Source organism: Phyllobates terribilis, unplaced genomic scaffold (genome assembly GCF_046119375.1).
Source record: "Phyllobates terribilis strain yellow unplaced genomic scaffold, ASM4611937v1 Scaffold_10__3_contigs__length_209671492, whole genome shotgun sequence".
NCBI classification, from domain to species: Eukaryota; Metazoa; Chordata; class Amphibia; order Anura; family Dendrobatidae; genus Phyllobates; species Phyllobates terribilis.
The window spans coordinates 183,058,745-183,302,537 of record NW_027362770.1 but is presented as its reverse complement, the minus strand read 5'-3'; the positions used below and the strand labels follow the sequence as shown (position 1 = coordinate 183,302,537).

At 48.9% G+C, this 243,793-nt stretch overlaps 4 protein-coding genes across 6 annotated transcripts; 2 read left to right on the top strand and 2 right to left on the bottom strand.

The window, feature by feature from the left end:
• Window positions 1–211: 211 nt before the first annotated feature.
• On the top strand, window positions 212–6,722 carry WASHC1 (WASH complex subunit 1). 2 transcript variants are annotated; one of them, XM_073650296.1, is made up of 11 exons: window positions 212–323; window positions 594–747; window positions 2,669–2,780; window positions 2,944–3,090; window positions 3,212–3,348; window positions 3,431–3,566; window positions 3,639–3,846; window positions 3,924–4,082; window positions 4,174–4,332; window positions 5,956–6,024; window positions 6,228–6,721. In XM_073650296.1, exons 2-11 carry the CDS (start codon window positions 608–610, stop codon window positions 6,365–6,367), a joined length of 1,407 nt encoding a protein of 468 aa, XP_073506397.1. In that variant the 5' UTR covers window positions 212–323; window positions 594–607; the 3' UTR covers window positions 6,368–6,721. The 2 variants fall into 2 exon arrangements, with proteins under 2 accessions (XP_073506397.1, XP_073506398.1); XM_073650297.1 differs by having other exon boundaries at window positions 222–363; window positions 6,228–6,722.
• On the bottom strand, window positions 6,452–138,709 carry DDX11 (DEAD/H-box helicase 11). Its single transcript, XM_073650295.1, has 27 exons — window positions 138,556–138,709; window positions 132,576–132,794; window positions 132,250–132,453; window positions 131,495–131,581; window positions 130,834–130,985; window positions 129,841–129,883; window positions 126,397–126,504; window positions 125,971–126,058; window positions 125,693–125,892; window positions 125,423–125,575; window positions 121,570–121,616; window positions 72,291–72,370; window positions 72,174–72,218; window positions 71,891–71,958; window positions 71,304–71,342; window positions 66,995–67,115; window positions 35,205–35,327; window positions 34,033–34,145; window positions 33,733–33,805; window positions 33,489–33,592; window positions 33,204–33,353; window positions 21,921–21,989; window positions 21,580–21,680; window positions 21,388–21,472; window positions 21,224–21,299; window positions 7,071–7,225; window positions 6,452–6,591 (listed from the first exon to the last, which is right to left on the bottom strand). Exons 2-27 carry the CDS (start codon window positions 132,789–132,791, stop codon window positions 6,562–6,564), a joined length of 2,730 nt encoding a protein of 909 aa, XP_073506396.1. The 5' UTR covers window positions 132,792–132,794; window positions 138,556–138,709; the 3' UTR covers window positions 6,452–6,561.
• A 3,739-nt stretch (window positions 138,710–142,448) lies between these two features.
• Window positions 142,449–161,977, top strand: FKBP4 (FKBP prolyl isomerase 4). Of its 2 annotated transcripts, XM_073650294.1 has the most exons (11): window positions 142,451–142,576; window positions 142,641–143,004; window positions 153,894–154,038; window positions 154,168–154,310; window positions 155,548–155,668; window positions 155,981–156,137; window positions 156,221–156,311; window positions 156,531–156,614; window positions 159,878–160,063; window positions 161,033–161,272; window positions 161,521–161,977. In XM_073650294.1, the coding sequence occupies exons 2-11, from the start codon at window positions 142,912–142,914 to the stop codon at window positions 161,611–161,613; spliced, it is 1,353 nt and encodes a 450-aa protein (XP_073506395.1). In that variant the 5' UTR covers window positions 142,451–142,576; window positions 142,641–142,911; the 3' UTR covers window positions 161,614–161,977. The 2 variants fall into 2 exon arrangements, with proteins under 2 accessions (XP_073506393.1, XP_073506395.1); XM_073650292.1 differs by having other exon boundaries at window positions 142,449–143,004.
• A 21,020-nt stretch (window positions 161,978–182,997) lies between these two features.
• Window positions 182,998–188,654, bottom strand: NRIP2 (nuclear receptor interacting protein 2). Its single transcript, XM_073649388.1, has 6 exons — window positions 188,040–188,654; window positions 184,854–185,096; window positions 184,453–184,535; window positions 184,088–184,179; window positions 183,889–183,941; window positions 182,998–183,460 (listed from the first exon to the last, which is right to left on the bottom strand). Exons 1-6 carry the CDS (start codon window positions 188,238–188,240, stop codon window positions 183,344–183,346), a joined length of 789 nt encoding a protein of 262 aa, XP_073505489.1. The 5' UTR covers window positions 188,241–188,654; the 3' UTR covers window positions 182,998–183,343.
• Window positions 188,655–243,793: the final 55,139 nt, after the last annotated feature.

Genomic DNA, 243,793 nt, shown 5'->3' with positions numbered 1-243,793 from the left:
TATCACACAGGATAGGATTAGATACAGCAGTCAGTGGATACACAGGTATCACACAGGATAGGATTAGATACAGCAGTCAGTGGGGACACAAGTATCACACAGGAGAGGATTAGATACAGCAGTCAGTGGATACACAGGTATCGCACAGGTTGTATCTCAGCCTTCCTGTGTGCCATGGCAGCTACAAGCAGCAGTGAAGGAAGTCACGTGAGCTCGGTCACATGACCCCCGGCTGGGCGGGGCGCCGGAGCACGTGACCTGTCATACGGCGGCAGCAGCAGCCGGAGGCTGCAGAGTCCCGGGGACGAGGCGGCGGCTGTGGTGTACGTGTCTGTGAGCGGGGCCGCTGCGCAGCTCCAGCAGGTCACAGCCCCTCAGGCAGGAGGTCCCCTGCTTCTGCTCTCGGCTGTGGGGGACTACAACTCCCAGCACCTCCTGTCAGACACAGGTTGCTGCCGTGCTGGGGGTCGCGGCCTCCCGCGTCTTCCTCCTCGCTGCTCTCAGTCTGGTGTCGCTGATAGCTCCTGTGTCAGTGGGGGGCTGCGGGATGAGGGGTCTGGTGCTTATAGTACAAGTCTCTGTTCTGTCTGCAGGGGGCGCTGTCGCGATGCCTCAGAGGATGTCCATGGAGCGGCAGGCGTACTCGGTGCCGCTGATCCAGCCGGATCTCCGCCGGGAGGAGACCATCCAGCAGATCACCGCCACCCTGCAGCACCTGCAGTCCGTGTCCAACGACATCTTCAGCAGGTAACCAGTGCAGGGGTGCTGCGTACCCAAAACGGGCGCCTCGTGATCCAATGACCGGTGAACTGCAGGTAGGTTCTATCAGCACAATCTGAGGTGGCGTCCACTCCCTCACCTGCAAATTAGTAACTTGATGCAGCTTCGGATGGAACTGGAGCAGAGATGTATCTAGGCCTTCCCGCACCTGACTGCAGGCCTCTGAATTCTCACAGCAGCACTGCACTAAGGCTATGTGCCCACCATGCAGAAATGCTGCAGATTTTTTACGCTTCTCCCTGGCAGGAAAAATGCGTGCGGATGGTGCATGCGGATTGTACATGCGGATGGTGCATGCGGATTGTACATGCGTCTTTCCCACCTGGTCGAATCGTTTGTCAAGCGTTCTTCACTTGCATTTCCGCATGCGGGTTATCAAGAGCTTTTAGCATCACTTGGAAAGTGCTTGACAACTTGTTTTCACTATATAAATCCATGCAACTGGCAACCAGCATATATAGTGTGACCAAGTAATAGTTAAAAAAAAAAGAATAAGAATGGTGAAAAATAAAGATTATACTTACCTCCGATGTCCCCCGGTATTTTCTCCGTTCCGTCCGGTTTCCCTAGTCGTGTCCGGCCTTGCTCAATTCATTTTCATTGAATGAGGCCACGCATGTCTAGTCGGCATGTGACCGCATGTATGTAAATTGCACCAGAGAATCCTGACAGCGAGCAGCGCGCACTGTGAGAAAGGAGAAGTCTGCAGTCACATAGAATCACTGCAGACTCTGCACAAACCTGGACAATTCCTCTAATGCTCCAGAAATAAAAACCTGAGAATTAGTATCACAAAAACGTTTCCATCCAGGTGCCGGCTAGATGAAGACTCCAGAGACCACGTCTTTCTTTTCTTCTCCATCTGGTCCAGACGCCATGATGACTCTTCCCCTCCACAGCCGTCTCTGCAGACTTCCATCTTCTCCGGTCTTCTGCAGCACATCCCGACACAATGCCCTGAAAGATAGTGTCATTACAATGCCCTACGCTGAGCCCCGGAATAAATAATTGCCCTGCGCTATATTCCCTGCACAAAATATGACCCCCACAATATACCCCTCTTATGATACATGCTCTCTACACGGCCCCCTCTTTACCACGCTGGGACCCCTCTTTACCACACTGGGACCCCTCCATGACTTACTATCCCTTCCTGGCTGTGCCCTTACACTGTCACCCCATACTACCCCCCACACTACTCAGTCTCTATTCTGTGCCCACTCACACTTTTCTACCCATACTGTCTCCTCACACTATTATTCTCGTCTCCTCACACATTCCCCCCTCCCTTCTCATACTGTGTCCGCGCGCGCACCCCATCACGCTCGCTCCCCATACTGTGTCCGCGCGCACACTCCATCACCCTGTTTTAACCCCCGTGCGCACACTCCATCACCCTGTTTTAACCCCCGCGCGCACACCCCACAGAATAAATCTCCCCAACCACATCGAATAAACCCCCCTCCACACTGAATAAATAGCCCTTCCCCTCACTGAATCTTCAGTGTCTTCAGCTTCATAGCGACAGGATCACTTACCACCGATGGTTTCCTCTCTTCTGGGCGCTGGCGAGTGACGTCAGCATCAGCAGCGTGATCACATGACCTGATCACATTGCTGGTCTGAGCTGACGGTCAGAGATTGAATTGTACTCTTGTCTGAAAGACGCGAGTACAATTGTTCACCGGGAGCTGGCGCTGCAGCTTCTGTGAGCCGGGTGTCAGCTTCACACTTGGCTCAGAAAACAGCTGAATCCCGGTTCGGGGAGGGGGCGCGGCAGAATGCAGCTGGCGGGGAAGACACCTCGGTCTGCCGCGTTAGGTGGTCTGACAGTGCCACCCTGCTAGTGTCACATCGCAGTTAACTCTTGCCTTTCCGCCCTGCTCAGGATCTTGCAGCGAGTGGAGACCAACAGGTCACAGCTGAAGAACATCAACGATAGAGTCCGGTTGGCGCAGGCCAAGATCGAGAAAGTAAAGGGCAGCAAAAAGGCCATAAAGGTGAGCGGTCCTTAAATGTTGCGCGCCTCCCTCTATGCCCGTCTACCCCCGTAGCGTGCCGCCCTCTATGCCCGTCTCCCCCGTAGTGCGCCACCCTCTATGCCGGTCTCCCCCGTAGTGCGCCACCCTCCGTTTTCTCTCCTCCCTGAATTATTTCCTGCAGGTTTTCTCCAGCGCCAAGTACCCCGCTCCGGAGCGTCTCCAGGAATACACGTCCGTCTTCTCGGGGGCGGATGATCCGTGGTCTGAGAAGCGAGCGAGACACAAGGTTCAGAGCAAGCACCGTCCGCTGGACGAGCAGGCGCTGCAGGTATCCATCGTGGCCATTTCTAGGCCGTTCTTGCTGTGCAACTTTGGGATGTAGCAGAGCTGAACGCTCGGATCTGCTTCATCAGTACTTTCACTGATTGTCGTCCATCCGTTTACTACAGGAGAAACTCAAGTACTACCCCGTATACGTGGGCCCGAAGGGGCAAGAAGAGGAGGCGGCGGAGGAGGGGCTGGGCAGCCTCCCCCGAAACATCAACTCCGTCAGCTCTCTGCTTCTCTTCAATACAACGGAGAACCTGTGAGTGAGCGAAGGAACCGCGCCGAATGTTGCATGCAGCTCTGGCAGTGACTGGAGGATAAGGCTGCTCTTGTCCCTGCAGGTATAAGAAGTACGTGTTCCTGGACCCTCTGGCCGGAGTGGTGTCCCGCACTAACCAGCCTCTAGAGGGCGATGATGAGGACCGGCTGTTCGATGCCCCTCTGTCCATCTCTAAGAGGGAGCAGCTTGAGCGGCAGGTGAGCAGGGGAGCAGCGGCGCCCGTCTGATTGCACCGCCATGTCTTACTATCGCGCTTCGCTTCCTTCTAGACGGCGGAGAATTACTTCTATGTTCCAGACCTTGGAGAAGTCCCTGAGATCGACGTTCCTTATTATCTGCCGGACCTGCCCGGGGTGGCGGACGACCTCATGTACAGCGCCGACCTGGGTCCTGGCATTGCCCCTTCTGCTCCTGGGGGGCCGATCCCGGAGCTGCCCACCTTCAGCACTGAGGAGGTCCCAGAGCCATCGAGGCCCGGTACAGATTCTTCTAGGTGGAACATTGATATAATCAAGTATCTTTTTTATGGATTTATTAACCCTTTATTATTCCAGATGTGCAAGATGGCCGACTTATGCCGCCACCACCACCGCCGCCTCCTCCCCCACCTCCTCCGCCCCCTGCAATGCCAGCCATTGCTCCCCCAGCTCCGCCGCCTCCTTTGCAGACCACCTTACCTGTGCCCAGCGGAGCGGACAATACTGGGGACCCTGGTACGGAGCGACCATCTCTCTCCAAAACCCCCCCCCGTGGGCATCGGGCTGGGCACTGGCCCATAGTCTCATCTGTTTACTTCTATTCCAGCTGCCATCCAAGGAGCCCCCAAAGAGGTGGTGAAGCCCTCCGAAGGCCGCGCTTCACTCCTGGAGTCCATCCGCCAGGCGGGCGGCATCGGGAAGGCCAATCTGAGGAGCGTGAAGGAGAAAAAGCTGGAGAAGAAGAAGATGAAGGAGCAGGAGCAAGGTGACACCTGGGGGGCTGCACGGGCCACGAGGTTTGGTTGACAGGAGATTAGCTGCGCCAGCGCCGAGGTGCTGCCAGGCAGACGCCGGATCGTGCGCAGCAGCGGCTGGTACTTGGCAGATGTCCTGGCTCTGAAAACAGCTGCCAGCCGCCGATAACGAGCCCGACAGTCAGCACGGGGGGCTCCGCTGCGTCTGAACGCTCCAGAGGGGTTCATTAACTCTTTATATGGTGGAGACTATTCAAATGCTTCTCTATTGTCATATACAGTGACATGTATAAGTTTGTGCACCCCTGGTCAGAATTCCTGTTATTGTGAACAGTGAAGCAAGTTGAAGATGAAATGATCTAAAAGGCCTAAAGTTACAGATGACACATTTCCTTTGTATTTTAGGTCATATCTATCTCTATATATTTCTTCATCTTTTACATTTTATATTACAAAAGAAAATGGGCCGATGCAAAAGTTTGTGCCCCCTGCATGGTCAGTACCTAGTAGCGCCCCCTTTTGAAAGTATCTCTGCTTGCAAACGCTTTTTGTAGCCAGACAAGAGTCTTTCTATTCTTGTTTGAGGGATTTTCCTCCGTTCTTCCTTGGAGAATTCCTCCCGTTCTGTGACATTCCTCTTGCACGTTCTGCTATTTTGAGGTCTATCCACAGATTGTCAATGATGTTCAGATCAGGGGACTGTGAGGGCCATAGTAAAACCTTGGTCTTGCGCCTTTTGAGGTTGTCTATTGTGGATTGTGACGTGTGTTTAGGATCATTATCCATTTGTAGAATCCTCTTTTCACCTTCAGCTTTTTTACAAATGGTGTTATATTTGCATCAAGAATTTGATTGAATTGAATCCATTTTTCCCTCTACCAAGTGAAATGTTCCCCTCGTGCCATTGGCTGCAACACAACGCCAAAGCATGATTGATCCTCCCACATGCTTAATGGATGGCGGGATGTTCTTTTCCTGACATTCTGTGCCCTTTTTCTCCACACATACCTTTTGATCATTGTGGCCAGGGTTCTATTTTACCTCATCGGTCCACAGGACTTGTTTCCACAATGCATCAGGCTAGTTTAGATGTTCTTTTGCACTCCTGCTGCTGAATTTTATGGTGAGGACGCAGGAGAGGTTTCCTTCTGATGACTCTTCCATGAAGGCCATATTTGTGCAGGTGTCTCTGAACAGTAGAACAATGTAACAACTCCAGAGTCTGATAAATCTTTTTGAAGATCGTTTCCAGTCAAACAAATCCTAAGAGCAGCTGTCACTGAAATGTTGCTTGGTCTTCCAGACCTTATCTTGACCTCCACTGTTCCTGGTAACTGCCATTTCTTAATTATATTTCGAGCTGAGAAAAGGGCAACTTGAAAACGCTTTTCTCTCTTCTTATATCCTTTTCCTGCCTTGTGGCCTCCACCATTGTCAGAGCTCGGCACCTGCTTAGAAGACTCCACGGCTGCTGGTTTTTGGCACAAGGTTAGAGGAGGTTTTTATAAAGCCGGGACATTTGCATCACGTGTCCTAACGAATATAGTGAACAAACCTTTACGTGCCGCTGTATCTCTAGAGGATAGGATGATGGGAGTGTTAGTTTCTCTGATGCCCTATGTCCCATCTTGCAGTGAGGGCCACCGGGGGCGGCGGAGACCTGATGTCCGATTTGTTTAACAAGCTGGCGATGAGACGGAAAGGTAAGAGTGCGGGTAATGGGGGGTGGAGTATGGGGACGGTCAGATCTCTGGTGGTAAGTCTTAGCGCCACCAATGTCTGGGGCGAGACTGCATCGTTTAGTGTACGCAGCATGCGAAGCTAGCACACTGATTGGGGGGGGGGGGGGGGTCGGGAGCCTCTTTTAGGACATATTCACACCTGCCTGTCGTTGACTCTTTCCTAGGTATCTCAGGGAAGGGCCCGGCTGCCGGCAGCGGAGATTCCCCTGCCGGAGCGTTCGCCAGGATTTCCGATACTATTCCACCCCTTCCCCCGCCACAAATGACGCCGGGAGAAGCTGATGAGGATGAATGGGAGTCCTAGGTGGTCACTGGCCGGTGGAAACATCCCGAGACTGGAGCGAGGATGATGCCTGCGAGTCACAGAGAGAAACCATAAGATCCCGCAGGAGATTTCATACAAGTTTAATCTTACAAAATAAATAGTGAACGACACGGCGGCCGGTGATTTCTCGGGGATGCGATGGCCGGTGACTACTAGGGGACGCGGTGGCCGGGTCAAGATGGCGTCTTCTTCATCTGGAAGAACTGTAGAAGCAAAACCGGTTACAGGCTCGGCAGTCATAGCGGCTTAGAGGATGTTTTCTCCATCCTCACTTCATCTCCTGTATATCAGCATTTAAAGGGTCACTTCGATCTATAACCCCCCCCCCCCATTACCATATACTTATAGGGGTCCTCCGAGCCCATGTAAATAAAGCTCAATGCTTTGTGAAAACTTGGTCTGTAACTTAATACTTGTGATTGCCTTTCTTCAGATCCTAATGTCGCCTCTGCCTATACTTAGAGGGGTTCTCTAGCGCCATCCGGAGCTGCACGTTGCAGGTCGTCAGTACCGCACCCCTACCTCCAGTGCCACCCCCTAATGTCTTCCTGCAGGTGGTGTCACATGGATGAAGGTCCCAGACATTAGTCCCTAAACATCCTCATTCTGTTGGTTTGTCGCCCCCTATCTGAGGTCATGATGCGTCGCAGCAGGTGTAATATAAGAGTCTGTGGCTACAAACCTTTCTAATGGAGGCAAAGGCGGGAGCGAAGGCCGGTCTGACCTCGGTGCGGCCGCGGATCCACTGCGGTAGTTTACCGAGGATCGTCGGTCTGGAGTATCTGTGGTCTAAGAGGACGATGCTGGCGAAGTCACCGCGGTGCCGGATGGCTCGTCCTGCCGAGATAACACACTGTAAGCGCCACCTTAATGCCCGTGTCACCAGCTGGCCTCACAGCGAGGGCCCGACCCGCTAAAAGTCCACTAATGACTTCTGCCAAGACTTGAATCAATCGAGACAAAGGTAAGAAAGAGCTCAGCAAAGCTGAGGACTAAGTATGGGGTCTATGGAACAGAAGAATAGAGGCAGATGGCGCCTACCACCCGGGGGTGCGAGCTCAGCCCAATCATCAGCATAGGGAGAGCGAAGCCAGAGAACCATGGCAGCTCCAGAGGTGATTCCAGTATGCTACACTGAAGGCAGGGTGTTGGCTGTTTGGAAAGGAGATGACTTTTACAGGTGGATCTCACAAAATTAGAATATCATCAAAAAGTTAATTTATTTCAGTTCTTCAATACAAAAAGTGAAACTCGTATATTATATAGTCTTTACACACAGAGGGATCTATTATATAGAGTCATTACACAGAGGGATCTATTATATAGAGTCATTACACGCAGAGGGATCTATTATATAGTCATTACACGCAGAGGGATCTATTATATAGAGTCATTACACCCAGAGCGATCTATTATATAGAGTCATTACACCCAGAGGGATCTATTATATAGAGTCATTACACCCAGAGGGATCTATTATATAGAGTCATTACACGCAGAGGGATCTATTATATAGAGTCATTACACGCAGAGGGATCTATTATATAGAGTCATTACACGCAGAGGGATCTATTATATAGAGTCATTACACGCAGAGGGATCTATTATATAGAGTCATTACACGCAGAGGGATCTATTATATAGAGTCATTACACGCAGAGGGATCTATTATATAGTCATTACACGCAGAGGGATCTATTATATAGAGTCATTACACGCAGAGGGATCTATTATATAGAGTCATTACACACAGAGGATCTATTATATAGAGTCATTACACACAGAGGGATCTATTATATAGTCATTGCACACAGAGGGATCTATTATATAGAGTCATTACACGCAGAGGGATCTATTATATAGAGTCATTACACACAGAGGGATCTATTTCACGTGTTTATTTCTGTTATTGTTGATGATTATGGCTTACAGCCAATGAAAACACAAAAGTCATTATCTCAGTAAATTAGAATACTTTATAACAACAGCTTGAAAAATGTTTTTAAAATCCGGAATGTCCTTCTGAAATGTCTGCTCAGTAAATGCCTCAATACTTGGTCGGCTCCTTGTGCATCAATTACTGCATCAATGTGGCATGGAGGGATCAGCCTGTGGCCCTGCTGAGGTGTTATGGAAGCCCAGGTGGCTTTGATAGCAGCCTTCAGCTCGTCTGCATTGTTGGCTCTGGGGTCTCTCATCTTCCTCTTGGACATTACCCCATAGATTCTCTATAATAGATTCTCTATGGGGTTAAGGTCAGGCGAGTTTGCGGCCAATCAAGCACAGTGATCCTGTTGTGTGTAAACCAGGTATTGGTACTTTTGGCCGTGTGAACAGGGGCCAAGTCCTGCTGGAGAAGGACATTTCCATCTCCATAAAGCTTGTCGGCAGAGGGAAGCATGAAGGGCTGTAAAATGTCCTGGTAGACGGCGGCGCTGACTTTGGTCTTGATAAAAGAGGGATTTTTGGTACTCACCGTAAAATCTCTTTCTTGGAGCCTTCATTGGGGGACACAGGACCATGGATGTATGCTGCTGTCGCTAGAAGGTTGACACTATGCAAAAAAAAGGAAAATAGCTCCTCCTCCGCAGTATGCACCTGCCTACAGGCACCAAGCTCACCAGTTAGTGGCTAGAGCAGTAGGAGAAGCACAAAATAACCAACTATGTAATGCCCAACGGGGCACAGTCATGAAAAACTAAATGAGATGGCCAACAGGGCCAACAGGACATATGTCCAAACACAGGGAGGGTGCTGTGTACCCCAATGAAGGCTCCAAGAAAGAGATTTTACGGTGAGTACCAAAAATCCCTCTTTCTCTATCGCTTCATTGGGGGACACAGGACCATGGGACGTCCCAAAGCAGTCCCTTGGGTGGGAGAACAGAAGACAGTCACAGACTAGGTCAGACTTCGGCCACTGCCGCCTGCAGGACCCTCCGTCCAAGACTGGCGTCAGCCGGAGAATAAGTGTGGACCTTGTAAAACCTTGAAAAGGTGTGAAGAGAAGACCACGTTGCGGCCTTGCAGATTTAAGAGGCCGAAGCCTGGTGGAGGACCGCCCAAGAGGCCCCCACCGCCCTGGTGGAGTGAGCCCTTTCCCCGAGAGGGGGAGGTTTGCCCGAGATGCGAAGTGCCTCCAAGATGGTCGAACGTATCCAAAGGGCGATGGTTGACTTGGAAGCAGGGAGACCCTTGCGATGGCCCTCAGGGATGACAAAAAGGGCATCCGAGCGCCAAAGGGAGGCCGTTCTAGAAATGTACACACGTAGAGCTGTGACCAGGTCCAGTTTGTGCAGGGACTTCTCCCGTGGATGCACTGGAGCAGGGCAGAAGGAAGGCAAAACAATGTCCTCATTGATGTGAAAAGCGGAAACCACCTTTGGTAAAAAAGAAGGAACCGGCCTGAGCACTACTTTGTCTTGATGGAATACCAGAAAAGGCGACAGACAAGAGAGGGCTGCGAGTTCTGCGACCCTTCTAATAGAGGTAACAGCCACCAGAAAAGCCAACTTCCAGGAAAGAAGAGAGGCTGGAATGTCCTGAATGGGTTCAAACAGAGGCTGTTGTAGGACGCTTAGGACCATATTAAGGTCCCATGGTTCCACTGGAGGGCGATAGGGGGGCGCCAGGTGGGCCACCCCTTGTAGAAAGGTCCTGACCTGAGGACGGCTAGCTAAGTTACGTTGGAATAGAATGGACAAGGCCGAAACTTGGCCCTTGAGAGTGCTGAGAGATAGTCCCACCTCTAGGCCGGACTGAAGAAAGGCCAAAATGATTGGCAAAGAAAAGGACATAGGAGTCAGCTGATCCTGTTCGCAGTGCCGAAAAAAAGTCTCTCCAAGTTCTGTGGTATATGCGCGAGGTAGCGGGTTTTCTGGCGTTAATTAGGGTCTGAATGACATTGTCAATAAAGCCCGCCGTCTTCAACACCGCGGCCTCAACGGCCATACCATTCAATTCAGAGAACGAGAACTCTGATGAAGAATAGGACCCTGAGAGAGGAGGTCCGGACGGTCTGGTAGTCTCCAGGGGGAGTCGACAAGCAGATTTACCAGATCTGCGTACCAGACGCGTCTGGGCCAATCTGGGGCCACTAGAAGAACTGGTACTCCCTCTGTCTTGACCTTCTTGATGACGCGAGGGATCAGAGGTAGAGGTGGAAAGAGATAAGGCAGTTGGAACTGTGACCATGATATGACTAGCACGTCCTGGGCGATTGCTAGCGTATCGCGGGACCGAGCTACAAAGGCCGGAACCTTGTGGTTTAACCGGGACGCCATGAGGTCGACGTCTGGTGTGCCCCACCGTAAGCAGATTTGGTGAAACACATCAGGATGGAGAGACCATTCTCCTGAGGCGAGGCCCTGCCGACTGAGAAAGTCGGCCACCCAGTTGTCGACCCCTGGAATGTGGACTGCTGAGATTGCCGGGACCATCTTCTCGGCCCAAAGTAGCACTCTTGCCACTTCTTTTAGGACAGGCTTGCTGCGCGTTCCTCCCTGATGGTTTATGTATGCCACTGCCGTGGCATTGTCGGATTGTACACGGACTGGGGACCCTGCCAGGATCTTCAGCCAGTGACGCAACGCCAGGTAAATCGCCCTTATCTCCAGAATGTTGATGGGGAGAGAGACTTCGTGGGGGCTCCACCAGCCTTGGACCGTGTGTTGTAGAAAGACTGCCCCCCAACCGATGAGACTGGCATTGGTCGTGACCACCTGCCAGCGAAGCGGAAAGAATGATCTCCCGGGTCTGAAGGAAGAAGGGCGGGACCACCAGGTTAGTGACCGTCTTACTTGACGAGGCAACTTGATGCGTCGATCTAGAGATGACGGATTCTTGCCCCAAGCTGAGAGAAGGGCTAGTTGAAGGGACCAGGTATGGAACTGGGCAAAAGGAACTGCCTCCATGGCTGCTACCATCTTTCCCAGGACACTCATGCATAGGCGAAGGGAGTGTGGACCTGGGTCGGAGAGGATGTGGATTCCTTGTCGTAGGGAGTTCATCTTTTCCCTTGGAAGGAGGACCCGGGCACGGGTCGTGTCGAACTGCATCCCTAGGAAGGTTAAGCGTTGGGATGGGACCAGGGAGGATTTGTCCGTGTTGATCAGCCAGCCTAACCGGGAGAGAGTGTTCAAGGTGATCTGGAGACTGTGGAGACAGTCCCTGAACATAGGGCCTTTGATTAACAGGTCGTCGAGGTAGGGTATGATTACAATTCCCCTTGTTCGAAGAATGGCCATAACTGTCGCCATCACCTTCGTGAAAACCCTCGGGGCTGTGGCGAGACCGAAGGGGAGGGCAGTGAACTGGTAATGCGCGTTCTTGAAGGAGAAGCGAAGGAACTTCTGATGTGACGCGCAGATTGGGATGTGAAGGTATGCATCCTGAATGTCCACTGAACATAGATATTACCCAGCCTCCATCGAGGCGATTACCGACCTGAGGGATTCAATCCTGAACTGTCGGATGTGTACATGTCAGTTTAGCTGTTTGAGGCCCAGAATCGGACGTAGAGAGCCGTCCTTTTTTGGGACGACGAAGAGATTTGAGTAAAAACCGGAAAACCTTTCCTGAATGGGAACCGGGACTATGACTCCTGAGCGTAGAAGAGAAGTGATGGCTTGGAGAAAACTGGGAAGCAGAGATGGTTGTGGGGGGCGGGACCTGAGGAAAAGTGATCGTGGGCTGGAATCGAACTCGATTTTGTATCCGGAAGTCACAATTTCTTTGACCCAGGCATCTTCTATTGCCGGGAGCCAAGAATCTGTGAACAGAAGGAGACGGCCACCCACCCTGGGAGAAGTTCCAGGTGGGAGTGACCCGTCATGTTGAGGAAAACCTGTTGGATCGTGATCCAGAGGACTTGGAGGAGCGACTCCTTGGGTGCCAGTTAGGCGTAGGCCTAAAGAAGGGTTTACGACTGTCCCGCTGTGCTGGAATACGGTCCTGTTGAGAGGAGGGGTTCGGTTGAGCGAACTGACGAAAGGACCGGAACTGAAGGGGACGTCTCCTAGGAAAAGGGCGTTTGGGTCTGGGCTGGGAGCTGCTCTTACTCCCAGTAGCATCAAAGATGATCTGGTCTACCTTGGAGCCAAACAGCCTGGAACCTTGAAAAGGAAGATTAGTTAGAGATCTTTTGGAAGCCGGGTCGGCGTTCCAGGGTTTAAGCCAAAGAATTCTACGTAAGGCAACGAGATTACTGGAAACCCGGGCTGAGCATGCAGCGGAGTCAAGGGACGCCGTAAGCAGATATTTCCCGGCGAAGCCGATTTGATCGGCTAAATCGTCCGGGGAGGCCCCTGCTAGGATGCCCTGTCTGAGCTGTTTGGCAAATGCGGACACCGCTTTTGATACCCAAGTTGAGGCGAAGGAAGGGCAAAGAGAAGTGCCCGTAGCCTCAAAGGCTGACTTAGAGAGGGCCTCAACTTGTCTATCCGTGGTATCCTTAAGGGAGGAACCATCCAGAAGACACAGTACCGTCTTGGCGGAAAGGCGAGAGACGGGAGGATCCACAGATGGTTACTCCATCCATTTGCTGACAAGGTCGTGGTTAAAGGGGTATAGGACGTTTAACTGTTTCTTTCCTGTAAAGCGCTTTTCTGGATGCTCCCACTGCTTTTGAAAAACTCTGTCAAATTCTGCATGGTTAGAAAAAGTGCGTGCAGGACGCTTAATCTTTTTGAAGGAAACTGAGTAGTCCCGGGACGGGCTCTCGTCTTCTGTAACATGCAGAGTCTGATTGACAGCCGTTATAAGGCTGTCTATCATGTCCTGGACCATGGAATACTGGTCTGAGTCAGAACCAGAGTCTGAATCTGAAGCAGAGTTAGATCCCGGGGCGACCTCCGGGGAGGAGATGTGAGACACAGGGGGCATCTTGGAGTCTGGAGAGCTGGAGGATGAGCTTGTGTGAATCCGTTTCTGAGAACATGCCGTCCGTCTGCCCCTGTGAGGATGGGGCAGGGGTGCCTGCGAATCGTCTGTGGGGACGTTCGGAGCGCTGGTGGCCGTGGATAACATAGGCAAACGTTCCGGCAAGCGCTCTAAGACCTGCACCAGAGATTGAGAAACCTTGGTGAGGTAAGAGACAGACTGTGACATAGCAACAGCCCACTCCGGAGGGGAGGGGGTTACCAAGTCCTGAGCGGCGGGGGGATCTTGGGGTGCCAGCATGGCGGGAGGTTTGCAGGTCGAGCAGAAGGCCGTAGAGAGACCCGCGGGCCACTTACTACCGCAAAGAGCACAGGCGTAGTATATGACAATGTAATAGGGACGGACTGAGGGCTCCCTGGGTTTGGGCATATGTGCCTGTCCAGGGATATTGCGGAGGGGAGCGCTGTGAGCAGGGAAGGGTGGGGGGCTTGTGTCCGGACAGAGCCTACCCGATCCTGCGGAGAAGCGGTCCCGTGTCCCCCTGAAGGCTCTGGAGGTGAGGTTGGAGAAGGTCACAGTAGGTGCTGACGGAGTAGGGAGCTGTGAGCGGCAGAGCGATGGCATCGGTGCAGAGGACGCTCGTTGATGACGGAGCGCGTGACGCTCCGAAAGGCAGATGGGAAGGGGGGCGGGCTTGAGAGGCCCCCCGATGATAGGTCCGCAGAAAGGCACGAGGGCGTGACGGAAGCGTCACTATGCCCCTCGGTCCTGATTGGTCAAATAGGAGGGGGCGTATGGGCGTCAGAGCGGGACCGCCCACAGGACACGCCCCCCCCCGTTGGAGAAAAAGCGCGTCAGATTTGCCGCGCGTAAGGGAGAAGAAGGAGGACGTGGCCCAGGGAAGTGCTGTTAAGCGCCATGTTTGGAGCGGGGGGGAGGGGGGGGGGGGAGACCGGAGGCTGGTACCCGGAGCTTTGAGTCAGTAGCTGAGTCCGGTAATTGTCCGTTCCTTTCACCTCCTGAGGATGGTCTCAGGATGCCTTCCTGGATAGGAGGGGATCCTGGCTTTTCATCCTTCCCGCACTGTCCAGTCGACGGTGTCAACCCCAGAAAACTGGGGGAAGGTCACCCGCAGGGACCACCGTCTCCCTCCCAGGCCGTTCCGAGGAGGGGGGCTGGGGTGGGGAACAGGCTAGGACTGGCCACCGAGATCACCCTGAGACACCCTAAGGTGACAGGGGATAAGTCCTGCACAGCGGGTCCGAGAGTGGGCAATGTGGGGGTAGCCACATTGCTCTCCCGGTCGCTAGTGGGTTAACAGGGGACGCAATGTGCCCTGTTAGCCTGAAGAGCTGTATCTGAAAGAGAAAAAACAAACATTAATAAAACACAACAGGGTTGGATCAGTAGGATCCAGGTCTACCTCCTACAGACACTAAGCTTAAACTGGTGAGCTTGGTGCCTGTAGGCGGGTGCATACTGCGGAGGAGGAGCCATTTTCCTTTTTTTGCATAGTGTCAACCTCCTAGCGACAGCAGCATACACCCATGGTCCTGTGTCCCCCCATGAAGCGAAAGAGAAACACAGTGGACCTCCACCAGCAGATGACATGGCCCCCAAACCATCACTGATGGTGGAGACTTCACACTAGACCTCCAGCAGCTTGGATTGTGGCCTCTCCACTCTTCCTCCAGACTCTGGGACCTTGTGGAGTGTGTCAATGACTGCCTTCTGGACATCTGTCAAGTCAGCAGTCTTCCCCATGATTGTGGAGCCTACTGAAACAGACTAAGGGACCTTTTTAAATGCTTAGGAAGACTTTGCAGGTGTTTTTTGTTAATTATTTTAATTTACTGAGATAATGACTTTTGTGTGTTCATTGGCTGTAAGCCATAACCATCAACATTAACAGAAATAAACACGTGAAATAGATCCCTCTGCGTGTAATGACTCTATATAATAGATCCCTCTGCGTGTAATGACTCTATATAATAGATCCCTCTGCGTGTAATGACTCTATATAATAGATCCCTCTGCGTGTAATGACTCTATAGAATAGATCCCTCTGCGTGTAATGACTCTATATAATAGATCCCTCTGCGCGTAATGACTCTATATAATAGATCCCTCTGTGTGTAATGACTCTATATAATAGATCCTTCTGTGTGTAATGACTCTATATAATAGATCCCTCTGTCTGTAATGACTCTATATAATTGATCCCTCTGTGTGCAATGACTCTATATAATAGATCCCTCTGTGTGTAATGACTCTATATAATAGATCACTCTGTGTGTAATGACTCTATATAATACATCCCTCTGTGTGTAATGACTCTATATAATAGATCCCTCTGTGTGTAATGACTCTATATAATAGATCCCTCTGTGTGTAATGACTCTATATAATAGATCCCTCTGCGTGTAATGACTCTATATAATAGATCCCTCTGCGTGTAATGACTCTATATAATCGATCCCTCTGCGTGTAATGACTCTATATAATAGATCCCTCTGCGTGTAATGACTATATAATAGATCCCTCTGCGTGTAATGACTCTATATAATAGATCCCTCTGCGTGTAATCACTATAATAGATCACTGTGTGTAATGACTCTATATAATAGATCCCTCTGTGTGTAATGACTATATAACAGATCCCTCTGTGTGTAATGACTATATAATAGATCCCTCTGCGTGTAATGACTATATAATAGATCCCTCTGCGTGTAATGACCCTATATAATAGATCCCTCTGCGTGTAATGACTCTATATAATAGATCCCTCTGCGTGTAATGACTCTATATAATAGATCCCTCTGCGTGTAATGACTCTATATAATAGATCCCTCTGCGTGTAATGACTCTATATAATAGATCCCTCTGCGTGTAATGACTCTATATAATAGATCCCTCTGCGTGTAATGACTCTATATAATAGATCCCTCTGCGTGTAATGACTCTATATAATAGATCCCTCTGCGTGTAATGACTCTATATAATAGATCCCTCTGCGTGTAATGACTCTATATAATAGATCCCTCTGCGTGTAATGACTATATAATAGATCCCTCTGTGTGTAATGACTCTATATAATAGATCCCTCTGCGTGTAATGACTCTATATAATAGATCCCTCTGCGTGTAATGACTCTATATAATAGATCCCTCTGCGTATAATGACTCTATATAATAGATCCCTCTGCGTGTAATGACTCTATATAATAGATCCCTCTGCGTGTAATGACTCTATATAATAGATCCCTCTGCGTGTAATGACTATATAATAGATCCCTCTGCGTGTAATGACTCTATATAATAGATCCCTCTGCGTGTAATGACTATAATAGATCACTGTGTGTAATGACTCTATATAATAGATCCCTCTGTGTGTAATGACTATATAACAGATCCCTCTTTGTGTAATGACTATATAATAGATCCCTCTGCGTGTAATGACTCTATATAATAGATCCCTCTGCGTGTAATGACTATATAATAGATCCCTCTGCGTGTAATGACTATATAATAGATCCCTCTGCGTGTAATGACCCTATATAATAGATCCCTCTGCGTGTAATGACTCTATATAATAGATCCCTCTGCGTGTAATGACTCTATATAATAGATCCCTCTGCGTGTAATGACTCTATATAATAGATCCCTCTGCGTGTAATGACTCTATATAATAGATCCCTCTGCGTGTAATGACTCTATATAATAGATCCCTCTGCGTGTAATGACTCTATATAATAGATCCCTCTGCGTGTAATGACTCTATATAATAGATCCCTCTGCGTGTAATGACTATATAATAGATCCCTCTGCGTGTAATGACTCTATATAATAGATCCCTCTGCGTGTAATGACTCTATATAATAGATCCCTCTGCGTGTAATGACTATATAATAGATCCCTCTGCGTGTAATGACTATATAATAGATCCCTCTGCGTGTAATGACTCTATATAATAGATCCCTCTGCGTGTAATGACTCTATATAATAGATCCCTCTGCGTGTAATGACTATATAATAGATCCCTCTGCGTGTAATTACTCTATATAATAGATCCCTCTGTGTGTAATGACTCTATATAATAGATCCCTCTGTGTGTAATGACTCTATATAATAGATCCCTCTGTGTGTAATGACTCTATATAATAGATCCCTCTGTGTGTAATGACTCTATATAATAGATCACTCTGTGTGTAATGACTCTATATAATAGATCCCTCTGCGTGTAATGACTCTATATAATAGATCACTCTGTGTGTAATGACTCTGTATAATAGATCCCTCTGTGTGTAATGACTCTATATAACAGATCCCTCTGTGTGTAATGACTCTATATAATAGATCCCTCTGTGTGTAATGACTCTGTATAATAGATCCCTCTGTGTGTAAGAACTGAAATTAATTAACTTTTTGATGATATTCTATTAGTGAGACGCTCCTGTATATTCTTAGTGACAGCCTCCTGATAGCAGCATATATCCCATGGTTCCTGTGTCACCCCAATGAAGAGTCCGAGAAAAGGGGATATATATAGTTAGCTATATATATATATATATATATATATATATATATATATATATATAAATATATATATATATATATTATATACACACACACATATACAGTGGGGAAAATAAGTATTTGATACGCCTCCGATTTTGTAAGTTTTCCCACCTACAATGAATGGAGAGGTCTGTCATTTTTATCGTAGGTCACTTCACCTGTGAGAGACCGAGTTTAAAAATAAAATCCAGAAAAATCACATTGTAGGATTTTTACATAATTAATTTGCATTTTATTCCATGAAATAAGTATTTGATACAATAGAAAAATAGAACTTAATATTCGGTTCAGAAACCTTTGTTACAATTACAGAGGTCAGACGTTTCCTGCAGTTCTTGACCAGGTTTGCACACACTGCGGCAGGGATTTTGGCCCCCTCCTCCATACGGATCTTCTCCAGATCCTTCAGGTTTTGGGGCTGTCGAGGGCAACACTGAGTTTCAGCTCCCTCCAAAGATTTTCTACTGGGTTCAGGTCTGGAGACTGGCTAGACCACTCCAGGACCTAGAAATGCTTCTTATGGAGCTACGCCTTAGGTTGCCCTGGCTGTGTGTTTCGGGTCATTGCCATTTTGGAAGACCCAGCCATCTTCAATGTGCTTACTGAGGGAAGGAAGTTGTTGGCCTAAATCTGGTGATACATGACCCCATCCATCCTCCCTTCAATACGATGCAGTCTTCCTGTCCCCTTTGCAGAAAAGCACCCCCAAAGTATGATGTTTCCCCACCATGCTTCACAGTTGGGACAGTGTTCTTGAGATTGTACTCATCCTTCTTCCTCCGAACACGGTGAGTGGAGTTGACATCAAAAAGTTCTATTTTGGTCTCATCTGACCACATGACCTTCTCCCATGCCTCCTCTGTATCATACAGATGTCATTGGCGAAATTCACACGGTCCTGGACATGTGCTGGCATGATCGGGGGGACCTTGCGTGCCCTGCTGGATTTTAATCCATGACTGCGTAGTGTGTTACTAATGGTAATGTGTGAGACTGTGGTGCCAGCTCTCTTCAGGTCATTGACCAGGTCCTCCCATGTAGTTCTGGGCTGATTCCTGACCTTTCTCAGAATCATCCTTACCCCACAAGGAGAGATCTTGCATGGAGCCCCAGACCGAGGAAGATTGACAGTCATCTTGTGTTTCTTCCATTTTCTAATAATTGTGCCAACAGTTGTTGCCTTCTCACCAAGCTGCTGCCTATTGTCCTGTAGCCCATCCCAGCCTTGTGCAGGTCTACAATTTTGTCCCTGGTGTCCTTAGACAGCTCTTTGGTCTTGGCCATGGTGGATAGGTTGGAGTGTGATTGATTGAGTGTGTGGACAGGTGTCTTTTATACAGGTAACGAGTTCAAACAGGTGCAATAAATACAGGTAATGAATGCAGAGTAGGAGGCTTCAACTAACAGGTCTGTGAGAGGCAGAATTCTTGCTGGTTGGTCGGTGATCAAATACTTATTTCATGCAATAAAATGTAAAAAATCATACAATGATTTATTTTCAGATTCTGTCTCTCACAGGTGAAGTGACCTACGATAAAAATTACAGACCTCTCCATTCATTGTAGGTGGGAAAACTTGTAAACTTGGCAGAGAATCAAATAGTTATTTTCCGCACTGTATATACACAGACACACATTATATATATATATATATATATATATATATATATATATATATATATATATATATATATATATATATATATATATATATATATATATATATATATATACACATACAGTACAGACCAAAAGTTTGGACACACCTTCTCATTTAAAGATTTTTCTGTATTTTCATGACTATGAAAATTGTACATTCACACTGAAGGCATCAAAACTATGAATTACCACATGTGGAATTATAGACTTAACAAAAAAGTGTGAAACAACTGAAAATATGTCTTATATTCTAGGTTCTTCACAGTAGCCACCTTTGGCTTTGATGACTGCTTTGCACACTCTTGGCATTCTCTTGATGAGCTTCAAGAGGTAGTCACCGGAAATGGTCTTCACTTCACAGGTGTGCCCTGTCAGGTTTAATAAGTGGGATTTCTTGCCTTATAAATGGGGTTGGGACCATCAGTTGTGTTGTGCAGAAGTCTGGTGGATACACAGCTGATAGTCCTACTGAATAGACTGTTAGCTGCTTTTTTCTTGCCATAATACAAATTCTAAGTAAAGAAAAACGAGTGGCCATCATTACTTTAAGAAATGAAGGTCAGTCAGTCCGAAAAATTGGGCAAACTTTGAAAGTGTCCCCAAGTGCAGTTGCAAAAACAATCAAGCGCTACAAAGAAACTGGCTCACATGAGGACCGCCCCAGGAAAGGAAGACCAAGAGTCACCTCTGCTTCTGAGGATAAGTTTATCCGAGTCACCAGCCTCAGAAATCGCAGGTTAACAGCAGCTCAGATTAGAGACCAGGTCAATGCCACACAGAGTTCTAGCAGCAGACACATCTCTACAACAACTGTTAAGAGGAGACTTTGTGCAGCAGGCCTTCATGGTAAAATAGCTGCTAGGAAACCACTGGTAAGGACAGGCAACAAGCAGAAGAGACTTGTTTGGGCTAAAGAACACAAGGAATGGACATTAGACCAGTGGAAATCTGTGCTTTGGTCTGATGAGTCCAAATTTGAGATCTTTGGTTCCAACCACCATGTCTTTGTGCGACGCAGAGAAGGTGAACGGATGGACTCTACATGCCTGGTTCCCACCATGAAGCATGGAGGAGGAGGTGTGATGGTGTGGGGGGGCTTTGCTGGTGACACTGTTGGGCATTTATTCAAAATTGAAGGCATACTGAACCAGCATGGCTACCACAGCATCTTGCAGCGGCATGCTATTCCATCCGGTTTGCGTTTAGTTGGACCATCATTTATTTTTCAACAGGACAATGACCCCAAACACCTCCAGGCTGTGTAAGGGCTATTTGACCAAGAAAGAGAGTGATGGGGGGCTACGCCAGATGACCTGGCCTCCACAGTCACCAGACCTGAACCCAATCGAGATGGTTTGGGGTGAGCTGGACCACAGAGTGAAGGCAAAAGGGCCAACAAGTGCTAAGCATCTCTGGGAACTCCTTCAAGATTGTTGGAAGACCATTTCCGGTGACTACCTATTGAAGCTCATCAAGAGAATGCCAAGAGTGTGCAAAGCAGTCATCAAAGCAAAAGGTGGCTACTGTGAAGAACCTAGAATAAAAGACATATTTTCAGTTGTTTCACACTTTTTTGTTAAGTCTATAATTCCACATGTGGTAATTCATAGTTTTGATGCCTTCAGTGTGAATGTACAATTTTCAAAGTCATGAAAATACAGAAAAATCTTTAAATGAGAAGGTGTGTCCAAACTTTTGGTCTGTACTGTATATTCCTCTTACCTATGGACTGATTGACGGCTTTCATGCACAGATTCTCGATGAGCTCTTTCCCGGCGGACACGCCATTAGTCTTGGGCTGGGGAATAAGCACAGCGTTATCGGACCCTCCTCTACGACCCCCACGTGGCCTATTCTTCGTTATCAGTACAGGGCGGTGTCATTACCAGCATGTGATCCAGATAGGACATCTTCTCCTGCAGCTCGGGGGAGCGGATATTGGGGTACGGCATGCCCACCATCACAACGCACCTGCAAACAACATGGACAGAACCAGAGATCAGCGGGGAATATCGGGGGAATCGCACAATCCGTCCATCTTGTAATGATATAGATTCTGGAGGAAAGAAAACACCGACCGGCCCAAGTCATCAGAGAAGTTGATTCCTTCGCTCATCTTTCCTCCGACCACAGAGAAGAGCAGCGCTCCGGTCAGGGGCCCCGCGGAGCGTCCCGAGAGCTGCGGGGACAAGATGCACAACCTGAGTCCCAGGAGATCAGAGGAGATCCGGCCCCGGGACTAATGAGACGCAATTTACACTAAGAGATGACTGAAGATTACAGCAGATGACGGTGATTGCTGCATCTGTGCGGGAGACCATGTAATTAATGCTCGTTATTAAGAAGCCGTCATTAACGGAAGAGGCGAAGACGAGGAGCCATAATCATCAATCCCAGGACGGCACTTAACAAATCCCACCTTGATGCACCGCGAATAGTCAGCCAGGACCTGATCCACACGACAAGCCTGCTTAGGCTCCTGAAATATCTGTACGACACAAGGAAAGTCAGAGAAAGTCAGAAGTACCATTACTGATGCTGTACTGATCCTCCAGAGCTGTGCTCACTATTCTGCTGGTGCAGTCACTATGTACATACATTACATTACTGATCCTGAGTTACATCCTGTATTATACTCCAGAGCTGCACTCACTATTCTGCTGGTGCAGTCACTGTGTATATACATTACATTACTGATCCTGAGTTACATCCTGTATTATACTCCAGAGCTGCACTCACTATTCTGCTGGTGCAGTCACTGTGTACATACATTACATTACTGATCCTGAGTTACATCCTGTATTATACTCCAGAGCTGCACTCACTATTCTGCTGGTCCAGTCACTTTGTACATACATTACATTACTGATCCTGAGTTACATCCTGTATTATACTCCAGAGCTGCACTCACTATTCTGCTGGTGCAGTCACTGTGTACATACATTACATTACTGATCCTGAGTTACCTCCTGTATTATACTCCAGAGCTGCACTCACTATTCTGCTGGTGCAGTCACTGTGTACATACATTACATTACTGATCCTGAGTTACCTCCTGTATTATACTCCAGAGCTGCACTCACTATTCTGCTTGTGCAGTCACTGTGTACATACATTACATTACTGATCCTGAGTTACATCCTGTATTATACTCCAGAGCTGCACTCACTATTCTGCTGGTGCAGTCACTGTGTACATACATTACATTACTGATCCTGAGTTACATCCTGTATTATACCCCAGAGCTGCACTCACTATTCTGCTGGTGCAGTCACTGTGTACATACATTACATTACTGATCCTGAGTTACATCCTGTATTATACCCCAGAGCTGCACTCACTATTCTGCTGGTGCAGTCACTGTGTACATACATTACATTACTGATCCTGAGTTACATCCTGTATTATACCCCAGAGCTGCACTCACTATTCTGCTGGTGCAGTCACTGTGTACATACATTACATTACTGATACTGAGTTACATCCTGTATTATACTCCAGAGCTGCACTCACTATTCTGCTGGTGCAGTCAACTATTCTGCTGGTGCAGTCACTGTGTACATACATTACATTACTGATCCGGAGTTACATCCTGTATTATACTCCAGAGCTGCACTCACTGTGTACATACATTACATTACTGATCCTGAGTTACATCATGTATTATACTCCAGAGCTGCACTCACTATTCTGCTGGTGCAGTCACTGTGTACATACATTACATTACTGATCCTGAGTTACATCATGTATTATACTCCAGAGCTGCACTCACTATTCTGCTGGTGCAGTCACGGTGTACATATATTACATTACTGATCCTGAGTTACATGCTGTATTATACTCCAGAGCTGCACTCACTATTCTGCTGGTGGAGTCACTGTGTACATACATTACATTACTGATCCTGAGTTACATCATGTATTATACTCCAGAGCTGCACTCACTATTCTGCTGGTGCAGTCACGGTGTACATATATTACATTACTGATCCTGAGTTACATGCTGTATTATACTCCAGAGCTGCACTCACTATTCTGCTGGTGCAGTCACTGTGTACATACATTACTGATCCTGAGTTACATCCTGTATTATACTCCAGAGCTGCACTCACTATTCTGCTGGTGCAGTCGCTGTGTACATACATTACATTACTGATCCTGAGTTACATCCTGTATTATACCCCAGAGCTGCACTCACTATTCTGCTGGTGGAGTCACTGTGTACATGCATTACATTACTGATCCTGAGTTACATCATGTATTATACTCCAGAGCTGCACTCACTATTCTGCTGGTGCAGTCACGGTGTACATACATTACATTACTGATCCTGAGTTACATGCTGTATTATACTCCAGAGCTGCACTCACTATTCTGCTGGTGCAGTCACTGTGTACATACATTACTGATCCTGAGTTACATCCTGTATTATACTCCAGAGCTGCACTCACTATTCTGCTGGTGCAGTCACGGTGTACATACATTACATTACTGATCCTGAGTTACCTCCTGTATTATACTCCAGAGCTGCACTCACTATTCTGCTGGTGCAGTCACTGTGTACATACATTACATTACTGATCCCGAGTTACCTCCTGTATTATACTCCAGAGCTGCACTCACTATTCTGCTGGTGCAGTCACGGTGTACATACATTACATTACTGATCCTGAGTTACATCCTGTATTATACTCCAGAGCTGCACTCACTATTCTGCTGGTGCAGTCACTGTGTACATACATTACATTACTGATCCTGAGATACCTCCTGTATTATACCCCAGAGCTGCACTCACTATTCTGCTGGTGCAGTCACTGTGTACATACATTACATTACTGATCCTGAGTGACCTCCTGTATTATACTCCAGAGCTGCACTCACTATTCTGCTGGTGCAGTCACTGTGTACATACATTACATTACTGATCCTGAGTTACATCCTGTATTATACTTCAGAGCTGCACTCACTATTCTGCTGGTGCAGTCACTGTGTACATACATTACTGATCCTGAGTTATATCCTGTATTATACTTCAGAGCTGCACTCACTATTCTGCTGGTGCAGTCACTGTGTACATACATTACATTACTGATCCTGAGTTATATCCTGTATTATACTCCAGAGCTGCACTCACTATTCTGCTGGTGCAGTCACTGTGTACATACATTACATTACTGATCCAGAGTTACATCCTGTATTATACTCCAGAGCTGCACTCACTATTCTGCTAGTGCAGTCACTGTGTACATACATTACATTACTGATCCTGAGTTACATCCTGTATTATACTCCAGAGCTGCACTCACTATTCTGCTGGTGCAGTCACTGTGTACATACATTACATTACTGATCCTGAGTTACCTCCTGTATTATACTCCAGAGCTGCACTCACTATTCTGCTTGTGCAGTCACTGTGTACATACATTACATTACTGATCCTGAGTTACATCCTGTATTATACTCCAGAGCTGCACTCACTATTCTGCTGGTGCAGTCACTGTGTACATACATTACATTACTGATCCTGAGTTACCTCCTGTATTATACTCCAGAGCTGCACTCACTATTCTGCTGGTGCAGTCACTGTGTACATACATTACATTACTGATCCTGAGTTACATCCTGTATTATACCCCAGAGCTGCACTCACTATTCTGCTGGTGCAGTCACTGTGTACATACATTACATTACTGATCCTGAGTTACATCCTGTATTATACCCCAGAGCTGCACTCACTATTCTGCTGGTGCAGTCACTGTGTACATACATTACATTACTGATCCTGAGTTACATCCTGTATTATACCCCAGAGCTGCACTCACTATTCTGCTGGTGCAGTCACTGTGTACATACATTACATTACTGATACTGAGTTACATCCTGTATTATACTCCAGAGCTGCACTCACTATTCTGCTGGTGCAGTCAACTATTCTGCTGGTGCAGTCACTGTGTACATACATTACATTACTGATCCGGAGTTACATCCTGTATTATACTCCAGAGCTGCACTCACTGTGTACATACATTACATTACTGATCCTGAGTTACATCATGTATTATACTCCAGAGCTGCACTCACTATTCTGCTGGTGCAGTCACTGTGTACATACATTACATTACTGATCCTGAGTTACATCATGTATTATACTCCAGAGCTGCACTCACTATTCTGCTGGTGCAGTCACGGTGTACATATATTACATTACTGATCCTGAGTTACATGCTGTATTATACTCCAGAGCTGCACTCACTATTCTGCTGGTGGAGTCACTGTGTACATACATTACATTACTGATCGTGAGTTACATCATGTATTATACTCCAGAGCTGCACTCACTATTCTGCTGGTGCAGTCACGGTGTACATATATTACATTACTGATCCTGAGTTACATCCTGTATTATATTCCAGAGCTGCACTCACTATTCTGCTGGTGCAGTCACTGTGTACATACATTACATTACTGATCCTGAGTTACATCCTGTATTATATTCCAGAGCTGCACTCACTATTCTGCTGGTGCAGTCACTGTGTACATACATTACATTACTGATCCTGAGTTACCTCCTGTATTATACTCCAGAGCTGCACTCACTATTCTGCTGGTGCAGTCACTGTGTACATACATTACATTACTGATCCTGAGTTACCTCCTGTATTATACTCCAGAGCTGCACTCACTATTCTGCTGGTGCAGTCACTGTGTACATACATTACATTACTGATCCTGAGTTACATCCTGTATTATACCCCAGAGCTGCACTCACTATTTTGCTGGTGCAGTCACTGTGTACATACATTACATTACTGATCCTGAGTTACATCCTGTATTATACCCCAGAGCTGCACTCACTATTCTGCTGGTGCAGTCACTGTGTACATACATTACATTACTGATCCTGAGTTACATCCTGTATTATACTCCAGAGCTGCACTCACTATTCTGCTGGTCCAGTCACTTTGTACATACATTACATTACTGATCCTGAGTTACATCCTGTATTATACTCCAGAGCTGCACTCACTATTCTGCTGGTGCAGTCACTGTGTACATACATTACATTACTGATCCTGAGTTACCTCCTGTATTATACTCCAGAGCTGCACTCACTATTCTGCTTGTGCAGTCACTGTGTACATACATTACATTACTGATCCTGAGTTACATCCTGTATTATACTCCAGAGCTGCACTCACTATTCTGCTGGTGCAGTCACTGTGTACATACATTACATTACTGATCCTGAGTTACCTCCTGTATTATACTCCAGAGCTGCACTCACTATTCTGCTGGTGCAGTCACTGTGTACATACATTACATTACTGATCCTGAGTTACATCCTGTATTATACCCCAGAGCTGCACTCACTATTCTGCTGGTGCAGTCACTGTGTACATACATTACATTACTGATCCTGAGTTACATCCTGTATTATACCCCAGAGCTGCACTCACTATTCTGCTGGTGCAGTCACTGCGTACATACATTACATTACTGATCCTGAGTTACATCCTGTATTATACCCCAGAGCTGCACTCACTATTCTGCTGGTGCAGTCACTGTGTACATACATTACATTACTGATCCGGAGTTACATCCTGTATTATACTCCAGAGCTGCACTCACTGTGTACATACATTACATTACTGATCCTGAGTTACATCATGTATTATACTCCAGAGCTGCACTCACTATTCTGCTGGTGCAGTCACTGTGTACATACATTACATTACTGATCCTGAGTTACATCATGTATTATACTCCAGAGCTGCACTCACTATTCTGCTGGTGCAGTCACGGTGTACATATATTACATTACTGATCCTGAGTTACATGCTGTATTATACTCCAGAGCTGCACTCACTATTCTGCTGGTGGAATCACTGTGTACATACATTACATTACTGATCGTGAGTTACATCATGTATTATACTCCAGAGCTGCACTCACTATTCTGCTGGTGCAGTCACGGTGTACATATATTACATTACTGATCCTGAGTTACATGCTGTATTATACTCCAGAGCTGCACTCACTATTCTGCTGGTGCAGTCACTGTGTACATACATTACATTACTGATCCTGAGTTACCTCCTGTATTATACTCCAGAGCTGCACTTACTATTCTGCTGGTGCAGTCACTGTGTACATACATTACTGATACTGAGTTACATCCTGTATTATACCCCAGAGCTGCACTCACTATTCTGCTGGTGGAGTCACTGTGTACATGCATTACATTACTGATCCTGAGCTACATCCTGTATTATACTCCAGAGCTGCACTCACTATTCTGCTGGTGGAGTCACTGTGTACATACATTACATTACTGATCCTGAGTTACATCCTGTATTATACTCCAGAGCTGCACTCACTATTCTGCTGGTGCAGTCACTGTGTACATACATTACATTACTGATCCTGAGTTACATCCTGTATTATACTCCAGAGCTGCACTCACTATTCTGCTGGTGCAGTCACTATGTACATACATTACATTACTGATCTTGAGTTAACTCCTATGTTATACTCCAGAGCTGCACTCACTATTCTGCTGGTGCAGTCACGGTGTACATACATTACATTACTGATCCGGAGTTACATCATGTATTATACTCCAGAGCTGCACTCACTATTCTGCTGGTGCAGTCACTGTGTACATACATTACATTACTGATCCTGAGTTACATCCTGTATTATACCCCAGAGCTGCACTCACTATTCTGCTGGTGCAGTCACTGTGTACATACATTACATTACTGATCCTGAGTTACATCCTGTATTATACCCCAGAGCTGCACTCACTATTCTGCTGGTGCAGTCACTGTGTACATACATTACATTACTGATCCTGAGTTACATCCTGTATTATACTCCAGAGCTGCACTCACTATTCTGCTGGTCCAGTCACTTTGTACATACATTACATTACTGATCCTGAGTTACATCCTGTATTATACTCCAGAGCTGCACTCACTATTCTGCTGGTGCAGTCACTGTGTACATACATTACATTACTGATCCTGAGTTACCTCCTGTATTATACTCCAGAGCTGCACTCACTATTCTGCTGGTGCAGTCACTGTGTACATACATTACATTACTGATCCTGAGTTACCTCCTGTATTATACTCCAGAGCTGCACTCACTATTCTGCTTGTGCAGTCACTGTGTACATACATTACATTACTGATCCTGAGTTACATCCTGTATTATACTCCAGAGCTGCACTCACTATTCTGCTGGTGCAGTCACTGTGTACATACATTACATTACTGATCCTGAGTTACCTCCTGTATTATACTCCAGAGCTGCACTCACTATTCTGCTGGTGCAGTCACTGTGTACATACATTACATTACTGATCCTGAGTTACATCCTGTATTATACCCCAGAGCTGCACTCACTATTCTGCTGGTGCAGTCACTGTGTACATACATTACATTACTGATCCTGAGTTACATCCTGTATTATACCCCAGAGCTGCACTCACTATTCTGCTGGTGCAGTCACTGTGTACATACATTACATTACTGATCCTGAGTTACATCCTGTATTATACCCCAGAGCTGCACTCACTATTCTGCTGGTGCAGTCACTGTGTACATACATTACATTACTGATACTGAGTTACATCCTGTATTATACTCCAGAGCTGCACTCACTATTCTGCTGGTGCAGTCAACTATTCTGCTGGTGCAGTCACTGTGTACATACATTACATTACTGATCCGGAGTTACATCCTGTATTATACTCCAGAGCTGCACTCACTATTCTGCTGGTGCACTCACTGTGTACATACATTACATTACTGATCCTGAGTTACATCATGTATTATACTCCAGAGCTGCACTCACTATTCTGCTGGTGCAGTCACTGTGTACATACATTACATTACTGATCCTGAGTTACATCATGTATTATACTCCAGAGCTGCACTCACTATTCTGCTGGTGCAGTCACGGTGTACATATATTACATTACTGATCCTGAGTTACATGCTGTATTATACTCCAGAGCTGCACTCACTATTCTGCTGGTGGAGTCACTGTGTACATACATTACATTACTGATCCTGAGTTACATCATGTATTATACTCCAGAGCTGCACTCACTATTCTGCTGGTGCAGTCACTGTGTACATACATTACATTACTGATCCTGAGTTACATGCTGTATTATACTCCAGAGCTGCACTCACTATTCTGCTGGTGCAGTCACTGTGTACATACATTACATTACTGATCCTGAGTTACCTCCTGTATTATACTCCAGAGCTGCACTTACTATTCTGCTGGTGCAGTCACTGTGTACATACATTACTGATACTGAGTTACATCCTGTATTATACCCCAGAGCTGCACTCACTATTCTGCTGGTGGAGTCACTGTGTACATGCATTACATTACTGATCCTGAGCTACATCCTGTATTATACCCCAGAGCTGCACTCACTATTCTGCTGGTGGAGTCACTGTGTACATACATTACATTACTGATCCTGAGTTACATCCTGTATTATACTCCAGAGCTGCACTCACTATTCTGCTGGTGCAGTCACGGTGTACATACATTACATTACTGATCCGGAGTTACATCATGTATTATACTCCAGAGCTGCACTCACTATTCTGCTGGTGCAGTCACTGTGTACATACATTACATTACTGATCCTGAGTTACATCCTGTATTATACCCCAGAGCTGCACTCACTATTCTGCTGGTGGAGTGTCTGTGTACATGCATTACATTACTGATCCTGAGTTACATCATGTATTATACTCCAGAGCTGCACTCACTATTCTGCTGGTGCAGTCACGGTGTACATACATTACATTACTGATCCTGAGTTACCTCCTGTATTATACTCCAGAGCTGCACTCACTATTCTGCTGGTGCAGTCACTGTGTACATACATTACTGATCCGGAGTTACATCCTGTATTATACTCCAGAGCTGCACTCACTATTCTGCTGGTGCAGTCACGGTGTACATACATTACATTACTGATCCTGAGTTACATCCTGTATTATACCCCAGAGCTGCACTCACTATTCTGCTGGTGCAGTCACTGTGTACATACATTACATTACTGATCCTGAGTTACATCCTGTATTATACCCCAGAGCTGCACTCACTATTCTGCTGGTGGAGTCACTGTGTACATGCATTACATTACTGATCCTGAGTTACATCATGTATTATACTCCAGAGCTGCACTCACTATTCTGCTGGTGCAGTCACGGTGTACATACATTACATTACTGATCCTGAGTTACATGCTGTATTATACTCCAGAGCTGCACTCACTATTCTGCTGGTGCAGTCACTGTGTACATACATTACTGATCCTGAGTTACATCCTGTATTATACTCCAGAGCTGCACTCACTATTCTGCTGGTGCAGTCACGGTGTACATACATTACATTACTGATCCTGAGTTACATCCTGTATTATACTCCAGAGCTGCACTCACTATTCTGCTGGTGCAGTCACGGTGTACATACATTACATTACTGATCCTGAGTTACCTCCTGTATTATACTCCAGAGCTGCACTCACTATTCTGCTGGTGCAGTCACTGTGTACATACATTACATTACTGATCCTGAGTTACCTCCTGTATTATACTCCAGAGCTGCACTCACTATTCTGCTGGTGCAGTCACGGTGTACATACATTACATTACTGATCCTGAGTTACATCCTGTATTATACTCCAGAGCTGCACTCACTATTCTGCTGGTGCAGTCACTGTGTACATACATTACATTACTGATCCTGAGATACCTCCTGTATTATACCCCAGAGCTGCACTCACTATTCTGCTGGTGCAGTCACTGTGTACATACATTACATTACTGATCCTGAGTGACCTCCTGTATTATACTCCAGAGCTGCACTCACTATTCTGCTGGTGCAGTCACTGTATACATACATTACATTACTGATCCTGAGTTACATCCTGTATTATACTCCAGAGCTGTACTCACTATTCTGCTGGTGCAGTCACTGTGTACATACATTACATTACTGATCCTGAGTTACCTCCTGTATTATACTCCAGAGCTGCACTCACTATTCTGCTGGTGCAGTCACTGTGTACATACATTACATTACTGATCCCGAGTTACATCCTGTATTATACTCCAGAGCTGCACTCACTATTCTGCTGGTGCAGTCACTGTGTACATACATTACATTACTGATCCTGAGTTACATCCTGTATTATACTCCAGAGCTGCACTCACTATTCTGCTGGTGCAGTCACTGTGTACATACATTACATTACTGATCCTGAGTTACATCCTGTATTATACTCCAGAGCTGTACTCACTATTCTGCTGGTGCAGTCACTGTGTACATACATTACATTACTGATCCCGAGTTACATCCTGTATTATACTCCAGAGCTGTACTCACTATTCTGCTGGTGCAGTCACTGTGTACATACATTACATTACTGATCCTGAGTTACATCCTGTATTATACTCCAGAGCTGCACTCACTATTCTGCTGGTGCAGTCACTGTGTACATACATTACATTACTGATCCTGAGTTACATCCTGTATTATACTCCAGAGCTGCACTCACTATTCTGCTGGTGCAGTCACTGTGTACATACATTACATTACTGATCCTGAGTTACATCCTGTATTATACTCCAGAGCTGTACTCACTATTCTGCTGGTGCAGTCACTGTGTACATACATTACATTACTGATCCCGAGTTACATCCTGTATTATACTCCAGAGCTGTACTCACTATTCTGCTGGTGCAGTCACTGTGTACATACATTACATTACTGATCCTGAGTTACATCCTGTATTATACTCCAGAGCTGCACTCACTATTCTGCTGGTGCAGTCACTGTGTACATACATTACATTACTGATCCGGAGTTACACCCTGTATTATACCCCAGAGCTGCACTCACTATTCTGCTGGTGCAGTCACTGTGTACATACATTACATTACTGATCCCGAGTTACATCCTGTATTATACTCCAGAGCTGTACTCACTATTCTGCTGGTGCAGTCACTGTGTACATACATTACATTACTAATCCTGAGTTACATCCTGTATTATACTCCAGAGCTGCACTCACTATTCTGCTGGTGCAGTCACTGTGTACATACATTACATTACTGATCCTGAGTTACCTCCTGTATTATACTCCAGAGCTGCACTCACTATTCTGCTGGTGCAGTCACTGTGTACATACATTACATTACTGATCCCGAGTTACATCCTGTATTATACTCCAGAGCTGCACTCACTATTCTGCTGGTGCAGTCACTGTGTACATACATTACATTACTGATCCTGAGTTACATCCTGTATTATACTCCAGAGCTGCACTCACTATTCTGCTGGTGCAGTCACTGTGTACATACATTACATTACTGATCCTGAGTTACCTCCTGTATTATACTCCAGAGCTGCACTCACTATTCTGCTGGTGCAGTCACTGTGTACATACATTACATTACTGATCCTGAGTTACATCCTGTATTATACTCCAGAGCTGCACTCACTATTCTGCTGGTGCAGTCACTGTGTACATACATTACTGATCATGAGTTACATCCTGTATTATACTCCAGAGCTGTACTCACTATTCTGCTGGTGCAGTCACTGTGTGACCTTTATTTAGTTCCCCCCCCGTTGCTCGGTCACTGTGATCACACACAAACCTTTTTCTTTCCCGCCAGTCTCTTCATTGTTCCAGTCTTCTCCCAGTGATCCAGGATCAGCTTCTCGTACTCATAAGAAGGGAAGAAGCAGACGAGACCCCCGGGGACCACGTTACACAGGTTGGCCAGAATCCGTCCGCTCTCATCCATCTGTGGTGTCACACATGGGACGTTATTTAGGGGCAGACACTGAGCAGCGTGTATGTGATGCAGCGCATAGCTCTCAGCCTATTGGACCAGGGGGATCACATGATAATGATTGCTGGTGCCCTATGGGTGAGTTACCGTATCCGGCCGCCCCCTTTTCTCGTATGTGAATTCCAGCTGCTGATTGGTCGGCCCGCTGCACAGCACTATGGGTAGTATATTTTCTGGTGGAATCACGTGACCTGCAGGACAATGAAGCAGTGTGTGAGTATGATGGATCGGCGAAGGGCTGGATGGGCAGAGGGCTGGATGGGCGGAGGGCTGGACCGGCGGAGGGATGGACCGGCGGAGGGATGGACCGGCTTAGGGCGGCGTCACTCACCGCAGGAGAACTCGACGATCCTCTCCGGCTGCAGTCCGGCCGCCGTCAGCAACTGCTGCTTAAAGTCAGAAACCTGCGAATGACCAGAAGTAAAAATGATGGGGGAAGGGGGGTGAGAGTCAGTGGTCGCCCCCTTATCTGTGCGGACCCCCCAACCTGCATCTGTCAGGGAGCATGAAGGGGTTAACAAGGAGTCTGCAGAACGCCGGCCGAGCACACGTGGGGCTATTCCCTCCGCGCTGTGCAGACCTCCAGAAGTGACATGAAAACTAGGTCAGAGCTGTGCGCGGCGTCGCTCACCGGCTGCATCGTCCCCCCCGCGATGATCACAGAGCGACAATCCTGCAAGACTTCAGCGAAATGCACCGCCGGGTTCAGCATCAGGAACTTCAGACGGCTCCGCGCCACCGAACCTGCAGGGACAGCGCGCGTCACATCCCTGCAGAGCACAGATCTGTACAGGAGCCCTGCAGAGCATCGCTCCACCCGGCGGGACCATCACACATCACATACATATCACCCAACCCCCACGACCAGCCCGGATCACATCACATACGTGTCACAGACCCCCCCACATACGTGTCACAGACCCCCCATGACAATTACCGGCCCGGATCACATCACATACGTGTCACAGACCCCCCCACATATGTGTCACAGACCCCCCATGACAATTACCGACCCGGATCACATCACATACATGTCACAGACCCCCCCCACATACGTGTCACAGACCCCCCATGACCATTACCGGCCCGGATCACATCACATACATGTCACAGACCCCCCCCCACATACGTGTCACAGACCCCCCCCACATATGTGTCACAGACCTCCCATGACAATTACCGACCCGGATCACATCACATACATGTCACAGACCCCCCCCACATACGTGTCACAGACCCCCCATGACCATTACCGGCCCGGATCACATCACATACATGTCACAGACCCCCCCCACATACGTGTCACAGACCCCCCATGACCATTACCGGCCCGGATCACATCACACACATGTCACAGACCCCCCCACATACGTGTCACAGACCCCTATGACCATTACCGGCCTGGATCACATCACATACGTGTCACAGACCCCCCATGACCATTACCGGCCCGGATCACATCACATACATGTCACAGACCCCCCCACATCCGTGTCACAGAACCCCCATGACCATTACGGGCCTGGATCACATCACATACATGTCACAGACCCCCCCACATACGAGTCACAGACCCCCCCATGACCATTACCGGCTCGGATCACATCACATACATGTCACAGACCCCCCATGACCATTACCGGCCTGGATCACATCACATACATGTCACAGACCCCCCCACATACGAGTCACAGACCCCCCCATGACCATTACCGGCTCGGATCACATCACACAATCACTGAACCAGTCACAAATAAGCAATAAGAAATAATACAGCGACTACAGAGGAGTCAGTGATGAGACCTTCCAGCTGCACCAGGACGCGGCCATCTTGGTTGGCGTTGGTCAATGCGGAGAGGAAGCTTTCAATCTGCATTAACGGCGACGCAGAACGAATCTCACCGATCTCCTGTACGTCAGCCGCCCCTATAAGAGGTAAAGGGGCAACAAAATACTGACTCCCATCATATAATCCCCGTACACACAGATACATGATAAGATCCTCTCTGCTGTCACCACTAGGGGGGGCTCCCTGTATACAGAGATACATGATAAGATCCTGTCTGCAGCCACCACTAGGGGGAGCTCCCTGTATACAGAGATACACGATAAGATCCTGTCTACAGCCACCACTAGGGGGAGCTCCTGTATACAGAGATACATGATAAGATTCTGTCTGCAGCCACCACTAGGGGGAGCTCCCTGTATACAGAGATACATGATAAGATCCTGTCTACAGCCACCACTAGGGGGAGCTCCCTGTATACAGAGATACATGATAAGATTCTGTCTGCAGCCACCACTAGGGGGAGCTCCCTGTATACAGAGATACATGATAAGATCCTGTCTGCAGCCACCACTAGGGGGAGCTCCCTGTATACAGAGATACAGGATAAGATCCTGTCTACAGCCACCACTAGGGGGAGCTCCCTGTATACAGAGATACATGATAAGATCCTCTCTGCTGTCACCACTAGGGAGAGCTCCCTGTATACAGAGATACATGATAAGATCCTGTCTACAGCCACCACTAGGGGGAGCTCCCTGTATACAGAGATACATGATAAGATTCTGTCTGCAGCCACCACTAGGGGGAGCTCCCTGTATACAGAGATACATGATAAGATCCTGTCTGCAGCCACCACTAGGGGGAGCTCCCTGTATACAGAGATACATGATAAGATCCTGTCTACAGCCACCACTAGGGGGAGCTCCCTGTATACAGAGATACATGATAAGATCCTGTCTGCAGAAACCACTAGAGGGAGCTCCCTGTATACAGAGATACATGATAAGATCCTGTCTGTAGCCACCACTAGGGGGAGCACCCTGCATACAGAGACACATGATAAGATCCTGTCTGCAGTCACCACTAGGGGGAGCTCCCTGTACACATAGATACATGATAAGATCCTGTCGACAGCCTCCACTAGGGGGAGCTCCCTGTATACAGAGATACATGAAAAGATCCTGTCTGCAGCCACCACTAGGGGGAGCTCCCTGTATACAGAGATGCATGATAAGATCCTGTCTGCAGCCACCACTAGAGGGAGCTCCCTGTATACAGAGATACATGAAAAGATCCTGTCTGCAGCCACCACTAGAGGGAGCTCCCTGTACACACAGATACATGATAAGATCCTGTCTGCAGCCACCACTAGGGGGAGATCCCTGTATACAGAGATACATGATAAGATCCTGTCTGCAGTCACCACTAGGGGGAGCTCCCTGTATACAGAGATACATAATAATATTCTGTCTGCAGCCACCACTAGGGGGAGCTCCCTGTATACAGAGATACATGATAAGATTCTCTCTGCAGTCACCACTAGGGGGAGCTCCCTGTATACAGAGATACATGATAAGATACTGTCTGTAACCATCACTAGGGGGAGCTCCCTGCATACAGAGATACATGATAAGATCCTGTCTGCAACCACCACTAGGGGGAGCTCTCTGTATACAGAGATACATGATAAGATTCTGGCTGCAGCCACCACTAGGGAGAGCTCTCTGTATACAGAGATACAAGATAAGATCCTGTCTCCAGTCACCACTAGAGGGAGCTCCCTATATACAGAGATACATGATAAGATTCAGTCTGCAGCCACCACTAGGGGGAGCTCCCTGTATACAGAGATACATGATGAGATTCTGTCTGCAGCCACCACTAGGGGGAGCTCCCTGTATACAGAGATACATGATAAGATCCTGTCTGGAGCCACCACTAGGGGGAGCTCCCTGCATACATAGATACATGATAAGATCTTGTCTGCAACCACAACTAGGGGGAGCTCCCTGTACACAGAGATACATGATAAGATCCTGTCTGCAACCACCACTAGGGGGAGCTCCCTGTATACAGAGATACATGATAAGATCCTGTCTGCAGCCATCACTAGGGGAAGCTCACTGTATACAGAGATACATGATAAGATCCTGTCTGCAGCCACCACTAGGGGGAGCTCCCTGTATAAAGAGATACATGATAAGATTCTGGCTGCAGCCATCACTAGGGGTAGCTCTCTGTATACAGAGATACATGATAAGATTCTGTCTGCAGCCACCACTAGAGGGAGCTCCCTGTATACAGAGATACATGATAAGATCCTGTCTCCAGTCACCACTAGAGGGAGCTCCCTGTACACAGAGATACATGATAAGATTCTGTCTGCAGCCACCACTAGGGGGAGCTCCCTGTATACAGAGACACATGATAAGATTCTGTCTGCAGCCACCACTAGGGGGAGCTCTCTGTATACAGAGATACATGATAAGATCCTGACTGCAGCCACAACTAGGGGGAGCTCCCTGTATACAGAGATACATTATAAGATCCTGTCTGCAGCCACCACTAGGGGGAGCTCCCTGCATACATACATACATGATAAGATCCTGTCTGCAGCCACCACTAGGGGGAGCTCCCTGTATACATAGATACATGATAAGATCCTGTCGGCAACCACCACTAGGGAGAGCTCCCTGTATACAGAGATACATGATAAGATTCTGGCTGCAGCCACCACTAGGGAGAGCTCCCTGTATACAGAGATACATGATAAGATCCTGTCTGCAGCCACCACTAGGGGGAGCTCCCTGTATACAGAGATACATGATAAGATCCTGTCTCCAGTCACCACTAGAGGGAGCTCCCTGTATACAGAGATACATGATAAGATTCTGTCTGCAGCCACCACTAGGGGGAGCTCCCTGTATACAGAGATACATGATAAGATTCTGTCTGCAGCCACCACTAGGGGGAGCTCTCTGTATACAGAGATACATGATAAGATCCTGACTGCAGCCACCACTAGGGGGAGCTCCCTGTATACAGAGATACATGATAAGATCCTGTCTGCAGCCACCACTAGGGGGAGCTCCCTATATACAGAGATACATGATAAGATTCTGTCTGCAGCCACCACTAGGGGGAGCTCCCTGCATACATAGATACATGATAAGATCCTGTCTGCAGCCACCAGTAGGGGGAGCTCCCTGCATACATAGATACATGATAAGATCCTGTCGGCAGCCACCACTAGGGGGAGCTCCCTATATACATAGATACATGATAAGATCCTGTCTGCAACCACCACTAGGGGGAGCTCCCTGTATACAGAGATACATGATAAGATTTTGTCGGCAGCCACCACTAGGGGGAGCTCCCTGCATACATAGATACATGATAAGATCCTGTCTGCAGCCACCACTAGGGGGAGCTCCCTGCATACATAGATACATGATAAGATCCTGTCGGCAGCCACCACTAGGGGGAGCTCCCTATATACATAGATACATGATAAGATCCTGTCTGCAGCCACCACTAGGGGGAGCTCCCTGTATACAGAGATACATGATAAGATTTTGTCGGCAGCCACCACTAGGGGGAGCTCCCTGTATACAGAGATACATGATAAGATCCTGTCTGCAGCCATCACTAGGGGAAGCTCACTGTATACAGAGATACATGATAAGATCCTGTCTGCAGCCACCACTAGGGGGAGCTCCCTGTATACAGAGATACATGATAATATCCTGCCTGCAGCCACCACTAGGGGGAGCTCCCTGAATACAGAGATACATGATAAGATCCTGTCTGCAGCCACCACTAGGGGGAGCTCCCTGTATACAGAGATACATAAGATTGTGTCTGCAGCCACCAATAGGGGGAGCTCCCTGTATACAGAGAAATATGATTAGATCCTGTCTGCAGCCACCACTAGGGGGAGCTCCCTGTATACAGAGATACATGATAACATTCTGTCTGCAGCCACCACTAGGGGGAGCTCCCTGTATACAGAGATACATGATAAGATTCTGTCTGCAGCCACCACTAGGGGGAGCTCCCTGCATACATAGATACATGATAAGATCCTGTCTGCAACCACCACTAGGGGGAGCTCCCTGTATACAGAGATACATGATAAGATTCTGGCTGCATCCACCACTAGGGAGAGCTCTCTGTATACAGAAATACATGATAAGATCCGGTCTCCAGTCACCACTAGGAGGAGCTCCCTGTATACAGAGATACATGATAAGATCCTGTCTGCAGCCACCACTAGGGGTAGCTCCCTGTATACAGAGATACATGATAAGATCCTGTCAGTAGTCACCACTAGGGGGAGCTCCCTGTATACAGAGATACATGATAAGATCCTGTCTGCAGCCACCACTAGGGGGAGCTCCCTGTACACAGAGATACACGATAAGATCCTGTCTGCAGCCACCACTAGGGGGAGTTCCCTGTATACAGAGATACATGATAAGATCCTGTCTGCTGCCACCAGAAGGGGGAGCTCCCTGTACACACAGATACATGATAAGATCCTGACTGCAGCCACCACTAGGGGGAGCTCCCTTTATAGAAAGATACATGATAGGATCCTGTCAGCAGTCACCACTAGGGGGAGCTCCCTGTATACAGAGATACATGATAAGATCCTGTCTGCAGCCACCACTAGGGGGAGCTCCTTATATACAGAGATACATGATAAGATCCTGTCTGCAGCCACCACTAGGGGGACCTCCCTGTATACAGAGATACATGATAATATCCTGCCTGCAGCCATCACTAGGGGAACTCCCTGTATACAGAGATACATGATAAGATCCTGTCTGCAGCCACCACTAGGGGGAGCTCTCTGTATACAGAGATACATGATAATATCCTGCCTGCAGCCACCAGTAGGGGGAGCTCCCTGTATACAGAGATACATGATAAGATCCTGTCTGCAGCCACCACTAGGGGGAGCTCCCTGTATACAGAGATACATGATAAGATCCTGTCTGCAGCCACCACTAGGGGGAGCTCCCTGTATACAAAGATACATTATAAGATCCTGTCTGCAGCCATCACTAGGGGAAGCTCCCTGTATACAGAGATACATGATAAGATCCTGTCTGCAGCCACCACTAGGGGGACCTCTCTGTATACAGAGATACATGATAATATCCTGCCTGCAGCCACCACTAGGGGGAGCTCCCTGCATACATAGATACATGATAAGATCCTGTCTGCAGCCACCACTAGGGGGGGCTCCCTGCATACATAGATACATGATAAGATCCTGTCGGCAGCCACCACTAGGGGGAGCTCCCTATATACATAGATACATGATAAGATCCTGTCTGCAACCACCACTAGGGAGAGCTCCCTGTATACAGAGATACATGATAAGATTTTGTCGGCAGCCACCACTAGGGGGAGCTCCCTGTATACAGAGATACATGATAAGATCCTGTCTGCAGCCACCACTAGGGGGAGCTCCCTGTATACAGAGATACATGATAAGATCCTGTCTGCAACCACCACTAGGGGGAGCTCCCTGTATACAGAGATACATGATAAGATTCTGTCTGCAGCCACCACTAGGGGGAGCTCCCAGTATACAGAGATACATGATAAGATCCTGTCTGCAGCCACCACTAGGGAGAGCTCCCTGTATACAGAGATACATGATAAGATCCTGTCTGCAGCCATCACTAGGGGAAGCTCACTGTATACAGAGATACATGATAAGATCCTGTCTGCAGCCACCACTAGGGGGAGCTCCCTGTATACAGAGATACATGATAAGATCCTGTCTGCAGCCACCAATAGGGGGAGCTCTCGGTATACAGAGATACATGATAATATCCTGCCTGCAGCCACCAGTAGGGGGAGCTCCCTGTATACAGAGATACATGATAAGATCCTGTCTGCAGCCACCACTGGGGGGAGCTCCCTGTATACAGAGATACATGATAAGATCCTGTCTGCAGCCACCACTAGGGGGAGCTCCCTGTATACAGAGATACATGATAAGATCCTGTCTGCAGCCATCACTAGGGGAAGCTCCCTGTATACAGAGATACATGATAAGATCCTGTCTGCAGCCACCACTAGGGGGACCTCTCTGTATACAGAGAAACATGATAATATCCTGCCTGCAGCCACCACTAGGGGGAGCTCCCTGCATACATAGATACATGATAAGATCCTGTCTGCAGCCACCACTAGGGGGAGCTCCCTGCATACATAGATACATGATAAGATCCTGTCTGCAACCACCACTAGGGGGAGCTCCCTGTATACAGAGATACATGATAAGATTCTGGCTGCAGCCACCACTAGGGAGAGCTCTCTGTATACAGAGATACATGATAAGATCCTGTCTCCAGTCACCACTAGAGGGAGCTCCCTGTATACAGAGATACATGATAAGATTCTGTCTGCAGCCACCACTAGGGGGAGCTCCCTGTATACAGAGATACATAATAAGATTCTGTCTGCAGCCACCACTAGGGGGAGCTCCCTTTATACAGAGAAATATGATTAGATCCTGTCTGCAGCCACCACTAGGGGGAGCTCCCTGTATACAGAGAAATATGATTAGATCCTGTCTGCAGCCACCACTAGGGGGAGCTCCCTGTATACAGAGATACATGATAACATTCTGTCTGCAGCCAACACTAGGGGGAGCTCCCTGTATATAGAGATACATAATAAGATCCTGTCTGCAGCCACCACTAGGGGGAGCTCCCTGTACACAGAGATACACGATAAGATCCTGTCTGCAGCCACCACTAGGAGGAGCTCCCTGTATACAGATATACATGATAAGATCCTGTCTGCAGCCACCACTAGGGGGAGCTCCCTGTATACAGAGATACATGATAAGATCCTGTCTGCAGCCACCACTAGGGGGAGCTCCCTGTACACAGAGATACACGATAAGATCCTGTCTGCAGCCACCACTAGGGGGAGCTCCCTGTATACAGAGATACACGATAAGATCCTGTCTGCCGCCACCAGTAGGGGGAGCTCCCTGTACACACAGATACATGATAAGATTCTGACTGCAGCCACCACTAGGGGGAGCTCTCTGTATACAGAGATACATGATAAGATCCTGTCTGCAGTCACCACTAGAGGGAGCTCCCTGTATACAGAGATACATGATAAGATTCTGTCTGCAGCCACCACTAGGGGGAGCTCCCTGTATACAGAGATACATGATAAGATTCTGTCTGCAGCCACCACTAGGGGGAGCTCTCTGTATACAGAGATACACAAGATCCTGACTGCAGCCACCACTAGGGGGAGCTCCCTTTAAAGAAAGATACATGATAAGATCCTGTCAGCAGTCACCACTAGGGGGAGCTCCCTGTACACATAGATACATGATAAGATCCTGTCTGCAACCACCACTAGGGGGAGCTCCCTGTATACAGAGATACATGATATGATTCTGGCTGCAGCCAACACTAGGGGAAGCTCCCTGTATACAGAGATACATGATAAGATTCTGTCTGCAGCCACCACTAGGGAGAGCTCTCTGTATACAGAGATACATGATAAGATCCTGTCTCCAGTCACCACTAGAGGGAGCTCCCTGTATACAGAGATACATGATAGGATTCTGTCTGCAGCCACCACTAAGGGGAGCTCCCTGTATACGGAGATACATAATAAGATTCTCTCTGCAGCCACCACTAGGGGGAGCTCCCTTTATACAGAGAAATATGATTAGATCCTGTCTGCAGCCACCACTAGGGGGAGCTCCCTGTATACAGAGAAATATGATTAGATCCTGTCTGCAGCCACCACTAGGGGGAGCTCCCTGTATACAGAGATACATGATATTCTGTCTGCAGCCAACACTAGGGAGAGCTCCCTGTATACAGAGATACATAATAAGATCCTGTCTGCAGCCACCACTAGGGGGAGCTCCCTGTACACAGAGATACACGATAAGATCCTGTCTGCAGCCACCACTAGGAGGAGCTCCCTGTATACAGAGATACATGATAAGATCCTGTCTGCAGCCACCACTAGGGGGAGCTCCCTGTATACAGAGATACATGATAAGATCCTGTCAGTAGTCACCACTAGGGGGAGCTCCCTGTATACAGAGATACATGATAAGATCCTGTCTGCAGCCACCACTAGGGGGAGCTCCCTGTACACAGAGATACACGATAAGATCCTGTCTGCAGCCACCACTAGGGGGAGCTCCCTGTATACAGAGATACATGATAAGATCCTGTCTGCAGTCACCACTAGAGGGAGCTCCCTGTATACAGAGATACATGATAAGATTCTGTCTGCAGCCACCACTAGGGGGAGCTCCCTGTATACAGAGATACATGATAAGATTCTGTCTGCAGCCACCACTAGGGGGAGCTCTCTGTATACAGAGATACATGATAAGATCCTGACTGCAGCCACCATTAGGGGGAGCTCCCTTTATAGAAAGATACATGATAAGATCCTGTCAGCAGTCACCACTAGGGGGAGCTCCCTGTACACAGAGATACATGATAAGATCCTGTCTGCAGCAATCACTAGGGGAAGCTCCCTGTATACAGAGATACATGATAAAATCCTGCCTGCAGCCACCAGTAGGGGGAGCTCCCTGTATACAGAGATACATGATAAGATCCTGTCTGCAGCCACCACTAGGGGGAGCTCCCTGTATACAGAGATACATGATAAGATCCTGTCTGCAGCCACCACTAGGGGGAGCTCCCTGTATACAGAGATACATGATAAGATCCTGTCTGCAGCCACCACTAGGGGGAGCTCACTGTATACAGAGATACATGATAAGATCCTGTCTGCAGCCATCACTAGGGGGAGCTCCCTGTATACAGAGATACATGATCAGATCCTGCCTGCAGCCACCACTAGGGGGAGCTCTCTGTATACAGAGATACACAAGATCCTGACTGCAGCCACCACTAGGGGGAGCTCTCTGTATACAGAGATACACAAGATCCTGACTGCAGCCACCACTAGGGGGAGCTCCCTTTATAGAAAGATACATGATAAGATCCTGTCAGCAGTCACCACTAGGGGGAGCTCCCTGTACACATAGATACATGATAAGATCCTGTCTGCAACCACCACTAGGGGGAGCTCCCTGTATACAGAGATACATGATATGATTCTGGCTGCAGCCAACACTAGGGGAAGCTCCCTGTATACAGAGATACATAAGATTCTGTCTGCAGCCACCACTAGGGAGAGCTCTCTGTATACAGAGATACATGATAAGATCCTGTCTCCAGTCACCACTAGAGGGAGCTCCCTGTATACAGAGATACATGATAGGATTCTGTCTGCAGCCACCACTAGGGGGAGCTCCCTGTATACGGAGATACATAATAAGATTCTCTCTGCAGCCACCACTAGGGGGAGCTCCCTTTATACAGAGAAATATGATTAGATCCTGTCTGCAGCCACCACTAGGGGGAGCTCCCTGTATACAGAGAAATATGATTAGATCCTGTCTGCAGCCACCACTAGGGGGAGCTCCCTGTATACAGAGATACATGATATTCTGTCTGCAGCCAACACTAGGGAGAGCTCCCTGTATACAGAGATACATAATAAGATCCTGTCTGCAGCCACCACTAGGGGGAGCTCCCTGTACACAGAGATACACGATAAGATCCTGTCTGCAGCCACCACTAGGAGGAGCTCCCTGTATACAGAGATACATGATAAGATCCTGTCTGCAGCCACCACTAGGGGGAGCTCCCTGTATACAGAGATACATGATAAGATCCTGTCAGTAGTCACCACTAGGGGGAGCTCCCTGTATACAGAGATACATGATAAGATCCTGTCTGCAGCCACCACTAGGGGGAGCTCCCTGTACACAGAGATACACGATAAGATCCTGTCTGCAGCCACCACTAGGGGGAGCTCCCTGTATACAGAGATACATGATAAGATCCTGTCTGCAGTCACCACTAGAGGGAGCTCCCTGTATACAGAGATACATGATAAGATTCTGTCTGCAGCCACCACTAGGGGGAGCTCCCTGTATACAGAGAAACATGATAAGATTCTGTCTGCAGCCACCACTAGGGGGAGCTCTCTGTATACAGAGATACATGATAAGATCCTGACTGCAGCCACCATTAGGGGGAGCTCCCTTTATAGAAAGATACATGATAAGATCCTGTCAGCAGTCACCACTAGGGGGAGCTCCCTGTACACAGAGATACATGATAAGATCCTGTCTGCAGCCATCACTAGGGGAAGCTCCCTGTATACAGAGATACATGATAAAATCCTGCCTGCAGCCACCAGTAGGGGGAGCTCCCTGTATACAGAGATACATGATAAGATCCTGTCTGCAGCCACCACTAGGGGGAGCTCCCTGTATACAGAGATACATGATAAGATCCTGTCTGCAGCCACCACTAGGGGGAGCTCCCTGTATACAGAGATACATGATAAGATCCTGACTGCAGCCACCACTAGGGGGAGCTCCCTTTATAGAAAGATACATGATAAGATCCTGTCAGCAGTCACCACTAGGGGGAGCTCCCTTTATAGAAAGATACATGATAAGATCCTGCCTGCAGCCATCACTAGGGGAAGCTCCCTGTATACAGAGATACATGATAAGATCCTGTCTGCAGCCACCACTAGGGGGAGCTCTCTGTATACAGAGATACATGATAAGATCCTGACTGCAGCCACCACTAGGGGGAGCTCCCTTTATAGAAAGATACATGATAAGATCCTGTCAGCAGTCACCACTAGGGGGAGCTCCCTGTACACAGAGATACATAAGATCCTGTCTGCAGCCACCACTAGGGGGAGCTCCCTGTATACAGAGATACATGATAAAATCCTGCCTGCAGCCACCAGTAGGGGGAGCTCCCTGTATACAGAGATACATGATAAGATCCTGTCTGCAGCCACCACTAGTGGGAGCTCCCTGTATACAGAGATACATGATAAGCTCCTGTCTGCAGCCATCACTAGGGGAAGCTCCCTGTATACAGAGATACATGATAAAATCCTGCCTGCAGCCACCAGTAGGGGGAGCTCCCTGTATACAGAGATACATGATAAGATCCTGTCTGCAGCCACCACTAGGGGGAGCTCCCTGTATACAGAGATACATGATAAGATCCTGTCTGCAGCCACCACTAGGGGGAGCTCCCTGTATACAGAGATACATGATAAGATCCTGTCTGCAGCCACCACTAGGGGGAGCTGCCTGTATACAGAGATACATGATAAGATCCTGTCTGCAGCCATCACTAGGGGGAGCTCCCTGTATACAGAGATACATGATAAGATCCTGCCTGCAGCCATCACTAGGGGAAGCTCCCTGTATACAGAGATACATGATAAGATCCTGTCTGCAGCCACCACTAGGGGGAGCTCTCTGTATACAGAGATACATGATAAAATACTGCCTGCAGCCACCACTAGGGGGAGCTCCCTGTATACAGAGATACATGATAAGATCCTGTCTACAGCCACCACTAGGGGGAGCTCCCTGTATACAGAGATACATGATAAGATCCTGTCTGCAGCCACCACTAGGGGGAGCTCCCAGTATACAGAGATACATGATAAGATCCTGTCTGCAGCCATCACTAGGGGAAGCTCCCTGTATACAGAGATACATGATAAGATCCTGTCTGCAGCCACCACTAGGGGGACCTCTCTGTATACAGAGATACATGATAATATCCTGCCTGCAGCCACCACTAGGGGGAGCTCCCTGCATACATAGATACATGATAAGATCCTGTCTGCAGCCACCACTAGGGGGAGCTCCCTGCATACATAGATACATGATAAGATCCTGTCTGCAGCCACCACTAGGGGGAGCTCCCTGCATACATAGATACATGATAAGATCCTGCCTGCAGCCATCACTAGGGGAAGCTCCCTGTATACAGAGATACATGATAAGATCCTGTCTGCAGCCACCACTAGGGGGAGCTCCCTGTATACAGAGATACATGATAAGATCCTGTCTGCAGCCACCACTAGGGGGAGCTCCCAGTATACAGAGATACATGATAAGATCCTGACTGCAGCCACCACTAGGGGGAGCTTCCTTTATAGAAAGATACATGATAGGATCCTGTCAGCAGTCACCACTAGGGGGAGCTCCCTGTACACAGAGATACATGATAAGATCCTGTCTGCAGCCATCACTAGGGGAAGCTCCCTGTATACAGAGATACATGATAAGATCCTGTCTGCAGCCACCACTAGGGGGAGCTCCCTGTATACAGAGATACATGATAAGATCCTGTCTGCAGCCACCACTAGGGGGAGCTCCTTATATACAGAGATACATGATAAGATCCTGTCTGCAGCCACCACTAGGGGGACCTCCCTGTATACAGAGATACATGATAATATCCTGCCTGCAGCCATCACTAGGGGAAGCTCCCTGTATACAGAGATACATGATAAGATCCTGTCTGCAGCCACCACTAGGGGGAGCTCTCTGTATACAGAGATACATGATAATATCCTGCCTGCAGCCACCAGTAGGGGGAGCTCCCTGTATACAGAGATACATGATAAGATCCTGTCTGCAGCCACCACTAGGGGGAGCTCCCTGTATACAGAGATACATGATAAGATCCTGTCTGCAGCCACCACTAGGGGGAGCTCCCTGTATACAAAGATACATTATAAGATCCTGTCTGCAGCCATCACTAGGGGAAGCTCCCTGTATACAGAGATACATGATAAGATCCTGTCTGCAGCCACCACTAGGGGGACCTCTCTGTATACAGAGATACATGATAATATCCTGCCTGCAGCCACCACTAGGGGGAGCTCCCTGCATACATAGATACATGATAAGATCCTGTCTGCAGCCACCACTAGGGGGGGCTCCCTGCATACATAGATACATGATAAGATCCTGTCGGCAGCCACCACTAGGGGGAGCTCCCTATATACATAGATACATGATAAGATCCTGTCTGCAGCCACCACTAGGGGGAGCTCCCTGTATACAGAGATACATGATAATATCCTGTCTGCAACCACCACTAGGGGGAGCTCCCTGTATACAGAGATACATGATAAGATTCTGTCTGCAGCCACCACTAGGGGGAGCTCCCAGTATACAGAGATACATGATAAGATCCTGTCTGCAGCCACCACTAGGGAGAGCTCCCTGTATACAGAGATACATGATAAGATCCTGTCTGCAGCCATCACTAGGGGAAGCTCACTGTATACAGAGATACATGATAAGATCCTGTCTGCAGCCACCACTAGGGGGAGCTCCCTGTATACAGAGATACATGATAAGATCCTGTCTGCAGCCACCAATAGGGGGAGCTCTCGGTATACAGAGATACATGATAATATCCTGCCTGCAGCCACCAGTAGGGGGAGCTCCCTGTATACAGAGATACATGATAAGATCCTGTCTGCAGCCACCACTGGGGGGAGCTCCCTGTATACAGAGATACATGATAAGATCCTGTCTGCAGCCACCACTAGGGGGAGCTCCCTGTATACAGAGATACATGATAAGATCCTGTCTGCAGCCATCACTAGGGGAAGCTCCCTGTATACAGAGATACATGATAAGATCCTGTCTGCAGCCACCACTAGGGGGACCTCTCTGTATACAGAGAAACATGACAATATCCTGCCTGCAGCCACCACTAGGGGGAGCTCCCTGCATACATAGATACATGATAAGATCCTGTCTGCAGCCACCACTAGGGGGAGCTCCCTGCATACATAGATACATGATAAGATCCTGTCTGCAACCACCACTAGGGGGAGCTCCCTGTATACAGAGATACATGATAAGATTCTGGCTGCAGCCACCACTAGGGAGAGCTCTCTGTATACAGAGATACATGATAAGATCCTGTCTCCAGTCACCACTAGAGGGAGCTCCCTGTATACAGAGATACATGATAAGATTCTGTCTGCAGCCACCACTAGGGGGAGCTCCCTGTATACAGAGATACATAATAAGATTCTGTCTGCAGCCACCACTAGGGGGAGCTCCCTTTATACAGAGAAATATGATTAGATCCTGTCTGCAGCCACCACTAGGGGGAGCTCCCTGTATACAGAGAAATATGATTAGATCCTGTCTGCAGCCACCACTAGGGGGAGCTCCCTGTATACAGAGATACATGATAACATTCTGTCAGCAGCCAACACTAGGGGGAGCTCCCTGTATATAGAGATACATAATAAGATCCTGTCTGCAGCCACCACTAGGGGGAGCTCCCTTTATACAGAGAAATATGATTAGATCCTGTCTGCAGCCACCACTAGGGGGAGCTCCCTGTATACAGAGAAATATGATTAGATCCTGTCTGCAGCCACCACTAGGGGGAGCTCCCTGTATACAGAGATACATGATATTCTGTCTGCAGCCAACACTAGGGAGAGCTCCCTGTATACAGAGATACATAATAAGATCCTGTCTGCAGCCACCACTAGGGGGAGCTCCCTGTACACAGAGATACACGATAAGATCCTGTCTGCAGCCACCACTAGGAGGAGCTCCCTGTATACAGAGATACATGATAAGATCCTGTCTGCAGCCACCACTAGGGGGAGCTCCCTGTATACAGAGATACATGATAAGATCCTGTCAGTAGTCACCACTAGGGGGAGCTCCCTGTATACAGAGATACATGATAAGATCCTGTCTGCAGCCACCACTAGGGGGAGCTCCCTGTACACAGAGATACACGATAAGATCCTGTCTGCAGCCACCACTAGGGGGAGCTCCCTGTATACAGAGATACATGATAAGATCCTGTCTGCAGTCACCACTAGAGGGAGCTCCCTGTATACAGAGATACATGATAAGATTCTGTCTGCAGCCACCACTAGGGGGAGCTCCCTGTATACAGAGATACATGATAAGATTCTGTCTGCAGCCACCACTAGGGGGAGCTCTCTGTATACAGAGATACATGATAAGATCCTGACTGCAGCCACCATTAGGGGGAGCTCCCTTTATAGAAAGATACATGATAAGATCCTGTCAGCAGTCACCACTAGGGGGAGCTCCCTGTACACAGAGATACATGATAAGATCCTGTCTGCAGCCATCACTAGGGGAAGCTCCCTGTATACAGAGATACATGATAATATCCTGTCTGCAGCCACCACTAGGGGGAGCTCCCTGTATACAGAGATACATGATAAGATCCTGTCTGCAGCCACCACTAGGGGGAGCTCCCTGTATACAGAGATACATGATAATATCCTGTCTGCAGCCACCACTAGGGGGAGCTCCCTGTATACAGAGATACATGATAAAATCCTGCCTGCAGCCACCAGTAGGGGGAGCTCCCTGTATACAGAGATACATGATAAGATCCTGTCTGCAGCCACCACTAGGGGGAGCTCCCTGTATACAGAGATACATGATAAGATCCTGTCTGCAGCCACCACTAGGGGGAGCTCCCTGTATACAGAGATACATGATAAGATCCTGTCTGCAGCCACCACTAGGGGGAGCTCACTGTATACAGAGATACATGATAAGATCCTGTCTGCAGCCATCACTAGGGGGAGCTCCCTGTATACAGAGATACATGATCAGATACTGCCTGCAGCCACCACTAGGGGGAGCTCCCTGTATATATAGATACATGATAAGATCCTGACTGCAGCCACCACTAGGGGGAGCTCCCTTTATAGAAAGATACATGATAAGATCCTGTCAGCAGTCACCACTAGGGGGAGCTCCCTTTATAGAAAGATACATGATAAGATCCTGCCTGCAGCCATCACTAGGGGAAGCTCCCTGTATACAGAGATACATGATAAGATCCTGTCTGCAGCCACCACTAGGGGGAGCTCTCTGTATACAGAGATACATGATAAGATCCTGACTGCAGCCACCACTAGGGGGAGCTCCCTTTATAGAAAGATACATGATAAGATCCTGTCAGCAGTCACCACTAGGGGGAGCTCCCTGTACACAGAGATACATAAGATCCTGTCTGCAGCCACCACTAGGGGGAGCTCCCTGTATACAGAGATACATGATAAAATCCTGCCTGCAGCCACCAGTAGGGGGAGCTCCCTGTATACAGAGATACATGATAAGATCCTGTCTGCAGCCACCACTAGTGGGAGCTCCCTGTATACAGAGATACATGATAAGCTCCTGTCTGCAGCCATCACTAGGGGAAGCTCCCTGTATACAGAGATACATGATAAAATCCTGCCTGCAGCCACCAGTAGGGGGAGCTCCCTGTATACAGAGATACATGATAAGATCCTGTCTGCAGCCACCACTAGGGGGAGCTCCCTGTATACAGAGATACATGATAAGATCCTGTCTGCAGCCACCACTAGGGGGAGCTCCCTGTATACAGAGATACATGATAAGATCCTGTCTGCAGCCACCACTAGGGGGAGCTCCCTGTATACAGAGATACATGATAAGATCCTGTCTGCAGCCATCACTAGGGGGAGCTCCCTGTATACAGAGATACATGATAAGATCCTGCCTGCAGCCATCACTAGGGGAAGCTCCCTGTATACAGAGATACATGATAAGATCCTGTCTGCAGCCACCACTAGGGGGAGCTCTCTGTATACAGAGATACATGATAAAATACTGCCTGCAGCCACCACTAGGGGGAGCTCCCTGTATACAGAGATACATGATAAGATCCTGTCTACAGCCACCACTAGGGGGAGCTCCCTGTATACAGAGATACATGATAAGATCCTGTCTGCAGCCACCACTAGGGGGAGCTCCCAGTATACAGAGATACATGATAAGATCCTGTCTGCAGCCATCACTAGGGGAAGCTCCCTGTATACAGAGATACATGATAAGATCCTGTCTGCAGCCACCACTAGGGGGACCTCTCTGTATACAGAGATACATGATAATATCCTGCCTGCAGCCACCACTAGGGGGAGCTCCCTGCATACATAGATACATGATAAGATCCTGTCTGCAGCCACCACTAGGGGGAGCTCCCTGCATACATAGATACATGATAAGATCCTGCCTGCAGCCATCACTAGGGGAAGCTCCCTGTATACAGAGATACATGATAAGATCCTGTCTGCAGCCACCACTAGGGGGAGCTCTCTGTATACAGAGATACATGATAAAATACTGCCTGCAGCCACCACTAGGGGGAGCTCCCTGTATACAGAGATACATGATAAGATCCTGTCTGCATCCACCACTAGGGGGAGCTCCCTGTATACAGAGATACATGATAAGATCCTGTCTGCATCCACCACTAGGGGGAGCTCCCAGTATACAGAGATACATGATAAGATCCTGTCTGCAGCCATCACTAGGGGAAGCTCCCTGTATACAGAGATACATGATAAGATCCTGTCTGCAGCCACCACTAGGGGGACCTCTCTGTATACAGAGATACATGATAATATCCTACCTGCAGCCACCACTAGGGGGAGCTCCCTGCATACATAGATACATGATAAGATCCTGTCTGCAACCACCACTAGGGGGAGCTCCCTGTATACAGAGATACATGATAAGATTTTGTCGGCAGCCACCACTAGGGGGAGCTCCCTTTATAGAAAGATACATGGTAAGATCCTGTCAGCAGTCACCACTAGGGGGAGCTCCCTGTACACAGAGATACATGATAAGATCCTGTCTGCAGCCATCACTAGGGGAAGCTCCCTGTATACAGAGATACATGATAAAATCCTGCCTGCAGCCACCAGTAGGGAGAGCTCCCTGTATACAGAGATACATGATAAGATCCTGTCTGCAGCCACCACTAGGGGGAGCTCCCTGTATACAGAGATACATGATAAGATCCTGTCTGCAGCCACCACTAGGGGGAGCTCCCTGTATACAGAGATACATGATAAGATCCTGTCTGCAGCCACCACTAGGGGGAGCTCCCTGTATACAGAGATACATGATAAGATCCTGTCTGCAGCCATCACTAGGGGGAGCTCCCTGTATACAGAGATACATGATAAGATCCTGCCTGCAGCCATCACTAGGGGAAGCTCCCTGTATACAGAGATACATGATAAGATCCTGTCTGCAGCCACCACTAGGGGGAGCTCTCTGTATACAGAGATACATGATAAAATACTGCCTGCAGCCACCACTAGGGGGAGCTCCCTGTATACAGAGATACATGATAAGATCCTGTCTACAGCCACCACTAGGGGGAGCTCCCTGTATACAGAGATACATGATAAGATCCTGTCTGCAGCCACCACTAGGGGGAGCTCCCTGTATACAGAGATACATGATAAGATCCTGTCTGCAGCCATCACTAGGGGAAGCTCCCTGTATACAGAGATACATGATAAGATCCTGTCTGCAGCCACCACTAGGGGGAGCTCCCTGTATACAGAGATACATGATAAGATCCTGCCTGCAGCCACCACTAGGGGGAGCTCCCTGCATACATAGATACATGATAAGATCCTGTCTGCAGCCACCACTAGGGGGAGCTCCCTGCATACATAGATACATGATAAGATCCTGTCGGCAGCCACCACTAGGGGGAGCTCCCTATATACATAGATACATGATAAGATCCTGTCTGCAACCACCACTAGGGGGAGCTCCCTGTATACAGAGATACATGATAATATCCTGCCTGCAGCCATCACTAGGGGAAGCTCCCTGTATACAGAGATACATGATAAGATCCTGTCTGCAGCCACCACTAGGGGGAGCTCTCTGTATACAGAGATACATGATAAAATCCTGCCTGCAGCCACCGGTAGGGGGAGCTCCCTGTATACAGAGATACATGATAAGATCCTGTCTGCAGCCACCACTAGGGGGAGCTCCCTGTATACAGAGATACATGATAAGATCCTGTCTGCAGCCACCACTAGGGGGAGCTCCCTGTATACAGAGATACATGATAAGATCCTGTCTGCAGCCATCACTAGGGGAAGCTCCCTGTATACAGAGATACATGATAAGATCCTGTCTGCAGCCACCACTAGGGGGACCTCTCTGTATACAGAGATACATGATAATATCCTGCCTGCAGCCACCACTAGGGGGAGCTCCCTGCATACATAGATACATGATAAGATCCTGTCTGCAGCCACCACTAGGGGGAGCTCCCTGCATACATAGATACATGATAAGATCCTGTCGGCAGCCACCACTAGGAGGAGCTCCCTATATACATAGATACATGATAAGATTTTGTCGGCAGCCACCACTAGGGGGAGCTCCCTGTACACAGAGATACATGATAAGATCCTGTCGGCAGCCACCACTAGGAGGAGCTCCCTATATACATAGATACATGATAAGATCCTGTCTGCAACCACCACTAGGGGGAGCTCCCTGTATACAGAGATACATGATAAGATTTTGTCGGCAGCCACCACTAGGGGGAGCTCCCTTTATAGAAAGATACATGATAAGATCCTGTCAGCAGTCACCACTAGGGGGAGCTCCCTGTACACAGAGATACATGATAAGATCCTGTCTGCAGCCATCACTAGGGGAAGCTCCCTGTATACAGAGATACATGATAAAATCCTGCCTGCAGCCACCACTAGGGGGAGCTCCCTGTATACAGAGATACATGATAAGATCCTGTCTGCAGCCACCACTAGGGGGAGCTCCCTGTATACAGAGATACATGATAAGATCCTGTCTGCAGCCACCACTAGGGGGAGCTCCCTGTATACAGAGATACATGATAAGATCCTGTCTGCAGCCATCACTAGGGGGAGCTCCCTGTATACAGAGATACATGATAAGATCCTGCCTGCAGCCATCACTAGGGGAAGCTCCCTGTATACAGAGATACATGATAAGATCCTGTCTGCAGCCACCACTAGGGGGAGCTCTCTGTATACAGAGATACATGATAAAATACTGCCTGCAGCCACCACTAGGGGGAGCTCCCTGTATACAGAGATACATGATAAGATCCTGTCTGCAGCCACCACTAGGGGGAGCTCCCTGTATACAGAGATACATGATAAGATCCTGTCTGCAGCCATCACTAGGGGAAGCTCCCTGTATACAGAAATACATGATAAGATCCTGTCTGCAGCCACCACTAGGGGGACCTCTCTGTATACAGAGATACATGATAATATCCTGCCTGCAGCCACCACTAGGGGGAGCTCCCTGCATACATAGATACATGATAAGATCCTGTCTGCAGCCACCACTAGGGGGAGCTCCCTGCATACATAGATACATGATAAGATCCTGTCGGCAGCCACCACTAGGAGGAGCTCCCTGCATACATAGATACATGATAAGATCCTGTCGGCAGCCACCACTAGGGGAAGCTCCCTATATACAGAGATACATGATAAGATCCTGTCTGCAACCACCACTAGGGGGAGCTCCCTGTATACAGAGATACATGATAATATCCTGCCTGCAGCCATCACTAGGGGAAGCTCCCTGTATACAGAGATACATGATAAGATCCTGTCGGCAGCCACCACTAGGAGGAGCTCCCTGCATACATAGATACATGATAAGATCCTGTCGGCAGCCACCACTAGGGGGAGCTCCCTGTATACAGAGATACATGATAAGATCCTGTCTGCAACCACCACTAGGGGGAGCTCCCTGTATACAGAGATACATGATAATATCCTGCCTGCAGCCATCACTAGGGGAAGCTCCCTGTATACAGAGATACATGATAAGATCCTGTCTGCAGCCACCACTAGGGGGAGCTCTCTGTATACAGAGATACATGATAAAATCCTGCCTGCAGCCACCAGTAGGGGGAGCTCCCTGTATACAGAGATACAGGATAAGATCCTGTCTGCAGCCACCACTAGGGGGAGCTCCCTGTATACAGAGATACATGATAAGATCCTGTCTGCAGCCACCACTAGGGGGAGCTCCCTGTATACAGAGATACATGATAAGATCCTGTCTGCAGCCATCACTAGGGGAAGCTCCCTGTATACAGAGATACATGATAAGATCCTGTCTGCAGCCACCACTAGGGGGACCTCTCTGTATACAGAGATACATGATAATATCCTGCCTGCAGCCACCACTAGGGGGAGCTCCCTGCATACATAGATACATGATAAGATCCTGTCTGCAGCCACCACTAGGGGGAGCTCCCTGCATACATAGATACATGATAAGATCCTGTCGGCAGCCACCACTAGGAGGAGCTCCCTATATACATAGATACATGATAAGATCCTGTCTGCAACCACCACTAGGGGGAGCTCCCTGTATACAGAGATACATGATAAGATTTTGTCGGCAGCCACCACTAGGGGGAGCTCCCTGTATACAGAGATACATGATAAGATCCTGTCTGCAGCCATCACTAGGGGAAGCTCACTGTATACAGAGATACATGATAAGATCCTGTCTGCAGCCACCACTAGGGGGAGCTCCCTGTATACAGAGATACATGATAATATCCTGCCTGCAGCCACCACTAGGTGGAGCTCCCTGTATACAGAGATACATGATAAGATCCTGTCTGCAGCCACCACTAGGGGGAGCTCCCTGTATACAGAGATACATAAGATTCTGTCTGCAGCCACCACTAGGGGGAGCTCCCTGTATACAGAGATACATAATAAGATTCTGTCTGCAGCCACCACTAGGGGGATCTCCCTGTATACAGAGATACGTGATAAGATCCTGTCTACAGCTATCACTAGGGGGAGCTCCCTGTATACAGAGATACAGGATAAGATTCTGTCTGCAGTCACCACTAGGGGGAGCTCCCTGTATACAGAGAAATATGATTAGATCCTGTCTGCAGCCACCACTAGGGGGAGCTCCCTGTATACAGAGATACATGATAAGATCCTGTCTGCAGCCACCACTAGGGGGAGCTCTCGGTATACAGAGATACATGATAATATCCTGTCTGCAGCCACCACTGGGGGGAGCTCCCTGTATACAGAGATACATGATAAGATCCTGTCTGCAGCCACCACTAGGGGAGCTCCCTGTATACAGAGATACATGATAAGATCCTGTCTGCAGCCATCACTAGGGGAAGCTCCCTGTATACAGAGATACATGATAAGATCCTGTCTGCAGCCACCACTAGGGGGACCTCTCTGTATACAGAGAAACATGATAATATCCTGCCTGCAGCCACCACTAGGGGGAGCTCCCTGCATACATAGATACATGATAAGATCCTGTCTGCAGCCACCACTAGGGGGAGCTCCCTGTATACAGAGATACATGATAAGATTCTGTCTGCAGCCACCACTAGGGGGAGCTCCCTTTATACAGAGAAATATGATTAGATCCTGTCTGCAGCCACCACTAGGGGGAGCTACCTGTATACAGAGAAATATGATTAGATCCTGTCTGCAGCCACCACTAGGGGGAGCTCCCTGTATACAGAGATACATGATAACATTCTGTCTGCAGCCAACACTAGGGGGAGCTCCCTGTATACAGAGATACATAATAAGATCCTGTCTGCAGCCACCACTAGGGGGAGCTCCCTGTACACAGAGATACACGATAAGATCCTGTCTGCAGCCACCACTAGGAGGAGCTCCCTGTATACAGATATACATGATAAGATCCTGTCTGCAGCCACCACTAGGGGGAGCTCCCTGTATAGAGATACATGATAAGATCCTGTCTGCAGCCACCACTAGGGGGAGCTCCCTGTACACAGAGATACACGATAAGATCCTGTCTGCAGCCACCACTAGGGGGAGCTCCCTGTATACAGAGATACACGATAAGATCCTGTCTGCCGCCACCAGTAGGGGGAGCTCCCTGTACACACAGATACATAATAAGATTCTCTCTGCAGCCACCACTAGGGGGAGCTCCCTTTATACAGAGAAATATGATTAGATCCTGTCTGCAGCCACCACTAGGGGGAGCTCCCTGTATACAGAGAAATATGATTAGATCCTGTCTGCAGCCACCACTAGGGGGAGCTCCCTGTATACAGAGATACATGATATTCTGTCTGCAGCCAACACTAGGGGGAGCTCCCTGTATACAGAGATACATAATAAGATCCTGTCTGCAGCCACCACTAGGGGGAGCTCCCTGTACACAGAGATACACGATAAGATCCTGTCTGCAGCCACCACTAGGAGGAGCTCCCTGTATACAGAGATACATGATAAGATCCTGTCTGCAGCCACCACTAGGGGGCGCTCCCTGTATACAGAGATACATGATAAGATCCTGTCTGCAGCCACCACTAGGGGGAGCTCCCTGTACACAGAGATACACGATAAGATCCTGTCTGCAGCCACCACTAGGGGGAGCTCCCTGTATACAGAGATACATGATAAGATCCTGTCTGCCGCCACCAGTAGGGGGAGCTCCCTGTATACAGAGATACATGATAAGATTCTGTCTGCAGCCACTACTAGGGGGAGCTCCCTGTATACAGAGATACATGATAAGATTCTGTCTGCAGCCACCACTAGGGGGAGCTCTCTGTATACATAGATACATGATAAGATCCTGACTGCAGCCACCACTAGGGGGAGCTCCCTTTATAGAAAGATACATGATAAGATCCTGTTAGCAGTCACCACTAGGGGGAGCTCCCTGTACACAGAGATACATGATAAGATCCTGTCTGCAGCCATCACTAGGGGAAGCTCCCTGTATACAGAGATACATGATAAGATCCTGTCTGCAGCCACCACTAGGGGGAGCTCCTTATATACAGAGATACATGATAAGATCCTGTCTGCAGCCACCACTAGAGAGAGCTCTCTGTATACAGAGATACATGATAAAATCCTGCCTGCAGCCACCAGTAGGGGGAGCTCCCTGTATACAGAGATACATGATAAGATTTTGTCGGCAGCCACCACTAGGGGGAGCTACCTGTATACAGAGATACATGATAAGATCCTGTCTGCAGCCATCACTAGGGGAAGCTCACTGTATACAGATACATGATAAGATCCTGTCTGCAGCCACCACTAGGGGGAGCTCCCTGTATACAGAGATACATGATAATATCCTGCCTGCAGCCACCACTAGGTGGAGCTCCCTGTATACAGATATACATGTTAAGATCCTGTCTGCAGCCACCACTAGGGGGAGCTCCCTGTATACAGAGATACATAAGATTCTGTCTGCAGCCACCACTAGGGGGAGCTCCCTGTATACAGAGATACATAATAAGATTCTGTCTGCAGCCACCACTAGGGGGAGCTCCCTGTATACAGAGATACACGATAAGATCCTGTCTGCAGCCACCACTAGGGGGGCTCTCTGTATACAGAGATACATGATAAGATCCTGTCTGCAGTCACCACTAGAGGGAGCTCCCTGTATACAGAGATACATGATAAGATTCTGTCTGCAGCCACCACTAGGGGGAGCTCCCTGTATACAGAGATACATGATAAGATTCTGTCTGCAGCCACCACTAGGGGGAGCTCTCTGTATACAGAGATACATGATAAGATCCTGACTGCAGCCACCACTAGGTGGAGCTCCCTGTATACAGAGATACAGGATAAGATTCTGTCTGCAGTCACCACTAGGGGGAGCTCCCTGTATACAGAGAAATATGATTAGATCCTGTCTGCAGCCACCACTAGGGGGAGCTCCCTGTATACAGAGATACATGATAAGATCCTGTCTGCAGCCACCACTAGGGGGAGCTCTCGGTATACAGAGATACATGATAATATCCTGCCTGCAGCCACCAGTAGGGGGAGCTCCCTGTATACAGAGATACATGATAAGATCCTGTCTGCAGCCACCACTAGAGGGAGCTCCCTGTATACAGAGATACATGATAAGATCCTGTCTGCAGCCACCACTAGGGGAAGCTCCCTGTATACAGAGATACATGATAAGATCCTGTCTGCAGCCACCACTAGGGGGAGCTCCCTGTATACAGAGATACATGATAAGATCCTGTCTGCAGCCATCACTAGGGGAAGCTCCCTGTATACAGAGATACATGATAAGATCCTGTCTGCAGCCACCACTAGGGGGACCTCTCTGTATACAGAGAAACATGATAATATCCTGCCTGCAGCCACCACTAGGGGGAGCTCCCTGCATACATAGATACATGATAAGATCCTGTCTGCAGCCACCACTAGGGGGAGCTCCCTGTATACAGAGATACATGATAAGATTCTGTCTGCAGCCACCACTAGGGGGAGCTCCCTGTATACAGAGATACATAATAAGATTCTGTCTGCAGCCACCACTAGGGGGAGCTCCCTTTATACAGAGAAATATGATTAGATCCTGTCTGCAGCCACCACTAGGGGGAGCTCCCTGTATACAGAGAAATATGATTAGATCCTGTCTGCAGCCACCACTAGGGGGAGCTCCCTGTATACAGAGATACATGATAAGATTCTGTCTGCAGCCACCACTAGGGGGAGCTCCCTGTACACAGAGATACACGATAAGATCCTGTCTGCAGCCACCACTAGGGGGAGCTCCCTGTATACAGAGATACATGATAACATTCTGTCTGCAGCCAACACTAGGGGGAGCTCTCTGTATACAGAGATACATGATAAGATCCTGACTGCAGCCACCACTAGGGGGAGCTCCCTTTATAGAAAGATACATGATAAGATCCTGTCAGCAGTCACCACTAGGGGGAGCTCCCTGTACACAGAGATACATGATAAGATCCTGTCTGCAGCCATCACTAGGGGAAGCTCCCTGTATACAGAGATACATGATAAGATCCTGTCTGCAGCCACCACTAGGGGGAGCTCCTTATATACAGAGATACATGATAAGATCCTGTCTGCAGCCACCACTAGGGGGAGCTCCCTGTATACAGAGATACATGATAAGATCCTGTCTGCAGCCATCACTAGGGGAAGCTCCCTGTATACAGAGATACATGATAAGATCCTGTCTGCAGCCACCACTAGGGGGAGCTCTCTGTATACAGAGATACATGATAAAATCCTGCCTGCAGCCACCAGTAGGGGGAGCTCCCTGTATACAGAGATACATGATAAGATCCTGCCTGCAGCCACCACTAGGGGGAGCTCCCTGTATACAGAGATACATGATAAGATCCTGTCTGCAGCCACCACTAGGGGGAGCTCCCTGTATACAGAGATACATGATAAGATCCTGTCTGCAGCCATCACTAGGGGGAGCTCCCTGTATACAGAGATACATGATAAGATCCTGCCTGCAGCCACCACTAGGGGGAGCTCCCTGCATACATAGATACATGATAAGATCCTGTCTGCAGCCACCACTAGGGGGAACTCCCTGCATACATAGATACATGATAAGATCCTGTCGGCAGCCACCACTAGGAGGAGCTCCCTCTATACAGAGATATATGATAATATCCTGCCTGTAGCCATCACTAGGGGAAGCTCCCTGTATACAGAGATACATGATAAGATCCTGTCTGCAGCCACCACTAGGGGGAGCTCTCTGTATACAGAGATACATGATAAAATCCTGCCTGCAGCCACCAGTAGGGGGAGCTCCCTGTATACAGAGATACATGATAAGATTCTGTCTGCAGCCACCACTAGGGGGAGCTCCCTGTATACAGAGATACATGATAAGATCCTGTCTGCAGCCACCACTAGGAGGAGCTCCCTGTATACAGAGATACATGATAAGATCCTGTCTGCAGCCACCACTAGGGGGAGCTCCCTGTATACAGAGATACATGATAAGATCCTGTCTGCAGCCATCACTAGGGGAAGCTCCCTGTATACAGAGATACATGATAAGATCCTGTCTGCAGCCACCACTAGGGGGAGCTCCCTGTATACAGAGATACATGATAATATCCTGCCTGCAGCCACCACTAGGGGGAGCTCCCTGCATACATAGATACATGATAAGATCCTGTCTGCAGCCACCACTAGGGGGGAGCTCCCTGCATACATAGATACATGATAAGATCCTGTCGGCAGCCACCACTAGGAGGAGCTCCCTATATACATAGATACATGATAAGATCCTGTCTGCAACCACCACTAGGGGGAGCTCCCTGTATACAGAGATACATGATAAGATTTTGTCGGCAGCCACCACTAGGGGGAGCTCCCTGTATACAGAGATACATGATAAGATCCTGTCTGCAGCCATCACTAGGGGAAGCTCACTGTATACAGAGATACATGATAACATCCTGTCTGCAGCCACCACTAGGGGGAGCTCCCTGTATACAGAGATACATGATAATATCCTGCCTGCAGCCACCACTAGGTGGAGCTCCCTGTATACAGAGATACATGATAAGATCCTGTCTGCAGCCACCACTAGGGGGAGCTCCCTGTATACAGAGATACATAAGATTCTGTCTGCAGCCACCACTAGGGGGAGCTCCCTGTATACAGAGATACATAATAAGATTCTGTCTGCAGCCACCACTAGGGGGAGCTCCCTTTATACAGAGATACAGGATAAGATTCTGTCTGCAGTCACCACTAGGGGGAGCTCCCTGTATACAGAGATACAGGATAAGATTCTGTCTGCAGTCACCACTAGGGGGAGCTCCCTGTATACAGAGAAATATGATTAGATCCTGTCTGCAGCCACCACTAGGGGGAGCTCCCTGTATACAGAGATACATGATAAGATCCTGTCTGCAGCCACCACTGGGGGGAGCTCCCTGTATACAGAGATACATGATAAGATCCTGTCTGCAGCCACCACTAGGGGGAGCTCCCTGTATACAGAGATACATGATAAGATCCTGTCTGCAGCCATCACTAGGGGAAGCTCCCTGTATACAGAGATACATGATAACATCCTGTCTGCAGCCACCACTAGGGGGACCTCTCTGTATACAGAGAAACATGATAATATCCTGCCTGCAGCCACCACTAGGGGGAGCTCCCTGCATACATAGATACATGATAAGATCCTGTCTGCAGCCACCACTAGGGGGAGCTCCCTGTATACAGAGATACATGATAAGATTCTGTCTGCAGCCACCACTAGGGGGAGCTCCCTGTATACAGAGATACATGATAAGATTCTGTCTGCAGCCACCACTAGGGGGAGCTCCCTGTATACAGAGATACATAATAAGATTCTGTCTGCAGCCACCACTAGGGGGAGCTCCCTTTATACAGAGAAATATGATTAGATCCTGTCTGCAGCCACCACTAGGGGGAGCTCCCTTTATACAGAGAAATATGATTAGATCCTGTCTGCAGCCACCACTAGGGGGAGCTCCCTGTATACAGAGAAATATGATTAGATCCTGTCTGCAGCCACCACTAGGGGGAGCTCCCTGTATACAGAGATACATGATAACATTCTGTCTGCAGCCAACACTAGGGGGAGCTCCCTGTATACAGAGATACATAATAAGATCCTGTCTGCAGCCACCACTAGGGGGAGCTCCCTGTACACAGAGATACACGTTAAGATCCTGTCTGCAGCCACCACTAGGAGGAGCTCCCTGTATACAGATATACATGATAAGATCCTGTCTGCAGCCACCACTAGGAGGAGCCCCCTGTATACAGAGATACATGATAAGATCCTGTCTGCAGCCACCACTAGGGGAAGCTCCCTGTATACAGAGATACATGATAAGATCCTGTCTGCAGCCACCACTAGGGGGAGCTCCCTGTACACAGAGATACACGATAAGATCCTGTCTGCAGCCACCACTAGAGGGAGCTCCCTGTATACAGAGATACATGATAAGATCCTGTCTGCAGTCACCACTAGAGGGAGCTCCCTGTATACAGAGATACATGATAAGATCCTGTCTGCAGCCACCACTAGGGGGAGCTCCCTGTATACAGAGATACATGATAAGATCCTGTCTGCAGTCACCACTAGGGGGAGCTCCCTGTATACAGAGGTACATGATAAGATTCTGTCTGCAGCCACCACTAGGGGGAGCTCCCTGTATACAGAGATACATGATAAGACCCTGTCTGCAGTCACCACTAGAGGGAGCTCCCTGTATACAGAGATACATGATAACATCCTGTCTGCAGTCACCACTAGGGGGAGCTCCCTGTATACAGAGATACATGATAAGATCCTGTCTGCAGCCACCACTAGGGGGAGCTCCCTGTATACAGAGATACACGATAAGATCCTGTCTGCAGCCACCATTAGAGGGCGCTCCCTGTATACAGAGATACATAAGATTCTGTCTGCAGCCACCACTAGGGGGAGCTCCCTGTATACAGAGATACATAATAAGATTCTGTCTGCAGCCACCACTAGGGGGAGCTCCCTTTATACAGAGATACAGGATAAGATTCTGTCTGCAGTCACCACTAGGGGGAGCTCCCTGTATACAGAGATACAGGATAAGATTCTGTCTGCAGCCACCACTAGGGGGAGCTCCCTGTATACAGAGAAATATGATTAGATCCTGTCTGCAGCCACCACTAGGGGGAGCTCCCTGTATACAGAGATACATGATAAGATCCTGTCTGCAGCCACCACTAGGGGGAGCTCCCTGTATACAGAGATACATGATAAGATCCTGTCTGCAGCCATCACTAGGGGAAGCTCCCTGTATACAGAGATACATGATAACATCCTGTCTGCAGCCACCACTAGGGGGACCTCTCTGTATACAGAGAAACATGATAATATCCTGCCTGCAGCCACCACTAGGGGGAGCTCCCTGCATACATAGATACATGATAAGATCCTGTCTGCAGCCACCACTAGGGGGAGCTCCCTGTATACAGAGATACATGATAAGATTCTGTCTGCAGCCACCACTAGGGGGAGCTCCCTGTATACAGAGACACATGATAAGATTCTGTCTGCAGCCACCACTAGGGGGAGCTCCCTGTATAAAGAGATACATAATAAGATTCTGTCTGCAGCCACCACTAGGGGGAGCTCCCTTTATACAGAGAAATATGATTAGATCCTGTCTGCAGCCACCACTAGGGGGAGCTCCCTTTATACAGAGAAATATGATTAGATCCTGTCTGCAGCCACCACTAGGGGGAGCTCCCTGTATACAGAGAAATATGATTAGATCCTGTCTGCAGCCACCACTAGGGGGAGCTCCCTGTATACAGAGATACATGATAACATTCTGTCTGCAGCCAACACTAGGGGGAGCTCCCTGTATACAGAGATACATAATAAGATCCTGTCTGCAGCCACCACTAGGGGGAGCTCCCTGTACACAGAGATACACGATAAGATCCTGTCTGCAGCCACCACTAGGAGGAGCTCCCTGTATACAGATATACATGATAAGATCCTGTCTGCAGCCACCACTAGGGGGAGCCCCCTGTATACAGAGATACATGATAAGATCCTGTCTGCAGCCACCACTAGGGGAAGCTCCCTGTATACAGAGATACATGATAAGATCCTGTCTGCAGCCACCACTAGGGGGAGCTCCCTGTACACAGAGATACACGATAAGATCCTGTCTGCAGCCACCACTAGGGGGAGCTCCCTGTATACAGAGATACATGATAAGATCCTGTCTGCAGTCACCACTAGAGGGAGCTCCCTGTATACAGAGATACATGATAAGATCCTGTCTGCAGCCACCACTAGGGGGAGCTCCCTGTATACAGAGATACATGATAAGATCCTGTCTGCAGTCACCACTAGGGGGAGCTCCCTGTATACAGAGATACATGATAAGATTCTGTCTGCAGCCACCACTAGGGGGAGCTCCCTGTATACAGAGATACATGATAAGATCCTGTCTGCAGCCACCACTAGGGGGAGCTCCCTGTATACAGAGATACATGATAAGACCCTGTCTGCAGTCACCACTAGAGGGAGCTCCCTGTATACAGAGATACATGATAACATCCTGTCTGCAGTCACCACTAGGGGGAGCTCCCTGTATACAGAGATACATGATAAGATCCTGTCTGCAGCCACCACTAGGGGGAGCTCCCTGTATACAGAGATACACGATAAGATCCTGTCTGCAGCCACCATTAGAGGGAGCTCCCTGTATACAGAGATACATGATAAGATCCTGTCTGCAGCCACCACTAGGGGGAGCTCCCTGTATACAGAGATACATGATAAGATTCTGTCTGCAGCCACCATTAGAGGGAGCTCCCTGTATACAGAGATACATGATAAGATCCTGTCTGCAGCCACCACTAGAGGGAGCTCCCTGTATAGTATACAGAGATACATGATAACATCCTGTCTGCAGTCACCACTAGGGGGAGCTCCCTGTATACAGAGATACATGATAAGATTCTGTCTGCAGCCACCACTAGGGGGAGCTCCCTGTATACAGAGATACATGATAAGATCCTGTCTGCAGCCACCACTAGGGGGAGCTCCCTGTATACAGAGATACATGATAAGATCCTGTCTGCAGCCACCACTAGGGGGAGCTTCCTGTATACAGAGATACATGATAAGATTCTGTCTGCAGCCACCACTAGGGGGAACTCCCTGTATACAGAGATACATGATAAGATTCTGTCTGCAGCCACCACTAGGGGGAACTCCCTGTATACAGAGATACATGATAACATCCTGTCTGCAGCCACCACTAGGGGGAGCTCCCTGTATACAGAGATACATGATAAGATTCTGTGTGCAGCCACCACTAGGGGGAGCTCCCTGTATACAGAGATACATGATAAGATCCTGTCTGCAGCCACCACTAGGGGGAGCTCCCTGTATACAGAGATACATGATAAGAACCTGTCTGCAGCCACCACTAGGGGGAGCTCCCTGTATACAGAGATACATGATAAGATCCTGTCTGCAGCCATCACTAGGGGGAGCTCCCTGTAAATAGATCCATACAGCTTAGAGCTCCACCTACTGGTGGCTGCAGGCAGGAAGGATTATTCATATCTATGGCATCTCCTGCTTGGGGTATTCGGTGCCCCCCGTTGTGTCCTCTATCCCCCGTACTGGTCGGGGTCTCACCTTCCCCCTGGTTTTTCTGATTCAGGTTCTGTAGGAATTGCTGGAGTCCTCCGGTTTTGCCTCCATCCTTCGCAGGGTTAATGATGGACGTTCCTCTAAATTTCTCGGTGAAGCCGAACAACTGGTGCAGAGACATGACACAAAAACCAGAGGACGATCACCGGACCCCCGAAAGATCCCCCCATAATGGCTGTCAATCAGCCTCTTTATGGTGGTCATTAACCCCTTAAGGATGCAGTGTTTACACTCCCCGTATAGCATATATACAACCTGTACAGAGTATATATCCCCCCGATACAGTGTATATATCCCCCCGATACAGTGTATATATCCCCCCGATACAGTGTATATATCCCCCCATACACTGCATATATCACCCCGTACAGTGTATATATCCCCCCATACACTGCATATATCACCCCGCACAGTGTATATATCCCCCCATACACTGCATATATCACCCCGTACAGTGTATATATCCCCCCATACACTGCATATATCACCCCGTACAGTGTATATATCCCCCCGATACAGTGTTTATATCCCCCCGATACAGTGTTTATATCCCCCCGATACAGTGTTTATATCCCCCCGATACAGTGTTTATATCCCCCCATACACTGCATATATCCCCCCATACACTGCATATATCACCCCATACAGTGTATATATCCCCCCGATACAGTGTTTATATCCCCCGATACAGTGTATATATCCCCCCATACACTGCATATATCCCCCCATACACTGCATATATCACCCCATACAGTGTATATATCATCCCATACAGTGTTTATATCCCCCCGATACAGTGTATATATCCCCCCGATACAGTGTATATATCCCCCCGATACAGTGTATATATCCCCCCGATACAGTGTATATATCCCCCCGATACAGTGTTTATATCCCCCCGATACAGTGTATATATCCCCCCATACACTGCATATATCACCCCGTACAGTGTTTATATCCCCCCGATACAGTGTTTACATCCCCCCGATACAGTGTTTATATCCCCCCATACACTGCATATATCCCCCCATACAGTGTATATATCCCCCCGATACAGTGTATATATCCCCCCGATACAGTGTATATATCCCCCCGATACAGTGTATATATCCCCCCGATACAGTGTTTATATCCCCCCAGTATAGTGTATATATATCCCCCCGATACACTGTATATATCCCCCCGATACACTGTATATATCCCCCCATACAGTGTATATATCCCCCCGTACAGTGTATATATCCCCCCGTACAGTGTATATATCCCCCCGATACAGTGTATATATCCCCCCATACACTGCATATATCACCCCGTACAGTGTATATATCCCCCCATACACTGCATATATCACCCCGTACAGTGTATATATCCCCCCGATACAGTGTATATATCCCCCCGATACAGTGTATATATCCCCCCGATACAGTGTATATATCCCCCCATACAGTGTATATATCCCCCCATACACTGCATATATCACCCCGTACAGTGTATATATCCCCCCATACACTGCATATATCACCCCGTACAGTGTATATATCCCCCCGATACAGTGTTTATATCCCCCCGATACAGTGTTTATATCCCCCCGATACAGTGTTTATATCCCCCCGATACAGTGTTTATATCCCCCCGATACAGTGTTTATATCCCCCCATACACTGCATATATCCCCCCATACACTGCATATATCACCCCATACAGTGTTTATATCCCCCCGATACAGTGTTTATATCCCCCGATACAGTGTATATATCCCCCCATACACTGCATATATCCCCCCATACACTGCATATATCACCCCATACAGTGTATATATCACCCCATACAGTGTTTATATCCCCCCGATACAGTGTATATATCCCCCCGATACAGTGTATATATCCCCCCGATACAGTGTATATATTCCCCCGATACAGTGTATATATCCCCCCGATACAGTGTATATATCCCCCCGATACAGTGTTTATATCCCCCCGATACAGTGTATATATCCCCCCATACACTGCATATATCACCCCGTACAGTGTTTATATCCCCCCGATACAGTGTTTACATCCCCCCGATACAGTGTTTATATCCCCCCATACACTGCATATATACCCCCATACAGTGTATATATCCCCCCGATACAGTGTATATATCCCCCCGATACAGTGTATATATCCCCCCGATACAGTGTATATATCCCCCCGATACAGTGTTTATATCCCCCCAGTATAGTGTATATATATCCCCCCGATACACTGTATATATCCCCCCGATACACTGTATATATCCCCCCATACAGTGTATATATCCCCCCATACAGTGTATATATCCCCCCGTACAGTGTATATATCCCCCCGATACAGTGTATATATCCCCCCGCAGTGTATATATCCCCCGTACACTGCATATATCCCCCCGTACACTGCATATATCCCCCCGTACAGTGTATATATCCCCCATACAGTGTATATATCCCCCCGCACAGTGTATATATCCCCCCATACAGTGTATATATCCCCCCAGTATAGTGTATATATATCCCCCCGATACACTGTATATATCCCCCATACAGTGTATATATCCCCCCATACAGTGTATATATCCCCCCGATACAGTATATATATCCCCCCGATACAGTGTATATATCCCCCCGATACAGTGTATATATCCCCCCGTATACTGCATATATCCCCCCGTACAGTGTATAAATCCCCCCGCAGTGTATATATCCCCCCGCACAGTGTATATATCCCCCCGTACACTGCATATATATCCCCCCGATACAGTGTATATATCCCCCCCGTACAGTGTATATATCCCCCCGTACACTGCATATATATCCCCCCCGTACAGTGTATATATCCCCCCGCACAGTGTATATATCCCCCCGCACAGTGTATATATCCCCCCGTACACTGCATATATATCCCCCCCGTACAGTGTATATATCCCCCCCGTACAGTGTATATATCCCCCCCGTACAGTGTATATATCCCCCCCGTACAGTGTATATATCCCCCCCGTACACTGCATATATCCCCCCGTACACTGCATATATCCCCCCCGCACAGTGTATATATCCCCCCGATACAGTGTATATATCCCCCCGTACACTGCATATATCCCCCCGTACAGTGTATATATTCCCCCCGTACAGTGTATATATCCCCCCCGATACAGTGTATATATCCCCCCGTACAGTGTATATATCCCCCCGCACAGTGTATATATCCCCCCGCACAGTGTATATATCCCCCGATACAGTGTATATATCCCCCCATACAGTGTATATATCCCCCCATACAGTGTATATATCCCCCCATACAGTGTATATATCCCCCCATACAGTGTATATATCCCCCTCGTACAGTGTATATATCCCCCCCGTACAGTGTATATATCCCCCCGTACACTGCATATATCCCCCCCGTACAGTGTATATATCCCCCCGCACAGTGTATATATCCCCCCGCAGAGTGTATATATCCCCCCCATACAGTGTATATATCCCCCCCATACAGTGTATATATCCCCCCCATACAGTGTATATATCCCCCCCATACAGTGTATATATCCCCCCGTACAGTGTATATATCCCCCCGTACAGTGTATATATCCCCCCGTACATTGTATATATCCCCCCGCACTGTTTATATATCCCCCCGTACAGTGTATATATCCCCCCGTACAGTGTATATATCCCCCCGTACAGTGTATATATCCCCCCGTACAGTGTATATATCCCCCCGCAGTGTATATATCCCCCCCGCACAGTGTATATATCCCCCCCATACAGTGTATATATCCCCCCCATACAGTGTATATATCCCCCCATACAGTGTATATATCCCCCCATACAGTGTATATATCCCCCCGCACAGTGTATATATTCCCCCGCACAGTGTATATATCCCCCCATACAGTGTATATATCCCCCCGTACAGTGTATATATCCCCCCCGCACAGTGTATATATCCCCCCCGCACAGTGTATATATCCCCCCCATACAGTGTATATATCCCCCCCATACAGTGTATATATCCCCCCCATACAGTGTATATATCCCCCCATACAGTGTATATATCCCCCCGCACAGTGTATATATTCCCCCGCACAGTGTATATATCCCCCCATACAGTGTATATATCCCCCCGCACAGTGTATATATTCCCCCCCACAGTGTATATATTCCCCCGCACAGTGTATATATCCCCCCGTACAGTGTATATATCCCCCCGTACAGTGTATATATCCCCCCGTACAGTGTATATATCCCCCCGCACAGTGTATATACGCCTCTTACCTTCCTACTGATCATGCTTTTCATACAATATCTCTGGACCTGTGGACAGAGAGGACGTAACAACCATCATCAGGTAGTACAGTCATCACAGGGGGCAGCGCTGAGGACCCCCGGGGACAGACCCTTGCAGGATCATTACCTGTATACACATTACAGGGGGCAGCGCTGAGGACCCCCGGGGACAGATCCTCGCAGGATCATTACCTGATTACAGGGGGCAGCGCTGAGGACCCCCGGGGACAGATCCTCGCAGGATCATTACCTGTATACACATTACAGGGGGCAGCGCTGAGGACCCCCGGGGACAGACCCTCGCAGGATCATTACCTGTATACACATTACAGGGGGCAGCGCTGAGGACCCCCGGGGACAGACCCTCGCAGGATCATTACCTGTATACACATTACAGGGGGCAGCGCTGAGGACCCCCGGGGACAGACCCTCGCAGGATCATTACCTGTATACACATTACAGGGGGCAGCGCTGAGGACCCCCGGGGACAGACCCTCGCAGGATCATTACCTGTATACACATTACAGGGGGCAGCGCTGAGGACCCCCGGGGACAGACCCTTGCAGGATCATTACCTTGAACAGGTTGATGTTGTCCACGTGACTGTAGAAGAGGAAATCATTGATGGATCTCAGCTCGGTGCCTGCGAGAAACACAAGATGAAAGACCCCCTGACATCTCTGCCCGGGACCCCCACATCAGAGCGGAGCTCGGTGACAGTCGTCCGTCTTGGGATCTGTTCACACCACTGATTAAGCGTCTGCTGTCCCTCGCCCGCCTCCGGTGTGTGACCAGCGGCTGGACGTCCCGTATTGCTCCGCCACATACAGGAGACGCCGCGCTCTGCACGTTACTCACCCGCCTGCGACACTTTCTGGAAGTTTGGGTTCTGCTTGACGTTCCCTGTAAGACAAGAGGCGACGTCATATCTCATGTGAGGGGCGCTGTCTACCGGGACCCCCATAGAGTCCTCACCTCCGAGGGCCCCCGCAAACTTCTCCAGCAGGAAGAGAAGCTGCTTTATGTACATCAGGTTTTTTGCCTTCAGTCGACTCCTGAAAATGCAAAAAAGTCTGAAAGTGAGAGCGACGCAAAGTGTCACCAGTCACATCCAGAGCTGCACTCATTATTCTGCTGGAGAACCCGCAAAATACCGGGAACACCCGCAAGACCCGCCGTATACCGGGAACACCCCACAAGACCCACCATATACCGGGAACACCCCACAAGACCCGCCGTATACCGGGAACACCCCACAAGACCCGCCGTATACCGGGAACACCCCACAAGACCCGCCGTATACCGGGAACACCCCACAAGACCCGCCGTATACCGGGAACACCCCACAAGACCCGCCGTATACCGGGAACACCCCACAAGACCCGCCGTATACCGGGAACACCCCACAAGACCCGCCGTATACCGGGAACACCCCACAAGACCCGCCGTATACCGGGAACACCCCACAAGACCCGCCGTATACCGGGAACACCCCACAAGACCCGCCGTATACCGGGAACACCTCACAAGACCTGCCGTATACCGGGAACACCTCACAATACCTGCCATATACCGGGAACACCCCACAAGACCCGCCGTATACCGGGAACACCTCACAAGACCTGCCGTATACCGGGAACACCTCACAAGACCCGCCGTATACCGGGAACACACCACAAGACCCGCCGTATACCGGGAACACCCCACAAGACCCGCCGTATACCGGGAACACCTCACAAGACCTGCCGTATACCGGGAACACCCCACAAGACCTGCCGTATACTGGGAACACCCCACAAGACCTGCCGTACACCGGGAACACCTCACAAGACCTGCCGTATACCGGGAACACCCCACAAGACCTGCCGTATACCGGGAACACCTCACAAGACCTGCCGTATACCGGGAACACCCCACAAGACCTGCCGTATACCGGGAACACCCCACAAGACCTGCCGTATACCGGGAACACCCCATAAGACCTGCCGTATACCGGGAACACCCCACAAGACCCGCCGTATACCGGGAACACCCCACAAGACCTGCCGTATACCGGGAACACCTCACAAGACCTGCCGTATACCGGGAACCCCCCACAAGACCTGCCGTATACCGGGAACACCTCACAAGACCTGCCGTATACCGGGAACCCCCCACAAGACCTGCCGTATACCGGGAACACCTCACAAGACCTGCTGTATACCGGGAACACCCCACAAAATTCTGGATAACTCAGGATCAGTAATGTAATGTATGAACACAGTGACTGCACCAGCAGAATAGTGAGTGCAGCTCTGGAGTATAATACAGGAGGTAACTCAGGATCAGTAATGTAATGTATGTACACAGTGACTGCACCAGCAGAATAGTGAGTGCAGCTCTGGAGTATAATACAGGATGTAACTCAGGATCAGGAATGTAATGTATGTACACAGTGACTGCACCAGCAGAATAGTGAGTGCAGCTCTGGAGTATAATACAGGATGTAACTCAGGATCAGTAATGTAATGTATGTACACAGTGAATGCACCAGCAGAATAGTGAGTGCAGCTCTGGAGTATAATACAGGAGGTAACTCAGGATCAGTAATGTAATGTATGTATACAGAGACTGCACCAGCAGAATAGTGAGTGCAGCTCTGGAGTATAATACAGGATGTAACTCAGGATCAGTAATGTAATGTATGTACACAGTGACTGCACCAGCAGAATAGTGAGTGCAGCTCTGCAGTATAATACAGGATGTAACTCAGGATCAGTAATGTAATGTATGTACACAGTGACAGCACCAGCAGAATAGTGAGTGCAGCTCTGGAGTATAATACCGGATGTAACTCAGGATCAGTAATGTAATGTATGTACACAGTGACTGCACCAGCAGAATAGTGAGTGCAGCTCTGGAGTATAATACCGGATGTAACTCAGGATCAGTAATGTAATGTATGTACACAGTGACTGCACCAGCAGAATAGTGAGTGCAGCTCTGGAGTATAATACAGGATGTAACTCAGGATCAGTAATGTATGTACACAGTGACTGCATCAGCAGAATAGTGAGTGCAGCTCTGGGGTATAATACAGGATGTAACTCAGGATCAGTAATGTAATGTATGTACACAGTGACTGCACCAGCAGAATAGTGAGTGCAGCTCTGGAGTATAATACAGGATGTAACTCGGGATCAGTAATGTAATGTATGTACACAGTGACTCCACCAGCAGAATAGTGAGTGCAGCTCTGGAGTATAATACCGGATGTAACTCAGGATCAGTAATGTATGTACACAGTGACTGCACCAGCAGAATAGTGAGTGCAGCTCTGGGGTATAATACAGGATGTACCTCAGGATCAGTAATGTAATGTATGTACACAGTGACTGCACCAGCAGAATAGTGAGTGCAGCTCTGGAGTATAATACAGGATGTAACTCAGGATCAGTAATGTAATGTATGTATACAGTGACTGCACCAGCAGAATAGTGAGTGCAGCTCTGGGGTATAATACAGGATGTAACTCAGGATCAGTAATGTAATGTATGTACACAGTGACTGCACCAGCAGAATAGTGAGTGCAGCTCTGGAGTATAATACAGGATGTAACTCGGGATCAGTAATGTAATGTATGTACACAGTGACTGCAGCAGCAGAATAGTGAGTGCAGCTCTGGAGTATAATACAGGATGTAACTCAGGATCTGCAATGTAATGTATGTACATAGTGACTGCACCAGCAGAATAGTGAGTGCAGCTCTGGAGTATAATACAGGGTATAACTCAGGATCAGTGATGTAATGTATGTACACAGTGACTGCACCAGCAGAATAGTGAGTGCAGCTCTGGAGTATAATACAGGATGTAACTCAGGATCAGTAATGTAATGTATGTACACAGTGACTGCACCAGCAGAATAGTGAGTGCAGCTCTGGAGTATAATACTGGATGTAACTCAGGATCAGTAATGTAATGTATGTACACAGTGACTGCACCAGCAGAATAGTGAGTGCAGCTCTGGAGTATAATACAAGATGTAACTCAGCATCAGTGATGTAATGTATGTACACAGTGACTGCACCAGCAGAATAGTGAGTGCAGCTCTGGAGTATAATACCGGATGTAACTCAGGATCAGTAATGTAATGTATGTACACAGTGACTGCACCAGCAGAATAGTGAGTGCAGCTCTGGAGTATAATACAGGAGGTAACTCAGGATCAGTAATGTAATGTATGTACACAGTGACTGCACCAGCAGAATAGTGAGTGCAGCTCTGGAGTATAATACAGGATGTAACTCAGGATCAGTAATGTATGTACACAGTGACTGCACCAGCAGAATAGTGAGTGCAGCTCTGGGGTATAATACAGGAGGTAACTCAGGATCAGTAATGTAATGTATGTACACAGTGACTGCACCAGCAGAATAGTGAGTGCAGCTCTGGAGTATAATACAGGATGTAACTCAGGATCAGTAATGTAATGTATGTACACAGTGACTGCACCAGCAGAAGAGTGAGTGCAGCTCTGGAGTATAATACAGGATGTAACTCAGGATCAGTAATGTAATGTATGTACACAGTGACTGCACCAGCAGAATAGTGAGTGCAGCTCTGGAGTATAATACAGGATGTAACTCAGGATCAGTAATGTAATGTATGTACACAGTGACTCCCCCAGCAGAATAGTGAGTGCAGCTCTGGAGTATAGTACAGGAGGTAACTCAGGATCAGTAATGTAATGTATGTACACAGTGACTGCACCAGCAGAATAGTGAGTGCAGCTCTGGAGTATAATACAGGATGTAACTCCGGATCAGTAATGTAATGTATGTATACAGTGACTGCACCAGCAGAATAGTGAGTGCAGCTCTGGAGTATAATACAGGATGTAACTCAGGATCAGTAATGTAATGTATGTACACAGTGACTGCACCAGCAGAATAGTGAGCGCAGCTCTGGAGTATAATACAGGATGTAACTCAGGATCAGTAATGTAATGTATGTACACAGTGACTGCACCAGCAGAATAGTGAGTGCAGCTCTGGAGTATAATACAGGATGTAACTCAGGATCAGTAATGTGATGTATGTACACAGTGACTCCCCCAGCAGAATAGTGAGTGCAGCTCTGGAGTATAGTACAGGAGGTAACTCAGGATCAGTAATGTAATGTATGTACACAGTGACTGCACCAGCAGAATAGTGAGTGCAGCTCTGGAGTATAATACAGGATGTAACTCGGGATCAGTAATGTAATGTATGTATACAGTGACTCCACCAGCAGAATAGTGAGCGCAGCTCTGGAGTATAATACAGGATGTAACTCAGGATCAGTAATGTAATGTATGTACACAGTGACTGCACAAGCAGAATAGTGAGTGCAGCTCTGGAGTATAATACAGGAGGTAACTCAGGATCAGTAATGTAATGTATGTACATAGTGACTGCACAAGCAGAATAGTGAGTGCAGCTCTGGAGTATAACACAGGATGTAACTCAGGATTAGTAATGTAATGTATGTACACAGTGACTGCACCAGCAGAATAGTGAGTGCAGCTCTGGAGTATAATACAGGATGCAACTCAGGATCAGTAATGTAATGTATGTACACAGTGACTGCACCAGCAGAATAGTGAGTGCAGCTCTGGAGTATAATACAGGATGTAACTCAGGATCAGTAATGTAATGTATGTACACAGTGACTGCACCAGCAGAATAGTGAGTGCAGCTCTGGAGTATAATACCGGATGTAACTCAGGATCAGTAATGTAATGCATGTACACAGTGACTGCACCAGCAGAATAGTGAGTGCAGCTCTGGAGTATAATACAGGATGTAACTCAGGATCAGTAATGTAATGCATGTACACAGTGACTGCACCAGCAGAATAGTGAGTGCAGCTCTGGAGTATAATACAGGATGTAACTCAGGATCAGTAATGTATCTACACAGTGACTGCACCAGCAGAATAGTGAGTGCAGCTCTGGGGTATAATACAGGATGTAACTCAGGATCAGTAATGTAATGTATGTACACAGTGACTGCACCAGCAGAATAGTGAGTGCAGCTCTGGAGTATAATACAGGATGTAACTCAGGATCAGTAATGTAATGTATGTATACAGTGACTGCACCAGCAGAATAGTGAGTGCAGCTCTGGGGTATAATACAGGATGTAACTCAGGATCAGTAATGTAATGTATGTACACAGTGACTGCACCAGCAGAATAGTGAGTGCAGCTCTGGAGTATAATACAGGATGTAACTCAGGATCAGTAATGTAATGTATGTATACAGTGACTGCACCAGCAGAATAGTGAGTGCAGCTCTGGGGTATAATACAGGATGTAACTCAGGATCAGTAATGTAATGTATGTACACAGTGACTGCACCAGCAGAATAGTGAGTGTGTCGGGGTAAAAGAGAATATATATATTTGTAACTTTTATACTTTTGTAACTTTTATACGCTTTTTTGCTAATGTACTAACCACCATTTTGTGTCATATAACAATAAGCTTTCCTTGCTACGTAATACTCAAATCGAAACTTAAACTAAGACATTTCCAGCGTTGCCAAGACTTATTCCAGAGAAACGAAACAAGATTATAAGCTGACGGCTGCAATATCTGCCCAGAGACTGAGATAAGGAGATGTGGACCAATCAGGAGTGGCCAGACATTGGACTTTCATGGCTTACCCCGCCCCGGACAACCCCTTTCCCCTCCCATTATGTAGTGTATTTAGATTTGTGCATGTAAAAAAATAAATGCAGAACAATGCTGAGGACGTTGACTGTAGTAGTCTTCTGAGCATGCTCTGAGCTTGAACCAGCTTGTTGTCTGACTCATTCTTTGAATGGTTGACCCATGCTCATAGTTTGAATTTGGAGTGACTGGAGGACGAGTGGAATGTCATCACGACCCCCACAAATGGCGCCCAACGTGGGGCGTGGCTAGCGGTACGCCGCCCTCCCGGACCCATATTGCTGATTTCCCTGGTGGTGACCGCGGTGGCTGAATTTGAGGCCTGATCAACCTCCATCGAACACGGTAAGTTGAGATGTATTTTATATGTCTCACTTGCCTGTGTGTCAGCCGCAGCAGTTCCTGTTGGGGTTGTCAGGTTGGATCTGGGTGGGTGACCGGTCGAGTGGTGAGACCTTGGGCGTCCCACACCACGTCCTGAACCAGCAAGTGTTAAAACGAGTGACGTCGCATGCCTGCGCGTGCTCGTGTGCACACCACCTCCTCCTCCCCCGGTCACTGTACTTTTCTTAGATAGCTGCCTCCCGTAACTGATAGTCAAGGTTACAAAGCATTCCTGAATTGTAGTGTAAGGGAGAAAGAATCTGTGACGAATTGAGGTGTGCTCTTCGTCTAACACAGAGACTGCTGTAAAGTCAAGGTTAGGAAACAGTGTATTGAGGTGTCTCTACACTGTCGGGTGGTACCGTGGTAGGAAAGCAGATAGATTGAGGTGTCTCTCTATCTAAACAGTGTATCGAGGTGTCTCTACACTGTCGGGTGGTACCGTGGTAGGAAAGGAGATAGATTGAGGTGTCTCTCTATCTCATCAGTGTATCGAGGTGTCTCTACACTGACGGGTGGTGACCTGTAGTCAGGGTGCCGTGGTGAGTCGCACTGTAAAGTCGCCATTCAAGGCTAGGAAAGGAGTTAGATTGAGGTGTCTCTCTATCTCATCAGTGTATTGAGGTGTCTCTACACTGAGGAATGGCGACCTGTGGACTGCACCAGTGATCTGAGTCGCGACAGATCATTGCATTCTATAAGAAAATGTTGAGTATATTCAAATTTGAAAGATCTCGTAAGTTGTGGAATGCTGCTGTGGGAGTTAAGCCAATTAGTGGAGTTACGGGAAGGCAAGAAGGCAAGAAGAATGTTAGGAATTTGTAGAATATGATAAGCTTATCCAGTACAGGCAGGCTTTAGTCTTCAGTTTAGAAAGAATGTGTTACACAGAAGTTGGGAAAGTTGGGTGAGGATTTCTGCAAGCACATCTTAGAGTAGATGGTGCAGGGGGGAACAGAGAATGCCGAGCCTTTGCTCGGATACATGAAAGCTGCAGAATGTGATTTGTTATGTGACCCTAAATTGGCCGTAACCCCGTTGATGCCTGTCACTACACCGAGCCCTCAGCCACCACCCTATAATGGCGCCGACGCTAAATCATCGGAAGGATGGATGTGTCGTATGTGCTGACAGCAGAACCCGAAGTTCTGCTGTGTCTGTGGGGGGGGGGCCGCCCATGGCACGATGCCCAGCCTGCCCCCAAGAACAATCCCACCCCCACTCCCCCCTCCTCCCTCCAACGGCCATCTTACTACACCTTTTCCTGCCTCCAAGAACTATCCCATTTCCACTCCAACTCCTCCCTCCCACAGCCATCTTGCTACACCTCTTACTTGTTGTGGGAGGCCCGGAAAGCCCCAATCCAGTCTATATCCACTACTAGATCCGTCCGGTGCATATTACCAGCCACCAGCACAGGTGGAAAAGCCCGTAGTCCCAGAGTACCCATCTAAAACTAATGTGACACCCTCTGCTCCAGTCCACGATGCTGAGACGCTTCCCCTGTTTCCTATGGGAGTCACCCACAACCCTGGGGATATCCTCCTCAACTCCCCAGAATTTCAGGCCAGACTGCTCTCCTTCCGCCAACATACTGTTACTCAAGACGATACGGAGCCAGATGAGGGATGGGCTCAAGATACTCCAGCCCCCCCCCTCCTTTATCCCATACGTCTCCTATGGCATCCTCCACCCCATATCCATTACCCGTACTCCGGCCCTTGCTCCAAGCAACTGCTGAAAGAGCACCACCCCTCAGCCCCTCAGGAGTCTGGGACCCCTGCCGCTCCCGTAATCTAGTAGACCCATCAGGACGCCCTGTCACTCTGTCAATAGGCTATGGTGACATCCTTACACATCGGGTGGGGGCCAAAGTCAACCCTGCAAACACCTGTATGAGCCATGTTGGAGGATTGGCTCGCAAAATTTCCCTTGCTGCTGGTTCTACTCTGGCTGCAGAATGCCAGGCTCACTTAGCCGAAAACGGAGAGCTTTCAAAAGGCCATGGTTTCCACAAAAGCAGGACCCCTTAGTACGTATGAATCCGGCCTAGAATACATGAAACAGTTAAAAGCCTGGGCTCAGAATCGCTTGTCAGATCAAGCTGGGTCTGTACAAGATGTTCAACAAGACCCTGATGAATCTGTGGAAAGATCTGCTGCAAGACTCAGCATGCATTTTAAGGATCTCGGATACAGTCCTCACGTCAAGATGCAGGCCGCCCTGTTGGTTCAGGCCCTAGTAGATGGCCTACAAGACGCTCTCAGAGATGAAGTCCTGAGAGTACGGCCCGAGATTCGTTCTTCTTCTTTCAACGACGCGGTGGATATCGTTAAAGCTTTCCAAAAATCAATGCTAAAAATGGAAAAGGATACTAAGCCAAAGAAGAAAACCGCTCCTGCCATGCTATATCAAGCTCAAGAAAGCTACCCACCCCCTGGCAACCAACATGGAATCAAGTGGGTAATGGTTAAAGGCACAGGTGATGATACTCCTCCCACATATAGAAAACAAGACAGAAGAGATGACAAGGGATCATCTAGAAACAGGAGACAATCTCGTGATTCTGAAGGACGAATGTTGTGTTGGGAGTGTGGTAGCCTTGACCACATCCTCAGAGACTGTCACTTTACAGGTGGACACTGGGGCGGCCACATCTGTCATTTCCTCTGCACAGCTCCCTCCTTCTGTATCCCTATCACCGGATACCCTCACCTGTGTTGGGGTGGAAGGCCAACATATTTCCTCTCCACTCACAGTCCCTGTGTCTGCAGGACCGTTCACCGGAGTACTCACAAGATTCTTGGTCTCTGAAACTTGCCCTGTCAATCTGTTGGGAGCCGATCTCTTAGAGCGGATGAAGGCAACAATTACTTTCGGAAACCATGGTATGGAGCTTCTTTTGCGGGACCCTCATTCCAAACAAGGGACTGAAGACCGCGGTGTTCTTAAAGCCTTCCCTCTCATGATGATGACCATACAACCTCACAGTTCCCTCACTCTCTGTGGTCCAGCGGGCCAGAGGACGTTGGCCTCCTGCAGGTTCCCCCGGTCCGAGTACACCTCAAGCCTGGACATAGGTACCCACGGTTGCCACAATACCCCCTCAAGGCTGCACAAGAACAAAGCTTGAGTACCCAAGTCGTTTCCCTCCTGGAATCAGGAGTCCTTGTCAGATGTGTATCTCCATGCAATACACCCCTCTTTCCTGTAAAAAAGAAAACCGTTCCGGGAGAGCCTCCAAGATACCGGTTGGTTCAGGATCTCAGAGCCGTCAATGCAGCTACCATTTTAGAAACTCCAGTGGTACCCAACCCAAACACCCTTTTGTCTCAGGTGCCTCCAACGGCCACCTTGTTTACGGTGTTAGATCTGGCCAACGCCTTCTTCAGTATACCCTTACATGAAGATTCGTGGTTTCTTTCTGCCTTCACCTTTCAAAGAGCACAGCTTATATGGACCAGGACTCCGCAAAGAGCCCAGAACTCTCCTAACCAATTCACTCATTCTATGAAGTCTATTCTGGAGCTATGGGTTCAAGAGAACCCTCAGGTCACCCTTCTACAGTATGTGGATGATCTTTTACTCTGTAGCACTGAAGAAAATTTGCCAGAGATGTCAGCATCCCTTCTCTGGTTTCTTCACTCAGCTAACTGTAAAGTCTCGAAAGGCAAAATCCAATGGTGTCTGCCCAAGGTCATTTTCCTCGGACATTGTATATCACAAGGTACTAGACATCTGACTGAAGAAAGAAAACAAGCCATCATGGATATCACTTTCCCAACCACCTATTCCGCTATGCAGACTTTCCTTGGCCTCATCACTTACTGCAGGCAATGGATCCCTGATGCCTCAAAGCTCATGCAACCTCTGTACGACTGTCTCAGGGATGAAGGCTCAGTTTGGTTTCATGCTGAAAATCCACGTGTTTCTCATCAACACAGACTATGTTTTGACAGCCTTAAACAGGCTGTTGTTTTTGCCCCGGCCTTGGGCTTACCAGACTATACTCAGCCATTTCACTTTTTTGTCTCGAAATCGGAAGGTCATGCCTCTGGAGTTCTAGCACAACGCTATGATCATAAGTATCGGCCTTTGGGCTACTACTCAGCCCGCCTGGACCCTGTCGCCCGAACTGCCTCCACGTGCCTTAAGGCGGTCCACGCTGCTCACATCCTCTTTGACAAGTCAGCTGACCAGATGTCTGACTATCAATCCTGCCACTTTGCTTCCACCTTCTAGGGGGGAAGGTGAAGAGGGTGAAGATCCATTGGTGGAACCTCATGATTGTATAAAAATTTTGCAGGAAGAGACTTCTGCTCCAGAGAATATGGTGGCACATCCGCTCGCAGACCCTGCCTTGCACCTATGGACTGATGGATCCCGTTTCGCAGACCCTCAAGGAAAGTTCCACACGGGATATGCTGTCACAACAGACCTAACAGTCCTCAAGGCTGAAGCTCTACCACCATACATGTCTGCACAAGAAGCTGAACTTGTGGCTCTCACAGAGGCCTGCCACCTGGCAGCAGGAACAAAGGCGAATATGTATATACCGATTCCAGGTATGGACATGGAATTTGCAATGATTCTGGACTCTTGTGGAAGTCTAGAGGATTCATCACAGCTGCAGGTACACCAGTGAAACATGTCTCATGGATTAAGGCCCTAATGAAGGCCCTGGAACTATCCATTCAGGTTGCTGTTATCAAGGTCAAGGCTCATGGAAGACTAGAATCCAGAGAAGCCAGGGGCAATCACCTAGCTGACCAAGCAGCCAAGACTGCAGCAGTGGAGAATGTGTCATCAAAGTGGCAGGAAAAGGAAGAAGAGATGGGAGAAACCCTGCAAACCGTAGCTGTGGCGCTCACTAGAGCAAGAGCCAAGGAACAGCCGGTGGAAGACCATACAAGTCCAGCGGAGACACGAGTGGAATCCAGGGGGGTCAGGATGCCTAAAGAAAAATTGTGTGAGGAACAAAGGAAGACCCCCCACTGAAGAAGTCAAGCAATGGAAAGCGGCAGGAGCCGTGCTGGCAGGTCGCAAAGATTCAAAGGTCAACTCGACTCTTTACCAAGTGGATGGGAAGCCTTGCTTGCCTAGACGCATGTACTCAGCTGTGGCAGCATGGGCTCACGGGCCTACACACAGAGGAAAGAATCAAGCCTTGGCATGTATCAAGAAACTGTACTTTGCACCCGGAATCTCTTCCACTGTGACTGCGTACTCAAAATCCTGCTCTGTCTGCGCTACCTGCAACCCAACGTGTACGGCACGGGTCCCTCTCCAACACCTGGCTAAACCAGACTACCCTTGGCAGAGAATACAAGTCGACCATATCCAAATGTCTAAAGCAAGAAAATAGGAGTACGTTTTGGTAGCCGTGGATATGTTCTCAGCCTGGCCCGAGGCCTACCCGGTTGTCAACATGACTGCTAAAGTCACAGCCAAGAAACTGATCACCGAAATTGCCTGCAGATTTGGAGTTCCCCAAGTCATAGAATCGGATCAAGGACCAGCTTTCACAGCAAATATCTACGAAGAACTCTGGAACATGTTGGGAACAGATTTGGGCCTCCACACTCCATACCATCCTGCCAGTTCAGGCAAAGTGGAGAGAATGAATTCCACACTCAAGACCCAGCTCTTGAAAATGACCTAAGATCATCCCCTCCCCTGGCCCGACCTACTCCCTATAGTATTGTATCATATCACACACACTCCTCAGGCCAAACATGGGCTGACTCCCTATAAAATTTTGTTTGGGACCCCACCCAAGATAGAAGAGATTAGGCCCCAAGAGTTGTCTGAAACACATGATAGAGTGGTAAAATTTGTGATTGTTTTGTCTAGAGAATTGACTAACACCCGCTCTCCAGTATCTGCTTCTCTCCCAGAATCTACAGGTGATGCAGTACATGATTTCACCCCAGGCGATCTAGTGTATGTGAAGAAGTTTGTCCGGAAAGACTGCCTCCAGCCGCGGTTCGAGGGACCGTACACTGTGCTTCTCACCACCCCGACGGCTCTGAAGCTTGAGGGCAAGAGCACCTGGATTCACGCCTCCCACTGCAAGAGAGACAGAACGAGTCTATAAAAGATGACTACCTTCTTCTATATCCTTTCCATATGCTTACTGTCTGTCCCAGGGTGGACAGCTACCACACAGGGGTAGATACCTCCTTCTTCTCAGGATGGTTGGGAGGGGTCAAGGGATTCTTCCAACAAGTTTGTCTAGTAATGGGAGGCCTACTAGTATTGGGCCTGGTGGTCCTGTGCTGCACAGTCCCCTTATATAGAGAAATATACTCCTTTGAACAAGCCTGACCAGACCCCCCCCCATGATAAAGTCCAATTGAAAGATTCAGTTTAGATCAGTTGGGAGAACTCCATGTGTCACCCAGGATAGGGCTCGATTGTCTGGGGGCGTCCCATAAGGGGGCAGCTTCTAAGATGATTGGGTGAAGAAATCCACCTCCCCTCTCCCCACACATGGACAGTCTCAAAGGCCCCGAAGCAAGGGAAAGCTTAGTGTTTAGGGGGGAATGTCAGGGTAAAAGAGAATATATATATTTGTAACTTTTATACTTTTGTAACTTTTATACGCTTTTTTGCTAATGTACTAACCACCATTTTGTGTCATATAACAATAAGCTTTCCTTGCTACGTAATACTCAAATCGAAACTTAAACTAAGACATTTCCAGCGTTGCCAAGACTTATTCCAGAGAAACGAAACAAGATTATAAGCTGACGGCTGCAATATCTGCCCAGAGACTGAGATAAGGAGATGTGGACCAATCAGGAGTGGCCAGACATTGGACTTTCATGGCTTACCCCGCCCCGGACAACCCCTTTCCCCTCCCATTATGTAGTGTATTTAGATTTGTGCATGTAAAAAAATAAATGCAGAACAATGCTGAGGACGTTGACTGTAGTAGTCTTCTGAGCATGCTCTGAGCTTGAACCAGCTTGTTGTCTGACTCATTCTTTGAATGGTTGACCCATGCTCATAGTTTGAATTTGGAGTGACTGGAGGACGAATGGAATGTCATCACGACCCTCACAATGTAATGTATGTACACAGTGACTACACCAGCAGAATAGTGAGTGCAGCTCTGGAGTATAATACAGGAGGTAACACAGGATCAGTAATGTAATGTATGTACACAGTGACTGCAGCAGCAGAATAGTGAGTGCAGCTCTGGAGTATAATACAGGATGTAACTCAGGATCAGTAATGTAATGTATGTACACAGTGACTGCACCAGCAGAATAGTGAGTGCAGCTCTGGAGTATAATACAGGATGTAACTCAGGATCAGTAATGTAATGTATGTACACAGTGACTGCACCAGCAGAATAGTGAGTGCAGCTCTGGAGTATAATACAGGATGTAACTCAGGATCAGTAATGTAATGTATGTACATAGTGACTGCACCAGCAGAATAGAGAGTGCAGCTCTGGAGTATAATACAGGGTGAAACTCAGGATCAGTAATGTAATGTATGTACACAGTGACTGCACCAGCAGAATAGTGAGTGCAGCTCTGGAGTATAATACTGGATGTAACTCAGGATCAGTGATGTAATGTATGTACACAGTGACTGCACCAGCAGAATAGTGAGTGCAGCTCTGGAGTATAATACAGGATGTAACTCAGCATCAGTGATGTAATGTATGTACACAGTGACTGCACCAGCAGAATAGTGAGTGCAGCTCTGGAGTATAATACCGGATGTAACTCAGGATCAGTAATGTAATGTATGTACACAGTGACTACACCAGCAGAATAGTGAGTGCAGCTCTGGAGTATAATACAGGATGTAACTCAGGATCAGTAATGTAATGTATGTACACAGTGACTGCACCAGCAGAATAGTGAGTGCAGCTCTGGAGTATAATACCGGATGTAACTCAGGATCAGTAATGTAATGTATGTACACAGTGACTGCACCAGCAGAATAGTGAGTGCAGCTCTGGAGTATAATACAGGATGTAACTCAGGATCAGTAATGTAATGTATGTACACAGTGACTGCACCAGCAGACTAGTGAGTGCAGCTCTGGAGTATAATACAGGAGGTAACTCAGGATCAGTAATGTAATGTATGTGTACAGTGACTGCACCAGCAGAATAGTGAGTGCAGCTCTGGAGTATAATACCGGATGTAACTCAGGATCAGTAATGTAATGTATGTACACAGTGACTGCACCAGCAGAATAGTGAGTGCAGCTCTGGAGTATAATACCGGATGTAACTCAGTATCAGTAATGTAATGTATGTACACAGTGACTGCACCAGCAGAATAGTGAGCGCAGCTCTGGAGTCTAATACAGGATGTAACTCAGGATCAGTAATGTAATGTATGTACACAGTGACTCCCCCAGCAGAATAGTGAGTGCAGCTCTGGAGTATAGTACAGGAGGTAACTCAGGATCAGTAATGTAATGTATGTACATAGTGACTGCACCAGCAGAATAGTGAGTGCAGCTCTGGAGTATAATACAGGATGTAACTCCGGATCAGTAATGTAATGTATGTATACAGTGACTGCACCAGCAGAATAGTGAGTGCAGCTCTGGGGTATAATACAGGATGTAACTCAGGATCAGTAATGTAATGTATGTACACAGTGACTGCACCAGCAGAATAGTGAGTGCAGCTCTGGAGTATAATACAGGATGTAACTCGGGATCAGTAATGTAATGTATGTATACAGTGACTCCACCAGCAGAATAGTGAGCGCAGCTCTGGAGTATAATACTGGATGTAACTCAGGATCAGTAATGTAATGTATGTACACAGTGACTGCACAAGCAGAATAGTGAGTGCAGCTCTGGAGTATAATACAGGAGGTAACTCAGGATCAGTAATGTAATGTATGTACACAGTGACTGCACAAGCAGAATAGTGAGTGCAGCTCTGGAGTATAACACAGGATGTAACTCAGGATTAGTAATGTAATGTATGTACACAGTGACTGCACAAGCAGAATAGTGAGTGCAGCTCTGGAGTATAACACAGGATGTAACTCAGGATTAGTAATGTAATGTATGTACACAGTGACTGCACCAGCAGAATAGTGAGTGCAGCTCTGGAGTATAATACCGGATGTAACTCAGGATCAGTAATGTAATGTATGTACACAGTGACTGCACCAGCAGAATAGTGAGTGCAGCTCTGGAGTATAATACAGGATGTAACTCAGGATCAGTAATGTAATGTATGTACACAGTGACTGCACCAGCAGAATAGTGAGTGCAGCTCTGGAGTATAATACCGGATGTAACTCAGGATCAGTAATGTATGTACACAGTGACTGCACCAGCAGAATAGTGAGTGCAGCTCTGGAGTATAATACAGGATGTAACTCAGGATCAGTAATGTATGTACACAGTGACTCCCCCAGCAGAATAGTGAGTGCAGCTCTGGAGTATAGTGCAGGAGGTAACTCAGGATCAGTAATGTAATGTATGTACACAGTGACTGCACCAGCAGAATAGTGAGTGCAGCTCTGGAGTATAATACAGGAGGTAACTCAGGATCTGTAATGTATGTACACAGTGACTGCACAAGCAGAATAGTGAGTGCAGCTCTGGAGTATAACACAGGATGTAACTCAGGATTAGTAATGTAATGTATGTACACAGTGACTGCACCAGCAGAATAGTGAGTGCAGCTCTGGAGTATAATACAGGATGCAACTCAGGATCAGTAATGTAATGTATGTACACAGTGACTGCACCAGCAGAATAGTGAGTGCAGCTCTGGAGTATAATACAGGATGTAACTCAGGATCAGTAATGTAATGTATGTACACAGTGACTGCACCAGCAGAATAGTGAGTGCAGCTCTGGAGTATAATACCGGATGTAACTCAGGATCAGTAATGTAATGTATGTACACAGTGACTGCACCAGCAGAATAGTGAGTGCAGCTCTGGAGTATAATACAGGATGTAACTCAGGATCAGTAATGTATGTACACAGTGACTGCACCAGCAGAATAGTGAGTGCAGCTCTGGAGTATAATACAGGATGTAACTCCGGATCAGTAATGTAATGTATGTATACAGTGACTGCACCAGCAGAATAGTGAGTGCAGCTCTGGGGTATAATACAGGATGTAACTCAGGATCAGTAATGTAATGTATGTACACAGTGACTGCACCAGCAGAATAGTGAGTGCAGCTCTGGAGTATAATACAGGATGTAACTCAGGATCAGTAATGTAATGTATGTACACAGTGACTGCACCAGCAGAATAGTGAGTGCAGCTCTGGAGTATAATACAGGATGTAACTCAGGATCAGTAATGTAATGTATGTACACAGTGACTGCACCAGCAGAATAGTGAGTGTAGCTCTGGAGTATAATACTGGATGTAACTCAGGATCAGTGATGTAATGTATGTACACAGTGACTGCACCAGCAGAATAGTGAGTGCAGCTCTGGAGTATAATACAGGATGTAACTCAGGATCAGTAATGTAATGTATGTACACAGTGACTGCACCAGCAGAATAGTGAGTGCAGCTCTGGAGTATAATACCGGATGTAACTCAGGATCAGTAATGTAATGTATGTACACAGTGACTGCACCAGCAGAATAGTGAGTGCAGCTCTGGAGTATAATACAGGATGCAACTCAGGATCAGTAATGTAATGTATGTACATAGTGACTGCACCAGCAGAATAGTGAGTGTAGCTCTGGAGTATAATACTGGATGTAACTCAGGATCAGTGATGTAATGTATGTACACAGTGACTGCACCAGCACAATAGTGAGTGCAGCTCTGGAGTATAATACAGGATGTAACTCAGGATCAGTAATGTAATGTATGTACACAGTGACTGCACCAGCAGAATAGTGAGTGCAGCTCTGGAGTATAATACAGGATGTAACTCAGCATCAGTGATGTAATGTATGTACACAGTGACTGCACCAGCAGAATAGTGAGTGCAGCTCTGGAGTATAATACAGGATGTAACTCAGGATCAGTAATGTAATGTATGTACACAGTGACTGCACAAGCAGAATAGTGAGTGCAGCTCTGGAGTATAATACAGGAGGTAACTCAGGATCAGTAATGTAATATATGTACACAGTGACTGCACAAGCAGAATAGTGAGTGCAGCTCTGGAGTATAACACAGGATGTAACTCAGGATTAGTAATGTAATGTATGTACACAGTGACTGCACCAGCAGAATAGTGAGTGCAGCTCTGGAGTATAATACCGGATGTAACTCAGGATCAGTAATGTAATGTATGTACACAGTGACTGCACCAGCAGAATAGTGAGTGCAGCTCTGGAGTATAATACAGGATGTAACTCAGGATCAGTAATGTAATGTATGTACACAGTGACTGCACCAGCAGAATAGTGAGTGCAGCTCTGGAGTATAATACCGGATGTAACTCAGGATCAGTAATGTATGTACACAGTGACTGCACCAGCAGAATAGTGAGTGCAGCTCTGGAGTATAGTACAGGAGGTAACTCAGGATCAGTAATGTAATGTATGTACACAGTGACTGCACCAGCAGAATAGTGAGTGCAGCTCTGGGGTATAATACAGGATGTAACTCAGGATCAGTAATGTAATGTATGTACACAGTGACTGCACCAGCAGAATAGTGAGTGCAGCTCTGGAGTATAATACAGGATGTAACTCGGGATCAGTAATGTAATGTATGTACACAGTGACTGCACAAGCAGAATAGTGAGTGCAGCTCTGGAGTATAATACAGGATGTAACTCAGGATTAGTAATGTAATGTATGTACACAGTGACTGCACCAGCAGAATAGTGAGTGCAGCTCTGGAGTATAATACAGGATGCAACTCAGGATCAGTAATGTAATGTATGTACACAGTGACTGCACCAGCAGAATAGTGAGTGCAGCTCTGGAGTATAATACCGGATGTAACTCAGGATCAGTAATGTAATGTATGTACACAGTGACTGCACCAGCAGAATAGTGAGTGCAGCTCTGGAGTATAATACAGGATGTAACTCAGGATCAGTAATGTATGTACACAGTGACTGCACCAGCAGAATAGTGAGTGCAGCTCTGGAGTATAATACAGGACGTAACTCAGGATCAGTAATGTAATGTACGTACACAGTGACTGCACCAGCAGAATAGTGAGTGCAGCTCTGGAGTATAATACAGGATGTAACTCAGGATCAGTAATGTAATGTATGTACACAGTGACTGCACCAGCAGAATAGTGAGTGCAGCTCTGGAGTATAATACAGGATGTAACTCAGGATCAGTAATGTAATGTATGTACACAGTGACTGCACCAGCAGAATAGTGAGTGCTGCTCTGGAGTATAATACAGGATGTAACTCAGGATCAGTAATGTAATGTATGTACACAGTGACTGCACCAGCAGAATAGTGAGTGCAGCTCTGGAGTATAATACAGGATGTAACTCAGGATCAGTAATGTAATGTATTTACACAGTGACTGCACCAGCAGAATAGTGAGTGCAGCTCTGGAGTATAATACAGGAGGTAACTCAGGATCAGTAATGTAATGTATGTACACAGTGACTGCACCAGCAGAATAGTGAGTGCAGCTCTGGAGTATAATACATGATGTAACTCAGGATCAGTAATGTAATGTATGTACACAGTGACTGCACCAGCAGAATAGTGAGTGCAGCTCTGGAGTATAATACAGGATGTAACTCAGGATCAGTAATGTAATGTATGTACACGGTGACTGCACCAGCAGAATAGTGAGTGCAGCTCTGGAGTATAATACAGGATGTAACTCAGGATCAGTAATGTAATGTATGTACACAGTGACTGCACCAGCAGAATAGTGAGCGCAGCTCTGGAGTATAATACAGGATGTAACTCAGGATCAGTAATGTAATGTATGTACACAGTGACTGCACCAGCAGAATAGTGAGCGCAGCTCTGGAGTATAATACAGGATGTAACTCAGGATCAGTAATGTAATGTATGTACACAGTGACTCCCCCAGCAGAATAGTGAGTGCAGCTCTGGAGTATAATACAGGATGTAACTCCGGATCAGTAATGTAATGTATGTATACAGTGACTGCACCAGTGGAATAGTGAGTGCAGCTCTGGGGTATAATACAGGATGTAACTCAGGATCAGTAATGTAATGTATGTACACAGTGACTGCACCAGCAGAATAGTGAGTGCAGCTCTGGAGTATAATACCGGATGTAACTCAGGATCAGTAATGTAATGTATGTACACAGTGACTGCACCAGCAGAATAGTGAGTGCAGCTCTGGAGTATAATACAGGATGTAACTCAGGATCAGTAATGTATGTACACAGTGACTGCACCAGCAGAATAGTGAGTGCAGCTCTGGAGTATAATACAGGATGTAACTCCGGATCAGTAATGTAATGTATGTATACAGTGACTGCACCAGCAGAATAGTGAGTGCAGCTCTGGGGTATAATACAGGATGTAACTCAGGATCAGTAATGTAATGTATGTACACAGTGACTGCACCAGCAGAATAGTGAGTGCAGCTCTGGAGTATAATACAGGATGTAACTCAGGATCAGTAATGTAATGTATGTACACAGTGACTGCACCAGCAGAATAGTGAGTGTAGCTCTGGAGTATAATACTGGATGTAACTCAGGATCAGTGATGTAATGTATGTACACAGTGACTGCACCAGCAGAATAGTGAGTGCAGCTCTGGAGTATAATACAGGATGTAACTCAGGATCAGTAATGTAATGTATGTACACAGTGACTGCACCAGCAGAATAGTGAGTGCAGCTCTGGAGTATAATACCGGATGTAACTCAGGATCAGTAATGTAATGTATGTACACAGTGACTGCACCAGCAGAATAGTGAGTGCAGCTCTGGAGTATAATACAGGATGCAACTCAGGATCAGTAATGTAATGTATGTACATAGTGACTGCACCAGCAGAATAGTGAGTGTAGCTCTGGAGTATAATACTGGATGTAACTCAGGATCAGTGATGTAATGTATGTACACAGTGACTGCACCAGCACAATAGTGAGTGCAGCTCTGGAGTATAATACAGGATGTAACTCAGGATCAGTAATGTAATGTATGTACACAGTGACTGCACCAGCAGAATAGTGAGTGCAGCTCTGGAGTATAATACAGGATGTAACTCAGCATCAGTGATGTAATGTATGTACACAGTGACTGCACCAGCAGAATAGTGAGTGCAGCTCTGGAGTATAATACAGGATGTAACTCAGGATCAGTAATGTAATGTATGTACACAGTGACTGCACAAGCAGAATAGTGAGTGCAGCTCTGGAGTATAATACAGGAGGTAACTCAGGATCAGTAATGTAATATATGTACACAGTGACTGCACAAGCAGAATAGTGAGTGCAGCTCTGGAGTATAACACAGGATGTAACTCAGGATTAGTAATGTAATGTATGTACACAGTGACTGCACCAGCAGAATAGTGAGTGCAGCTCTGGAGTATAATACCGGATGTAACTCAGGATCAGTAATGTAATGTATGTACACAGTGACTGCACCAGCAGAATAGTGAGTGCAGCTCTGGAGTATAATACAGGATGTAACTCAGGATCAGTAATGTAATGTATGTACACAGTGACTGCACCAGCAGAATAGTGAGTGCAGCTCTGGAGTATAATACCGGATGTAACTCAGGATCAGTAATGTATGTACACAGTGACTGCACCAGCAGAATAGTGAGTGCAGCTCTGGAGTATAGTACAGGAGGTAACTCAGGATCAGTAATGTAATGTATGTACACAGTGACTGCACCAGCAGAATAGTGAGTGCAGCTCTGGGGTATAATACAGGATGTAACTCAGGATCAGTAATGTAATGTATGTAGACAGTGACTGCACCAGCAGAATAGTGAGTGCAGCTCTGGAGTATAATACAGGATGTAACTCGGGATCAGTAATGTAATGTATGTACACAGTGACTGCACAAGCAGAATAGTGAGTGCAGCTCTGGAGTATAATACAGGATGTAACTCAGGATTAGTAATGTAATGTATGTACACAGTGACTGCACCAGCAGAATAGTGAGTGCAGCTCTGGAGTATAATACAGGATGCAACTCAGGATCAGTAATGTAATGTATGTACACAGTGACTGCACCAGCAGAATAGTGAGTGCAGCTCTGGAGTATAATACCGGATGTAACTCAGGATCAGTAATGTAATGTATGTACACAGTGACTGCACCAGCAGAATAGTGAGTGCAGCTCTGGAGTATAATACAGGATGTAACTCAGGATCAGTAATGTATGTACACAGTGACTGCACCAGCAGAATAGTGAGTGCAGCTCTGGAGTATAATACAGGACGTAACTCAGGATCAGTAATGTAATGTACGTACACAGTGACTGCACCAGCAGAATAGTGAGTGCAGCTCTGGAGTATAATACAGGATGTAACTCAGGATCAGTAATGTAATGTATGTACACAGTGACTGCACCAGCAGAATAGTGAGTGCAGCTCTGGAGTATAATACAGGATGTAACTCAGGATCAGTAATGTAATGTATGTACACAGTGACTGCACCAGCAGAATAGTGAGTGCTGCTCTGGAGTATAATACAGGATGTAACTCAGGATCAGTAATGTAATGTATGTACACAGTGACTGCACCAGCAGAATAGTGAGTGCAGCTCTGGAGTATAATACAGGATGTAACTCAGGATCAGTAATGTAATGTATTTACACAGTGACTGCACCAGCAGAATAGTGAGTGCAGCTCTGGAGTATAATACAGGAGGTAACTCAGGATCAGTAATGTAATGTATGTACACAGTGACTGCACCAGCAGAATAGTGAGTGCAGCTCTGGAGTATAATACATGATGTAACTCAGGATCAGTAATGTAATGTATGTACACAGTGACTGCACCAGCAGAATAGTGAGTGCAGCTCTGGAGTATAATACAGGATGTAACTCAGGATCAGTAATGTAATGTATGTACACGGAGACTGCACCAGCAGAATAGTGAGTGCAGCTCTGGAGTATAATACAGGATGTAACTCAGGATCAGTAATGTAATGTATGTACACAGTGACTGCACCAGCAGAATAGTGAGCGCAGCTCTGGAGTATAATACAGGATGTAACTCAGGATCAGTAATGTAATGTATGTACACAGTGACTGCACCAGCAGAATAGTGAGCGCAGCTCTGGAGTATAATACAGGATGTAACTCAGGATCAGTAATGTAATGTATGTACACAGTGACTCCCCCAGCAGAATAGTGAGTGCAGCTCTGGAGTATAATACAGGATGTAACTCCGGATCAGTAATGTAATGTATGTATACAGTGACTGCACCAGTGGAATAGTGAGTGCAGCTCTGGGGTATAATACAGGATGTAACTCAGGATCAGTAATGTAATGTATGTACACAGTGACTGCACCAGCAGAATAGTGAGTGCAGCTCTGGAGTATAATACAGGATGTAACTCGGGATCAGTAATGTAATGTATGTATACAGTGACTCCACCAGCAGAATAGTGAGCGCAGCTCTGGAGTATAATACAGGATGTAACTCAGGATCAGTAATGTAATGTATGTACACAGTGACTGCACAAGCAGAATAGTGAGTGCAGCTCTGGAGTATAATACAGGAGGTAACTCAGGATCAGTAATGTAATATATGTACACAGTGACTGCACAAGCAGAATAGTGAGTGCAGCTCTGGAGTATAACACAGGATGTAACTCAGGATTAGTAATGTAATGTATGTACACAGTGACTGCACCAGCAGAATAGTGAGTGCAGCTCTGGAGTATAATACAGGATGCAACTCAGGATCAGTAATGTAATGTATGTACACAGTGACTGCACCAGCAGAATAGTGAGTGCAGCTCTGGAGTATAATACAGGATGTAACTCAGGATCAGTAATGTAATGTATGTACACAGTGACTGCACCAGCAGAATAGCGAGTGCAGCTCTGGAGTATAATACAGGATGTAACTCAGAGTCAGTAATGTGATGTATGTACACAGTGACTGCAGCGGCAGAATAGTGAGTGCAGCTCTGGAGTATAATACAGGATGTAACTCAGGATCAGTAATGTAATGCATGTACACAGTGACTGCACCAGCAGAATAGTGAGTGCAGCTCTGGAGTATAATAGAGGATGTAACTCAGGATCAGTAATGTAATGTATGTACACAGTGACTGCACCAGCAGAATAGTGAGTGCAGCTCTGGATTATTATACAGGATGTAACTCAGGGTCAGTAATGTGATGTATGTACACAGTGACTGCACCAGCAGAATAGTGAGTGCAGCTCTGGGGTATAATACTGGATCTAACTCAGGATCAGTAATGTAATGTATATACACAGTGACTGCACCAGCAGAATAGTGAGTGCAGCTCTGGAGTATAATACAGGATGTAACTCAGGATCAGTAATGTAATGTATGTACACAGTGACTGCACCAGCAGAATAGTGAGTGCAGCTCTGGAGTATAATACAGGATGTAACTCAGGATCAGTAATGTAATGTACACAGTGACTGCACCAGCAGAATAGTGAGTGCAGCTCTGGAGTATAATACAGGATGTAACTCAGGATCAGTAATGTAATGTATGTACACAGTGACTGCACCAGCAGAATAGTGAGCGCAGCTCTGGAGTATAATACAGGATGTAACTCAGGATCAGTAATGTAATGTATGTACACAGTGACTGCACCAGCAGAATAGTGAGTGCAGCTCTGGAGTATAATACAGGATGTAACTCAGGATCAGTAATGTAATGTATGTACACAGTGACTGCACCAGCAGAATAGTGAGTGCAGCTCTGGAGTATAATACCGGATGTAACTCAGGATCAGTAATGTATGTACACAGTGACTGCACCAGCAGAATAGTGAGTGCAGCTCTGGAGTATAATACAGGATGTAACTCAGGATCAGTAATGTATGTACACAGTGACTCCCCCAGCAGAATAGTGAGTGCAGCTCTGGAGTATAGTGCAGGAGGTAACTCAGGATCAGTAATGTAATGTATGTACACAGTGACTGCACCAGCAGAATAGTGAGTGCAGCTCTGGAGTATAATACAGGATGTAACTCCGGATCAGTAATGTAATGTATGTACACAGTGACTGCACCAGCAGAATAGTGAGTGCAGCTCTGGAGTATAATACAGGATGTAACTCAGGATCAGTAATGTAATGTATGTACACAGTGACTGCACCAGCAGAATAGTGAGTGCAGCTCTGGGGTATAATACAGGATGTAACTCAGGATCAGTAATGTAATGTATATACACAGTGACTGCACCAGCAGAATAGTGAGTGCAGCTCTGGAGTATAATACAGGATGTAACTCAGGATCAGTAATGTAATGTATGTACACAGTGACTGCACCAGCAGAATAGTGAGTGCAGCTCTGGAGTATAATACAGGATGTAACTCAGGATCAGTAATGTAATGTACACAGTGACTGCACCAGCAGAATAGTGAGTGCAGCTCTGGAGTATAATACAGGATGTAACTCAGGATCAGTAATGTAATGTATGTACACAGTGACTGCACCAGCAGAATAGTGAGCGCAGCTCTGGAGTATAATACAGGATGTAACTCAGGATCAGTAATGTAATGTATGTACACAGTGACTGCACCAGCAGAATAGTGAGTGCAGCTCTGGAGTATAATACAGGATGTAACTCAGGATCAGTAATGTAATGTATGTACACAGTGACTGCACCAGCAGAATAGTGAGTGCAGCTCTGGAGTATAATACCGGATGTAACTCAGGATCAGTAATGTATGTACACAGTGACTGCACCAGCAGAATAGTGAGTGCAGCTCTGGAGTATAATACAGGATGTAACTCAGGATCAGTAATGTATGTACACAGTGACTCCCCCAGCAGAATAGTGAGTGCAGCTCTGGAGTATAGTGCAGGAGGTAACTCAGGATCAGTAATGTAATGTATGTACACAGTGACTGCACCAGCAGAATAGTGAGTGCAGCTCTGGAGTATAATACAGGATGTAACTCCGGATCAGTAATGTAATGTATGTACACAGTGACTGCACCAGCAGAATAGTGAGTGCAGCTCTGGAGTATAATACAGGATGTAACTCAGGATCAGTAATGTAATGTATGTACACAGTGACTGCACCAGCAGAATAGTGAGTGCAGCTCTGGGGTATAATACAGGATGTAACTCAGGATCAGTAATGTAATGTATGTACACAGTGACTGCACCAGCAGAATAGTGAGTGCAGCTCTGGAGTATAATACAGGATGTAACTCGGGATCAGTAATGTAATGTATGTACACAGTGACTGCACAAGCAGAATAGTGAGTGCAGCTCTGGAGTATAATACAGGAGGTAACTCAGGATCTGTAATGTAATGTATGTACACAGTGACTGCACCAGCAGAATAGTGAGTGCAGCTCTGGAGTATAACACAGGATGTAACTCAGGATTAGTAATGTAATGTATGTACACAGTGACTGCACCAGCAGAATAGTGAGTGCAGCTCTGGAGTATAATACAGGATGTAACTCAGGATCAGTAATGTAATGTATGTACACAGTGACTGCACCAGCAGAATAGTGAGTGCAGCTCTGGAGTATAATACAGGATGTAACTCGGGATCAGTAATGTAATGTATGTACACAGTGACTGCACAAGCAGAATAGTGAGTGCAGCTCTGGAGTATAATACAGGAGGTAACTCAGGATCTGTAATGTAATGTATGTACACAGTGACTGCACCAGCAGAATAGTGAGTGCAGCTCTGGAGTATAATACAGGATGCAACTCAGGATCAGTAATGTAATGTATGTACACAGTGACTGCACCAGCAGAATAGTGAGTGCAGCTCTGGAGTATAATACAGGATGTAACTCAGGATCAGTAATGTAATGTATGTACACAGTGACTGCACCAGCAGAATAGTGAGTGCAGCTCTGGAGTATAATACCGGATGTAACTCAGGATCAGTAATGTAATGTATGTACACAGTGACTGCACCAGCAGAATAGTGAGTGCAGCTCTGGAGTATAATACAGGATGTAACTCAGGATCAGTAATGTATGTACACAGTGACTGCACCAGCAGAATAGTGAGTGCAGCTCTGGAGTATAATACAGGATGTAACTCCGGATCAGTAATGTAATGTATGTATACAGTGACTGCACCAGCAGAATAGTGAGTGCAGCTCTGGGGTATAATACAGGATGTAACTCAGGATCAGTAATGTAATGTATGTACACAGTGACTGCACCAGCAGAATAGTGAGTGCAGCTCTGGAGTATAATACAGGATGTAACTCAGGATCAGTAATGTAATGTATTTACACAGTGACTGCACCAGCAGAATAGTGAGTGCAGCTCTGGAGTATAATACAGGAGGTAACTCAGGATCAGTAATGTAATGTATGTACACAGTGACTGCACCAGCAGAATAGTGAGTGCAGCTCTGGAGTATAATACAGGAGGTAACTCAGGATCAGTAATGTAATGTATGTACACAGTGACTGCACCAGCAGAATAGTGAGTGCAGCTCTGGAGTATAATACATGATGTAACTCAGGATCAGTAATGTAATGTATGTACACAGTGACTGCACCAGCAGAATAGTGAGTGCAGCTCTGGAGTATAATACAGGATGTAACTCAGGATCAGTAATGTAATGTATGTACACAGTGACTGCACCAGCAGAATAGTGAGTGCAGCTCTGGAGTATAATACAGGATGTAACTCAGGATCAGTAATGTAATGTATGTACACAGTGACTGCACCAGCAGAATAGTGAGTGCAGCTCTGGAGTATAGTACAGGAGGTAACTCAGGATCAGTAATGTAATGTATGTACATAGTGACTGCACCAGCAGAATAGTGAGTGCAGCTCTGGAGTATAATACAGGATGTAACTCGGGATCAGTAATGTAATGTATGTACACAGTGACTGCACCAGCAGAATAGTGAGCGCAGCTCTGGAGTATAATACAGGATGTAACTCAGGATCAGTAATGTAATGTATGTACACAGTGACTGCACAAGCAGAATAGTGAGTGCAGCTCTGGAGTATAATACAGGAGGTAACTCAGGATCAGTAATGTAATGTATGTACACAGTGACTGCACCAGCAGAATAGTGAGTGCAGCTCTGGAGTATAATACAGGATGTAACTCAGGATCAGTAATGTAATGTATGTACACAGTGACTGCACCAGCAGAATAGTGAGTGCTGCTCTGGAGTATAATACAGGATGTAACTCAGGATCAGTAATGTAATGTATGTACACAGTGACTGCACCAGCAGAATAGTGAGTGCAGCTCTGGAGTATAATACAGGATGTAACTCAGGATCAGTAATGTAATGTATTTACACAGTGACTGCACCAGCAGAATAGTGAGTGCAGCTCTGGAGTATAATACAGGAGGTAACTCAGGATCAGTAATGTAATGTATGTACACAGTGACTGCACCAGCAGAATAGTGAGTGCAGCTCTGGAGTATAATACATGATGTAACTCAGGATCAGTAATGTAATGTATGTACACAGTGACTGCACCAGCAGAATAGTGAGTGCAGCTCTGGAGTATAATACAGGATGTAACTCAGGATCAGTAATGTAATGTATGTACACAGTGACTGCACCAGCAGAATAGTGAGTGCAGCTCTGGAGTATAATACAGGATGTAACTCAGGATCAGTAATGTAATGTATGTACACAGTGACTGCACCCGCAGAATAGTGAGCGCAGCTCTGGAGTATAATACAGGATGTAACTCAGGATCAGTAATGTAATGTATGTACACAGTGACTCCCCCAGCAGAATAGTGAGTGCAGCTCTGGAGTATAATACAGGATGTAACTCCGGATCAGTAATGTAATGTATGTATACAGTGACTGCACCAGTGGAATAGTGAGTGCAGCTCTGGGGTATAATACAGGATGTAACTCAGGATCAGTAATGTAATGTATGTACACAGTGACTGCACCAGCAGAATAGTGAGTGCAGCTCTGGAGTATAATACAGGATGTAACTCGGGATCAGTAATGTAATGTATGTATACAGTGACTCCACCAGCAGAATAGTGAGCGCAGCTCTGGAGTATAATACAGGATGTAACTCAGGATCAGTAATGTAATGTATGTACACAGTGACTGCACAAGCAGAATAGTGAGTGCAGCTCTGGAGTATAATACAGGAGGTAACTCAGGATCAGTAATGTAATATATGTACACAGTGACTGCACAAGCAGAATAGTGAGTGCAGCTCTGGAGTATAACACAGGATGTAACTCAGGATTAGTAATGTAATGTATGTACACAGTGACTGCACCAGCAGAATTGTGAGTGCAGCTCTGGAGTATAATACAGGATGCAACTCAGGATCAGTAATGTAATGTATGTACACAGTGACTGCACCAGCAGAATAGTGAGTGCAGCTCTGGAGTATAATACAGGATGTAACTCAGGATCAGTAATGTAATGTATGTACACAGTGACTGCACCAGCAGAATAGCGAGTGCAGCTCTGGAGTATAATACAGGATGTAACTCAGAGTCAGTAATGTGATGTATGTACACAGTGACTGCAGCGGCAGAATAGTGAGTGCAGCTCTGGAGTATAATACAGGATGTAACTCAGGATCAGTAATGTAATGTATGTACACAGTGACTGCACCAGCAGAATAGTGAGTGCAGCTCTGGAGTATAATAGAGGATGTAACTCAGGATCAGTAATGTAATGTATGTACACAGTGACTGCACCAGCAGAATAGTGAGTGCAGCTCTGGATTATAATACAGGATGTAACTCAGGGTCAGTAATGTGATGTATGTACACAGTGACTCCACCAGCAGAATAGTGAGTGCAGCTCTGCAGTATAATACAGGATGTAACTCAGGATCAGTAATGTAATGTACACAGTGACTGCACCAGCAGAATAGTGAGTGCAGCTCTGGAGTATAATACAGGATGTAACTCAGGATCAGTAATGTAATGTATGTACACAGTGACTGCACCAGCAGAATAGTGAGTGCAGCTCTGGAGTATAATACCGGATGTAACTCAGGATCAGTAATGTATGTACACAGTGACTGCACCAGCAGAATAGTGAGTGCAGCTCTGGAGTATAATACAGGATGTAACTCAGGATCAGTAATGTATGTACACAGTGACTCCCCCAGCAGAATAGTGAGTGCAGCTCTGGAGTATAGTGCAGGAGGTAACTCAGGATCAGTAATGTAATGTATGTACACAGTGACTGCACCAGCAGAATAGTGAGTGCAGCTCTGGAGTATAATACAGGATGTAACTCCGGATCAGTAATGTAATGTATGTATACAGTGACTGCACCAGCAGAATAGTGAGTGCAGCTCTGGGGTATAATACAGGATGTAACTCAGGATCAGTAATGTAATGTATGTACACAGTGACTGCACCAGCAGAATAGTGAGTGCAGCTCTGGAGTATAATACAGGATGTAACTCAGGATCAGTAATGTAATGTATGTACACAGTGACTGCACCAGCAGAATAGTGAGTGCAGCTCTGGGGTATAATACAGGATGTAACTCAGGATCAGTAATGTAATGTATGTACACAGTGACTGCACCAGCAGAATAGTGAGTGCAGCTCTGGAGTATAATACAGGATGTAACTCGGGATCAGTAATGTAATGTATGTACACAGTGACTGCACAAGCAGAATAGTGAGTGCAGCTCTGGAGTATAATACAGGAGGTAACTCAGGATCTGTAATGTAATGTATGTACACAGTGACTGCACAAGCAGAATAGTGAGTGCAGCTCTGGAGTATAACACAGGATGTAACTCAGGATTAGTAATGTAATGTATGTACACAGTGACTGCACCAGCAGAATAGTGAGTGCAGCTCTGGAGTATAATACAGGATGCAACTCAGGATCAGTAATGTAATGTATGTACACAGTGACTGCACCAGCAGAATAGTGAGTGCAGCTCTGGAGTATAATACAGGATGTAACTCAGGATCAGTAATGTAATGTATGTACACAGTGACTGCACCAGCAGAATAGTGAGTGCAGCTCTGGAGTATAATACCGGATGTAACTCAGGATCAGTAATGTAATGTATGTACACAGTGACTGCACCAGCAGAATAGTGAGTGCAGCTCTGGAGTATAATACAGGATGTAACTCAGGATCAGTAATGTATGTACACAGTGAGTGCACCAGCAGAATAGTGAGTGCAGCTCTGGAGTATAATACAGGATGTAACTCCGGATCAGTAATGTAATGTATGTATACAGTGACTGCACCAGCAGAATAGTGAGTGCAGCTCTGGGGTATAATACAGGATGTAACTCAGGATCAGTAATGTAATGTATGTACACAGTGACTGCACCAGCAGAATAGTGAGTGCAGCTCTGGAGTATAATACAGGATGTAACTCAGGATCAGTAATGTAATGTATTTACACAGTGACTGCACCAGCAGAATAGTGAGTGCAGCTCTGGAGTATAATACAGGAGGTAACTCAGGATCAGTAATGTAATGTATGTACACAGTGACTGCACCAGCAGAATAGTGAGTGCAGCTCTGGAGTATAATACATGATGTAACTCAGGATCAGTAATGTAATGTATGTACACAGTGACTGCACCAGCAGAATAGTGAGTGCAGCTCTGGAGTATAATACAGGATGTAACTCAGGATCAGTAATGTAATGTATGTACACAGTGACTGCACCAGCAGAATAGTGAGTGCAGCTCTGGAGTATAATACAGGATGTAACTCAGGATCAGTAATGTAATGTATGTACACAGTGACTGCACCAGCAGAATAGTGAGTGCAGCTCTGGAGTATAGTACAGGAGGTAACTCAGGATCAGTAATGTAATGTATGTACATAGTGACTGCACCAGCAGAATAGTGAGTGCAGCTCTGGAGTATAATACAGGATGTAACTCGGGATCAGTAATGTAATGTATGTATACAGTGACTCCACCAGCAGAATAGTGAGCGCAGCTCTGGAGTATAATACAGGATGTAACTCAGGATCAGTAATGTAATGTATGTACACAGTGACTGCACCAGCAGAATAGTGAGTGTAGCTCTGGAGTATAATACTGGATGTAACTCAGGATCAGTGATGTAATGTATGTACACAGTGACTGCACCAGCAGAATAGTGAGTGCAGCTGTGGAGTATAATACAGGATGTAACTCAGGATCAGTAATGTAATGTATGTACACAGTGACTGCACCAGCAGAATAGTGAGTGCAGCTCTGGAGTATAATACCGGATGTAACTCAGGATCAGTAATGTAATGTATGTACACAGTGACTGCACAAGCAGAATAGTGAGTGCAGCTCTGGAGTATAATACAGGAGGTAACTCAGGATCAGTAATGTAATGTATGTACACAGTGACTGCACAAGCAGAATAGTGAGTGCAGCTCTGGAGTATAACACAGGATGTAACTCAGGATTAGTAATGTAATGTATGTACACAGTGACTGCACCAGTAGAATAGTGAGTACAGCTCTGGAGTATAATACAGGAGGTAACTCAGGATCAGTAATGTAATGTATGTACACAGTGACTGCACAAGCAGAATAGTGAGTGCAGCTCTGGAGTATAACACAGGATGTAACTCAGGATTAGTAATGTAATGTATGTACACAGTGACTGCACCAGCAGAATAGTGAGTGCAGCTCTGGAGTATAATACCGGATGTAACTCAGGATCAGTAATGTAATGTATGTACACAGTGACTGCACCAGCAGAATAGTGAGTGCAGCTCTGGAGTATAATACAGGATGTAACTCAGGATCAGTAATGTAATGTATGTACACAGTGACTGCACCAGCAGAATAGTGAGTGTAGCTCTGGAGTATAATACTGGATGTAACTCAGGATCAGTGATGTAATGTATGTACACAGTGACTGCACCAGCAGAATAGTGAGTGCAGCTCTGGAGTATAATACAGGATGTAACTCAGGATCAGTAATGTAATGTATGTACACAGTGACTGCACCAGCAGAATAGTGAGTGCAGCTCTGGAGTATAATACCGGATGTAACTCAGGATCAGTAATGTAATGTATGTACACAGTGACTGCACCAGCAGAATAGTGAGTGCAGCTCTGGAGTATAATACAGGATGTAACTCAGGATCAGTAATGTAATGTATGTACATAGTGACTGCACCAGCAGAATAGTGAGTGTAGCTCTGGAGTATAATACTGGATGTAACTCAGGATCAGTGATGTAATGTATGTACACAGTGACTGCACCAGCACAATAGTGAGTGCAGCTCTGGAGTATAATACAGGATGTAACTCAGGATCAGTAATGTAATGTATGTACACAGTGACTGCACCAGCAGAATAGTGAGTGCAGCTCTGGAGTATAATACCGGATGTAACTCAGGATCAGTAATGTAATGTATGTACACAGTGACTGCACCAGCAGAATAGTGAGTGCAGCTCTGGAGTATAATACAGGATGTAACTCAGGATCAGTAATGTAATGTATGTACACAGTGACTGCACCAGCAGAATAGTGAGTGCAGCTCTGGAGTATAATACTGGATGTAACTCAGGATCAGTAATGTATGTACACAGTGACTGCACCAGCAGAATAGTGAGTGCAGCTCTGGAGTATAATACAGGATGTAACTCAGGATCAGTAATGTATGTACACAGTGACTCCCCCAGCAGAATAGTGAGTGCAGCTCTGGAGTATAGTACAGGAGGTAACTCAGGATCAGTAATGTAATGTATGTACACAGTGACTGCACCAGCAGAATAGTGAGTGCAGCTCTGGAGTATAATACAGGATGTAACTCCGGATCAGTAATGTAATGTATGTATACAGTGACTGCACCAGCAGAATAGTGAGTGCAGCTCTGGGGTATAATACAGGATGTAACTCAGGATCAGTAATGTAATGTATGTACACAGTGACTGCACCAGCAGAATAGTGAGTGCAGCTCTGGAGTATAATACAGGATGTAACTCGGGATCAGTAATGTAATGTATGTACACAGTGACTGCACCAGCAGAATAGTGAGTGCAGCTCTGGAGTATAATACAGGATGTAACTCAGGATCAGTAATGTAATGTATGTACACAGTGACTGCACCAGCAGAATAGTGAGTGCAGCTCTGGAGTATAATACCGGATGTAACTCAGGATCAGTAATGTAATGTATGTACACAGTGACTGCACCAGCAGAATAGTGAGTGCAGCTCTGGAGTATAATACAGGATGTAACTCAGGATCAGTAATGTAATGTATGTACACAGTGACTGCACCAGCAGAATAGTGAGTGCAGCTCTGGAGTATAATACAGGATGCAACTCAGGATCAGTAATGTAATGTATGTACACAGTGACTGCACCAGCAGAATAGTGAGTGCAGCTCTGGAGTATAATACAGGATGTAACTCAGGATCAGTAATGTAATGTATGTACACAGTGACTGCACCAGCAGAATAGTGAGTGCAGCTCTGGAGTATAATACCGGATGTAACTCAGGATCAGTAATGTAATGTATGTACACAGTGACTGCACCAGCAGAATAGTGAGTGCAGCTCTGGAGTATAATACAGGATGTAACTCAGGATCAGTAATGTATGTACACAGTGACTGCACCAGCAGAATAGTGAGTGCAGCTCTGGGGTATAATACAGGATGTAACTCAGGATCAGTAATGTAATGTATGTACACAGTGACTGCACCAGCAGAATAGTGAGTGCAGCTCTGGAGTATAATACAGGATGTAACTCAGGATCAGTAATGTAATGTGTGTACACAGTGACTGCACCAGCAGAATAGTGAGTGCTGCTCTGGAGTATAATACAGGATGTAACTCAGGATCAGTAATGTAATGTATGTACACAGTGACTGCACCAGCAGAATAGTGAGTGCAGCTCTGGAGTATAATACAGGATGTAACTCAGGATCAGTAATGTAATGTATTTACACAGTGACTGCACCAGCAGAATAGTGAGTGCAGCTCTGTAGTATAATACAGGAGGTAACTCAGGATCAGTAATGTAATGTATGTACACAGTGACTGCACGAGCAGAATAGTGAGTGCAGCTCTGGAGGATAATACAGGATGTAACTCAGGATCAGTAATGTAATGTATGTACACAGTGACTGCACCAGCAGAATAGTGAGTGCAGCTCTGGAGTATAATACAGGATGTAACTCAGGATCAGTAATGTAATGTATGTACACAGTGACTGCACCAGCAGAATAGTGAGTGCAGCTCTGGAGTATAATACAGGATGTAACTCAGGATCAGTAATGTAATGTATGTACACAGTGACTGCACCAGCAGAATAGTGAGTGCAGCTCTGGAGTATAATACAGGAGGTAACTCAGGATCAGTAATGTACTGTATGTACACAGTGACTGCACCAGCAGAATAGTGAGTGCAGCTCTGGAGTATAATACAGGAGGTAACTTAGGATCAGTAATGTAATGTATGTACACAGTGACTGCACCAGCAGAATAGTGAGTGCAGCTCTGGAGTATAATACAGGATATAACTCAGGATCAGTAATGTAATGTATGTACACAGTGACTGCACCAGCAGAATAGTGAGTGCAGCTCTGGAGTATAATACAGGATGTAACTCAGGATCAGTAATGTAATGTATGTACACAGTGACTGCACCAGCAAAATAGTGAGTGCAGCTCTGGAGTATAATACAGGATGTAACTCAGGATCAGTAATGTAATGTATATACACAGTGACTGCACCAGCAGAATAGTGAGTGCAGCTCTGGAGTATAATACAGGAGGTAACTCAGGATCAGTAATGTAATGTATGTACACAGTGACTGCACCAGCAGAATAGTGCGCGCAGCTCTGGAGTATAATACAGGATGTAACTCAGGATCAGTAATGTAATGTATGTACACAGTGACTGCACCAGCAGAATAGGGAGTGCAGCTCTGGAGTACAATACAGGATGTAACTCAGGATCAGTAATGTAATGTATGTACACAGTGACTGCACCAGCAGAATAGTGAGTGTAGCTCTGGAGTATAATACAGGATATAACTCAGGATCAGTAATGTAATGTATGTACACAGTGACTGCAGCGGCAGAATAGTGAGTGCAGCTCTGGAGTATAATACAGGATGTAACTCAGGATCAGTAATGTAATGTATGTACACAGTGACTGCACCAGCAGAATAGTGAGTGCAGCTCTGGAGTATAATACAGGATGTAACTCAGGATCAGTAATGTAATGTATGTACACAGTGACTGCACCAGCAGAATAGTGAGTGCAGCTCTGGAGTATAATACAGGATGTAACTCAGGATCAGTAATGTAATGTATGTACACAGTGACTGCACCAGCAGAATAGTGAGTGCAGCTCTGGGGTATAATACAGGAGGTAACTCAGGATCAGTAATTTAATGTATGTACACAGTGACTGCACCAGCAGAATAGTGAGTGCAGCTCTGGAGGATAATACAGGAGGTAACTCAGGATCAGTAATGTAATGTATGTACACAGTGACTGCACCAGCAGAATAGTGAGTGGAGCTCTGGAGTATAATACAGGATGTAACTCAGGATCAGTAATGTAATGTATGTACACAGTGACTGCACCAGCAGAATAGTGAGTGAAGCTCTGGAGTATAATACAGGATGTAACTCAGGATCAGTAATGTAATGTATGTACACAGTGACTGCACGAGCAGAATAGTGAGTGCAGCTCTGGAGGATAATACAGGATGTAACTCAGGATCAGTAATGTAATGTATGTACACAGTGACTGCACCAGCAGAATAGTGAGTGCAGCTCTGGAGTATAATACAGGATGTAACTCAGGATCAGTAATGTAATGTATGTACACAGTGACTGCACCAGCAGAATAGTGAGTGCAGCTCTGGAGTATAATACAGGATGTAACTCAGGATCAGTAATGTAATGTATGTACACAGTGACTGCACCAGCAGAATAGTGAGTGCAGCTCTGGAGTATAATACAGGAGGTAACTCAGGATCAGTAATGTACTGTATGTACACAGTGACTGCACCAGCAGAATAGTGAGTGCAGCTCTGGAGTATAATACAGGAGGTAACTTAGGATCAGTAATGTAATGTATGTACACAGTGACTGCACCAGCAGAATAGTGAGTGCAGCTCTGGAGTATAATACAGGATATAACTCAGGATCAGTAATGTAATGTATGTACACAGTGACTGCACCAGCAGAATAGCGAGTGCAGCTCTGGAGTATAATACAGGATGTAACTCAGGATCAGTAATGTAATGTATGTACACAGTGACTGCACCAGCAAAATAGTGAGTGCAGCTCTGGAGTATAATACAGGATGTAACTCAGGATCAGTAATGTAATGTATATACACAGTGACTGCACCAGCAGAATAGTGAGTGCAGCTCTGGAGTATAATACAGGAGGTAACTCAGGATCAGTAATGTAATGTATGTACACAGTGACTGCAGCGGCAGAATAGTGAGTGCAGCTCTGGAGTATAATACAGGATGTAACTCAGGATCAGTAATGTAATGTATATACACAGTGACTGCACCAGCAGAATAGTGAGTGCAGCTCTGGAGTATAATACAGGAGGTAACTCAGGATCAGTAATGTATGTACACAGTGACTGCACCAGCAGAATAGTGAGTGCAGCTCTGGAGTATAATACTGGATCTAACTCAGGATCAGTAATGTAATGTATATACACAGTGACTGCACCAGCAGAATAGTGAGTGCAGCTCTGGAGTATAATACAGGATGTAACTCAGGGTCAGTAATGTGATGTATGTACACAGTGACTGCAGCGGCAGAATAGTGAGTGCAGCTCTGGAGTATAATACAGGATGTAACTCAGGATCAGTAATGTAATGTATGTACACAGTGACTGCACCAGCAGAATAGTGAGTGCAGCTCTGGAGTATAATACAGGAGGTAACTCAGGATCAGTAATGTGATGTATGTACACAGTGACTGCAGCGGCAGAATAGTGAGTGCAGCTCTGGAGTATAATACAGGATGTAACTCAGGATCAGTAATGTAATGTATGTACACAGTGACTGCACCAGCAGAATAGTGAGTGCAGCTCTGGAGTATAATACAGGATGTAACTCAGGGTCAGTAATGTGATGTATGTACACAGTGACTGCAGCGGCAGAATAGTGAGTGCAGCTCTGGAGTATAATACAGGATGTAACTCAGGATCAGTAATGTAATGTATATACACAGTGACTGCACCAGCAGAATAGTGAGTGCAGCTCTGGAGTATAAAACAGGATGTAACTCAGGATCAGTAATGTAATGTATGTACACAGTGACTGCACCAGCAGAATAGTGAGTGCAGCTCTGGAGTATAATACAGGATGTAACTCAGGATCAGTAATGTAATGTATATACACAGTGACTGCACCAGCAGAATAGTGAGTGCAGCTCTGGAGTATAATACAGGAGGTAACTCAGGATCAGTAATGTATGTACACAGTGACTGCACCAGCAGAATAGTGAGTGCAGCTCTGGAGTATAATACTGGATCTAACTCAGGATCAGTAATGTAATGTATATACACAGTGACTGCACCAGCAGAATAGTGAGTGCAGCTCTGGAGTATAATACAGGATGTAACTCAGGGTCAGTAATGTGATGTATGTACACAGTGACTGCAGCGGCAGAATAGTGAGTGCAGCTCTGGAGTATAATACAGGATGTAACTCAGGATCAGTAATGTAATGTATGTACACAGTGACTGCACCAGCAGAATAGTGAGTGCAGCTCTGGAGTATAATACAGGAGGTAACTCAGGATCAGTAATGTGATGTATGTACACAGTGACTGCAGCGGCAGAATAGTGAGTGCAGCTCTGGAGTATAATACAGGATGTAACTCAGGATCAGTAATGTAATGTATGTACACAGTGACTGCACCAGCAGAATAGTGAGTGCAGCTCTGGAGTATAATACAGGATGTAACTCAGGGTCAGTAATGTGATGTATGTACACAGTGACTGCAGCGGCAGAATAGTGAGTGCAGCTCTGGAGTATAATACAGGATGTAACTCAGGATCAGTAATGTAATGTATGTACACAGTGACTGCACCAGCAGAATAGTGAGTGCAGCTCTGGAGTATAATACAGGATGTAACTCAGGATCAGTAATGTAATGTATGTACACAGTGACTGCACCAGCAGAATAGTGAGTGCAGCTCTGGAGTATAATACAGGAGGTAACTCAGGATCAGTAATGTGATATATGTACACAGTGACTGCAGCGGCAGAATAGTGAGTGCAGCTCTGGAGTATAATACAGGATGTAACTCAGGATCAGTAATGTAATGTATGTACACAGTGACTGCACCAGCAGAATAGTGAGTGCAGCTCTGGAGTATAATACAGGATGTAACTCAGGGTCAGTAATGTGATGTATGTACACAGTGACTGCAGCGGCAGAATAGTGAGTGCAGCTCTGGAGTATAATACAGGATGTAACTCAGGATCAGTAATGTAATGTATGTACACAGTGACTGCACCAGCAGAATAGTGAGTGCAGCTCTGGATTATAATACAGGATGTAACTCAGGGTCAGTAATGTAATGTATGTACACAGTGACTGCACCAGCAGAATAGTGAGTGCAGCTCTGGAGTATAATACAGGATGTAACTCAGGATCAGTAATGTATGTACACAGTGACTGCACCAGCAGAATAGTGAGTGCAGCTCTGGGGTATAATACTGGATCTAACTCAGGATCAGTAATGTAATGTATATACACAGTGACTGCACCAGCAGAATAGTGAGTGCAGCTCTGGAGTATAATACAGGATGTAACTCAGGATCAGTAATGTAATGTATGTACACAGTGACTGCACCAGCAGAATAGTGAGTGCAGCTCTGGAGTATAATACAGGATGTAACTCAGGATCAGTAATGTAATGTACACAGTGACTGCACCAGCAGAATAGTGAGTGCAGCTCTGGAGTATAATACAGGATGTAACTCAGGATCAGTAATGTAATGTATGTACACAGTGACTGCACCAGCAGAATAGTGAGTGCAGCTCTGGAGGATAATACAGGAGGTAACTCAGGATCAGTAATGTAATGTATGTACACAGTGACTGCAGCGGCAGAATAGCGAGTGCAGCTCTGGAGTATAATACAGGATCTAACTCAGGAACAGTAATGTAATGTATATACACAGTGACTGCACCAGCAGAATAGCGAGTGCAGCTCTGGAGTATAATACAGGATGTAACTCAGGATCAGTAATGTAATGTATGTACACAGTGACTGCACCAGCAGAATAGTGCGCGCAGCTCTGGAGTATACTACAGGATGTAACTCAGGATCAGCAATGTAATGCATGTACACAGTGACTGCACCAGCAGAATAGGGAGTGCAGCTCTGGAGTATACTACAGGATATAACTCAGGATCAGTAATGTAATGTATGTACACAGTGACTGCACCAGCAGAATAGTGAGTGCAGCTCTGGAGTATAATACAGGATGTAACTCAGGATCACTAATGTAAAGTATGTACACAGTGACTGCACCAGCAGAATAGTGAGTGCAGCTCTGGAGTATAATACAGGAGGTAACTCAGGATCAGTAATGTAATGTATGTACACAGTGACTGCACCAGCAGAATAGTGAGTGCAGCTCTGGAGTATAATACAGGATGTAACTCAGGATCAGTAATGTAATGTATGTACACAGTGACTGCACCAGCAGAATAGTGAGTGCAGCTCTGGAGTATAATACAGGATGTAACTCAGGATCAGTAATGTAATGTATGTACACAGTGACTGCATCAGCAGAATGGTGAGTGCAGCTCTGGGGTATAATACAGGAGGTAACTCAGGATCAGTAATGTAATGTATGTACACAGTGACTGCACCAGCAGAATAGTGAGTGCAGCTCTGGAGGATAATACAGGAGGTAACTCAGGATCAGTAATGTAATGTATGTACACAGTGACTGCACCAGCAGAATAGTGAGTGCAGCTCTGGAGGATAATACAGGAGGTAACTCAGGATCAGTAATGTAATGTATGTACACAGTGACTGCACCAGCAGAATAGTGAGTGGAGCTCTGGAGTATAATACAGGATGTAACTCAGGATCAGTAATGTAATGTATGTACACAGTGACTGCACCAGCAGAATAGTGAGTGTAGCTCTGGAGTATAATACAGGAGGTAACTCAGGATCAGTAATGTAATGTATGTACACAGTGACTGCACCAGCAGAATAGTGAGTGCAGCTCTGGAGTATAATACAGGATGTAACTCAGGATCAGTAATGTAATGTATGTACACAGTGACTGCACCAGCAGAATAGTGAGTGCAGCTCTGGAGTATAATACAGGATGTAACTCAGGATCAGTAATGTAATGTATGTACACAGTGACTGCACCAGCAGAATAGTGAGTGCAGCTCTGGGGTATAATACAGGAGGTAACTCAGGATCAGTAATGTAATGTATGTACACAGTGACTGCACCAGCAGAATAGTGAGTGCAGCTCTGGAGGATAATACAGGAGGTAACTCAGGATCAGTAATGTAATGTATGTACACAGTGACTGCACCAGCAGAATAGTGAGTGGAGCTCTGGAGTATAATACAGGATGTAACTCAGGATCAGTAATGTAATGTATGTACACAGTGACTGCACGAGCAGAATAGTGAGTGCAGCTCTGGAGGATAATACAGGATGTAACTCAGGATCAGTAATGTAATGTATGTACACAGTGACTGCACCAGCAGAATAGTGAGTGCAGCTCTGGAGTATAATACAGGATGTAACTCAGGATCAGTAATGTAATGTATGTACACAGTGACTGCACCAGCAGAATAGTGAGTGCAGCTCTGGAGTATAATACAGGATGTAACTCAGGATCAGTAATGTAATGTATGTACACAGTGACTGCACCAGCAGAATAGTGAGTGCAGCTCTGGAGTATAATACAGGAGGTAACTCAGGATCAGTAATGTACTGTATGTACACAGTGACTGCACCAGCAGAATAGTGAGTGCAGCTCTGGAGTATAATACAGGAGGTAACTTAGGATCAGTAATGTAATGTATGTACACAGTGACTGCACCAGCAGAATAGTGAGTGCAGCTCTGGAGTATAATACAGGATATAACTCAGGATCAGTAATGTAATGTATGTACACAGTGACTGCACCAGCAGAATAGTGAGTCCAGCTCTGGAGTATAATACAGGATGTAACTCAGGATCAGTAATGTAATGTATGTACACAGTGACTGCACCAGCAAAATAGTGAGTGCAGCTCTGGAGTATAATACAGGATGTAACTCAGGATCAGTAATGTAATGTATATACACAGTGACTGCACCAGCAGAATAGTGAGTGCAGCTCTGGAGTATAATACAGGAGGTAACTCAGGATCAGTAATGTAATGTATGTACACAGTGACTGCAGCGGCAGAATAGTGAGTGCAGCTCTGGAGTATAATACAGGATGTAACTCAGGATCAGTAATGTAATGTATATACACAGTGACTGCACCAGCAGAATAGTGAGTGCAGCTCTGGAGTATAAAACAGGATGTAACTCAGGATCAGTAATGTAATGTATGTACACAGTGACTGCACCAGCAGAATAGTGAGTGCAGCTCTGGAGTATAATACAGGATGTAACTCAGGATCAGTAATGTAATGTATATACACAGTGACTGCACCAGCAGAATAGTGAGTGCAGCTCTGGAGTATAATACAGGAGGTAACTCAGGATCAGTAATGTATGTACACAGTGACTGCACCAGCAGAATAGTGAGTGCAGCTCTGGAGTATAATACTGGATCTAACTCAGGATCAGTAATGTAATGTATATACACAGTGACTGCACCAGCAGAATAGTGAGTGCAGCTCTGGAGTATAATACAGGATGTAACTCAGGGTCAGTAATGTGATGTATGTACACAGTGACTGCAGCGGCAGAATAGTGAGTGCAGCTCTGGAGTATAATACAGGATGTAACTCAGGGTCAGTAATGTGATGTATGTACACAGTGACTGCACCAGCAGAATAGTGAGTGCAGCTCTGGAGTATAATACAGGAGGTAACTCAGGATCAGTAATGTGATGTATGTACACAGTGACTGCAGCGGCAGAATAGTGAGTGCAGCTCTGGAGTATAATACAGGATGTAACTCAGGATCAGTAATGTAATGTATGTACACAGTGACTGCACCAGCAGAATAGTGAGTGCAGCTCTGGAGTATAATACAGGATGTAACTCAGGGTCAGTAATGTGATGTATGTACACAGTGACTGCAGCGGCAGAATAGTGAGTGCAGCTCTGGAGTATAATACAGGATGTAACTCAGGATCAGTAATGTAATGTATATACACAGTGACTGCACCAGCAGAATAGTGAGTGCAGCTCTGGAGTATAAAACAGGATGTAACTCAGGATCAGTAATGTAATGTATGTACACAGTGACTGCACCAGCAGAATAGTGAGTGCAGCTCTGGAGTATAATACAGGATGTAACTCAGGATCAGTAATGTAATGTATATACACAGTGACTGCACCAGCAGAATAGTGAGTGCAGCTCTGGAGTATAATACAGGAGGTAACTCAGGATCAGTAATGTATGTACACAGTGACTGCACCAGCAGAATAGTGAGTGCAGCTCTGGAGTATAATACTGGATCTAACTCAGGATCAGTAATGTAATGTATATACACAGTGACTGCACCAGCAGAATAGTGAGTGCAGCTCTGGAGTATAATACAGGATGTAACTCTGGGTCAGTAATGTGATGTATGTACACAGTGACTGCAGCGGCAGAATAGTGAGTGCAGCTCTGGAGTATAATACAGGATGTAACTCAGGATCAGTAATGTAATGTATGTACACAGTGACTGCACCAGCAGAATAGTGAGTGCAGCTCTGGAGTATAATACAGGAGGTAACTCAGGATCAGTAATGTGATGTATGTACACAGTGACTGCAGCGGCAGAATAGTGAGTGCAGCTCTGGAGTATAATACAGGATGTAACTCAGGATCAGTAATGTAATGTATGTACACAGTGACTGCACCAGCAGAATAGTGAGTGCAGCTCTGGAGTATAATACAGGATGTAACTCAGGGTCAGTAATGTGATGTATGTACACAGTGACTGCAGCGGCAGAATAGTGAGTGCAGCTCTGGAGTATAATACAGGATGTAACTCAGGATCAGTAATGTAATGTATGTACACAGTGACTGCACCAGCAGAATAGTGAGTGCAGCTCTGGAGTATAATACAGGATGTAACTCAGGATCAGTAATGTAATGTATGTACACAGTGACTGCACCAGCAGAATAGTGAGTGCAGCTCTGGAGTATAATACAGGAGGTAACTCAGGATCAGTAATGTGATGTATGTACACAGTGACTGCAGCGGCAGAATAGTGAGTGCAGCTCTGGAGTATAATACAGGATGTAACTCAGGATCAGTAATGTAATGTATGTACACAGTGACTGCACCAGCAGAATAGTGAGTGCAGCTCTGGAGTATAATACAGGATGTAACTCAGGGTCAGTAATGTGATGTATGTACACAGTGACTGCAGCGGCAGAATAGTGAGTGCAGCTCTGGAGTATAATACAGGATGTAACTCAGGATCAGTAATGTAATGTATGTACACAGTGACTGCACCAGCAGAATAGTGAGTGCAGCTCTGGATTATAATACAGGATGTAACTCAGGGTCAGTAATGTAATGTATGTACACAGTGACTGCACCAGCAGAATAGTGAGTGCAGCTCTGGAGTATAATACAGGATGTAACTCAGGATCAGTAATGTATGTACACAGTGACTGCACCAGCAGAATAGTGAGTGCAGCTCTGGGGTATAATACTGGATCTAACTCAGGATCAGTAATGTAATGTATATACACAGTGACTGGACCAGCAGAATAGTGAGTGCAGCTCTGGAGTATAATACAGGATGTAACTCAGGATCAGTAATGTAATGTATGTACACAGTGACTGCACCAGCAGAATAGTGAGTGCAGCTCTGGAGTATAATACAGGATGTAACTCAGGATCAGTAATGTAATGTACACAGTGACTGCACCAGCAGAATAGTGAGTGCAGCTCTGGGGTATAATACAGGATGTAACTCAGGATCAGTAATGTAATGTATAAACACAGTGACTGCACCAGCAGAATAGTGAGTGCAGCTCTGGGGTATAATACAGGATGTAACTCAGGATCAGTAATGTAATGTATGTACACAGTGACTGCACCAGCAGAATAGTGATTGCAGCTCTGGAGTATAATACAGGATGTAACTCAGGATCAGTAATGTATGTACACAGTGACTGCACCAGCAGAATAGTGAGTGCAGCTCTGGAGTATAATACAGGATGTAACTCAGGATCAGTAATGTATGTACACAGTGACTGCACCAGCAGAATAGTGAGTGCAGCTCTGGAGTATAATACAGGATGTAACTCAGGATCAGTAATGTAATGTATGTACACAGTGACTGCACCAGCAGAATAGTGAGTGCAGCTCTGGAGTATAATACAGGATGTAACTCAGGATCAGTAATGTAATGTATGTACACAGTGACTGCACCAGCAGAATAGTGAGCGCAGCTCTGGAGTATACTACAGGATGTAACTCAGGATCAGCAATGTAATGCATGTACACAGTGACTGCACCAGCAGAATAGGGAGTGCAGCTCTGGAGTATACTACAGGATATAACTCAGGATCAGTAATGTAATGTATGTACACAGTGACTGCACCAGCAGAATAGTGAGTGCAGCTCTGGAGTATAATACAGGATGTAACTCAGGATCAGTAATGTAATGTATGTACACAGTGACTGCACCAGCAGAATAGTGAGTGCAGCTCTGGAGTATAATACAGGATGTAACTCAGGATCAGTAATGTAATGTATGTACACAGTGACTACACCAGCAGAATAGTGAGTGCAGCTCTGGAGTATAATACAGGATGTAACTGAGGATCAGTAATGTAATGGATGTACACAGTGACTGCACCAGCATGATAGTGAGTGCAGCTCCGGAGGATAATACAGGATGTAACTCAGGATCAGTAATGTAATGGATGTACACAGTGACTGCACCAGCAGAATAGTGAGTGCAGCTCTGGAGTATAATACTGGATGTAACTCAGGATCAGTAATGTAATGTATGTACACAGTGACTGCACCAGCAGAATAGTGAGTGCAGCTCTGGAGTATAATACAGGAGGTAACTCAGGATCAGTAATGTAATGTATGTACACTGTGACTGCACCAGCAGAATAGTGAGTGCAGCTCTGGGGTATAATACAGGATGTAACTCAGGATCAGTAATGTAATGTATAAACACAGTGACTGCACCAGCAGAATAGTGAGTGCAGCTCTGGGGTATAATACAGGATGTAACTCAGGATCAGTAATGTAATGTATGTACACAGTGACTGCACCAGCAGAATAGTGATTGCAGCTCTGGAGTATAATACAGGATGTAACTCAGGATCAGTAATGTATGTACACAGTGACTGCACCAGCAGAATAGTGAGTGCAGCTCTGGAGTATAATACAGGATGTAACTCAGGATCAGTAATGTATGTACACAGTGACTGCACCAGCAGAATAGTGAGTGCAGCTCTGGGGTATAATACAGGATGTAACTCAGGATCAGTAATGTAATGTATGTACACAGTGACTGCATCAGCAGAATGGTGAGTGCAGCTCTGGGGTATAATACAGGAGGTAACTCAGGATCAGTAATGTAATGTATGTACACAGTGACTGCACCAGCAGAATAGTGAGTGCAGCTCTGGAGGATAATACAGGAGGTAACTCAGGATCAGTAATGTAATGTATGTACACAGTGACTGCACCAGCAGAATAGTGAGTGCAGCTCTGGAGGATAATACAGGAGGTAACTCAGGATCAGTAATGTAATGTATGTACACAGTGACTGCACCAGCAGAATAGTAAGTGCAGCTCTGGAGTATAATACAGGATGTAACTCAGGATCAGTAATGTAATGTATGTACACAGTGACTGCACCAGCAGAATAGTGAGTGCAGCTCTGGAGTATAATACAGGATGTAACTCAGGATCAGTAATGTAATGTATGTACACAGTGACTGCACCAGCAGAATAGTGAGTGCAGCTCTGGGGTATAATACAGGAGGTAACTCAGGATCAGTAATGTAATGTATGTACACAGTGACTGCACCAGCAGAATAGTGCGTGCAGCTCTGGAGGATAATACAGGAGGTAACTCAGGATCAGTAATGTAATGTATGTACACAGTGACTGCACCAGCAGAATAGTGAGTGCAGCTCTGGAGTATAATACAGGATGTAACTCAGGATCAGTAATGTAATGTATGTACACAGTGACTGCACCAGCAGAATAGTGAGTGCAGCTCTGGAGTATAATACAGGATGTAACTCAGGATCAGTAATGTATGTACACAGTGACTGCACGAGCAGAATAGTGAGTGCAGCTCTGGAGGATAATACAGGATGTAACTCAGGATCAGTAATGTAATGTATGTACACAGTGACTGCACCAGCAGAATAGTGAGTGCAGCTCTGGAGTATAATACAGGATGTAACTCAGGATCAGTAATGTAATGTATGTACACAGTGACTGCACCAGCAGAATAGTGAGTGCAGCTCTGGAGTATAATACAGGATGTAACTCAGGATCAGTAATGTAATGTATGTACACAGTGACTGCACCAGCAGAATAGTGAGTGCAGCTCTGGAGTATAATACAGGAGGTAACTCAGGATCAGTAATGTACTGTATGTACACAGTGACTGCACCAGCAGAATAGTGAGTGCAGCTCTGGAGTATAATACAGGAGGTAACTTAGGATCAGTAATGTAATGTATGTATACAGTGACTGCACCAGCAGAATAGTGAGTGCAGCTCTGGAGTATAATACAGGAGGTAACTTAGGATCAGTAATGTAATGTATGTACACAGTGACTGCACCAGCAGAATAGTGAGTGCAGCTCTGGAGTATAATACAGGATATAACTCAGGATCAGTAATGTAATGTATGTACACAGTGACTGCACCAGCAGAATAGTGAGTGCAGCTCTGGAGTATAATACAGGATGTAACTCAGGATCAGTAATGTGATGTATGTACACAGTGACTGCACCAGCAGAATAGTGAGTGCAGCTCTGGAGTATAATACAGGATGTAACTCAGGATCAGTAATGTAATGTATGTACACAGTGACTGCACCAGCAGAATAGTGAGTGCAGCTCTGGAGTATAATACAGGAGGTAACTCAGGATCAGTAATGTAATGTATGTACACAGTGACTGCAGCGGCAGAATAGTGAGTGCAGCTCTGGAGTATAATACAGGATGTAACTCAGGATCAGTAATGTAATGTATATACACAGTGACTGCACCAGCAGAATAGTGAGTGCAGCTCTGGAGTATAATACAGGATGTAACTCAGGATCAGTAATGTAATGTATGTACACAGTGACTGCACCAGCAGAATAGTGAGTGCAGCTCTGGAGTATAATACAGGATGTAACTCAGGATCAGTAATGTAATGTATATACACAGTGACTGCACCAGCAGAATAGTGAGTGCAGCTCTGGAGTATAAAACAGGATGTAACTCAGGATCAGTAATGTAATGTATGTACACAGTGACTGCACCAGCAGAATAGTGAGTGCAGCTCTGGAGTATAATACAGGATGTAACTCAGGATCAGTAATGTAATGTATATACACAGTGACTGCACCAGCAGAATAGTGAGTGCAGCTCTGGAGTATAATACAGGAGGTAACTCAGGATCAGTAATGTATGTACACAGTGACTGCACCAGCAGAATAGTGAGTGCAGCTCTGGAGTATAATACTGGATCTAACTCAGGATCAGTAATGTAATGTATATACACAGTGACTGCACCAGCAGAATAGTGAGTGCAGCTCTGGAGGATAATACAGGATGTAACACAGGATCAGTAATGTAATGTATGTATACAGTGACTGCACCAGCAGAATAGTGAGTGCAGCTCTGGAGGATAATACAGGATATAACTCAGGATCAGTAATGTAATGTATGTACACAGTGACTACACCAGCAGAATAGTGAGTGCAGCTCTGGAGTATAATACAGGATGTAACTCAGTATCAGTAATGTAATGTATGTATACAGTGACTGCACCAGCAGAATAGTGAGTGCAGCTCTGGAGGATAATACAGGATGTAACTCAGGATCAGTAATGTAATGTATGTACACAGTGACTACACCAGCAGAATAGTGAGTGCAGCTCTGGAGTATAATACAGGATGTAACTGAGGATCAGTAATGTAATGTATGTACACAGTGACTGCACCAGCAGAATAGTGAGTGCAGCTCTGGAGTATAATACAGGATGTAACTCAGGATCAGTAATGTAATGTATGTACACAGTGACTGCACCAGCAGAATAGTGAGTGCAGCTCTGGAGTATAATACTGGATGTAACTCAGGATCAGTAATGTAATGTATGTACACAGTGACTGCACCAGCAGAATAGTGAGTGCATCTCTGGAGTATAATACAGGATATAACTCAGGATCAGTAATGTAATGTATGTACACAGTGACTGCACAAGCAGAATAGTGAGCGCAGCTCTGGAGTATAATACAGGATGTAACTCAGGATCAGTGATGTAATGTATGTACACAGTGACTGCACCGGCAGAATAGTGAGTGCTACTCTGGAGTATAATACAGGATGTAACTCAGGATCAGTGATGTAATGTATGTACACAGTGACTGCACCAGCAGAATAGTGAGTGCAGCTCTGGAGTATAATACAGGAGGTAACTCAGGATCAGTAATGTAATGTATGTACACAGTGACTGCACCAGCAGAATAGTGAGTGCAGCTCTGGAGTATAATACAGGATAATGTATGTACAGTGGGTGTCTTCTCCGGCCCCCGCTGTACGCAGCGATTCTCAGCTGTCAGTAGATGAGAGAACAAGTTTTCTAAAAGGAAGGACGGCTCTTGTGCAAAGCAAAAAACATATCGCAAATGAATACAAACAGAAGGTTCCTGTGAGGCGGTCGGTGTCGGTGGGAGACGACCGTCATCCTCAGTAATTTAAGAAAATGAGGAGGAAATGAGGGAGTAACAGACAGCGGATTACAGCACAGTTGCGGTGATTACGGCACGTACCTGTATCGCTCCGCGTACTGCGCCAGCTGGGAGTGAGCCTGGCACAACTGCAAGGAAACAGAGACAGTGAGGCCCGGGGGCGCGGGGGTCCGGCCAGAAAGACATTAATTACTCTGCGCTTTGTGCAGAACCTGAAATCACAGAGCAGAGATCATGTGAGGAGGACGAGCCGGGATCTGCGGCGGCAGAACACGACGCTGAGCGGCGAGAAGAGCGCGGTCATTAGCTGCGATCCCCAGCGTCCTGAAGAACAACGAGCACGACGCCATGATGTGCCGAGGTCTTAATTGCTTCCCTGGACTTCATCATGTGTAATTATGCGAGACGCGGAGGGAAATCACCAAGAAAGCAATGACGGATGCGGACGGAGTCGCCCGTCTAATCTCGGGTCTTCGCTTTTATTCACTGCCAGGAAGCCGAGATCCTGAAAAAATGAGTTAGGAATCGAGAAAGTTGTAAAACTTTTCTCATATTTTACGGCTTTGCGGTAAGTGAGAAAAATCCTGAGAGCGCCGCGAAGGTGAAAAGAGGAAACGGCGCGGCTGGGTGTAAAAATAAAAGCCATAAATAAAAGATCTCGCCCAGTGGGGGAGGAAAAACGGGGTCTCCGCCACTTTCCCACTCGCAGTCACGTTAGCGCATGTATAAACCATGAAGAGTATCGCGCTCTAATTTATCTTTATCTATTCACTTCAGCCGGCAGAGGAGGCGAAAAGAAGTAATCAGGTCCTCCTAAATAAGGTGTATCGCGGGGGCATGCTATTACTTCAGGATTGGACCCCCGCTGCTCAGAGAAAAGGGGGCGCAATACTAAAACAGCAAAGCACCCCTTCCGCCGTGTTTATCGTCATAGCACCACTGTCAACCTTGAAAGATCGGACTTTCACAGAAGCGGCGATACCAAAGATTTGTTTTTTTTAATTTTCAGACCCCATAAGGGACTGCAATGGGGTCCTTATGCAAGCCCTTAGCATCTCAGTACAGCAGAAATTAGATAGAACAAACCCCCCTTCCCAGAAACGAATGTGATCATTTAATGTACATGTATTTTGTATGAAGAGGGCGTAAAAGCTGTGTTATACAGCCAGCACCAGCCTTTATCAGCTGCGACCGGAACTGCCTCCCGTAAGGGGACCGCAATGGGGTCCTTATGCAGACACTTGGCGTTTCAGAAGAGCAGAGATGGGATAGAACAAAGCCCCCTCCCCAGAAACTAATGCGACCATAAAGTGTACATGTATGTCGTATGGAGCGGGGGCGTGGCAGCTGTGTTATACAGCCAGCACCAGCCTTTATCAGCTGCGACCATAAAGTGTACATGTATGTCGTATGGAGCGGGCGTGGAAGCTGTGTTATACAGCCAGCACCAGCCTTTATCAGCTGCGACCGGAACTGCCTGATTGCTGCTGTTTAGTCACGGTCAGTAGCATTTAAATGGCTGCGCGTCGGCTCCCATCGCCGTCCTCCTCTCTGTGATGTGATTTCAGGGCTGATGACGGGGGTATGCGGAAGACCTCCCATCGCTGCCATGTTGGTCCTCCTGAGACTAAGCTTTATAGGGAAACGTTAATTACTCTATATACTTATATAAAGAACAAGCGATCAAAAGATCAGAAGTTCACGTACCTGGCACATGCCGGGAAGGGGTTAAAACTGTACCATCCCAGATTCATCACAATTAGACAGGAGACTCCGACCTCGAGTCCGTGCAGAACACGGCGACATCTGGTGTTATACCCCCTGCGGTGCACCCTGGGCCGGCCGGAGCACGCGACCTTATTATCAGGCTTCTCGGAGATCCAGATGTGCGGGATTATATAAGTGGAAACGTGACACCGGGAGGACGGCGGCGGCACATGTGTCCACTCAGCCGGAAAACCAATTACAACTTCATCACTCCTAGATTGCTTTTCTATTTAGCCGCCGTGCGGACGGGAAACCAGCGGCCGATCCGACCCATGAAAGCAAAAATGAAATTTTACCAATCTATATGGAGACGTCGGCAGACGCCGGGGCCTGACCTTCGCCTCGGTCTGATGCTTCTCCACGTCCTCTGATTTCTGACACCTCGGGCCGCGATAAACGGGCAGAGGTCAGACTCGGACCCAGAGCGGCGCCACCACAAAATTCTCAATTTCCGCCACGGCCGACATTTTTTGCTTTTTCCGAGAGTCAAAACTTTTTCAATCTTTCCTTCCCCGTCGCCTGAGCTGGCACCCGACGTGTCCCCCACCCGCCTCCAGACCTCGCGGGTGTCTAATGGCTCGCTCCGTGCGGCGGAGGCGGCTGTGACATTGTCGCCTCCTCTCGGGCCCCGGAGTCTAACGTTAATGATAACCATAATCGCCGGAGAGCTGATAATAATTCCATTACCCGGCCGGGCCGCCTTCATCAGATGTAATTCACACCATTATTTTTTTTTTCAGACTCGGACCCCCAGGGAGGATTCCTAAAGCCGATTACACGGAGCAGAAGTTTTCATTTTCTATTTTAATTAATATTTTCCTTTTATCCGAGGGATATAAAAAAATATATATATATTCGCTTTTAATTAACCAATTATCGCGGTCTACGCCGGAAAGAAAAAAGGGAACAGCGCCGCACAAAGGCAGCACGAGGGCAATGCAACATCTCTGAACGTATTGTCCTATGGGGTGGGTTCCTTTAAAGCGGCGCTCCAGCCTAAACTGGATAGGAGATTTCTGAAAAGTGCAAACGGGGGTCCGACACCCGGGTGCGTGACTCACCTGCGCCCTGGTCACCTGGCAGCTGCGGTCCCACACCCGAGTGCGTGACTCACCTGCGCCCCGGTCACCTGCGGTCCAACACCCGGGTGCGTGACTCACCTGCGCCCTGGTCACCCGGCAGCTGCGGTCCCACACCCGGGTTCGTGACTCACCTGCGCCCTGGTCACATGGCAGCTGCGGTCCCACACCCGGGTTCGTGACTCACCTGCGCCCTGGTCACCTGGCAGCTGCGGTCCCACACCCGGGTTCGTGACTCACCTGCGTCCCGGTCACCTGGCAGCTGCGGTCCCACACCCGGGTTCGTGACTCACCTGCGTCCCAGTCACCTGGCAGCTGCGGTCCGACACCCTGGTGCATGACTCACCTGCGCCCTGGTCACCTCGGAGCTGCAGTCCCACACCCGGGTTCGTGACTCACCTGCGTCCTGGTCACCTGGCAGCTGCGGTCCCACACCCGGGTGCGTGGCTCACCTGCGTCCCAGTCACCTGGCAACGGCGGTCCGACACCCTGGTGCATGACTCACCTGCGCCCTGGTCACCTGGCAGCTGCGGTCCCACACCCGGGTTCGTGACTCACCTGCGCCCTGGTCACAAGGCAGCTGCGGTCCCACACCCGGGTTCGTGACTCACCTGCGCCCTGGTCACCTGGCAGCTGCGGTCCCACACCCGGGTTCGTGACTCACCTGCGTCCCGGTCACCTGGCAGCTGCGGTCCCACACCCGGGTTCGTGACTCACCTGCGTCCCAGTCACCTGGCAGCTGCGGTCCGACACCCTGGTGCATGACTCACCTGCGCCCTGGTCACCTCGGAGCTGCAGTCCCACACCCGGGTTCGTGACTCATCTGCGTCCTGGTCACCTGGCAGCTGCGGTCCCACACCCGGGTGCGTGGCTCACCTGCGTCCCAGTCACCTGGCAGCGGCGGTCCGACACCCTGGTGCATGACTCACCTGCGCCCTGGTCACCTGGCAGCTGCGGTCCCACACCCGGGTTCGTGACTCACCTGCGTCCTGGTCACCTGGCAGCTGCGGTCCCACACCCGGGTGCGTGGCTCACCTGCGTCCCAGTCACCTGGCAGCGGGGGTCCCACACCCTGGTGCATGACTCACCTGCGCCCCGGTCACCTGGCAGCTGTACATGCCGGTAATGGTGTCGATCAGGTTGTGAGCTTCGTCGATGATCACCACCTGCTGCTTCAGCTTGATGCCGGACGCCCGGCGGGTGCAGTCGTGGAGCAGCGTCTGGTAAGGGAGGACCACCAGCTGGAAAGCAGAAGGGGTGGTGAAAAGCGGCCGTCCGTGTCTGGTATTAGTCAGGACACAGCGCCCCTCCTGTCCCAGGCCGTGTCTGGTATTACCCCTGCACACGTGTCGGCTCACCTGTGCGGCAGGGACGGCGTAGCGGCTGGCGTAGTATGGGCACGCCGTCGCCCTCCGGGCCTGGGTCACCAGCTGCTCGATGTCCTTCACCTCCAGGAGAATCTCATCCCGCAATGACTGCATGTGCTCGTAGGAGTAGAAGGGGCACGTCTCCCGCCCTCCGCGCTTCTTCTTCCCCTCCGGCTCCTCGCTCTTCTTATCTGGAAAGAAAAAAAAAATCATGAAACGACGTCCGCGACCCCCATAGTATTTTCTGGCCCCTCGTCCTGCAGTCTCACCCCGCTTGCTCTTCTGCATGTCCACGCAGCGGTCATTGATGAGTTGGACGGAGCCCAGAAGCCGCACGTCCTCGTTCACACACATGTTCTGCGGAGAAGCACAGGGAGAACCGACGCTCAGACAAGTAGATAAGACTTTCCTGTATCCCCTCCGCGCTCTGGCCGCCTCCACCCCCGACTCTCCTTCATCTGCACTTGGATTTCGGCTCCGGAGATGGGATGGTTTTATAGTCGCGCCATTATTGTACGCACCGCTGCGTATATTACACAGGGGGGCGACACCAGACGAGCGCTCCGCACCGGGACACAGCCAGGCAGCGACAAAACTAGACGTAAAACTAGAGGGAAGGCTGCAAAAAACTTACACAAAAAGTGTAAAACTGCAACAACAAAAACAATGAATAATAATAATGTTAATGTGAATACCTGCCGAGATCCGAGGGACACCGCACGAGTCTCTTTACCAAACGGACTTTTCTGTAGTTCATGGACAAACTGGGAAAGCTGAGAGTGAGTGCGACTGCAATAATAGATCTGTGAGAGAGGAGAAAAGAAAGGGTTAATAAAGATAATAATGACAGCCACCACTAGGGGGAGCTCCCTGGACACAGAGATACATGATAAGAGGTCCCCCTAGTGGTGGTTGCAGACAGGATCTTATGTATCTCTGTATACAGGGAGCTCCCCCAAGTGGTGGCTGCCGACAGGATCTTATCATGTATCTCTGTATACAGGGAGCTCCCCCTAGTGGTGGCTGCAGACAGAATCTTATCATGTATCTCTGTATACAGGGAGCTCCCCCTAGTGGTGGCTGCAGACAGAATCTTATCATGTATCTCTGTATACAGGGAGCTCCTCCTAGTGGTGGCTGCAGACAGAATCTTATCATGTATCTCTGTATACAGGGAGCTCCCCCTAGTGGTGGCTGCAGACAGGATCTTATCATGTATCTCTGTATACAGGGAGCTCCCCCTAGTGGTGGCTGCAGACAGGATCTTATCATGTATCTCTGTATACAGGGAGCTCCCCCTAGTGGTGGCTGCAGACACAATCTTATCATGTATCTCTGGATACAGGGAGCTCCCCCTAGAGGTGATTGCAGACAGAATCTTATCATGTATCTCTGTATACAGGGAGCTCCCCCTAGTGGTGACTGCAGACAGAATCTTATCATGTATCTCTGTATACAGGGAGCTCCCCCTAGTGGTGATTGCAGACAGAATCTTATCATGTATCTCTGTATACAGGGAGCTCCCCCTAGTGGTGGCTGCAGACAGAATCTTATCATGTATCTCTGTATACAGGGAGCTCCTCCTAGTGGTGGCTGCAGACAGAATCTTATCATGTATCTCTGTATACAGGGAGCTCCCCCTAGTGGTGGCTGCAGACAGGATCTTATCATGTATCTCTGTATACAGGGAGCTCCCCCTAGTGGTGGCTGCAGACAGGATCTTATCATGTATCTCTGTATACAGGGAGCTCCCCCTAGTGGTGGCTGCAGACACAATCTTATCATGTATCTCTGGATACAGGGAGCTCCCCCTAGAGGTGATTGCAGACAGAATCTTATCATGTATCTCTGTATACAGGGAGCTCCCCCTAGTGGTGACTGCAGACAGAATCTTATCATGTATCTCTGTATACAGGGAGCTCCCCCTAGTGGTGATTGCAGACAGAATCTTATCATGTATCTCTGTATACAGGGAGCTCCCCCTAGTGGTGGATTCAGACAGGATCTTATCATGTATCTCTGTATATAGGGAGCTCCCCCTAGTGGTGGCTGCAGACAGGATCTTATCATGTATCTCTGTATACAGGGAGCTCCCCCTAGTGATGGCTGCAGACAGGATCTTATCATGTATCTCTGTATACAGGGAGCTCCCCCTAGTGGTGACTGCAGACAGGATCTTATCATGTATTTCTGTATACAGGGAGCTCCCTCTAGTGGTGGCTGCAGACAGGATCTTATCATGTATCTCTGTATACAGGGAGCTCCCCCTAGTGATGGCTGCAGACAGGATCTTATCATGTATCTCTGTATACAGGGAGCTCCCCCTAGTGGTGACTGCAGACAGGATCTTATCATGTATTTCTGTATACAGGGAGCTCCCCCTAGTGGTAGCTGCAGACAGGATCTTATCATGTATCTCTGTATACAGGGAGCTCCCCCTAGTGGTGGCTGCAGACAGGATCTTATCATGTATCTCTGTATACAGGGAGCTCCCCCTAGTGATGGCTGCAGACAGGATCTTATGTATCTCTGTATACAGGGAGCTCCCCCTAGTGGTGGCTGCAGACAGGATCTTATCAGGTATCTCTGTATACAGGGAGGTCCCCCTAGTGGTGGCTGCAGACAGGATCTTATCATGTATTTCTGTATACAGGGAGCTCCCTCTAGTGGTGGCTGCAGACAGGATCTTATCATGTATCTCTGTATACAGGGAGCTCCCCCTAGTGGTGATTGCAGACAGGATCTTATCAGGTATCTCTGTATACAGGGAGGTCCCCCTAGTGGTGGCTGCAGACAGGATCTTATCAGGTATCTCTGTATACAGGGAGCTCCCCCTAGTGGGGGCTGCAGACAGGATCTTATCATGTATCTCTGTATACAGGGAGCTTCCCCTAGTGGGGGCTGCAGACAGGATCTTATCATGTATCTCTGTGCACCCCCTAGTGGTGGCTGCAGACAGGATCTTATCATGTATCTCTGTATACAGGGAGCTCCCCCTAGTGGTGACTGCAGACAGAATGTTATCAGGTATCTCTGTATACAGGGAGCTCCCCCTAGTGGTGGCTGCAGATAGGATCTTATCATGTATCTCTGTATACAGGGAGCTCCCCCTAGTGGTGGCTGCAGACAGGATCTTATCATGTATCTCTGTATACAGGGAGCTTCCCCTAGTGGTGACTGCAGACAGGATCTTATCATGTATCTCTGTATACAGGGAGCTTCCCCTAGTGGTGACTGCAGACAGGATCTTATCATGTATCTCTGTATACAGGGAGCTCCCCCTAGTGGTGGCTGCAGACAGGATCTTATCATGTATCTCTGTATACAGGGAGCTCCCCCTAGTGGTGACTGCAGACAGGATCTTATCATGTATTTCTGTATACAGAGAGCTTCCCCTAGTGGTGACTGCAGACAGGATCTTATCATGTATCACTGTATACAGGGAGCTCCCCCTAGTGGTGACTGCAGACAGAATCTTATCATGTATCTCTGTATACAGGGGGCTCCCCCTAGTGGTGACTGCAGACAGAATCTTATCAGGTATCTCTGTATACAGGGAGCTCCCCCTAGTGGTGACTGCAGACAGAATCTTATCATGTATCTCTGTATACAGGGGGCTCCCCCTAGTGGTGACTGCAGACAGAATCTTATCAGGTATCTCTGTATACAGGGAGTTCCCCCTAGTGGTGGCTGCAGACAGGATATCATCATGCTCTATGAGAAGCACAGATCGCTGCTCTTTCTAGGTTGCCCTTGATCACCGTCTTTTCGCTGAGGTAGTGTGTCGCCTTTATACTTTTGGGAGGATGCTGCAGATGTGAATTATCGGCGCTGGGGATATTAATGATTAATGCCGGAGCTGAAATCTTAATGACGCCGTTCCCCGCTGTGATCTATACATACTTTGCTCTTTTCACCGCGCTCAGGATATCTTTAGGCGCCGACACTTCTGCAGTTTTGCAGCCAGAGACCCTATAATGATGAGGGGGCCGGTAATTCAGCAGTAATGGGTTTACGGCCCGGAAAGGGGAATATCCCGATTGTCCGATGCTGCATTATCTGGACGCTGCGGAGGCGATTGGCGGCTGGAGAGGTGAAGAGGGCAGGAAATCAATGGCGGATTTATTATTTTTGCTTACCTTGGTCACGTGCTCTTCTTCACAATCATCCTCATCATCCGATCTGGCAGCAGACGAGAAAGAGGGAAGAAAAAGTAAAAACCTATAGCAGTAAGCGGTCGCCCCCCCCATATAACCTGCCCGTCTGAGTCTCAGTATGGCGGACCGCAGGGCTGTGGACGTGTCGCCCACATGAATATGTGCTCCATCCTCCGGCACCCGAGCCGCCCCACCCACCGGCACCCGAGCCACCTTATCCTCCGGCACCCGAGCCGCCCCACCCGCGACGCCCCATCCTCCGGCACCCGAGCCACCTTATCCTCCGGCACCCGAGACGCCCCATCCTCCGGCACCCGAGACGCCCCATCCTCCGGCACCCGAGACGCCCCATCCTCCGGCACCCGAGACGCCCCATCCTCCGGCACCCGAGACGCCCCATCCTCCGGCACCCGAGACGCCCCATCCTCCGGCACCCGAGACGCCCCATCCTCCGGCACCCGAGACGCCCCATCCTCCGGCACCCGAGACGCCCCATCCTCCGGCACCCGAGACGCCCCATCCTCCGGCACCCGAGACGCCCCATCCTCCGGCACCCGAGACGCCCCATCCTCCGGCACCCGAGACGCCCCATCCTCCGGCACCCGAGACGCCCCATCCTCCGGCACCCGAGACGCCCCATCCTCCGGCACCCGAGACGCCCCATCCTCCGGCACCCGAGACGCCCCATCCTCCGGCACCCGAGACGCCCCATCCTCCGGCACCCGAGACGCCCCATCCTCCGGCACCCGAGACGCCCCATCCTCCGGCACCCGAGACGCCCCATCCTCCGGCACCCGAGACGCCCCATCCTCCGGCACCCGAGACGCCCCATCCTCCGGCACCCGAGACGCCCCATCCTCCGGCACCCGAGACGCCCCATCCTCCGGCTCCTGATAAAACTGCTATGTTTAAAGGGGAAGACACAAATATAAAGTGATGTAGAATGTGTGTGGTGGAGAACTACAAGTGCCATACTCTCTGCCTCCTTTCTTCGTTTCTTCCTCGCTCTCATACTCGGCGAGGAGCAGCTCTTCCTCTCCTTGCTCCAGGCTCGGGCCTTCTCCTCCGGGGGACAATATCTGCTGACTGAGCCGGAGAAGACGAAGCGTCTCATCATCCTCTTCCCTCTGGAGAAACAGCAGAAAGAAAAAGAAAAAGAAAGTTAAAAGTTTCCCGTGAGGACGATCCACACGTCTCGGAGGGAGAGAAACATTAAAGCGTGAAAGGATCTTATAAGAAACGTGAGGATGTAGCGGGGGAGAGTTCAGCTCCGGAGGCGGCAGACATTCAATAATCTTTATGATAGAGTAAAAGAAAAAAAAAAAGAGAAAACACGGATGAAAGGCGGGATCACACGGACGGACATTAAAGGGGTTGTTTGGTCCGAGGATGCCCGCAGCACTGACGCGAGTGATCACTGTAAGCGCTCGCTCATTACCTAGGAAAGCGGCCACTGCTGATAAGACTACAGAGGTGGCAGGTAACCAAGGAAACGAGCTGAGAACTAGAAAAAAATATATAAAATGTATTTCTTTATTTCTATTTATGTGACCCCTTTAATTTGATCAGTAATCCTGTAAGAGAGGTGAGGAGCCTCCGCACCCAGCCGGACCATGCGGACCCCCGCAGACCTCACCTTTCTCTTGGCGGCGAACTTCAGCTGCACGTTACGTCTCATCTGCTCCAGTTTCTCTTCTCGTTTCTTCCTTCGGAGCTGATCTTCCTGCAGGAAAAAAAAGAAGCATGTAACTGAGCGCTGTCAGAACGGTCTCCATTCACTGACTGCAAGCCGGGACCTGCGGATCCACGGCTTCTGTTCACTGACAGCAAGCAAAAAATATATAGAATTAAACCTCGAAAATCACCCTCCCTCTCAACCGTAACGAGGGAAGTCGTCGATTCTAAGGGCAGCAAAGGGTTAAAACTTTTTTTAAAAAAATTCTCCGCTGCTCTCATTTTTCTCTGAGTTGGTGAATCTGTGCGAGGAGCATAAAAATTGCACAAGGTATTAAAAATAGATTTGGGGGGGGGGGGTAGTGGCGGTTTTTAGGCAGCGCCATTTATTATTTAACGTGGCGGGATCGTGTTATTACGACGGAGACCCCTCCGGCTGAAAGGATGGGAGATAATGCAGGGAAATGGAACGGGCGGCAAATATGTCGCCTGCAGGGGCCGCGTCGGAGTATAAACGGGAAGATTCTGTATCTATGGATAAATGCTGCCACCTGCAGGCGAACAGCTGTTACTGCGGCCCCCAAAGATTCCACGTGGACAATTTTTATTTCCCTCTAAGAGCCAGGACTTTTTATTCTCTGTCCCCGCAGCCGTACGAGGGTGTGATCACTGCGGGACAAGAAGTCGTTGTGAATGACGCCGTATAAAGTCCCGCACCTTTATCTTGTTCTTCACGTCCGTCTCTTCTTTCTTCTGTAAGAACTGGGTCACCCAGTCGGGCTCGGTGGTGGATCCGGTGATGGTGGCCGTGGAGCAGTCTGTCGCTTCTGCCGCCAGCGCCTCGGCCTCCTCCTGCCGCTTCTTCTCTTCAAAGTCCCGCAACCAAGTCAGGGAGCCGCAGATCAGACTCAAGGACTTGCCCTGCGGATATCCAGGTAGTGGTGAGGACATTACATGGGAGGCGACCCCACATCCTGATCCCATCAGGTCACAACAGCCACAATCATCTGCACTCGTCCCCCCGGAGCTGCTCTAATCCTCACCGTGCCTGTGGGACTCTCAAATATCCCGACCTTCCCGCCATCGAGCGCCCGATAAAGCTCCGTCATGAACTGCTCCTGGATTGGGTACGGCGGAAAGGGGAACGGGAAGGTCACAGGGTCAGCGGGGCGAGACGTCACAGGGTCAGCGGGGCGAGACGTCACAGGGTCAGCGGGGCGAGACGTCACAGGGTCAGCGGGGCGAGACGTCACATCCATGTCCTGAGAATAAAAGGGAGACCATGATGGAGGATGATGAAGATTCAACAGAAGACGGAAATCCTTCTAACCAGACATTTATGCCTATAACCACCACTAGGGGGTGTAGGGTTGGTACTTTCTGGGGGGTCTAGTCTGGGGTCTGCACATATTTAGGGGGTCTGCATATACAGTTATGGCCAAAAGTGTTGGCACCCATTAAATTGTTCCAAAAAATGTAGTATGTTTTCTTATACACAGGTTTATTTCCTTTGTGTTTATTGGAACAACATAAAAAAACAGAGAAAAAAGGCAAATTGGAGATAATTTCACACACAACCCCCAAAATGTTCCGGACACAATTGTTTCCCCTCCTTAATATTTGGTGTCGCCCTCTGGAATAAATAAATCAGTCGCTTCCTATAACCATCAGCTTCTTCCTCCTCAGCCGGGATCTTGGACTCTTCTTACAATCGTCTCCAGGTCTCTCATATCTGAAGACGTCTTGTAAGATCTCTCCACAGGGGTCAATGGGATTTACATCCTGACTCATTGCTGCCTCTTCAGAACTCTCCAGCGCTTCTTCAGATTTCATGATGCCTTGCACACAGTGAAGACACCCAGTGCCAGAGGCATCAAAACAACCGCAAAACATGTGACCCTCCACCATATCTGACTGTAGGTACTGTGTTCTTTTCTTTGTTGGCCTCATTTGGTTTTCGGTAAATAGTAGAATGATGTGCTTTACCACAAAGCTCTATCTTGGTCTCATCTGTCCACAAGTCGCTTTCCCAGGAGGACTTCGGCTTACTCAAGTACATTTTGGCAAACTGTAGTCTAGCGTTTTCATGTCACTGTCAACAGTGGGGTCCTCCTGGGTCTCCTGCCATAGTGTTTCATGTCATTCACATGTGGATGTATAGTTTGCGCTGACACTGATGCACCCTGAGCCTTGGTTTTCTCTGGACCTTGACTGGAGCTTACCCACCATCCGGACTGTCCTGTGTTACAACTGTTCATCGATTTTTTTCTGCCATTCACATCCTGGAGATTATCTGCAGTGCCATGGGGTGTAAACTTCTTGATTATGTTGCGCACCATGGACGAAGTAACATCAAGATCTCTGGAGATGGACTTGTAACCTTCAGATTGTTGATATTTTTTCCTCAGACAGTTCTTTTCTCCTCTCTCTGTTCTCCATACTTAGTGTGACACACACAATGCAAACACTGAGGAAACTTCTCCCCTTTTCTCTGGTGTCAGGTGTGATTTCCATATTGCCCACACCTGTTACTTGCTACAGGTGAGTGTGAACGAGCATCACATGCTGGAAACTAAGTTGTTTACCCACAATTTTGGAAAGATGCCAACAATTTTGTCCGGCCCACTTTTCGGGTTTTGTGTGAAATTATGTCCAATTTGCCTTTTTTTCTCTCTTTCTTTGTGGTTTTCCAATACAAACAAAGGGAATAAAAATGTGTCTAACAAAAAGGGCAACTGTGACCATTGTCCGGGGGAAATGCTTCATTTTCAGTAACAATTTCAAGGGTGAAAAACACTTTCAGCCATGACTGTATTTATGGGATTTGTATATATTTGGGGGTCCGGTCTGGGTTCTGTATACATTTGGGGTCCGGTCTGGGTTCTGTATACATTTGGGGTCTGGTCAGGGGTCTGTGTATATAGTTGGGGGTCCAATCTGGGGTCTATGTATATATTCGGGGGGTCTGTGTATATATTTGGGGGGTCCAGTCTGGGGTCTGTATATATATTTGGGGGTCCGGTCTGGGGTCTGTATATATATTTGGGGGTCCGGTCTGGGGTCTGTATATATATTTGGGGGTCTGTGTATATATTTGGAGGGTCCGTGTATATATTTGGAGGGTCCGTGTATATATTTCAGGGGTCTATTTATATATTTGGGAGGGTCTGTGTACAGTACAAACCAAAAGTTTGGACACACCTTCTCATTTAAAGATTTTTCTGTATTTTCATGACTATGAAAATTGTACATTCACACTGAAGGCATCAAAACTATGAATTACCACATGTGGAATTATATACTTAACAAAAAAGTGTGAAACAACTGAAAATATGTCTTATATTCTAGGTTCTTCACAGTAGCCACCTTTTGCTTTGATGACTGCTTTGCACACTCTGGGCATTCTCTTGATGAGCTTCAATAGGTAGTCACCGGAAATGGTCTTCCAACAATCTTGAAGGAGTTCCCAGGATGCTTAGCACTTGTTGGCCCTTTTGCCTTCACTCTGCTGTCCAGCTCACCCCAAACCATCTCGATTGGGTTCAGGTCTGGTGACTGTGGAGGCCAGGTCATCTGGCGTAGCACCCCATCCTTCTTGGTCAAATAGCCCTTACACAGCCTGGAGGTCTGTTTGGGGTCATTGTCCTGTTGAAAAATAAATGATGGTCCAACTAAACGCAAACCGGATGGAATAGCATGCCGCTGCAAGATGCTGTGGTAGCCATGCTGGTTCAGTATGCCTTCAATTTTGAATAAATCCCCAACAGTGTCACCAGCAAAGCCCCCCCACACCATCACACCTCCTCCTCCATGCTTCACGGTGGGAACCAGGCATGTAGAGTCCATCCGTTCACCTTTTCTGCGTCGCACAAAGACACGGTGGTTGGAACCAAAGATCTCAAATTTGGACTCATCAGACCAAAGCACAGATTTCCACTGGTCTAATGTCCATTCCTTGTGTTCTTTGGCCCAAACAAGTCTCTTCTGCTTGTTGCCTGTCCTTAGCAGTGGTTTCCTAGCAGCTATTTTACCATGAAGGCCTGCTGCACAAAGTCTCCTCTTAACAGTTGTTGTAGAGATGTGTCTGCTGCTAGAACTCTGTGTGGCATTGACCTGGTCTCTAATCTGAGCTGCTGTTAACCTGCAATTTCTGAGGCTGGTGACTCGGATAAACTTATCCTCAGAAGCAGAGATGACTCTTGGTCTTCCTTTCCTGGGGCGGTCCTCATGTGAGCCAGTTTCTTTGTAGCGCTTGATGGTTTTTGCAACTGCACTTGGGGACACTTTCAAAGTTTTCCCAGTTTTTCGCACTGACTGACCTTCATTTCTTAAAGTAATGATGGCCACTCGTTTTTCTTTACTTAGCTGCTTTTTTCTTGCCATAATACAAATTCTAACAGTCTATTCAGTAGGACTATCAGCTGTGTACCCACCTGACTTCTGCACAACACAACTGATGGTCCCAACCCCATTTATAAGGCAAGAAATCCCACTTATTAAACCTGACAGGGCACACCTGTGAAGTGAAAACCATTTCCGGTGACTACCTCTTGAAGCTCATCAAGAGAATGCCAAGAGTGTGCAAAGCAGTCATCAAAGCAAAAGGTGGCTACTGTGAAGAACCTAGAATATAAGGCTATGTGCCCACGATGCAGAAATGAAGCAGAAAATTTCTGCAGCATTTCTGCATCTCCCTGGCAGAAAAAAACGCATGCAGATTGTGCATGCGTTTTTCCTGCAGAATACATGCGGATTCACATGAGTTTCCGCATGCAGATTGACAAGCACTTTCCAGGCGATAGCATCACTTGGAAAGTGCTTGACAACTAGGTCACACTGTATAAATCCATGCAAACAGCATATATAGTGTGAACAGTAAAAATTAAAACAAATAAAGCTATACTCACCCCCGAGGCCCCGGCGTGGCTGCAGCGCTGCTTCCTGGCTGGTTCCCGGCTGCCGGCATATCGCGAGACAGAGCGGTGAAGGGCCTGCGGTCACATGACTGTGACGTCACCGTAGGTCCTTCAGCGCTGCTGGCATTCAGAGAGAAGACGCCGGACAGGTGAGTATAAACTTTATTTGTTATTTTATTCTTTTTTTACAGGTACAATGGTACCCAGGTCTGGATGAGAGTCTCCTCTCCTCCAGACCTGGGTACCATCCGCACATGGAGACGCATAGAAGCCGCTTGTAAAAATGTACAGTCGCGGTTTCTGTGCGTCTCAATGCAAGTCAATGGCGGGAGTTCCGCTGCACTTCCGCAAAATTAAATGACATGCTGCGGATTTTTGTACGCAGCATAAACGCTGTGGAAAAATCCGCAGCATGGGCATTGACATTGCGGAATGCCATTGGGGACCATGGGGTGCGGATTACCTAGCGTTTTACAAGCGTTTCCGCTGCGGAAATTCCGCAGCATAAACGCTTGAAAAACGCTACGTGGGCACCCAGCCTTAGACATATTTTCAGTTGTTTCACACTTTTTTGTTAAGTATATAATTCCACATGTGGTAATTCATAGTTTTGATGCCTTCAGTGTGAATGTACAATTTTCAAAGTCATGAAAGTACAGAAAAATCCTTAAATGAGAAGGTGTGTCCAAACTTTTGGGCTGTACTGTATATATTCCGGGGGGTCTGTGTATATATTTCGGGGTTCTGTGCATATATTTGGGGGGTCTGTGTATATATTTTGGGAGTCTGTTTATATTTGGAGGGTCTCTGTATATATTTGGAGGGTCCGCGTATATATTTGGAGGGTCCGTGTATATATTTGGAGGGTCTGTGTATATATTTCGGGGTCCGGCCTGGGGTCTGTATATATATTTGGGGGTCAGTGCATATATTTTGGGAGTCTGTATATATTTGGAGGGGTCAGTGTATATATTGGGGGGTCAGTGTATATATTGGGGGGTCAGTGGATATATTTGGAGGGTCTGTGGATATATTTGGGGGATCTGTGGATATATTTGGGGGATCTGTGGATATATTTGGGGGGTCTGTATATATATTTGGGGTCCGGTCTGGGGTCTATACATATTTGGGGGGTCTGTGTATATATCTCGGGGTTCTGTGTATATATTTTGGGAGTCTGTATATATTTGGAGGGTCTCTGTATATATTTCGGGGGTCTGTGTATATATTTGGGGGGTCTGTGTATATATTTGGGGGTTCAGTGCATATTTGAGGGGTCTGTGTATATATTCGGGGGTCTGTGTATATATTTGGAGGGTCTGTGTATATATTTGGAGGGTCTGTGTATATATTTGGAGGGTCTGTGTATATATTTGGGGGTTCAGTGCATATATTTTGGGAGTCTGTATATATTTGGAGGGTCCGTGTATATATTTGGGGGGTCCGTGTATATATTTGGAGGGTCCGTGTATATATTCGTGTATATATTCCGGGGGTCTGTGTATATATTTGGGGGGTCTGTGCATATATTTTGGGAGTCTGTATATATTTGGAGGGTCTCTGTATATATTTCGGGGGTCTGTGTATATATTTGGGGGGTCTGTGTATATATTCGGGGGTCTGTGTATATATTCGGGGGTCTGTGTATATATTTGAGGGGTCTGTGTATATATTGGGGGGTCTGTGTATATATTCGGGGGGTCTGTGTATATATTCGGGGGGTCTGTGTATATATTTGAGGAGTCTGTGTATATATTTGGGGGGTCTGTGTATATATTGGGGGGGTCTGTGTATATATTGGGGGATCTGTGTATATATTTGGGGGGGTCTGTGTATATATTGGGGGATCTGTGTATATATTTGGGGGGTCTGTGTATATATTGGGGGGGTCTGTGTATATATTGGGGGGGTCTGGGTATATATTTGGGGGGGTCTGTGTATATATTTGGGGGGTCTGTGTATATACATATTTGGGGGTCTGCATTACACGGGGGGGGGGGGGGCAGACAGATACATTTTGACACCTCTGAGCTCCGGTGGGCTCATCCCTTCCCTGTGTGGTTGCTATGGTTACAGCCCCTCCCCCTGCCATCCCGATGTCACTGACCTCTCACTAGTGCTCGGCTGTTGTGATTATCGCGATATGGACGATCGTCTCTCACTGTCACTGCCGATAATTCCCAACATGCTCCACGACATAAACACAATCTCCCGCGCTCCCGATCAGCCAATCACAGGACACCAGGCAGTGACGTCACCCGCCCACCATGGACAGCCTCAGCCAATACGCGAGCGGACTCCCTCAAGAGCGCTAGTATCCAATCATACGCGATAGAGTGACAGTAGCCAATGAATGAGCAGCGCGGAGCTTAGTAACGTCATTGTTGCTAGGTCAGAGGTAAGAAATCCTGACGTATACAGAACCAGGGTTGCTTGTGCTTTGTGGCCAGTAGCGACCAATCACAGTGCAGCTTTAATTTCATATTCTGCTCTTGACAAGTAAAAGCTGCGCTGTGATTGGCTGTTATTACAATGGTTTCATACCCTTTTTAACCCCTTCCCGCCACAGATGATTTTTAGTTCTCGGGTGCCTCATTGGGTACACTGCTGCCACCAAGAGGCTGACACTAAGAATTACACTTCAAGAAATTTAAAGCTAAATAAACAAAAGTAATAAAGCAATCTTATACACAGCTATAGATGGAAGCATAGATATCCTGCCGGTATATAAGATCATAAGCCTCCTACATATAATAAACTCTCACCCTTTATTGCTTTTCATGTGGCACTAAAGGGTGTTTAGCCTGGTTTTATCTAATAAATAATTAAAAGGAACGGCTGGGGTCCCCCGCATTTTTGATAGCCAGCCCAGGTAAAGCAGCCAGCTGCAGGTTTATATTATCGGGCTGGGAAGGTCCCTGGTTATTGGGCCTTCCCAGCCTAAAAATACCAGTCCGCAGCCGCCCCAGAAGTGGCGCGTCACATGAGCTTCTGTCTGCTTTACCTTTGCTGGTTATCAAAAATATGGGGGACCCCGTGTCATTTTTTTCAATTATTTATGTAATGGGTTTAATAAGGCTGCTAGTTTATTATATGGGGGGGGGCCTTGTGATATTAAATATCTAGAGGCCATCTATCTATTCTATTTCTCTATTCTGACGGTCCGGGGTGTGAATTTACTGTCTTTGGCTGATGAAATGTCGGGTTTCCTTTGAGGTTTCTGCGTAAAAATCGGGCGGCATATGAAAAACTCTCAGATGAGCCCGGACTCATTTACTAACATTGGTCAGAGGTCAATGCGATGTTTTCTCGCATTTCACGCCTCGGTATTATACGCCGGAGTGAGCGAGCCCTTAGTGTCATGTAGGAGGCAGACACAACCCTGAGGCCCAGACCGCTCTCTGCCTGTGGTGTTTTGTATTGTTTACTAATCTCTTTCTCCTTTAGATGTAGGAAATGGCATCTCTGCGGCCCCGACATAAGGCGGCAAGCACAGTCTGCCAGGGGTCCGGCCGTAACCTCTCTTGTCCGGATGGCGGTCGGCTTTCAGATACTGGTGTGGACAGTCCTTGCTCTTTCTCTCCTGCCCGCTCGCGTGGAGCATAGAGGGTCCGGGGTTTCGCCTCTTCAGGAAGGCCAGTGTAGCTCCTTCCCAGCATCCTACTGCGTTGTGCTGACTTGCCATGATTTTTGGACCGCGGCCCCCGCAGTCACTAGTGCGCTCTTTTTTCATTTCAGCCCTTTACTTTTTTTCTGGTCTCTTTTTGGCGCCATCACGCAGCCTCCGCTGTCCCTGTCGGAGCCGGATCTCTTCTTCTGCTGCAGCCTAGCCAGCTCCTTCATGCCTCCCGCGACTCTACAGTACTTTTGCTGGGACTAGGCCTCTAATTTAGGCTTTGAAAGGCTCCTCCATAGTTGTCTGGTGTTTCCGCTGAAGCCGGGCCACATTCCACACTTCAGCCCCTGCCCACCCCTTCCTTTCTCCTTAGGCCCCGCCATCTTCCCTCTGTATGCTCACTGCCTGATTCGTGCTCCTCAGCAACAACATGGACATTCTCCGCTCCAGGTTCTACAGCCCACTCTCCCCCTGGATGAGAGGGATCCCCCAAATCTGCCTCTCCTGAACCTACCCCAACAGTACCCACTACCCCCCAACTGGCATCAGCTATGCTCCTCTCAATGAGGACCATGTACACCAGCCCATCTCCTTGGTCACCATGTTTCCTGCACTCTACATAGCATAAAATTCCTGTTGGGCCTACCGCTCCGACATTTGCTGCTTGCTCTCGCATGGCTCCCCTCCTGCTCCGCCTCAGGGGTCCCCCGAGACTTGCGATGAGAGTGTCCCTCTCCTGCATGGGCCGTTACTGTGTCCCAATTAGCGCCCAAACTGACCAGATATCCTAGACCTTTGTCACATTTATGGAGCGACTACCTATGCAGACAACCGGCCGGGTGCTCTGACCACCACCCAGATTGAGTCTGACCCAAAAGCTACTCTGCACCCACATGGCAGGTCGAGTCAATGGTCTGAGAGGCCTCAAGAGTTTTCATGGTCTTGTCTCCTGCAGAGATGTTGACCTTCAGAAGAGTCATGATGAGATGCTTCTCGAACCGCACCGAGCTCAGAGAGGAGCCTCAGAAGGAGTGGACATTCACAAATGGACATTCTCAGCAAACAAGGTCATATAGAAAATTTTTGTCCTCTTTCGAATGGTTCTCGTGGTGGACTTTTCCTCCTCTCCCACCCTCTCCACTCAAGGACCCCTAGATAAGACGCATGGTATCCTTGCGCAAGTCTGCGTTAGAAGCTGCTACTTGGGTCACCAAAGGCTGTTTCTACCTGTTCAGAATTCAATACATATTTTCCGGGGCTCCTACAACTCTGATGTTGGCCCTCGCAGAGCAGATTGCCCTCGCAGGTATCTTTGCTTTTTCTCAACTGTTCTGCTCAGACCTCAAGAAACATTGTGGTGGTCCGCTGCGTTCTTCTGCTCAGGTCATGGCATGTGAACCTCACATCCAAAATATCCTCTACTAACCTTCTTCTCATGAGATATTCAGATCAAAGGCCGGGGGAACTGGATCACTGCCTGCTCCCCCCACTGTGAACAGGTAATTGAAGCAGGTTATCTGATGGAGAGCAGACACGGAGTGTGTACAGAGTAATCAACAAGTAGCTGACATTGTTGGAAGGGCAAACTGTGACTGTGTAGATGAAGATATCTGCCCCGAAGACAACCTGCACAGCTCCATGTCGAGAAGCCTCGCGTGACCATGGAAGTACAATGCAAGTTTGACAGAATCCATGGCTATATCCAGGATCGGGAGCCTATTCACATATGTGAATAAAATTGCAAAATTTTTGGTAGCCGGCAAATCCCTGAATTATGGATATTCATAGAACGCTTGAAGGATGTTCGGTAAGATGACGGCCATATTGCTTCTCTCGGAGGTTCCTGGGGGAAAATATGACCCAGAGGAGAATTGAGGCTAAAACTGTTCTAGGATCGAATCTGATCAGCGCCCCCCTCTGACCTCAGCTGGCGGAGGAGTGAGGGGTCTGGTGAGACCCTTTATAACATCTCATCTAAGGAATATCCGTGTCAGACACAACGAGGAGCAACGAGTATATGACTATCAGGTGCTCGGGAAAGTTGGGTGACGTGCGCCAATGTGTGACCGTGACCCAGTGCAGGCGTCAAAGCGGTAAGTGGTGACAACGAAAAGTGTGGTGTGGATGTGAGAACGGGCTTTCTCAATTTTCTTCTGATCTCGTCTTTTACGGCCTCACCCTTTGGTTTCCGTTTTTTCTCTTACTGTTGATATTTATGACTTTGTTGAAGAGATCGTCTGCAGCGCTCGCTGCAATAATCGTCGTCCTAGCTACAAGATTGTTACGTTGTTACTGAATACAATGTATCACACAAGGGGGCGGGGTCTGGTTATGACCCCGCCTCTGCATGATGTCACAGCCATGGACTCCTCCTCTCCCGGTAGAAGTTTCTAGCAGATCTGGACGTTTCCTCCTCCTCTTCCTTTGCAGCCAGTGCTGGGGGCGGTGAACAGGGGCCTGCAGATCTGGATACACAGAGCACACTGCCTGCTGCAGAGCATTGCACTCCCAGGTCGCTGGTTCTGCAGAGCATTGCACTCCCAGGTCGCTGGTTCTGCAGAGCATTGCACTCCCAGGTCGCTGGTGCTGCAGAGCATTGCACTCCCAGGTCGCCAGGTTGCAGAGCACTGCACTCCCAGATAACCTGAGCTGCAGAGCATTGCACTCCCAGGTCGCTGGTGCTGCAGAGCATTGCACTCCCAGGTCGCTGGTGCTGCAGAGCATTGCACTCCCAGGTCGCTGGTGCTGCAGAGCATTGCACTCCCAGATCACCGGGCTGCAGAGCATTGCACTCCCAGATCGCCGGGCTGCAGAGCGTCGCACCTCCAGTGCCAAGGCTTCTGCACTATGACAGCAGAGGAGGTGATGGAGCAGGAAGCCCAGGACAGGAGCATGGAGGAGACAGACATCAGCCCCAAAGGGGATCGGGGGGTCCTGAAGGTAAGTGGTCGTTGTCCGGGCACCTCGGTGCCATCTCATGGTGGTGGGTGACTGCGGGCGGTAATGGGCGAGCGGCTGATGCTGCAGATCCAGGTCACCGCCTGACGTTACACAACGTATTTACTGCAGATCTGCAGGATTTACACGGAGCAGACTTCAGTGTAACATCTGCGGCAGATCCCAGTGTGAGGGGGCAGATGAGCCAGTCACAGGAGACCCCCGGCCCCGCACTGGACCGCCGTCACATGTGATCGTATGTTATTACACGCGAACAATCAGAAAAAGTGTAATAGAAACACGAGATTCATCACCACTGCCGGGATCATTACAGATCCTGACCAAATACTGAACGTGTGAACGAGGCCTAAAGCTGAAATATAGATGGTTTACTGACCTCAGTCATCTGGCATCACTGACACTGCATCCTGTATTATACTCCAGAGCTGCACTCACTATTCTGCTGGTGCAGTCACTGTGTACATACATTACATTACTGATCCTGAGTTACATCCTGTATTATACTCCAGAGCTGCACTCACTATTCTGCTGGTGCAGTCACTCTGTACATATATTACATTACTGATCCTGAGTTACATCCTGTATTATACTCCAGAGCTGCACTCACTGTTCTGCTGGTGCAGTCACTCTGTACATACATTACATTACTGATCCTGAGTTACATCCTGTATTATACCCCAGAGCTGCGATCACTATTCTGCTGGTGCAGTCACTGTGTACATACATTACATTACTGATCCTGAGTTACATCCTGTATTAATGTATGTACACAGTGACTGCACCAGCAGAATAGTGAGCGCAGCTCTGGAGGATAATACAGGATGTAACTCAGGATCAGTAATGTAATGTATGTACACAGTGACTGCACCAGCAGAATAGTGAGTGCAGCTCTGGAGTATAATACAGGATGTAACTCAGGATCAGTAATGTAATGTATGTACACAGTGACTGCACCAGCAGAATAGTGAGTGCAGCTCTGGTCAGCTGTTGCTCACTGTGGTGATTGTGGTGTGGTGTGGTGGCTGCAGATCCGGCTGTGTGCTCCAGCTCTCCTGAGAACCAACACCTCTCCACCTGGGGATCTGCTCTCTCTCCTACCCAGGGAGGGAGTGGGTTTCCTGGGATGAGTGATGGAGTCAAGTCCCAGGCTTCTGCTTCCCGAACCAGGCCGACGGGGAGCAGAAGAAACCAGCAACCAGCCTGCACATTGGAGTACTCGGGGGTGAGACGCTCCACCAGGAGTCGCAGCAATGTGGCTCCTACTCCCCCTAGGTTTGTGGAGACCCAGAGAAGCCGCAAGGCTTCCAGCATGGAGGGTAACCCTGACAGCATGCATGATGGCGCTCCTTCCGGAGGAAAGCGGAGTTCTCACGGAGGTGAGGCCGACCTCACTGAGGGGGGTTGGGCGCTGCAGGGACCCCGGGAGTCTGTGTCCACCTATGCCTCCCGGGTCATGATCCACCTCGGTGAGTATGAAGATGCGAGTAAGCTCGTCAGGAGGCTCCGGGAGAAGCTGCGCTGCACAAGCGCCAAAGCTGCAGGTGCCTCCAAACAGAGGAAGGCTAAACTCCAGGCGGAGGTAAAGAGGCTCACCAGCGAGATTAATGTGCTAGAACTTAGGAACGCCACCATCAGGGAGCAGAGTGGTCCTTTTAAGGAAAAACTAATTAATGAAGACCGCTTCAGAGAAATGGCTGATACCAGAGAGCAAAGGCAGATGGGGCTGCAGCCTGAGAGCCAGGTGGATGATGAGAGTGATGATGACCAGCAGGAAGCCCCACCTGGCAGCCTGCAAAGTCACCCGCAGGCCATGTGCAGCGAGCTCCCTGCAGGACAGGCGACAATGACATCCGGTCGCGGTTCTGCCGGCTCTGGGGAGGACAGTGACAGCAGCGGCCAGGGAGGGGCGCTAATGGCCGAGATAAAGCTCCTGGAGTCCCCAGTGTGCCTCCAAAACTTCCATCTTGGTGACAATCTACCAGAAGAGGCACCTGGGGGCCACAAAAAGGCTAAGAAGACCAAGCCAAAGCTGCAGGAAGCGGTAAGCTATGTCTATGTCCCCCTCTCTGTACCCCCTGAGTCGGCGGCAGGCTCAGCTCGCTGTATAAGCCCCGTTGCCCAGCGCAGACCGGGTTCTGCTGTGGATCTGATGCAAAGGCGCGGGGAGATTGCTCAGCGCGGTAGTGAGGCGCAGAGCTCTGTCTCTGCTTGTAGTAGTGGGGACGCAGCAGGAGGTGCATCAGCCGAGAGGCTGGACAGTGAGGGCGGCCTGGCGGCGGGCGTTCCATCAGGCCACGATGCTGTGGTGCGCTCCTCAGTGGGAGCAGCCCGGTGTTGGGGGCAGCTTCGGTAGCCTCGGCGCCTCTGAATGCCGCTGATCACTTAGTTGAGAAGCGGCGGCAGTGTGAGGGGGCTGCTGGGGCTGAACGTTCCAGTCCTCCCACAAAAGTGTTATTTTGTGTTGGCGCCTCTGGTCAGGAAGATCCTGATGCTAAAGATCAGCGGCGCCTCACAACAGCTAAAGATCAGCGGCGCATTGCCACAAATGCAAAACAGCAGAAATTACCGACTGATGATGTGGAGGGCACACATAAGACCAGGGGTGAGGTTGCCTCCAGTTCTATGGAGGTGACTGAGCCCCTTGTGCCTGATGATGCTGAGGTCAAAATGTCATCCACCATTGTTACTGATCCAGCAGGAATGAATGTGCTGGTGGGTGTGAATGAGGCCAATTCATTGTCTAGCGGTGCGGTTGCTGGTTTGGTGGAGGGTGAGATGGAGGTGGGTAATAGTGATGCTGTTGGGGCTGATGTAGTCACTGGTCCGGTTCCCCCCCCCCCCGGTGGTGACAACACCTGTCCAGAATTATGCCAGTGTCACCTCCGGGGCAAATAGGGCATCCTCCTCCTCATCTCCGGGATTTGGGGACGGCATGTTGCAACGGCGCCTTCTGGAGGCTCTAAAGAAGGGGGAGAGATCACTATTGGTAGAGGGTTGAGAGGTTGATCTATCCTTCTGGATAGAGAGGCATGGCCTCGGGGCCTTCCGAGAGCAAAAAAGGGGGGATACAGTGTGGTCTCTCCCAACAGCCGGGCCAGGCAGTGTGCGTAGGAATGTGGTCCTTCTTCGGTGGAGGGGCAGTGATGCATGTCCTCCAAGGTCTAAAGTTGTGGAGCTCCTGCTGAGGATGAGCTTCAAGGCGATTGACATCTACGACTTGATACATCTCTATTCCACGCCTGAGTTTGATGTCATCTTTGTTCGGCCGGAAGGGCTTGAGCTCTTCTGGACGAATTATGAGTTGCCAAAAAATGAGCCGGGCAGGCGAAACTTTGCCGTTCAGGAGGTGTCTCGCCAAAACCAAATCAAGAAAGTGACCATGATGACTCGTAACGAGTCGCTTTCTTGTTATGACATCATGACGTGGCTTGGTCGGTATGGAGAGGTGGTGGAGATGCCAAAGAAAAACTGCGATGAGTTTGGTATCTGGTCAGGGGCCTGGACGTTTATGGTGAAACTTAAGCGTTGAGGTGGTACGGTTGCCCACATTCCATCATCTGCCTTCCTGGGTAGGGATCGTATCCTGGTCTTCTACCAGGGGCAACCGAAGCTCTGTCACAGGTGCGGCGACCCCACACACTTCAGTGCAAACTGCACTGTTTAGAAATGTGCCTTGTGTGGGGATGTCGGCCATCTTGCTGCCTCTTGTGTGGAGATTAGGTGCCACCTGTGTGGTGAGTTAGGTCACCCATTCAGCCGTTGTCCTCGCTCCTTCGCTAATGCAGTCGAGACCCCGGTGGGAGAAAGTGGACTAGCAGGGGTGGGGGAGCTGAGGGCCCAGGGAAGAAAAGCAATAAAAAGATGCCTGCCCAGCTGAGGCGTCTAGACAAGCGCAGACAGGAGAAGGAGCGGGGCGAGCCCCGGGCTACTGGGGCAGCCCCTGTCCTGGATGCCAGTCTTGCTGCTGAGGCCCCGAGGAATGAGGAGTTGGATGAGGAGGTCAGGAGGATCCACAGGGAGGAAACCGCCTCTGCCTCAGAATCCTCCCATTATGAAAGTATGGATGAGGATAATAAGCGGTGGCTAGAGGACAAGCGTAAGCTCGGCACCAAAAAGAAGAGAAAGAAGGGAGATAAAACATCTTCTCCCGCTCTGACCAAGGTACCTAAGGAAGGTAAAACTGACTCCCCTCTGGTTGGTCTTTCTAACCAGTTCCAAGCCCTTAATAACATCTCTTCCTCTGAGGAGGAGGCTGAGGGTGAGGTTCCGGTTTCGGCGGAGCTTACAGGGGGCGCCGAGTCTCCTTCTCCTGGGTATGCAAGGTCCTTGAGGGGAGGGACTGGCCCAGAATCCGGAGACGAGGACGAAAAAAGAAGGGAAAATGTGGGAATGGACACGTCTGTATCATTAAAGAGGGGGAAGGATTCCTGAGGCTGAGGATAAGGGGAGTGGGAAGAAAAAAGCCATCTAACTCCATCACCAATGATGGCGGTACCCACTCCGTTGACACTGGCGTCCATAAATGTCGCCAGCATTAAGTCAAATATGGCTAGATTTGCGGCCTTTGATTTTCTCAGCCGGGTTGAAGCTGACATTTTCTTTTTGCTAGAGACCAAGCTGCCAAATATGGCAGAGGTGTTTAAAGCTAAGAGGGAGTGGAGATTCGGGCCCTCCTATTGGTCTCTTGCGGCCGAGCCGTATAGCGGAGTGGCGGTCCTTTTAACCGCATCGGTGGAATGCCGACGGGTTATTGATTTAGAAATGGGGAGGTGCCTGATATTAGATGTCCTCATGAAGGGAGAAGAGCTCCGGCTCATTAATATCTATGGTCCCCAATCTAAGTGGGACCGGAAGTGTCTCTTTATGAGGATCAAGCCCTACCTTTTTACGAGTCGGCAGGTCGTTTTTGGAGGGGACTTCAACACTGTCACGAGGCCCCGGGATAGAGGAGGTTCCAGAGACAAGCTGACTTATGATAGCGTCGCCCTTAATAGTATAGCTAGTGAGGCTCGCCTGGTGGATGTCCACATCCGGCACATCGCTGGCCACGAGGGGTTCACCTATCATAAAGGTAACTGTAGGTCCAGGATAGACAGGTTTTATTTAAAGGAGGAAGCCGTCTCTTCAGCAGTATCTGTTGTTGAGGTGGAGTTCTCCGATCACTGTATGATTTTGTTTTCCCTGAATGTTACAGAGACCCCCCCCCCCCCCCCGGATGGGAAGAGGCTTTTGGAGGCTCAATTTGTCTCTCTTGGAAGAAGCGGAGATAAGACAGTCCTTTGAGGATTTTCTTCAGAGCCAAGTACCCTTACTGGATCTTTGTAGTAGTAAGTCAGAGTGGTGGGTGATGTTCAAGAAAAGGGTGGCGAGATTCTTCCGCCAGCTCTCGAGCCTCAGGAGCCTGGACAGGTATCGCCTGTATCAGGGCCTCAGGAGGAAACTCGAGCATCTTGTCTCAACTGGAGGCAGCCGCGAGGAGATCTCCAGAGTGAAATCTTTGCTAATGAGGTGTCAGTATGATGGACACGCATCTTTGGTTTTTGAGAGGGATTATGGGAAGTACCGCTCGCTCGACCCTTACAGAAACTGCAAGATGTCAGTGACTAGTAAAGTTGTTACAGGACTGGTTGACACTGCGGGGTCCCTGAAAAGATCCAGATCAGGGATCCTGGAGGTCTTCAGATCCTTCTACTCGCACCTCTTGGGGAAGAGGGATCTGGATTGGGATGAGATGTCGGCTTTTCCGGCTGAAGCCGTCCCCGAACCAAGGGTAGACCCCTCTCTTGGCGTTTTGACAGAAATGATCAGGGAAGAGGAAGTTAAGTTGGTGATTGAAGGGCTTGCCCTAAAGAAATCTCCCGGTCCAGATGGCTTAACATCTGAATTCTATAAGACCTTTAAGGACGCCTTGGTTCCCCTCTTGACTGAGGTATTCAATGAGTGTCTTTCCTCGGGCACTCTGCCAAAGTCAATGAGGAGGTCTGCCCTGATCATCTTGTCAAAGGGTAAGGACCCATCTTGCATTGAGAATTGGTGTCCCATAGCGCTTCTCAATGCAGACAGGAAGGTTTTGGCAAAGGTGCTGTTTAATCGGCTGGTGAAATTTGTGCCCCGACTCCTTTCGGGGGGCCAGCATTGCTCTGTTCTGGGCCGCAGTACAATTAGTGCTGTGCTCTGTGTCCGAGAGGTGGTGGAGCAGGGTAGGGCTGGTCACTGGAAGGGGTACATGCTGTCATTGGACCAGGCAAAAGTGTTTGATCGGGTTAATCATGAGTACCTCTGGTCTGTCCTTCTGAGGTATGGCCTGCCAGGGGGGGTTGTTGATTGGCTTAAGACCTTGTACGCTGGGGCAGAGAGTTTCCCGCTTGTGAACGGTTGGATTGGCAGCTCTTTTGAGGTTGGATGTGGTGTTCGCCAGGGTTGTCCCTTGAGCCCGCTGCTGTACGTGTTTGCGATTGACCCACTTCTTAGGAGGGTGGAGCGTGGACCGTTGGCTGGGATCGGGATGGACCGGGCGGCACCTGAAGCCACTCTGAGAGTGGTGGCGTATGCCGATGACATCACCGTTTTTGTTTCCTCTGATGGGGAGGCTGAGTGGCTGATGTCAGAGGTAAATCGCTATTCGGAGGCATCCGGGTCTAAGATCAACTGGGATAAGTGTGAGAGTCTCTGGCTGGGAGGAGGAGATCCTGGTTTTGATCTCCCGGACACCCTTCCAGGACCCAAAGTTTCTGCAAAAGTTCTTGCCATCGAATTTGGCCAGGGGGATTACCCCAAACAAAATTGGGACAGTAGGCTAGAGATCGCCACTCAGAAGGTGAACCAATGGAAGGGTTGGTCTTTGACCCTAAGGGAAAGGGTAAACCTGATCAAAACTTACCTGCTCCCTTTGCTGATCTATCTGGGCAGTGTGTGCATCTTGCTGGAGCCTCTCTGGACTCAGGTCTACAGTTTGTTCTTCCAACTGTTATGCGGGAATAGACTGAATCTGGTCAAGAGGGAGGTTACTTACCGTAAGAGGAGACTAGGAGGGTTGGGTATGGTCAACCCTGTGGTATTCCTTGTGAATACCTTCATTAAGATCAGTATTGCAGACCTCTGGAAAGAGAGGGCTCCTCCGGAGGTATTCTCCTGTAAGGGATGGTTTCAGCCTTACTTCCAGGAATGGGAGACAGGAGGGCAAGTGAAGGATCTACGCACACCTCATGGACATCTCCCGGCTTACGCTACCCTGGTTCTGAAGGTAATTCGCCGGTGGGGTCTGGGAATGTGGGAGGTCAGGACTCTGCCAAGGAAGCTCCTTGACCAAAGGGTTCTGTTGACCCATTTTCAGAGGCCTCTGGCGCTCAGAGATTGCCCAAGTCGGGATCTTGGGGTGGGTCTGCATCTTTTGAATTCTATCAGGATCCCCTCGAACTTTTGGGACTTGGCTTGGCGCTGCTTCCATGGGAAACTGTGTGTGAGGGACAATCTGAAGTGTAGGAGCTCTGAGGACAGGAACTGTCCTTGGGAGCATTGTGGTACCATGCTTGAAAGCATGGACCACTTCCTGCTTCATTGTCCCTTTAACACAGAGGTGTACAACAGGGTGGGCGCCTCCATTGGCTGGCCCCAGCTGTGTCTCTCTTATGCGGATTGGCCTATGGAGCATTCGGGGACCTGGGTGGTCGGGACCGCTGCACCTTATTTCTAGTTAGCGCAGTGGTTAGGTATCACACGTGGAACGCACGGTGCTTAGTATCGACGCAACGGAAAATCCTCCCAGTGGACGATGTGTTTAGGACCATACTCGGTGACCTGGTGAAGGTGCGTTCTCTGGAGTATGAGAGACTGGGTACACGGAGGGCCGCTCTCCTCTGGAGGGGCTTTTCTTTTAGTGTGCCCTAGTCTGGTCATCTCCTCTCCTGGTGGTGGGCTGCTGCTGACACCATAGATTTTTGTTTTATTGATCAGTAGACAGTGATGTAGGGCTGCAGGCGCCGAACTTGGGCTTTGTCAGTTGTGGTTATTGTATTGTTTGTTTCTGTATATATTGTATATATGGGTTTGGGTGGAGGTGTTAGGTTGGGTGGTGGGAAAAGGGGGAGGTGGGTTCATCTTGTGGGAAACTGGTTATTTGGGTGAATAACTGGCACTGCCTGATCTGGCCTATGGACGTTGGACATGGACTGAGGCATGAGACGCAGGACCAGCTCTCAGGTCAGTGCCGGGGAGGGACTGGTGGGCTCGAGTGTGGGGTGCTTAGTTTAGTCTTGTATATATTTGTATAGTTACTTTTTTTTTATAAATAATATAAAATAAATACTATATATTAGTTTGTATATATTTTTGTCGGCTATTGTTTATTTTACTTATTATATAATTATTATTTTGTTTGGTAACCGGAGCAGATGTCACAGTGTAAGTTCTTATTATTCTGTATATATGTATAATATGTGTGAGGAGAGAGGGAGCGGCTGGACAAGTTCATTACATTGTTTATTTTGTGGTTATTAATTTTGTTTTTCATTTTTATATTAAAAAGATCTACAGGATGTAACTTGGGATCAGTAATGTATGTACAGTACAGATCAAAAGTTTGGACACACCTTCTCATTTAAAGATTTTTCTGTATTTTCATGACTATGAAAATTGTACATTCACACTGAAGGCATCAAAACTATGAATTACCACATGTGGAATTATATACTTAACAAAAAAGTGTGAAACAACTGAAAATATGTCTTATATTCTAGGGTCTTCACAGTAGCCACCTTTTGCTTTGATGACTGCTTTGCACACTCTTGGCATTCTCTTGATGAGCTTCAAGAGGTAGTCACCGGAAATGGTCTTCCAACAATCTTGAAGGAGTTCCCAGAGATGCTTAGCACTTGTTGGCCCTTTTGCCTTCACTCTGCGGTCCAGCTCACCCCAAACCATCTCGATTGGGTTCAGGTCTGGTGACTGTGGAGGCCAGGTCATCTGGCGTAGCCCCCCATCACTCTCCTTCTTGGTCTAATAGCCCTTACACAGCCTGGAGGTGTTTGGGGTCATTGTCCTGTTGAAAAATAAATGATGGTCCAACTAAACGCAAACCGGATGGAATAGCATGCCGCTGCGAGATGCTGTGGTAGCCATGCTGGTTCAGTATGCCTTCAATTTTGAATAAATCCCCAACAGTGTCACCAGCAAAGCCCCCCCACACCATCACACCTCCTCCTCCATGCTTCACGGTGGGAACCAGGCATGTAGAGTCCATCCGTTCACCTTTTCTGCGTCGCACAAAGACACGGTGGTTGGAACCAAAGATCTCAAATTTGGACTCATCAGACCAAAGCACAGATTTCCACTGGTCTAATGTCCATTCCTTGTGTTCTTTAGCCCAAACAAGTCTCTTCTGCTTGTTGCCGGTCCTTAGCAGTGGTTTCCTAGCAGCTATTTTACCATGAAGGCCTGCTGCACAAAGTCTCCTCTTAACAGTTGCTGTAGAGATGTGTCTGCTGCTAGAACTCTGTGTGGCATTGACCTGGTCTCTAATCTGAGCTGCTGTTAACCTGCGATTTCTGAGGCTGGTGACTCGGATAAACTTATCCTCAGAAGCAGAGGTGACTCTTGGTCTTCCTTTCCTGGGGCGGTCCTCATGTGAGCCAGTTTCTTTGTAGCGCTTGATGGTTTTTGCAACTGCACTTGGGGACACTTTCAAAGTTTTTCCAATGTTTCGCACTGACTGACCTTCATTTCTTAAAGTAATGATGGCCACTCGTTTTTCTTTACTTAGCTGCTTTTTTCTTGCCATAATACAAATTCTAACAGTCTATTCAGTAGGACGATCAGCTGTGTATCCACCAGACTTCTGCACAACACAACTGATGGTCCCAACCCCATTTATAAGGCATGAAATCCCACTTATTAAACCTGACAGGGCACACCTGTGAAGTGAAGACCATTTCCGGTGACTACCTCTTGAAGCTCATCAAGAGAATGCCAAGAGTGTGCAAAGCAGCCATCAAAGCAAAAGGGGGCTACTGTGAAGAACCTAGAATATAAGACATATTTTCTGTTGTTTCACACTTTTTTGTTAAGTATATAATTCCACATGTGGTAATTCATAGTTTTGATGCCTTCAGTGTGAATGTACAATTTTCATAGTCATAAAAATACAGAAAAATCTTTAAATGAGAAGGTGTGTCCAAACTTTTGGTCTGTACTGTATGTACACAGTGATTGCACCAGCAGAATAGTGAGTGCAGCTCTGGAGTATAATACAGGATGTAACTCAGGATCAGTAATGTAATGTATGTACACAGTGACTGCACCAGCAGAATAGTGAGTGCAGCTCTGGAGTATAATACAGGATGTAACTCAGGATCAGTAATGTAATGTATGTACACAGTGACTGCACCAGCAGAATAGTGAGTGCAGCTCTGGAGTATAATACAGGATGTAACTCAGGATCAGTGCAGGCTTATTCGGTAATATTTTGGTGGGTGCACAGGGGGGTGATTACTTTTGCAGTATGTACCGTCTGGTTCGGCGCTGGCTCAGGATATCTGTAAGCTCTGTAGCGCCTCCGGTGGTTGTGATCTCTGATGCTGTGATGACCAGAGGTGTTTATTTCTGACTCCCACGGCTGCTGGCGTACTACACTTCCCAGCAGGCCGTCACAGGGTCGCTCTTTATGGGCCGTTTATGACTTTCTGTAGGAATTGGGTCGAGTCTGTGACATTGTAACAACCAGGACAGCAGATATCTGTGGTGTCTGACCCACCTGTGACGGACCCTCAGCTGTGAATAGTACTGGGTCCAGAGAGGTTGTCAGCCATAACTGATGGGGATTTCATGGTGCTTCGTCGTCTTAATTCCCTTTTTTTTTTTTTTTATTCCTTCCTCAGAAAATCAAAAAGGAGGGGAGCGGTGGGGAGCGGCCGATGATTGGCGACAAGGTTAGCGTCCACTACACCGGGTGGCTGCTCGATGGGACCAAGTTTGACTCCAGCAGGGACCGGAAGGACAAGTTCAGCTTTGACCTGGGGAAAGGTACTATCTGCAGGGGCAGAGCGGCGCCACCTAGTGGCTAACAACGCTCACTGTATGCCAGCGCCCCCTGCTGCTTACCATGCGCACATGGCGGCTATTCCTGATTGTTTTCCCTCCCTTGTCCTCCAGGGCAGGTGATAAAGTCCTGGGACATCGCTGTGGCCACTATGACAACTGGGGAGGTCTGCACCGTGACCTGCAAACCTGAGTATGCGTACGGGGCGTCCGGAAGCCCCCCCAAAATACCCCCTAATTCAGTGCTCATATTTGAGGTAAGATGGACGTTCCCTGGTGGTGTAGGGAGGGGTTAATCTCAGCCTCCCTGGTGGTCTGTAACGATAGAGGGGTTAAAGCTCTCATTGCCGGTGGTCTGGGCCTTATAGGGTATAATCCACCATCCCTAATGGTCTAGGGGAGTCAAAGGGATTAATTTTACCATCCCTGGTGATCTAGGGCAGGGGAGAGGAGGACGCCAGCCTCCCTGGTGATCTAGGGCAGGGGAGAGGAGGACGCCAGCCTCCCTGGTGGTGTAGGGCGGGGGAGAGGACGACGCCAGCCTCCCTGGTGGTGTAGGGCGGGGGAGAGGACGACGCCAGCCTCCCTGGCGGTGTAGGGCACGGGAGAGGAGGACGCCAGCCTCCCTGGCGGTGTAGGGCACGGGAGACGAGGACGCCAGCCTCCCTGGCGGTGTAGGGCACGGGAGAGGAGGACGCCAGCCTCCCTGGCGGTGTAGGGCACGGGAGAGGAGGACGCCAGCCTCCCTGGCGGTGTAGGGCACGGGAGAGGAGGACGCCAGCCTCCCTGGCGGTGTAGGGCACGGGAGAGGAGGACGCCAGCCTCCCTGGCGGTGTAGGGCACGGGAGAGGAGGACGCCAGCCTCCCTGGCGGTGTAGGGCACGGGAGAGGAGGACGCCAGCCTCCCTGGCGGTGTAGGGCACGGGAGAGGAGGACGCCAGCCTCCCTGGCGGTGTAGGGCACGGGAGAGGAGGACGCCAGCCTCCCTGGCGGTGTAGGGCGGGGGAGAGGAGGACGCCAGCTTCCCTGGCGGTCTAGGGCGGGGGAGAGGAGGACGCCAGCTTCCCTGGCGGTCTAGGGCGGGGGAGAGGAGGACGCCAGCCTCCCTGGCGGTCTAGGGCGGGGGAGAGGAGGACGCCAGCCTCCCTGGCGGTCTAGGGCAGGGGAGAGGAGGACGCCAGCCTCCCTGGCGGTCTAGGGCAGGGGAGAGGAGGACGCCAGCCTCCCTGGCGGTGTAGGGCGGGGGAGAGGAGGACGCCAGCCTCCCTGGTGGGGGAGAGGAGGACGCCGGCCTCCCCGGTGGTGTAGGGCAGGGGAGAGGAGGACGCCAGCCTCCCCGGGGGTCCAGGACGGGGGAGGGGAGGCCAACAGCCTCCCCGGTGGTCCAGGGCGGGGGAGGGGGGGCCGCCAGCCTCCCCGGTGGAGTAGTGGGTCAGGAGGAGGGGCAGATTTGCAGAAGTCTTCATACCCTTTGCTCTTTTTTTTTGCTTACAGATCGAACTTTTCGACTTCCAAGGTGAAGATCTGTCCACAGAAGAAGACGGAGGAATCATCCGGAGGATCCGAGTGAAGGGCGAAGGCTACTCCAAGCCCAACGAGGGCGCAGTGGTGGAATGTAAGTAATCGGTGACTGTCCATATGTGGAAACCGTCAGCAAGGAGGTTACATATCTGCCTGATGATGGTTTCCTTTAAGTGAAAGTAGTTGTTTTTTTGCCTGGTCATAAAACCACTGTCGGTCACCATATTTCATGCCCCAGTAAGGCTCGGTGCCCACCGTCTGGGCGGTTTGAGGGGCTCAGATAGTTAAGCTTATGTATAGTGACCAGAGACTACAACCAGGAGACCATCAACATGGACTTCGATGATAACCATATAGCAATAGACCTGCTTGCTGATGGTTTCCACTCTGCTCTGTCACATTATAGTGAATCTTCAGGGGTCTCATGACGGACGTGTGTTTGATGAGCGAGACCTGCGGTTCGAGGTTGGGGAGGGCGAGGGTCTTGGGATCCCCCCCGGGGTGGAGACTGCGCTGCAACAGATGGAGAAAGGCGAGGAGGCCGTGCTATACCTGAAGCCTAAGTGAGTGGATTTAAAGGGCCAGGCGCCATAAAGTAACAGACTCCTTTGCAGCATTTTTGCTTTATGCCATTGTTGGTCTCTAGGTACGGCTTCGGCAGCGCCGGTTATGAACCGTTTCTCGTCCCGCCCAACGCGGAGCTTCAATACGAAGTCAAGGTTAAGAGCTTTGAAAAGGTTTGTATGTAATCCTGGGGGTGACCTGAGAATTAAAGGGGCGGTGTATGAGAAGAAAAACAGCGCCGCTCTTGTGTACAGGTTGTGGTATTGCAGGCACATTCACTTCTATGGAGCTGAGCTGCGATACCAGACACAACCTGCAGGCAGGGTGGCGCTATTTTAAAGGAAAGCAGCCATGTTTATTGCCTTTTAATTGGATACACTTCTCTTCCTCAGGCCAAGGAATCCTGGGAGATGAACTCCGAGGAGAAGCTGGAGCAGGGGGCGCTGGTGAAGGAGCGAGGAACACAATACTTCAAGGTCCGTCTAACACACACGTTCCATACGTCCTTTACTCCAATCACACCCAGAGCTGCATTCAAAATTCTTCTTTCTGCCCCAACTAGTCGAAGAGGAAGTACAGCCAGAACCAAACAACATTCTCAGACTTTCACCCAGTCAATCAAATCTCTGTAAATGGTCTGCAACGTCCTTTCCTCCGGCCCCTGGGTAGATTCTGGGAGACCGCAGTGCTCGAGCCGGCAATGAAGGATTACATCCTGATGCGAGCTAGTGCCAGCGTCAGGACATACTTAGTGGTGGGAGTTAGTATGCTCCAGTCCCATCGACAGCCCCAGCCCCTCCTGGGGTGTTTGTGCCTCCAGCCCCTCCTGCGTTACATGTGCCCCAGCATCTCCAATGTCATGTATATGTTGCAGCCCCAGCCCCTGCTATGTGATGTATATGTTGCAGCCCCAGCATATCCCTATGTGATGTACAGTACAGACCAAAAGTTTGGACACACCTTCTCATTTAATGATTTTTCTGTATTTTCATGACTATGAAAATTGTACATTCACACTGAAGGCATCAAAACTATGAATTACCACATGTGGAATTATATACTTAACAAAAAAGTGTGAAACAACTGAAAATATGTCTTATATTCTAGGTTCTTCACAGTAGCCACCTTTTGCTTTGATGGCTGCTTTGCACACTCTTGGCATTCTCATGATGAGCTTCAAGAGGTAGTCACCGGAAATGGTCTTCACTTCACAGGTGTGCCCTGTCAGGTTTAATACGTGGGATTTCTTGCCTTATAAATGGGGTTGGGACCATCAGTTGTGTTGTGCAGAAGTCTGGTGGATACACAGCTGATAGTCCTACTGAATAGACTGTTAGAATTTGTATTATGGCAAGAAAAAAGCAGCTAAGTTAAGAAAAATGAGTGGCCATCATTACTTTAAGAAATGAAGGTCAGTCAGTCCGAAAAATTTGGGAAAACTTTGAAAGTGTCCCCAAGTGCAGTTGCAAAAACCATCAAGCACTACAAAGAAACTGGCTCACATGAGGACCGCCCCAGGAAAGAAAGACCAAGAGTCACCTCTGCTTCTGAGGATAAGTTTATCCGAGTCACCAGCCTCAGAAATCGCAGGTTAACAGCAGCTCAGATTAGAGACCAGGTCAATGCCACACAGAGTTCTAGCAGCAGACACATCTCTACAACAACTGTTAAGAGGAGACTTTGTGCAGCAGGCCTTCATGGTAAAATAGCTGCTAGGAAACCACTGCTAAGGACAGGCAACAAGCAGAAGAGACTTGTTTGGGCTAAAGAACACAAGGAATGGACATTAGACCAGTGGAAATCTGTGCTTTGATCTGATGAGTCCAAATTTGAGATCTTTGGTTCCAACCACCGTGTCTTTGTGCGACGCAGAAAAGGTGAACGGATGGACTCTACATGCCTGGTTCCCACCGTGAAGCATGGAGGAGGAGGTGTGATGGTGTGGGGGGGCTTTGCTGGTGACACTGTTGGGGATTTATTCAAAATTGAAGGCATACTGAACCAGCATGGTTACCACAGCATCTTGCAGCGGCATGCTATTCCATCCGGTTTGCGTTTAGTTGGACCATCATTTATTTTTCAACAGGACAATGACCCCAAACACCTCCAGGCTGTGTAAGGGCTATTTGACCAAGAAGGAGAGTGATGGGGGGCTACGCCAGATGACCTGGCCTCCACAGTCACCAGACCTGAACCCAATCGAGATGGTTTGGGGTGAGCTGGACCGCAGAGTGAAGGCAAAAGGGCCAACAAGTGCTAAGCATCTCTGGGAACTCCTTCAAGATTGTTGGAAGACCATTTCCGGTGACTACCTCTTGAAGCTCATCAAGAGAATGCCAAGAGTGTGCAAAGCAGTCATCAAAGCAAAAGGGGGCTACTTTGAAGAACCTAGAATATAAGACATATTTTCAGTTGTTTCACACTTTTTTGCTAAGTCTATAATTCCACATGTGGTAATTCATAGTTTTGATGCCTTCTGTGTGAATGTACAATTTTCATAGTCATGAAAATACAGAAAAATCTTTAAATGAGAAGGTGTGTCCAAACTTTTGGTCTGTACGGTATATGCCGCAGCCCAGCCCCTGCTATGTGATGTATATGCTCCAACCCCAACATCTCCTATGTGATGTATATGTTGCAGCCCCAGCATATCCCTATGTGATGTATGTGCTCTGGGCCCCAGCCCCTCCTATGTGATGTATGTGCTCTGGGCCCCGGCCCCTCCTATGTGATGTGTGTGTACTCTGGGCCCCGGCCCCTCCTATGTGATGTGTGTGTACTCTGGGCCCCGGCCCCTCCTATGTGATGTGTGTGTACTCTGGGCCCCGGCCCCTCCTATGTGATGTGTGTGTACTCTGGGCCCCGGCCCCTCCTATGTGATGTGTGTGTACTCTGGGCCCCGGCCCCTCCTATGTGATGTGTGTGTACTCTGGGCCCCGGCCCCTCCTATGTGATGTGTGTGTACTCTGGGCCCCGGCCCCTCCTATGTGATGTGTGTGTGCTCTGGGCCCCGGCCCCTCCTATGTGATGTGTGTGTACATTGGGTGTAGTGGAACATCCACAAGGCACCACGATACTTTGCAGAGATGCCACCTGCAGACTGCAGCCAATTTTAGACAGATCCTCTAACCCTCAGCCCTGTAGTTCCTTAACGCCTCCGCTCTCTTTTGACTGCTTCCTTCCGCCAACAGTTATCCGTTATTATTTACCATGTTGAATATGTATGGTAAAACTGAGCCGCCATTACGATTCTCCAGGTCATTACGAGTTCACAGATACCGAATATGTAAGAGGGTTTTTTTTTATTTAAGTGGTGAAAGAAAATTTAGAAACTTATTAAAAAAATATATATTTACATTTTTGTCACCAATTGGATGATCACAGCTTCAAGTGCCCTAAAGGGACTAACAAATACAGCAGAAAGTGAAAAAAAATGTTTGTTTTTTTTTCCAAAAAAAAATATGAAAAAAAAAATACAAAAGTTCAAATCACCCCCCTTTTTTGCTCCATTAAAAATAAAGCAATAAAAAATTTGGTGTCGCTGTGTTCAGAAATGTCCGATTTTATCAAAATATAAAATTAATCCAATCGGTTTTGAATTTATATTTTTTTCACCACTTGATTAAAAAAAATAAATAAAAAAAAATTATCCCTGTTTGGTATCTGTGTACTCGTACTGAGGAGCTGCATTTCAGGTTTCACAAATGGCGACACAAGACAAACCTTTTTTTCTTCCCAGGTCGGCCGCTATCGCCAAGCGATCATCCAGTACAAGAAGATCATGCAGTGGCTGGAGCACGAGTCCGGGCTCTCCAAGGAGGAGACTGAAAAGTCCAGATCTCTGCTGCTGGCGGCCTCTCTGAACCTGGCGGCGTGCTACCTGAAGGTGGGGGAGCACCGGCCGGCCCTGGAGCACTGCAACAAGGTGAGGACCTCAACCGTGAGGAAACACAAAGATTAGTGGAAAGTTCTGTAAAGTTGGTGATGTCCTTTTTTTTACAAGGGATTCTTCTCCTCTGCTTTCTCCTTCTTCTCCTTTCTTCTTCTTCTCCTTTCTCCTTCTTCTCCTTTCTCCTTCTTCTCCTTTCTCCTTCTTCTCCTTTCTCCTTCTCCTTTCTCCTTCTTCTCCTTTCTCCTTCCTTTTTCTTCTCCTTCCTTTTTCTTCTCCTTCCTTTTTCTTCTCCTTCCTTTTTCTTCTCCTTCCTTTTTCTTCTCCTTCCTTTTTCTTCTCCTTCCTTTTTCTTCTCCTTCCTTTTTCTTCTCCTTCCTTTTTCTTCTCCTTCCTTTTTCTTCTCCTTCCTTTTTCTTCTCCTTCCTTTTTCTTCTCCTTCCTTTTTCTTCTCCTTCCTTTTTCTTCTCCCTTCTCCTTCCTTTTTCTTCTCCCTTCTCCTTCCTTTTTCTTCTCCCTTCTCCTTCCTTTTTCTTCTCCCTTCTCCTTCCTTTTTCTCTCCCTTCTCCTTCCTTTTTCTTCTCCCCTCTCCTTCCTTTTTCTTCTCCCTTCTCCTTCCTTTTTCTTCTCCCTTCTCCTTCCTTTTTCTCTCCCTTCTCCTTCCTTTTTCTCTCCCTTCTCCTTCCTTTTTCTCTCCCTTCTCCTTCCTTTTTCTCTCCCTTCTCCTTCCTTTTTCTCTCCCTTCTCCTTCCTTTTTCTCTCGCTTCTCCTTCCTTTTTCTCTCGCTTCTCCTTCCTTTTTCTCTCGCTTCTCCTTCCTTTTTCTCTCGCTTCTCCTTCCTTTTTCTCTCGCTTCTCCTTCCTTTTTCTCTCCCTTCTCCTTCCTTTTTCTCTCCCTTCTCCTTCCTTTTTCTCTCCCTTCTCCTCCTCCTCCTCCTCCTTTTCTGAGATTCCTGTGTTTGCTACTCGCATTTCACCCTTTCCTCCCCGCCCCTCTCCCCATCAGGCGCTGGACTACGACACCAACAACGAGAAGGGCCTGTTCCGCAGAGCGGAGGCGTACATGGGGGTGAACGAGCTGGAGCCGGCCAAGGACGACTTGGTGAAGGTGATTCAGCTGTACCCGGGGAACAAGGCGGCGCGGGCGCAGCTCACCCAGTGCCAGCAGCGAATGCGGCAGCAGCACCAGCAGGAGAAGAAGATCTACGCCAACATGTTCCAGCGGCTGGTGGAGCAGGAGGAGAAGGTGAGCTGCCCCGACCGGATACATATCCACCTGAGCAATGACTGCAGACTGATACATTGTAACAAAGTGTCAGCGCAGGAAAGAAATGTGTGCTGCTGGGTTATTTATCTCACAGAGCATTGTCCAGGCTGGATGCAATAGTAACAAACCCTCCACTGTGAGGCCAGCAGGCGGAGGTATCGAAATGGAAAGAATACGAGAAAGTTTCTCCGTATTATCTGTTTATTTCTTTATTTCTTTCACTGCAGGAATCTGCAAAAGTTCCCAAGGATCCGCCGCCGTCTGACGTGGAAATGAGCGAGGAGACGGAAGCCACAGGAAACGGCACGGCGGAGGCGTAGCGGGGCCCCGACCGCAGAGGGGGAGACTGTGTGCGGGGGGTCTGGCAGCTCGGGGGGGTCCGGCAGCGGCCTCTACTCTCTTCATTCCAGCCTTCACTCATTATATCTCAGGATTTCTGCGCTCACACAGCGGGGCACCGCCGGGGGGCGCTCTCTCGGGTTGGACGTTGTTTCTTTGCACCCTCAAGGTTCTATGTTTTATCCTCTTCATACATCGGCCCCATGTTGGGGCCCCGATTTGTTCCGTGGAGCCCCGAACCTGACTTGAATCTTGAGGCCACGACTCTTGTAGGTTTTTTTTTTTTCTGGGTTCTTTTGTAATTTGTTCATTTTTCTGTAAATACTTAATAAAGAATTATCTGTATTACAGGGGCTCCTCATTGTGGATATTTCCCCAATTCAGACCCGGTGTCACACACTGGCTGCTTACTGCACCCACACGGGTAATTACACCCATCATTGCATCAGATTCCGCAGTCAATGATTATTTCCTTTTGTTGCAATCTCACATCGGACCACTAGGTGGTGCTGTTACTACATCCGGTATTGCTGCAGTTCTACCTATCAGACACCAGATGGCGCAGGCACTCTTCCACTGGATAGAACTACTGCATCTATATGGAATAATGCGCCCTCTGCTGTAAATTTTAAGTATTACAAGTCTCTGAGCAGCCATGACAATAAAAGAAAAAAGTATAAGCCTGTATTAAGACGTAGCGTATGAGGTTCTGCAGCAGCTGGGGTACACATGTCCCGGGGATGACGATTATCGGAAGCTCGCCGTATATCGCTCTGTAATATACGCTGTCACCCCCGGACAGTGGGATTTTTTGCTGGGTCTCAGGCTGCGGATTATCACCCGTCATCAGTGACAGATCTGCCAGGCGGGCGCCGCTCCTCTCATTATCACTGTCGGGTGGGGGAGGGGGAAAGTTGATTAAAAGACATTCATCAGAGGTGGTCACAGAAGATGGGAGCCCCCCCCACATCACACAGCAGGCCGGACCCCTGGGGCTCCTAATTACCCTTCATCTAAGAGAGATGAGACGGACGCCGAGCAGGAGACATCTCGAGTCATTTCTGTTTATGGGAAAGCTGGCTACATCCTATATCGCCCCTATTACCAGGCTGTCAGCTTTCCCACAGTCCTGAGTGGCAGTGATTCTGCTACAGGCGGCACAGGGAAAAAGATGCTTCAGAAAATGTCACCTGTCCCTGCAAAACTGATGGACAGTTGTGCTCAAAAGTTCACATCCCCCAGTTCTTAATACCGTGTGTTGCCCCCTCTAACATCAATGACAGCTTGAAGTCTTTTGTGGTAGTTGTGGATGAGGTTCTTTATTTTCTCAGATGGTAACGTTGCTCATTCTTCTTGGCAAAAAGCCTCCAGCTCCTGTAAATTCCTGGGCTGTCTAGCATGAACTGCGCGCTTGAGTGGCTCAATCATATTGAGGTCAGGAGACTGAGATGGCCACTCCAGAACCTTCACTTTGTTCTGCTGTAGCCAATGACAGATCGACTTGGCCTTGTTTTTTGGATCGTTGTCATGTTGGAAGGTCCAAGTACGTCCCATGCGCAGCTTCCGGGCTGATGAGTGCAAATTTGCCTCCAGTATTTGCTGATAACGTGCTGCACTCATCTTTCCTTCAACTTTTACCAAGTTTTCTGTGCCTTTTGTAGCTCACACATCCCCAAAACATCAGCGATCCACCTCCATGCTTTACTGTAGGAATGGTGTTCCTTTCATCATAGGCCTTGTTGACCTCTCTCCAAATGTAACGTTTATGGTTGTGGCCAAAAAGTTCAATTTTGGTCTCATCACTCCAAATTACCTTGTTCCAGAAGTTTTGAGGCTTGTCTCTGTGCTCTTTTTCGCGTATTGTAGAGATACTTTGTGGCATTTGCGCAGTAATGGCTTGCTTCTGGCGACTCGACCATGCAGCCCATTTTTCTTCAAGTGCCTCCTTATCTGCTTATCTTGAAACAGCCACACCGCTAGTTTTCAGAAAGTCCTGAATTTCAGCTGATGTTATTTGTGGGTTTTTCTTTGCATCCCGAACAATTTTCCTGGACGTTGTGGCCGAAATTCATGTTGGTCTACCTGACCGTGGTTTGGTTTTACAGAGCCCCTGATTTTCCATTTTCACAGTTTGAACGCTGCAGACTGGCATTATCTATTCCTTGGATATCTTTTTGTATCCCTTTCCTGTGTTATACTGTTCAACTACCTTTTCCCGTAGATCCATTGACAATTCTTTTGCTTTGCCCATGACTCACAATCCAGAAACATCAGTGTCTGGATGAAAGATGCAAGAGTCTGTCTGGGTCCCAGAAACTCACTCAGCTTTTATGCCCACACACTGATTACAAGCAAACAGGTCACAGGTGAGGATGTTACCTTTAGTAGCCATTCAAACCCATTTGTGTCAAATTCTGTGCATGTTATGCGAACTTTTGATCAGGGTCATTTGGATGTTTTTGGTTGTCATTAAGATTTAAAAAGAGAAAACACAGTAGTTAGACAATAAATGGCTTCACCTAACCAATAACCATGAGTGTTATCATTCATATTCTCTGAAACAAGAAAGGAAAGATTCTGCCGGGGTGTGTAAACTTTTGAGCACAACTGTATCTGAATATAATAGTGTCCTAATAGAGCAAAGACGGAGTGTAAAGCATGGGGGAACGTGATGAGGCAAAACAACAGCTTGAGATAAAGGCAGACTTCACACTGTAGCAGATTCCGATAGGTAATGGAGTTAAACTAGATATATTGATCATAACTGTGCTGTAATAGAGCAGAGCTGCAGTGTAAAGCATGGAGGAGAGACAAACATGAGACAGAATGGGGATTTCAGACAGTCTCAATAGAAAGTGCAGCAAACCTGGAGTCATTGATCATAGCTGTGCCCTGATAGAGTAAAGCTGCAGTGTAAAGCATGGAGGAGGGACAGAACATTCACACGAGCCTATGATGAAACGGGGTCAATTTCAGGCTGCAACAGACAATGGAGCTAAGCCGGGGTCATAGCTGTGTGCTAATAGAGTGGAGCTACGGTGTTAAGCATGGCGGAAGGACAGGACAATTACTCGGCTTATTCTTTATGGTACGACCCTGTATGTGTCTCTGTGGCTGCAGGACCCCAGGCTCCAGTATATAGAGGGTGCTGAGGAGGAGGCGCACGGTAACGGCATGGTGGTAGCAAGCTCCCCTCTGCCGCTGATCCATCAGGACATTATCCTGCTCTCACTGCTCCCTCCGGCACTGATATATTAGGATATTATCCTTCGCTCACTGCTCACTCCGGCATTGATATATTAGGACATTATCCTGCGCTCACTGCTCCCTCCGGCACTGATATATGAGGACATTATCTTGGCTCACTGCTCCCTCTGACACTGATATATCAGGATATTATCCTGCACTTGTAGCACCCTGAGGACTCGGCTGCTACAGGGGTATTGCACCTCGACCCAGAGGTGTGGTATTCCACTCCCAGGTAAGGATGGAGTATGGGACTGAGCTCAGTAGGCTGCATGCACTACATACATCCCATTTCCGGGGGACAGAACTACGGTACTCCCACCAAGTAAATGTGCAGGTACGACAGCGTCTGTCCCTGGCTGGAGTGGGAGGGGGGTGGAACATCCCAGTAGTGTAGGGGCAGATAGGGGGAGTACTCTGGGTAAAGCTAGGAGCTCATTGGGTGCTGGTCACCTGGGCTCACACATAGAGGGAGTATAAGAGGTGGGCACCATCTTTAGACAGGGACCTGTTCAGAGGAGAGCCTGTGCAGAGAGGAGCTCAGCCAGGAGGGCTGACAGGGAGCTGTGGCTCCGGCTGGGCCCAGCTCCAGAGCCAAGCCTGCAGAGGAGAGAGGAGAAAGAAAGGCCCAGGGTGGAAGACCAGAGGGAACCCTAAGAACCCAGAATCAGACCAAAAAGGGGTGAAGGGTTGGCGGACGCGGGTACCGGAACCCGAACTGGTGGAGGCCACTTATCCTCAGCCAGGAACCGGAGGTCGTGGTCAAGATTTGCCACGACCCTCACCAAATCCACCAGAAAGGCACACCAAGTATAGGGTCAGGGAACCCAGAGGAGGTTTGACCACCAAGAGACCCGAGGGAGCCGGCCAAAGGTGGATCCCTGGTGGGAACGGCCAGAGACAGAGAGAGAGAAGGGAGCTCAGGACCACGCTCCGGAACTGCCTGGGGGTTAGCCGAGTCCAGGACCTGGTGGACGCAGCACGGCTCGGGTGGTCACTCAAGGCCAGAGTGACTGAGAGAACACCCGTGAGTAAAAACCCTGAAACTGCATCTCCTGACTCTGACTCTTCTTACTGCACCGTCACAACCCCCATCATCATCACCTGCTGCCTTGAGGCCATACCCCTCCCGTTGGGGGTTATAACATCATCGCTGCACCCATACCACCGGCCTCAGCGGACTGTTCTGCAGCGGCGGCTGCAAAGCCGCACTCAACGGGTGGCGTAGTCGACATCCAAGTTAACATCTACTGCCATAGACTGCCACTTAGTTTGACTCCCTGGGCACGGACCGGGTCACCGCCACGAGACTACTACCCCTATCTGATCCGGCTCCGGGTAAGCCCCCGTGCGCGCGATGCCGCACGACTCAGGCCCAGGGGCGCGTCAACTTTGGCGTAGTCGGCAGGATGACGTGCCCGCAACCACCAGGTACTGCGTGCCTGAAGAAAAGTTCATATTTACCGTAAAAAGAAGTCTCCCGCCAATTCCGGAGGGTCCCCGCCATCGGACGCCATCTCGGATCGTTTCCCGCCGTTTGCCCGCCATCTGCAGTCTTTTCCCGCCATCCACAGAGTTTCCCGCCATTGGGAAGCGGTTCCCGCCATCTGAGAAGATTTCCCGCCCTGGCAGAGCGGACGCCATTATGGGCGTGCCAGAGGGTGGCAAGAGGCCACCTCCCATCGTGGGCCAGGACCAAGAATGGCGCCAAAAACGAAGACCGCCCCCACCAGCAGAGACTGCAATGATTGAGATGTCCATCAGCGTGGGGGGTCTGCCCCTGGAACTGACAATCACCAAGTTGCCCCAGGGCCGCCCTCAATGGGGGCGGATACAGAACAAAACAGAGAACATGGGTGCAGCCTGGAGGAGTCTGGAGAAGCCGTACCCGGAGATGGAGGGAGAGTCAGGCAGCACCGACCCTGTGGTCAGGAGCCTGTTGCAAGCTACCACTCCACAAGACCTGGTGGAGATCCTGGCACAGCTCCCCCGAGACCGGGAGCGTGCACAGACCGCGCTGGAGGGCCTCGCACGGAGGATGGCCCAGGTGCAGCGAGAAACGCTGACGGAGTGGAGCAGGGAGATGGCCCAGCAGGCTGGAACCCGCCAGCGAAGCACACCACCCGCAACAAGGAGCACGCCTGCCCCTGAAGAGGATGCAGAAGGGACGGAGGCCGGAGACGACGCCACAGAGGGAGCTGAAGAGACGGAGGCAAGTAAAGGGGACGTCACTACCCCAAGCCCGGCCACCGTAAGCCTACCCCCGCTCCCCGTCGCAGAGCCCGAAATCCCACCGATCGTGCCCGTTGCCGCACCGCTACCGCTCCAGACTAGGCCTCAAGCAGGAGCCGCGGCCACGCCTCTTGTGACGTCACGCGCCTCAACCCTGAGCGCGGCCAAGCAGGAGACGCCACCGGCCTGGTCGCAGGGCCCAGTACCCCCGGGCGCCGCAGTACCAACAGCGCCCTCTGCCGAGCCACCGGCCTGGTCGCAAAGTCAAGTACACCCGGGCGCCGCCGTCTTCACGGTGCCCTTCACCTTCAGGGTGCCCCAGGCCTGGTCGCAAGGCCTGGTGAACCTGGGCGCCGCTACCACCACCGCGCCCTCAACCTCCACAGTGCCGCACCTGGGTGAAGACTTGTTAGCCCAGCATATTTGCCCGGATGGGCAGCCCTTTGAGTGGTCACCGGAGTACTACCATCCCCGACTCCGGAAAGAAAGACCCCTGGATGAGCCCCTGATCCCGGCTCCGGCGCCCGCCAAGATCACCCCACTCTCGTTGGAGGAAGCGCAGTTTGCGTGGGACCCCACTGGAGGAGACCTCATCGGGTTCACTCAAGAGACCCGGGCGGCCGCAGCCCAGCGAGCAGAGTACTGCCGGCAGCAATTAGAGGTTTTCGACCGGGAACGACGAGAGAGGCGGGTCCGCGAGGAGCGGCTGCAAGTGCAAAGTGCGGAACAGAAGAGCCGGACCCGACGGAACCCCCGTGCAGCCCACGGTCCCCGTGCCACCGGGACTGTAGTTAAATTCCAACTGCAGCATGGTTGGGGCTTCATCCGGGATCACCGCACCCCCGGCGACGTCTTCGTGACCCGCAGGGATGTCGAGTCCCACCTGCCGGAGGGACAGAGGTCGTGACCTATACCTGGGTGATGAGGTCACCTTTACCCGGTACCAATGTGCCAAAGGACCCTATGCCCTTCATGTACACCGGTTGATGGAGGAAGAGCTGAGGTGTCAGGAGGAGCAAGAGGACCCGGACGGGTCTAAAGAATACAGGGAGGAAGCATCAGGAGGACGCCGTTATTAGAGTACGGTAAAAAAGAACTGTACATAGTTACCCGTAAGGGTATAAGAACTGCTGCTAATTTAAATATGTTCCCCGTTGGGACAAGTGTGAACTTAAACCCGTGTGTCCCCTATCCCTTAACTGGCCGAGGACTGAGAGCGGCCACCTCCCCTTGTATATAGTTGCGCTTTCTAAGGCGCCCCCTACTGGTTTTATAGGAAACTGTTGTTCTTGAACTGACTGTTGCACTTCTACCTGGTCACAAGCGCACAGTGGCCAGTAACTCAAAGAACATTATTATGAAAGAGTTTTATATGAAAGAAAAAGTTTATCTTGTTTAAATCTGATAATGTTTAATGTTTGATATGTTCTTGTATGTTTTGGAAAAAAAAAAAATTGTATGTTTTTGGATATTTTATTCTTTTACAGCCCGAGGACGTGCTGTGATTTACCAGGGGGGAATGTAGCACCCTGAGGACTCGGCTGCTACAGGGGTATTGCACCTCGACCCAGAGGTGTGGTATTCCACTCCCGGGTAAGGATGGAGTGTGGGACTGAGCTCAGTAGGCTGCATGCACTACATACATCCCATTTCCGGGGGACAGAACTACGGTACTCCCACCAAGTAAATGTGCAGGTACGACAGCGTCTGTCCCTGACTGGATTGGGAGGGGGGTGGAACATCCCAGTAGTGTAGGGGCAGATAGGGGGAGTACTCTGGGTAAAGCTAGGAGCTCATTGGGTGCTGGTCACCTGGGCTCACACATAGAGGGAGTATAAGAGGTGGGCACCATCTTTAGACAGGGACCTGTTCAGAGGAGAGCCTGTGCAGAGAGGAGCTCAGCCAGGAGGGCTGACAGGGAGCTGTGGCTCCGGCTGGGCCCAGCTCCAGAGCCAAGCCTGCAGAGGAGAGAGGAGAAAGAATGGCCCAGGGTGGAAGACCAGAGGGAACCCTAAGAACCCAGAATCAGACCAAAAAGGGGTGAAGGGTTGGCGGACACGGGTACCGGAACCCGAACTGGTGGAGGCCACTTATCCTCAGCCAGGAACCGGAGGTCGTGGTCAAGATTTGCCACGACCTTCACCAAATCCACCAGAAAGGCACACCAAGTATAGGGTCAGGGAACCCAGAGGAGGTTTGACCACCAAGAGACCCGAGGGAGCCGGCCAAAGGTGGATCCCTGGTGGGAACGGCCAGAGACAGAGAGAGAGAAGGGAGCTCAGGACCACGCTCCGGAACTGCCTGGGGGTTAGCCGAGTCCAGGACCTGGTGGACGCAGCACGGCTCGGGTGGTCACTCAAGGCCAGAGTGACTGAGAGAACACCCGTGAGTAAAAACCCTGAAACTGCATCTCCTGACTCTGACTCTTCTTACTGCACCGTCACAACCCCCATCATCATCACCTGCTGCCTTGAGGCCATACCCCTCCCGTTGGGGGTTATAACATCATCACTGCACCCATACCACCGGCCTCAGCGGACTGTTCTGCAGCGGCGGCTGCAAAGCCGCACTCAACGGGTGGCGTAGTCGACATCCAAGTTAACATCTACTGCCATAGACTGCCACTTAGTTTGACTCCCTGGGCACGGACCGGGTCACCGCCACGAGACTACTACCCCTATCTGATCCGGCTCCGGGTAAACCCCCGTGCGCGCGATGCCGCACGACTCAGGCCCAGGGGCGCGTCACACTCACTGCTCCCTCCGGCACTGATATATCAGGACATTATCCTGCGCTCACTGCTCCCTCCAGCACTGATATATCAGGACATTATCCTGCGCTCACTGCTCCCTCCGGCACTGATATATCAGGACATTATCCTGTGCTCACTGCTCCCTCTGGCACTGATATATCAGGACATTATCCTGCGCTCACTGCTCCCTCTGGCACTGATATATCAGGACATTATCCTGTGCTCACTGCTCCCTCTGGCACTGATATATCAGGACATTATCCTGCGCTCACTGCTCCCTCCGGCGCTGATCCATCAGGACATTACCCTGCGCTCACTGCTCCCTCCGGCGCTGATCCATCAGGACAGTATCCTGTGCTCGCTGCTCCCTCCGCCATTGATATGTCAGTGAGATATTAATGACGGAGATATTAACCATTTCTCCCCCCTCACCACTTGTCAGTAAAAGAACTGTCCCCAATTAACACAGTCATGAGTAAGGCCTTAAACAAACGCTGGCAGCCAAGAGGTGTCAACAAACTACTTAAAATTCGAGCATCCTTCTCCCTGGCAGATGCAGCGGGTGATTATTTGCAGGATTGCAATAATTTGCACATAACTGTTGAAGCCCCTCCTCCACCCATGCTGATTTGTCCCTGTGAACTGTAGAGCATAAGTTTCCTCTTTAATCCTGTTTATTTTGGGTAACTGCCTATGTATTTTAATGTCTCCTTTAAAATCCTTGTACATATTTTTCCTAAACACTGCCTCCCTTTTGGATTAAATATAAAATTTAATAGTTCTGTTTCTTTTGTCCTGTAATCGTTTCCTCCCCCGAAGCCATACACTAACAGAACGCAGGCGTCCGGCCAGGCCTGTATTATATTTCAAATCTGGACGGTGGTGGCAGAGAATAATATTAATAATCGGGATATCGTGCAGCCGGCAGCAACCGTACGGGGCGTGTGCACATATTCCTGGAGCTGTAATTCGGAGGTGTGACGCCATGCGCTTTCTGAGTGTTGCCGATGCCCAAGGAGTGAGTAGTGGGGATCGTGTGCCCGCGGATCCCTGACGAAATCGTGACACTGTGACGGCACGGTGAGATATTGCGTCATCTCCCCGGTATCATTGCTGTGGGAATTCCTGATATGATATATCAGGACATTATCCTGCGCTAACTGCTCCCTCTGGCACTGATATATTAGGACATTATCCTGCGCTCACTGCTCCCTCCAGCATTGATACATCAGGACATTATCCTGCGCTCACTGCTCCCTTCGGCACTGATATATCAGGACATTATCCTGCGCTCACTGCTCCCTTCGGCACTGATATATCAGGACATTATCCTGTGCTCACTGCTCCCTTCGGCACTGATATATCAGGACATGATCATGCTCTCACTGCTCCCTCCGGCGCTGATATATCAGGACATTATCCTGCGCTCACTGCTTCCTCTGGGACTGATATATCAGGACATTATCCTGCTCTCACTGCTCCCTCTGACACTGATATATTAGGACATTATCCTGCGCTCACTGCTCCCTACAGCATTGATACATCAGGACATTATCCTGCGCTCACTGCTCCCTTCGGCACTGATATATCAGGACATTATCCTGCGCTCACTGCTCCCTTCGGCACTGATATATCAGGACATTATCCTGTGCTCACTGCTCCCTTCGGCACTGATATATCAGGACATGATCCTGCTCTCACTGCTCCCTCCGGCGCTGATATATCAGGACATTATCCTGCGCTCACTGCTTCCTCTGGGACTGATATATCAGGACATTATCCTGTGCTCACTGCTCCCTCTGGCACTGATATATCAGGACATTATCCTGCGCTCACTGCTCCCTCTGGCACTGATATATTAGGATATGATCCTGTGCTCTTTGCTCCCTCTGGCACTGATATATCAGGACATTATCCTGCTCTCACTGCTCCCTCTGACACTGATATATCAGGACATTTTCCTGCTCTTACTGCTCCCTCTGACACTGATATAACAGGACATTATCCTGCGCTCTTTTCTCCCTCTGACACTGATATAACAGGACATTATCCTGCGCTCTTTTCTCCCTCCAGCACTAATATATCAGGACATTATCCTGCTCTCACTGCTGCCTCCAGCACTGATATATCAGGACATTACCCTGCGCTCACTGCTCCCTCTGGCACTGATATATCAGGACATTATCCTGCTCTCACTGCTCCCTCCAGCACTGATATATCAGGACATTATCCTGCTCGCACTGCTCCCTCCAGCACTGATATGTCAGGACTTTATCCTGCTCTCACTGCTCTTTCCGGCACTGTTATATCAGTCTGTTGCCGTTTCACCAAGGCAGTGCTGCAGAGCTTCCAGCTTCCGACTGACATGGACGACATTGATGACATGGACGACGTGCTCCAAGAAAACAATTTGGAGATAGAGGATGAGGAGGAGCATGAGAGCGTGCAGGAAGTGGTGTAGGAGGTGAAGGAAACCTTGATAGAAATAGGGCCAGCAATCCTCGATGTCGGGAGCACATGTGCCATGCCAGGGTCCGACTTGGTCCCGTCCTCCACAAGGTTCACCCGTTCTGTTGTCACTTGTCCAAGTGTCGGTCGTTAAGTGGACCTTCCCAGCAACTGCATTGGTCAGGGCACGGTGATGTTATGGGACACATGCTGGTGTAAGATGGGGACGGTCAACCAGGAAAAATAGTGGTGGCTGGGGACAGAGCTGGGACGTTACTATGATAGGTGCAGGGGTTGCAATCGCACCTGGATCCTGGAGCCTAGGAGGGTCCAAAAGGTCCCCTTAGCCCATAAGAAAAGACTATTACTACTAAAAATCTCCAATTGTTGGGGGCCATGTTTGAGATTTTGCTCTGGGGCCCACAAGCTTCAAGGTACGCCACTGGGACGGCCACCGCCATGAGGTTACGAAAAGCCTCAATGTCCACAAGCCTAAACGGCAACATTTCCAGGGCAAGCAGTCTGGGAATGTGGCTGTTAAGTGTTTGGGCCTGTGGGTGGGTGGCTGGGTGTTTTATTTTGTGTTCAAAGGCCTGAGATAGGGACAGCTGAACGCTGTGCTGGGATAGGGAATTAGATGTGGATGCTGAAGGTGCTAGCGAATGTGCATCGACTGGTGCAGGGCAGGAGGCATCCACGCCTGCGTCCTGGACTGGGGATTTTCAAGCATGTAGCAAAGGGCAGAGGCAGTGGTGTCACCCACAGACACTGATTGCAGACCACCTAGTCAGGTGCTTTGATGACATGTGCCTGAACCGCCTGGTGGTGGTCAGGATGGTTGTGGTCTGGCCCCTGCTGAGGTTGGTACGACACAGGTTGCAAATGACCATTCTTTTATCATCCACACTTTCTTGAAAAAAGTACCAGACTGGGGAACACCTAACCCTTGGCTTGGGAACTTGCTGCGTGTGGGTGCTCTGGGGAACAGTTGAGCACCCTCTCCCTCAGTCAGCCCCACTGCCTCTTCCTGCCTGTTGCGGTGCTATGAATTCCTACCCCTCTGCGCTGCTGTCCTTTATCTGCATGGCACCTTCCCAGATTGGGTCAGTGACTTCATAGTCCACCTCGTCTTCCACTTCCGCACTCTGGTCCTCCTCCTGAATTGTTGACTTAACAACATCACTTGTTGGCAACTGTGTCCACCTCTTGAGACAGTAATTGCCGTTCTCAACCATCACCTTATACTGACCGTGGCTGCTCAAATATTTGGACATCACTACACACGATCCCCTAATGTCCCTCTTTAAACATGCACGGTGAGAGGCCAGAATCAATAAAATGGAAATGTAAAGAGCTCCTCGGAGTGTCCCAAGTGTGGGATCACTTGTCTCCTGGGACTTGCCATGGCGAGAGGAGGGAGGATGACGGCCAGGATTATGTGGTCCAGACTCTTGGCTAGTGAGACTAGATCGTGTGGAAGACAGGGTGGTGCTGGAAAACATACTGGAAGCATTATCTGCTATCCAACCAACCACCTGTTAGCACTGTTCTGGCTTCAAGAGTGGTGTCCCGCGCACCCCCTGCAAAATGGGACAGGAAGCTAGGTCTCATGGATGAGCCTGTTTGTTGTGCTCCCGCAGCAGGCACAGTTTCACCTGGCGCACGGCCTCGGCGTGCACCATCAGCAGCATGTCCACTTCCTCATCCCTTACCGCACGCCTTGCGCATTTTAAATTAGGTATATAATAAATGCCCGCAAACTTTCCGGTATTAATAGGGGAAAGAAAATATGTAGCCCTGAAAATGACTTTTCTTTTAACAGTGCAGCAGTGGTATATAAGTGCTGCAATAGCAATATTAAACCCTGCCTATATCCCTGCTCTAAAATACGCTCTCCCTCCTGTAAGAACTCACCCTGAACTGCTTCCAGGGGACAATACTGTATATATATAAGACTCGATTATGCAATACGGCCGATCAATCACAGTAATGCCAGTAGCCAACATGACTATGGCATAATCGTGTAGCCCCCAGGGTGGGGACTCCAGCATGGCGCCTGAGCACCATGATGCTCGATCGAGTATTGAGCAGTGGTGAGCATGCTTGCTCATCACTAATCAGGATATGATCCTGCGCTCACTGCTCCCTCCGGCACTGATATATTAGGACATTATCCTGCATTCACTGCTCCCTCCGGCAATGATATATCAGGACATTATCCTGCGCTCACTGCTCCCTCCGGCTCTATTAGGACATTATTGTGCGCTCACTGCTCCCTCCGGCTCTGATATATCAGGACATGATCCTGCGCTCACTGCTCCCTCGGGCACTGATATATCAGGACATTATCCTGTGCTCACTGCTCCCTCCAGCACTGATATATTAGGATATTATCCTGCACTCACTGCTCCCTCCGGCACTGATATATTAGGATATTATCCTGCGCTCACTGCTCCCTCCGGCATTGATTTATTAGGATATTATCCTGCGCTCACTGCTCCCTCCGGCTCTGATATATCAGGACATTATCCTGAGCTCACTGCTCCCTCCGGCACTGATATATTAGGACATCATCCTGCGCTCACTGCTCCCTCCGGCACTGATATATTAGGACATCATCGTGCGCTCACTGCTTCCTCCGGCACTGATATATTAGGACATTATCCTGCGCTCACTGCTCCCTCCGGCGCTGATATATTAGGACATTATCCTGCTCTCACTGCTCCCTCCGGCACTGATATATTAGGACATTATCCTGTGCTCACTGCTCCCTCTGGCACTGATATATCAGGACATTATCCTGCGCTCACTGCTCCCTCCGGCACTGATATATCAGGACATGATCCTGCTCTCACTGCTCCCTCTGGCACTGATATATCAGGACATGATCCTGCGCTCACTGCTCCCTCCGGCACTGATATATTAGGACATTATCCTGTGCTCACTGCTTCCTCCGGCTCTGATATATCAGGACATTATCCTGCGCTCACTGCTCCCTCCGGCACTGATATATTAGGACATTATGCTGCGCTCACTGCTCCCTCCGGCACTGATATATTAGGACATTATCCTGCACTCACTGCTCCCTCCGGCACTGATATATCCGGACATCATCCTGCGCTCACTGCTCCCTCTGGCACTGATATATTAGGATATTATCCTGCGCTCACTGCTCCCTCCGGCACTGATATATTAGGACATTATGCTGCGCTCACTGCTCCCTCCGGCACTGATATATTAGGACATTATCCTGCACTCACTGCTCCCTCCGGCACTGATATATCCGGACATCATCCTGCGCTCACTGCTCCCTCTGGCACTGATATATTAGGATATTATCCTGCGCTCACTGCTCCCTCCGGCGCTGAAATATCCGGACATCATCCTGCGCTCACTGCTCCCTCCGGCGCTGATATATCCGGACATCATCCTGCGCTCACTGCTCTCTCCGGCGCTGATATATTAGGACATCATCCTGCGCTCACTGCGCCCTCCGGCACTGATATATTAGGACATTATCCTGCTCTCACTGCTCCCTCCGGCACTGATATATCAGGACATTATCCTGCGCTCACTGCTCCCTCTTGCACTGATATATCAGGACATTATCCTGCTCTCACTGCTCCCTCCGGCACTGATATATTAGGATATTATCCTGTGCTCACTGTCCCTCCGGCACTGATATATTAGGACATTATCCTGCGCTCACTGCTCCCTCTGACACTGATATATCAGGACATTATCCTGCTCTCACTGCTCCCTCTGGCACTGATATATCAGGACATGATCCTGCGCTCACTGCTCCCTCCGGCACTGATATATTAGGACATTATCCTGCTCTCACTGCTCCCTCCGGCACTGATATATTAGGACATTATCCTGCTCTCACTGCTCCCTCTGGCACTGATATATCAGGACATGATCCTGCGCTCACTGCTCCCTCCGGCACTGATATATTAGGACATTATCCTGCTCTCACTGCTCCCTCCGGCACTGATATATTAGGACATTATCCTGCTCTCACTGCTCCCTCCGGCACTGATATATCAGGACATTATCCTGCTCTCACTGCTCCCTCTGGCACTGATATATCAGGACATGATCCTGCGCTCACTGCTCCCTCCGGCGCTGATATATTAGGACATTATCCTGCTCTCACTGCTCCCTCCGGCACTGATATATTAGGACATTATCCTGCGCTCACTGCTCCCTCTGGCACTGATATATCAGGACATTATCCTGCGCTCACTGCTCCCTCTGGCACTGATATATCAGGACATGATCCTGCTCTCACTGCTCCCTCTGGCACTGATATATCAGGACATTATCCTGCGCTCACTGCTCCCTCCGGCTCTGATATATCAGGACATTATCCTGCGCTCACTGATCCCTCCGGCACTGATATATTAGGACATTATGCTGCGCTCACTGCTCCCTCCGGCACTGATATATCCGGACATCATCCTGCGCTCACTGCTCCCTCCGGCGCTGATATATCCGGACATCATCCTGCGCTCACTGCTCTCTCCGGCGCTGATATATTAGGACATCATCCTGCGCTCACTGCGCCCTCCGGCACTGATATATTAGGACATTATCCTGCTCTCACTGCTCCCTCCGGCACTGATATATCAGGACATTATCCTGCGCTCACTGCTCCCTCCGGCGCTGATATATTAGGACATTATCCTGCTCTCACTGCTCCCTCCGGCACTGATATATTAGTACATTATCCTGCGCTCACTGCTCCCTCTGGCACTGATATATCAGGACATTATCCTGCGCTCACTGCTCCCTCTGGCACTGATATATCAGGACATGATCCTGCTCTCACTGCTCCCTCTGGCACTGATATATCAGGACATTATCCTGCGCTCACTGCTCCCTCCGGCTCTGATATATCAGGTCATTATCCTGCTCTTACTGCTCCCTCCGGCACTGATATATTAGGACATTAAGCTGCGCTCACTGCTCCCTCCGGCACTGATATATCTGGACATCATCCTGCGCTCACTGCGCCCTCCGGCACTGATATATTAGGACATTATCCTGCTCTCACTGCTCCCTCCGGCACTGATATATCAGGACATTATCCTGCGCTCACTGCTCCCTCCGGCGCTGATATATTAGGACATTATCCTGCTCTCACTGCTCCCTCCGGCACTGATATATTAGTACATTATCCTGCGCTCACTGCTCCCTCTGGCACTGATATATCAGGACATTATCCTGCGCTCACTGCTCCCTCTGGCACTGATATATCAGGACATGATCCTGCTCTCACTGCTCCCTCTGGCACTGATATATCAGGACATTATCCTGCGCTCACTGCTCCCTCCGGCTCTGATATATCAGGTCATTATCCTGCTCTTACTGCTCCCTCCGGCACTGATATATTAGGACATTATGCTGCGCTCACTGCTCCCTCCGGCACTGATATATCCGGACATCATCCTGCGCTCACTGCTCCCTCCAGCACTGATATATTAGGATATTATCCTGCGCTCACTGCTCCCTCCGGCGCTGATATATCCGGACATCATCCTGCGCTCACTGCTCCCTCCGGCGCTGATATATCCGGACATCATCCTGCGCTCACTGCTCTCTCCGGCGCTGATATATTAGGACATCATCCTGCGCTCACTGCTCCCTCCGGCACTGATATATGACATTATCCTGCTCTCACTGCTCCCTCCGGCACTGATATATCAGGACATTATCGTGCGCTCACTGCTCCCTCCGGCACTGATATATCAGGACATTATCCTGCGCTCACTGCTCCCTCTTGCACTGATATATCAGGACATTATCCTGCTCTCACTGCTCCCTCCGGCACTGATATATTAGGATATTATCCTGTGCTCACTGCTCCCTCCGGCACTGATATATTAGGACATTATCCTGCGCTCACTGCTCCCTCTGACACTGATATATCAGGACATTATCCTGCTCTCACTGCTCCCTCTGGCACTGATATATCAGGACATTATCCTGCGCTCACTGCTCCCTCTTGCACTGATATATCAGGACATTATCCTGCTCTCACTGCTCCCTCCGGCACTGATATATTAGGATATTATCCTGCGCTCACTGCTCCCTCCGGCACTGATATATTAGGACATTATCCTGCGCTCACTGCTCCCTCCGGCACTGATATATCAGGACATTATCATGCTCTCACTGCTCCCTCTGGCACTGATAAATCAGGACATTATCCTGCGCTCACTGCTCCCTCCGGCACTGATATATCAGGACATTATCCTGCTCTCACTGCTCCCTATGGCACTGATATATCAGGACATTATCCTGCGCTCACTGCTCCCTCCGGCACTGATATATTAGGACATTATCCTGCGCTCACTGCTCTCTCCGGCGCTGATATATTAGGACATTATCCTGCGCTCACTGCTCCCTCCGGCACTGATATATTAGGACATTATCCTGGGCTCACTGCTCCCTCTGGCACTGATATATCAGGACATTATCCTGCGCTCACTGCTCCCTCCAGCACTGATATATTAGGACATTATCCTGGGCTCACTGCTCCCTCCGGCACTGATATATCAGGACATTATCCTGCGCTCACTGCTCCCTCCGGCACTGATATATCAGGACATTATCCTGCGCTCACTGCTCCCTCCGGCTCCATTGTTCTCTCCTCTTTATTTTATGTTTTCAATCTTCTTCCTTCTACAGGGACGGAGGGAAATTAATCTCATAAACTGTGTAATTGCCATCGCACATGGGGGATGGGTAATAATGTACAACATGTGAGTCGCCAGACCGTGCACAGGTAGCACTACAAACAGAAGCAGCCGTCGTCCTGCACCGAGCCTACAACAAGTCTGTGCAGCCAGGAGAGGCAGTCTAATGTACAGGGTGTGTCATGTACACACACGGAGGGGCATCCAAACAGGGAGTTACGTGGTTACTAGGTAAACATAGTCTCAGAGCGGTCACATCGTCTACAGAGCGGTCACATCGTCTACAGAGCGGTCACGCCATCTACAGAGCGGTCATGTCGTCTACAGAGCGGTCAAATCGTCTACAGAGCGGTCACATCGTCTACAGAGAGGTCACATAGTCTATAGAGCGGTCACATAGTCTATAGAGCGGTCACATAGTCTACAAAGCAATCACATCATTTACAGAGCGGTTACATCGTCTACAGAGCGGTCACATCGTCTACAGAGTGGTCACATAGTCTCAGAGCGGTCACATCATCTACAGAGCGGTCACATCATCTACAGAGCGGTCAAATCGTCTACAGAGCGGTCACATAGTCTATAGAGCGGTCACATCGTCTACAGAGCGGTCACATCGTCTACAGAGAGGTCACATAGTCTATAGAGCAGTCACATCGTCTACAGAGCAGTCACATCGTCTACAGAGCGGTCAAATCGTCTACAGAGCGGTCACATCGTCTACAAAGCAATCACATCATCTACAGAGCCGTCACATCGTCTACAGAGCCGTCACATCGTCTACAGAGCGGTCACATCGTCTACAGAGCCGTCACATCGTCTACAGAGCGGTTACATCGTCTACAGAGCGGTCACATCGTCTGCAGAGCCGTCACATCGTCTACAGAGCGGTCACATCGTCTATAGAGCGGTCACGTCGTCTATAGAGCGGTCACTTAGTCACAGAGCGGTCACATAGTCTACAGAGCGGTCACGTCGTCTATAGAGCGGTCACGTCGTCTATAGAGCGGTCACGTCGTCTATAGAGCAGTCACATCGTCTATAGAGCAGTCACATCGTCTACAGAGCGTTCACGTCGTCTACAGAGCGGTCACGTCGTCTACAGAGCGGTCACGTCGTCTACAGAGCAGTCACATCGTCTATAGAGCGGTCACGTCGTCTACAGAGCGGTCACGTCGTCTACAGAGCAGTCACATCGTCTACAGAGTGGTCACAACGTTTATAGAGCGGTCACATCGTCTACAGAGCGGTCACGTCGTCTACAGAGCGGTCACGTCGTCTACAGAGCAGTCACATCGTCTACAGAGCGGTCACGTCGTCTACAGAGTGGTCACAACGTTTATAGAGCGGTCACATTGTCTACAGAGCGGTCACATCGTCTACAGAGCGGTCACGTCATCTACAGATCGGTCACATCGTTTACAGAGTGGTCACAATGTTTATAGAGCGGTCACATTGTCTACAGAGCGGTCACATCGTCTATAGAGCAGTCACATCGTCTATAGAGCAGTCACATTGTCTACAGAGCGGTCAAGTCGTCTACAGAGCGGTCACGTCGTCTACAGAGTGGTCACGTCGTCTACAGATCGGTCACATCGTCTACAGAGTGGTCACAACGTTTATAGAGCGGTCACATAGTCTACAGAGCGGTCAAGTCGTCTACAGAGCAGTCACGTCGTCTACAGAGCGGTCACGTCGTCTACAGAGCAGTCACGTCGTCTACAGAGCGGTCACGTCGTCTACAGAGCAGTCACATCGTCTACAGAGTGGTCACAACGTTTATAGAGCGGTCACATTGTCTACAGAGCGGTCACGTCGTCTACAGAGCGGTCACTTCGTCTACAGAGCGGTCACGTCATCTACAGATCGGTCACATCGTCTACAGAGTGGTCACAACGTTTATAGAGCGGTCACATTGTCTACAGAGCGGTCACATCGTCTATAGAGCAGTCACATCGTCTATAGAGCAGTCACATCGTCTACAGAGCGGTCAAGTCGTCTACAGAGCGGTCACGTCGTCTACAGAGCGGTCACGTCGTCTACGGAGCGATCACGTCGTCTACAGATCGGTCACATCGTCTACAGAGTGGTCACAACGTTTATAGAGCGGTCACATTGTCTACAGAGCGGTCACATCGTCTATAGAGCGGTCACGTCGTCTACAGAGCGGTCACATCGTCTATAGAGCGGTCACGTCATCTACAGAGCGGTCACATTGTCTACAGAGTGGTCACAACGTTTATAGAGCGGTCACGTCGTCTACAGAGCGGTCACGTCGTCTACAGAGTGGTCACAACGTTTATAGAGCGGTCACATTGTCTACAGAGCGGTCACATCGTCTATAGAGCGGTCACGTCGTCTACAGAGCGGTCACATTGTCTACAGAGTGGTCACAACGTTTATAGAGCGGTCACGTCGTCTACAGAGCGGTCACGTCGTCTACAGAGTGGTCACAACGTTTATAGAGCGGTCACGTCGTCTACAGAGCGGTCACGTCGTCTACAGAGTGGTCACAACGTTTATAGAGCGGTCACATTGTCTACAGAGCGGTCACATCGTCTATAGAGCGGTCACGTCGTCTACAGAGCGGTCACATCGTCTATAGAGCGGTCACGTCATCTACAGAGCGGTCACATTGTCGACAGAGTGGTCACAACGTTTATAGAGCGGTCACGTCGTCTACAGAGCGGTCACGTCGTCTACAGAGTGGTCACAACGTTTATAGAGCGGTCACATTGTCTACAGAGTGGTCACATCGTCTATAGAGCGGTCACGTCGTCTACAGAGCGGTCACATCGTCTATAGAGCGGTCACGTCGTCTACAGAGCGGTCACATCGTCTATTGAGCGGTCACGTCGTCTACAGAGCGGTCACATTGTCCAAAGAGTGGTCACAACGTTTATAGAGCGGTCACGTTGTCTATAGAGCGGTCACGTTGTCTACAGAGTGGTCACATCGTCTATAGAGCAGTCACATCTTCTACAGAGTGGTCACACAGTCTATAGAGCAGTCACAACGTCTATAGGGTGATCACAGTCTACAGAGCGGTCACGTTGTCTATTGAGCGGTCACATCATCTACAGGGCGCTCACATCATCTACAGAGCGGTCACATCGTCTATAGAGCGAACACATTGTTTATAAAGCAGTCACGTCGTCTATTGAACGGTCACATCATCTATAGAGCGGTCACATCGTCTATTGAGCGGTCACATCGTCTATTAAGCGGTCACATCATCTACAAAGCATTCACATCGTCTATGGAGCGGTCACATCATCTACAGAGTGGTCACATCGTCTATTGAGCGGTCACATCATCTACAGAGCGGTCACATCGTCTATAGAGCGAACACATTGTTTATAGAGCAGTCACGTCGTCTATTGAACGGTCACATCATCTATAGAGCGGTAACATCGTCTATTGAGCGGTCACATCGTCTATTAAGCGGTCACATCATCTACAAAGCATTCACATCGTCTATGGAGCGGTCACATCATCTACAGAGTGGTCACATCGTCTATTGAGCGGTCACATCATCTACAGAGCGGTCACATCGTCTATAGAGCGAACACATTGTTTATAGAGCAGTCACGTCGTCTATTGAGCGGTCACATCGTCTACAGAGCGCTCACATCGTCTATTGAGCGGTCACATCATCTACAGAGCGGTCACATCGTCTATAGAGCGAACACATTGTTTATAGAGCAGTCACGTCGTCTATTGAACGGTCACATCATCTATAGAGCTGTCACATCGTCTATTAAGCGGTCACATCATCTACAGAGCGGTCACATCGTCTATGGAGCGGTCACATCATCTACAGAGCGGTCACATCGTCTATAGAGCGAACACATTGTCTATAGAGCAGTCACATTGTCTATAGAGCGGTCTAATTAGAGGGGTTAACCCTTTACTCCCCTCTGAGCCCCCTTCCTGCTTCCATCATTCATTGATTTCCTCCACAAAGAGTCGACACGTCGTCATAATACAGAAAGCAGAATTCTTATTGTTTATAAAGACCAGCAGAGGGCGCAATGGGCGAACACCAAAGGTGCAATTATTTTTTGGAGCAAAGCGAATGTAGCGATGGTCGTGAGCCCCGGAACATGGATGGTAAAATGACGGAGACATACAGGCATTACAAAAGAGTACAGAAACCCCCCTCCAACCGTCCAGATTCCCAGACCCTAAAAGGTGGGGGACTCGCTATAAAATTCTTCTCGGGGCGCTCCGGGAGCAGCTTCATCACAGTGGATGTTGGGAGCAGTTGTGCTTTAACTTGCAGTTGTAGTTCTTCCATCTGACCAGTAGGTGGCAGATTACTGATCATTAAGATCCCACTGTGTTGATCATCTTCTCCGTCGTGGGTCGCCGGGCCGGGGAGGTCATGAACGGTATCTCTTCGGTTGGGGTCTTTAGGACGCCATGTTCAAGGTCGATGCAAGCCTGGAAGGAGGTAAAATGAGGAAACAGAGGGCATGGGTGCAGCCCCTCTTAAAGGGGTTGTCCACTTTTTTTTTAACTTAAATGCACGTATTTGGGGCTAAAAATAATTTTTCCTATTGGGTTTCAATAAAATTTTTGCCCCGGTTGACTTTTAATGGCTGCACATTCAACTTTGATGTGGTCTGTGGCCATAAATCTGTTAAAAAGACAGAATAAAAGGTCTACAAACTCTCCCATAAATCCGTCAGAAAGAGCTCACTGATGGAATCTCAGTTTACTCATTCAGCAGCCAGAAATAGACGGTGTAACATAGAGGCCATAGAAAGCAAACAGTGCAAAATGTATACAGAAACACAGTGGGATATATGTAAAAAAAAAAAAATTGGCCCTAAAAGTGGACAACCCCTTTAAGAACCAGGTAAACGTACCTTTAAAGATATCAGCGTATCCAGTCCAATGGAAAAGTCAATGGTGTCGTCATCTGGAAGAATAAAGGACGAAATAATCTTATTTTATGTAACAGGCCCAAAGCCTGAGGCTGCACCACTGAGAGATTCCTTGTTGCCATAGAGATGTGGATCCATCCGCATCAATATCTACATCCTGGACATTGATGGTGACTCTTACCCACAATTACAGCCTTGCAGCTCCGCACCGCCACTCCGCCCAGCGCCACGTCCACCACCATCTTGTCCCCGGGACCGTTTGCGGACTGCAACCTGGATTGATATGTAAGATTTCAAGAATGTCCCTGTTGCCCCCTTTCAACCAATCATAGTGCTGCTTTCATTTTTAAAACAGCTCGGGTAAAATGAAAGCTGCACTGTAATTGGTTGCTTTGGGCAACAAGGACAGTTATCATAAATCGGCCCCAATGAATCTTGGGAGCCACTTTAAGCATAGAACTTAAAGGAAATGTCCACTTTTATAGCTCGGCTCGGTGCCGTATGTAAATATGGCATCTATGTCCTTTCCTATAGGGTCGCTCTTACCCCAGTCTCTCCACGCAGGCTCTAGAGATGAGGTTGTCTTCACGGTCAGTGGACAACGTGGCACAAATGTCCCAGGTACCAACCTGTAAAATTAAAGGCATAGTACTGGAAGATAAGAAACATATTCATTTCTTATGAAGCATTTACACACCGAGCCAATTGGCTAATATGTCTCTGCAGAGATTTGTACTGAAACCGTAAATAAACAGCGCCATCTACAGTATGGAGGTGGTAACTGCTTCATCATTATCAAACTGAATAACACTGCAGTTGTCAAAACAGCCACTAGATGTCAGCACAGCAGATTAAAAAAAATCACAACAAAGAATCTCACTTTACTGTCTGTTGTGAAATCCAACGCTGTAATCAGAGATTTGATGAGAATAAAGCTTCTACCTCACCTTACAGGGGACAAGCGGGACATGTCCTCTCCAGCCCTGCACCTCCAGATCCTCGGGTTGTTTGGTAGGCAGCAGCTCATTTGGACTTGGACTAGGGTCTTCATTGTGCAACTTGGGTGGTCTTGTCTCCACACTAGAGGGTGGGGCTCCCTGACCAAACGGGTGGGGGACTGGTGCTAAATCGCTGGTTTCCTTAACTGGACTTCCTCCCATGAGACGTCGCTGGAGCACACTGTGAGGTTGCTGAACCCATAACACAAAGCTTATAAGAATGACATTGATAAGAATGGTCTTCCTGAACTCTTCTCTGTTATGTTTACCCACTGATCCACTTTGGCATGCATTGACTTTTTAGCAGTGATTTTTTTTGTAATCTAATTTGTGTGTGATGCATCAGCACTAAATAGTCTAAGTTGGTGAAGTGAGAAGAATTTCGGCATAAATTAAATTTATGGGATCAAATAACTAAAAATTGTCATGTGCATATGTATTCACCCCTTCTGCTATGAAGCCCCTAAAAATTTCTGGTGCAAGCAATTCCCTTCATAAGTCCCATGCTTAGTGACAGGACGTCCCCTGTGTTCAATATAAGTGTCACATGTCTGTCAATATATACACTTTACCTTTTCTGAAAGGCCACAGAGGCCGCAATACCATTAAGCAAGAGGCGCCAATAACCAAACACCACCATGAAGACCAAGGAGATCTCCAAACACCACCATGAAGACCAAGGTTATCTCCAAACACCACCATGAAGACCAAGGAGATCTCCAAACGACACCATGAAGACCAAGGATATCTCCAAACACCACCATGAAGACCAAGGAGATCTCCAAACACCACCATGAAGACCAAGGAGATCTCCAAACAACACCATGAAGACCAAGGAGATCTCCAAACGACACCATGAAGACCAAGGATATCTCCAAACACCACCATGAAGACCAAGGAGATCTCCAAACACCACCATGAAGAACAAGGAGATCTCCAAACAACACCATGAAGACCAAGGAGATCTCCAAACAACACCACGAAGACCAAGGAGATCTCCAAACAACACCATGAAGACCAAGGAGATCTTCAAACAAGTCAGCGACAAAGTTGTTGAGAAGCACAAGTCAGGGTTGGGTTATAAAAACATCTCCCAATCTCTGGTGATCCCCAGAGCACCATCAAATCCATTATAATCAAATAGAACGAACATGGTACCACAACAAACATGCCAAGAAAGGGCGCCCACCAAAACTCTCAGCCCAGGCAAGGACGGCATTCATCAGAGAGGCAGCACAGAGACCAAAGGTAACCCTGAAGGAGCTGCAGAGTTCCCAAGCAAAGACTGGATTATCTGTCCATACGACCACAATAAGACGTACACTCCATAGAGGTGGCCTTTACGCAAGAGTGGGCAGAAAAAAGCCTTTACTTACACACCAACATTGTAAGGCTCATTTTGAGTTTGCCAAAAGACATGTGGGAGACTCCCCAAATGTATGGAGGAAGGTACTGTGGTCATAGGAGACCAAAATTGAACTTTTTGGCCTCCAAGGTAAACGCTAGGTCTGAGCTCAAACCAACACAGCTCATCACCCCAAGAACACCATCCCCACAGTGAAACATGGTGGTGGCAGCATCAGGCTGTGGGAATGTTTATCGGCAGCAGAGACAGGGAAAATGGTACGAGTCGAGGGGAAAATGGATGGTGCGAAATACAGGGATATTCTTGAGTAAACCTTGTTTCAGTCTGTCAGTGATTTGAGACTGGACGGAGGTTCAACTTCCAACAAGACAATGACCCAAAGCATACTGCTAAAGCAACACTCGAGTGGTGTAAGGGGAAACATGTAAATGTTCTGGAGCGGCCGAGTCACTGCCCAGACCTTAATTCAATGGAGAATCTGTGGTCAGACTTGAAGATCGCTATTCACCAGAGGAAACCATCTAACATGAAGGAGCTGGAGCAGTTTTGCCTTGAGGAACAGGCAAAAATCCCAGTGGCAAAATGTGGAAAGCTCATAGAGACTTATCCAAAGCGACTGCAGCAGTAACTGCCGCAAAAGGAGGCTCCACAAAGTACTGACTTTAGGGGGTGAATAGTTATGCACAGTGAAGATTTCAGTTATTTTGTCCTATTTGTTGTTTTCTTCACAACAAAAAGAAAACTAAATGTTCACAGTTGTCGTTCTTTACATGAACTGATGCAAACCCTCAAAAATAACAGTGAAATTCCAGGTTGTGAGGTACAAAGATAACACGAAAAATGCCAAGGGAGTGAATACTTTCGTAAGCCGCTGTATCTACAGCATACTGTAACCCTTTACCACTGATCCATCTCAAGATCATACTGTGTGCAGAATTATGCAACTAAATGAAAAACATACATTTTCCTCTAAATTGTTTCTTTCCATCTGTTCAAGTGAAAATAAGAACCAAACAGCTCAAAATATGCAAAAATACATGTCACAAAAAATATCAGTGGTAGTTTATATCTTTAACTTTTACTGCTGATTCTTTATAGCAAATGTATGAATCCTACAGAGACACTTTACCACTGATCCATTTCTAGTTATTATGTGACACATACTGTAACTCTTTACAACTGATCCGTCCCTAGTTAATATGTGAACTGAACTGTGATCCGTCATCACGGATTACTCATGTAAATAATATGTGAACCACGCTGTGACACTTTACCACTGATCCATCTCTAGGTAATATTTGAACCATACTGACAGCCTATATCATTGATCCCTTACGTAATTAATATGTGAACCATGCTATGACGCTTTACCACTGACGCATCTCTTTTTAATACTGTGACCCTTTACCACCGATCCATCTCTGGTTAAAAAGTGAACCATGCTGTGATCCTTTACCACCGATCCACCTCTAATTAATAAGTGAACCGTACTTTGACCTTTTACTACTGACCCCTTTTGGTAATTTATATATAAAACAATATATCACCTTTTATCACTGATCCATCTCTTAATAGCTAACGTCTATTCGACGGCATATCCCATTACCACCGATCCATCCCCTTGTTGCTGCATTGATAACCTCCACCCCACTGATCCGTCACTGATCATTACAGAATATTTTATAGTCCCTGCAATGCCAGAATCTGCAGTCGTACCCTCTTATCCTCTCGTTTAAGCTTGCTGCCCTCTTAACCACCAGTCCACTTACCAGGTCCTTGGAGGTGCCAAGTCTCCGCAGCTGATCGAGGGGCAGCAGATCTGCAGAATCCTTGTGGACGAATTGGGTGGCTTGTTTCAGGCGTCTCTGCTGGTGCAGGATGGCAGAACCCCGGAAGACTTGCTCTTTTTGGGGGGAAGCTCTTACCCTGGCATCTTCGCCAAGACCCAAGGGTGGCCTGTGGAAGCTCATGGTGCAAGAACAGGACCCAGAGAGCAGACTGCGCCCTCCTGCAACTTGCTGTGCCCCTGACGTCCCTCCCTGGCACCTTGGTCTGCTGTCACCTCCTGTCACTGCTCTTGTCTTACTGCCTTTGTCCTTTCTCCCTCTTCAATGTAATGATCTGGTATTCTGGGGATTCCTCTGTGGAGCCCCCTCCTCCCACTCTGCAGAGATTCCCTGCTCTGCACCCCCTCCCCTTTCCTGCTCTCTTCTTCCTATCACCCCCTGCCTGGTCCATGTATCATCCTGAGCTTCTCCTATAAAACAATCACGTCTGAGCCAGCGGCAGCATCCAGAGCGAGCGGAATCCTGCAGCAGCATCCAGAGCGATCGGAATCCTGCAGCAGCATCCAGAGCGAGCGGAATCCTGCAGCAGCATCCAGAGCGATCGGAATCCTGCAGCAGCATCCAGAGCGATCGGAATCCTGCAGCAGCATCCAGAGCGAGCGGAATCCTGCAGCAGCATCCAGAGCGAGCGGAATCCTGCAGCAGCATCCAGAGCGAGCGGAATCCTGCAGCAGCATCCAGAGCGAGCGGAATCCTGCAGCAGCATCCAGAGCGATCGGAATCCTGCAGCAGAATCCAGAGCGAGAGGAATCCTGCAGCAGCATCCAGAGCGAGCAGAATCCTGCAGCAGCATCCAGAGCAAGCGGAATCCTGCAGCAGCATCCAGAGCGATCAGAATCCTGCAGCAGCATCCAGAGCGATCGGAATCCTGCAGCAGCAGCATCCAGAGCGAGAATAATCCTGCAGCAGCATCCAGAGCGAGAGGAATCCTGCAGCAGCAGCATCCAGAGCGAGCGTAATCCTGCAGCAGCATCCAGAGAGAGCGTAATCCTGCAGCAGAATCCAGAGCAAGAGGAATCCTGCAGTGGCAGCATCCGGAGCGAGCGGAATCCTGCAGCAGCATCCAGAGCGAGCGGAATCCTGCAGCAACATCCAGAGCGAGCGGAATCCTGCAGCAGAATCCAGAGCGAGCGGAATCCTGCAGCAGCAGCATCCAGAGCGAGCGGAATCCTGCAGCAGCATCCAGAGCGAGCGGAATCCTGCAGCAGCAGCATCCAGAGCAAGCGGAATCCTGCAGCAGCATCCAGAGCGATCGGAATCCTGCAGCAGCAGCATCCAGAGCGAGCGGAATCCTGCAGCAGCATCCAGAGCGATCGAAATCCTGCAGCAGCAGCATCCAGAGCGAGCGGAATCCTGCAGCAGCAGCATCCAGAGCGAGCGGAATCCTGCAGCAGAATCCAGAGCGAGCGGAATCCTGCAGCAGCAGCATCCAGAGCGAGCGGAATCCTGCAGCAGCATCCAGAGCGATCGGAATCCTGCAGCAGCAGCATCCGGAGCAAAGGAAATCCTGCATTTGCATCCAGAGCGAGCGGAATCCTGCAGCAGCATCCAGAGCGATCGGAATCCTGCAGCAGCCGCATCCAGAGCAAGCGGAATCCTGCAGCAGCATCCAGAGCGATCGGAATCCTGCAGCAGCATCCAGAGCGAGCGGAATCCTGTAGCAGCATCCAGAGCGAGCGGAATCCTGCAGCAGCATCCAGAGTGAGCGTAATTCTGCAGCAGCAGAATCCAGAGCGAGCGGAATCCTGCAGCAGCAACCAGAGCGAGCGGAATCCTGCAGCAGCATCCAGAGCAAGCGGAATCCTGCAGCAGCATCCGGAGCAAAGGAAATCCTGCAGCAGCATCCAGAGCGAGCGGAATCCTGCAGCAGCAGCATCCAGAGCGAGCGGAATCCTGCAGCAGCATCCAGAGCGATCGGAATCCTGAAGCCGCATCCAGAGCGAGCGGAATCCTGCAGCAGCATCCAGAGTGAGAGGAATCCTGCAGCAGCATCCAGAGCGAGCGGAATCCTGCAGCAGCAGCATCCAGAGCGAGCATAATCCTGCAGCAGCATCCAGAGCGAGAGGAATCCTGCAGCAGCAGCATCCAGAGCGAGCGGAATCCTGCAGCAGCATCCAGAGAGAGCGTAATCCTGCAGCAGAATCCAGAGCAAGAGGAATCCTGCAGCAGCAGCATCCGGAGCGAGCGGAATCCTGCAGCAGCATCCAGAGCGAGCGGAATCCTGCAGCAGCATCCAGAGCGAGCGGAATCCTGCAGCAGAATCCAGAGCGAGCGGAATCCTGCAGCAGCAGCATCCAGAGCGAGCGTAATCCTGCAGCAGCAGCATCCGGAGCAAAGGAAATCCTGCAGCAGCATCCAGAACGAGCGGAATCCTGCAGCAGCAGCATCCAGAGCGAGCGGAATCCTGCAGCAGCATGCAGAGCGAGCTGAATCCTGCAGTAGCAGCATCCAGAGCGAGCGGAATCCTGCAGCAGCAGCATCCAGAGCGAGCGGAATCCTGCAGCAGCATCAAGAGCGAGCGGAATCCTGCAGTAGCAGCATCCAGAGCGAGTGGAATCCTGCAGCAGCATCCAGAGAGAGCGTAATCCTGCAGCAGCAGCATCCGGAGCGAGCGGAATTCTGCAGCAGCAGCATCCGGAGCGAGCAGAATCCTGCAGCAGCATCCAGAGCGAGCGTAATCCTGCAGCAGCTGCATCCGGAGCAAAGTAAATCCTGCAACAGCATCTGGAGCGAGCGGAATCCTGCAGCAGCAGCAGCATCCAGAGCGAGTGGAATCCTGCAGCAGCATCCAGAGAGAGCGTAATCCTGCAGCAGCAGCATCCGGAGCAAGCGGAATCCTGCAGCAGCAGCATCCGGAGTGAGCAGAATCCTGCAGCAGCATCCAGAGCGAGCGGAATCCTGCAGCAGCAGCATCCAGAGCGAGCGGAATCCTGCAGCAGCAGCATCCAGAGCGAGCGAAATCCTGCAGCAGCATCCAGAGAGAGCGTAATCCTGCAGCAGAATCCAGAGCGAGAGGAATCCTGCAGTAGCATCTGAAGCAAGGGGAATCCTGCAACAGCAACCGGAAAGAGCTGAATCCTGCAGCATCAGCATCCAGAGCGAGCGTAATCCTGCAGCAGCATCCAGAGAGAGTGTAATCCTGCAGCAGAAACCAGAGCGAGCGGAATCCTGCAGCAGCATCCAGAGAGAGCGGAATCCTGCAGCAGAATCCAGAGCGAGAGGAATCCTGCAGCAGCATCCGGAGCGAGAGGAATCCTGCAGTAGCATCCGGAGCAAGGGGAATCCTGCAACAGCATCCGGAGCGAACAGAATCCTGCAGCAGCATCTACAGCGAGCGGAATCCTGCAACAGCATCCGGAGCGAACAGAATCCTGCAACAGAATCCGGATCAAACAGAATCCTGCAGCAGCATCCAGAGTGAGCGGAATCCTGCAACAGGATCTACAGTGAGCGGAGTCTTGCAACAGCATCCAGAGCGAGCGGAATCTTGCAGCAGCATCTACAGCGAGCAGAATCTTGAAAGAACATCCAGAGCAAGAGGAATCCTGCAGCAGCATCTGGAGCGAACGGAATCCTGCAGCAGCATCCAGAGCGAGCGTAATCCTGCAGCAGCAGAATCCAGAGCGAGCGGAATCCTGCAGCAGCATCCAGAGCGAGCATAATCCTGCAGCAGCAGAATCCAGAGCGAGCGGAATCCTGCAGCAGCAACCAGAGCGAGCGGAATCCTGCAGCAGCATCCAGAGCAAGCGGAATCCTGCAGCAGCAGCATCCAGAGCAAAGGAAATCCTGCAGGAGCATCCAGAGCGAGCGGAATCCTGCAGCAGCAGCATCCAGAGCGAGCGGAATCCTGCAGCAGCATCCAGAGCGATCGGAATCCTGAAGCCGCATCCAGAGCGAGCGGAATCCTGCAGCAGCATCCAGAGTGAGAGGAATCCTGCAGCAGCATCCAGAGCGAGCGGAATCCTGCAGCAGCAGCATCCAGAGCGAGCATAATCCTGCAGCAGCATCCAGAGCGAGAGGAATCCTGCAGCAGCAGCATCCAGAGCGAGCGGAATCCTGCAGCAGCATCCAGAGAGAGCGTAATCCTGCAGCAGAATCCAGAGCAAGAGGAATCCTGCAGCAGCAGCATCCGGAGCGAGCGGAATCCTGCAGCAGCATCCAGAGCGAGCGGAATCCTGCAGCAGCATCCAGAGCGAGCGGAATCCTGCAGCAGAATCCAGAGCGAGCGGAATCCTGCAGCAGCAGCATCCAGAGCGAGCGTAGTCCTGCAGCAGCAGCATCCGGAGCAAAGGAAATCCTGCAGCAGCATCCAGAACGAGCGGAATCCTGCAGCAGCAGCATCCAGAGCGAGCGGAATCCTGCAGCAGCATGCAGAGCGAGCTGAATCCTGCAGCATCCAGAGCGAGCGGAATCCTGCAGCAGCAGCATCCAGAGCGAGCGGAATCCTGCAGCAGCATCAAGAGCGAGTGGAATCCTGCAGTAGCAGCATCCAGAGCGAGTGGAATCCTGCAGCAGCATCCAGAGAGAGCGTAATCCTGCAGCAGCAGCATCCGGAGCGAGCGGAATCCTGCAGCAGCAGCATCCGGAGCGAGCAGAATCCTGCAGCAGCATCCAGAGCGAGCGTAATCCTGCAGCAGCTGCATCCGGAGCAAAGGAAATCCTGCAACAGCATCTGGAGCGAGCGGAATCCTGCAGCAGCAGCAGCATCCAGAGCGAGTGGAATCCTGCAGCAGCATCCAGAGAGAGCGTAATCCTGCAGCAGCAGCATCCGGAGCAAGCGGAATCCTGCAGCAGCAGCATCCGGAGTGAGCAGAATCCTGCAGCAGCATCCAGAGCGAGCGGAATCCTGCAGCAGCAGCATCCAGAGCGAGCGGAATCCTGCAGCAGCAGCATCCAGAGCGAGCGAAATCCTGCAGCAGCATCCAGAGAGAGCGTAATCCTGCAGCAGAATCCAGAGCAAGAGGAATCCTGCAGTAGCATCTGAAGCAAGGGGAATCCTGCAACAGCAACCGGAAAGAGCTGAATCCTGCAGCATCAGCATCCAGAGCGAGCGTAATCCTGCAGCAGCATCCAGAGAGAGTGTAATCCTGCAGCAGAAACCAGAGCGAGCGGAATCCTGCAGCAGCATCCAGAGAGAGCGGAATCCTGCAGCAGAATCCAGAGCGAGCGGAATCCTGCAGCAGCATCCGGAGCGAGAGGAATCCTGCAGTAGCATCCGGAGCAAGGGGAATCCTGCAACAGCATCCGGAGCGAACAGAATCCTGCACCAGCATCTACAGCGAGCGGAATCCTGCAACAGCATCCGGAGCGAACAGAATCCTGCAACAGAATCCGGATCGAACAGAATCCTGCAGCAGCATCCAGAGTGAGCGGAATCCTGCAACAGGATCTACAGTGAGCGGAGTCTTGCAACAGCATCCAGAGCGAGCGGAATCTTGCAGCAGCATCTACAGCGAGCAGAATCTTGAAAGAACATCCAGAGCAAGAGGAATCCTGCAGCAGCATCTGGAGCGAACGGAATCCTGCAGCAGCATCCAGAGCGAGCGTAATCCTGCAGCAGCAGAATCCAGAGCGAGCGGAATCCTGCAGCAGCATCCAGAGCGAGCGTAATCCTGCAGCAGCAGAATCCAGAGCGAGCGGAATCCTGCAGCAGCAACCAGAGCGAGCGGAATCCTGCAGCAGCATCCAGAGCAAGCGGAATCCTGCAGCAGCAGCATCCGGAGCAAAGGAAATCCTGCAGGAGCATCCAGAGCGAGCGGAATCCTGCAGCAGCAGCATCCAGAGCGAGCGGAATCCTGCAGCAGCATCCAGAGCGATCGGAATCCTGAAGCCGCATCCAGAGCGAGCGGAATCCTGCAGCAGCATCCAGAGTGAGAGGAATCCTGCAGCAGCATCCAGAGCGAGCGGAATCCTGCAGCAGCAGCATCCAGAGCGAGCATAATCCTGCAGCAGCATCCAGAGCGAGAGGAATCCTGCAGCAGCAGCATCCAGAGCGAGCGGAATCCTGCAGCAGCATCCAGAGAGAGCGTAATCCTGCAGCAGAATCCAGAGCAAGAGGAATCCTGCAGCAGCAGCATCCGGAGCGAGCGGAATCCTGCAGCAGCATCCAGAGCGAGCGGAATCCTGCAGCAGCATCCAGAGCGAGCGGAATCCTGCAGCAGAATCCAGAGCGAGCGGAATCCTGCAGCAGCAGCATCCAGAGCGAGCGTAATCCTGCAGCAGCAGCATCCGGAGCAAAGGAAATCCTGCAGCAGCATCCAGAACGAGCGGAATCCTGCAGCAGCAGCATCCAGAGCGAGCGGAATCCTGCAGCAGCATGCAGAGCGAGCTGAATCCTGCAGCATCCAGAGCGAGCGGAATCCTGCAGCAGCAGCATCCAGAGCGAGCGGAATCCTGCAGCAGCATCAAGAGCGAGCGGAATCCTGCAGTAGCAGCATCCAGAGCGAGTGGAATCCTGCAGCAGCATCCAGAGAGAGCGTAATCCTGCAGCAGCAGCATCCGGAGCGAGCGGAATCCTGCAGCAGCAGCATCCGGAGCGAGCAGAATCCTGCAGCAGCATCCAGAGCGAGCGTAATCCTGCAGCAGCTGCATCCGGAGCAAAGGAAATCCTGCAACAGCATCTGGAGCGAGCGGAATCCTGCAGCAGCAGCAGCATCCAGAGCGAGTGGAATCCTGCAGCAGCATCCAGAGAGAGCGTAATCCTGCAGCAGCAGCATCCGGAGCAAGCGGAATCCTGCAGCAGCAGCATCCGGAGTGAGCAGAATCCTGCAGCAGCATCCAGAGCGAGCGGAATCCTGCAGCAGCAGCATCCAGAGCGAGCGGAATCCTGCAGCAGCAGCATCCAGAGCGAGCGAAATCCTGCAGCAGCATCCAGAGAGAGCGTAATCCTGCAGCAGAATCCAGAGCGAGAGGAATCCTGCAGTAGCATCTGAAGCAAGGGGAATCCTGCAACAGCAACCGGAAAGAGCTGAATCCTGCAGCATCAGCATCCAGAGCGAGCGTAATCCTGCAGCAGCATCCAGAGAGAGTGTAATCCTGCAGCAGAAACCAGAGCGAGCGGAATCCTGCTGCAGCATCCAGAGAGAGCGGAATCCTGCAGCAGAATCCAGAGCGAGCGGAATCCTGCAGCAGCATCCGGAGCGAGAGGAATCCTGCAGTAGCATCCGGAGCAAGGGGAATCCTGCAACAGCATCCGGAGCGAACAGAATCCTGCAGCAGCATCTACAGCGAGCGGAATCCTGCAACAGCATCCGGAGCGAACAGAATCCTGCAACAGAATCCGGATCGAACAGAATCCTGCAGCAGCATCCAGAGTGAGCGGAATCCTGCAACAGGATCTACAGTGAGCGGAGTCTTGCAACAGCATCCAGAGCGAGCGGAATCTTGCAGCAGCATCTACAGCGAGCAGAATCTTGAAAGAACATCCAGAGCAAGAGGAATCCTGCAGCAGCATCTGGAGCAAACGAAATCCTGCAGCAGCATCCAGAGCGGGCGGAATCCTGCAGCAGCAGCATCCAGAGCGGGCGGAATCCTGCAGCAGCAGCATCCGGAGCGAGCGGAATCCTGCAGCAGCATCCAGAGCGAGCGTAATCCTGCAGCAGCTGCATCCGGAGCAAAGGAAATCCTGCAACAGCATCTGGAGCGAGCGGAATCCTGCAGCAGCAGCAGCATCCAGAGCGAGTGGAATCCTGCAGCAGCATCCAGAGAGAGCGTAATCCTGCAGCAGCAGCATCCGGAGCAAGCGGAATCCTGCAGCAGCAGCATCCGGAGTGAGCAGAATCCTGCAGCAGCATCCAGAGCGAGCGGAATCCTGCAGCAGCAGCATCCAGAGCGAGCGGAATCCTGCAGCAGCAGCATCCAGAGCGAGCGAAATCCTGCAGCAGCATCCAGAGAGAGCGTAATCCTGCAGCAGAATCCAGAGCGAGAGGAATCCTGCAGTAGCATCTGAAGCAAGGGGAATCCTGCAACAGCAACCGGAAAGAGCTGAATCCTGCAGCATCAGCATCCAGAGCGAGCGTAATCCTGCAGCAGCATCCAGAGAGAGTGTAATCCTGCAGCAGAAACCAGAGCGAGCGGAATCCTGCAGCAGCATCCAGAGAGAGCGGAATCCTGCAGCAGAATCCAGAGCGAGCGGAATCCTGCAGCAGCATCCGGAGCGAGAGGAATCCTGCAGTAGCATCCGGAGCAAGGGGAATCCTGCAACAGCATCCGGAGCGAACAGAATCCTGCAGCAGCATCTACAGCGAGCGGAATCCTGCAACAGCATCCGGAGCGAACAGAATCCTGCAACAGAATCCGGATCGAACAGAATCCTGCAGCAGCATCCAGAGTGAGCGGAATCCTGCAACAGGATCTACAGTGAGCGGAGTCTTGCAACAGCATCCAGAGCGAGCGGAATCTTGCAGCAGCATCTACAGCGAGCAGAATCTTGAAAGAACATCCAGAGCAAGAGGAATCCTGCAGCAGCATCTGGAGCGAACGGAATCCTGCAGCAGCATCCAGAGCGGGCGGAATCCTGCAGCAGCAGCATCCAGAGCGGGCGGAATCCTGCAGCAGCAGCATCCGGAGCGAGCGGAATCCTGCAGCAGCATCCAGAGCAAGCGGAATCCTGCAGAAGCAGCATCCAGAGTGAGCGGAATCCTGCAGCAGCATCCTGAGCGAGCGGAATCCTGCAGCAGCATGCAGAGCGAGCGGAATCCTGCTGGAGCATCCTGAGCAAGCGGAATCCTGTAGCAGCACCAAACCTGGGAAATTACTTAAAGGGGAATTCCACTTTGCATACACTTTAATAGAACATGCATATTAAACCTAGAACATCAAAAATCGCTTACAGGACAATTCCTTATTGGAGCTATATTACAGAAATTAACAATAAATTACTTAAAGGGGGGTTCCGTCATGACTTTATCTTGCATCAATAAGTGGCAAATTGCTAATAAGAGAATTCTGCATAAAATTAAAAATCTTTTACCCAGTTTTCGTAATTACAGATACAAGTATATCATAGATTGGGGATAAGCCATCTGTTTCTCAACTTGTACAAAGAGTTAAAAAATGAAGGGCCTTCAGCCAAGAGTCCAAATGTTTAGATGGCAGAGCAGAATATTATTCCCACGCTCCATATCTGACAGGAACAGATGGCTCTATTAATAAATATAGGGGCCTCTACATATACTGTCCTCCGCCTCTGTTTACACGCAGTGTCTCTAGGCCATTCACCGGCGCTGTAACCACTGAGTCAAAGCAGAGATCAAGATGAAGCTTCATTCAACAAAACGTGACTACATTTTATAAACCGAATAATCAGTGGCGTCTTCGAATTATATTACTACATTAATGTCACTGCTGCCCCAAGATATGATACAGAACATACATAATTATACAGCCACCACTAGAGGGAACTCACTGCATAGAGATTGATACAACCACCACTAGAGGGAGCTTACTACATACAGATTTATACTGCTACCACTAGAGGGAGCTCACTACATCCAGATTTATACTGCCACCACTAGAGGGAGCTCACTACATACAGATTTATACAGCCACCACTAGGGGGAGCTCACTACATACAGATTTATACAGCCACCACTAGATGGAGCTCACTACATATAAATTGATACATCCACCACTAGAGGGCGCTCACTACGTATAGATTTATACAGCCACAACTAGAGGGAGATCACTGCATACAGATTTATACAGTCACCACTAGAGGGAGCTCACTACATACACATTTATACAACCACCACTAGAGGGAGCTCACTACATACACATTTATACAACCACCACTAGAGGGAGCTCACTACATACACATTTATACAGCCACCACTAGAAGGAGCTCACTACATATAAATTGATACAGCCACCACTAGAGGGAGCTCACTACATACACATTTATACAGCCACCACTAGAGGGAGCTCACTACATACAGATTTATACAATCATCACTAGAGGGAGCTCACTACAAACATATTTACACATCCACCACTAGAGGGAGCTCACCACATACAGATTTATACAGTCACCACTAGGGGGAGCTCACTACATACATATTTATACAGCCACCACTAGGGGGAGCTCACTACATACATATTTATACAGTCACCACTAGGGGGAGCTTACTACATACATATTTATACAGCCACCACTAGAGGGAGCTCAATACATACAGCTTTTTACAGACATCACGAGATGGAGTTAGCTACATTCAGATTTATACAGCCACCACTAGAGGGAGCTCACTACATACATATTTATACAGCCACCACTAGAGGGAGCTCACTACATACAGCTTTATACTGACATCACTAGATGGAGTTAGCTACATTCAGATTTATACAGCCACTACTAGAGGGAGCTCACTAGATACAGATATATACAGTCACCACTAGAGGGAGCTCACTACATACAGATTTATACAGCCACCACTAGAGGGAGCTCAGTACATATAGTTTTATACTGTCACCACTAGAGTGAGCTTACTGTAACATCCCTGGCGGCATGCTTGCATAGTGCACCACCTCCCACTATGCAAGACCGCAATCTTACCCACCAGTCCAGCCTGCAAATCTTGCTCCAGTTCATGCTGTGTGCATGTCTCTTGTCTGACTGCTTTGGGCGGCGGCCCGATTACTTCCTGATTCTTATAGCTGCTGTGGGCGCACTCCTAATGCGTCTCCAGCCTATTACTGTGAGTCACTGGATATTTAAACCCCCTCCACCCAGAAGGAGGTGCCTGAGCAACACTATCCATCAGTGTGCTCCTTGCCTCTGAGTTGCCAGGTCTTATCCTGTATCTTGTCTGTCTCTGCCACCCTGGGGGCTGCATACCCAGGCCTGTTATCTCTGACTTCTTGTCTGTTTCTGCCACCCTGGGGGCTGTATACCCAGGCCTGTTACCTGTGACTTCTAGTCTGTTTCCGCCTCTGGGGGTCATATACCCAGGCTCGTTCCTGTATCTTGTTTCAGTATCAGTTCCTGTCTGAACTGTCTCCTAGCCTGTTACCTGTTTGTCTCTATGTCCGTACCCTCCCTTTTCCTGCAGTGTCTGAACCTGCACCTAACTCCAACTCTTTGTCTCTGTACTTCTGTTTGTGAGTTTTGTGTCCACTCGCTACTTCATTGTAAGTACCTTGTGTGTATCTGGTTCTGCTTGTCCCTTTTCCCTTCCTCCGTATCTACCTCCTGCGTTCTAGCCATCTTCCTGTATCTTCCAGTCTGTTCTATGTGAACAGAGCCCTGTCCTCTCTGCCTGCACCTTCAGCCCTGTTCTGCTCTGCCTTATTCACCGCACCTGCGGTTTCGCTCTGCTCTGCCTTGTCCACCGCTCCGGCAGCTCCTCTCTGCTCTGCCTTGTCCACCGCCCCGGCGGTTTCGCTCTGCTCTGCCTTGTTCACCGCACCTGCGGTTTCCCTCTGCTCCGCCTTGCCCACGCACCTGCGGTTTCGCTCTGCTCTGCCTTGTTCACCGCACCTGCCGTTTCGCTCTGCTCTGCCTTGTTCACCGCACCTGCGGGTTCGCTCTGCTCTGCCTTGCCCACCGCACCTACGGTCTCGCTCTGCTCTGCTAGCTCACCGCACCGGCGTTTTCACTCTGCTCTGCCTTGTTTACCGCACCTGCGGTTTTGCTCTGCTCTGCCTTGTCCACCGCTCCGGCGGTTCCTCTCTGCTCTGCCTTGTCCACCGCTCCGGCGGTTTCGCTTTACTCTGCTTGTCTACCGCATCTGCGGCTCTGTTCCTGTCTCCCAGTCTGTACTGGACCCTATCCAGCCTGCGCTCCAACCTGCTAGTACCTCCCTGTCTGTACTCCAGCCGTGCTTGCCTGTATCTCCCTGTCTGCACTCCAGCCGTGCTTGCCAGTACCCACCTGTCTGCATACCAGCCGTGCTTGCCAGTACCCACCTGTCTGCATACCAGCTGTGCTTACCAGTACCCACCTGTCTGCAAACCAGCCGTGCTTACCAGTACCCACTTGATTGCATATCAGCCGTGCTTACCAGTACCCACCTGTCTGCATACCAGCCGTGCCTGCCAATACCCACCTGTCTGTATGCCAGTCTAACCTGCCTGTTCCTGCATTCCCCGGTGTGGGTCAACAGCTGTGACCGGGGTCTGACCTGGAGTAGCACCTGGTCCCTCTGCTCGGTTCCTCCTTGGTTCACGGAGTCGACTGAGCCGACGTGCGACCTTGGTCGGATCGGGTTGATACTTAGTTACGCCCCTCCAGGCACTCCTCGATTCATGGTACAGTGGGATCACTAATCACGCTCACGCCAGTCAGTCCAGGCGCGAGCGTAACACTTACCATACACAGACTTATACAGCCACCAAAAGAGGGAGCCTAACCAGATAATCATGTTTGCAACTATGGTGGCGCAAATTTATTGTGGTTGTATGGGAACCTCAGCAGATGACCAGGGTTTTACTGAAAATTAATTTCTATGCAAAGATCAACACCAATATTGCGGCCATAAGGTGACCATATAGTGTTAGATACTAGTCCTGCAGAACATGTAAGAGATTACAGTATAGCTATATATAGTTACTTACAGCTGATGGTCTTTTTGATGGAGTCATTCACTGTCAGGTATTCCACAGAGACAACACTGGGGAGATCACACAATATATCGCCGCTGCCGTCACTCTGTCAATTATTCACAGGATTGAGCAGGGATTCGTGAGTACACGATCCAGATTACTCACTACTTAGCTATCGGCAAGCGAGCAGAAAGCGTATGGTGTACACTTCCGGATTCCAACGCGTGGAATATGTGTACACGCCCCATACGGTTACTGCCGGCTTCACTTTAGCCCGCTTAAAATTATTCGCTGCCACCACCGGCCACGTTTGTAATATAATACAGGCCTGGCCGGACGCCTGCTTTCTGGTATCATATATGGCTTTGGGGGAGGAAATGATTACAGGACAAAAGAAGCAGAACTATTAAATTTTATATTTAAGCCAAAAGGGAGGCAGTGTTTAGGAAAAATATACAAGATTTTACAAAGGGGGACAATTACAATACAGAATAGACAGTTACGTAAAATAAACAGGATTAAAGCAGAAACTTACTATACGATCGCTGAGACAATTCAATATAGGTGAAGGGGAGATACTCCGATTGATTAGACTGTTATCGAACAGGATCCTTTGCTATGATAAACATATACTCATCTATCCTCCGTGGACTCTTTTATGCCTAAGGGAAGATCGGCCCACACACCCCCTGAGCTGACATCACGGGGCTGGACTCTAGCCTGCACATTTTATTTAAGATATCTGTTTTTTGGGATAACTTATCACTGGTTGATCCCAGAATCCCAAAAGTGATACCATATTTTCTATTATGATTTTACCTTCATTTAGAGACCACACATGGCGTAACTGCGATCCGTTATTCTGGTGCTCTTGCACTTCAGCTCCCCGGAGGGGCTTACGGCTACGATAAAATAAGCATCTTGTTCCTTGGCTGACCCTGCCACTAAAAATATGGATCACCTTATTATCAGAATTATGGAACTTGAGCTCTTCCATATTTTGTATTGTGCCGGGCGTCCTGGAACCCTCTATTAAATTCCCTTTTTCGTCCTGGGAAGCAAGCTTCAACAGCTACGTGTAAATTGATTGCAAACCTGTGTCTAATCATCCCCTGCTTCTGCCAGGGAGAAAGACCCTCACATTTTAATTAGGTTGTAGCACTTCTTGGCTGACATTTGATTACAGGGCACGTCTCAGGCTTGTGTTAATTGCACACAGACAGAGCTCTCAGCTCTCCTCTTGTGACAAAGGGTGGATAAGGGAGGGGTGAGAGGGGCTTCAGAGGGAGAAAGAATATTTTCAATATTTAGCAATATTTCCCTGACATTAGATACCAGTCCTGCAGAACATGTAAGAGATTACAGTACAGCTATATATAGTGACTTACAGCTGATGGTCTTTTTGATGGAGTCATTCACTTTTTCTATCGGGCCAAGACCAACATGACGACTTCTTCCAGCCGCAACTCATCTGCAGAGATTACAATAGAGACACATTTGACTTCTCACATTTCCACCAAAGCTCCCCCATACACAGTACAAGTTCCTCACAGCTACTCTCTACATAGTATGATGTCCCCATAACTCCCCAATATACAGTACAATGCCCCTACAGCTCTTCTATACACAGTTTAATGTCCCCACAGCTCCATTCTACACAGCATGATGTACACATATCTCCTCAATACACAGTATAAAGTCCCCACAGCTCTCCTATACACAGTATATTCCCCCAAAAGCTCCCCTATACACAGTATGATATTCCCTAGACACAGTATAATGTCCCCACAGCTCTCCTATACACAGTATATTCCCCCAAAAGCTCCCCTATACACAGTATGATATTCCCTAGACACAGTATAATGTCCCCACAGTTTCCCTATATACAGTATAATATCCCCACAGCTCCTCTATACAGAGTATATGTTACGTACGAAGATGGCCCACTGTGCCACGGTGCTGGGCTTCCCTAGGAAGGGCACAGCTAAGCAGCTACCTGGTGTTCACTGGAGATCGGAGACAAGTTGTAGCAGTCCGGATATATGGGGTACTCGGATAGGCACATGTTCAGAAATTGGCTGCACACGGCCCGGGGACGGGGTTCAGGCACTGGCCACACTAGGACCAGGGACTATGGGATGAGGACTGGCCACACAAGGACCAGGGACTTTGGTTCAGTCTGTCCACACAAGGACCAGGGACTTCGGGTTCAGGACACTGGCCACACCAGGACCAGGGGGACCTCACAACTCACTAGTAGGCTAGACACTACCTAATGATACTTTGTTGCTTGGCAACTCCCTATTGGGAAGGGTATCTTTTAAACAAGATGCCTCCCAGCTATTGTCTGGAAGCCATCTTCCAGGTGCACTCTTATACTAAATGCCTCCCAGCTATTGGCTGGGGGCATTTAACTATGTGTGCATTTTGCCCCTTTAAGAGAAGGGAAGCGCACGCACTAGGCACGACCCCTGGAAGTGCGGCGTGCACAACACATGAAGACAGGGAGCACATCGGCGACCACGCCACGAACCCGGGATGGTGAATATACTGGCATCCCTGCATGGAGGGGGAAGAGGAACCATGCAGGGGCATCGTCAAATAGCATTACAGTGATACCCCCTTACGCCCCCTCTTCTTCAAGCCCACGAGGACTCTCTGCAGAGAAGTTGGAGGCCAACACCTCTTCACGGACTCCCACAACTTCTCTTCAGGACCACGACTTCTCCTGTCCACTAGAAGAAAAGTGACCTCTCTCACCATCTTCACGACTAGGATGCTTCTCTCCATCAAGCCATCCTCAGTATAGGACGAAGAGGGCATAGCATCAAGAACTGGACATTGGGAAGTCTCTCTCCGTTCGTTGAGATCAGCTACCACCCTGGAGGATTAAAGGACTCACTGGAGTTGCTCCACCTGGTTGGTGGATTGCAGAGGACTGGGGATTAGCGAGGCCCATGGCCAAGCAAACTGTTACGCACACAGGTGACACACGTTGTTCGTGGACCCACTGTACCATGGAGTCGAGCTTACCTAGGTAGGGCGTAGCTAGGCGACTACCTAGTGTTCATTGGAGCTCCTGATGGTGGAGTCAGGCTTGAGTTGGAGGTAGCCGCCAGGTACCACTCCTAGGCAGTCCTCGGTACTGCAGCTGCTGACCCCAGGGGGTCAGGTACGCAGGCTCGGCAGCGAGCACATCACATGGAGACAGGGAGCACACCGAGGACCACGCCACATGGCTGGGTCACTGAGTATGTTGGCGTCCCTGCATGGAGGAGGAAGAGGAACCATGCGGAGGCGCCGACCAACAGCGTTACAGTATAATGCCCCCACAGCTCGCTTATATACAGTATGATGTCCCCACAGTTCCCCTATACATAGTATGATGGCACCACAGTTCCCCTATACATAGTATGATGGCCCCACAGTTCCCCTATACATAGTATGATGGCCCCCTTAGTAGCCCCCACTCTGTATGATGGGCCCCTTAGAAGTCTCTACTCTGTATGATGGCCCTCTTAGTAGCCCCCACTTGGTATGATGGCCTGCTTAGTTGCCCCCACACTGTATGATGGTCCCCTTAGTAGCCCCCACGCTGTAGCCATACCCAGTCACTGACTGAAAGCCGGCACTGTATTGATGCACTGCATCACCGGCTGTCAGTCAGTGCTGGGGGTTTGGTTACAGCTGTCGCTCACCATATACTGAGCAGTGACTAAAGGCGTGCAGTCTATGCTCTGTGACTGAAAGCCAGAGGCTGCATGGTGGAATAAAGCTCAATTCCTCCTGGTAGCCAGACTTTCAATGCAGTGGCCGGGCAACTTTGGAAAGCTATTAACCTGCAGATTAACCCTATCTCTGCAGGTTAATTACTTTTTGGGATGTGACAGGCACCCGTCAGCTGCTTCGGTGCACGCCGATACAGTTGAGAGTGGCTGTCGTTCTAAGTGTGCGCTTCCGGGTCAGGAGCCCCCTCTGCCTACCTCCCTCCACCGGCAGCTACTCTGCTGTACAGACACCAATAAAAGGAGCTCGCTACATGCATATTTATACTACTGCCACCACTAGGGGGAGCTCCCTACATACAAGATTTATACAGCAATCATTAAAGGGAGCTCACTGCATACAGATTTATAAAGTCACCACAAACAGAATTATATAGCCTAGCCACCATTAGGGGCGGAATGTAAGAAATTTAAAGTGAAGCACAAACCCCAGAAAATGTGTAATTTTCATAGGGGTCTGGATAGTTATGCACAGATAATATGACACTAGGAAAGGAACATCTGAAATCAGATTACTAGAGGAAGGGTGATCTTAAACCCAAAGTGTGTATCACTATATATACATGCATTTTTGGTTTACGACCTGTGTATAACTATCCAGACACCAATTTTTGGGGGATGGTTATTTCCATGTCTATTTCTCACATTTTGCACCAGAAAAATAATATCGTCCTTCACATTCCACGTCTTCACCTTAAGTGCACAGTCATGTGGAATCAGACATGTCCTTAACTTTAAGGAGTGGTGACTTTGACAAGATACATCAAGTTACCTGTATGTACTTTACCAGCCCGGGAGACCTAGAAGTCCCCTCTTTAACGCTAGTTCTCAGTAGTCCCAGACCACCGTGTATTATCCACCATACCCGGACCCTTTATATAAGTAAAATTATTTAAATCATACATTAAATTCATAAATTGTGGGAGATACACTGTGGGGGCATCATAGTATGTGCAGTATTGTGGGGGCATCATTGTGTGGGGCCATTGTAGGGGAATCATACTGTGTGCAGGGGGTACTGTTTGTAATAGGGTCCTTCTAAGATGGTCTTCAGATGAAGGGATGTTAATTAGATTTTCATCTCTATATCTTATATTTAGGCTACGTCTTATTGTATGAATCTTTCAAGAAACAGACAGGCGCCATCTTTTTTCCCTCACCAGCCTAGTGATGACAGAATGTAGAGGGTGTTCTCGGGGTCTTGATCTACAGATCTGCTCCTATGCCACATTAATATATTTGCTATCATGAACCAGACATCACTAATGATTGTCATTCTGAAGAAGACTTCTGTAGAAGGCATCTTGTGCATAACACAGGGATAATATTATGAACGTGTTCACATTCACACCAGGGAAACGCCGCTCCTACACCCAAGTGGTCCCTGTACAGACTAGAAAGACCCTAGCCGGACAACTGAAAAACACCACCGTGGACCTGACCCCCGAAAAGGCTGTTGAGGGGTTTCTTGTACCAGAGGGGAGGCCACAACACACTACCAACAAGGGGAAAGGAAAGAATAAGGAGAGATACGAGAAACCAAGGTAACAAGCTAAGACACATTCATATAATGTGAAGGAGTGAAGGTTATGAAGTGCCAGAAATAAAAGGAACCAGTAAGTCATCCCAAGAACCTAACAGATATAAAAGGAAAAGGTGCTGGGAGGGAAAGCAAACCAACTTACTGCAAGAATACAACAGGAGTTTACTCAGCAAGGTAAGCCCCTAAGATAAAGAGCTGGAACTCCTAAATGTACATCCACCAGGAAATATAGCCAGCAAGGAAGTGTAGAGAAGGAATCAGGGTCAGCGTCACCACCCGGGCAAGTGCCAGGGCCCTGGAGAAACTCGCCCACTCGCTGTTGAGCACACCATCCGCACCACTTGCCGCACGCCGGCATGTATTCTCTGCTCTTGGGGAGTGGACCCATCTTGCTGCTGCCGCCTGTCACTTCCTCCTTACGGATGTGCGGCAGCAGTGGGGATGGGCCCTGCGCCATTGTGGCGCCCCTGAGGGTTCAGTCGCCACAGGGGTACTGCACCTCAGAATGAGGTGTGGTATCTCCTCTCCCAGGTAAGGATGGAGTACCACACAGGACCCCACCCACACACTCAACACTACACCACTCCAGTTCTGAAGGGGGCCTAAAGCACCATAGTGCTGCCCCGGGCCTGAATGGAGGAGTTGGGGGGAACCAAAGTTAGGGGGAACCACGTAGTGAGTGAGGGTGGAGGAAGCATTTACTTAAGCACTTAATTAGAAATCTATTTAACTGGAGGCCATCTTTATAACAAGGTCTTTGGTCGTGGGTCTTTGGGACGGCAAGTCAGCACAAAGCTGCTGCCGGCTGAGGGTCCACAGTTCCCGGTCTCAGGCCTCGAGATGGGGGGTCGGGGCAGAGTTATAACCGGCTCTGTCCCCGGTCAGGGTCCAACCAAGAAGGCCCAGGAGGGGAGCAGAGGAGATAGGCTCCACAGGCGAAAGGATCTCAGGGGGTGCGGACAGAGCAGAGTCGCCACCTGCATACCTTATTCTGGCCCAGCCAGAGAGACCCTGCCGCAAGAGGGGGTACCGGTCCCCGATTATCTGACTTTGCACTTCACGTCTCTGTCGGAAAAGTCCGGAGGCTTATGTGGATCCCAGGGGGATACGGACGGAGCGGAGTCGCCACCTGTATGCCCTATTCTGAGTTTATCCAGAGGGACCCGGCCTTATGCCACGTTCTCACCACCAGTCACCAAAAAGGGCACCCAGTCGGTCCGGGAACCACACGTTACCCACAAGGGACATCGCAGTACCCATACGGGACTCAGTGGGGGACACAAGGCGGGAGAAGTTCAACAAGAGAGGAACACACTAGAGCGGGGGTCCTGTCAAGCGCTCCTGAACTACCCGGAGAGTGCTGAACCCCACCCTGGTGGCCGCAGCTCGCCGTGTGACAGCAGAGAGAAGCTCTGAGCTGAGAAAACACTACCGTGAGTAAAGACTTGGATGACTTCAACTACTGCCTCAGTCTGTTCTTTCCTCCGCGGCTCTGCACCCGCCAGCGCTCTATTCTACACTCTCTCTACGCTGCCCTGAGGCCCCGCTCCACCTGTGGGGAGCTGCACCAACTAAGCAGCCTGAACACCGGCCTCAGAGGACTGTAGCAGCGCTGGTGACTCTCACCAGACACCACGGGTGACGTCACGAACATTCCCCTATCCCATACAACTTTCCCCCTTTCCTTTTAAGAGTGACCCCAGGGTACGAGCCCGGGAGCCGGCCACCGCGACATCCCCCAAGATCAGGCAACAACAAGGTCCCCATCGCCTGGGTGCGTCACCATGAGATTCCAACAAGGAAGTAGCAAGGAGGACACCCTCATGCCTCACCTCAGGCAGTAGTGTGGCAATGATGCGGGGGGGGGGGGATATATGTGAAGGAGGGGGCAGGCTAGGCCCTGGAGGGGTGATATATGTAAAGGATGAGGGGTCAGGCTGGGCCATGGGGGGCTGCTATATGTGAATGATGAGGAGGCAGGCTGGGCCCTGGGGATTATATATGTGAAAGAGGGGCAGGCTAGGCACTGGAGGGGTGACATATGTCAAGGATGAGGAGGCAAGCTGGGCCCTGGAGGAGTGATATATGTGAAGGATGAGGGGTCAGGCTGGGCCCTGGGGGGTGATATATGTGAAGGATTAGGGGGCAGGCTGGGCCCTGGGGGGCTGCTATAAGTGAAGGATGAGGGGGCAGGCTGGGCCCAGGGGTGTGTGATATATGTGAAGGATGAGGGGTCAGGCTGGGCCATGGGGGGGTGATATATGTGAAGGATGAGGGGGCATTCTTCACGTATAGCAAAAAAATTTCTTGTTCAATGTGTGCAGTTTTTTCTCTGCAGGGATTTCAGCTAAGGCCACAGTGCCACTATCAGTATTTGGTCAGTATTCGGTCAGTATTTTTTCTCAGGAGTGGGAGCCAAAACCAGGAGTGGGTGATAAATGCAGAATTGGTGCACTTGTTGTTATTATACTTTTTCTCTTTTCTACAGCTCCCTATTTACTGCCATATTGTGATATTTCAGTACATATTACAAGCAATCAAACAATCACAGGTTCAAGTCCCCCAGAGAGACAAAAAAATTGAGTAAAAATTTTATAAATAAATGCTTTAACCCCTTCACGACATATGTCGTATATTTATGTCATATGTCATGTCCCCAACTTTGATGCGGGCTCCGGAGGTGAGCCTGCATCTTTCTCCACACATGACAGCTGATTTAATCAGCTGTCATGTGCCTTTAACAGCCGAGGGTGTATCGGACTAGGGTCACACTGCAGCTTTCTCTCCCGACTCCTCCATACACAGGTGCACTCCCTCTGCCGAGCGCTGCTGTGTTCAGCTAAGGCCACGGCCCCACTATCAGTATTCGCTCAGCATTTATTTTCAGGAGTGGGAGCAAAAACCAGGAGTGGGTGATAAATGCAGAATTGGTGACTTGTTTCTATTAGACCTTTTCTCTGATTGTTCCTCACCTGGTTTTGGCTCCCACTCCTGAGAAAAATACTGACCGAATACTGACCAAATACTGATAGTGGGGCCGTGGCTTAAAAATACAATGCTGACTGGAACTAAGCGAGAGGGTAGGTCACAAGAATTGACACATAAGGGGTTGACTTGCATAAATCCCCTCTGCTTTATGTTATTGTAGAATGTACAATAGATATCGCTCATGTAATGGAAGAAGTGAAATCTTTGGCCTTGTACTATATATATATTTCTCTGCCGTATCTGTGCATCATGAATGGTGGTAGGTGTTAAAGGGGCCACTGAGACTCTTTCGGCAGGGGCCCACAAAAACCTGGAGCCGGCCCTGGAAGGGATCTAATATAAATAATTGTCTTATCCCGCCTGTCTGTCTGTCCTTCTGTCCAGGAAATCCCGCGTCGCTGATTGGTCCGGCCGCGGCCAATCAGCGAAGCGGGATTTCAGAAAAAAGATGGCGGCCGTTAGCGGCTCATCTGCCGCACGGAGGTCAGCGGCGATGCAGCCGGGAGATGAGCAGCACTAGCCGCTGATCTCCCGGCCGCTAGCAGCAGAAGGACCCCGACCGGCGGCGCCGCTGACCTCCATGCGGCTACCGTCGGGAGATCAGTGGCTAGGACCGCTGATCTCCCAACGGCAAGTGTGAAGGGACGACCGGGGAGCGGCGCAGTTGCCCATCTCCCAGCTGCTTGCAGCGGAAGTACCCGCACAAGCAGCGCCGCTCCCGGGCCCACACTAATACGACGCTGATTGGTCGCTGCCATTGGCCGCGACCAATCAACGTTATTGGCGCCAAATTTAAACACCGCTGTGCTGATTGGTCGCGCCCGCCGGCCGCGAACAATCAGCGATATTGGGGCCAAATTTAAACACCGCTGTGCTGATTGCGCCCGGTGTACCGCAAATGTGGCACCCCAGGGGTCTGGTTGCCACAGTAATAGAAATATTATGTCTGAGAGCAAGTAGGAGGTTTCTCTGGTCAGGAGCCCTAAGCATGCAACACTGCCCGCCCAGACCTGGGAGGGGAGGAATCTGCCCTTATAAACTGGGTCTGGGGCGGGATTAAGAGAGTCAGAGCTTGGAGAGGGAAAGATACAGCAGGAGCTCTGTAGGAGCAGGAGTGAGAGCCAGAGGCTGGAAGCTAGATAGCTCGCCTTGGCTGAAGACACTAAACCCGGACACGGAGTCTGAGGCTGTGGGGACATCCAGGTCCAGCAGCAGAATCCAACCGGCAGGGGATTCCAGGTCCTCTGGCCTTAGAAGCCCAGAGGCACGGTCACAAGCAAGGGACCAGCACCGCCGTCGTGGAGCTGAGGCTAACAGAAGGCCCCAAGTCACCGGCCATACGGGTGAGCACCACACGGTATACTCAGGGACGTGGGCTACTTCTACCCGCATAGAGCAAGGTAGCCAGGAAAGAGTGCAGATAGACGGGGAGGCCTACAACTCCACCTGGCCAGGGGGAGATCCTGCTTGCTCACAGACTGACCAGGCCTCTACTGCTAACCAGTACTCCCGGGAGGGTCTGCTTTATACCATCAGTAAAGACCCTGAACTGCACCACACGTCTCTGTGTTTCATCGCCGCACCAGCACCATTAGTACTGGGACGCTCACACCATCACTCCCATCATCCACACTAGCTGCCCTGAGGCAATACTTCTCCCGTGGGGAGTTATCCCATACTTGGCTGCGCTTACAACATCAGCCTCAGTGGCCTGCAGCGCAGCGGCGGTCCCCACTGACCGCAATCCACGGGTGGCGTAGTCGGACATTTGTTATTACACTAAGATTGCCACTGGTTTGACCACCCTGAGCCACGGACCGGGTCGCCGCCACACTGAGACTACCACCCCCAGCATCCCACCAGAGGCCCGGTTCCGGGTTCCCCACGCGGCCCAGGGGGCGAGTCAACTTTGGCGTAGTTGGCAGGATTTCGTGCCCGCAACCACCGGGTACTGCGTGCCTGAAAAAGACTTTTGTACTTACCTGTGGCGAAGTTTCCCGCCGTCCGGAGTTGTTTCCCGCCATCGGACGCCATCTTGGGTCGTTTCCCGCCATCTTCTGCCGTCTTCCCGCCATCCGCAGCCGCTTCCCGCCATCGGACGCCATCTTCGGGACGCCGCATGGGAAGAAGAGGGGCGTGGACGCCGAAAGCGCGCGAGAGCCGAAGCTCCGCCCCACGCACTGACGCTGCGCACGGACCGGGAAGGGAGGAAGAGCGACGCTGATGTCATCGGAGCGCGACGCCAGGTCCTCTACCCCGACGATAGGCTGCGGATCCGCGGCCTACGGAAGAAGAGCATCGCAAGGTAGGCCACGGTCCACTAGGGGGGTAGAAGGATGTCGGATACCGAGGGGAGTTCCACCGCCACACCGGCCGCCAGCGCAACCGCTGCAGCGGTCATGCCATTCACCATGCCCTATATCCCGGGGGCAACCTGGCTACCCCAGTACTCAGGGGAGTCACATACCCTAAGTGACTTTAGGGAAAGATTGGATAGCCTCTTCCAGGTATACCCCCTCACGGAAGAGCAAAAAGTAAGCATCCTGGTTGCCCAGTTAATCGGGGCAGCCCAAAGGGAGGTAAAGTCCTGGTCACCTGGGAAGAAGAGGACTGTCAGAGAAATACTAGCCCGGCTGAAAGACACATTTGATACCCGAACCTCAGCCGAAATAAAGCTCAGATTTTACGGGTGCAAACAACGGGCACATGAAAGTATAAGAGACTATGCTCTAAACCTACAAGAGGCCCTGAGAGCCATTAAGCAGGCAGACCCTGACAGCGTGGGAAATGAAGACAAGCTGTTGACCGAACAATTTATTGAGGGTCTACTGTGCAATGCCCACCGAACCCAGTTGCGGGCAATGGCCTTACAGGACCCTGACCTGGACTTTGCACAGTGCAAGGACAGAGCCATCCGGGTGCTCCGCGAACCGGCACCAGGTGGCGCTGTGACCCACAGGCGCCCTGCTATCACTTATCACCAGGACACGGCACCCTTGTCTGCAGGGCCTGTGGGAGCTGATGCGCAGGCTTTGAACAATAACCCGGCTACAGACCTGCACCATCAGGTCCAAGAGCTGACTAAGAGCGTTGCCGCGCTAACCAGAACTGTGCAGTCTTTACAGGTCTCTTCTCCAGGAAAGATCCAGCTGGCATCCGGACCGGAGGACATCCCGTGGCGCCGACTGAGGAGGACCCCACCAGCCAGAGGGAGACCCAGCGACCGGTACAACGAGGACGGACGACCCATCTGCCGCCGCTGCAATCAACCCGGACATATGGCTAGGTACTGTCATTTAAACGGGCACAACCTGGGGTAGAGGGCCAACCCCCAGGCCTAAGATCATCAGGCCCATCGAACTGGCGTGACAAGTACGTAGGGGGACGTCCGGTCTTGCCTGTGGTACTGGACGGCATTCCTATGAGTGCCCTACTAGACACCGGGTCACAGGTCACCACCATCCCGTACGTGCTCTTCAAGCGGTACTGGAATGACTTGGACATAACCCGCTACCCAGATGACGACCTGAGCATTATCGCCAGCAATGGTCAACCCGTGCCACATATAGGATTTAAAGAAGTGACCATCAAGGTCGGTAAAGTTGAACTGCCGGCACAAGGACTGATCATTGTGGACATTGACCGTCGCGAGAGTCACCCAAAAATAACCCTAAGTACTAACGTAATTGAAAACTGTCTTGCAGAGGTGATTCTTATTTTGCAGCAGGTTGCCAAGAACGCCAGTTCCAGCCAGCAGCGTGTGCTCCAAAAAGAGATCCGGGCACTGATGAAGCGGCAACAAGTGGAACTATCTGGTGGTGAGATAGGTAGCGTGAGAATGTGTGACCCGTTCGCTATTGCCATGCCCCCAAAAAGTGAGATGATGATTTGGTGCCGGGCAGCTATTGGTCTAAGAGGTAGAGACTACCAAGCAATGGTAGAACCCGTCTACTCAGACAGTAGGCCCACCATTTTGACAGCATGGGGGGTGGTCGATGTACGTCATGGGAGGGTGCCCGTCCGCATCATAAATATCGGGGAGAGAGAAGTATACCTGCCCCGGTATGCCACGCTACCCAAATTGTTCACCATAAACCAGAACTCTGTACAGGCCGTGGAACCCTTGCCTCCATCTCAACCAGAGGAAGGTAACGGCTCTAAGAAACCAATGGAGGACTGGTGTCAGCAACTGCATTTGGGTACTGACTCCACTCCCTCACACCAAAAATAGGGAGTCTACCGGGTGGTTCAGGAGTACGAGAGAGTGTTTACCAAACACCCGCTAGACTTTGGGCGAGTAAAGGGGGTAGAACATCACATCCCAACGGGAGCCCATCCTCCCATAAAGGAGAGATACCGACCCGTACCCCCTGCACACTATCAGCACGCCAAGGGGATGCTAAGAGACATGAAGGAGGCTGGGGTAATTAGGGACAGCTGTAGCCCCTGGGCAGCTCCACTAGTCTTAGTGAAAAAGAAAGACAACACCATGAGGATGTGTGTAGACTACAGGAAGGTCAACCGTATCACACACAAAGATGCGTACCCGTTACCAAGGATAGAAGAGTCCTTAGCTGCATTAAAATCTGCTAACTTCTTCTCTACTTTGGATCTCACTAGCGGGTACTGGCAGGTTCCTGTAGCAGAGGCGGACCGGGAGAAGACCGCATTCACCACCCCGATGGGACTCAGCGAATTTAACTGTATGCCGTTCGGGCTCTGCAACGCACCAGGAACCTTCCAACGGTTGATGGAATGCTGTCTGGGACACCGGAATTTCGAGACGGTCCTGTTATACCTGGACGATGTCATCGTTTATTCCAAGACTTACGAGGACCACCTGAAACACCTGGCAGAAGTGTTTAACGCCCTGGCAAGCTACGGCCTAAAGGTGAAACCCTCCAAGTGTCACCTCCTGAAACCAAAGGTGCAATACCTGGGACACGTGGTGAGAGCTGACGGAGTGGCTCCCGACCCCGATAAGATCACCGTGATTAAAGACTGGCCAAGACCCTCCAGCATAAAGGAAGTGCGGCAGTTCCTCGGGTTGGTAGGCTACTACCGAAGATACATTCCCGGTTTCACCAAAATGGCAGCCCCTATGCAGGACCTCCTGATAGGTCAATCTCGGAAAGCTAAAAACCAGAAGCAGCCCTTCAGGTGGGAAAAGCTGGAAGAGGAGTCCTTCTGCCAGCTGAAGATGGCCCTCACGGGGGATGAAATCCTGGCATATCCTGATTACAGCCAGCCCTTTATCCTCCACACGGACGCAAGCAACATCGGGCTAGGAGCCGTACTGTCCCAGATCCAGCAGGGGAAAGAATGGGTAATCGCTTACGCCAGCCGAAAGCTACGGCCCACGGAGAGGAACCCTGAGAACTATAGCTCATTCAAGCTGGAGTTCCTGGCAGTGGTGTGGGCAGTGACCGAACGTTTCAAGCATTACCTTACCTCTTCCAAGTTCACCGTGTACACGGATAACAACCCGTTGACACACCTGGACACTGCAAGGCTCAGTGCCCTGGAGCAGAGATGGATGGCCCGCCTGTCCAACTATGAATTCACCATCAAATACCGGGCGGGACGCTCAAATGCCAACGCGGATGTCCTGTCTAGAATGCCAAACTTACCGGACGTAGGGGAAGATCCAGAAGATCTGGAAGAAGTCGAGCTCCCTGCGTTCCACCGTCATGGGATTACCCTGTATTTCCACCGTGTGAAGGACAGGCGCTCTGTGACGTTCAATCCCTTGCCCCACTACAGCTGGGCGGAAACGCAAGACAGTGATCCCGCAGTCCGTCTGGTGAAGGAAATGCTGACACAGGCCGATGCCCGTCTTGACCCAGACGCTCCGGAGGAGACCAAGCAACTGTGGAAGGAGAAAAGTAAACTGTTCCTCTACAGGGAGAAGCTGTGCCGGAGAATGGTTAACTCTCGAACACATGAGTTGACCTGGCAGGTAGTGGTCCCAAGACGAGACGCGGCTATGGTTCTGGAGGCATACCACAACGGGGCAGGACATTTTGGATGGAAGAAGCTGGAGTACTTGTTGCGTGAACGGTTCTACTGGGTAGGCATGAGAGGAGCCATCGAGAGGTGGTGCAGAGACTGTGGCCCGTGCAACCTAAGAAGAAAGGACCGTGCCAGCCAGAAGACTCCCCTGCAGCCCATCATCACCAGACAGCCACTGGAACTGGTAGCCCTGGACCATGTGAAACTGGCTCCGAGCAGATCTGGGTATGTCTACGCCCTCACAATCGTAGATCACTACTCCCGGTTCCTGGTGGTGGTTCCCGTCAAGGACTTAACGGCTCAAACAGCAGCTAGAGCCTTCCAGCAGCACTTCTGCCGTCCACACGGGTACCCGGAGCAAGTGTTGACAGACCAAGGACCAGCCTTCGAAGCAGAGGTCTTCCAGGAGTTCTGCAACCTGTATGGCTGCAAGAAGATAAGAACAACGCCCTATCACCCGCAGACCAGTGGACTCTGCGAGAAGATGAACCAGGTGGTGATAGATCTGCTAAAAACATTGCCCCTGGAAGAACGCAGTCTGTGGCCTGAGAAACTGCCCGATCTGGTGGACCTGTACAACCACATCCCGGTAGGTTCCACCAACTGTACCCCGGCTTACCTAATGAGAGCAAGACCTGATAAGCTGCCTATTGACCTGGATATGGGAGTCCTGACACCTGAGGACACCTCGCCAGAGGCAGACTGGGATACGGAACGGCAGCAGCAGTACCGGAAAATACAGGAGAGCGTCGAGTGAAGTCTCTGTCAATCAAGAGAAAGGCAGGAGAGGACTTATAACCAACATGCTCCTGCTGTTCCCCTGGTACCTGGAGAGCAGGTCTTGAAAAGAAAAAGCCGGCTCCATAAGTTGGACGACCAGTGGGAAAAGGACCCGTACACCGTACTGCCCTCAAGCCACAATAATCCAAAGGTGTACGTCATCAGCAGGGATGGAGGAGAGACCACAGCCACTGTCTCCAGAGACCACCTGAAAAAGTGCCCTGAGAAGTTGCAAAGCACCGATGAAGATCAGGAAAACCCTCAACCCGTAGAGGAAAAGGAGGAAATGATCAGCACCGTACTCGGAGACTTTCCCTGGTCCTGGACACAAGTAAACAACGCTATCGTGGTGCCCGTCCTCACCTTTCTCCAGCCAGCCCCTCAAGTGCCTACAGAAGACCAGGTAGAGCTGGAAGAGCAGCCGGCCCAGGAGGCAGAAGAATCCATACCAGCAGACCAGGAGAATCAACTCTCTGCTAGTAGTGAGCCTGTCGTGCCCCTAGTGAGCCAAAGAGTACGCAGACAGCTGCCCAGCTTACCCATAACACCTCCTACACCCTGTAGTGCAGAACCAGTTAGTGAGCTCCGTAGGTCCACTAGAGTCACTAGAGGTCAGATGCCCGCTCGCTGGAAAATATAAACTAATGCGCTGTAAATTTACCTGTTTCTTGAAAATGTTTATGGTTTTTGCTGTTGCCTGTTATTAATTATGTTTCTCAGTTACCCTGCAGGGTTCTTTGGACTAACAGGTTATGGACACTGGATAACCGGAACAATTCTTGTAGATAGTTGCACATTGTGCCTCTTGCGAAGATGGCCGCGGAAGAGAAAACCTGTCTGGCGTGGCCTCCTTGCGGCCCAAAGTAGCTAGCTTCAGCCTTGCAGCCACGCCCAAGGCCAACGCAAGGGGTTTGCTTTGGACAGGTCCCCTACTTCGCTTAAAGCTTCACCTTGGGTGACATGGACACCCTCTTGTTTCACAAACTTCACCTTAGGTGATATGGACACCCGGTTGCGGACACGCCATGACCTTTAAAGAACTAAAGCTTCTTGTAAATATGTTATTGTATTATCGTTTATACCCTTGTATTTATGTTTCTTTAAAAATGTGTTTAGTCCCGGAGTACTAAAATTTACTAGGGGGGAATGTGGCACCCCAGGGGTCTGGTTGCCACAGTAATAGAAATATTATGTCTGAGAGCAAGTGGGAGGTTTCTCTGGTCAGGAGCCCTAAGCATGCAACACTGCCCGCCCAGACCTGAGAGGGGAGGAATCTGCCCTTATAAACTGGGTCTGGGGCGGGATTAAGAGAGTCAGAGCTTGGAGAGGGAAAGATACAGCAGGAGCTCTGTAGGAGCAGGAGTGAGAGCCAGAGGCTGGAAGCTAGATAGCTCGCTTTGGCTGAAGACACTAAACCCGGACACGGAGTCCGAGGCTGTGGGGACATCCAGGTCCAGCAGCAGAATCCAACCGGCAGGGGATTCCAGGTCCTCTGGCCTTAGAAGCCCAGAGGCACGGTCACAAGCAAGGGACCAGCACCGCCGTCGTGGAGCGGAGGCTAACAGAAGGCCCCGAGTCACCGGCCATACGGGTGAGCACCACACGGTATACTCAGGGACGTGGGCTACTTCTACCCGCATAGAGCAAGGTAGCCAGGAAAGAGTGCAGATAGACGGGGAGGCCTACAACTCCACCTGGCCAGGGGGAGATCCTGCTTGCTCACAGACTGACCAGGCCTCTACTGCTAACCAGTACTCCCGGGAGGGTCTGCTTTATACCATCAGTAAAGACCCTGAACTGCACCACACGTCTCTGTGTTTCATCGCCGCACCAGCACCATTAGTACTGGGACGCTCACACCATCACTCCCATCATCCACACTAGCTGCCCTGAGGCAATACTTCTCCCGTGGGGAGTTATCCCATACTTGGCTGCGCTTACAACATCAGCCTCAGCGGCCTGCAGCGCAGCGGCGGTCCCCACTGACCGCAATCCATGGGTGGCGTAGTCGGACATTTGTTATTACACTAAGACTGCCACTGGTTTGACCACCCTGAGCCACGGACCGGGTCGCCGCCACACTGAGACTACCACCCCCAGCATCCCACCAGAGGCCCGGTTCCGGGTTCCCCACGCGGCCCAGGGGGCGAGTCACATACATATTCTAGAATACCCGATGCGCTTGAATCGGGCCACCATCTAGTATCATATAAAATCCCACCCAGAACATGATGGAGCAAACCAATTGTGAAAATGGAAAACACCTGAGAAGGAGAAAACCAAGAAGGAAGAATAAGGAACAATCAGCATTAGGACAGGGAAGGAAAAGAGACAGAAGAACCGACCATAAAGCAACAGGTCACCGGGCCATGACAGATCTGCTGTCATTAGATGAAGCCCCACCATCAAAATGCGCATTCAGGGGGCGGGAACTGGATTATTTGTGGGTGTGGCCTATTTAAAGAGGTGTGGCTACACCCAGGATTTACACAACAGACACAGAAAAGCAGCATCGCTTCTTCTAGTAGTCTGCCCTAGAGAATTCACTTTCTACTGTAAGAATTTTTATGGCAGGCGGAGAAGGCTTCACTTTACATTTCTCACACTCTCTCCCATTAAAATAAACAATCCGTCACATTCCACGTTCTCGTGGGTTATAGTAAGACATTTCTGTAACGTGAGAACCATTAAGGAGTGAGGACATTTCCAATATAAGACAATACCTCATAAAAATCTCAGGTACATAACCAATGAAGAGACCTAAAAGTCCCAGAATTAAAGATTTCGGCCATTTTCTCTTGTCAGCGTCATTTACCTCACACACTGACCAGCACTTATATAGTGGCTGCAGGGGGAGGAACATGTGACCACATCAGGCCATCAGCCTCCTCCAATAGGAAAATGTCACGCTGTCTCTGTATACTGGAGGTAGGGGGCCTAAGCTGACCCTAAGCTGGGGCCCTGACTAGTCCCTCAACCTGGAGGTACTGTTAAAGGTACAGAGGTTCAGGCCGCCAGCGTAACCCCTACCTCCTGAGGATCCCTGCACCTAAGTAATCTAGTCCTGAGAAGGACCCCGATCACAACAAAAGGGGACAAGTAATAATATGCCCACACACAGTACTTAGACGAACGAGACAGTACAAGGGAAAAACCAAAACCACCTTGCATACAACAACTACACAACTACAACAGAGGGAACACCAACGGGAAAGGAGATAAATGATAAAGCGAGGAAGGGAAAAAACACTCCAAATACACTTATCTCAGAAACTCCAAACACCACGATCCGCTCTGTTAGTCTGAATGAAATGCTTTCACCGACACTTCCCAAACAGACCAGCAGGCATTTGAAGGAGTCTCACTACAGCAGTATTGATTGCAGCTGGGCGAGGCTGGACCTCGTCTAGCACAGAGAGAGAGAGAATTAACTCCCTCACTGCCGAAAAACACAAAGCACCAACAAGTCAGCTGCGAGAAGTCAGGCTGTGTACTCGTGACGATCTTCGTGGCGACACACCCGTGACAGTACCCCCCCTTCTACGAGGGGCCTCCGGACCCTCAGGGCCAGGTTTATCCGGGTGAGTCGTGTGGAAGGCCCGAACTAATCGGTCTGCGTTAATATCCGACGCAGGAACCCACATCCTCTCCTCAGGACCATACCCTTTCCAATGAACCAGGTACTGAAGGGACCGGCGATTAAAGCGTGAATCGATGACCCTCGATACCTGGAACTCCAAGTTACCATTGACCACCACTGGAGGGGGAGGTAAAGGTGACGGTACCACCGGCGCCACATACCTCTTAAGCAACGATCTGTGGAACACGTTGTGAATTTTAAACGCAGGGGGGAGGTCAAGACGGAATGCCACCGGATTAATAATAGAACTGATTCTGTACGGCCCGATGAACCTGGGACCCAGTTTCCAGGAGGGAACCTTAAGTTTAATATTCCTGGTAGACAACCATACCCGATCGTTCACACTTAGGTCCGGACCAGACACTCTCCTCCTATCAGCCATACGTTTGTATCGGTTCCCCATAGTATTCAGATTCTTCAGCACCCCTCTCCATACTGAAGCGAGTGATGAGGAAAATCGTTCCTCCTCAGGAACCCCCGAAGAGCCCCCCCCTACTGAAAGTACAAAACTGGGGGTGAAAACCATATGCCCCAAAAAACGGGGACTTACCAGTGGACTCGCTCCGCCTATTATTAAGAGCAAACTCTGCCAGAGGTAAGAAAGAAGCCCAGTCCTCCTGGTTCTCTGACACAAAACACCGGAGATATGTCTCCAAGCTCTGGTTCATACGTTCCGTCTGACCATTGGTCTGAGGATGAAAAGCCGATGAGAATGACAAATGCATCCCCCGCCGTGCACAAAACGCCTTCCAGAACTTGGACACAAACTGAGACCCCCGATCAGACACCACCTCGGAGGGTACCCCGTGAAGCCTCACAATCTCCCCAATGAACACCTGCGCAAGAGTTTTAGCATTAGGGAGAGCCGGAAGAGCGATAAAATGTGCCATCTTGCTGAACCTGTCCACTACAACGAGTATGACCGTTTTACCCGAAGACGGAGGGAGGTCCGTAATAAAGTCCATAGACAGATGAGTCCAAGGACGCTCCGGGATCTTCAAAGGTAAGAGGGCCCCAGACGGACGGGTATGTGAGGTCTTAGAGCGCGCACAAACCCCACAGGACGCGACAAAAGTTACCACCTCCTTATGTAAGTTAGGCCACCAAAACCGACGCGAGAGGAGATCCACAGTTGCTTTACTCCCCGGGTGTCCTGCAAAAACTGAGTTATGGTGTGCCTCGATCACCTTTTGTCGCAACTGATCTGGAACAAACAGTCTCCCCGGAGGTCCAACAGGGGCGTCCCCCTGAGCCTCCAATACCTCCTCCTCCAGCTCAGAGCATACTGCCGAAACCACCACCCCCTCCTGAAGGATAGGAATCGGGTCGTCCGTATTCCCGGCCCCAGGGAAACTACGAGATAAGGCATCCGCCTTTACATTTTTTGACCCAGGACGATATGTAACGACAAAATTAAACCTGGTAAAAAACAATGACCACCTAGCTTGTCTGGGATTCAGACGTTTCGCGGACTCCAGATATAGCAGGTTCTTGTGATCGGTGATGACGGTGACCGGATGGACTGCCCCCTCCAAAAAATGGCGCCACTCCTCAAAAGCTAACTTAATGGCCAAGAGTTCCCTATTGCCGACATCGTAATTCCTCTCAGCGGACGACAATTTTTTAGAGAAAAAGGCGCACGGATGCCACTTACCAGGGGACGAACCCTGTGACAATACTGCTCCCACCCCTACCTCGGAAGCGTCTACCTCTACAATGAATGGCTGTGACGCATCAGGTTGAATGAGTATGGGTGCCGAGGCAAAACATTTTTTCAAGGAGGAGAATGCTTGACAAGCCTTGTCAGACCACCTAGAAAAATCCGTCCCCTTTTTAGTCATGTCTGTGAGAGGCTTAACCATGGACGAGAAATTACGAATGAACTTCCGGTAATAATTAGCAAACCCCAGGAAACGTTGTAGTGCCTTAAGATTCTCTGGCCGATCCCACTCAAGAACTGCCCGCACTTTCCCAGGGTCCATACGAAAACCGGACGCTGAAACCAGGAAGCCTAAAAACTGGAGTTCCTGTACGGCGAACACACACTTTTCCCATTTGGCATACAGTTTATTATCCCGCAAGATCTGTAACACCTGCCTAACGTGCTCCTGATGAGACACCAGATCCGGCGAGTAAATTAAGATATCATCCAGATATATGACAACAAACTGTCCCACCAGGCGGCGAAAAATGTCATTAACAAAGTGTTGGAACACCGCCGGGGCATTAGTCAGACCGAATGGCATGACAAGGTTCTCATAATGCCCCTCCGGAGTGTTAAACGCCGTCTTCCACTCATCCCCCTCCTTCATCCTAATCAGATTGTACGCCCCCCTGAGATCCAACTTAGAGAACCATTTGGCGCCCACGATCTGATTAAAGAGATCGGGAATAAGTGGGAGCGGATACGGATCTCGGACCGTAATCCGATTAAGTTCACGGAAATCCAGGCAAGGGCGTAGGCCTCCATCTTTCTTCTTAACAAAGAAGAACCCCGCAGCCACCGGTGAAGATGAAGGTCTAATATGCCCCTTAGCCAGACTTTCTGAAATATAATCCTTCATGGCCTGCCTCTCAGGACCAGAAAGGTTATACAACCTAGCTTTAGGTAACTTGGCCTCAGGGAGCAGTTTTACAGAACAGTCATACTCGCGATGAGGAGGTAGTTCCTGACACCCTTTCTCTGAGAATACATCCTCAAAGTCCGCCAGAAATGGAGGTAAGACCCAAGGAGTAACCGCACCGATGACCGTGTTCATGCAGTTTTTATTACAGAATTTACTCCATTGGCTTATCTCTCTGGTTTGCCAATTAATAACCGGGTTATGCTTAGCTAACCAAGGAAGGCCCAACACTATAGGAGTGGGAAGACCCTCCAACACGTAGCAAGACAACAGTTCTTTATGTATCGCCCCCACTTGAAGTTTTACGTCATGCACAGCTTGCAAAAAACTTCCCTGACCGAGAGGCCTGGCATCGATCGAGAATATGGGGATGGGTTTAGCCAACTCACTCAATCGCATACCTTGAACCCGGGCAAACCGAGCATCAACCAGATTAGCCCCGGCCCCACTATCCAGAAGAACAGATATCCTCTCAGTTCTCGTACCCACCACCACCTCCGCCGGTACGAGAAACTGAGACGAACCTAGGGACGAAATACCTACTCCCAGATTGCCGTCCACCACACAACCTGGGATCAACAGTTTTCCGACGACTCTTCACTCTGCAAGGGACGGGATGGACACCTCCCAATAAAATGTCCCTTTCTCCCGCAGAAGAAACACCTTCCTGTCTTATGGCGCACCACCGGTCCCCTCCCCCGAAATGATGTCCCTCCTAATTGCATAGGCTCCTCTGGACTGACCAGGGGAACCACCATATGAGGGGACCTTGTAGGAGGTGGAGTCATCACAGGGGGTAGAGTTATCCCGCACCTCTCCCGAAGCCGTCTGTCAACGCGAATAGCAAGGGCCATAGCGGCTTCCAGTGACGCGGGAGAGTCATACTGTGCCAACACATCCTGTAATTTGTCGGATAAACCATGACAAAACTGGCTCCTAAGAGCCGGGTCATTCCACTGGGTGTCCGTGGCCCACCTACGGAACTCCGAACAGAATTCCTCCGCCGGACGATCTCCCTGCTGGATCCTACGTAACTTAGACTCAGCAAGGGAGATCCGATCTGGGTCATCATATACGAGTCCCAGAGCAGCGAAAAACCTATCCACTGACTGGAGAGCCGGGGAGCCCGGGGGAAGAGAGAACGCCCAAGATTGTGGGTCCCCTTGTAGGAGCGAGATGACAATTCCCACCCTTTGTTCTTCACTCCCCGATGACCGAGGCCGCAGCCGAAAGTACAACTTGCATGCCTCCCGGAAAACAAAAAACTTGTCCCGCCCCCCAGTGAACCTGTCAGGGAGAGCTACTTTAGGTTCTGGTCCGGCTTGCTCCTGAGGATGCAAAACCTTGGACCTAACGTCCACCAGCTCCATGGACAAACTCTGCAACTGCCGAGCTAGACCGGCTACTGAATCCATGGTAGCTGGAGAAAAACTAAGTGGGTCGGTGAAAATGTCACGCTGTCTCTGTATACTGGAGGTAGGGGGCCTAAGCTGACCCTAAGCTGGGGCCCTGACTAGTCCCTCAACCTGGAGGTACTGTTAAAGGTACAGAGGTCCAGGCCGCCAGCGTAACCCCTACCTCCTGAGGATCCCTGCACCTAAGTAATCTAGTCCTGAGAAGGACCCCGATCACAACAAAAGGGGACAAGTAATAATATGCCCACACACAGTACTTAGACGAACGAGACAGTACAAGGGAAAAACCAAAACCACCTTGCATACAACAACTACACAACTACAACAGAGGGAACACCAACGGGAAAGGAGATAAATGATAAAGCGAGGAAGGGAAAAAACACTCCAAATACACTTATCTCAGAAACTCCAAACACCACAATCCGCTCTGTTAGTCTGAATGAAATGCTTTCACCGACACTTCCCAAACAGACCAGCAGGCATTTGAAGGAGTCTCACTACAGCAGTATTGATTGCAGCTGGGCGAGGCTGGACCTCGTCTAGCACAGAGAGAGAGAGAATTAACTCCCTCACTGCCGAAAAACACAAAGCACCAACAAGTCAGCTGCGAGAAGTCAGGCTGTGTACTCGTGACGATCTTCGTGGCGACACACCCGTGACAGAAAACACCTCATATTGGAAAGCTACTTTCCTATTGGAGAAGGCTGATTGCCTGATCTGCTCACATGCTCCTCCCCCTGCAGCCATTATATAGAGAGAAGTGTTGGTGAGGTAAGCTGCACTGACCAGAGACAGTGGTTGACCCTCTCAATAGTCCCGGACCACTATATATAACATTATCTACCATACCTGGACCATTCACCAGAGGTAGGGAATGGTCCGGTCTTACTTTACTGATCATTATAGCGTTGAAGATGACATTTGAGGAGATTCTTGAGAGACATTTATTAGTCTCCTCCATGCAGGGTCCTTCTAAGATGATCTTCAGATATAATAGTGCTAATTCGCTTTCCTCTGTCACATATACCTTTTAATTGGGTCACTGCTTACTGCTTGAACTTTTTGTTAACAGACAGGAGCCATCTTCTTTCTTCTTGGTTTCTTTCTTCTTACCAAGCATATGTATATACAGGTGCTTCTCAGAAAATTAGAATATTATCAAAAAGTTAATTTATTTCAGTTCTTCAATTCAAAAAGTGAAACTCGTATATTATATAGAGTCATTACAAACAGAGTGATCTGTTTCAAAACCAGGGATTGAAGCTTGAAGAGGGCAATTTGCATATTCCAGGTGCCTTCTGGGAAAAGCGAAGAGTCTCCTTCAGCTAGAAGATCGTTGGGTACAGCCTGGACCAGCTGCTTGGAAAGCATCGCCAAACCAGGGATTGAAGCTTGAAGAGGGCAATTTGCATATTCCAGGTGCCTTCTGGAAAAGCGAAGAGTCTCCTTCAGCTAGAAGATCGTTGGGTACAGCCGGGACCAGCTGCTTGGAAAGCATCGCCAAACCAGGGATTGAAGCTTGAAGAGGGCAATTTGCATATTCCAGGTGCCTTCTGGGAAAAGCGAAGAGTCTCCTTCAGCTACAAGATCGTTGGGTACAGCATCGCCAAACCGCGCGCCTGACGGCGCGCAAATTTGTTTAATTTGTTTATCCTAGGGTATCACGAGAAAGAAGACAGACATCAAGTCAGCAGGGACAAGGAGCAGCATGGCAGATGTGACAACCTACATGGTGAGCTGGAAACATGTGCTACATGTTCACAGATCGACCAGAAGCTGAAACCAACTTCACCTGCCAGAAGTGTAGACTACTGGCTCTTTTAGAAGAAAAGGTGCGGGGACTGGAAGAAAGAATTGCGACATTAAAACTCATCAAGGAAAATGAAGACTTCCTGGACAGAACAGAAGCGTCACTACTGGTCACGGAAAGTGAAGGAAGCGTCAGAGAACCTCCAGAGGCAGACAAGTGGAGGCAAGTGACCAAAAGAAGCAAGAAGACCATGGAGACACCACCAACCACACAACTGAGAAACAGATTCCAAGGACTTGTGGAGGATGAAGATGGCACACCTAAGGATGAGGAACTACCAGCAAGCAAAAAAGAAAAAGAGCACCCAGAAACACCCAGAAGCGAAAAGAAAAAGGACAGCCAAGAAGGGAAGAAGAGTGGTGGTGGTGGGAGACTCACTACTGAGAGGAACAGAAGCAGCTATCTGCAGACCGGACATAACGGCAAGAGAAGTATGCTGCCTCCCAGGGGCGAAGATCAAGGATGTTACCGATAGGATACCGAAGCTCATCAGTTCCAAGGATGTCCACCCATTTCTTCTGATACATGTTGGCACCAATGACACGGCAAAGAAGGACCTACCGACAATCTGCAAGGACTTTGAAGCATTGGGGAAGAAAGTAAAAGAACTGGATGCGCAGGTAGTTTTTTCTTCTATCCTTCCAGTAGACGGGCATGGCGTCAGGAGATGGAACAGGATCCTTGATGTGAACAACTGGCTGAGACGATGGTGCAGACAACAAGGATTTGGATTCCTGGACCACGGTGTGAATTACCTCTATGACGGACTCCTTGCAAGAGACGGACTACACCTCAACAAACCCGGGAAACACACATTCGCCAGGAGACTCGCAACACTCATCAGGAGGGCGTTAAACTAGAAGAAGAGGGGATGGGAAGAAAAACGCCGGACACGAACATGCAACCAGAGAACATACTAATGAAAGATATGAAGTGCGACAAAGAAGGTCCAAGACAAGATACTTGGAAGGGAGGTAAGAAAATTTCTAATACAATCCACAGGGAGAAGATTGGAACAAAACAAAATCGTGTAAACTGCATGCTAGCAAATGCCAGGAGCCTGACAAACAAGATGGATGAACTGGAAGCAGAAATATCTCCAGGTAACTATGACATAGTGGGAATAACCGAGACATGGTTAGATGAAAGCTATGACTGGGCAGTTAACTTGCAGGGTTACAGTCTGTTTAGAAGGGATCGAAGAAGTCGGAAAGGGGGTGGAGTCTGTCTATATGTAAAGACGTGTCTAAAGCCTACAATACGGGAGGATGTATGGGAGGGAAATGAGGAGGTCGAGTCCTTATGGGTGGAGATACATGGGGCAAAAAACAATAATAAAATTATCATAGGAGTCTGTTATAAACCACCAAATATAGCAGAAGCCACGGAAAGTCTATTAATGAGACAGATAGACGAAGTAGCAAAAAATAAAGAGGTGATTATTATGGGGGACTTCAACTACCCCAATATAGACTGGGAAACCGAAAGCTGTAGATCTCAGAAAGGAAACAGGTTTCTGTCAATTATCAAAGACAATTATTTGTCACAACTTGTGCTGGAACCAACTAGAGGGACGGCCCTTTTAGACTTAATATTAACTAACAGGCCAGACAGAATAACTGAGGTGCAGGTCGGGGGGCACCTGGGAAATAGTGACCACAACATTATACAATTCCACATGTGCTTGAGTAGGTGCCCAGCAAGGGAGTCACAAAAACACTGAACTTCAGCTAAGAGATGCCCTTCACCTTATAGACTGGGATAGTATCTTCAGTAATAGGAGCACGGATAGAAAATGGGAAATTTTCAAAACAGTCCTACATAGTCACTGTAGAAGGTACATACCTTATGGGAATAAAAGGGCTAGGAATAGGAGGAAGCCAATGTGGCTAAATAAGGAAGTCAAGAGGGCAATGAAAAACAAAAAAAGGGCTTTCGGTAAACTTAAACAAGAAGGCAGCGAGGAAGCGCTAATATCTTATAGGGAAAAAAACAAAATCTGTAAGAAACAAATAAGAATAGCAAAAGAGGAGACAGAGAGACTAATTGCCAAGGAAAGTAAAACGAATCCCAAACTGTTCTTTAACTATATAAACAGTAAAAGGATTAAAACTGATGGCGTTGGCCCATTGAAAAATAACCTGGGTAAAATCATAGAGGGCGATGAGGGTAAAGCGAACCTACTCAATAGATTCTTCTCCACTGTTTTCACAAAAGAAAGCAATTTATCGGAGGAAATGCAGAGTGATAAAGTAAACCCTCCGCTAAATATCACCCACCTAACCCAGGAGGAAGTTCAGAAATGCCTAAATAATATCAAAATAGACAAGTCACCAGGCCCAGATGACATACCCCCGGGTACTAAAAGAATTAAGTAATGTGATAGACAGGCCGCTGTATCTTATATTCAACCACTGTTTATGGACAGGGACTGTCCCACTAGACTGGCGCCAAGCAAATGTGGTACCAATATTCAAAAAGGGGTGTAAAAGTGACCCTGGGAACTATAGAGCAGTCAGCTTAACGTCTGTTGTGGGTAAATTGTTTGAAGGATTTCTTAGAGATGCTATTGTAGAATATCTTAATGATAATAACTGTCTAACTCCATATCAACATGGATTCATGAGGGATAGCTCCTGATGGCCTTCTACGAGGAGGTGAGCTCACAGCTGGACCGGGGAGAGTCAGTGGATGTTGTATACCTTGACTTCTCCAAAGCGTTTGATACCGTGCCACACAAAAGGTTGGTATATAAAATGAGAATGCTTGGTCTGGGGGATAATGTGTGCAAGTGGGTAAATAGCTGGCTGAGTGATAGAAAGCAGAGGGTGGTTATCAATGGAGTAAGCTCAGGGGGTGTCAGGGTTACTAGCGGGGGGCCTCAAGGGTCTGTCTTGGGCCCTATATTATTTAATATATTTATTAATGATCTAGTGGAAGGGTTGCATAGTAAAATAGCAATATTTGCAGATGATACTAAACTTTGTAAAGTAGTTAATACAGATGAGGATAGGGCACAGCTACAGGAGGATTTAGATAAATTGGGGAGTTGGGCCAAAAAATGGCAAATGGGGTTCAATGTCGATAAATGTAAGGTCATGCACATGGGAAAGAAAAACAGCAGTCAACCATACATATTAAATGAGAAACCGTTGGGGAAATCTGACATGGAGAAGGACCTGGGCGTCTTGGTTAATAGCAAATTAAATTGGAGTGCCCAGTGTCAGGCAGCAGCTGCGAAGGCAAATAGCGTCATGGCATGCATCAGAAGAGAAATAGGGGCATATGATGAGAACATTGTTCTTCCTCTGTATAAAGCGCTGGTAAGGCCGCACTTAGAATATTGTGCACAGTTCTGGGCTCCGGTGCTCAGGAAAGACATATTGGAGCTAGAGAGGGTACAAAGGAAATCGAATAAGGTAATAAAGGGAATGGAGGGACTAGAATACCCAGAGAGGTTGTCAAAATTAGGCCTATTTACGTTGGAAAAGAGAAGGCTTAGGGGAGACCTCATAAACATGTATAAATACATCAGGGGGCAGTACAGAGATCTCTCCCATGACCTGTTTATACCAAGGATGGTGACAAAGACGAGGGGGCACACTATGCGTCTGGAGGAAAGGAGGTTCCTGCACCAGCATAGAAGGGGATTCTTTACGGTCAGAGCCGTGAGACTCTGGAACTCTCTGGGAGAGGAAGTGGTGATGTCCAAGTCACTTAATGAGTTCAAGAGAGGCCTGGACGCCTTTCTTGAGAACAATAAAATTACATCTTATGCTTAGTGATAGTAATTAATCCAGGGATTTAATCTGACTGCCAGATTGGTGTCGGGAAGTGAATTTTTCCTCAATGATGTAAATTGGCCTATACCGCATGGTTTTTTTTTGCCTTCCCCTGGATCAACGCTGCGGAATAGCTGCAGTGCACAAGAAATAGGCTGAACTGGATGGACGCTTGTCTTTTTTCGGCCTTATAAACTATGTAACTATGTAACTATGTAACTATTTCAAGTGTTTATTTCTGTTAATATTGTTGATTATGGCTTACAGCCAATTAAAACACATAAGTCATTATCTCAGTAAATTAGCAAAATTAACAAAAAACACCTGCAAAGGCTTCCGAAGCATTTAAAAAGGTCCCTCAGTCTGTTTCAGTAGGCTCCACAATCATGGGGAAGACTGTTGAGTTGACAGATGTCCAGAAGGCAGTCATTGACACACTCCACAAGGAAGGTAAGCCATAAAAGCTCATTGCTAAAGAAGCTGGCTGTTCACAGAGTGCTGTATCCAAGCATGTTAATGGAATGTTGAGTGGAAGGAAAAAGTGTGGTAGAAAAAGGTGCACAAGCAACCGGGATAACCGCAGCCTTGAAAGGATTGTAAAGAAAAGGCCATTCAAAAATTTGGGGGATATTCACAAGTAGTGGACTGCTGCTGGAGTCATTGCTTCAAGAGCCACCGCTCTGCTGATTGCTCGCGGTCGCCGGCCGCGACCAATCAGCAGTATTGGCGCCAAATTTAAGCACCGCTCTGCTGATTGGTCGTGGTCGCCGGCCGCAACCAATCAGCAGTATTGGCGCCAAATTTAAACCTCGCTCTGCTGATTAGTCGCAACCACCGGCCGTGACCAATCAGCGATATTGGCGCCAAATTTAAACACCGCTTCGCTGATTGGTCGTGGTGGCCGCCTGCGACCAATCAGCGATATTGGCGCCATATTTAAACACCGCTCTGCTTATTGGTCGCGGTTACCGGTCACGAATAACCAGCATTATTGGCGACAAATTTAAACACCGCTCTGCTGATTAGTCGCGGCCGTGACCAATCACCATTATTGGCGCCAAATTTAAATAACGCTCTGCTGATTGGTCGCGACCGCCGGCCGCAAACAATCAGCATTATTGCCGCCAAATTTAAACCCCGCTCTGCTGATTGGTTGCGTTCGCTGGCCGCGACCAATCAGCATTATTGGTGCCAAATTTAAACCCCGCTCTGCTAATTGGTCGCGGTTGCCGGCCTCGACCAATCAGCGATTTTGGCGCCAAATTTAAATACCGCTCTGCTGATTGCGCCCGGTCGGCCGCATACCTATTCTAGAATACCCGATGCGTTAGAATCGGGCCACCATCTAGTCTAATATATATAATCGTCTAATCCCGTCTGTCTGTCTTTCTGTCCAGGAAATCCCGCGTCGCTGATTGGTCCGGCCACGGCCAATCAGCGACGCGGGATTTCAGAAAAAGATGGCGGCTGTTAGCGGCTCATTTGCCGCACGGAGGTCAGCGTCGATGCAGCCGGGAGATGACCAGCGCCAGCTGCTAGCAGCAGAAGGACCCCGACCGGCGGCGCCACTACCCTCCATGCGGCTACCGTCGGGAGATCAGCACCTAGGGCCGCTGATCTCCCGACGGCAAGTGTGAAGGGAGGACCGGGAAGCGGCGCCGCCGGTCGGGATACTTCTGCTGCTAGCAGCCACTTATCTCCCGGCTGCTCGCAGCGGAGGTACCCGCACAGGCAGCGCCGCTCCCCGGTCCTCACTAATAAGATTCGCTGATTGGTCGCGGTCACCGGCCGCGACCAATCAGTGACATTGGCGCCAAATTTAAACACCGCTCTGCTGATTGGTCGCGACAGCCTGCCGCGACCAATCAGCGATATTGGCGCCAAATTTAAACACCTCTCTGCTGATTGGTCGGGGTCGCCGGCCGCGACCAATCAGCATTACACTGTGTTCCAAATCATTATGCAAATAATATTTTCTCAGATTTTCCCAAATTACCTATATGAATTGCAGTCATTGTAATTTTCCAGTCAAATAACTATTAGAACGTTATACACAAATCGACCAACATAAATAATTTCATGGGTATCAGGTATAGAAGAAATACAACTTATCCTCCATACCCATGACAAATAACCAACTCGAAAATAGATACAAAAAACTGGAGAAGATTGAGTATACGGCGTAAATAGAAAAAGCTTTATTAAATATCAAAAAATCACATTAAAAAGTGTGAATTACAAATATATGTGAGTTGCGGAACGTATCAAAAAATAGAAAGTAGAAAAGGCGGCCAAAGTCACACTGCAGCGAGGGAGAACATACAGACTAATACAAAAGGTAATCATGGAAAACATCCTAAAGTGGACCATCAATAGAAATATCTCTGGTCCTTATTCCGGCTACTATATATCTTCATCTTATGGAAAGCACTTTCTAATCGTATGAAGAAGAATGATTGACGGGCCCTGATGGATCCCGCCCACTTGGTTGTCCATGCTCTGCCGTGGAACTGAATTCTCAACATCTTCGTATCTTATTATATGAACTCTGTTATGCGTCTCCACTTTTGATAGTGACTTTTATTGATACCAGATATGACGGGATTAAGAGAGTCAGAGCTTGGAGAGGGAAAGATACAGCAGGAGCTCTGTAGGAGCAGGAGTGAGAGCCAGAGGCTGGAAGCTAGATAGCTCGCTTTGGCTGAAGACACTAAACCCGGACACGGAGTCCGAGGCTGTGGGGACATCCAGGTCCAGCAGCAGAATCCAACCGGCAGGGGATTCCAGGTCCTCTGGCCTTAGAAGCCCAGAGGCACGGTCACAAGCAAGGGACCAGCACCGCCGTCGTGGAGCGGAGGCTAACAGAAGGCCCCGAGTCACCGGCCATACGGGTGAGCACCACACGGTATACTCAGGGACGTGGGCTACTTCTACCCGCATAGAGCAAGGTAGCCAGGAAAGAGTGCAGATAGACGGGGAGGCCTACAACTCCACCTGGCCAGGGGGAGATCCTGCTTGCTCACAGACTGACCAGGCCTCTACTGCTAACCAGTACTCCCGGGAGGGTCTGCTTTATACCATCAGTAAAGACCCTGAACTGCACCACACGTCTCTGTGTTTCATCGCCGCACCAGCACCATTAGTACTGGGACGCTCACACCATCACTCCCATCATCCACACTAGCTGCCCTGAGGCAATACTTCTCCCGTGGGGAGTTATCCCATACTTGGCTGCGCTTACAACATCAGCCTCAGCGGCCTGCAGCGCAGCGGCGGTCCCCACTGACCGCAATCCATGGGTGGCGTAGTCGGACATTTGTTATTACACTAAGACTGCCACTGGTTTGACCACCCTGAGCCACGGACCGGGTCGCCGCCACACTGAGACTACCACCCCCAGCATCCCACCAGAGGCCCGGTTCCGGGTTCCCCACGCGGCCCAGGGGGCGAGTCACATACATATTCTAGAATACCCGATGCGCTTGAATCGGGCCACCATCTAGTATCATATAAAATCCCACCCAGAACATGATGGAGCAAACCAATTGTGAAAATGGAAAACACCTGAGAAGGAGAAAACCAAGAAGGAAGAATAAGGAACAATCAGCATTAGGACAGGGAAGGAAAAGAGACAGAAGAACCGACCATAAAGCAACAGGTCACCGGGCCATGACAGATCTGCTGTCATTAGATGAAGCCCCACCATCAAAATGCGCATTCAGGGGGCGGGAACTGGATTATTTGTGGGTGTGGCCTATTTAAAGAGGTGTGGCTACACCCAGGATTTACACAACAGACACAGAAAAGCAGCATCGCTTCTTCTAGTAGTCTGCCCTAGAGAATTCACTTTCTACTGTAAGAATTTTTATGGCAGGCGGAGAAGGCTTCACTTTACATTTCTCACACTCTCTCCCATTGAAATAAACAATCCGTCACATTCCACGTTCTCGTGGGTTATAGTAAGACATTTCTGTAACGTGAGAACCATTAAGGAGTGAGGACATTTCCAATATAAGACAATACCTCATAAAAATCTCAGGTACATAACCAATGAAGAGACCTAAAAGTCCCAGAATTAAAGATTTCGGCCATTTTCTCTTGTCAGCGTCATTTACCTCACACACTGACCAGCACTTATATAGTGGCTGTGTGGCACCCCAGGGGTCTGGTTTTCCACAGTAATGTAATGTTATGTCTGAGAGCAGGTGGGAGGTCCTTTGGTCAGGGATCCTGTGCATGCCACACCTCCTGCCCAGTCTTGGGAGGGGAAGAACTTCCCCTGTATAAACCCGGGGCTGAGGCAGGGTGAGTCAGACAAGTGGAGTAGAGACAAGAAGCAGCATAGGAAACAGCAGAGTCACAAGGAGTCAGGGGCTGGCAGCTGCAGAGTTCGCCCTGACTAAGAAGACTTTTTTTCCGGACCCGGAGTCCGAGGCTGTGGGGACTAACTCCTACCCAGCAGCAGAATCCGTCAGGCAGGGGATTTCAGGTCCTCTGGCCCAGAAGCCCGAAGGCACGGTCACACGCGTGGGACCAGCACCGCCATCGTGGAGCGGAAGCCATTAGAAGGCCCCGAGTCACCGGCCATACGGGTGAGCACCACACGGTACACTCAGGGACGTGGGCTACTTACATCAGCTTCTAGCAAGGTAGCCAGAAGAGTACAGTCAGTTTGGGAGGCCTACAACTACGCCTGGCCAGGGGAGATCCCATCTGCTCAAGGACTGACCAGGCCCCGTTCGCTAGCAAGTACTCCGGGAGGGTCTATCGTTGTTACCAGTAAAGACCCTGAACTACACCGTACCGTCTCTGAGTGGTTCCTGCTACCCCCATCATCCACGTCGGCTGCCCTGAGGCCATACCCCTCCCGTTGGGGGTTATACTATCACGCTGCATAATCCTACCATCGGCCTCAGCGGTCTGCCCCGCAGCAGCAGCTCCCTGGCTGCAGTCAACGGGTGGCGTAGTCATCAACTATTTACTACTAATAGACTGCCGTCCAGTTTGACTCCCTGGGCACGGACCGGGTCACCGCCACGAGACTACAACCCTCCACGGATCCGGCTCCGGGTAAGTTCCCGCGTGCGCACCGCAGTGCGACACAGGCCCAGAGGTGCGTCAATTTTGGCGTAGTCGGCAGGATTTCGTGCCCGCAACCACCGGGTACTGCGTGCCTGAAAAGCAAAGACTGTTCAAACTTACCAGTGGTGAAGATTCCCGCTATCCGCGAAGTTTTCCCGCCATCCGGCGCCATCTTCGACCTTCTTCCCGCCATCCGTGGAGTTTTCCCGCCATTGGACGCCATCTTGAGGACGCCGCGCGGGAAGAAGAGGGGCGTGGACTCCGAAAGCGCGCGAGAACTGAAGCCCCGCCTCACGTCCGGACGTTGCGTAAGGTCCTGGAAGGAGCCCAGCAGACGCCGACGTCACAGGAGCGCGACGGAAGGTCCTCAACCCTGACGATCCACTGCGGAGCCGCGGCCTACGGAAGAGGATCATCGCAAGGTAGGCCACGGTCCACTAGGGGGGAGGAAGATGTCGGATACGGAAGAGAGCTTCACTGCCTCAACCCCCGCCAGCGCTACCGCTGCTGCAGTTATGCCCTTCACCATGCCCTATATCCCGGGAGCAGCTTGGCTACCCCAGTACTCAGGGGAGTCACATACCCTGCATGACTTTAGAGAAAAGCTGGATAGCCTCTTCCAGGTGTACCCCCTCACAGAAGAGCAAAAAGTGAGCATCCTGGTGGCCCAACTAACCGGGGCAGCCAAAAGGGAAGTAAAATCCTGGCCACCTGGGAGGAAGACTGTCGCAGGGATACTAACCCGGCTGAAGGACACCTTTGATACCCGCACCTCAGCCGAGATTAAGCTTAGATTCTACGGGTGCAAGCAGCGAGCGCATGAGAGTATAAGGGACTATGCACTAAACCTACAAGAGGCCCTGAGGGCCATAAAGCAGACCGACCCTGATGGGGTGGGAAACGAGGACAGGCTGTTGACTGAACAATTTATAGAGGGTTTATATTGCAATGCCCACCGAACCCAGTTGCGGGCAATGGCCTTACAGGATCCCCATCTGGACTTTGCACAGTTCAAGGACAGAGCCATCCGGGTGCTCCGAGAACTGGCACCAGGTGGCGTTGTGACCCACAGACGCCCCACTACCACTTACTACCAGGAGGCGGCACCCTTGTCAGCAGGGCCTGTGGGAGCTGATGCGCAGGCTCTGGACAATGACCCGGCTCCAGACCTACACCATCAGGTCCAAGAGCTAGCTAAGAGCGTTGCTGCGCTAACCCGAACTGTGCAGTCTTTACAGGTTTCCACCCCAGGGAAGATCCAGCTGGCATCCGGACCGGAGGACATCCCGTGGCGTCGACCAAGGAGGACCCCACCGGCCAGAGGAAGACCCAGTGACCGATACAGTGAGGACGGACGACCCATCTGCCGCCGCTGCAATCAACCCGGACATATGGCAAGGTACTGTTCTTTAAACGGGCACAACCTGGGGTAGAGGGCCAACCCCCAGGAAAAAGATCACCAGGCCCATCGAACTGGCGCGACAGATATGTGGGAGGACGTCCAGTCTTGCCTGTGGTACTGGATGGCATTCCCATGAGTGCCCTACTGGACACCGGGTCACAGGTCACCACCATCCCGTACGTGCTCTTCAAGCAGTACTGGAATGACTCGGATATTACCCGCTACCCCAACGACGACTTGAGTATCATCGCCAGCAATGGTCAGCCCGTGCCACAGATCGGATTTAAAGAGGTGACCATCAAAATTGGTAGAGTCGAACTGGCCGCACAGGGACTGATCATTGTAGATATTGATAAACATGAGAGTCACCCAAAAATAACTCTAGGAACTAATGTAATTGAAAATTGTCTTGCAGAGGTGATTTTCCTTTTACAGCAGGTTGCCAAGAATGCCAGCTCCGGCGAGCAGCGGGTGCTCCAGAAAGAGATCCGGGCACTGATGCAACGGCAACAAGTGGAACTCTCCGGCGGTGAGATTGGTAGCGTAAGAATGTGTGACCCTTTTCCTATTGCCATGCCCCCAAAAAGTGAAATGATGATTTGGTGCCGGGCAGCTATTGGTCTGAGAGGTAGAGATTACCAGGCAATGGTAGAACCAGTTTACTCAGACAGTAGGCCCACCATTTTGACAGCACGGGGGGTCGTCAATGTACGCCATGGGAGGGTGCCCGTTCGCATAATAAATATCGGGGAGAGGGAAGTGTACCTGCCCCGGTATGCCACGCTAGCCAAATTATATATCACTAATCAAAATTCTATACAATCTGTGGAACCCTTGCCTCCATCTCACCCGGAGGAAGGTAACGGCTCTAAGAAAGACATGGAGGACTGGTGTCAGCAACTACATCTGGGTACTGACTCCACTCCCTCACATCAGAAACAAGGAGTCTATCGGGTGGTTCAAGAGTATGAGAGAGTGTTTAGTAAACACCCGTTAGACTTCGGGCGAGTCAAGGGGGTAGAACATCGCATCCCCACGGGAGATCATCCTCCCATAAAAGAGAGGTATCGACCCGTACCCCCTGCACATTACCAACACGCCAAGGGGATGCTTAGAGACATGAAGGAGGCTGGGGTAATCCGGGATAGTTGTAGCCCCTGGGCAGCCCCATTAGTTTTAGTCAAAAAGAAAGACAACACCATGAGGATGTGTGTAGATTACCGGAAAATCAACCGTATCACACACAAGGATGCGTACCCCTTACCAAGGATAGAGGAGTCATTGGCTGCTTTAAGATCTGCTAACTTCTTCTCTACCTTGGATCTCACTAGCGGGTACTGGCAGGTTCCTGTAGCAGAGGCAGACCGGGAGAAGACCGCATTCACCACCCCGATGGGACTTAGCGAGTTCACCTGCATGCCATTCGGACTCTGCAACGCACCAGGAACCTTCCAACGCCTAATGGAGTGTTGTCTGGGCCACAGAAACTTCGAGATGGTCCTGTTGTACCTGGATGATGTCATCGTATATTCCAAGACGTATGAGGACCACCTGAAACACCTGGCGGAAGTGTTCGAGGCTCTGGCGAGTTACGGCCTAAAGGTGAAACCCTCCAAGTGTCACCTCCTGAAACCAAAGGTACAGTACCTGGGACACGTAGTGAGCGCTGACGGAGTGGCTCCCGACCCTGATAAAATCACCGCAATTAAGGAATGGCCAAGCCCCTCCAGCGTAAAAGAAGTGCGGCAGTTCCTCGGGTTGGTAGGCTACTACCGAAGGTTTATTCCCGGTTTCACCAAAAAGGCAGCACCTATGCAGGACCTCCTGATAGGCCAGTCCCGGAAGGCCAAGAACCAGAAGCCGCCCTTCAAATGGGAAGAGCTGGAAGAAGAGTCCTTCCGCCAGCTGAAGATGGCCCTCACGGGGGACGAAATCCTGGCGTACCCGGATTATAGCCAGCCCTTTATCCTCTACACCGACGCCAGTAACATCGGGCTAGGAGCCGTACTGTCCCAGATCCAGCAGGGGAAGGAACGAGTAATCGCCTACGCCAGCCGAAAACTGCGACCCACCGAAAGGAACCCCGAGAATTACAGCTCATTTAAGTTAGAGTTCCTGGCCGTAGTATGGGCAATCACTGAGCGCTTTAAGCATTACCTCGCTTCTTCCCGGTTCACCGTGTACACGGATAACAACCCGCTGACACACCTGGACACGGCAAGACTCGGTGCCCTGGAGCAGAGGTGGATGGCCCGTCTGTCCAACTACGAGTTCACAATTAAATACCGGGCAGGACGCTCCAATACCAACGCGGACGCCCTGTCCAGGATGCCCAACCTGCCGGACGGAGGAGAAGATCCGGAGGGACTGGAAGAAGTTGAACTCCCTGCGTTCCACCATCATGGGACTATTCAGTATTCCCACCGGGTAAGGAGTAAGCAGGCTGCTACGTTGAACCCCTTACCCCACTACAACTGGGCGGAAACGCAAGACAGCGACCCTGCCGTCCGACTGGTGAAGGAGATGCTGACTCGGCCGGAGGCTCGCCTTGAACCAGACGCTCCGGAGGAAGCCAAACAACTATGGGCAGAGAAGAGTCGACTGTTCCTTTACAAAGGGAAGTTGTGCCGCAGAATGGTTAACTCCCGGACGCATGAATTACTCTGGCAAGTAGTGGTGCCACGAAGAGACGCAGCCATGGTGATGGAGGCATACCACGACGGAGCTGGACACTTTGGGTGGAAAAAGCTGGAGTTCCTGCTGCGCGAGCGGTTCCACTGGGTAGGCATGAGGGGAACCATCGAGAAGTGGTGCAGAGATTGTGGCCCGTGCAACCTGAGAAGGAAGGACCGAGCCAGCCAGAAGACTCCCCTGCAGTCCATCGTCACCCGGCAACCGTTGGAACTGGTAGCCTTGTATCATGTAAAACTGACCCCAAGCAGAAGTGGCTACGTCTACGCGTTAACCATCGTGGATCATTACTCCCGGCTCTTGGTTGTCGTCCCCGTCAAGGACTTAACGGCTCAAACAGCAGCTAGAGCCTTCCAGCAGCACTTCTGCCGTCCACACGGGTACCCGGACCAAGTGCTGACGGACCAGGGACCTGCCTTTGAAGCGGAGGTCTTTCAGGAATTCTGCAATCTGTATGGCTGCCGGAAGATAAGGACGACACCCTACCATCCGCAGACTAATGGACTTTGTGAAAAAATGAACCAGGTGGTAATGGATCTTCTAAAAACGTTGCCCCTGGAAGAACGCAGTCTGTGGCCTGAAAAGTTGCCCGATCTGGTGGACCTATACAACCACATCCCGGTAGGTTCCACCAACTGTACCCCGGCTTACCTAATGAGGGCAAGACCTGGTAAGTTACCTGTTGACCTGGAAATGGGAGTCCTGACCCCCGAGGACACTTCACCAGAAACAGACTGGGACACAGAGAGGCAGCAGCAGTACCGGAGAGTACAGGAGAGCGTGGAGCGAAGTCTCTGTCAGGCTAGGGAAAGACAAGAGAAAACTTACAACCAGTATGCTCCCGCTGTTCCCCTGGTACCCGGAGAGCAGGTCTTGAAGAGGAAGAGACGGCTCCACAAGTTGGACGACCAGTGGGAGAAGGACCCGTACACCGTACTGCCCTCAAGCCACGAGAACCCGAAGGTCTGTACCATCAGTAAAGACGGAGGGGAAACCACAGCCATTGTATCCCGGGACCACCTGAAGAAGTGTCCCGAACAACTGAGGAACCCTGAAGAGGAACAAGAAGACCATCGACCCGTGGAAGAAAGGGAAGATATGGTTAGTACCGTGCTCGGGGACTTCCCTCAGTCTTGGACTCAAGTCAATGGTGCAGTTGTGGTACCCGTACTCACCTTCCTCCAACCATCATCCCAAGAACCTACGGAGCAACGGGTAGAGCTGGAAGAACAGCCGGTCCAGGAGGCAGAAGACTCCACACAAGCAGAACAGGAGAATCAACCCTCTGCTTATAGTGAGCCTGCCGTACCCCTAGTGAGACAAAGAGCCGGTAGACAGCTGCCCAGTTTACCCTTGACAGTTCCTACACCCTGTAGTTCAGGGCCAGACAGTCAGCTCCGTAGGTCCACTCGGGCCACTAGAGGCCAGTTACCCGCACGCTGGAGAATTTGAAGTGTATAAATTGTTTTATTTATGTTTTTCTGTGTCTTGTTGCTTGTGTATAATTTTGTGTTTCTAGTTATTTTTAGGGATCCTTGGTGGATTTACCGGGAATCCTTGTACATAGTTGGAGCGTAACCCAGGATGGACTAGAGACTGTTAAGGACTCGGGGTAGGACAGACCCCTACCTGGTTACGTCTCCCTGTGTTGGTGAAATGGACACCTTGCTTTCTTCAGAGACTGCACCCGGTTGCGGACACGCCGTAACCATCTTTATATGTTTTCTTATTGTATTATTAATGTTTTTGCCTTGTTATGTTTTTCTAAATGTGTTTAGTCCCGGAGTACTAAATTTCACTAGGGGGGAATGTGGCACCCCAGGGGTCTGGTTTTCCACAGTAATGTAATGTTATGTCTGAGAGCAGGTGGGAGGTCCTTTGGTCAGGGATCCTGTGCATGCCACACCTCCTGCCCAGTCTTGGGAGGGGAAGAACTTCCCCTGTATAAACCCGGGGCTGAGGCAGGGTGAGTCAGACAAGTGGAGTAGAGACAAGAAGCAGCATAGGAAACAGCAGAGTCACAAGGAGTCAGGGGCTGGCAGCTGCAGAGTTCGCCCTGACTAAGAAGACTTTTTTTCCGGACCCGGAGTCCGAGGCTGTGGGGACTAACTCCTACCCAGCAGCAGAATCCGTCAGGCAGGGGATTTCAGGTCCTCTGGCCCAGAAGCCCGAAGGCACGGTCACACGCGTGGGACCAGCACCGCCATCGTGGAGCGGAAGCCATTAGAAGGCCCCGAGTCACCGGCCATACGGGTGAGCACCACACGGTACACTCAGGGACGTGGGCTACTTACATCAGCTTCTAGCAAGGTAGCCAGAAGAGTACAGTCAGTTTGGGAGGCCTACAACTACGCCTGGCCAGGGGAGATCCCATCTGCTCAAGGACTGACCAGGCCCCGTTCGCTAGCAAGTACTCCGGGAGGGTCTATCGTTGTTACCAGTAAAGACCCTGAACTACACCGTACCGTCTCTGAGTGGTTCCTGCTACCCCCATCATCCACGTCGGCTGCCCTGAGGCCATACCCCTCCCGTTGGGGGTTATACTATCACGCTGCATAATCCTACCATCGGCCTCAGCGGTCTGCCCCGCAGCAGCAGCTCCCTGGCTGCAGTCAACGGGTGGCGTAGTCATCAACTATTTACTACTAATAGACTGCCGTCCAGTTTGACTCCCTGGGCACGGACCGGGTCACCGCCACGAGACTACAACCCTCCACGGATCCGGCTCCGGGTAAGTTCCCGCGTGCGCACCGCAGAGCGACACAGGCCCAGGGGCGCGTCAGCTGCAGGGGGAGGAACATGTGACCACATCAGGCCATCAGCCTCCTCCAATAGGAAAATGTCACGCTGTCTCTGTATACTGGAGATAGGGGGCCTAAGCTGACCCTAAGCTGGGGCCCTGACTAGTCCCTCAACCTGGAGGTACTGTTAAAGGTACAGAGGTTCAGGCCGCCAGCGTAACCCCTACCTCCTGAGGATCCCTGCACCTAAGTAATCTAGTCCTGAGAAGGACCCCGATCACAACAAAAGGGGACAAGTAATAATATGCCCACACACAGTACTTAGACGAACGAGACAGTACAAGGGAAAAACCAAAACCACCTTGCATACAACAACTACACAACTACAACAGAGGGAACACCAACGGGAAAGGAGATAAATGATAAAGCGAGGAAGGGAAAAAACACTCCAAATACACTTATCTCAGAAACTCCAAACACCACGATCCGCTCTGTTAGTCTGAATGAAATGCTTTCACCGACACTTCCCAAACAGACCAGCAGGCATTTGAAGGAGTCTCACTACAGCAGTATTGATTGCAGCTGGGCGAGGCTGGACCTCGTCTAGCACAGAGAGAGAGAGAATTAACTCCCTCACTGCCGAAAAACACAAAGCACCAACAAGTCAGCTGCGAGAAGTCAGGCTGTGTACTCGTGACGATCTTCGTGGCGACACACCCGTGACAGTACCCCCCCTTCTACGAGGGGCCTCCGGACCCTCAGGGCCAGGTTTATCCGGGTGAGTCGTGTGGAAGGCCCGAACTAATCGGTCTGCGTTAATATCCGACGCAGGAACCCACATCCTCTCCTCAGGACCATACCCTTTCCAATGAACCAGGTACTGAAGGGACCGGCGATTAAAGCGTGAATCGATGACCCTCGATACCTGGAACTCCAAGTTACCATTGACCACCACTGGAGGGGGAGGTAAAGGTGACGGTACCACCGGCGCCACATACCTCTTAAGCAACGATCTGTGGAACACGTTGTGAATTTTAAACGTAGGGGGGAGGTCAAGACGGAATGCCACCGGATTAATAATAGAACTGATTCTGTACGGCCCGATGAACCTGGGACCCAGTTTCCAGGAGGGAACCTTAAGTTTAATATTCCTGGTAGACAACCATACCCGATCGTTCACACTTAGGTCCGGACCAGACACTCTCCTCCTATCAGCCATACGTTTGTATCGGTTCCCCATAGTATTCAGATTCTTCAGCACTCCTCTCCATACTGAAGCGAGTGATGAGGAAAATCGTTCCTCCTCAGGAACCCCCGAAGAGCCCCCCCCTACTGAAAGTACAAAACTGGGGGTGAAAACCATATGCCCCAAAAAACGGGGACTTACCAGTGGACTCGCTCCGCCTATTATTAAGAGCAAACTCTGCCAGAGGTAAGAAAGAAGCCCAGTCCTCCTGGTTCTCTGACACAAAACACCGGAGATATGTCTCCAAGCTCTGGTTCATACGTTCCGTCTGACCATTGGTCTGAGGATGAAAAGCCGATGAGAATGACAAATGCATCCCCCGCCGTGCACAAAACGCCTTCCAGAACTTGGACACAAACTGAGACCCCCGATCAGACACCACCTCGGAGGGTACCCCGTGAAGCCTCACAATCTCCCCAATGAACACCTGCGCAAGAGTTTTAGCATTAGGGAGAGCCGGAAGAGCGATAAAATGTGCCATCTTGCTGAACCTGTCCACTACAACGAGTATGACCGTTTTACCCGAAGACGGAGGGAGGTCCGTAATAAAGTCCATAGACAGATGAGTCCAAGGACGCTCCGGGATCTTCAAAGGTAAGAGGGCCCCAGACGGACGGGTATGTGAGGTCTTAGAGCGCGCACAAACCCCACAGGACGCGACAAAAGTTACCACCTCCTTATGTAAGTTAGGCCACCAAAACCGACGCGAGAGGAGATCCACAGTTGCTTTACTCCCCGGGTGTCCTGCAAAAACTGAGTTATGGTGTGCCTCGATCACCTTTTGTCGCAACTGATCTGGAACAAACAGTCTCCCCGGAGGTCCAACAGGGGCGTCCCCCTGAGCCTCCAATACCTCCTCCTCCAGCTCAGAGCATACTGCCGAAACCACCACCCCCTCCTGAAGGATAGGAATCGGGTCGTCCGTATTCCCGGCCCCAGGGAAACTACGAGATAAGGCATCCGCCTTTACATTTTTTGACCCAGGACGATATGTAACGACAAAATTAAACCTGGTAAAAAACAATGACCACCTAGCTTGTCTGGGATTCAGACGTTTCGCGGACTCCAGATATAGCAGGTTCTTGTGATCGGTGATGACGGTGACCGGATGGACTGCCCCCTCCAAAAAATGGCGCCACTCCTCAAAAGCTAACTTAATGGCCAAGAGTTCCCTATTGCCGACATCGTAATTCCTCTCAGCGGACGACAATTTTTTAGAGAAAAAGGCGCACGGATGCCACTTACCAGGGGACGAACCCTGTGACAATACTGCTCCCACCCCTACCTCGGAAGCGTCTACCTCTACAATGAATGGCTGTGACGCATCAGGTTGAATGAGTATGGGTGCCGAGGCAAAACATTTTTTCAAGGAGGAGAATGCTTGACAAGCCTTGTCAGACCACCTAGAAAAATCCGTCCCCTTTTTAGTCATGTCTGTGAGAGGCTTAACCATGGACGAGAAATTACGAATGAACTTCCGGTAATAATTAGCAAACCCCAGGAAACGTTGTAGTGCCTTAAGATTCTCTGGCCGATCCCACTCAAGAACTGCCCGCACTTTCCCAGGGTCCATACGAAAACCGGACGCTGAAACC

Excerpts from the sequence above, each read along its gene's own strand:
- WASHC1 (XM_073650297.1), top strand. The coding sequence starts at position 608 with ATGCCTCAGAGGATGTCCATGGAGCGGCAGGCGTACTCGGTGCCGCTG. Across the intron at positions 4,083-4,173 it reads GGACAATACTGGGGACCCTG|CTGCCATCCAAGGAGCCCCC; the intron begins GTACGGAGCGAC and ends CTTCTATTCCAG. Across the intron at positions 6,025-6,227 it reads GCTGGCGATGAGACGGAAAG|GTATCTCAGGGAAGGGCCCG; the intron begins GTAAGAGTGCGG and ends ACTCTTTCCTAG.
- DDX11 (XM_073650295.1), bottom strand. The coding sequence starts at position 132,791 with ATGGATGTGACGTCTCGCCCCGCTGACCCTGTGACGTCTCGCCCCGCT. Across the intron at positions 132,454-132,575 it reads TTGAGAGTCCCACAGGCACG|GGCAAGTCCTTGAGTCTGAT; the intron begins GTGAGGATTAGA and ends GGATATCCGCAG. Across the intron at positions 72,371-121,569 it reads CAGTACGCGGAGCGATACAG|GAGTCGACTGAAGGCAAAAA; the intron begins GTACGTGCCGTA and ends TTGCATTTTCAG.
- FKBP4 (XM_073650292.1), top strand. The coding sequence starts at position 142,912 with ATGACAGCAGAGGAGGTGATGGAGCAGGAAGCCCAGGACAGGAGCATG. Across the intron at positions 143,005-153,893 it reads GGGATCGGGGGGTCCTGAAG|AAAATCAAAAAGGAGGGGAG; the intron begins GTAAGTGGTCGT and ends TTCCTTCCTCAG. Across the intron at positions 156,312-156,530 it reads AGGTTAAGAGCTTTGAAAAG|GCCAAGGAATCCTGGGAGAT; the intron begins GTTTGTATGTAA and ends TCTCTTCCTCAG.
- NRIP2 (XM_073649388.1), bottom strand. The coding sequence starts at position 188,240 with ATGAGCTTCCACAGGCCACCCTTGGGTCTTGGCGAAGATGCCAGGGTA. Across the intron at positions 185,097-188,039 it reads TTGGCACCTCCAAGGACCTG|CAACCTCACAGTGTGCTCCA; the intron begins GTAAGTGGACTG and ends TTATGGGTTCAG. Across the intron at positions 184,180-184,452 it reads GCCTGCGTGGAGAGACTGGG|GTTGCAGTCCGCAAACGGTC; the intron begins GTAAGAGCGACC and ends ATATCAATCCAG.